General features: G+C 45.5%; 3 protein-coding genes across 9 annotated transcripts; all 3 read right to left on the bottom strand.

Moving 5' to 3' along the window:
• Positions 1 to 415: 415 nt before the first annotated feature.
• Positions 416 to 55,296, bottom strand: BAIAP2 (BAR/IMD domain containing adaptor protein 2). The gene is given in 15 exon segments (XM_062591585.1): positions 416 to 1,474; positions 6,382 to 6,416; positions 8,299 to 8,367; positions 8,369 to 8,462; positions 9,306 to 9,374; positions 9,551 to 9,752; positions 10,765 to 10,966; positions 11,706 to 11,933; positions 14,428 to 14,580; positions 25,573 to 25,710; positions 26,142 to 26,213; positions 26,905 to 26,966; positions 41,537 to 41,623; positions 43,683 to 43,758; positions 55,186 to 55,296. Coding segments are annotated over 15 exon segments (1,629 nt in total). The 5' UTR covers positions 55,258 to 55,296; the 3' UTR covers positions 416 to 1,404.
• Positions 55,297 to 65,944: 10,648 nt separating this feature from the next.
• CHMP6 (charged multivesicular body protein 6) lies at positions 65,945 to 72,604 on the bottom strand. Of its 2 annotated transcripts, XR_009960352.1 has the most exons (9): positions 72,514 to 72,604; positions 72,176 to 72,285; positions 71,645 to 71,732; positions 70,943 to 71,029; positions 70,758 to 70,823; positions 70,403 to 70,483; positions 69,632 to 69,686; positions 68,617 to 68,806; positions 65,945 to 65,975 (listed from the first exon to the last, which is right to left on the bottom strand). XR_009960352.1 is itself a non-coding variant. In XM_062591872.1 (8 exons), the coding sequence occupies exons 1-8, from the start codon at positions 72,574 to 72,576 to the stop codon at positions 68,754 to 68,756; spliced, it is 603 nt and encodes a 200-aa protein (XP_062447856.1). In that variant the 5' UTR covers positions 72,577 to 72,604; the 3' UTR covers positions 65,992 to 68,753. The 2 variants fall into 2 exon arrangements, 1 of the variants encoding a protein (XP_062447856.1); XM_062591872.1 differs by lacking the exon at positions 65,945 to 65,975 and having other exon boundaries at positions 65,992 to 68,806.
• A 1,754-nt stretch (positions 72,605 to 74,358) lies between these two features.
• RPTOR (regulatory associated protein of MTOR complex 1) lies at positions 74,359 to 227,747 on the bottom strand. 6 transcript variants are annotated; one of them, XM_062591395.1, is made up of 36 exons: positions 227,505 to 227,747; positions 209,782 to 209,884; positions 206,412 to 206,494; positions 190,314 to 190,472; positions 184,889 to 185,035; positions 176,388 to 176,563; positions 168,027 to 168,086; positions 157,268 to 157,368; positions 156,113 to 156,257; positions 147,294 to 147,369; positions 144,719 to 144,820; positions 140,690 to 140,773; positions 139,047 to 139,157; positions 135,050 to 135,124; positions 134,171 to 134,236; positions 133,338 to 133,529; positions 131,896 to 132,027; positions 128,809 to 128,926; positions 127,209 to 127,349; positions 126,602 to 126,760; positions 119,420 to 119,538; positions 118,989 to 119,057; positions 114,524 to 114,627; positions 113,117 to 113,300; positions 111,214 to 111,324; positions 101,752 to 101,857; positions 99,376 to 99,490; positions 98,756 to 98,880; positions 97,364 to 97,468; positions 93,088 to 93,135; positions 86,502 to 86,608; positions 82,683 to 82,810; positions 82,133 to 82,219; positions 79,207 to 79,323; positions 78,483 to 78,612; positions 74,359 to 76,947 (listed from the first exon to the last, which is right to left on the bottom strand). In XM_062591395.1, the coding sequence occupies exons 1-36, from the start codon at positions 227,664 to 227,666 to the stop codon at positions 76,879 to 76,881; spliced, it is 4,116 nt and encodes a 1,371-aa protein (XP_062447379.1). In that variant the 5' UTR covers positions 227,667 to 227,747; the 3' UTR covers positions 74,359 to 76,878. The 6 variants fall into 6 exon arrangements, with proteins under 6 accessions (XP_062447379.1, XP_062447378.1, XP_062447380.1 ...); XM_062591394.1 differs by having other exon boundaries at positions 131,887 to 132,027; positions 227,505 to 227,746; XM_062591396.1 differs by lacking the exon at positions 93,088 to 93,135 and having other exon boundaries at positions 131,887 to 132,027; positions 227,505 to 227,746.
• Between the last annotated feature and the right edge of the window lie 6,756 nt (positions 227,748 to 234,503).

Below are 234,503 nucleotides of genomic sequence, written 5' to 3'. Positions count from 1 at the left end.
GGCGGGGGGCCGCAGCGCGGCTCCGTCCCCGCCGGAGGAAGCAGCGACACGTGCGGATAGACACTAGCCCTTGCGTTTAGGCAGCGCCGGGAGAAGCCGCTTTCCTCCGGGCAGCAGCGGAATCGGTGGCGGGGCTGCGGCAGCGCCCGGCGAGTGCTTTTTGCTGGAAGACAGAAGCTCCTTCGCAGCAAGACCCTGAGCGCGACCTACGCGTCTGGGGCTCTGCCACTCGGCACATGCTCCTGGGCTAAAGCTACCGACAAACCAGCCAGGGAAACGTTCCTCTGAGCTCTAGCATTCAAAAAGTGCAAAATGATAAATACAATGAAAAAGGCAAAACCTTAAAGGGCACTGTCCCCCCCCCCCCCCACACAAAAAAAAAAAAAAAAAAAAAAAAAAAAAAAAGCTTTTTGCCAGCAAATCCTTCGCTGCCGCCTAATCCAGCCAGCAAGGCCAGAGACGGGCAGCTGCTCGCTCAGAAAAGCTGCAGCTTGGGCTGGGAAAAACCCTGTTCCCGTAGCAGGCGCCTGGGGTGTGGGACCGTGTCCGGGGGCTCGGGGGAGCAGGGCAGAGGCAGAGATGCTCCCGCTAGAGCGGCAGTGGGATCGGCGGGCAAGGCCCAGGAACAAGCTCCAGCTCGCGAGCTTGCACGTGGGCGAGAATCGCGGGCAGGACGCCGCGAGCCCTGGACACCCGGCAGAGCCGGGGCTCAAGCACCGTCGCTCCTGGAGCAGGCTCCCGGCCCGGGGGACGCCCATCGCCATCCGGTCCGGCCTTGGGGCTGGTGGCTCGGACCTGCTGACGGGGCTTGGTTAACACTGCGGAGTGACCGGCGCTGTCACCGCCTGAAATATTTTTCTAGCTTATATTTTACAGCGGGTACCGTAACACCCGACTATGTACAGAGAGTCGGCCGGCAGCCGGGCCGAGCATCGCAGAACCTCCGCGGGCGCCTTCCCGTCCTGCGAGCGGGGCTCTGGCCTCCCGGCAGCGCCGGGTGCTGCAGGGCCGCCGGGAGCAGGGACTCGGCGCTGCCCTGCCGCGGGGCTCCCTCCCGGGCGGCGGCGAGGAGGGGACCGTCCCCCGCCTGCCATCGACCCCGGCCCGCGCCGCTCAGCCCGCTGCGGAGCCCGGCCGCGGGACGCGCGCGGGGCCGTGGGCGCTGCCCTACTTGTGCACATGCAAAGCACGGGCTGCCTGGGGGCAGCTGAACCCGCTGTGGCTGAGACGAACAAGCTGCATCTAGCGAAGGGGAAACAGCGCACTAGCTTTAGCCTTTGGCTTTCAAAGCAGCAGGATTATATAAACTCTGCCTAAAACTGAAGTTCTGGAAAGGCAGACATGCAACGGCGGTGAGAAGGCAACGTGTGCCAAGCGGCACGGCGGTGGCCAGCAATCCCGGGATCAGCTGATGAGAGGAGCCGACCTGTCGTTCGTCACTGTCGGTTTCAGCTGGACGTTGGCAAAGGGGTTTCTGCAGAGAGAGAGGAGGGCAGAGTTTAGCAGGAGAGCTCTCGGCCAGCGGCAGCGGGGCCTGCGCGGGGAGGGCACCGGGACAGCGAGAGACAACCTGGCGAGACGCCAAAAAGCTTTTGCCACGGAGCAAAAGCTTCTGCCACCTTGCTGAAAGCACGGCTGCAACGGTGCTTCCCGAGGGCAGGCGCCGGGGAAGCGCGTTGAAGCTCCTCGCTCAAACGGCAGCTCCCCGCGCAGCGCGGAGCCCGACGTCCCGCGCGACCGCCCCGCGCCGCCAAGGCGATCCCGGCGCCCGGCCGTGAGCGCTGGGAGCCGCCGGGACGTCCCCGGGCCGGAGCGGAGCCCGCACCTCCACGCGCGGCGAAGGCCCTGGAGGGGGCACAGGAGGAGCCACCGCTCTGGAGACCTTCCCAGGGCAGCAAGACGGCCGAGTGCGAGGCCAGGAGACGGCCGGAGGAAGGGCTCGTGGGCAAACGGCACCACCGTGGTGCCGGAGCCGGGGTCCGGCCACCGCAGGAGCGGCCGCGGCCACCAGCCACCTCCGCCCGGGCCAGACCCGCTGCTTCGGGACACGGCAGCCCTCCGGGACGCAGCATCCCGCATCCCCGGTGCCGTCCCGCAGCTCGTGGTGCGGGGGAGCCAGCAGCGTGCCGAGCACCGGTGTCCAGCTGCCTCCAAAGCCTCCGAGCCGCGTGCCTCCATCGGGAGCCGTTCCCCCTCGTCGCGCCTGCGCTCGGAGGGACCGAGGCCGCGGGGCCCCTCGAGGTCCTGCTCTGCCTCCTCCGGCACCGCGGGACGGGTGCCGCGGCTCGGCGCTGCTCCCTCTGCACCCGAGGGGCTCCAAACATCGCCTCCGGCGAGAGGCAGCCCGAGCGCCGGCAGCCCCGGAGCTGCGGCAGAGCCGGGCGAGTCCTCGCTCGGAGCCGCGGCTGCCCCGGCTCCCGGCCGAGCCCCCCGCTGCCGCCTGCCCCCTCGCCCCGGCTCACCTTCCGGAGCGTGCTGGCACTTCCTTCGAAATGTAAATTGCTTTTGCTTAAAAAGAGGGTAATTACTTTCCCCACCTCGTTAACGCAGGTTTTTAGCTCGCTTTTCCTGCTAGTATGCCAAAATAGATCTCGAGACTGAAACGGTTGCTTTGGGGAGTCACCGCGGCTGTTATTTAACCGTTTTTGCTCTGGCAGAGAAAAGCGACGTGGATGGGGACCCACAGCTCCGACAAGCGCCAGGAAACCCCGGAAAGGCTCCCGGCTCCGTGGTGCTCGGCCCCGCGGGAGCGGACTCGTCTCCTGCAGGAGCCTGTCCCGCGCTTCCCGGGGAGCCGCGCCGCGCCGGCCCCGCGGCAGGCGGCTGGGGGCCGAGGAGGAGCCCTGGACGCTTTCCCCGAGGTGGCCGGTGCCGGACCGCGACGCAGCCTACAACCAGGAGAAGCTGCTCAAAAAACTCCGAAGCGGCGCGGGTGCGGGGGCAGCTCCGTCACCGCGCGGGGCGGCCGCGGCAGAGCTCTGCCCCGCGGCACCGGCCGCCGCGGCGAGTGGCCACGGCCCCGTCAAGCACCGGAGACCTACGACCAAAGAGGCTTCGTTACTGGGATTCGGAGGCAGAGTGAAAAGCAGCAGGAAGGGCTGGAGCAGCTCAGTGCCGGAGGGCGAAGCGGCGCCCGGCGCGGCAGCGGCGTTATTGCTACGAGCCGTGCGGGTGCAGCGCGGTTAGAGACGGGACCGTGGGGGCCGGTCCCGGCGGCAGCGAAAGAGGACGTCCCCTTTCCGGAGCCCGAGGAAGGCAGCAAAGCTTCCACCAGGAGCGAAGGGAAAGCGAGCGACCGAGCGAGGCGCCGCGCTCTGAACCGGCGGTCGGCGGCCGGAAAGGGAGCCCGGCCCTGCGCGGCCGTTCAGGGCTCCGCGCTCGACTCGGCGGGCGCGACAAGCAGAGCGGGGGCAAGGCGCCCGCGAGCCCAGCGGGGACCCACCAGCGCCCGCGCGGCCAGCGCGCAGCACACCGAGGGAAGGCGTCGGCACGCGAGAGCCGTCAACTTACTAACTGTGGTCAGGGGCATCTCAAAACCTGGCCACTTCAACATCAGGGCTGCAAGGGAAACAGAACGGGGTTTGTAGGACGCGGAGGCACACGGCACAGCCCTCCCGGGGAGCAGAAGGCTGGCTGCTAAGGAGAGAGAGACCCGGGGCCGGCTGCCGCAGGAGACGTCGCCGGCTGCGTTACAGGCGTGCTCGGGTGGTGCGGAGGAAGCAAAGAGGAGGAAAAGTTGCATTCGTTAACAGTCCGGAGCTCCACGGCGCTTCGAGAGCAGCCCCTCGGCGCGCGCCTGCGAAGAGGGGAAGGAAGGGCAAGGGCAGGTTAGCGGGCGCGGAGCGGGCTCCGGCCCCGCGCCGGGAGGGCGGGCTGCTCCCCTTCCGCCGGGGGCACGCTCCGCCGGGGCCCGGGCAGGGCTGGGCGCTGCAGCGGCGATTCCCGACAAAGCCAGAAACGGAGAACGACTGCAGCGGCGGCCGAGCCCGCCCGCGGCCGCGGCGGGGTGCTCGGAGCCGCTGCAGCATCTCCCCCGCGGCCGGGCAAGGCGCCGGCTCGGAGACAGACCGGGCGTTAAACAGCTTCAGCCGCTTGCACTCAGCAGATCTGTCTTAAACACAAATCACGCAGACCTGCACACTGAACACAGACATGGGGCTAGGAGGGAGCGTTTTTAGCCCTCTAACATCATGGAGAAATGGAGAAAATGGGAGGGGAAAAATAATAATAATAATAATAAAAAAAATGCATGGCAGATGCAGGCTGGTGAACGGTCAGCAACACAGGCATGGCAGCCGAAAAAGACACTGAGGCCCAGCTCAATGCAATAAATAAAACTTTTATTCAAACAATAACTCAGTACAGGGCACATTTTTCTCTGGCTTAAAAAAAAAAAGAAAAAGGTTTTCAGCACTTTACAATCTTCATACAAGTTTCGCTATTTTTTTTTTTTTTCTGTCTTCTACATTCAGTCATCTAGCATGAAATATCTTGGGTGAAAAATCCTTAGCAAAATTATGACATCAATGCAGGAGGGTCTTATTACAATATGCCCATAGTCCAGTATATAAAACAAAAACTTCTCCATGTGTCTGTGTGTGTATTGCCAGCAGTGTCCTAGTAAACAGGCATGTTGGAGGTTTTAAAAATCACATCAGAAAAAGAAAGAGCTTTGCACCGGGGACTGGCACGGGCGCCACGAGCCGCGCCAGGAGACGGTAAATCCGGCCCTGCCGTGCCTGGGGTCATCTAGACCCCCCCCAGAATCGCCAGCCTGCAGGAAGTTCAGTGCTGGACTCGCCCCCGGGACGCAACACGGGGTTGTCGCGTTTAAGCCCGATTTTAAGGTGTGAGCGCGGCTTTGGACTGCTCTGGCAAGCTGCCTCGGCCCCGTTCGCCCCCGAGCACTAACGTGAGGTAACGATACCTTGCTACAAAAAATATATATATATTTATAAAACCACAAGGAGTAAGCCTCCGGAGAGGGCTGCTCCTCGCCAGCGCGCGCCCGGCCCCGGCTGGCAGCCGGCCGTCCCGCTCCGAGGCCGAGACCGCCGGACCCTCCACTTCTCCTAAAGCGACCTCCCACGCTCGGCTGGGTTAAAGCGGACTGAACCAGAGAGGAAAGGAACCCGACCCGCCTTCCCTTCAAGGGGGGAAAGCGGCCTCGCAGGAGAGCGCGCAGGATGGGTGAGTAACAGTACGTACACCACAGGCCATGCATGTTCGCTCCAGGCTGGAAAGAGTTTCTTCCGTGTTAGTGTAACGCGGCTCGTGCAGAGCCTCAGAGGGGGATAGTGCATCTTTAACATTCACAGAGTAGTACAAAAACTGGATCCAACTAAGTGTAAACTGCACCCAGGCTGCTTCAAAGCGAGCACAGACTGCCTGGCAGTTTCTGCTCTGAAAGGCTTCAGAAACAAGGGCACTGTAAACACCGGGGAGGGGACGGAGAAGCACCATGGTTTCCTTGAAGATCACGAGAGTTTAAACTCCAAAAGAAGTAGAGAAAGAGAGAAAAGGAGGAGGGGAAAAAAAAAGGGGGGGGGGGAGGAGGGGAAGGAAGCGGAAAGCTCTTCCAAGCAGCGAGTTGCCACTGCTAAGCCAAGGCGTCCTCAGACAGTTGACACCAAACTGCCAGTGCCGCTGCGGAACAAAGCAGAGAGAGCGCCGGAGTGCAGGCGAGCGCGCCGCCGGCGCCCCCGGACCTTGCCCGCGGCCGCCGCTCCAACCCCGCCCGGCTCGCTCGCGGCTCGCTCCAGCGCCCCTCGCCCGCGGCTCTGTCTTAGACGCGGAGGTCGTCCGTCCCCCCCACCTCCCCCACACCCGGAGGGCACTTCCAGGCCAGGCGCCGCCGTCCCCACGGCTCAGGGGCCTCCGGGAAAAGGCTCCCGCAGCAGGGCAAGGGGCGGGAGAAAGAGCTTCCAGGTGCGAGAAGATACCCGGGCAAGGCTCTAGAAAGCTTGTGCTCTACAAGGCCTCGCTAGCCTGGTTTAACTGGGAGGACAGGAGAACTTGGCTATGGAGACGTGGAGCCTCCCCAGAGAAGCGAGTCACACATGGTGCATAAGGTCCAAGACAGCGGTGGCCGGGGACGGCAGTGGCTGGCCCTGGAAACTGCCCACGCAGCTTCTGCCCTTCCCTGGAGACGCTAGGTCCCTCTGCGCTCAGACACAAGGCTTGCACCGTGTCCTTCTCCAAACGATCTGCTCCAGGCCACTGCCACTTCCCCCGTCCCCCAGCTGCCCAAGCCACACAGCGTCCACGTGCTGGCAGGTCTACAGCCACCGCCCAAGGGATGCTGCAGCTTGACTTCACCCAGAGCACAAACGTCAACAATTCACTTTGAGGTAATAACGGGACAGGAAGGCAGAGTCTTACCTGCTAACAGATCTCGTTCCGTAGTCATCGAGACCCTGCGGGGGAAGCAGAGGGAGCAGTGAGATGCCTGGTACATGGATTAGGCCATTTGAGATGCCCCTGGCGGGTCACAAGAACATATCAAAATGCATCGGGACCCAGAGACATTACGGGCTAAGAGCCAATGCATTTGAAGATGAAAGGAAATAATGGAGATGATTTAAATGGGATTTACGCCGCAGGGAGGAAAGTTACACTATTCTCTTCAGAGCAGGACTTAATCTAGCGAGACAAGAGCAACGGCTGAGCGAGCTCTGGTTTGCTCTATCCAGCTCCGCCTTCGTACAAAGATCCGGTAGCTTTCAAGACACAAGACACACTTGAAAAGGGATCAGACAGTAAGTTTGAGAAAGATCAGTGAAATGTTCTGTGGAGAAAGGCAAGTGTTTGTACTGTATTGACTCCCACCAGAAACCACAGAGTTTTGGACCATTTTCCACTCAGCTGATACTAAATGGCATTTTGCAGAGGGGGGAGACGGACTGCACTGCTCTGAGGAGCACATGGGAACCGAGCTCAAAGGAAATCTAGCCAGGACATCTCTTCCCAGGCAAGGGCCTGCCCTGGGATATGGACTGAGGAACAGCTCTGCTGTCATGACAAATACCTAACCATTGAAGGAAGGACCAAGTGTCTCCGGTCACTGAGCTCTCCACATGTCTGGGGTCAAAGACCTGGGTTTCCCCATCCCAGAGAATGGTTCTGGTCATGAAACCCAAAACCTAGTGGCAAACACTGCCCAGAACAGCTTCCACTGGGCTCAAACTAGCAAGAAGGGAGGCTGCAGTGGGGATCAAGAAATCCCTCCTCCTCCATTCCCCTGCAGAGTCCCCCTCCCACGGCTGCAGCCTTTTGAGAGTGCCCTGCAGAAGGGATCAGGTGCTGAGCAACTGCATCTCCCTCTCCCTGCCCTGTCTGCTGGTGCATGCAGATTGCGCTGGGAAATCGCTCCCCCAGGACAGCCGGCAACTCCAGCCACGCTTGTCCAGCTGGAAAGTCACATCACATCAGTGGCTACCGGGCTACACTGATCCCATCACCTGCAGGACCAGAGTTCAGTGGTGCTTGTGTCCCAGGAGCTGCTGCCCCTGGCTGGGGCTGAGATGGTGACTTCTCCACTTAAAGCCCAAGAGAAAAAGGTTCCAGCTCCCTGTGATCAGCTCATTTCTGGTGGGAGGCTCTCATGGAGTTGGCAAGTGTTGTCGATTGGGGGTTTATGGTGCCATTTTGTGCCACTCTGTCTTGTCTGCTGTACCCAGGCTAGCCAACTGGCCCGCTTCCTCCATTCATTTGCTTCTCTCTCACTTTTTCCCTGATGTCCTTCTCCCCTTCCCCCTTCTCTTCTGGCAGAGATGCTCAGGAAGAGACAGCCTGAAGCCCTGGGCAAGCCACAAGAATCACCAGGCAAAAGCGGCAAACTGTCCATAAATCCCAATGGAAACATTGCATTTGTTTGGACTTACAGCTGTTGACCTAGTATAAGGCTTGTAGTGAGCAGATGGTGGTTGGCAGAGGCCACTGGAATAGTCTTTAATTGCACAACCATAGGGCATAAGGTAGTCCTACAAATAACGAACATAAGCCTGTTGGAGAGGAGCCCTCCTTCACACACGCACAGCCTGCATCACGGCAAGAACACGAACACGTTTCCTTCCGCTTTAAAAATACTGGCAAGACCGAGAAGCTGCAGACACCCAGGTCACCGCACACAGTTTCAGTATAGACTAAAGCTCTGGAGTTTGCTCAAGCATCTCCCAAGTTTAAAAAAACACCCTGCCCCCCGGAGTGCCCCAGGGAGGGGAAGCACCCACTGCGGCTGCAAGCGGCTACCAGCCGCCGGCGCCCACCTCGCGCTGCCCGCCGGGCTCGGGCGCTCACCTGGGAGAAGGCAGGCACTGCCACGCTGTACGGCCTCTGCTTGAAGGCGTTGGCATTTTGCGACGGAAAAAGCCTGCGAGGACATGCCGTAGTCTGGCGGCGGGATGGCGATGTCATCTTTGTCGAGCAGGTTGCCTGTGCTACTGCTCTTCCCTTGCTGCAGACTAAACGGAGGGGACCCAAAGCAGAGACACCAACGTCATTTCCAGTTACTTCCAACTTCCACCGAGGACCGTAGAAAAGGCAGGCCCTGTTGCCACCACCAGCCAGCCCAGGCACTGTAGCGAGCCAAATTTCCAGACACAAATCCCACCGGGACAGAGACCTGCCCTCACCTGGTCTCCTTGCTCTGGGTCACTGGCACGAAATGCTGACCTCCACCACGCTAGCTAAAGAATATTACTTTGCCTTCACGTGAGGCAGGGTACATCATCCCACAGGGATGGAAAACAGACTTCCCTCCACGAAGTAGGGCCAGCAAGGAACACTCCGCCTTGCTGTAAATACAGGCTTGTTCCAGCGATGCTGCCTCTGGCCCACTGGTCACTGCACAGCTCTTCTAGGGACTTTTGCGAACAACTAAGGTGTTCCTGAAACGGGGGCTCCTTTGGATTTCTCCACAGCAGAGAAAAAGCACCTGATACTTGTATTTGCATGAGGTGGCAGAGAACCAGCAGATGATTACACATGTGAGCTCAGAAACCCCATCCGCCCAGACCGTCCACCACGGCGCTGGTGCCCTCCGTGCCCTACGGTCAGGCAAAGCCTTTTCCTCTCTGCCCTGGAGTAAGCTACCACATGCCTTCGCCTTGTTTCCCTAACTACACACATTACCTCTAGGGGAGAAAAAAAAAAAATCAAACGTTCCCATTCCGAGTTAACAAGACTGGTTCAGAGAGAGCTGGGAGAGGCACAGAGCCTTCCTCTTGCAAGCCCAGCAGGCACGACCCTCCCGGGCTGGGAACCCCGGCGTGCAGACAGCGCAGCTCAGCAGGCAATGCTTCTACCTGGCGTGGACCCGTTCGCTTCCATCGCTGTCGAGGACCCGCGTGTAAGAGAAAGGAAACCAGCCTCTCCTGAAAGGCAAAGGCCCAGGGCAGAGTCAAATGATGTTTATTGATGGAGGATTCAGAAAAGGTTAAAGCGAGGCTGCACACGCACCTCCACGGCACCTGGGCCAGGAGAGACAAAGCAGCAGCTCGAGCCCGCCGGGCGGGCGGTCCGTGGGCACAGGGACCCGCACAGCACTCACATTTTTGTTTTCTCGCTCTCTCCATAGTGCCACCCATCCCTGGCCTCCGGCACCAGCAGCGTGATGAGGTCGCCCTCCTTGAAGCTCAGGAGGGTGCTGTTATCTCCAGCAGCGTGAGAGAAAATGGCCTGTACCCTCGTCCTGCCGTTCCTCTCGAGCCCTGCGGCCATGGAGCTGGAGCGCGGCAGCGTCTTGTTTTCAGCTGTCAGGAGACAAAGACCAAGAAGCGCCCCAAGACTTTAATCCTGTGACCATACCCAGGCTTAGTTTGCTACTGTGGCATTTACATGATCAAGGACCAGACAAGGCCCTGCCTGTCACACCTATTTATCTTACTCCAGGTACCAATAAGACCTTCAGTGTTAGCAGATAGGCCAAGTTCTCGTTTGTGCTTTCCCCTAAACATCTCACTTATCTGCTCCCCAGGGCCTAAGTCCACCTCCTCCCATTTCCTTGCCAACCGAAGACACTGGCACCACACTTAGCTAGACAAGACACTTAGCACCAAAGCTGGAGGGCAGGAGTAGCTAAAAGCCTTATGCTTCTCACAGAGGATGCTCAAAGTCTCTGTGGTCCACCATGTGGATTTTCTTGAATTAACACACCTATCTTCTTGTGCCTGCGACAGCAGAAGACCTGGCCCAGCTAGTCCTCTGCAGCCCTACACTCATGCATCAGCTGCTTCTTGACCAGGTTCCATCAGCCTATCTCTGTGCCAGGCCACCAGAGGACACCTAATGTGCCTGGCCCACACTGCAGAAGGCCCTTCTGATAGTGCATCCTCAGGCCTCATTCATTTCCTTAAGTAACAGATAAGACTTTTACTGATTCCCCAGGATTTTCCTCCTAGAAATCCTGTTACTAGGCTGAAACATTGTTTTCCTAAAAGAAACTGCACCCGAAGTTATCTTGGTTCATTTTCTTAATCTTCCGTCCAGAGAGGTGAGGACAGCAGTTCTTCACACCACTGAGAGACCTGGCTAATCACTGCACGGCCACTAACAAAGTTAACCCTGCAGCCGGCACTCACGGTCCCGTTCCCCGTGCGACGGGAACGGACTGTGGCTGCCACGACCTTCCCCTGCAGAAAGCTTTTCTGCAAGCCCCACTCAACACAACCAGCACCAGCAAAGTGCCCTCTCCCGCCCCCCAAGACGACGACGCTGCTGCTCTCGGGCCCAACAAAGGGGAAAAGCGAAGTGAAAAATCCTCACCCGATGCGTAGCTGTTTTTCGGCGGAACGTTTTTGCGAACAGGAAGCGTGTTCGAGTAAGAGTCGCTCAGCTGCTTCTGAGGCTGGGGAGGAGATAAAGATTTGGGCTGTGCTGGCTTCATCTCAGACCAGTGGTTGTAATCATTACTGTCTGGGCCTGAGACTCCGTTCATCACTGGCATGGTCTCTTGTGCTGACATTCGCTAGAGAGAAAGGAGAGGAGGGAAGGGAAGACGGGAAACAGCTTCATTAGGGATCCTGCCGAAAGCTCCCACAAAGGAGGGATGCAACTCCAGGGAATATGGTTCACTGCAGACCAGAAGCTTGGGCCTGTTGGGTTGTTTCCTACCTACCTGAAGCACCACGCTCTGGGAAGAGCGGCAGTAGTCACCTCTATAGCATCTCATCCCTCCAAGCCGTCTTGCACTCAATAAATCTCTTCTGAGCTCTACTGCTCAGATCGAACCCTCCAGTATCAGACAGGATCATCCCACTCTGAAGAGTGTTTCATCATATAGGTTCGCTCTAACTACCTTTTCCTGAGATTACTTAGGGTACTTCAGTTTGGCTCCCAAAATAGTGCTCTGATCCTAGCGACCTTCCCGATAGCCAGACAACTCTAGCTCCCCACAAGCCATCTGAGACACCTCACTGCAGCCATTGCCTCCCTGGAGCCCGCTAAGCCAGGATCTCTCTCAGGGAAGTATCAAGAGTGGGTAAGAACACGAAGGACAGAACAAGGCAGGCTGGTCTGTTCCACGTCAGACCAAGCCAGACTTCCCATGTACTGCGCACCAAAATGTTCAGCCTCTTGCACACCCTGTGTGCTTATGACAGTCAATCAAAGGGCAGCTTCCTGAGGACACATGTGACACTGGCCTGGGCTCATCCCTCCAGCTTTGCTCAGGAGGTCAGGACAACTTTTATTACTTAGATACTTACTCCTACAAAAGGTGCCAGCTCCGGGGGGACAGGGAGAGGTTTGGCACCAGGAATGGGGTCAGAGATGATGAGGTTTGATTTAGATGTAGACAAAGGGCTGGGCATGATGGTGCCATTGCTGCTGGCAGCCATCTGCTGCATCAGTTGTATAGCACGGTCTGGGATCTTGTTGGGATCTGAGCACGACTGCTGCCACAGCGGAAGCTTCTGCGTCAACATTTCTTTCCCCTGCAACATAGAAGGCAAAAAAGGCATAAGGGCACAGGAGCCCACAGTGAAACCCAGCCCAGAAAGGAGGTGCTGTGAAGAGAAACGTCAGTTTTCACCCAGAACAGAAGCAGATGGGGACAGAATGGCAGGCAGCGATATTCAGTGTAGGACGTTTTGTCCAGCCATAACCATGGCCAAGCACAAGGGTGGACTGCCCGGGGAGGCCGGGAATCTGTCACTGCGGTCTGGGAGATGGAGACAGACGCAGCTGTCAGGGGTTTAAGCAAAACTGCTCCCGCCTCGGGCAGCAGAAGGAACCTCCTGGCCCCATCGCAGCCGGCCACGAGCCTCGGTGCTCTGCGTCCCTCATCTGACCAGCATCAGCGCTGCTGGGGCCATCTGGAGCTGGCCTGACCCGTCACATTTGGACAGCGAGCAAGACTGATCTACTCCTCCGTGCATGGCACAAACGAGATAAAGCAGGGGGACTTACCCTTTTCAGGCTCTGATGGCAGCTGAGCCAGGAAAGTGCCATGAAAAATTTAAAGGAGAGAAGGAAAAGGTAATTCATTTCCCCTGCGCGTCCTGAGATACGCTGTGCGCGGCAGCTGGAGGGACAGATGAGCCACGGGCAGCCAGGCAGGCAGCCGCCCTGCGCAGAGGACAGCGCGGTCCAAGCAACGGGAGCGGGAAAACCCCGTCGAAGGCTCCGTCAAGGGATCCGCAGCGGGAACGCCGCCGCTTTGAGCCACGGTGACAACAGCTACCGCGGAAAAGGAAGACGACAGCTCCCGGCGCGCTGACGGGGCAGCCCGTTAACGGGGCCGGCGGAGCACGGCGCATCTGCCCCGCGACCCGGTGCGACGGCAGCTTTCTGCCGGCAGCCTGGCGGCTCCTCGCTGCAGCACGTTACTGTTGCGCTAAACGCCTCCTTTCCACACCAATAAACTAATAACGCTGCAGGTCAGAAATCGCGGGATGCTCGGACATGTTAACAGAACCGCAATGGCCACAGCAGCGGGACACTGCAGCGCCGGATGCAGCTGACACCTCTGCTGCACGCGGGGTGGGGGGAAATCACAACACGTACTCCGTGCTGTTACCTGCTTCCCAAAGGATGAGCCTGTTTTTCAGGACTGCTCAGCACCAACAGCCTCCAGCCCTTACAGCTCTGCAGCTAAAACTTGGTAAGAAAAACCTGCCAGTGTTCCTCACCTGCAGCCCACTGCACAGGGCAGGACCTGCAGCCACCCATCGAAACGCTTCCAGATGCACACAAAAATAGAGCGAAGCTTTTTCCTTATTTAGGTAACGCCTGCAGCTCCTCAGAGGGAGCATCCCGCTGCGTAGCTCTCCAAGGAGGCAGATGCAGACCCCCAAACCGATGCTCCCCAAAGTCTTTCCTCGGGCCAACATAATGCATAGCTCCCAAACACCTGCCTAAACTCTTCCCCCAAAAAGACACACTGCAAAGAGCGCTGTGCAACCCCCCCCAGCAAGCAGCAGTCTCCCGCGGAGCCGCGTGCCACCTCTCCCGAGGGAGGGGGGTCGTCTGCCAGCCGACCACGCGGCAGAGCCGCACCGCAGCGAACGAGCTCGCGCGTCCGCGCAGGGTCGCTGCTGGTCTTGCATAAGGACAAACTTGATCCCTACGTGTGGGAGGGGGGGAGGGAGGTTTCTACAGGTGCCCCCCGCCCGGGCGCCGCGGAGCCCCGGCGCTGCTGCGGGAGCGCAGCGGGGGCCGGACAGGCGCTGCCCCCGCCCGGGCGCGGGAGCGAACGCAGCTCTCCGCTTCCCGCGCTTTGCGAGAAGTTAACATATGTTGACTGTTGATTCAGCAGCTATTGCGGAGCAAGGGCAGCGCTGACTAATTCCAGCTCCTCTGCTACTCCCTCGTTCCAGGCGCAGCCTCGACAGATGGGCGCTGTGAGCGATGGAGGGTGGCGGCGGGGAGCGACCAGCCCAGGACCGCCCGCGCCTGCCGGGGAGCAGCACGTGCCCGCGGGCAGCCCCCATCCGCGCGAATCCGGCTCCTGCCCTCCAAAAACCCCCGGAGCCCCAGCAGCAGCGCAGCGATTTAATCCCCTCCTTCGCCAGGCCCAGCGGAAAGGCGGCGATCGACCGATGGCAGAGGGAACCTCTCCCCCGCGCCGGCCTCTAGCAACTCCCCCCGCCGCCGGGACCCCTCGGGACCAGAGCCGAGGCGCCCGGCTGCAGCCTCTCCTGCTCGTGCAGATCACCGGGGGACGGGCAGGAGCCGCCGGCAGGGCGAACCCTCGAGCTTCGGGGCCGAGGGTGCACCGAGGGCAGGGCGCAGAGGGGCCAGCGCAGCCCCAGTCTGCGTTTCCCGCCTGGGCCCCGGCTCGAGCACGGGCGTTTGGCACTCGAGCAAACCGCAGCTGGTCTCGTCCACCTCCCGCGGCCGGGAGCTGCTCCGAAACGGAGCGCAGCAGCGCCGGGAGACGCCCCTGCCCCGAGCTACCCGTCGGTGCCGGGCGCGGGCGCCGCTCACCTTGGCGTGGTAGGTGATCGCGCTCTTCGCCACGGCGCATTGCTTCTCCACCAGGAAGCAGAAGCGTCTCCTCTCTTCCGTGAGCGCCGTCTTGTAGCCGTCGGACACGTAGTTTTCCAGCTCGCCTTGCTTGCTGCTGATGGCTTCGATGTACTAGGGCGGAGAGAGAAGCGAGGGGGTGACGGCGTGCGGCGCTTTGCTGCACCCGCGCGGAGCCCCGGTGCCGGAGGCAGACGCACACGTGCACCGGTGTGCATCTCCGCGCATCCCCTCCGAGCAGCCCTTACTCATCCGAGCCCCCGCGCGGCAGCGCTGACTCAGACCGGGGGCTCGGGAGCGCCCGGGCGGCAGGGGGAAGGGAGGTGCCGCGCCGCGCCGTGCCGCCCGCCCGGCTCCTCGTCCTGCCGCCCTCCGCGCCGGCGGGCGGCGCGGGCAGCCGTTCCCTTCGCCCCGTCCGACGCCGGCTCCTCTCGCGAGCACTTGCCCCGGCACCGCGCTGCCCGGGGCCGTACGGGGCGGCGCAGCGACCATCCAATCTGTTTCAGGAAGCCTGAGTTTGCCTAGGAGAAATAAACTGGAAATTTCAAGCCCAGGGGAGCTCCCCCCCTCTTTTAAGGGTTTTATTTTCAGCACACCGCAATATTTATTAGCAGACACCTATAAAACAGAGCGAACCTCAAACAGCAAGATTAAGCGGCATCCGAAACTTCAAAGTCAGCTCCAGCCCTGCTCTGAGCACCCTCCCTGGAGGGCCGACACCTGCAGAGAGCTCGGGACGCAGACGGACGCACGGACGCGCGTGCCGGCTCGTTCCCAGGCTGCACCCCAGGCTCCAACAGCACCGGCGGAGGGGAAGGGGCCTGCGAGAAAAGCGTCAAAAGCTAACCCACAACTGAGAAACATGCTTCAAGCGGGAATTTTGTCCAAAAGAAGATTTCCAGGATTGCCCACGTCTCGAGGCCAACGCCTGCGTCCGGAAACCGCAGCGAGCAAAAGCGACTGAGCCAACGCTGGCGGCTGGAGCAGAAGCCGCCGAGGCGCTTGCACAGCGCGGAAAGGCGGCCGCAGGGCGAGCCCCGGGGAAGGCGAGCGGGAAGGGCCGCGGGTGGCCGGGCCCCGTCCTGCACCCCGCGCCCGGGACGACGCACGCCGGAGCCCGGGAGAGCCCGGAGGCGCCCGAGGCTCCGGCTCCGCCAGCACCGGCGGGCGCTTCCAGAAGCGCAGTCCGGGAAGAGCTGCGTTTCCTTGCGTTCCCAGCAGAGCCCGGGAGCCGGGGGTGGCGGGGGGCTGCTCCCCCCCCTCCTTCGCAAGGGGCTCTCCTGAGCTCCGCGCTCCTGATTTTTGCCAGGAAAAGGGAAGTGTGACAGCACCTGAAATAGCAGGAACACAGGAGCAAGCACGGACCTTGAAGCTCCTGCCATTCAATTTACTAAATGAGCCACCAAAAAGGAGACATAAGGGGTGAAACAAGCCCCTCTCCAGCTAGCTGAGCGTGGTGCAGTCTTGCACCCGGCCTGCAAACCACGTTTCCCATATGATAAATGGCACCAGGTTATACAGCAGCTGCACAAGAAGGAGCTCTAGCCCTGAAGATAGCATGCACCACTGTGCAAGGCAGGGTGAAATTTCTCCACCTCAGCAATGGTGGATTTAGTTTCAATCATGACTTAAACATGCAAGTTAAAACCTTATTTACATCCCTGATTTCCATCTTGTTTTGCAAGTGCACTTCTAATTATTTCACTGAAGAAAGGCTTGTTCTAACTGGTTGCAGCCACTAAGACACGATGATTTGAAAGTGGAGAGCTTTTGCTCTAAATTTAGTATTCTCAGAGCTTTATATACTTTATGTAAATATGCACGATAAGCCTTTGATTTATTCAGATTCTTGATTTTTACATGTTAGTACATTAAGATGTGGTGTTCACCATTTTCTATTTACTAGATAGTTTTCATTCTGGATAATTCATAGAAAGACAATTTAAATAATCATATTAAATATGCCAGATGCATTTTTTCCCTCCCTATGCAAAACATGATGCAAGACTAAGTCAAGAAAAGCCCTGTCCGAGTAAGCTGTGTTGCTGCTTGCAACCATGTGTCCTTCAAGCTGCAGGACTAGCAGCTCTCTGCTTCTCCTACCTCGATTCCCTCTGAGAAGGGGGAAATTTCTAACTCCCAGTCAAGTGCACTTCTCGCCTTGCAGCGACCCAGCAGCTGAGCCAAGGAGAGCAAAGGCAGGCGTCGCTGCTCCGGCCGTCACACCCGCCGGTTGCAGCCCGGCCCCGGGCTCCCGCGGCCGTCATTCCCGTGAGGATTTCGGGAACGAGCGTGCACTGTTTGAGTGTCTCATAAGTAATTCAAATGATTACCGTAACATAAGAAGTATAGAACTTAATCTAGGTTGTCAGTTCCAAATTCAGATTTTAAGCATTAAGCAACCAAATAAAGTTCCAGTTTAAAAGGAGGGAAAAAAAAAAAAAAACACGCAGTTTTTGGAGCTCGCTGCACAAGACGGCCAGAAGGAGCCCGGGTCAGAGCTCGCACCGGCCCTGGCAGCGCTGGGACCCGGAGCCCGAGCCAACGCACAGCTCCAGAAACCTTTTCTGGGTTTCTAGGTTGGAGAGGCCTCAAATAACTCCCCTTTCCTCCCCCGCTGCCTGAGCGCATCAGCTTCGCCTTCACCGGGAGCAGCCGACCTAATTAGCAATGTCAGCGCTCGTCAGCGCTAGCGCAGCCCGAGTCAGGCCGGGAAGCGGTTTGCTTCAGAAACACTGGCAGCAGGCACTCGCGCCCCGTCCATCCGTCCGTCCGAGCGGCTTCCCCGCCGGGCACAGCCCGGCCGCAGCTCCCAGACGCCCGGAGAGGAGCCCTGCTTCACCCGGGAACGCGCCGCCCGGCCGCACCGGCCCCGGGCAGCAAAGCTGCACAGCTGCTCCGCTCGCACGAGGTGGCCCGAGTCACCCCGACCGGGCAGACAGCGAAGTAGGAATGAGAAGACACGAACCAGGGGGAAGCACGCTGCAAGCTTCCCAGCTCGTGCAGCTGCGGCCCCCGGTGCCTTGCGGGGGCCGGGGCACGCCGCGGCCCCGGTCTTCAGACCACTCCGTCTTCCCAAACACAACTCACAAGCTGACGGCTAGAGACACGTAAGGATGAAAAAGCATCTAAGTGCCAACACCCGAGTTCTCAGCCACATACTGCAATCAGCCTAGCTGGTGCAGGTGAAACAGCCGTGTCATTACTGAATTTTGCTCAAGCCTTTAACAATCAAGGCATCTCTTTCTGAGGGGGGAAAGGAGAAAAGCTCAAGCAGTTCCATCCAAGACAAGAATGTGGTAACCAGCAGGCAGTGAAAGTCGAGGGCAAGGCTGGCCAGCGAGGCCCTGCAGAAACCAGCATTGCAGATCATCTCCCCGGGTGCTGGTAAAGCGGGCTGCGCGAAGGACCAGCTCCAAGCCCAGCAAGGAAACCAAACCCAGGCAGAAGCGAGCAAGGGTCAGCTTCAGAAGTCACCAGCCAACCCACCGCGGGGACGGCAGCAAGCTTGGAGACTAGGAAACCTGTCGCACTGCAGGAGGGAGCAAGACGGGCACGTTTCCAGCAGGAGACGGGAGCCGAGGCGGCGACTGCCCCGGCGCCGAAGGCACGGAGCCTCCTGCCAGGAGCGACCCCAAAATCTGGCTCTGAGCCGTGGAGGGGACGAGCAGGGACAAGCAAAGAGAAACAAGAAAAAGAAAAGGTCCGTGAAAAGGCCAAGGAAGATTCTGCAAGCTGTGTTGGACAGCTGAAGATACTGGCAGGCTGAAGCAGTAAATACAGAGGAGAGAGGATTTATTTAGGAAATCACAAGGGAGAATAATTAGATAGTAATGGGATAAAAATCAGAAAGAAGTTAGGCTGATTAACAGAGAAAGAGGTTTTAAGTTTCAGAACAGTTTCTCAAGGAAAAAACTGCTCAAACAGCATCCCAGAATACAGTCAAAGTGGAAGAAAACAACAGTTTTGGGGATCCTCAGCCCCACCAACCTCTGGGCAAGAAGAAAGCTCTTCCTCGTTTCCAGGATTTGTTCCCAGCACTGTGCTCCCGACTCCAGGCTCGGGGAGCCCTTGCTCGGCCGAGAGCCGCCGCGGCCCGCGGACAAACCTCTGCAAAGCCCCGTCCCCCCCAGCACGTTCTGCACCAAAGCACAGAGCAAGCCCAGACTGCCCCTGCGAGGGCCACCACGTTTCACTGCCTTTCGCGAGAACGAAGCGGTTTCTCTGCAGAGCCACGCGATCCTCCAGGCGAGCACGGACAGCCGCGGGGACAGCCCTAGACCCGAGCCCGCTGGGGTGACGCGAGGTGCTGACATCCGCAGCAGCTGAAGCTCTTCCAGATATCAGCACCAGGGCTGCACAGCCCGTTAGTCTCCACTCTCCGTTTCATCCCCGTTTCGCTGTGGCTGGCGCTGCGGATTGCTCCAGACGCTGCTTGTTTGCCGTAAAGGCCTTAGACTCGCTCCAAAGCGAGACCCAAGTTACACCCCCCCACGCCAAACGCTCTCCTTCATGAGCGGTGGCATGGGGACAGCTCTTGCGCTAGCTGAGGGTCATCCTGCGGGAAACGGGCACCGCCAGTCTGGAGGGACACAAAGCTAGTAACTGTCCTGCCCCGGGGGACCGGGCTTCCCCGACCCGCTGTCTCTCCTCATCGCGTTTGCTGTCCTACCCGTCCGCTCTTCCGGGCGGCAGCTTCATCCTTCCACTGCTCCCGAAGAGCACCACACGTGCAGAGACTGCAGAGAGCTTATGAAGAACGAAATACAGCGGCCAGCTGCTGCCTTTGGCTGGCTGCGCGGGGGCTCGGGATCAACCACCCCGGACCTTCCCTGGAGACGGTGGGCACTTCACCCAGACGGAGACAGGGTCACTGCTGAACGCACGCGTCCCACCTGGCCTGAGCGCTGCGGACACGACTGAAAGATCGGGTTCGTAAAAGAAGTTTGAGGCATCTCAACCCAGAGAAAAAGAAAAGCTTAAGAGTTTATATAGAAGTAAACAAACGAAGCACTCGGTTGGGTGTGCACGCGTAGCAGCTGCCGGGAGATCTGCAGAGCCGGTCTCAGGAAACTGCATTTCGCGCGTCCGAGTGCACAGCCGCCCTTTGGGGCCGGACTGCAACAGCCATCCACAGCAGCCAAACACACCCAAACTCACAGCGTTGAGCCCGAACAGCGACACGGGGGCCTTTCCCTCCTCCCAGGGCCGTCTTTTATAGGTGCAGGGACCACAGAGGTGTCCAGGAACCCATGCCAAGGCAGGGTTCCTCCACCCCTGCTGCAGGAACCGGCCAACTTCGCTAGTGCGCAAGGTCACAGCTAGTGCCAACGCAAGCGGACCCTTGAAGGGACGAGCCCTCGGGCCAGGTCGGGTGATAGGTACCAAGTCGAGGGTCCTCGCCCAGGCCCGATCTGTGCGCTGCAAGACAAGGTCAGATGCTACTGCAAGGCCAGAGCAGCTCAGCCTGCGATCCATGCCTGGATTCTCCACCACATATTTTGCACATGCTTCTCCCCCTTTCCCTGCTGAAAGTATTTGATGCTTTAAAACATACAACCTAACTCAGTTTAAAACAAAAAAATTGGAGAGAATTATTTGGAGCCATAGAGCTTTTATATAATTCTTCTCTGTTTGACTTTTACATAAGCCCTCGTAACCTGGTTAGCACAAACTCCTTATAAGTTAGCATTTCTTGACCTATAGCTAAAATTATTTCTCCTGATGGGAATATCAAAATGAGGTTTCAATTACAAAAGTTTATAAAAACCTCTAAGCCATTTGGCACAACGGTATTTAATGCTTAAAATATTCATTCACATAGGAACAGATGTACATGCAAATTGCAGAACACTAACATCTGGGCAGGAGCTAGACTCTGACCATGTGTCTCTCCTTAAGCAGCAGCTCTGAAGCCCATCGCCCCCAGTTCAGCAGCCTCCTGCATCTGCTTTTGTAGAAGGAAGCAGAAGTCACTAGGGCTTGTGAGATTTGAGACACTGAAGCAGTGAGCAAGACACTGACTTGATTTCCTCCAGACTAGCTGAGCAGAGCTCACCGAGGCTGTCGTCTTTGATTGAGGGTCTAAAGCCTTGCATGGATGCCACATCCCTCGGCTACAATGTCAAGACCCCTTCTGAGGATAAAACCCTAGCTGTAGCTATACCAAAGTTTCTACTAGCCCGGTGGTACCAGGCACGAAGGGCTGCAGCCTGCCTGCTGTGCAGACGCTCACCAAGTTGCCATCAGAGACGACCTTAGATCGATGCAGTTTGTTCCATCCACAGTAGTTCGGAAGCTGTTAAACAGGGACAGAGCGTGGCTTACCCATATAGCTACATCTAGAGCAGCTTCACCTATGCCATACAGATATTCCTAGTGTGCCCAGGTCAGACACAGCCTTTTAGCCTGTTTCAGTCTTGCAATTCAGCATGAATTACAAGCAACACTTTGTCTCCGCTTCATGAAGAAATCCAATTGCCTGTAACACTAACATGATTTGATAAACTGATGAACCAACATAACTTCATTGTTGACTTGCTGATTCAATCAGGGTCATAAACCCACTGTGACCTTGATTTGATGGTTTGATCATAACCAGCATTTAATGAAATTACAGAAATTTAAGCTTTCTTGATGCTTACTTAATATTTGTCCTCATTCTTTTTCATAAAAGGCATGAAGTGAATTGGTTTATTCTCCTAGTTCTCAGCTCAGCCCAGTCCCCCAAAAAACCAAACATCTCGGTAACTAGGTAACTTAGTTGGAGAATTTGAGGCAGTGACTGTCTCATTCTAACAAAAATTTCATTCCTCACATATAGCAAAAAGGATCTTCTGAACTGACCCAAAAGAATGAGGAAAAAAAAAAAAAAAAGCTGGCTTCACTGGGACATTCAACAGTGACACCCTATAACCACATCATCTGTCTTGACTGTGACACTAAAGTTTTGGAAATGGAAAATCTTTACTGCAAACTAATTGCACTTCAAGCTGTTTTTAAACTACATGAGTTTTTCTACTGCAAAACCACAAGGTGTTTTAAATTCTGAACTATTTTAATCCTGTGAAGTCCTTCCTCATCTATTAGAGCACATAACAGGCACAAGAGACAGCAAATACGCAACTTGGGACTTGCAGACAGCGTCTGGATTAGCTCTCCTCGCACACTGCCAAGTTGCTGGTGCAGCTAACTGGGAGCCTGCTGACAAAGTGGCTGTGGCCAGCGCTCTGCTGCCTCACCGAGAGTCTCGGCCCCTTCCTCGATTCCTCCACGTTCCCAAAGTCACTGCTCCCCGCCCACGAGATAACTAGCTACGTGCAATGCCTGCTGAATATTAGCATTTATTTCTCCTTTGTAGAGGAGAAAAGCCTGAATTCAGGAGAAGACTCTCAGGTGAGAGCAAGGATGAAGTCTGGGCTCTTCCACTGGACTTTCTGATCAGTCTAGCACAGCCTGGAAGGGCTGAGGCAACCTTGTTGGAACCCTGGCTCAGATGAGGATGGCCTTCTCCCACCAAGCAAACCAGAGCCTGAAGAGCCTCAAAACTTATCTCACCTTGGTGGAGTGAGATGACATTACAGCAAACACATACTTGAGCTCCCCGAGAGGCTGGAACAGGGCAGCCGCTCGCAGGCAGCGTTCCCTCTCTCGGGGCTCAGATTTCAAGCATCTATTTTACTTATAGACAATGACAAAATGTGGTCACTCAACATGCAGTGAAAAGGCAGAAAGGAGCGATTATGCTTCCTGTAGCATTAAATATGAAGAGATGATGACAGAGCATCATATTCCTGGCTGCTAAGTGCTACAGTAACTTAAGTGGATGACTCTTCAAAAGAAGCAAGATTTTATTGCTTTATTGAATAAAATGACTGATGTAGCTACCAGTATATTTCTGCCAACAGCAACTTCTCCCACTACAAGACAAAGTAATCTGCAACACTACATTAAAAGAGCTCCATCCAATTGTTGTTTGATCAGTCATTTTTCCCCAGACACCAGCTTGACGAAGCATGACTTTAATTTCCTGCAAGCATTAAGAGGTGCCTTTAGCAGCCTCCACAAAGGCCGATGTTGGCTGGTGGTTTTACAAGTTGGCCACAAAGACAGTTCTGTGCCAGTTAAAACTGAGAATCACTCTGTTCTCTGAAGGGAGTTGCTATGTTTTGTTTCTGTTTTAAGTAAATTGACAGAGAAAGATTCTTGTGGAGCGAGATCACTCGGTGCAAAGAGAGCAGCTCCTCAGAGGGGTCTGGAGCTACTAACAGACCTCGACTGCAGTACTGATGGCAAGCTCCTCATTTTCACTAATCCAGGCAAGAGGCTCCTTCCTTGGCCCAGTTGCTCTTGAGATGCAGGACACCAGCAGAGCTGAGCCAAAGGAGGAAGCCAAGAGCCCAGTGGAGGAGTGGTCTTCTCTGAGCAGCATTGCTTCTGACAGTGGCTTTGCAACAAAAGAGATGATTTTTGAAAACATTATGGTTGGAAAAAAGAACCAACAACAGGATGCAGCTCACCTTCCACACGAAGTGTTTCATTGCATGGTTTAGAGGTAACAGCTCTTAGTCCAACTGCCAAGCTCCCTCTTTGCAGCAACATCTCTGCTTAGCTCAAGACAGAGACACCCTTTAAAGTAATTCCCCTGTTGCTTGATGCTAGAATGACACTGCTGGCTCTATTTTAAGATTTCACAGTAAGATTTTGCCAGCACTGACCAAAGGAATCCATTGGATCCTTAGGAAGTTTATGGCAAGTCCAGGCCAAAGGGGACTTAGCACTTCTGCTGATATTAGCCACAATCCATATTTTCCCCATGTCCTCTCAGGGAAAGGTAAGAATATCATCAAGGCTTGCCCAAAATACCTTTTTCCTCTTCTTTTTCTGTTCAAAGTATGAAATATCAGCATACTAGCTAGCACAGAAAAGAAATAACCCTCTTGATTGAATTCAGCAATTTCAACTTCCCATTTGAATCTAGGGGAAGAAAAAAAAGAAAAAGCTAGCAGTTGAGTAGTTTCACAGCTCTTTAAGCTTAAAAGCCATCATAAGGCTTTTTCAAAGAGATAAGCACTTCCTAAATACTTACTGCTGAAAGATTAAGAGAACGAAAGCTTGATCCTGTTTTTCTATCTTTACCCAAAGAAGCTCTGCTAATAGAGCTACCCTCATCTCTGCCATTTCATGGCAGGAACATCAAATTATAACTCCTTCTCTCAGCTATATAAAAACCTATAATGGAGGAGAAAATTCATCCCTGCTAACTCTGGGCATGTGATTGGGATTCCGGGGGGTGGGGGGGTGGCGAGCAGTAACCCTGTGGGTATTTAGGCAAGACGCAAGGGGCCCTGGCTGGAATTTCGCTTTTCTGTCCCTCTTGCAGTTTTTGCAGGGAAGGGGATAACTAGCCAATCACAAGTTTTGATGCCCTGGGTTTGCTCTCATTTAAAGATACCTTTGCTCATTGCTTAACAAGTCTTCCCTCTTTCAGAGCAATGACTTGCAAAAATGCCAGTATTCAAGTGGTTTAAACTGCTTGGCTTTCAAGAAAGCACCAGCCTTTGCCCTAGTAAGCAGGGCCCCGAGTCCTACCAAATCAACTGCTTCCAAAGATGCTCAAATTAACCATGCCTTGTGCAAGCAATCTCAGTAGTCTTGGGAGCTGGGAGGCTGCAAATTAACATGTGTAATACAAAGCACTCCAGTTCAGCACAAGAGTTGCACTCAGAGCCTTGATAGATGACTGCTGTGTTTTTCTCCTCCAGTGATTATTCTGATTCACACTACCAGGAGAATGACTGATATCCCAAATTTTAGTGCAATTAAGTGTAACTTCCTCTGCATAACCTTCACTAACTATCTGCTGATTATTCTAAATGCCGTTTTGTACAGTCCCAGCTACTGAAGTACCATTGATGTTTAGATCATCTTAGGAAAAGGTGGATCATTTTGGATGTGCTATCAACCTATTCCATCGGAAGTAAAAGACTGCTCTAAACAATCTATTTTCTAATGCCTTGCTTTGGAGATGAGTATGCAATTTCTGCCTTGGGGATTAATTCTCCCCCCTTTAATAACATACTATCAGTGCTGTAATCACTCAATGGCAATGGCCTTAGCTACAGCAGCAGCATTTTAGGCCAGAGCAAGTTTACAGATTGATGTATTAGTCACCTATTAAACTAGTCATGTTCAGACATGCTCCAGGAGAAGCTTGAATCAAAAGCCATAGACTTAAGACAAACTCGGCTGCGGATACATCACTAACCCTTAGCGCATCCCCAGCACAGCCCCAGCTCAGTTCCCACGGCTGCCAGGGGCCCAAAGCTTCCGCGCATCAGCACCGCCGTCTCCGACCTCTGCGCCGGGCACTCTTCAACGTGCTCCCGGCCCTCACCGTCTCCCTGCTGGAAACCCTGGTGCTGCGGGCAGCGGAAGCGAGCAGGACCCGCGCGCGGCCGTGCTTGCCAGCTGCCTGCTCGGGGCTCCGGCCCCTCCGTCTCAGGGCGACGCAATCGGATCCTGATTAGATAACAGCATGTGGTTCGCAAGTACGCCTAAATCAGGAGTCACACTCTAGTGATTCACTCGCAAACCTCCTCCAGCATGTGCTCCCCAGCCTGTCGGGCTGGGGGAAGGGGTCCGGAGTCAGGAGGCACAGAAAATACTTGAGCAACACACGATCCAGGGGAGATGGATCTGGCACAACAGAAGTTCACGATCTCTCCGGGTTCATTCATGAAGTGAGAGGAGCCACGGTGGTGGATTCAACGGGCACCTCCCGGCACGGCACCTGCCAGCGGCTGAGCGTGCAGCACCGCTCCAAAGCCGGGAGCGCTCCTCCCCGGCCACGGCCACAGCCCCGGCCGGCCCCGCACCGCGGGCCGCGTCCCCCTCCCCATCCACAGCTCCCACGCTGCACCACGCTCCCCCAACGCTACCGCACGGCTTCAAGAGAAAACACCAAGCCGTCATCTACACGTTTGCAAGACTCGGCCCACCTCTAGCCAGCGGTATAAAGCAGCCACCGCCCTGCGCAAAGACGAGAGGTTTATCCACGTGCCGCGCGCCTGACGGGGGCTCGTTTCCCTGCACGCGGTGTCCTACCTGCAGCTCCTTGTCTGAATACTTCTGCGGGTTTTTGCTTCCTTGGCTCTTCTTCCGCAGCTTCTTCAGCTCTGCTTGGCACTTGTCTAGTGAATCCCCCTTGCTCCTTTGCTCCGTCTGGTACTTTTTCAGTGCAGCCTAAATGTGACAGAGGAGAAAGCTGTGAACAGTGAAATACCAGAGTGCTGCACAGCTTGTGTCTCATCCTAGTGACATCTCGGCCTCAGCTCCCGACATTAAGGCCAGGTTTTAGCATTTAATGGCAAATGTGCAGCCATCTTCCAGGAGAAGCAGATCCCCCATTACCCAGCAAACACAAACAGGAGCTTGAACAGTTTTACATGAGACCAGAACACCATTTGGCGCATGGTGACCCGTTTGGTGGTTGTGGAACCCATCTCCAGTGCTACCTGCCTGAGCAGCACCCAGGTACAACTGGCTACCCCTGACCAGGAGGTATGGGGGAGCAGGGCAAGGAGGAAGGGCTGGAAGCAGGGAAGAGAAAAAGCAGAGAGAGACCCTTAGCAAACCCCTGCTATTTCAGTTACTCAAGCCTGCAGGTTACTTACACTTAAGTACCTGGAGTCCAGTTCTACCTTCTGCTCCAGCTGCGTGAGAAGCTCGTTGTGGAAGGACTTCAGCTGGAAACAAAAAGACATTACATGTTCCCTTCACAAGGGCTGCCAAACCCATTGCAAGGGCACCGAAGGCCACCGTGGAGAGCACAGGCAGATGGGCACGGGGAATGCCACAAAGGGGCCCATAAATAGAGAGCAGGTAGGAGAGGGCATGAAGACACACAGGTAGCACAGAGAGAAGCAAATAACACGAGGGTGGCCAACTGGCTGGGGTATGGCAGGTGAGAGGTTGTCTGAACGCATGAGAGGAGAGAAGCTGATGGCAGAGAGACAGATGGACACTCAGAGAGAGACACCCAGCAGGACAGAAGTGGATGAACCAACAGACCAGACCCTTTGCAGTCCAGCAAATCCACCTCAGAGGCGGATTTTATCTGGTTAAGACACTGAAAACTGTTTTGCTTAGTTGCAACACCCAGCGGCTCTGCTTCGATATGAAGCAGCTCTGAGCACGGACAGAGACCAGCTCTGGAGCGGAGGTGGCCCTTGCCCTTCCCTGGGATCCAGCAGTTTAGGGGCTCAAAGGAAAACGAAGGGCAGTTTTGTTCAGCCAGGGCTGAAGAGCGGTTTCTGCCCTGAGCTATGAGTGTGGCAACTGCTTGGTGCATCCCCTCGCAGGACAGCACTTCTCGTTCAGGCTAAAAGCACCTGCAGAGGCCAAGGCCACGCTTGCCGGAGAGCTGCGGGCACTCACCATCTCTTCTAGCTGATTCTGGATCTGCCTGTGGACTTCTGCCATCTGGAAGAGAACATCTCCTGGAAAGACAAGATGTAGGAAGGCAGTTTGAGACCCGGAATGCTCTGCAGATCCTCCCACAGCTGGGAACAGCCGGAGCGCCGGCACCGAGGGACGGAGCTGCCGAGGGATCGGCAGCCGGACCCGCGGGATGGCGCAGCGCTCTGCGAGTCCATGAAGCACCCATCTCAGCACCCGCTTCTGTCACGCTGCAAGCGCATGGATGTTTAAGGCGGTGGATATCTATGCACTGTCTCTTACATACCAAAGGGAAGAAGAGGAGAGAGAGCAAGCAGCAGCGTGACCACAGCGCCCGGGGAGCCAGCCCGGCCTCCGACCCACCGTGCCACCCGGCCACATCGGCTACCGCCAGCCTGCTGGCCACCAACACTGCTCTGCCCAGGCAGCTTCTTCATCCGGCCACGCGGATGCAACAGCGAAGAAGCCACAGAGTGCAGGAACACGCAGGACACCTCACCGCAACCAGATTCAGAGTCCAGCATTGGAAGGGAGCAAGCAAGGGGCCACGCTTACGACATGCTCCTGCACTAATAACCAAGACCTTCCTCCTCCAGGAAAACAGTAGCGGACAGACATAACCCTGGGAACAAACCCAGGCCACGAAGCTGCAAACAGAGCTAAGTCCTGAGCTGAGTATTTGCTCAAAAACAAACCAGAACTGTTTAACCTTCATGGACGAATTGTGCATGTGCAGAGCCAGCCTAGGAACAAGTGCCAGGTGCAAGGGCAAAGGCAGTGCCACGCACACGGACAGCCCCGCGCCGTCAGCGACGGGCTCTCGAGCATGCAAGCTGCTAATGAACAAACCACAGGTCACCTACGCTGGGCAGTTCCTGAGATGGGAACTGCAGAGCCTGGATCACAGTCCATGGGAGAAAAGGCTGTCCACGACAGATGGATCCAACTGACTTTTTAATTAAAAATGCATTAAATCACACGCATGCTTTGCCTTTCCTGGAAACCAGGAGCAGCGGCTTACCTCAGCAAAAGCCGTAATGATGCTGGAGCCAGACACCAAAACACATGGGAGCTGCAGGAGCGTTTTTAGGAGATGAGCGAGTGCCACTGCTTCACTGGAAGCAACATTGCTGGACTAGAGCAAGCTTTCAGGGAGCGCCAAGCTCCATCAGCTATTTGTAAAGGCCAGGTTAGGAAGATCTAACTTTCAGCACAGCAGGCTCTAGCATTGCAAGAAGTTTTCAGCCTACACCAAGAGTTATTTGTAAACTGAAAATTGCTGTCTCAGAGCTGCTCTTGCCTCGGGACCCACGATGCTGCCAACCCACGCAGCCTTGGAGCTGTGGCCAGCAGTAGATGGATACCACGAGATACCCGCGGGGTCAGCGGGAGCGGGGCAGCCCTTGGGAGGGAAATGCCAGGAGAAAAGATCATGCAACATGCCCCAGAGGTTGCCTGCAAGCAGCAGCTAGAAGCCCAAGCACTAATTAGATGGCTCTGTGAAGAGTAGCCGTAGTGACAGCCCTAATCCCAGCTCAGCCACTTGCTCCCGTGGCGCTGGCTCCCCCGTCCTGGGTGCTCGCAGCCTCTGCCAGCTCCCTGCTCTGCTCTGGCAGCCCAGCGCTGCTTAACGAGGCCTCGGCATCCTCCTCCTCTCGCAGGGAGCCCTCGCCGCTCTCGCCCACGGCGATCTGCGGTGCAGCCAGTGCCCGGCCGTGCCTCCTCGGCCGCAACACGCAGGCTCAGAAAGGGGCTTCAGCGGTGCCTCGGCATGCTGCAGGGGGTCCGCGGGCGGCCCTGCCACCGAGAGCCTTGGGACTGCCGAGCGCAGACTTGCTTTCACGTGGGACTGGCCACCTCTGCTCCACCCTGCCCCAGCGAGAACCGGGTCCTGGCAGCAAAGGCCATGATTTCAGTGCGTTTGGAGCACGAAGGAAGACGCAAGCAAATCCTCCTTGGAGGACAGGTCCATCCTGGGGTCAAGCACGACTGCGTTCTCTACATCTAGATTCACAACCGGGCAACAGTACCAGGAACTAACTTCCTACCGGTGCCAGAGGAGCCCCACGTTAGGTGGGGGAGCAGGAGGTGCGAGCCGGGGCCAGGCTCAGCCCCACCAGCTGGCCCCGGGCAACAGAGCCGGGTCTTCGGGAGGTGCAAGCCTGCGTTCGGAAGCGGAAGGCGGTCAGGGGCCCGGAGCCCGCGGGGCCGGGCACCGGGGCGGAGGGGGAAGGAGCCACCGCGCCGCCGCGTCCCGCGCAAGGGCCAGGCGGCGGCTCCGGGCAGCGAGGGTCCCGCCGCGACGCTCAGTCGACTCCTGCAGCTGCTCCGCGAGGCGCCGGCGGGAGCGAAGGTGCTCGCGGGGGGCTGGCGGTCGGCCGTGGCAATTAAACGCCCAGCTTTGACGAGCGGCGTCTCGGTGAACGGGAAGGTCTGGGCAAAAGGTTACCGCTGCAGGACCTCCAGGAAACTGCTCTCCCGTTGAGCTGCGAGCGCTAAATCACGGGAAGTGCACAAATTCCCACTACGAGGAAGGCAAGGAGAGTGACGTAATGCCACAGCTTGGCTGCGATTTCTTCTGGAGGAGCGCGTCGAAGCAAGGGTGGCTTTTCTGCTGCCTTTTCCAAAGCTCTCACCACCCCCTCTCCTCTCTCCTTCCAGTTTTACCGGAGTGGAAGCCACGGCTGATTAAGTAGCACATCCAGCACCACAGGAAAAATCAGCTCAGCGCCAGGGCTGGCGGGACTTTCTGGCCACCGACACCGAGCTACGAACACACCTGGAGAGCAGGGGCCAGCGCTCCCGGACTGCCGCCGGCCCCGAACCGAGCCCCAGGGTCGCCCGGCCCCTCGCGCGGGACCGTTCGCCCTCCAGCCCCGCTGCATTCCCCCCCCCCGTCATTCCCGTGCCCCCATCCCGGCGGCGCAGGGCCTTGCCCGCCCGCGATCCCGACGCCGGCCGTGGGAGGCTGCTCCGGCGCTGGCTCCCTCCAGCCTGGCCGAGGGGACGCTTCCTTCCTTCCTTCCTTCCTGCGTCCCGGAGGCGGCCCCGTTGCACCCGCCGCCCTCGCGCTCCGTCCCGCGGCTCAGCGCACGGCGTCTCCCAAGCCTTTCCCGTCCTCCCCTCCGTGCCGGGGGATCCTGCTCCTTCGCACCGCTCTCCTGCCTGCTCCTGGGCTGGGACGAACAGGAAGAGGAGGTTTCTCTGAAGTCTCTCCCCACACTGAAGCTCCAAAGAAATCGGCTCCAGGATTCCCACGGTGTCCTCCACGGCGGGAGCCCGCGCAGGGCAGCGGCAGGATTTGAACCAACCCTGCCCCGAATAGCTGTCAGACTGCTGCGCGGATTCCCACGCAAGCTCCTCCGCATCGCCGGCACCCCGACACCTTCACACCAGCTGCTTCGCCACCGCAAAAAAGCTGCGGACTATGTTAGACGCTAACTGACATTTCACCCTGAAACTGCTTGGATTAACAGAGCCTGGCAGCAGGGAAGTGGTGACAAAAAAAATAACATGGTAATTTGAAAGCCTAAATATTTGGAGAACCGGCTCAGAACAAGGCCTGCACCATTGCACGATACTGCAGCCGTCCCCGCCGGCCCGGCGAGGCGTTTGCACACCCTGGCAGCCTGGACCACGGCGCGTCTTGACCCCGGCCCCACGGAGAGCTGCTCCGCTCAGAGCTTCCTCCCACACCACCGGGTTTGCATCATACCAGAGGGTTATCTGCATTTAAACAGCAGCCACTGCGCAGCAAGCCGGAGAACGGAGAAAGCCTGAATCACACGGCATGTTTATATATACACACTGAACCACACTGGCCCTCCCCTGAAACACACATTGGGTAAGCCAAGCAAGCCAAGAAAGCCAAGGTTAAGTGTTTCACCCAAGGCCACAGAGGCAAAAAGGACTCGGGGAGGGACAGGATTGCAGTTCCCGGGCTCCAGCCGCCCCGCCAGGCTCAAGCACACCTTTCTGCAGGCTACCGGCACGCTTGCAAACAAAATACAAGCAGACCAGAAGGTTACAAAGCAAACTGGAGTGGCTATTTAAGTCTGCCTGACTCACAGTATCACTCTCGGAGAACTATAGGGGCTATTGTGGGCCCTTCCCTACCACACCCAGCGAGGAACAGCAAAACTGGTTGTTCCACATCTCCGAGATTGCTATCAGCACCCGGAGCCGGGGCCAGCTGACCTTCCCGAAGGCAGAGCACCGGGACCGGCCCGCTGCGCTTCGCCTCGAGATTTCAGAGCCGAAGGAGCTTTCCTTGAGGGAGGCTAAAGAGTATTTCTATTAAAAACAAGCATTACATCTGAGGAAAACTGCACCAGAGCTTGCTAACGCCTGCAGAGAGCCGGAGCAGCCCGGCCGGTCCCGTGAGGGCGGCGCGGTGGAAGCAACGGAGACGCTCCCCAGCCCCATGCCCGCAGCTCGCTTCACCCAAGGGGCGAGGGCTGTTGCTGCCCCTGCCCACGGATCCAACTGGTGCCAACACAGCCCAACTGGGAGCACCCCAGCAGCAGGGGAGAACACCAAGCAGCAAAAAAAAGGCTTTGAAGAAGTGGAGAGCGTTGCATCCCTGCCAGCATGACTTGCTACTGCTTCAGTACTGATAACGGCATCATCAGCATCACTCCTGATAAAGATCGCTTAGCTCTGGAGATTTGGCTCCCAAATGGGGGAACTTTAAAAGATGCAACGAGACAGGAAGGAGTGCAGGGGACACAGCCCTGCGCTCCTCCCTTCGCACTGGCATCTCGCTTTGCTAACCGAAACTGGAGAAGAGCTACACCACTGTCAAGGGGAATAACCAAACAGAAGAGGAATATTAGATCATTAATGAGGGAAAAAAAAAGCAACAGACAATAATAGGGAAATCACTTGAATAGCTGTCTGCTGAAGTCTGGAAGCAAAAAAGTATCTGCTTTTCAAGGGCTGCTTAAAGGCTGTTAGCTAAATCCTTTGATGCTGAGCAAGTGCATTCAAACGTGGGCAGAAGATGCACCTCTGAGCCAGGAGAGTCCCTGTTCGAGCAGCGGGTTGAAGGCATCTGGCTCCTGGAGGGGAAGGCCGAGCCCAGGAGGCCGCTGCGCTCCAGCGCAGTGTGATGCTGAGCCACCATTTCAGAGCTGGCTGGGCAAAGGCAACTGCTGGACAGGATTGCACCGTTACTTACGCTGGGGGGACGAGAGAAAGAGCATCAACCCTGTGCACGTGGTGAGCAAATACCACTTCAGGTTGAAACTCTTCCTCCAATGAACTCTGTGGAAGGAGACTCTCACCCAAGTGGTTATGAGTTCCCCTTACAGTGCCGGCTGCTGCCTGGTCCTACACCTTCCAAGGGGCTCGTTTTCCACTAGCTACATTAATTACCACAGTAATGAGCAACAAGCTTAGCTCACACCTCGTTAGCTCTGGAGGTCAGAGCTCAAGCCCTGTAAAGCTGATGTGCAGCTGCTTCCCAAACTCGTTGGCGTGTACAGCCCCAAGCACAGCTCCAGTCCCACATAGCTGTCATTTGTTGAAGAGCTGATTAAATCCGGCCACTAAAGACCAAAGCACACAACTGAAAACTGTGATCTTGGTCCTTTGCTGATATTAGCATCTTGCTGTGAGCTCACAAGATGCAGCAGATACCACAGACAAGCTCACGAGCCGCTGAGGAAAAATGCTTCACAGCTCAACGCCTTCCGATGAGAAGGCTCCAGGATCTGCCCATAGCAGCACTAGTATTAAATTGCAAGACAAGTTAGGGAATATTCATGCATTTGGAGTGGGAAGGATGAATACAGGGTAGTCAGCTCCTCTTCACTGATTCATCTATTCCCACTTCAAAAAAGGTTTGATTTATCTATCATAGTGTAAAAGATTCATGTAGCATTTGTTGATGTTATATTAGCAGCTCATCAACATTGTAATGACCACTTCTGCTTCCAGCCTCTGCTTCAGAGCATCTTGGCGAAGCTTAAGATTTTTTTTTCTATTGTATTGAGACAGCAAAGGAACAAAACAAGCTTTTCCAAAATACCCTGACTCAAGTTTGGTGACACACACTTTCAGCCATCAGCTCTTTTGAGCTGAGCAGTTACAACCAACACTTTTGCTAGGGACAGCTAAGGGACGGGGCGGACCTGCGATGCCCCGTGCCTTCAGGGCCACCCCTTCCAAACATGTGCACTCCTCAGCGGGTCCCTAATGCCCAACTATTTTGGCAGCAGCCACAGGGATGAGGCTGTTCCTATGCTCAGGGTAAAGCACTAATTAGCAGGCACAGGGGGACATCGCTATGGAGACCTCACTGCCTTGGCCACCAGTTGCCCAGCAAGAACTTGCCCAAACCTCTCAAGCTCAAGCACCAGAAGTCCCAGGCCAGGAAGCATTTGCCTCCAGTGCCCAGAACTGGCAAAATGACAAAGCTGGCTTGCACACCACGACAGCCAGACACAGCCCTGCGCTGCGGGCACCGGGAGCGCAGACCCTGCCCAGCGGCACCTCCCCGGAGGGGTGGGCAAGCACAGCCTTACCCCGCTGCTGCCCGTCTTCTTCCTTGGACTGGCAGCAGTTCGCCTGTACAGCAGGGAACAGCTTCATCACAGCAAACACCAAGCTCATTTTTGGAAGGGCTGTGCCAACTAGAAGTGCTGTTTACAGTTTAAAAAGCCAGGAATAATTTTCAGAGTAGGAAAGCTGCAGGAGTGCTGTGATAGCTGATGCTGCAGGCGTTCCCATGCAGCCCCATGCCATCACCTCCACGACGTGGCTGCAAAGGGCAGGTTGACGGGCAGAAACCAAGTCCTCGCCCTCCCCTGACATTTCAAGGGCAGTGTGCTCCAGCGAGCAAATCCTCAGGGACGCTTTGCAAGCCAGCTGTCTTTCTAAGCACCAGTAACCTGCAGGCCTCTGTGCACACATGCACACACTCGCAGCATGCACAGGGAGTATTGAAATATCTGGCCAAACAATAGCACTGAAAAGGTCAAACGAGCCAGCAGGCAAGGAGGGGACCAGCTATGCAACCACACACACAAACCAGCCCTTTCTGGCACTGTTCATCTCTGGCTTGTGCTGGTTCCTCCGATTCTCCCTTCCACACAGAGCCTGGCTGCAATCACGCCTGCTCATTCTCTTCCTCCCAGAGCATTTTCATGCATACTCTTTGAATTCTCTCATCTCTTACAACAACAGATGCTCAGAAGACTTAAAACACCACCTACATGCTTGCTTTCTGTCCCTCTTTTCTGGGCAGAGGAAGATGTGCCCCTTTCTAAAATTTGCCAAGCTCATCAACATTGCTGATGGGAGTGCAGAAACCAGCTCATGAGTGCAGTTCATTTGTTAGTTTGGATGTGGCCACTCTTCCCTTGCAAAGCGCTAGAGCAGCCCTGCAGGAGTTTAGCTCAGACTCGGGTTCAGTAAGACACGCTTGGGAGCTCTAACTGGTAGGCAACCTCCTTAAAGATTTTCCTATTGAAGGTGAGACCGAAACATTAAACACCTATTGCTAAGTGTTAGAAACTACAGCTAGATACTGCTCTTAGCAGATGCTCACTTAACAACATGCCACTTTCCCCAGTACAGGCTTGTGAAAACAAATCTACTCATAACAGAACACCAGTTCCTAACCAGAAAGCTTAAGGACAGTGGAAAGGCAACACAGACAGGAGGAGCAGCCCTTTGAGGCAGACATTAGCTCTTAAAAGGTCTTCGTTTATTCCTGCACCTTTGGTTTAACCAGCCCATTTCCTTCAGATTCCTTCACGCTAAGGTTAAGCCCAGCTACACTAGTGCCAGGAGGTTTGCAAGTGGCAGATGCTTTGAACAGCAGCAGAGGTGTCCGATGGCTTTTGCATTTCGGACAGTCAAAAGCTCTGCAAGCAGGGACTTGGCAGCAGGCAACTGGTGCCTGGTTGCCTCTGTGTTCTCAGCTTGAAAGCAACCTGCCAGCCCACACATGATGGCGAGGGCAAAGCAGCCCACGTGTGCCTTCACAGTCCTGCTGTGCTGGAGCGAGCTGCCCTTCACCCTCTCACCGGAGAAAACGGCCCTCAAGACCAGCCTGTCTCCACGTGCCCATCTCGCTGGGACGTGGCCACCCAGAAGCAGAGTCCACATGCTTTTCTCTTGGCTATCTGCCTCTGAAGGGCTAAAAAAAAAAAAAAAAAAAAAACTCCCTTCGGGAGTCTCCTTACACACAAAGGAAAAACACAAACCCAAAAAGTGCCACCACGGAGCCAGCACCCAGCAGAGAGGCTCCGAGAGCCCGGCTCCCTGCACATCCCCAGGGTCGACATTGCATCTGTGCCTCCGTTACAGCGTGAGCCGAAATCGCTGCTCTAAGACTGCAACTTAAGGAGCCCTACATTTCAAACACGCTTTAAGCAGGTTCAGGACAAAGGCTGCTACAGCAAAGACACGCTCCTTCCTTATTCTAACTACAAGCTCCATTTTCAAAAAGCAGTTTCACCAACCTGAAGTTTTTGACTAAGAATAACCCTGGAAGCCTATTCCTGAACTTCTGGAATAATTTCCTTAACAAATTAGGCCTTTTGACAGAATCACTGATGAAAGTAATACTGGTCCAAAATGTCCATTCTTCTGCCAGTGCAAAGTTGCTACCTACAATCTATTAAATGCATCATTAAGTCCAATTTTAAAAGGATCAAGCAGCAAGATTACTACTGCTTCTCTAGGAGGGCTATTCCACAAGCTAATGGCCCTCTCTGCAGGGACACTTTCAGTGATCACTGGGAAATATTTCCTGGAATTCAGCTAGATGTGCCTGAGCGCACATCTAGCATCATGATTACTACCAGCTCACTCCCGCACGCAGAGCTCTTTCCTATCTTTCCCATATTAAGTACTTCACTGTTACAATAACCTCTGACATTCACAGGATCTATATCTGCATCTCCATTGCTGTAGGAAGCTTTACCTGAAACAACTGCAAATCCAATTAAGAGATTAATAAATCTCCCCAGAGGATTCAGTGCAGCATAATGAAGCCTTCAAACCATGCCCAAGCCACCAACAAAAATCAGGTCAGATTGGAGCTCTGCAAAGAAAAAAACTGAACTTGCTCTTTCAAACACTGGAGCCTGCGTGACCTTTTCCATCACAACAGGCACCCAGGCTGGGCTGCTCCTAGCCAGGCACAGCCACGTTAGCAGACCCACGAGGACGCGGTCTGGTAGCATTCTGGTTTTCACACATTATCATGGAGCTGGGCCAAGCTCTACGCTCCAGCTCAGGCTCCAGACACCTTTCTCAGCACACAGTGAATGCCAAGCAGGGCGCACACTTGCTACAGAAATGTTTATCACACATCCATCCAGAACCTAATTAACATTTTAAAATCTTTATAGCAATTGTTTAAAATGCTTGAGATCAGTGTCCTCCACTGACACTAGACAGCTCCATAGCAGATGAGAGCAGCTCAAAGATAACACAAGTTATGATTTCATCAGGCAAATTATGTATCAGGAAGAAACTTAGTTTTTCACTGTAAAGCAGAACAAGCCTCTGCTAAACTAATTACTGTATTTCTTCTTTCATAGCATTATGCTTCAGTCAGAAGCGTCATCTGAACCAGGACCACCTTGGAAAGAGACCCCAAAACAAAAATCCAGCTCCAAAGGAGTTCTCTGCTCGTGCTGTTCACTCCCCAGCAGAGTCTGGTCGCATGCGCAGTGTGCCAGGGCACTCTGAGCCAGGAAGAAAATTGCCTCTGACTCTCCTTACCAGGCAAGTGCTTCCCTCTAAAAGAAAAAGCCTTCCTATGCCTTTGCCATGACCTAATTTTAAACTGGCACCCAAAGGGACATAAAAAACACTGAGCAGCATCTAAGTGACTTCAGCACCTAAGTTCTACTGGCAGGTGGACTACATAAGGGCCAAAGCCACCCAAGCGCTTATGTGAATTAGACTCAAGTTCCTCAGAAGTCTTCTACAAAGAGCTCCCAGAGCAAGCACAGAGCACCTCTTCAGTGACCAGACATGCATTTAGGCTTTTGGGAAGTTGAGAAGCTGGTGTTTAAAAAAACCACACACCTCAGTAACCACTATGAAGATCTGAAGAACAGTATATGGAATCACTCTCAAAGGAGAGCTTGAACTGTGGGCATAGGTCTCATCTGCTGTCCAAGTAACAGAAACTGGAAAGCAGCCAGGACAGAAGAACAAGGCAGAAAAAAGCCTTTAATGCCATCCCTTCAGAGGGATTCAATTCCCAGGAATGCCAAGACAAGCAGTCTTCACTTCCACTGCTGACCTAGTCTCAAGCCACCTACATTCTCTTTGCTTCCTAGCCTCGCACAGCAACCTGCTCCCAGAAGAGATCCTCAATAACCAGGACATCTCTCCACCTTCCCATATGACATTGGGAGCTGGAGGACAGGCATTACCCTGCTGCAGAGCTGTGCTGCTGCTGCTCTGCTACTCGCATGGCACCGCTGAGGGCCCCGAGCTCCTCGGAGAAGGAGGGCCAATGCCTGAATTAACTTGCAGGCTGACGAGAAGCAAGGCAGAATACAGATGTCCAGCACCGTGATAGACTGCAGTCAGACAAGTAGGAAGCAGAAACAGTTTCCCCAGGTGATAGGAACTCAGTTACTTGTTAACCAATTTTACATCCTCAAGATATAAAATCCAGCCCAAGAAGCTCAAGTGCTCAGCTGTCAAGAGGCTTAGCCTGCTCCTAGGGCAGCACATAGCCATGTTTCCCACGGTGGGAACCGCTTGCCATGCTTCATTACTCCTGCCTCAGACCAGAGCACGAACGGGGCCAAGTCTTGGCCCTCCAGGCAGCTCGTTGCTCTCCAGGGAGAGCGTTGCTTGGTGTAAAAAGGCAACTCCCTGCCACAACGCTGCCCAGCGCGCTGACGGCTATCAGACACACCTTACACCACAACGTCAACGGTATCACCGCGGGCTTGGGCCGTCTTGTGTGATACTTCACTAAGGAATCTGCTTCAGCATTTATTAATTTATCAAGAAGCCAACACCCTCAATGCACCGCTCGGAAATGGTCTCTGTTCCTGCAGGGTTACGTGGATCTCAACTAAATGCAAACACTGCCTGCAACTGGGTCACCAAGCAGCGCGGACCTCTGGGGAGCAGAGCGCTCTGTAGCTGTTCAGCGCAAGCGCCTGCGAGGCGAGCGGGAAAAATCTCCCTGGTCCGGATCAAATGCCCCCGCCACAGCATTTAAAAACTGGCAATGCACAAACCAACTCTGTAGTGTTTCCAGAAGTTTGAAAATAAAAATAGAAGCTACAAAACAGTTCAGGGTTTTCCCAGGTCATAAAAAGCATAAAGAGGATCTGAACTACAGGCAATCGCATTGGGCAAAGCTGTCATGCAAGGCCAACTGAAAGCTACACCTTGCACCCAGGCAGGACATCACTTTAGTCAAGAAAAGCAAGAGACTGAGTCTTGTGAACCTCTGCAATGGGGCTCCCACAGGTACGCCCCAGCCAGATGCTTCCACCCCAAAACTCAAGCCAGAGCCGATTAGAGCTCAAGTACTTTATTATTGTTTTCTGTTACTACATGAGATTATCCTGTCTACACACAGTTGCTAAAATCTGATGGAGAATTTACAAACAATGTAAAGTGCTAAGCAGCTGCTGACCAGAGAACTGAGCTTGGAGGTAGCTGTCTGGCAGGCATTAGGAAGGCTGATAAGTGTTTTCAGCAGATTAAACATAACGCACTGCTGCAACCAAAGGAATTTCTATTAAAAAAGCCAGCAAGTCCCAGTCCATGGGACATTCAGCACATTTGCACAGAACTAAGGACATTGCAGATGGGCAGTTTTCCAGCGCTCAACTTAATCAGAGAACAATCTCCTTAGAGTTATAAGTAATACTGAAGAGAGGACAACACGCTGGAAATCAAACTGGCCAGTTTTGAGAGCTGATAAAGAGCCGCAAGAGCGCTCCCAGTGCAGGCCAACTCCTTCAAGGTAAACGCTATTTGCCCAGCTCCCTGAGGTGTCACGTACCTGCTCCGAGCTCTGTGCAACGGGCTGTGCCGAGAGCAGCCCGTGAGCCGCGGGTAAAAACCAGCTCTGCACGAGCAGCAGACGCTGCCGCGCAGACACGAACCGGGGGCCTTTTCCCACAGTGATTATCTCACAGAAACAGAATTTACATTTTCCCCTCCACACTTTTGACATCTTTTCTCCCAGAAGGAGCATTACAAGATGACCTGCATTCAGAAGAGAAAGGGTTAAGGAGGAAAAAAAAATCCCTGGGATTCTTTTTCTTGGATGCTAGAAGGGGAATTCAGCCAGCAGCTGTTGGTCCCAGCAAGAACATCCAGGAGTCACTGCCTTGCATCTCAGAACGGCTTTCCTTTTCCTGTTGTTAAAGGAGGAAGTCATCTGCATACACACAGAGGGATCAGCTTAGGCCTACAACATTAATGCAAACTACAAACATCGCTGTTTGCTGAAGCTTCTAGCACGGGATGAAATAATCCAGACGGAAGAGCAGAAAGCCCAGACCCTAGCGCTCGTTTCCTGTGCTATCAGCAATCTCGGTAACTGATAAGTTAAAGGTTTCCCCAGGAAAAGCTGTACCAGTGAGCACGGAGGCAGTGCAGGGACCCAGATCTAACGCGTTCCTTCTACCGAGCTCTGCGAAGCTCCAGTTCATGTCAAGCCAGGAGGAGGTTTACTGGAACTGGTAACAGCTAGTTAAATTTCAGCCAGAATTTTAATCTTCATTTTCTTCCGCATGATTCTACTGAGTAGCTGCCATAGTAAATATCAGCAAGATCAAGAAAGCAAGAAGTCTGAAGAGCAGCCATTTATTATACACCTAGACCGAACAAAATCGGCCAGGTATCTTTCTCTGTAAGTGCTAGCCACACAGCCTCACACTAAGAACGGAAGATGCAGTAATATGGAATAATTTTAGACTAACCTAAAGATATTCAAGCCACATACCAAATAAGTGTTGGGAGATTGCTAGGACCATACCAACAAACCTACTTTCAAACCTTTCTTAGGCTAGGAAGTTTGACCACCAGAAGACACGCCAGGTCCCGGGCGTTCGCTCGCGCTGCCGCTGTGGGCTCAGGCAGCGGGAAGGACGTGCATTCCCCGCGCTCTCGCTCTAACGGCTGCAGTGCCGCTAACGAGGCTTTCCCCAGCTTCCACTTCCCGCAGGACAGCAGAGCTGCTTCGACTTTCACCCCTGAAGAGGCAGCAAAAGCCTCCCGAGCAGAAGGGGATCCTTTGAACGGTAACATCGGCACAGCCTTCAGTTTTGCTTGCTACGTGCACGGCTTAGGTAGGGCTGTTTCACTGAGTAAACAGAAACAGATTACCACAGGCAGCTTTAAATCAAGTGATAAAACAGATTTCTGTAGATACTTGATCCTCCCCCATGAGAATTCAAATTACTGATTGGCATCAGTCTAAGGTTCAGAGTAAGTTAAAGTCTGATATTGAACAGCATATTGCAAAAACAAAAAAGCTGTCCCCACAGAAGAAAGTTACTTAGGGATTGCTTTATAAGCCTTCAAGAATCATTCCAGCTCAAACTCTTCTTCATAAATTGATTGCTTCAAAGATCCCGTTAGAGTATTATTTGCCATTTCCTGGTACAGCAATCTAGCAAGCAAGACCAGCAAGTGAACTGGGAGGAAGAGGAGGAGGAGCTTACCTCCAATTCCAGAAGCTAGATCAACACAAACACCCAAGTCGGCTGGACTCTTAGCAAGAGGCCACAGAGCATCCCTGGAGGAGAGTCTGGGAGAAGAGCTACACACAGAGCAACGTTTGCCCACAGTAATGGGAACGAGGGAGTTCGGGGGGTGTGTGTGTGGGGGGGGGGACGACACATGAAATATGTCATCTGCTGGAAAAGCTGGAAAAAGCAGTTCCCTGAATGATTTACTTGAAGAATAAATAAAAGAAAGGGGAGGGAGTCAGAGCATCAGCACTCGCGACGCCTCTGTACTAACTCCAGTCCGCTGCACAAGCACAAGTCACCAGCTGCAGCGTACTGCGAACAGCAGCCGACGTGCAGCCGGTTCGGCAGCAGCTCCGCCGGGCTCGGCGGGGCCCAGCCCGCAAACGCAGCTCCCACCGCGCACAACCCGCTAAGCACCGCCCGGCACCGCTGCCAGCGCAAACGCCACCTCCGCGCGCCCGACCCGCGCCAGCCCCGAGCCTCTTCCTCTCGCCTGCTGCATCCTGTTCTCCTTCAGGGGCCAAAACCCAGTGAGGCAGCCAAGGTGGCCCCAGCTTCCAAACCAGAAGCGAGCGCATTTCTCATTTGTAAAGCAAGGAAAAAAAAAAGAAAAAAAAGAAAAAGAAAAAAAAAAAAGGCCAGTAAAGCACCTTCTGGTTGACCTCCTCCTGCGAACATCACCCCAGTGCCTCAAAGCCCTCAGACTACGGGCAGCAGGCTTTTCTCCTTTTACAAGCGCTACATCACAGTAAATATAAAGATACTTCCACTACCACTTATATCAGGTAGGATCAGCTCCTTATTTAGCTTGTTACTCACACCTACAGCAAAAAAGAAACAGTTTCATTCCTGTGGCTCAGAGCCTGTTCTGACCTGTAACTCCATTTAGCAGTAACTTGGTGACTTACCTAATTCTTTAGATCCTTGGCTTTCACTGGCCAATTCTCCCATTTTAACCAGAGCATCAAAGTATCCTTTTGCTGCATATGTCATACCTAAAAGCATCAAAAAAATGTGGGTTACATTCTTTGACTATTAAAACTTCTATAGCACTGAATCTGAATGTTAGACACTGTACAAAACAAAGGTTCTTACTTCAAAGGGCTTAACCCTACTGGGAGGGACTAGAGAAAACAAGCAAAATTAGTGAAAAAAGAACACTAAAAGAGGGGAAGGCTAAAGCAACAAGATTAGAGTTATTTAGGAGAAAAAAAGGTAAAATGAAAGCCTGGGTCATTTTCATTCCAGTATAACCAAACAGGCTAACACTGCTTTAAAAAAAAAATCACTGTGAAATAATTAAATATCAGAGATTTTCATTATAGTTCAGTCTTGTTTGTTGACATTCCAGCTCCACACTTCACTTTAATCAGATAAGCAGGGGGTTTCCTCTAATCATGAGAACATGTTGTACAGTTTTTGCTTAACAGCAAATTATGGGCTGAAGTCTCTTCCAGCATGATTTACTGATCAAGACTCTTCCTTTAGATGCCTCCACAAGCCGAAATAAAGGATGGCCAAAAAAACAATTTTAAAAATTACAGGAAGATCTGGGGCTCCAACATGCATTCAAGAGGAGGGATGTGAGAAAAACAGAAGTGAAACCATCATGCTGCTTTACAACAACAAATAGCGAAGTAACAACATACGTAACTCCAAACTCAGATGAAATGGGCACATTATAAACAGGCTCCACCATCTAGGTCATTAAAAGCTGCATTATCAGTATAACATCTTAGAATAAAAACCTCAGTCCCAAATGCAATCTTTCCTCTCGTTCAAAACTGTTTCTCCTCCCCAAGGAAAACTCAATGTTTTGCTGCTGCCCGCAGCAGGCAGGAGACTGAGCAGGGAAATCAAGAAGCCAAAGAGCACCCAACTCACGAGCCCCGGGTTCATTAGCATCATTTAACATAGCTGGAAAACACTGCTGCAGATACGGGTTTATGAAGTGCCAGACCCCAGGAGAGCTGTCCCTGCGCAGCGGATTCAGATGGATGCACTTCCCGTCTCGTGGAAGCTGACCCATTAAAATCCGCTGAAGAACAATACTGAGAACCAGCAGGAAACAAATGTGCTGGCACAGGGGAAACATCCGTACCCAAGAAAGGCAGAAGACTGCATCTTAAAAGATGCTTCATGAAAACATTTAGGAACCTCGTTTGACTTGTGGAAATAAAATTTGCTCCAGGCATGAAACAAGAACACACAGATTCTTCCTAAAGGTCATATTTCAAACACCATTATTTAACAGGAGATCAAGTATTTTTTTTTCCACTGGCTTAAGATTATGACAGCTTCTTCCCTTAAAGGCATTTTCACTGAACCAATTAAAAAAATAAAATCCGAGAGACATGTGCAATGCAATTTTCTGAAGGGAGCAGAGGCCTCTGAGAACTCCACAGTCAGATGAAGCCTGCCTTAAAACATGCAAAATGATCAAGCTAAATAGGGCCCAAGCAGAATGGGAACTCAAGTTAAAATAGTCCAGTTTTAATTTTCATCAATTCAGTTTACTTTTATTCAGTTAAATCTACATTTCTCTCATGGCTCCCAAAAGGATCCTATATTCCAAATCAAGAGCTGTCTCTAAAACTTTTAGGATTTTTCTCCTCCAATGCATTGTTCTGGGCACTCTGAACATTTAAAAAGCACTCCTTTAAATGGAAATAAAATATTAATTCTGAACATCTTTAAATATTTAAAGATAGAGAAAATTTGTTGATTGGAAATACATTTATCACCCAGCTGCCAGCCAACATTTTAATGCTCAAATCCCTTCTGTAGTGTTCTCCAGGAAGTTTGCCCTGTGGCTCCTCCAGCAAGAGACCCCAGCCAGGCCTTGTGCCCTGCGCGTTGTAGCAATATGATCCAATGAGCTGAGGTTCAAGAACTGTCTCCAAAGTTTCCTCCCCTCACTCCCCCGAGGAAAGAAAGCATCCCAAGCTAGTTTTCAGTGTTGCAGTGCTGCCCTGTTGCACCCAGCTACCTTCACAGGGCTTGCTGCTTCCCATGTTTAAATAATAAATGCATCAGCAGTGCAGTTTCACTTACTTGCTAAGGCTTTTTCGTAGGTCTTCCCCATAGAAATGAAATTCCTGAGGCTGGGATTGAACTGCTCCATGATTGTCTGAAGGAAACAAAAGAATAAGGACATCAGGCATCAGCAAGACAGCGAGCAGCCGGGGGCTCCCTGCAGAGAGGGCATCTCGGCGCTCAGCTTGGGCAGGCACACTGAACAGCCAACTCACGATAGCCATAAGTGCAACAGAGCAGAAAAAAACCCTCCCACACTCCTTTCTGGCAACAACATAATCTAAGCTTCCTGATGTCTGCAAGAGGATGCTGGTCTTGCATTGAGAAGCCTTGTTTTAAGTATAGCCACATCTTACAAGCTATCTTCAAAAATCATAAGACCATGCTGGCCTAGAAGAACAGATTTTTTCATTTTGGAAAAATTAACTCAAAGTGTATTAAAATCACAGGCTGGTAAGAGATCAGAACAGTGCAGAAGTAGCCAGGGTCACTCCTAGCACTAAGACAAACACACAACATGAAGTTGTTGAAAATAGTAAGGATGTTAGCTTAATGCAACAGACTGCTTACACTCCAAGCCCTGCCCAGGGCAGGTCCTGGAAACCCTAGTCCATGCTGCCCCTCACCATATGGGAGCATGAACACACACCGGCCAAGATATTCCACGGCATATCTTTCCTCCACCTCATCTTGAGCAAAAAACAAAGCATCAGCTCCACTTAATTCTAATTTTAACCAAGAAAACAATTTAATACCATTGATTTGCTCTAGTTCTCACTGCACAACACAGCAACACAAAGGCACTGCAGACAGCAACACCTGGAAATGCTTGTAAGAGTAGATTATGGATTATTGTCTTTCAACAACAAAGTGGCATTCCCAGCACCACACGTGCACTACTTCCAACGCGGCGTGCCTGGGCTCACCTTGGCCAGAGCAGAGCCCGGCCATGTCCAGAACATCAGGCTCCTGAGCAAACAACGGCCCTAGAGCACTTCTCCACATACCTGCTGTCTGCAGCACTTGCCTTCCTCGAAGGCTCACACTTTCTTACAAGTGTGTGGGAGCGCACAAGATGCAACCAGCTGAACAGAGGAATTCAGCTGAAATAACAGAGCTCTGCAGTGGCCCAGCATGCGAGATCCGGGTGAGTCAGCACCAGAGCTGGGCTCCAGACCCTCTTCCAGGAACTTCAGTGCAAGAGAAATGAATGACCCAAACAAAGTTTCATCAGATACAGCAAAAATACCCAATTCAAGCAAACAAAGGAAGCAAAGGAACTGTGTTCTGCTACCAGGCTGTTCTGAGGCAGCAGCCAACAGCCCTCAGACCAACTCCAAAGTTGACACAAACCCTGGACGATAGAAGCTGGTTACATACAACATCCATGGCCTAGCAGAGCCAATATTACCCTGATCTATCAGAGAAGAGGAAAGGTCTGAAAACTGGTACTTGAAATAATCACTGAGGTGCTGAAGACAGAACAACGAGCTAGACTACGAACACCTCCTTCCTCCTGAGCCTGTGCCAGCCTCGGATAAAGCTGTGTGCAAGAAATCGCACCTTGCTCTCCAAACACCTGGTGTCACTTTTCAGCTGCCTAAAAACACAGAAATGAAGGTGTCAAAAAACACCAATATACAGGAAGCATTTTCTGTACTGCTCTTCCTCCTTTGCTTTCAGGTCCTTATTAATGTAGGACATTGGGGGCTGGGAAGGAATAATCAGATCACAAATACCAACAGGTCTTTGCAAGTTTGTCACGGCAGCTACCGAATCCCTCCCTCCTGCCCTGCCATGCAAAGTTATTCAATCTCCCGGTAACCATAGCATCCTCAAAAACCAGACACTAATTCCCCAGCTGAGCTGCGGAACAGATAACAATCTCCAGCCTTGCTGCAGATCTGGTCTCCAAACCCAACTCGGGCTGCAGAGCTGGAGCTCAGGACCATGAACCACATCCCACCTCCCTCTCCGGGACGGCCGCTCGCCCACCACAGCCGAGGGGACCGGCAGGACATTAGGTCGACAGCCCCAGCGCCCCGCAGGGCTGCCCGAGCCCTCCCACAGGGCAGAAAGGGCCTCAGTGCCCCACTCGTGGCTGCCCCTTCTGCAAGCGCGGGGAAGACGACAGACAGACACTTATGTCGAATAAGCTGATTAAGCATCTGTCACCTCATTTGAGGCTGGCCGAACACTATAAAGCTCATTTTCTGCCTGAGGCAATTTTATCCCTGGTTCCTGCTGCCTGGTCTTTTGAGTACGACAGTTTAATTTGCTTCTGCAGGCGCGTGTGTGCCGAGACTCATCAACAGCAGTCGCGGAGCTGCTGCCTTCTCCCAGTCCAAGGCGGTGGTTCGTTAGTTCCCAGAGCGGTAACCGTTGTGGGACGCTCGGGCTCGGAGGCCAGCATGCTTCCCAGGGGGTCACCACCTCCTTGCTGCTACTTGTCAGCTTGGGAATTTTTTAATCCTCCGAGCTAACGTCCAGCCCCGCTCCATCGCTCCCCAGGAGAGCGGCGGGGACGGTGGCAAGCCCAGCGAGGAGATAACCACTCCTCTCCTGGCTGGCGATCGGTGCATTAATCCAAGCCCAGATCAGGCTGCGATGCCTCAACCACAACATCCTCCGCCCTCACCGCGGCCGCAGAGGCTGCTTCCAAGTGGGTCCTGCAGCCTCAAGCACGGCCCTGCGAAGGGCAGACGACTCCCAAGCCCCGAGGGCCAACACCAGTGCCAGGGTGGCGGGGAAGGTCGCTGCCACCGAGGCGCTGGGTCACGGTTCCCGGCCTCCTTCCACGGTGCAGGTGAAAGCGCCTTTGGGGCGGCACCGAGCGGAGCGGCTCAGTGAACTGCTCAGCCTGAAAGGAGAGAATTAACCTGTAGCAACAGGCCACGTAATGAGTCGTTTTCTGCAATCATAGGAGACAATTACAGAGATGTTAGTTAACGCTGAAGAGGATCACTGCCTTTCCCACTTCACCTTTAACTTCTCACAAAATATACCCATGCTGCTTCCCAAAGTTGCTGCTGTTGCTGAAGGAGCCCGCGAAGCTCAACGACCACGTTGGCAGCAAAGCTCCCCGGGGTTTGTCCGTCACAGGTTGGTCCCATCTTCTTCCCTCATCCACTAGCCAAGAAACTCCAGCACTGCTGGCAGAGCCAGCGCGTACTAAACCCCGCCGCGCTCAGCGGCTCAGCCCAAGCAATCTGAGGCTGAATAATGTTTATGCAGAAGAAATATTGCCAGAATTTCTGTGGGGAAGCGATTTTAAATAGTTTGCTAGGTAAAGTGCAGTGCATGTGTTTATATAAATATACACACACACACACACAATTTTTGCAGCATTGCCTACGTAAACATATCTTCCTGGGGAAAAGTATAAAACTTGGAGAACAAGTAACCAAATAGGATATACAGATAGAAAGTATCACCTGTAGGACAAAAGCTCAGGGGACCAAACATGTTTTGCACAGCCACAGCGAGTTCAGCCGTGGACCAGGCGAGCCCTCTTCTGAAGTTAGACGTGTCCTCCTGAAACAGGAGGGGACCAGAAGCGGGACTGCCACGGCCGTCCTGCAACATGCTCGAGGTTCCCACCGCAGACCCCGCCGCAGCCGGCGCGAGCATCCCCCGGCCTGCCCGCAGCTGGCCACCGCCTCTTCAGAGCACCAAGGAAACACAGAAAGCACTGCAGAGAGGATCCGACTAACCAGACCAAGAGGGGACAGGGAGTGACTCTGCACTGGCCAAATTTGTGAAATTTAAGAAGCTTGCTAAAACGAATGTTTTTAGATGTTGTTCAGAGCTGCTGGGGGAAACGCAACCACAGAGCAGGAACATCAGAAAGGCCCCTGAGCTACAGAGATGAAGTTTTTCAGGCCTTATTTTTGCTCCCATGGTGGGCAGAGAAGATTACCCTAAAACTGACGTACAAAGGTACCCAACACAGGGGAAACTAAAAAGCTGCCAACTGGTGAGAAAAAGATCCTGGCAGATAAGTGTGTTTATATTACATAACATGCTCAACAAGCAAGAGCTTCTTGCACCCAAGCAAAATGCTGCAACTGTTCTCACTAGGCAGATGTTGCAATGCTAGGGAAGGGGTGGCTGTACCACGACAGCACCAGAAACCACACGCAGGGTCCCATCGTAGCCGAGGGAAAAAAAAAAAAAAGCATTTAGTCACATAGCCTTTGAGCTGATATCTTTCGCCACCTTGCAACAAATAAAAACTTCACTAAAAATAAAAACTTCAATGTAGGCAGATGTTGCCCCATGCTTCCACCTCACAGAGAGGTGAGGGAAGAAATGCCCATACGTGTTTCTGTAATAGCTTCCTTGGGCTGGCAAGGTGAAACCAGATTTGCAGGACAGTACAGCAAAGCCAGTATTCAGCAGAATTTGGTAGTGAAAGCAAATATTCTCCCTCAAATTTTGCTCCATCAGCACCACCCGCAAGTTGTTTGCCTTCCACATGCTGCCTGGGCAAAGTTTTTTTTAAAAAAAATACAGACAAAAAACCTGGCAGCTAAAGGTTGAAAGGGCTTTGCTTTGTTCCACTGCACTAAATTCCCTGGGTAATACCACTCAGCTCTCTGGGATTGGTATGGCTTTATTCAGCTGCCAAAAATGAAACTAATGCAAAGCACGAGGTCTCCATGACATAGTTCTGCTGAATTAGAGAGAGGTAGAAGAGTCAATAGAAAGTGCTTCCTGTCTCTCTCCCCTGCCAAAGTGTACTCCACTTCTTCGTGCTACAGCAAAGATTTATCTGCTCGTACAGTGCCATAATAATCAGCCAATAATTAAAAGTTCTCCCGAGCTCCATCACAGCAGCTGCTGAGATAGCTCCTAAACCTGAGCACAGAGTAAAAGAAAACAAGCACGAGCTCTTTCGCTCCACCAGGGCAGGCAGAGATGGTCAGTGGCCACAGTTCACTTAGCACTTGGGCTCTACACCACAGGCAGCACCAGCCAGGTGGCTTCAATCAGCAGCAGCCAGGGAAAGGGCTGCTCCACATCACCACTGCTCCAGGAGACGGGACGTCACTCAGCACAGCTGTGTCAGACTAGCACCATCATACACACTGCCCCAATTAGGACTCCCATAATTGGAGCCAGACTTCATTGCAGTCAAGCCAGAAAGTCTCTCCTCCACACCTCGCGCTGCACAGGAATATCACATACACTGGCAGGAGGAAGAGGTCCTTCCCAACGTGGGCAGACAGCACGGTCCGGGTTCTCTAACTGCAGGCTCTGGCACCTCATTTACGCTCTGGCCTCAGCCTCTTGGCCAGCAACACTGCAAGAGGCCAGACACTACGGATTAATGTGTGAGGAAGCTCTAATGCTTGGCTTCATCTCCAAAGGATGAGCATCGCTGCAAATGGCACAGCGTGTGCCTTGCTCTACTGCGGCTCAGGAGCTCTCCCCCCAGCTACCACCTCGCAAGGAGAATCTGTGCAACATTTGCTGGTGGCATCCAAGAGCCAGCTCAAACAGCAGTGACTGCTTTGCTTCTAACCTAAGAAGTTAACCTCACTATTTTCCCGGTATCGTTGTTTCATGCCTATACACAGCAGTAGCACGTGATGGCTCCTTGCAAGGCAGGGGCTGTATGGTGCTACAGGTGGGCCAGATGTGGTCTGGCACTCCCTGACTTTTCTGTGCAAGCAACTCACAGGTGCCAGCAGGATGTTGTGTGATCATGACCAACACAGGGCAGGGGGAAGCACCCATGGGACTTTCCAACTATGATATAGTCATGCTACAGAAGAAGTTCAACTATAAGGAAGTTTTGTTTCTAAATGGGTCACCCCTGCTTCAGAAAGGCCTTTCATTATTTCTGTATTAATATTTAATGCCCAAACAAATCCCACTGCTACTTCCATCTCAGCACATCCTGCCCTGTGCCATCAGGGCAGAGCTCTGCAGTTTTGAGACCAGCTTTCTGCTTTAATGCTTTCTGCACTGGTAAGACTAATTTCAATTGCTTGCAACACCTGCAAACTCTGCCTCCAGGAACATCCTCATCCAGGCACTGGAAGTGAAGTTACATAACCCCAGATATCCCTGCTAGCCCCACACACAGTGGCTACCATAACTCATTACACAGCAATAGCGTTTCACAACCCTGTAGCAGCTGCCAGTCCTTGCTCTGCACCGCTCCCACACTCCCAGCAAGTTTACCTCACTGACAGTATTTCCAAAGCTTGCTCCAAGCAAGTGCGAATGGCTGAACAGTCATCATTCAGTCTGGAACCTCACAAGAGCCTACCCAAAGCCAGGCAGCACGACAATCTTTACTGGACAAAGTTCAGTAAGCAGGAGACTTAAGAAAAGCAAACAAGCAAACAAACAAAAACTAGGGCCTCCATCTAAAGCCACTTAATATCTACTAGCTACCATGTCAGAGGAGGAAAGACCCTGAGATTCAGGGCTAGAGGGCCAAACAGTTCTTGCAGTCAGTATTTGGGCTTGGAGTAAACCAGTGATGGACCTGCATGGTGCACCAAGGACCTATCTGAGAGCTGCCTCTTCAACCAGCAATAAGCCTTGTATTTGCAAGGCAGACCTGTCACCCAGCCCTCAGGACCCTGAGCTCTGGGCTGTTGAGCTCGGAAGGGTCACCCAGATGCCAGCAGCCAGTTGCCTCCAGCAGGAGAGGAGCCAGGAGGACTCATTTCCTGCAGACCTCTAACCAAAAGACTCAACCACTCAAGACTAGAACAGGCTCTGAGACATCTGAAGTGATGTGGCCAATGCCACATGATGCCCTACAATGAAGGCATAAGGGAAGCAAAGCAGTAGCTGGGAGCTGAACCAGCACAGCAAGCCACTGAAGACAGCAGCCACCTCTGTCCCCAGGAGCATTGCTTTTCACTAGCTGCAAACCGTATGGAAAGCAATTCAGGCTACCGTAGGCAAGCACCTACCTTCTTTGTAACACATCTTACTCTGCAAATTTCAATAGCTTTGAGATGCATCATCTCAGAAGCCAGAAACCACTCAATATCCACAACAGCATAGTACACACAGAGGGGAGGGAGCAGTAGAAGATAAGCATTGCCACCACGCCAGCTCTGCTGCAGCAGCTGCACCATCAAGCAGTAGGGCAGCGCCAAAGAGCAAGCAGAGCCCACACAGCCAACTTTGGACCCGTTTGAACAGCCTGATCAGCATAAAGCCTTACTTCAAATGAACATGGTTGTAGAGCCAAGACACCTGCAAAGATCAACTTTGGCAAAAGCACTGTATCTCTATAACCACCACAGCCCTAGGTCTTGCAAATCAAGGGACAACAATCCTGGTCTCACCCTGTGACACTCTGCAGTTAATGCTAGAAAAGGACCTGTGCAGAGTTTGAGCTGTTCCCCTACAACACAAGTACATACCACCAGCACATAGCTGGTACACAGCAGCAGGGCACTACAGCTGGCCACGTGGCTACACAGTGGAAGGTCGATCACCACAGGTCCAGACAACCCCTACTACAGGGATTAAATCATCAGCCGGAGTCTCAGCAAACAGATTTCCTACTTCTATGGTGCAGAAAGTAGCAAACGCTCTTGTGGCCCAAAGCTGCAGGAAAGCCTAGTGCATAAAATTCGGGGGTGGCACACGATGACTTCTGGGGCCAACTTTCATCTTCTGTCATATCACATTTTCCTCTCTGCTGCCAAACATCAAACCACCCACCATTTCCCTTCTGATTCACTTGAATAAGAATCTCCCCTTCCCTCTGGACTTGGAGTAATGAAGCAAGAGGCTGTTATGCTGGCAATAACATTTATTACATCTGATGTGTAGCAAATGACTACCAGAAATTATGCCTGCATTTGTGCAAGAAAATTAGGTTTTGAGTTTGGGGTGTTTTAAGCAAACCTTTTTTCCAAAGGCAGAACTATTCATACACCATTGCAAAAAAATCTTTCACATGAAGAAATAGCTTTAAAATGAAACGGAAATTAGACTGTAAACTGCAATAATCTAATCTTCCTTGAATGAGACAGGCTTGTCTTCAGGACAGGGGAAGAATTGCCAGTCCCTTCTTTTCAAACAGGCAATTCTGTGCAAAGGACACCACTTCCTATTTGATAGAGAGCAGAGACGGGGAACCACCACAGAGGAGCCCAGGCTTGAAGCGCTGCATTTTTCACCAAGCTGCCTGAGCAGCCCACAGCAGAAGTTTCACACATCTCTTTGTTCGCAGCAGGCCCATCAGAACCAGCGCAGCAGCTGTGCTGTTACAATAAGGTCCGTAAGAATGAATCAGCAAGAGGGGAAGGTGGGATTACGTTGGTGGAAGGTGCCAGCTTCCTCCAGCTCTCTCTGTAATTACTACCCGTGTGGGCAGCTGACTGTAGTGGCAGCACTGGCAAGGGGGCGGCTGACAGCTCCTCCACCATCTCATTAGTGCAATCATTCCGAGGGTGAGCACTGGTTCTGGAAAATAATTACAATGGGCTTCCTAAGCAGAATGCCTCAGGAAAGCCTCCTCTGGGAGAGGAGATATCTGGCATGTAGAACAGCAGCAGAAAGCCGGCTGCTCCAAGGATCACAGGGAAGATGCAAGACACCAGTAGTCCTGCTGCTGCTGGAACTCCAACAAGAGAACAACTTCAACCAAAAGCAGAGCAGAGCTACTGCCCATCCCATGGCCACGCTCTGTGCTTTGCAATTTGGTGGCAGCAGAGAGGCAGAAGACAAACCTCCCCCACTCTCATTCCCCTTCCAGGACTGTGTCTCTTCCTTCCCCTGCTTCTGACTAAAGCAAGGCTCAGGCTACTGGAAAGGCCAGAAGAGCCCAGACCAAATAATACTTGAAGAATGGGGATCCAAAGCAATAAAGGAGATGGCTTTTACTTGTAAACTCCAAAGCTTGTCAGACATGGCAAGATCACACCACCAATGCTGTCCTTGAGCCACCAGCCCTTGCTGCAAGTTCCAGGAGATTTCAGAAGTACTCAAAGAAACAAGCAAACATCTCATTTCTGCATACCCAATGCAATAAGTCTCCAGAAGCCAAGAAAAATATTGCCTTCTTAGAGAAGAAATGCCATTTCACTCACTAAAGGAAATAACAAATATGATCTTTACAATCTTCTTTTAGTTCTCAAAACAGAGAAGTTAGATGTGGGCTAAAACTGCAAGCTTTGCTTTCAGCTCCAAGTTCTCATTCTCTACATTCCAGCTGCAAAGAGCTCCCACAAAAATACCGGGGAATTAAAGCATTAACTAACCAATAGGTAAAACCTGTCACCTTTAGACTCCCTTTGAGTCTATTTGATCTTGAGGCCAAAAGGGACAGTGTGTGCTCTTTACGCCTGGTGTTTTCTGAAGGCAGCTACACTTTAGCCAGGCCAGTCAGGCTCCAACGGAGATGGCGGTTGCCTTTTGTTCCGTGAGCCGAGGGCTCTTTGCTAAGTTTCCACCTCTGGCTCGCTCCGTACAAGAGTGATGAAGATGGTCACAGGCAAGAGAAGAGCAAAACCAACTTTCACCCTTCATTTCTTGGGGGCATAAACAGCATTTAAACGCAGTCGTTTTCAAGGCAGAACCTGCTCAACATTCCCCTCTGGCCAAGGCAAACACAAGGCTTAAAAATCAAGTTTAGTTTGCAACTGCCAAGACAAAGAGTAGCAGCAGATTGCACAGCAAAGGCAAACAAGCCACACAGCAAGCTCATTAGAGGGCTGCGCACCAGCTCCCAGGGAAATTGTTACCTGCACTGCAAGCACATTATTAACACGTGTGTTAATATGTTCTTCAAAGACAACACACCTTAAAAAACAACTGAGTCACCAGCTGAACCTGCTCATAGCAGCTGTCCTTAGAGACGGACCCACACAAACGGCTCAGTTTTGAAGAGCAGTAGGTCCAGTGGAATTGCTTCAGCAGCGATCAGCCCTCTGTTTGCTTGGCTTCCCCCCGCCACCACCCCCGGCCACCCAGCCGCGCGGATAAGCACAACACGGAGGGCAAAGCCTGGGCGCTGCAGGGGAAAGCAAAACGTGCAAAGGGCACGAGCGCTGCACCCTGGCACCGGCCACGTCCAAGAACAGCCAGCACAACTGTACATCACGGTAGATCAGAAGCATTTAAGGGTAAAATGGAACCTCAGATACCCAAATGCTACCTATAATTAAACTGACAAGCCCCAATTAAAAAGTTTCATTCTCAGACCTGTTCTAGAGTCAGTGGTCCAATATTTTATTGTCATCAGCTCCATTTGAATGGCTGCTGTACTCAAACATCACAAGAAAACAGGTATTACAACTTTACTACCTAGGTTTTTTTAGACTAAATTTTTCTATCAGAGTTTTATTCACTGAATGCTCACAGGTATCTCTGCCTAACCATTTAAAATGCAAAAGGAAATAGTGCAAGCTTTCCAGTGTAATGAATGACATCCTACATTACATGGCTAGAAAGATTTTATTAAACTTGGTCACTGGACCCAGCAGAGCAGAAACTACTTCCTTCATGAGGGAAAGTACACTACATAAAATATTTTCTTCTTCTCATAACAATGGTAGGAAAACAAAACAAAAAAAAACAAACAAAAGAGAGATTCACAGACTTCAGGCATAGCTAAGACTCAGCAATCACCTCCAACTAAAGAGCTGTTATAAGAAACAAGTGATCACCTCAGCTTGACTTACCTGTCCTGGGACTACCTGATCCCAGGACCTCTGCCAGGCCAGGAGATAAGAGAAATGCCTCCCCAGGCTTCCATCCCCCCAGGGACCCACAACACCACACCAGCTGGAAGAGGCCTAACTGAACAGCTCTGCTCCTTTCTCTCTACTCAGTTAAAGAGCTGCATGCTAAGTTAAGCAGCAGCTTGCACTTGCGCACCGCTTTCCCAAGTCCCCCAAGAGAGGCACCAGGCACAGAGCTGAAGCAGTTATCTGATTTAGCCATGAAGCAGCTTCAAAGAATCCTTCCCCGCCAGGAGATCCGTAACCGCTTTGTGCGATTAGAGGTACAGCCGTGCGCAGAGCTCCACGGCCCCAGCCCAGCCGCCCGCCGGCGGCCCGCGCCCGCCGGCCCCGCCGGCCCGGGGCTCCGGCACTTTGCAGAGTTTGCCCCGAAGTGCCCCGAGTGCCTTCACGGCCCTCGCCGGAGGACGAGGGCGGCCGTGCACGCACCCGAGCCGCGTCCCGGCGCTCCGCGGCCGCGGCCCCCCCCGGAGCGGCTGCGCGGGGGCGGGCGGCGGCGGCGCGGGGGCCGCCGAGGGCGCCCACCCAGCTCCGCCGCGCTTACATAAGCTGACAGCTTCTCCCACCCCTCCGCACGCCCCCGCGGCGAGGGCCGCCCCCGCGCTGCCCGGAGGAGGGGGGAAGGGGGGAAAGAAAAGGGGAAAAAGAGGGGGGGAGGAAAAAAAAAGGAAAAAAGAAAAGGGGGAAAAGGGGTGGGGGAAGGCAGAAGCCGAGCAAGGCTCGCCACCTCCGCGCCGGCGGGCAGCGCCCGGCTCCGCGCCGGGCGCACCTGCTGCGCGGGCCGGGCCGCTCACCTTGTAGACGTTCTCGGTGAGCCGGTGCACCTCCTCGGAGCGGGACATGCTGGGCGGCCCGGGCAGCACCATGGGCGAGCGGAGCGGAGCAGCGCGGAGCGAGGCGGCGGCGTCCCGGAGCAGCGCGGAGTGCGGAGCGCCGGAGCGGCCGCGCCGCCTTTTATGAGCTGCCGGAGCCGCCGGCGCCCGCCCCGGCGCGGCCCGGCCCGCCCCGCGGGGAGGAGCGGCGCGGCCCCGGCGCACCGAGCGTCGCCCGGCGGGGTGCTGCGGCCGGCGCGGCGGGAGCCCGGGCCCCGGGGAGCGGGGCTGTGCCCCTGCTATGCCCCACCCTATAGCCCCCTTTCTATAGCCCCCTCCTATACCTCACCCCCTTCAACTATTCCCCCACTGCACCCCATTCCCCACCCCATATGCTCTGCTATACCCCATATCCATCGTATACCTTCTGCTATACCCTATATCCATCGTATACCCTCTGCTATACCCCCACTATACCCCATACCCCATCCTATACCCCTTGTTATACTCCACAGCCCTCCTTTACCCTCTGCTATACTACCACTATACCCCAGCCTATACCCCTTGCTTTACCCTCTGCTATACCCCATTCCCCGTGCTATAGCCCTTTACTCGCCATATTATACCCCCTGCTATAGCCCACACTCTGCCCCATCCTATGCCTCTTGCTATAGCCCATATGCCCTGCAGTATTGCATACCAAATGCTACAGCCCCTGCTCATCCCCCATCGCCCCTGCTACACCTCATGCCCTCTCCTACACCCCTTGTTATATGTATTCCCTCCGGCTTGTGCCAAGCAGGATGGATGGGAGAGGAGCAACCAGAAGGGGAAAAGGAGCCAGGGGTTTGCAAGGGGTTGGGATTACATGGGGGAAGGTGAAGGGCAGCAAGGACAGGAGAGTGGCAGTGCAGAGATGGAGTGACTGGGTACCAGGGTGCATGGAGCAATGTGGTGTGACACACCGGGCGTTGCTCATCCTCAGCCTGGAGCTGGACTTGGCCTGCGAGAGAGCAGCCTAGGCAAGTGGATGCCTGCTCCCCCCACACATGTCCCACTGCTCCCCCAGATAGGAGACCTGGGCTCTCATCTCTTCCACCAGCAGGAACGCGGATTCTCCTGGGAGCTCCCTGCCAGCCTTTCCCAGCCATCAGGTCCTCATGGGACAGCAAACCTGTCTCCCCATCCTTCCCTTCCCTCAGACTAACAGCAGCAACTTTTGCACAGGTCCCGAGAGATGTGAGCAGCATGGCCATGTCCTAGAACCACCCCGACGCCCCCCTTCCTTCCAGCCCTCCCCACCACCAAGGCTGGTGCTCTCGCCAGTAGGATCCACAGTTAAAATGGAGATGTAGCAGGAGTGGTATGTCCCTATGTGTCTGTAACCACATAAACGACGAACACCGGCCCTGAGCTCAGATTGCCATGGGCTGCCTCGCCTCAGCCCTCAGAACAAGCCTTCCTCTCCTTCCTTCTCTACCACGAGAAGCAGTGAAACAGTTAAACACCACAGTGTGTTTTTCTCTGTCATCTTCTGCTTTGCTCCTCCATCAATTCCGAGAACAAGGAGCAAAACAGCTCAAGCTAGTCAATACCTTGGCCCCAAACCTCCTGTCTGTATTCCATTTCTGCTGCCACTCCTCCCATCTGCTCTCCATCCCAGTAAGTGCGAGAAGCAAGAAAGATCCCTAAGGTCACTGCTTGGTCTTGGTGCATTCAACCCCCATTTGAGCTTTTATCTCCCTCAGAGGTTTCACAAGGTAAAGAACAGGGAAGAATTCATGACATATAAGAAGAGCTTTCTCATTTTGTTTGACTGACTGGTTAACCAGTTCTGGCTACGGCTTAAAAAAAGAAGAGCAGCTGGGACATATCCTCATACGGGGGCTGGAGAACAAGATTGCAGTGTGAGATCTTTTCGGGAAGGGCTCTAGGCTTTCTACATTGACTTCAGGACCTTGCAGGGCTCCTTCCCGAGAAACCAGACTGCAGCCAGCTCGAGCAGGGTGCCGCTCCCTCCACCGGCTACCGGTGCCTTACTGGCTTTTCAGTGCTGGTGAAGGCAGAAGGATTGCAGATCAGGCGGCCAGGAAAAGACTGCCTCTATATGCATCTCTATCACCTTATTTTTAGTTATGTTATGTAAGTTCTTTGCTACGTCATGAATGTGGGGGGTTCTTGCATTTAATTCCAGTGTGACAGCCCAGCAATTCAAACAAGCTGTTCCTCTGGCAAAGAAGATAAAAGGATTTGTAATTTCTTGTAATAAAAGAGGCCTTTTGGGACGACCCTCAGAGAATCTCTCACATCTAGGCCTACTCACAGACAGCCTTGGAACGGCTCCGCTTTCTTTCCATCTTCTGCTCCTCTTTATCTTTATCCCCAGGAAATCTTAGTACAGAAACCAGTTCTCCCTCGTACCTCCCCCTGCTCGCAAAGCCAGGCTTAGGTTGGAAGCATCCAGTGATTTTTTTTTCTCATTCTCACATTAAGAGGGAGATTTACCAAATTGTACTTGCCCCTGGCTTTTCGCACAGCAGGAACTCCTGAGTGGCAGCTGCAGCCCTGGGATCGTCCTTGCCGGTTCCGCGGTACTAACTATGCCCGAAGGAATCGTGGTGAATCCCAGGCCAGAACCGCCGGCACCAGCAGCCGCCCTGAGCACCCCGGGAATTTGTGGCAGGAAAAACCTGCCTTTGCCTCCTGCCATAACATTTGCTTTCCTTCCTTTTTTTTTTTTTTTTGTTAGCTGTCTTTTTGTTATCGTGATTCACGGCAGCTGGAGTGTACCCAGGGTAACCATGGTTTTAGAGTCCCTCACAGTTTGCTTAACTCGCCGCAGCACCTCACCGCCGTTCTCGCGCGCCGTTTCTGAAGGCAGAGCTCCGCCACCGCAGGGGGGGCTAAGCCAGGGACGCAAAACCTGCTGATACGCGGGGACCCCCCTCCCCAGGACGTCCAACACCGGAGCGATGCACGAGAAGTAATCCTGCGCCGGCCCAGGAGACGAACGCGGTCTTGCTGCATCCCCGCGCCGCGCAGCCGACTGTGGCCGCGGCGCCAGCCCTCGCCCGGGAGCCCCGGCTCCCTCCGCTCCCTCCGCTCCGGGGTGTTTCCCACCCGCCGCGCCACGCGTGTCGTGGCATCCCCCCCCCTGCAGCCACCCCTGGGGGGGGGGTGAAGCTGCTGTGGCGACTCCGGGTTGCGTATTCCCCCCCGGCTGGACGGCAGGTGTGAGTGTGCGAAGGAAGAGCGCCGGTTTGGAAGCCCCGTTAGGGTCCTTCTTGCCGCCGCCGGTGCGGTGTCACGCCGGACAGGCAATGCTCCGCGCCGGGGAACGAGGCCGCCTTTGCAGGCGGATGCACGGGACCCAACGAGCCTTCTCCGGCCGCAGCTTAGCTGATTAGCCGACACAGTCACCAGCGGGGCGGGCAAGAGGCAGAGGTTGTTCTGCCCCCTTTACTGCCAATTTCAACTCCGACAGCAGCCAGGGCCCCTTCTCTGTGCTCTTTTCCTCCTTTCTGATATGGACAGAAAGGAAAGGCTCCTCAGGGAAAAAAAAAAAAAAAACACACTCTTCACCAATCCTCCAAATAGCAAGGCACAAGGCAGTAACATACCTGCGAGTGTCAACTTGTTAATGAGATTAACAGCAAATTTACATACTTTTTGTCTCATGCAGATGGCTTCCCCATTAGAGTCCAAATGCGCTGCTGTGCATATTCTGCTGTGAATCCTCTCCATATTGTGCCAAGAGTTATTTATTTCTACAGTAATTTTAATGTGATTTTTCTGACATGTGATGTGTCACTTTGGGGAATCAACCTAATGGGTTTGAGCAAAAACAACTGAGCTGCAAGTGCAGGACATGTTTTTTCCCTTGTTACTCTTGTTCAGCTCAAAATCCTGTCCCTTTGCTTCACTTGTGTTTCAGTATTTATGACCTATGAATGTTTCCCATCTGCTTGCAGCAAAGATCCCCCAGCCCAGGCCTTCCAGCCACCTCTTCGCTGGCAGCAGCGACGGGAAGGTTATACTGCACGCAGTCTGGCTGCCCCAAACCTCTCCCTGCTGCCAGGCGGCGCAGATTCTTGCTGCTGCAGTCAAGAAACGCTGGATTAATCCGTTCATCTGTCTCACTGGTTGCATTTTGCTGTTCATTCCCTATTAGCCGTATGATACTGGCTTTAGCAGAGCTCAGGCTTACACCAAGCTGCCAGCGGAGCGGCTCTCCAGCAGCTGCCGCTGCCATCCAGCGACGGCCAGCGAGGACAGACAGACGCTGCCGTGCAGGGACAGCCACTGCCATCCTGTGGGGCCACGCAGTACTGCAAACCCGGCCAAGCGGGGCAGGCAGGGCCCCGGGAACCGCCCGTGGGACTGAGGCAAAGCCTGACGGCCCCACGAGCAGCCCTGGCCTCCAAGCCGCTCTCCTGCCGTCCGTCACCCTGCCAGTCCCGCGGAGTCACTCACATCGCCGCCGCCTCCCTGGAGAACCCGGGCCCGCTCCGCCGAGGCCAGCGGCGCCTCGCCCTTGCTTTTTTTTTTTTTTTTTTGCTAGTGTTACTTTAGGGAACACATGAGTTCATGCATTTTGTTTTGTAGGATCAGGACATAAAAGTCGTCACAAAATTAGAAATTCTGCCTGTGTGTCAGCAACTCTCAACCACTCCAATCCCCCAAAGCACAAACAGCAAATCAAGTGAAAGCTATGTACTTAGGATTAGCAAAGGATGAACAATTCAGGCTCTTACTTTACTGGGTGGAAGCTGCAGCACTGAAATCCAGCACAGTCTAAAACAGCAGTGACAGCAATTTCTGGCTCCTGTCTAGCACTTTGCAGAACTCAAAGCATGTTCCAAGTAGGTCAATATTGTTTCACAGAGGAGGAAACTGAGGCACGGAGGAGAAGGTTATCCTGAAAGGCAGAGGCAGAGAGCGCAGCTTTTCCCTAGTCTCACTGGAAGTCACACCTAAACAAGCCTGAAAGTTCCTGTTTCCAGGTATTTCTGTACCAGGAACTGTTTTGCTCATTGATGCAATGTGACATCTCTTTACGCGTATTACTCTTTGCATTTGAGCAGCGCCGTGCGTGAAGTGCGAAGCCAGACGCGGCCCGAGGGCGGACCGCGAGGGAGGACGATCAGGGCGGACGCCCAGGCTCCGGCATCAGCGGCCTTTCCTTCTGACGCACGGCGGCTGGGCCGTGCTGGACTGCGAGCTGGTGCCAGGATTGATTCTCGTCGCCGGGTTTGCTGATGGCAAAAAGAACAGCGACGGAGCCAGGCAGCCGGGCAGGGGCTGGCGGAGGATGCGCTGCCAGGACAGCTCCCCCGGCACATTTAGGTGTACCTGTGTGTGTGTGTGTGGACACAGCAGGCTGCAGGACCCGCTCCTGCTTTTCTCCAAGTGAGCAGGAAGCAAAAGGTAGAGTTTTGTCTGTAGGTGGTTCGGACAGCCTTTCTGCTTGTATTAATCAAATCTGAAGCGTGCGTGTGCATTTGAAATAAATCTAGCACAAACTGCAGTGTGCTATAAGCCTGGCCCAGGCAGCCCCCTGCATTCCTCCTCCTCCTCCTCCTCCCGGGGGGACAGGGATCACCCGCAGCTCCCTGCCCGGCCTCCCCGCTCGCTCCGCTGCCAGCCTGGCAGACCGAGCCTGCTCGGGGAGGGATGGCACACGCCAGGCAGCAGGTCCAGCCGGAGGGCAGCCCGCGCGGAGGAGCCCCTGCTCTCCCGCCAGGCTCTGAAGGAGACGCGTGCCAGGGAGGAGACCAAGATGACGGGGGAAACGGAGGGAGTAGGTGGGAGAACAAAGCTCTGTGGGTAGAGGGAACGCTGGAATGGGGCTGAGAAGATGGAGGGAGGGGAGGCATGGAGTGGGATGGCGAGAGGAATTCACTGGCTCGCAGGCGGGGAAGGGTGGTCAAAGGGACAAGAGATGGGCTGATAGAGCGTGCTGGAGAACAAGACGGACCTCTGTCAGTTCGGCCTTCCAAGCAGAGCGGAGGAGGCTCGACAGAGGCAACAAATAACTGCTCCAAAGCGAACAGCAAACCCGACCTCTGCTAAGACTCCCAGCCTGGGGGAGCATACTGGGAAGCAGCTGCTCTTTGCTCTAAAGAAACGCTGGAGTTTTTGGTGTTTTCTCCTTGTCACTCTCGGTCTGCTGAACAGGCCATGGTTCCTCTCACTCCTGATTTACCCCAGCTCCTAGTTTTATGAGTGAGTAATGCTGAACTACAGATTGCTAAAGAGCTCTCTGGGGATACTTCTAAATAACAAGAATAGTTTATGTGATTTGCATAAGTGGCATAATGGGATTTTGCATCACGTTATTAAACTAGGGGAAATATACTGGGCAGCGTCTCCAACCGATGAGTTGGACAGCATCACTAATTACAGTGTGTAATGGATTCATCCGAGGCCCAACGCTACCTTCCCCCACTGCACAGCACCCTCCTCACTGAGAAGGAACAACCACTTTTGGGTGGGCTGCTCGTAGAGAGGTTCAGCCAGGCGAGGCTGACGGGACTGAACGAGCCCCCTTCCCGAGGCACTGCTCCATCTCCTGCTCAAGGTGATTTGCCTCTTTTCTTCAAGCTAATGCTTCTCTGTTATGGTACACGGGAAACTCTGAGTAGCTGAGTCAGTGCGGGCTTGGGAGGCCAGGCCAGGGCTTTCTACCTAAAACCTGCTCAGATGCCTCCCTGCTCTGAGGGTCAGAAAATAGGTCCTGAACCTACTTTCATCTATAGCTACATGATACTTAGTTGTTCTTGCACTTTCAGCTTAGCTAATGCTTTCCACCCTTGCTATTTAACCTTCCTGAGATGTTTATTAATAGCAGCTATATACACACGTGGCCTTCATTTTGCTAGCATAGGAGAACAGGCTCTTTTAGGGTATGTCTGTATGGAAATGGCCTGCACGGAGCTTTGTGTTGCTCCTAGCACCCAAAGTAGCTAAGTTTAGAGTTTCGCTCTACGAGGTACAGCAAGGTCTCTGAGAGGCATCGTCTTGCCCGTTAGCTGATGAACCCGCCAGCCCTCCCCAGGGCACGTTCCGCACGGAGCTCTGTCTCTGCAGAGTGCAGATGCCCAGATGCGCCCAGCTCCAGCCGAGGGCTGCCCTGCGTTCGCGCCGCGCTGCCTCTCCTGAGGTGTGCTTTGTCACATTTGTCTTTTTTACGGGCACTTCAGTCTCCCGGGCTGCAGCAGAAGCTTTGGGTCTTAGGGTTTTAAGTACAATATGCCACTGAATTCGACCCGCTACTACTCCCATCTTAAGCCCATCCAGCCCCTCCTGTGTCTCCCCAGCTTTACCGTACTGACAAGCTCACACATACGAACACCACCTCTTCCTGATTCCGAGACATGTCCCTGGAACTGGTCTCCACTTGTTTCCTCTTCCTAATTGTACGCTGTGCAGGCCACGACTCACTTCAGCCCCATGGCAGCCCTTCTGTGGCAGCCCTTTTCCTCACTGGAAACACATGCTCAGAAAAGCAGATATTGTAGGCAAAACCTGGCCAGGTGATAGCAGACGGCTGCAGATAGTAAACTGCTTTGCAGTGACAGCTTTATGAAGAAACACAGTTTATGTCCACGGTTTCACCTAAGACTGAAAAAACACCTTCCACTTACAGGTAAGTAAGCATATGTCTGGGGGGGGGGGGGAATAGCAAAAGAGAGTAACTTGGGGACAACGATGATTTCCCAACACTCTTTCCAGATTAGAAATCAACCTGGAAGTGGGTCTGGCTTCCCCTGCAAGCTCACAAGGTGCAACTCTGACTCTCCTACATCAGAGCAGTTGCTAGTGCAGCATTTCAGCCACTGCCAAGCACCACCATTCACTGAAAGCTCCCGTATGGGACTACGAGCCAGCAAAGGTCACATTCCTGAGCTCAGCCATGCAGCCCTCTAACAAATCTGCTTTGTTCCCATCACTGCTTTAATTAGGAAATTGCACTGATTTTTTTCCCACAGTTGAACTATCAAAACTCAGGTTTGTTCTCTGCCAAAGCCTCTTCCATCTCTCAGCTGGTGACTCAGCGTGACACCCGGGCACTTAAAATACATGAACAGGGAAAAAGAAAGGAGGTAGTGGCTGATCTGACTGTGTTCCTGAGCACACGGCCCAGAGAGGGGTGAGGTTGCTGGGCACTGAGTGCAGAACAAAACGTGACCAGTCCTACCTACCAGCACAAGCATCACCCTGAGGCCTTCGCTCATCCCCAGTGTGGGCCGGGCATGGGGATCTTGGAGTGAACAGTGATTCTGCAGGGTGAGACGTGACGAAGACGAGGAAAAGAAGAATGGCGGACCCCCTACAAACCTCTTCTAAACAGCGCCTGTTCCTGACTCAGTGTTTGTCGAGGAGGGTGGAGAATAGAGAATTCTGTGAGTTAATGGCAGGGTGGGAAGAGAGAGCCGCTGCCATGGGAGCACCGAGCTGCGCCGCAGCAGCAGGCTCGCCCCGGCTGCTGCATCACGTGGACGCGAACCCTCGGCAGCTGCGGGCCACGTGCGCAGCGCCGGCCGCGCCACCGAGGCCAGAAAGCAACCGGAGCCAGCTGCAGAGGAAAGGCCTGCAGACCGACTGCCACTATGATTTCTGTCTCACTAGATTTCCCACGGGCATTTCAGGAAACACTTGAACAAGCAGGGTCTGCACCCATGCCAGCCTCCAGCGCGGCTAAAACCCCTCCTGCTTCTCCAGTCAGCACAGAAATCCAGCCGTGTTAGCACAGAAACCGCAACAGCTCCGGCATGGCATCTCTGCCGCTGAATACAGAACGAGAGGGCTGTGGTGATTTGACAGAGCAGGAGGAGAGGTTTTCAGGGCATACGAGACGGCAAAGGTGCCTTTGCCCCAACTCAACTTCCAGACAACTTTCAGAACACCAGGGGGGTGGATTTCAGAAGAAAACAGCCCAAACTAACGAACGAAGCTGATGTTCAGACACTGTGCTGCCTCGTGGACAACATTGAGTAACGTGCTATTTAAAGGCAATGCAGCTTGCATAACGTTCGCAGTAATTCCCTCTCCCCCACAGCCTCATACATTATTCCCGGGGACATTTGCAGGAGGACAGTCTGTACCGCGGCAGAATTCACCTGCTCCGCGAGGCTGAGCCCGGGGCAGAGCTCCATCGAGCGAGGGTGGATTTGAAGTCGGGAAAGGACAGACTGCAGCAACAGCTCTCACGGGACAAAGACTTTCTCTCCGGAGAAAACAGGAGAAAAAGGCAGCGTTGTCTCCAAGCAGAGCTTCTCCCTTCCCCCAGCCACTGACTTCTGCACGGGGTCAGATGATCCCACATTTCCACACAAGTCACGTTAAATGCCATGGTGACTGGATCACGCACTGATTGGTGTATTTGAAATACCACCGAGACTGAGGCAACAGCTCCGAGAGAAGTGACAAATCACCTAGTCCTGTAAATGTTAAGGGAGTGAAATTCGCTGTCACCTTTGCATGTGCTGTGCCTGTAACGGGTACTTTTAAAGCAACATTGCTCCAGCGGCCAGAACCTGCCGCGGTGCCGCTGTCGAGCGGCAGCCAGGCAGCGGGCACCCTGCCGCGGGCATCCGCAGCGGGCGCAGGCGAGGGATCGGAGCGGGGGGGGCTCCAGGGGCAGCAGCACGAGACTCTTGTATTAGGAGGGTTTAATTAGCAACAAGCCACGTTGCCTCAATGACTTTCTTTGAGGGAGGACTCTCATTTCTTTAACTAAACATCTGGCCAACTAAAACACAGCTGGAACTGCTCCACGCTCAGCTTGCACCGCAGGGTGCCTGCTCCCACCCCACTTCCACAGCTGAGCAAGTACAAGGGAGTGTTAATGAACCGCCACACAGCTGCAGTCCCAGGGAAGCAGTAACTCCAGGCGTCGCAGCCTGCAGGGAGACCATAGAGGGGACAGAGCTACAGCAAAGGGACCGGCTGGCTGAGGCAGGAGCGGCCCAGAAACATCCCATTGCCTCAGTCACCAGAAAAAGTGTAAATCCAAAAGAATGGGGAACTAGCAAAGGATCTTGGAAACATCAGCTGGTGGCTCGAATGAGAAGCACCTATGAGACGCACTGCTAGGAGAGGGTCCGTTATCCCAAACCCACAGCTGCACACCACGCTTTCATCCTCACCAGGACTGAGGAGCAAGGGCAAACGCAGTGCTGCACGGTGGACTTGGTCCTAGGAACAGCGCGCTGCAGACACATGCCAGCTGGGAACAGGTAACTGCTACGAACACGAACTGAGGCTGCTTCAGGGAGCTGGAGAATCCTACCAGGCTGGGCACAGAAGAATCACTGAGGGAGGGCAAATCAGACCCCAGCCCAGGCAGTGGCAGGACAACATCGCTACTGTGATCCAGAGTGAGCCCCAAGCTCACTAGAGTCCAGCTTCAGGGCACAAACCATTTATTTCTCAGTTTCTTAAAGGTTCCAGAATACTTCCGACGAAGAACAACTCGATGTAATTTGCTTTACCTTCACCACAACAATAAAACGTAAACATAGCGTCTCTTCTCAGCACACCTCCACCTCCCCAGCAGTTTGCTCCCGAACAGCGCCACGTCACCGTCGCTGCAATTTAGCAACGGGAAAGCGTTCCTGGGCCATCTACGCAAACAGGATCGTTGTGTTCTTACACACGGAACGAGATCAGAATCCTCCCTGCCCGAATCTCTCCTGAGAGCAGGGAGAAAAGGGGGGCAAAGAAGGCGACGCTTGATCATCCAAAACATTTATTGTGAAAATATGAGACTGAAAGAGAAATAGGTGAAACCATTAGAAATATTTATTGTTACAGCACACCACAGAGGTCACACACCACCCCTGGCTTTTCCTCTCACGGGGACACAGTACAATCTGTTTGGTACAGTGATTAGAAGAGGAAGCTGTTGGCAACCTGTTTCAAACCTTCCTGTTAAGACTTCAGTAAATGGCCTCTTTACTGCAGTTACGAATGCAAGGAGCTGCATTAACCCCTTCAGTACTAGCCCAGCTGCCTCTCTGGACTACAGCTTTCACCCAAGGGAAGCACCGAGCTAGAAAGCACAGGCTGGGCCGGGATATTCAGTTCCCTGACTGGCAGCTACAGGGGTCTGGCACAGCATCACCACAGCTTCCCCTGGGATGGTTGGCTTGTGTCTCCCTTGTTGCCAGGAGGCGCATGGAAAAGACCTGGGGCACAGACTGTGATGCTCTCTCCTCATCCATGATGAGGTGTGCCAACCCTATTTAACAGGGTTCACTCCAAGTGCTAGCAGCAAAAGCTGTGCTCCTAGGCAGGTCCCTTCAAGACCTTATTGGGAGAGTCCAGCATTCACTCCTATGAATTACAAATTAAATAGGGTAAAATTAAACAAGTTGACACCAAGCGAGCAAGGGACTAAAGGCGACTGAAAGAAAAATGTTCCACAAAAACATTAAAGACATCTCTGTGCTGACGAACACAAGGCTCTCTCTGGTGGAAAAAGTGCGCATTGCATGACATTCAAGGTGGTAACTCAGAAAAAAAGGGAACAACAATCTTGCCTGAAGAAAAAAAAATCACAAGGCTGAGAAATAAGATACAGATCTGCCCCATTTTAGCTTCAGCTGTGAAAGCTGAATGAACAGTTGTTGTAACAGGCCTGTTCCAAACACTGACTGTGGTAACTAGTGCATTTATTACATAGGCACCAAAATTATCATTAAGCCTACTGTGCCAATATCAGAAAAAGTTGAGCTTGTTTTCTGAAGTTGCACACTAATCAACAGAGATAGGTCTGAATCCTGTGGAACAGTGGCTTTAAGAAACATGAATTACAAGCTACTGCAGTGAAAATGAAAATAGGGCAATTCCAAGGTGCATGCCACTTTGAGGACTTGCACTCTGCATCCTGCCCCTCACAAAAGGGCCTGAATGCCCAGTCCAGTCTTTGGAATTTAATAAACTTAGGTAAAAAGAGAAGAATGATTAAAAAAATTACCGCTGGCCCATCACCACTAGTTGGAGAGCAGCACAGTCTCTGGGAATATTTATAATTGTCTAGCACCGGATCACATAACCCCAAAGGCAGTCACTAAAAGTCTTGAAGAACCCTCTGTGTCTTTCTTCTGCTGTGCTGCAGAAGAATGGATTAAGAGTTGCATCTTCAAGAATATAATAAATAAAGATCTGCAATGTCCTGAAGAGCATCTGCAAGCTGGCAAATAAGCTTGCTTCCAAGAACGGCTAAATCTGCCTGCCACCTCGCTAGCCAGGCAATTTTCCAAATAATTAATCAGCTATATCAACCCAAGTCCCTCTAAACCATGCTAAGTACAGAACTGTCCTCCACAGTAAAGATCCCCCCTAACTACTTATTGAACAGTCTTTGGAGTGTTAATTTAAGACACTTCATACTTCATACCTGGTACAGAATGAGTCTCAATCACCCTGGACTGACCTTTCCAGTCTCCTACACTACAGGGAAATATCAAACAACGAGAGCTGGCAACTGAAAGCAGAATTGATCTCTGTCCATCTGAACGTTGCAAAGGTGAACTCTGACTCCGATGAGGGTGCAGAGCCATTAAGCGATGACTTACAGCTCACAAAATAGGCAGTAGAGTCCTTGTCATAATTTAAGAGCTTTGTCAGATTTCTGTAAGTTCAGCTCTGCTGGTACACTCAGCACCATGCATTACCATAGACAGATAGGGAGAGCAACATCTGAATGGGAATCCTTAACACTGCCTCTGACTCATGCTGAGTGGTAGATCAGCTCTTCACCTCACACTGGAGAACTGTTTCATCAACGCTGCTGCAGACAAGTGTAAAGCGAAGCAATTGCTCTGAGCTTAGCCCAAAAGTAACAGCCTCACTCGTAAACTGGTTTTAAACCACAGTGCCAGGGAAGAACTGTTTTCCACCTGTAGCACAAAATGTTACAGGAGCTCAAGACTTATTGCCTTATTTAGCCTGACTGCAGTCTGCCCATGCCCTTATGGTGGCTCACAGGTCCTCACACCTTCCAGCCACTGATTTGTATGAATCGGTGATTCATCAATCACTGATTTAGAGACAGAATCAGAAAAGCAAAACAAAGGGACTGAGAGGACTGAACTGAAGGCAACAGAAAGGTCTGGAGGGCTCATGAGTGCAGTGTCTCTTTCTCATAAAGCCAGATGCCTATGACAGCCATTTATAAACACATAAGCACTCTAAGGGGAGGACTTTCTGTGGATTCAGTCAGAGCAGAGGCAGACTTACAGTTGAAACCAAATCTAAAGAGCATTTGAATTTGGAAGTTTTCGAGTTGTTGTTGTTTACTCCCAAGACAGCGCAGCTGAGTGAGTTTAGAATTTAAGTTACAAAAAAAGAAAGCACTAGAAAATAATCTTGATACAAGAGCAATAGTCAGCTGAGGTTCCCCACCCTGCACAGGGAATCCTGCTCCACAATCCGCCCAGCACAGCTGGGATGCTGCCAAGGCATTGCTTAGTCCCAGCTCATGCTGGGATGGCAAACTGTCCTGGGTGAAAGTTATGTGGGGGAATCCCCAGAAGTGGGAGTTAAGATGCTGCCACCAGTTCTGGTTTTGGCCTGTTCTTGACGGGTGATGCTTCTGTGGAGGAAAGAGAAATTTGTTACAGAAACTGAATGCAAAAAATCTCCAGAGTCACTGCCTGTGGAAGAACTAGGACTCACATTCCACTTCTCCACAAAGCAACAAATACTTGTGGAGCACCCAGAAAGTCACTGAACTAATACATGCTCATTACAAATAATTCTACATATCCAATCACACCTATTCCCCACACCACTCAAAGAACAATTTCAAAATGTACCCCACAACCTTAATAAGCCACGAGCACAGCACACAATACAGATCTGGAACAGCAAGCAATTTCTCAGAGGGCAGAGGGTAGACATGCTTTGCCACTCACCCCTTTGTTCCACCAAAAGGGATTTAAACAGGGCTCAGCCACCTACACGCAGCAAGGACAGCTCATATTTTCTCTGGCCATCCTGCTGTCAATGTACAGACAGGACATCCGATCCATATTTAATAGTAAACAATAGTAAAAGAAACAACCCCCCTTCTAATATCCCACATTTCTTTGGGCAGATTTCACAGGGGAATTGGCTTCTTATAGCTCCTGGCTTCCAAAAGCATGAAAGAAATCCAGCTTCTGCAACTGATGGCTCAGTGTCTGTTTTCCCAGGAGATGGATCCTTTTCCAGGTTGGCTTCTGGCACCCAGCTGAGTCCAGCTGTGCTTCACCATTCATCTCGAGTGCTGGCATAGCAATACTGCTTTAAACCGAAAGATCGATTCCTTCACATTTACCAGGACAATACTTACGTAAAGTGAGGGTCTCAAATTATTTCACAGAGCTGAAAAGATGCATGAGAAGCCAAAGCTGCACAGTATTTAAATAAAGTATACCTGGGATCTCTTCTGGGAGTGGCTCTGAAGGAACTTCTGGAAGCTCAATCTGTTCCTGCAAGAACATCAAAGATGACACATGCCCCATATGCCAGGCTGTGGTCACAGAGCCTTGTGCCACAGTTCCATGCAGACTTTTGGGGAACAGAGTATCAATGCAAGAGGTGTCACACACAAACTGATAACTGCCCCCAGAGTTGCAGGAAGAGTCCCATAGGCTTCAGTATTGTCCAGTAAAGGAGAGCAAGATTTTTTTCTTTTATTAACTGGGACTTAATAGGAGCCTGTGTCAGCTGTGAAATCCCTCAAAGCATTGCTAGTTGCAAATACTCTCTACCTCAGTCTCCACTGACTGCACATTTCCCGCAGTGAAGCCAAGTCAGGGTTTGGAAGAGCAACAGGCACTATGGAGATGGCTGGGAATGCTAACTTACACTGACTTGTGTTTATCTGAGCATGATCCAGGATGTTCACAGTCTGTATCTAGTAAAGTGGAATAGTTATCCTGAAAGCCCAGAGATCAGCTGACTGTAGCGAACAGCTAATAAAGTACAACACTTAAAAATATCTTGTTTCAAAAAAATGACCCCTGAGTACAGAGCAATTAGCTTGATCTTTGATTATGCAGGAACTGGACACAAATAAGTATAAATGGGATCTCTGGCAGAAAGGTAAACTATCAATAGTGGGGGAAAAGGACATGTCCCGTTAAAAATAGCTTCTTGGAAATGTAGATTAAAACTAATTAAAAGAACATCAAATTAGTCCTACCTGAGTAATGGCGTTTAATTCTTCTAAAATGGCATCTTCATCTTCTTCTGTCAAGCTGCCAGCCAATATCTCATCTATTTGCTGTAAAAGAGAGGAAAAAAAATATTCCAGTCAACACCAGTGTAACAACAGAAGCTCTATGGCTTATAGTGAGAAAAACACACACAGGAAACCAGTGTAAACATGGGGTGAAGGAACATTCAAAATTAACAAACTTTTTTTTTTGTACGGGGAACTGAGATTCATATTCCAATTTGATTGTTTCCTAAATAAGATAAGGAACGTAAGGCATACTGGACAAATTCTGTATGACAGGCTGTCTCTGCTCAGAGCTACTCATGCATACAGTACGTACCCTCTGGTACTCCACAGCATCTTGGGTTTCACCTATTATTCTTTCCACCTCTTCTATTGACATAACCTGGAGGAAAGAGGCAAAAATCCATCCATATGTAAGGCTTGCAGGTAGATAGGTACAAACATCCAGGACTCTGCCCAGTCCAAGGCAAGAGCACACTCAGCTAATTTAGTCATACATACCTGGTGCATTTTGTTCAGACATTCATTGCCAATTTTCAGACCCTCAATGACCTTCATTTCAATCTGAGTGAATTCAATATCTTGGACCTGAAACAGGAAGGAGGGAAGCATCACAGGCTGTCACGTTCCCGTCATTTGCCAGATACAGATTTCCAAGACCCCCAGAGAAGCTGCAAGCCGCAGAGAGCCAAGAGCCCCTTTTCTAGTGAACGGGGGCTCCAATCATACCAGGCCAATGAGAAACATGCACAAAACCCCTTTAACTCAGGCAGCTGCAAAAGCAAATCCAATAGGCCTTCAAGTGATTTCCTTGTTGACAGTCTAAGCTAAGGCCAGGGTTTTAATGGTCACCCCAGAATGAACGCATCCATTTCTGAAATCAAGGTAGAGAGACAAGTCTAAGGAAGTTTCTACTACATCTTTTGATGCAGTGACTAAAGTCTAGCGATTTACAAAACACAGTAGCACAAAACCTGCACTACAACTTAAAACATGTTCACTGCTTGATTCTTTAGGGAAGACTCATGGTATAACTGTGATTTCGGAAGCATCTGCACTTCTGTCAGAATAAACCTCAATTAGGACACAATAATTAAAATGCAATTCCACAGAATCAGAAGGAACACACAGCTCGCAAATAACACTTATAACACCTGCAGATAACAGGTCATTCGCAGGCTATAATAACTGATTCTTGCTTACCATCCGTTCCAAGTTGCTGATTTGGTTTTCCGTTTTATCTAGAAGTTGCTCTTGGTAACGCTTCTTCTTTAGCAACAGCATAGCTTTTCTGAAGGAAAGGAGGAGGAGAAAAGCTCAATATAGAATAAAGCACATGAGCCTAAAAAGACTGCACCAAAATTGTATTTGTTTGTGTTTTGTTCCTCCAAAGTGGGTGAGGAGGAAAAATGTGCAACTTAAATGCAAACTCTGAGTTGCTTCTGTAAAGAATAAGGATGAAGAAATTAATCAGAAATTCACCATCCGGCACCAGAAAACTTAGGAATGTTAATCACAGACTAGGACTTCATTGCGCTGCACGTGCAATAGCAATGCAAGACAGAGCCTGTGCTATGAAACGCTTATGATACACATACAGAATAAGACACAACAGCAGGCACTTGACATGCTATTCACACAAGCCACTGACAGTTTGCGGTTAAAAAGAAGCAACAGATTTTGGAAGGCCTGTTTTAAAAAACACCAGCTTCGCAGAGGCGACGTCCCCCTTACTCTTTTTTGCCCTCTTTCAGCAGCTGCCTGGCCAACGCTCTCTCCTTCTCCAGGTGCAGGCTCACCCGCTTCTGGTACTGCCTCAGCTTGTCCCGCTGCTGCTTCAGTTGCTGAGGAGGGAGAAGGGAAGAGGCTGGAGCGGGCGCGACGCCGCGCCGGACCCCGCCGGCCCCGGCCCCCACCCGCGCCGGCCCCAGCCCCAGCCCCAGCCCCGGGCCCGGGCCCCCTCCCGCGCCGGCCCCGGCCCCGGGCCTGGCCCCGCGCCGCCCCGCCAGCCCCGGCCCCCACCCGCGCCGGCCCGGGGCCCCCCCCGCCGCGGCCCGGCGGCGGCCGCTCACCAGCACCGCCTTGTCCTGCTCGGTGACGCGGCTCCGCCGCTTCCGCCCGAACAGGTTCCCCATGGCCCCGGCGCCGCCGCCGCCGCGCCCCGCCCCCGGCCGCGCCGCCCCGCCCCCTGCCCGACGGCGGCCGCGCGGGGCCTGGCCCGGGCGAACGCGAAAGCGAACGCAGGCGAGGCGCAGAGCAGGCGCCGCCTGGGGGCGCTGTGGGGGCGGCGAAGGGCCGGAAGGGGCGGGGGGGGGGTGTAGGGCATGGGGGGTATAGGGGATGGGGGGTATAGGGGGTATAGGGGATGGGGGATATGGGGGGCATAGGGGATGGGGGGTATAGGGGGTATAGGGGATGGGGGATATGGGGGGCATAGGGGATGGGGGTATTGGGGGGGACAGGGGATGGGGGGCATGGGGGTATAGGGGATGGGGGGTATGAGGGGTGTAGGGGATGGGGGATATGGGGAGTATGAAGGGTGTAGGGGATGGGGGATATGGGGGGTATAGGGGATGGGGGGTATAGGGGATGGGGGTATTGGGGGGGGACAGAGGATGGGGGGCATGGGGCGTATAGGGGATGGGGGTATAGGGGGTATAGGGGATGGGGGATATGGGGGGCATAGGGGATGGGGGTATGGGGGGGGACAGGGGATGGGGGGTATGGGGCGTATAGGGGATGGGGGGTATGAGGGGTGTAGGGGATGGGGGATATGGGGGGTATAGGGGATGGAGGGGATGGGGGGTATAGGGGATGGGGGTGTAGGAGATGAGGGTATGGGGGGGTATGGGGGGGTATAGGGGCCCCCCTGGGGTGGGTATGTGGACGGCCCTGGCACACACGTGTGTCCGAGCGGGTGCACACACGTGCTGGAGCAGGTGCGCGCACACGCCTGGCCCTGGCACCCGCGTATCGGAGCCCGGCTCACGCCGGCGCCGGCCCCGGGCGCGTGCGCAGGAGCTGCCGGTGCCTTGCGGCCCCCTGTGCTCTGGCTTCCCGTGGGTGCTGGCAGTGGGGCTGCTGCGGCTGGCGGCGGCTGGGGACCTGGCCGTGGGGCCGGTGCAGGCGGCTGCCTCGGGGCCCCGGCTCCCGGCGGGGAGCGAGGGGCTGCGCAGGGCGGCCGGGAGCCCTGGTGCTGCTCGCGCTCCCGGTGGGCTCCAAGGGGCTGCGGCAGGGCCGCGGCGTGCACACGCACGTGGGGCTGTGCGTGAGAGTTGTGCACGTGGGGTAATGCACACGTGCATGCAGGGCCACGCACACATGCACACACTAGCGCACGACCATCACTCGTGCCCCGAGCAGGACAAGGTGTACTGGGGCTGGGACCCCTCCAACAAGCCTTAACCGGGCAGCCTGAGCCGGGAGCATCCCCGAGCTGGGAGCATGGTGGCAGCACCCGGGCGATGAGCCGGGCCCCCCCTTCGAGCCGCGTCTTCGCTGGCCCGGTCCCTGAAGCAGCTGGCCTGCGGCGAGGCCAAACACGGCGGGGGCTACAGCAAGGGCAAGGCGGAAACTCCCGGACACGGTGAGCGTCTGCGCTGGCCCGCGGCAAGCCGCACGCGCGGCCGGAGCCGCCGGAGCCGCAGCGGCAGCCCCCGCCGAGCCAAGCTGAGCCGCCGACGGCGGAAAGCCGGGGGTTTGCTTGGACGGGTCCCAGCTAACTCGGGAGTAACCTGTGCTCTCACAAGCGGCTTTTGCCCGGGACCTTCCCACGGCGAAGTAGCCCCAGGGCCGTGCAGCACATCAGCTAAAAGCTAAAAAATCCCTAAAGCTAAAACCATGGGGACTCCTGGCAGGACAGAGCTGCCCCGTGCTGCCCCCCCGCCTCTGCCCCAGGAAAGCAGTGCGAGGCCGAGAAGTGTTTCTGCGTTTATTTTTTATTAACCATTTATTGTTTGTAATTGTTTTACTTTCACATTACAATCGCGTTTTATTTTTTTAATATCTTTTTTAAATTTTTGTAAAATAAATAGAGATAAGTGAACTTTTAGGTAGGATGCTCTCCAGATCCTTAGTTAAACTCCATGATTGAACCTCTGCATCAGACCTGTGAAAACACAGCCCCCGCTCCCACCCGCTCCGATGAAAGCTGAACAGGCCAAGTTCGCTAAAAACCCCCTCTCCTGGCGGGCCGGGCTGGGCGGGCGGCCCCCTCCCGCGCTGCACCTCTGCATTTTGCCAGGTATTTCTTGTTCCTTAAACAAAGACACTGATAGAAGTTAAAAATCTCTCGTCTGTCCTTAAGCCGAGCACCCGAGCTCGGTCCCGCCGCTCGCCGGCCAGGCCGGCGCCAGCCTCCGCGCCGGCGCGGGGCCGGGAGGGCGTCCGAGCCCACGCGCTGCCGGCGCTGGAGCAGCTCGGAGGGGAAGGGAGAGGCAGAGCTCCGTTAGACCATAATTAACTTTTGGTAGCCCCAAAGTGGACTTCTAGGTAGTTTTTCCTAAGTTCAAAGCCTTTGATTCGTCATCCTGTGAAGCGGCCCGCTGCCACCTCTGGAGAGGGGAGGCGATGGTGCCCGCGGGGGAGGCCACGGCGCCCGGCCTTTGGCATCTGCTTCATCTCTGTAGTTCGAGGAACCTCGCCCAAAGGAGAGTCCAGATGTGCATACGGGATTTTGTATTCTGCTGCCCTGTGGCAAGCCTGGAATAGCCACCCGGCCGCTTCCGAGGCTACTGCACGGGCACCTGCCTGAACGCCCAGGAAAATAAAATTATCTGGTGTATAATGAGCAGTGACAAGGTCAGATGCACGCCAGTGGGTGCCATGGCAGAGGTGAAGTTGCCATCCATGCAGTAAGAGGACACTTCTCCCCCTTCCTCATTCATACGTCCATTGCAGTCGGCCTCATCCCTGGCAGGGTTGGCCAGGAGCCTCTGTCAGCCTGCAAACCCACCAGCACCAGCCTGAAGGAAAACTGGGGACTTTAGACTTAGCAGGTCCACCTTTGTCATTGCAATGATTTCATGACAAGTTCTGCTTGTCCTGGCTAGCTAAATCAGACCTGGGCAGCGCTTCACCGAAGAAAACCGTGCTTTGGCTTTGCCTACCCCTCCCCTGCATCGGTCTCCAGGTGCATTACAGATTTCAAGGGACAGAAACTTTCATTACACAAGTTTGGAAGGTGAGGAAGATGGAGCTGGGTTTCCTTTAGACAGCCAGGACAAAGTGGTTTTGCTCTAAGCAGGATGGCCTGCCATCTGCCCCCTGTTTAGTGATCTTCTGTGCTCAGACCACGTGTGGTTTCATGCGCAGTTCTGTGGGGACACACAGACAAGCCACGACCACGTACACATATGTGGACACATGATGTTTGTAGCTGCATACATACAGCATTAAGTGTGCAAATACTCATGTCCATCACCTAGCTGATCCTTAGTACATCAGGGTGAGACGAACGCCTGGGGTTTGAGCCTGGAGCTTCCTCTGCTGGTGTGTAGAGCTTCCAAGCTGTCACACGTGTTTGTGGAAATCGCTGTGGGCGAGAGGACAGTGACTGCTGAAGTAACAGTGACTGCGATACCCCAAGTCCTCCACCCCCCTCACCCGCACCATGCGCTTGGGTGGAAAGTGGTTATGTTAGTGACTTGCTCCAGGCTTGCTGGGACATTGGAGATGTCCATGTTCTTCTGCCCCTCTTTTCCTGGTATGTGCAACTTTGTGGCATGGTGGCACCGTGCCCTGCTCCTGTCATCTCCTCAAGCCCCTTTCCTCAGGATCCCTGCTTCCCCTTGCCACCACGTCTCCCAGCTGATTCTTTGGGCTCTGCTTCCACTGGAGAGGAAACTGCAGGGAGGACAAGGTTCATGTAGAGCAGATGCCTTCCTATCTCCTCCTCCCACACTCAGGGAGCGCAGGAGCACATGTATGATCCTGCAGATGGGCAGCTTGGTCTTGCTGCCCTGTCGGAGGGATTACTGTTTGGCACAGGCTAGGTAGCAGCTGGAGGGGTCCCATAGTCTGGTCAAACGCACAGAGCTGTAGGTGAGTCCGGACTTCACTCCTTAAAGCAACCTACGCTCCAGAAAAACAAAAACAAAGACTAAAACAAAAAGCCCTTTTCAAGGGTATTGCCTCATCCAGTCCTTCCAAGCTCAGGAGCCGTGTTTCTAACAGAGAAGCCAACCATTGGAAACAAAAATAAAATATTCCTTTTCTGTAGCTTTTAGAGGATACAGCTGAAAAAAAAAAGAGATTGTCTCTCTTCCCCTTGTCAAATCATCAGTAGCTAAGTCAGAAAAAAAAATATGTTCAAGTTACGGGTTGCAGCAGCAGCCAACACTAAACATTCAAGTCGATAATTTCACTATGTACATTATAGGTGAGACACGGCCCTGTCCGCTGGGACTCCCTTTCTCCAGTGACGCTGCCCTGAGCCGTTATCTGATCCGCTTCTCCACTGAGTACACTGAGATGTAGTAGTCATTGCTTCCGACTGCCAGATGAGGCTGTGGAAAGAGAGCAAAACAGGGATAAACGCTCAGGTGTTATGCAGTAATGAGAGGCACATCAGCGAGGAAATGGTAATGGTCGACATTTCCAGCACTAGCACCCAGATGCTAGAAAGCTCTTAAGTGCCTCTGCCAATGCAGCTCTGACGACATTTCTGCCAGTACCTACATTGTGTCAGCAGGTCGTATGCCCCTGTTTCAGCCAGAGGGAAAAATTATGGTGACTATTAGTTGCCAAACTCTAACATAATTTTTCTAAATGACTGCAAATTTGCTAGTTATGAACAGTGTCCTGGAATGAAAATTAGCATACCCACTATCGAGAGGGCCAGGAACAAGTCTCATCACAGAGCTCTGGGCTAGACAGGTTTTTGTTTGTTTGCATATTTAAAAAGCAAAATGATTCAAGTGATCAGCCACTTCTTTATCTATCACACTGCAGAATAGCAAAATCGTTGTTTGGTTTTCTGCAAAGTGACCTTTCAAAACCAATGAGGAGATATGCTCTTCTTTAACCCTGTTACCTTCAGGATATAAAGTGCATATAACCCAGCCACAAAATCACCTTTCCCTTTCTCAGGCCAGCCAATACCAAACCACAGCATAGCATATTTCATTCCTCCTCTCCTCCAGGTCCTTTATCGTTCCCATTGCTCTTTTGCATTACATATATTTGAGTTCTGATGTGCAGGTTTCTAACACAACCGCCTGTTTACATGCCTTCTTTAGCCTCCTCCCGTTTTTCCTATCCATTCACATTGCTTTTTCAGTCTGTCTCCTTCACTTATTCTCATCTCTGAATGAGCAGAAGTCCATAATGCAGATGGGCACTTGCATCCTAACTTAGTGACCAGATCTTCTCTCTGACCACTACAGCAGAGCCAGCTCAGCTGTGACATATTTAGAAACTTTCTTTTTACTCTGATTCACTCTGGGTTTTTTTTAGCTTATGTCTTTAATTCTTGCAGAATTCTATTTTTTTGTACATGCAGTTTTTCTACTGCACAGCATTAGGTCTTCCAATAGCATTACATAAGAGACAGTGTAAAAGCAGCCTCAGAGACACAACGGTGACCCTACTGTCTGTAAGCACACAAAAAGTCTGCAGGCTGGAACTGGGAGATTACACCTCTCCCATCAGCTCCAGTCGAATTCACCTCAGAGAATTTCTGTGGCAGGAACTATGGAGCTAAGCGAAGGTGCAGCCCCAAAGTGATGGAAGGAAACGGGAACGGTATGTGAAGTCTACCCCAAGTGAAAAGGGCTCAGAAGCTGGGGGTTCTGTGCTGGTCTTAGGAGCATATCATAAAACAGCAGCACTGGTTGCACCTCCAGTGTTGCCCTGTCTGAAATAGCCTGAAGTACAAGCAGTGAAGGACCCAAGCTACACAGTCAGACTCAAAGGACCCTCAGATAACTGGGACAGGGCAGCACCCCTTTCTGCTAGAGAAGTCTCTGCACCTTCCCCTCTTCCAACACTGACATTCATCCAGAAATGCAAATTCCAAATTCCAGAAAGAGAGAATACAGACCCAGTGAGGATGGAAAGCCAGGCAGCTGATGGCTCCAACTCTTTGTCCCATAAAACCATCATAGTATTTGATATTGTTGATCAGCTCACCACTTCCATTGTAGATTGCAGTGAATTGGTTCATTGAGCCACTGAAAATGAATAAAGAGAACCTGGTGTCACTGAGAATGGTCTGGTAACACATATTGTTGCTTGCAGCCCCCTTCTTAGTTGTGGAGGCCTCAGCTGCTTAACAGACTAATGAGCACTGAGTTCTTATAAGGGGGGAGATTGACTTTAACTGTAACATGGCAACCTCAATGAGGAGAGATTCACAGAATGACTTGAACCACAGTTACCTGTTACATGGTAGGATTGAGACAGAAAATACAAACAGCTGATGTACGCACTCACTGAAAGTGGATTCCCCAACAACTGTGAAGATACATGGCTGTGGAGCAGGTGCTGAGCCCTGCTTAGAGCCCAAATGCACATACTGTCTTTGAACAGGAATCTGTTGTAAGGAGTGAAAGACCGTACGCCTTTACTCCAAGTCACTCATGCAGAGGTTTCAGTAATGCATGCGAAGCATAAAACACCTCAGCTGCAAACATGGGAATGAAGCTGCACTGTTCATGGTGAGAATAAACAGGACAAAACAAAACAAAATCCCATGAATGGTGATTGCAGAGACAAATTTGTCCTCTGTCTACTCAAGAGATGCAAGAGGTGAAACTAGAACTTACCACGCAAAGAGGTTGGCTTGTGGGTGAATGTCAAGAGCCGTCAGCCCTTTGACTATCTGAAGGACCTTCATAGACTCTGGCATCCTGGGGTCAAAGAACCGCACATCTCCATTTACACTGCCAACACATGAATTTCACAATGTCAAGCCGCCCCAGATCAGATCCTACAGCTCAGGAGAGTAAGCCATCTGGGATCTGACCATCTTGATCAGAAAATTAGGATAAAGAAGAAGGCAGCCATGCCCTCTCTGTTAGGGTGACTGAATTCCTACTGACGTCACTTACATTCAGTACCATCCACAAAGCATTAAGTGCTGCACAAACAGCCTTGCCTCTGCTCTCAGGAGCGATCCATTATTACTTTTATCACTTACAGCCCATCACTGACTATGAGTGCCTTTACTGCTATGTCATTCTCAATACACTAAGCTACATGTCAAACCCAAATTCTTTCTCCTTTTCACAGCAGAAAATTGTATTAGAACGGTCTAACCAGATGGGCTCTGCTAGTACCATCCATTATGCCAACTGTCTGGACACAGATGCACAAGTCTGTGCTGCCCAAAGTACTCTGTGGACCCGGCATAACAAACAGCGCTTCATGCTCGGGCTCTGTGTCGATCCTACTAATGACTTTACTTATCAGGAAACAGAAAGTGGGGAAAGCAATAGTGGCAGTGGAAAGATACTGTGCTTAGTAGATCAAGCACCTTTCAAATACAAATGGTTTCTTGTTGTTAAATGATCTCTGAAATACACCAGTAGAATCCAGCCTATTAGAAATGAAGAGGAGGCATCTTGTTCTATGTCCCTGGAACAGACGACTGAAGTTTTTGCTATGGTACATCTGCTCTTCTGTGCTTCTCAGAAGACTCTTGTTGACCAGTGTAGGAAAAGACAAACAGAAAGGTCTCTTATGGAAGCTAAATTCAAAATCAATTAATCTGATCTTATTCTACTCATAGAGAAATAAGGCCTTTGGGACGACAAACTTAGAGTATTTTTTTCAAGTCGCTGATGGCCGTGTGTGACTGTGAATCACTCTACAGAATTAAGATCGAAGCATTAAGATGCCTATATCCTTCAGTCTTTTACTTCTGGAATTTCTAATAGTGATCAGAAGCTATTATTCAGGATTATTTATATTATTATTAAACGCTGTAATTCCTGCTGTCACATAATTAAATTCAAGAATTAAATTCATTCTAGTCTAAAGACTAGATGGAAGTATTTTTTGAGAAAGATCAAATGCACAGTAAATTCATTTCAACTTTCGAATCTTACTAAGACTCGAAAATGGTTCTGAACGTACTGGAAGACCAGGTAAGAGCTGGAAGCACAGTTCTGCAGTTTTATGAGCACATACGAGAACATGGGCTTAACAAAGTACATCCCAGCAGAACAGCAACTGGTGCTTCAGCTAATAATTAAAACAAGTCAACAGCAGCTAAGCTACTAAACCGGGATATTCCAAAGACATTTAAGGACCTTTTCTAGCAACACTATACAACTGGAAGCAGACCTGCTGATTAACTGGATGCAGTTTTCAAAAGAGAACAGGGAAAAGTCCTGCTTTGACATCCCACTTAGCTGCATGCTATCACTGTGCACTTTTCCAACACCCAGGAAAAAGTCTAAGATATGTCTGCCAGGTCCATGTTATCCCATTACTCCACTTTAGGATGTTGGAAGAAGAGCCCCTGGTGAACTGCTGGTGAGCAGGAAAACCCAATGGTCGCACTAGTACATAGATCAAAACAGCTGAACAAAATATCAAGTGATGGAGCAGTGCCAGTCGGCGGAGAGCTGCAGAACTGGGGCTGGCGTTGCCAGTCTCGTCTTATAAACGCCTCTCTGCTCCCAATAAAAACTTTCTCTGTGATTTCTCTGTTCCATAAACAGCACAACGCCTTGTTGTTTTCTGGTGTTGTTACACCAGAAACAGCTCTATCCTAACGTTCGTTTTTCTTGGATACTGCCGTCAAGGGAACGGGGGAAAATTGAGAGCAGGGTGGCTTGTCTTACGCACCCCCTCCCCATAGGATGAGACCAGCGTGGTCTTCTGAACTGCAACATTTTCTCGTACTTTTTCAATCCTGAGCAAAAGCACCATTTGCTGAGAAGGGCACTGAGGAAATGAAAAAACGAGCCTTAAGACAAGGCCTGGCCCAGCACACAGGCCTGACCCCTGGGAGGGCTGAAGGAGATTACAGGCAGGAAGATTAAAAACTGTAATATGTGAGCCTGACAAATCTGGCAGCTGCATCACTTAAGTCCCTTTCTGAAAATCTTGATATTTTTTTGCTGCCCACCCCCCACTTTGGGAATGTTCTACATTCCAGAATATTAAGTTTTGTTTTCATTTTATAATCAAGAAAAAGAGCCTCTTTGTGTGCAAACAGTGGCTTTGTGACAATAAATTATATTCTGCCATTCTTTAATGGCTAAATAAATATATGCCGCTCTCCGCTCAGTATTTACCAGGCAGCAGAAATGGATTTATGTGTACAAAATTGCTAGACGGTGAAGTAATCCCACACAGCAATATGCCCAACAGATGCAACATAAAGCTCCCTCCTGCTCGCGCTCCATCTCCCGCGACCCCGCAGCGCTGCTCGCAGCCAGGAAGGACACCCACAAGAGGCAGCGTGTCTAGCTTAGCTTTACGGCTCGCTCGATTCCTCCCTCGCGCACCTCGTGATAGTAATTTCAGCACAGATATCTTCTTGTTTACTCTGAAACCTCCCTAACGGGCTTCCAGGGAAAGCTTCGCTTTGCATTTTACCTTCTCTCCACGAAGGCTGGAGCGGGAGTTAACTACCGAGGCAAACGTCCAGACAAAGCGCTTTACCCAGCGGCAGGTTTTAAACAGAAAGGCAAATGGTGTTTAAAAGAAAACAGCTCAAGCAGTAAATGCCCTTTTTACCTGACGCTCATGATGTTGCCCTCGGGGTGTTTCTGCAGGTAGGCTTTCACCACCCAGGCTGCGTGCTCGCGGTAGGTCATGACGCGGCTGCGGAGCAAGCAGAGAGCAGAGGTGTTTCGAAGGCGAGGAGGAGGAAGGGCGAGGACAACCCCGCGCGCCTCGGCGAACGGGGGCTGCGAAGCCCACGGCTTTGGCCTCTTCTCCACGGTATAAGGAGAGGGGGAGGCTCTGCCTGCCCCTGCAGACTCTGTCACCGAGCTCGGGGGCAGGACACGGTCTCCCCCAAAGCGGGGATGCCGGGGGTCTGGCAGGCCCCGAACAAGGCGCGGAGGCGACGGCGCCTTAGGGAGCGACATCCGGATCGCAGCACCGCGAAGGCCACGAAAGCACCCACTGAAACGGTGACGTTTTATCCAGTGAGACACTTCGGTCACTGGAGCCAAGCTCAACATTACTAAGTTCCCTGCGGGCTTTGGGCCTTTAAACCAAGCAGAGTTCAAGGGAGGCTGGAGCCGCGGGCAGGCAGGGGCTGGGGCGGCTCCGCCGTTACCATTCGCTCAGAGCCATCCTCCGGTCGAAGACGCGGATGGAGCCGTCGCCCAGGCCGGCCACGATGAGCGATCGATGCGAGTCGCACGAGAGGCTGGTCACGCAGCTGTCCGCGCCCGTGGGGATATCCTGGGGGCAAAGCACACGCGGCGAAGGGTCAGATGGCGGCACGTCCCGCGCCTGCGGCCCAAGACACGGGGCACCGAGTCGACGAGAACATCTCTAGCAGAGACGTGACGCCTTCTGCCAGGCTTGGAAACGAGGCCGGGGGGATCCTGGGGACCGCGGTCATCGCAGGCACCGCGTGCTAGCCCAGCGGTTCCCAAAGTTTATCCCAAACTCCTAGACCCAGAGGTGGAATTCCAGCAAAACGAGTGCTGTTAAAGATCAGCTATTGCAAATCACTCAGCTTTATAAACCAAAATCAAAGTGAGGTCTATTTTAGGAAGGAGGAGTTAGTATCATTCTCTAGTAAAAAACACTTAATTAGTTAAAATAAATGGCCAGACAAATTGTTTCTCCATGGATCATCTTTGATGAGAGCAAGTTGCAAATGCTACTGGAATGGCATAATGAACATGGAGCTACCGGAGAGAGTCCAGCGTAGGGCTACGAAGATGAGGTACGGCTGCGAGAGCTGGGCCTCCTCCGCCTGGGGAAGAGAAGACTGAGGGGGGATCTGATCAGTGTGTACAAGTACCTGAAGGGAGGGTGTCAAGGGGATGGGGACAAACTCTTCAGTTGTCCCATGTGACAGGACAAGAGGCAATGGGCAGAAATTGAACCACAGGCAGTTCCACCTGAACGTGAGGGGGGGAATTTCTTCACTGTGAGGGTGATGGAGCCCTGGAACAGGTTGCCCAGAGAGGTTGTGGAGTCTCCTTCTCTGGAGATCTTCAAGGCCTGCCTGGATGCAACCCTGTTTGACATGCTCTAGGTGACCCCGCTGAGCAGGGAGGTTGGACTGGATGATCTCCACAGGTCCCTTCCGACCTTACTGATTCTATGATTCTATGAACAGTAAATATTTGGAAGATACAAGCCATATAAAAAGCAACAGTCATCATGGTGCATATAAACACATGTATAGAACCAAACACAGAGTATGCGACGAGCAACGCCCTCCATGCAAAGTTCTGCTGGAGGGATAGGACTGCAAGGTATTAGCTCTTTTTGTGCATCAAATGAACACCCAGAAAAGTTCTGGGGAGTTATTTAAATGCCTCTCATAAAAGAAGATTAAAAAAAAAAAAAAAAAAAAAACAGAAGTAGAATGCAAAACAGATCAAACAATAGTATTGTTTGGAAAAATTTTTCTACTCAGTAAAACCAGGTCTAATTGTCACGATAGCAGACAATCTGGCAGTGGAGAATCCCTAGCAGTAACACATATATTAGAAGAATAGCTTTTCATTTCACAATATTGTGCGGGACAAAAACCATATTTGCCCCCTGGAAACAATAAAATGATTTTTTCCCCTTTAATGATAATTGCAGCTGTCCCAAGTAACGAGCTTTCTTCCCGTTTCACATTCTAGCACTCAGCTCTCTTCCTGCCTTCAGCAGGATCACCGCTAGATCTCCGCTTTGGCACAAACGGGCCACGTGAACAGAGCACTGGGCCCATCTCCTGCAGCCTTGGCGCCTGCCGCAAGGTCTATGTGCAGGAGGGAGACTCAGACCGCCAGGCCCGGGCAGAGGGCTGGCAGCAGCCCGGAGGCTCGAGTGTCTGTGACCTCTCTTTCCTGCACGGACAGCGCAGGAAGCCATGTCCGGCAGCCCTGGGCTGCTGGCAGTTGTGAAACAGTTCTGGTGCTCTTGGACAACGTCGTGATAAACATGCCACCAACACAGCGAGCTGCCTGACCGTCACGCAGTGCCACAAAGCCACCTATGTAATATCAAGTAATATGAAGTGAGCCAGCGCTGTGTCACCCATCAAACCCTGCTTTAGGACTCTGTGGCAAGGAAAATATCTCATTAGCAGCTAGACACTGCATACATTAAAAAAAAAGACATGGAAAAAGACAACTGGAGCTTTCAAGGACCGTCACGCTGAGAATATATCTTGCATTCTTACTTGAATACTGCAACATTTCTCCTCTTTTACTTGTTGTAAGCAAAGGAATTGCTTGAAATAATGTCTACGACTGTTATGAAGAGAAACAGTCCCAGTTAAAATGGGAAAGAACTAAGCATTTTCAAAATAGGGTAACAATCAAAGAAGCACTTTAGAACTGCATTAGCTAATTTCACGCTCCCATCCTATTTTTGCTTCTGTGCATGTTCACCTTTCTTAGCTGCTATTCACAGCCTTAGCTGAGTGAAGTAGCTGTTGGCTAGAGGCACCTAACTCCAGGGGCTGTGTTTGGATAGTTATTCTAACTGCCTAAAACCAGATCCAGTCTTTGAAGCAGGAACAATCAGCTGAAGTGAAAATGAAGTACTTGCTTCTTCCGCTAGAACCAAAGTGCTCCCAGAGATGTGTTTTCTGTAGTTCAAAGAGTGGGGAGGCACCTTTTTTAGCTTGGATTACATAGCTTCCCTGCTCTTTGTACTGAATTTCAGCTTTCCAGTGTTACTGAGTCAGGAAGTTTTAATCACTTGAATTTCAACAAAACCGGTCTTTCCAATTAAAAAAGAAACAGCATGTTTTTAGATAATTTCAGTACAATCATTAATCATCATCATTGAGAAGATTTTCACCTTCTGAATTTTGATGCTCCTAATTTACATAAAAAAATAGGTGAAAGTAATTAAGATCAACTTAGGCTTAATTATGCTACACTACAGGGTCAAAGTATCATAATTAATGTTCATCCAGGGTAGTTAATTTCTAGAAGCTTTGAAGACTTTCTTTTTTCTCCAGCATGGTGACTTCATTCTCATAGACTTGTCACTTCTCCTTACAATTCCTAAAAGCATTTAATTTGACTACAATCAGCATGCACGATTGCACACTCTTTTCCCCTTTTCACTGCATGGGGAAATAAGACTCGCATTAAAGCTGAGATGCACTCAGTTCTGGAATAGCAGCGAGCTGCAGAGTGCTGCTAGCAGCTCCCCAGCTGGAAGCAGAGACCTTGACGGAGCCCTCAGCAGCCCTGGGGACATTGTCGGTGCTTTGGTGCCCACACAACACTGGGCAAACTGCTGCTCTGAGTCACACTGGCCTCCACTGGCAGTAACCCCACTGCCTTCACTTGGCCAGCGCGTGGTTGGGGAACGCCTCACGTCTCCATCCTCCTAAGCATTGAGGCCTCAGGTCAGGAAAGGAACTAAACAGACGTGTGAGCACTTTTGGTGTGAACCATGCTCTCCTGAAGATGGGAGAGATGAGGATAACACTGTTCCATAATTAGCTCTGTTTGCTTCCCAGAGAGCTAGAGAGATGGCAGCAGTAAGTCTGACTGTGCTCTACCACCTACCCAACTCACCATTTAATTTTCTCTAGATTTTTTTAATACTGTTTCAATGTTAAAACAAAAAAAATTATCAGTGGCCTCTTGCCTGTTCCTGGACTGCACAAACCTCACCTCTTCCAAGCACTATCATGTACCATTCAGAATGCCAGCAGCGACTTCCAGGAAAGATCTGAAGCACTTACTAAATATTTGTGTATTTTGATTTATCTTGTAACATGATTCTGAAAATGGAAAGGAGGAGATCCAGAAGCAGGTATCTGTCAGCTCTTCACAGACACATTCTCCTTTAGCTGTGCATGGAATAACTCACTGACTGAGATATGGGCTGGGAGTTTGCCAGGAGACCAGTACGTTCAGCCACAGGGAAAGGTAAATGGCACAAATACATGTGTTACCTGTACTTTCATTTCCCGATCTGTGTCCCAGATCCGGATTATCCTCACATCTCCAGATGTCATAAGGAGCCCCGTTTCTTGCTCCCAGTCGACTACCATTCCTGCTCCTAAGATAAAACACAGGCAGGACACGCAGATTATTTTCCCCATCTGCACAGGCAGAGCAGGACTGAGCAGAACACCAGGTTTTGTGATCTTAAGCTACAGATAACACTTTATCGTCATTAGAGAAAATTTAAAATTACATACACATACATCCATACGTCCTCCAAATGGGATCAAATCAGTTGGTCCTGGATTTGAGTCCAAGATATGTCTTCTACTTCTTGGGTAGCTTGAATGCTTAGGCAAGGCTAGGGCCACCTAGTCTAGGGAAACTACTGGGGATTTCCACAGGAGTCCAAGTAAATTATCCACCATCTTCTGAGAACATCAGACTAAATGATGACTGAAGCAGACTGAACTGGTGACCCTGCATGCAGCATGACCTGAGAACCTCCACATTACTCTGATTTCTTATTCTAACAGAAATATGTGAGTAAGAGGAAATGTTTCTAAACAAGGAATAGCGAAGTCATTGCCACAAGGTCCTGAATTAAATAGCCTGGTAGGAGTAAAAAACCATTTGCTACATGAACAGATAAGGAAGAGACCAATCTGCAATTACACTAGCTAAAATACATTTACAAGAGCTCTAGATCCTCATCCTTGAGGACATAAGCTGATTGCTAGTTGAAGTCTACAAGAAAGTCCCATCCATGCTGTAAGAGAATTACAAGGGATTTTCTATCCCTGAAACACCTGACATGGGCACCTGCTTACAGACAGGTTGGTTGAGTGTATAAACTAATGAGCTTTCTTGGTATGGCAATTTCTAGAGAAAAAAAATAAATGTATTTCACTTCTCTTCCCAGTGTGTGGATTAAATGTCCAAAAGCCATTGAGTGAGCTTACTTTTCTAAGTACAGAGCACATGAGAACCAGAAAAAAACAGATATTTTGGACTTAGGAAATAGCTGGCAATGAAACCCCTAATTGGCGGGGGTAATCTCCAAGGAATAATTCTTGCATTTTTAATTAGAACGGACTTCTTTGCATCACCTATGCACTGCCTGCACAGCACCTAACTGCCTTAGTCTGAGCACAGAGCTGTACACCAATTATTTTTTGCTTTTACACTGGAAAAGCTGATTGATTTCAAATCTGCAGATTTTCCAGGGAGATTTTTATTCATATATTTAACAAAAACAACCCAGAAGCTCTACACAGGGAACCTGAAAAGAACTTCGGTTTTTGCCTGTTTGTTTTTGTTTTCTTGCATAGGGTTGTCCCCTTGGCACAGACAGAAGCAGTCGCTTCTTTCCTTTCAGAAGCAGTGTTTCACTGTCTCTTCCATGCCAAATTGTAACTCCGGTGCAATTTGGAAAGTATTTTATAACCACACAGAACTTGGCATTGGAAAGAACTCTGCAGTGCAACGAGGACTGCAGGCTCCCTGCTCGGAGCCATTCACCAGGGCCCTCGCTGGCCTCCTGTGTTTCCACTCCACAAACTCTCCCAGCAGACATGCACAAGCTCGTCCAAAAGCGGGATAAATGTGGATTTGGCTCAATTTACTCCTAAAGAATTAGCCCCAGCAGAAAATTTAAATACCCTACCACACACTTTTTTTTGTTACTAACAGGAGTACTTTTTGCCAGACCAAACATCTTTGCCTCTGCTGCTAGGGCAGGAACGAAACAAGCAGCGGCACCATGCAAGTCCCACATTAGCTTCAAGGATGGTGAGATGACCTTGCTTTACACAGATCCAGGCAAACTGTTTCACCTGCCTCCCCCTCCTAAGCATTGCATCCAAGCCTTTTCCTGATCTGGCTGCATGCCATTGAAAAGATTACTGACATTTATTGACAGTCTTTCATCTTTCTGCAGGAAATTCAGGACTCTCAGCCAAGCTCAGAGCTTGTATCTTTATCAAGTCAAACTGATTGTTACTTCAGCTTGCCTGGCAGCTCGGAGGGCTGCTGGAGATCTGAGGCAAGCAAGGAGGCAGTGATTTAGATGATAAACATTACCAAAGTGTTTTCATTTGTCATCTTGTTTATGGCTCATGTGACAAGATAAAACTGGCAGGCTGAGATAGATATCGCCATTACCATCACTGATGGAGTTAAATAGGCAATGTGCTCTTAGGCAGTTTTAAAGCTCCCAATTTTTGCAGTTATATTCCCCAGTTTGAAGACCATCATTTTCTCCAGTTTGATCAGTAGCAACAATCCCCAACCGGGGGAGTCCAGATCTGAGGAGGAGGACAAAGAGATGGTGAATTCAGAGTTATGACTGGCATTTTTGGTGCCACTAGTGTCTAGGCTGGTTTTGGTGTATCTATGGAGAATACTCAGAAATGAAATCTAGAGGGCTGGGAAAATTTTATGGAGCGAAGAAGTCCCAGAAAGGTTTTACCTTACATAAAATGGTGTAGAGAGCTCTCATGAGAAACTACCAGAAAGAACAAGGCTTCAGCCCTAAAATAGGAACCAACAGAGGCCCCACGGTTAGAGAGAAAGAGGGGAAAAGATTCATCCATGGAGGAAGAAAACAGACTATCTCACATGGGAGATTTCTTGCTCTTCAGTGGCTTAAAACTCAATATTGTAGTGTCCTAGTGTAGGGTACAGCTCATGGTCCTACAAAAAGACAATTCATCTTCTGCCTTTCTTATAAAAATTCAGTAGTCTGTATAACTGATACCTCTGCTTGCTGAAGGGGCAAGTGCAGCATTTTGATCATTATGTAAGCAGAGATTTTTCTCTTGCCCTTGTCAGTCTCCCTATTCTCTCAAGAAAACATGAAATGCCATTTTTGCTTCTTTTGATCCACAGTGCTTAAGAGTGGACTAATCTGCATCTGAATATGGGATGCACATATTGCCCCAAACAACCCGGGCATGAGAAATAAGAGAATACATCCATAAAATTAAGAATGAGGGAGAATTCCTGGCACCCTCCTTGCTGGAAACACCTGCAGCCCAAGAACCATTCTAGGTCTTGTCTGCAGAGGTCGCGCATGTGCTGAACACCAGCCGCTCCTGCCGGGGAATCCCGGCTCCCGGCCGCCGCGGTCGCCCGCTGCCGCTGGCAAGAGGTTTCAAGGATGCCCCTTTCAAGGAAACAGGATAAGGACGCGGGAAAAGGAAAGCCTAGTTTGCAACTGGAAATGCTAAACTAGAATTTAAATCTGTGCTGAAAAAGAACAAAAGCCTTCGCGTATACATTTAAGTTATCCACCAGCACATAACAGTCACTTCTTGACTGTGAAGTGTTGAATTCAGCGATGAGTCTCACAGTATGCAATGAAACAGAAATAGCTGAACTATTTCTATGTACTAGAGCCTTAAGGGCAAACATGTCTTCATGGTGAAAATGATAAAATATTGGCTCATGTTTATATGTTAAATTCCCACTATTTTAGGATGAGAAGCAAATGTGGGACTTAATACTAACTACCATTTCCTTTTTAATTAACAGAGGTCCTTCTCCAGAATGTTACAACTGAGAGTGTAGTTCACCTACTGTGTCTTGGCTTGCAGGTTTGGCATGTAAGATGCTGCTCGGCCTTATTCTGGCAAAGGGCAACGTATTCTGCAAACACACGCAGTCGCAGCTCTCCGGGTGAGCCCTGCAGCAAGATTCATGCCTTACCCACCACTCGATTTCCAAGCTCCTGCTTGCTTACAGTAATGGAGTAAACAGAGGGAATGCTATGACACAAACTCAACCACCTGAAAAAAGTGAGCATGGAAACCGTGGGACTCTCGGATGCCAATGAACTACAGGACCAGGCACGCTAACAATACTGTTCCTTTAATGCACCATTAATTAAGATTAATTTTCTCCTGTAAGGAATTCTTGGGGAACAAGTTAATCTTCCACAGCTCAGGAAAACAAAAATTTAAAGGCTTTTTCTCTTGAGCCTTTTAATACAGGTACTTGCAGTTCTATATGACGTGAGATGATATACAGGCAATGCATATCAACAGCCATTCCTTAAGCTGTAACTTTCTATGACTGTTCCCTGCAGGATTCCTCCTGAAAATCAGGTATTTGTCTCGATGGGATAGTTCCTTGTACAAATTTCAATAAATAACATTGGTGCTGAAAGCAGCTGCATTTCGAGTGTCTGCACTTATTTTTATCATGAATGGAACACAGCCAACCTGTACTTGGCATTTCAATGAGATCAGAAATACCTACATGGACTACAGTATAAAAGCATCTCAGATTCTGACTAATGATTTTTTTAATCATGGGCCCTCCTGGCTAAGCAAAGCGGCACATCTCTGTTTTAATTTCCAGGAAGCAGTGGGAGGGTTGTATGATCTCACTCTTTATTAATTTCTACAATATACCTTCAAAAAGTGTCACTCGTTTCATGCCAAGGACTGCACAGTAAGGGAAAAGAGTATCTGTGACTCTGAGAATCCAATTTAAAGAACCTAAAACCCTGGAGATGCAAATCCAATTATTTTATTTCAATTAAAAAATCTGATCATATCTAAGGTGGTTCTCCCTAATACGCATTCTTAAAGAAAAAGATACCAACTCTTGGAAGATGTGGAGAGATTCACTCTGCCCCTCTCTCTCTTTTGCTCTCTGGTATAAAATCCTTTAAATTTTATTTTGGAGACCTCCCTCTGCCAAGGCTCCTCTTTCTGTTGAAGTTGCCTCACATTCAGCTCTGCAGCTCCCCAGGAAATTCCCCTACCTGCCAGTCGCCAGCTTTTATATCTTCAGAGTGCCCCAAGGCTGTCCTCTCCCCTCCGCATTGCTTACTTCTTGCCGAAAGAGTCGGTATTATTAAAAGCAGAGCAGAGCTTTCAGAGGGCAAGGTCCTGTTTTTTTGCAGATTCTGTATTTGACATCTTTCACTTTGTCGCAGAAACCCCAGGAGAGCAGGAAGGAAGCAGGGAACTGGCTAGTATGTGCTTACTTTTTCTTGCTTGGCACAAGTAGATACTTTCTGGAGGCAGCAGAGATTACGGATGTTTACACATCAGATCTAACAACCCCCCTGAGGCAGCGACGGATAGAGGTGGGCACAGGTCAAATGAACATTAGCTTGTTACCACCCTCTCCTCCTGCCTCCCGCACTGTCGGCGCTGCCGAGAGGTGACAACACCGTGGAGAACTGAGATGCTGTGAGTGCTGGCTGGGAGCACAGGAGGAGCCCAGGCGACTCCCCACCGAAGCCAAGGCAATGAGAGCAGATTTTTGGTGCCTTAGTGACAAAATGAGTACATTTTATATGAATATAGCTGATGTAGTTTGCTGTCAAGCAAATGGTTAATTTTATACATGTTCTAAGACTTCTTTGGTCAGGCAAGGAATCTTTTTGCTGCATTTTGCACTAGGTGAATGCCTAGTCAGAAGATGCTGGTGATTTTTTTCTGTTGATTCACAGTTATTTGTGTGCTTGGGACAGAGTGCTGATCGCGTAGCACCAGCAGTATTGACCCTGCGTGGGAGTGGCTGGTATTTCCTTAAACTGCTCCGCAGCCCAGTTTGCTGAATAGGGAATTCCCCGCAGCTGAGTATTGCTAATTTTAGCATTTTGATTTGCCAGTGGATTTTTGAGTGAAATGCAGAGCCAGAAAGCTAGAAGTAACAGCAGCTTTGCTCAGTGTTATCCCAGTGATTTGCCTCTGAACAGTAAGAGAGAGATGTGCAAAGGCCTCGAGTTAGAGAGCTCTGAATCACACACCACCACAATCAGCTTTGTTCTGTTAATCACTGCAGACATGCTCAGCTCTTATCAGTCAGCAAATGTTAATAATTGATGAATAGCCCAAAGGATTACGTCAGCGGTCGCATCCACGTACGTGCACACACGCAGAGACGCCCTGACACATTCACCATCTGCTTCCCCCAAGACCCTGCGAAGGGGGTCAGGCTCGGGAGCGATGCAGACACCGTACAGCTCCCGCTTCTACACAGGCAGGTTGGGGGGGTTTCATTTACCTTCTTTCCAAACGAAAGGGCAGAATTTGTAAAATTTATTATGCATACCCTTGCCAAAAGACTAAGTCCACTCTTCTAAGCCTCACAGGAAAGATTCATCAGCTGTTCCTTTTTCAAATGATCTTTATAGCAAAACTCTATTACAAATAAAACCCAACAAAATCCACATTAGCTTAACAGCTAATGGAACCTGCCATTCGAGCTATTTTGTCTAAGGATGCTTCGAAATCTTCCTAGAAAGAAGATTTGTGTGTCCCAGAAAACCACCCATACTTGCTCTCACTGCAAAAAGCTTGGAGAATATAACATGAATCTCCTGTCATGTCCCTCAGCGGTTGGCTGAGCTCATGTGGAGAGCTCAAGATACCCTCCCTACACTTCCTACCACTGTTACAGATACAAGGCAAGGAATGGGGAGAGGCAGAAGAAGCAAAGCTTTCCAGGGACAAAAAGGACTCAGCAGTCATTCAAAAACATGCCAAAAAACCAACCAACCAACCAAATAGAAGTTGGACAAGGAGGTCCTTCCCACCCCGGCTGGTCATAGGTAACAGGAAAGAAAGCACTCACCTCCCTGTTTACTTCTGTCAAGATAGATTGAAACCCTTCGGGCCAGACCTGTGAGAAGACAGGGATTAAGGGGTTGATGCTAAGGGTAAGTTGGTCAGCCAGAGCAAAAATAAATCTTAAAAAAAGGGTTAGAAAAAGCAACTCAAAGCAAAGGAAAAGGTCATAACAGAGAAGCAGCAGCAGCAAGAGCAGCACATGCCTCCGTCCAGAGAAAAGGCATTGGTTTATACGCTGAACCTTTTCCTAGGAAGCCATCGACAGTGGCACTTGTCATGTGTGAAGTGAATATGCTGGCTGGCTGACAGCAGCACAGATTTGACTGTTATATTTTTTCTTGAACCAGGAGAATATCCTTTGTACGACCTGCTCTAAAGTGCAATGTATTGGGCAGTGACAGATGGAAATCTAAATAACTTCTGGTATCTGCACACATCAAACCAAACGAGAGCATGAAGTTGCTGTCATTAAAGGCTTGGGCTCATGCAGCTAGTGCTGCTGGAAAGCTGCAACATTGGCTCTTCTGCCCCATATTTCAATAGATAGCTCATCAGCACTCAGGTGGTGCAAACAATTTACAGGTGCTCCATTTAAACAACTCTTAAATGAGAGGTTAGCCACCAAAACAGATTTGTTTCTAGCCACTGTAAACCCACAGGTAGTAAGAGAATACTGCAGCATGGCAGAAAATGGAGGAAAGGAGATACAGCTCTGGGAAACACTGGAGAATCTTGCACAAGCAACTCGAGGTGTACAACAAGAGATCCTGCCAATCTGTTAGGCCCTTCACCAGCCCTCCTTTAGAAGCACTGGTTGTCTTTGCTAACCTGGACAAAAGAAAACAAAGCAAACAGCACACAGAAGGAGCTGGGACAGGGAATTGGAGTAGACAGTACTTGGCAACTCTGAAGCAGCTAGTTATACTTCTGTACTTCTCCAAATTCCAGCACCACCATGCTTTAAAGAGCAAAAACACTCCAACTGGGGTGTAGTGGCTTATTTGTTTCCCTCCATTACAAAGGGACAATGTAAAAATTGCAATTTTGTTCAGAAGCATGTGATGACCCCTTGTCTTCAGACAGCTAGAGAGATGCACGACTGCTTCTGCCAGGTAGGACAAGCTTTGCATGACTCTGAGCAGAGCTCCTGCACAGATACCATGCGATGGGTCGCTTTGCTGCTTGGCACCCAACTGCTGCGGGATCTCAAGCCATGCACAGAAGCAACAGCAACACCCTCTTTTTTATAGAAATTGCATGAATTCCAAAAAGCCTCATACTGTGATATTGCAACTTTAGAGTACTTCAGGATTATGGTCTTCCAATGCTGCTCGCTAAAAAATGTTTAGCTTTTGCTACATCCTTTTGCATAATTTACCGTGGCTGAGATGTGAGGCTCACAGCATGAGATTTGCCTTTTCTCAGACCCTTTTCTTCAGCTGGGGATTTCTGGTTCCTCATATGAAGAAAAAGTAACACTGTGTTACACTAGAGCACCTGGTACTGTTGCTTCTTTTAAAACCCTGGCTTTAATTGAAGAGATGTTCTTGGTGCAGCATGGGTTGATTGAGAACAGATCTAAAAAAGATCTGAACAAGATCAAAATGAATAGATCTTCTATTGAAAAAACAAAGGGCTCACACAGTGCGGCACTAAATTAAGACTTGTCTACCCTGAGTCTCAAAAGTCAACTAAGATGTATAGCTAACTGGGACCAAGCTGCTTCTGAGCAACAGAATCAGCACATGTTTAACACATGAACCTGGCTTTTAGCTCATTTCTCTTTTCTTGGGCTGCACAACGCAAGCCATGACACAGTTTAAAAGTTAAAGTTCTGCACCTCAGTCTGGCTTGGATCACCTTCCCAGACCAGCCTGATGCTGCAGGACAGTAAGCAGTGTTACCCTGGTCCTCCTGTTAGTTGGACAATCTGTCAAGGCCTCCCAAGACACCAAAGGATGTATTTCTGCATCACATATTCCTTCCTCCTTTTTTAAGAGGGGTAACTGCCTACAAAAGTCAGTATTTTGGTTGCTGTCAAGAAGACTATCAAATAACAGAGAACAGTGACACTGGGGAAAAGGATAGGAGGGGAGACAAGGAAATCAATAGCAGGAGACAACAAACTCCAGTAAAACTCCTGAGTCAGCTTCAAAGATGCATCTTCACTTTTAAGAGCTAGTGCTGGACCACAGCTATGGCCTTGGCAGCAAAGGATAACTTCAATAGAGAATCTCATTTCCAAGGGGACTTCATTCACACAGCTCTTTTGAAGTGACTGCATTTATTTCTCTCCTCACAAAGAAATCTTTTTCTTCTTCTGAATCTAATTCAACTGCACCAAAGGTGAAAGGCGAAGAAAAGAGGACCCAGACTTAAGATCATAAAGAAAAGAAGAGGGTGAAAAAAATCTTGAAGAGAACAAATTTAAAACTTTTAATACTGTTGTTTTGGCAAGTGTAACCATTCAACTCTTACAAGTAAATCAGTTCTTGCCTCAGCTCTTAACCTGTTTTGCAATGGCAAACATTGACGCTCTTTAACAATCCTTTCTTCTACATTAAAGGCCTTTAGAGAGTAAGGTACAATCAGCAAATGCTGAACCTTAATAAGGTGCATGCAGGAAGTCAGGCGTGGGATTAGCCGGAAGGAGTTTGCTCTACAATTGTCAGCATCTTCTCTGAACACTGCTCATGATGCAGGAAAAAGTCAATGACCTCAGCAGTCTGGGGAACTCCCAGGCATCAGTTGTTTGAGTAAGTCCATTATCAGTACCAAGGAAATAAGATCCTGAATCCAGAGAGGGTAAATATTAACCAGTATCTTTCAGGAAAGCCAATGTTGACCAAAAAGAAATGGAGACTAACTGAATGACACTACAAATGGCAACTTGAGCTGACTAATAGATACTTTTCTCTCTTCCTAAGGAGACTCACGCCTCTCACCATTCAGTGTATTACTACTGTTTTCTTTCTGCTTTTATTGACATCTCTGCAAAGGGCAGGTTTTGACCATGGCAATTTTCACAGTATGCTACAAACTTCCTGCAGTTAATAATCAATTATGTGCACATATGACAGTGAGGCACACAACCTAAAGTTACAGCAAATACACTTCTTTCCTAAAACACCAGAGATGAACCATGAGGCGTTAAGGAAACCTATCAGATATGAGTTCAGCAAGTCAGCACAGGTAAAATCCAATGAATAGCTAAAAGAGCTGTGTCAGACTCCTGTGATGAACCACATAAGCTCGGAAATGAGAACTGTCAGATTTTAAGGTCAGGATGAATTATGTTGATCATCTCATCTGACCTCCTGCATAGAACAAGCCAGAGATCCTCCCCAGCAATTCCTGCATCAAACCTGTAACATAAGTACTGATTAAACTACAGCACGTCTTCTAGAAAGACTTGTAGCCTTGATTAAAAATATCCAAGTGACAGAGAATCATCATTAGAGCATTAGTACATTATTAGGTCTCAGAAGGACAAAATGTCCACCTCCTCTAATGTCCTGAAACAGACTTCACGGTTACCCAAACTGGTATTCTGGTTTCAGACTGTGTATTGCTGGATGTCAGCGCTCCTTTTTACGTCTTTTTTTACATTACTTCTTTAACATTCAAAGCGAATCAATGTCCGACTGCACTGTCCTTCCACAGGTATCAGACTAAGATTGCATATTCTCCTGCCACCTCCTGACCCACAACAAACAGCAAAGAGTAAGTGCTAAAATTGAATTCAGGCTAAATGAGGTCACAGATGCAACATGCAAAGCTAGGTAAAGGCTGAGCAGCCCATCAGGAGGAAAGAAGAAGTATACGAACTACTCCCATACCCAAAGAGGAAGAAACAACCACTTGCCCAGTGAGTCCAGAGCAGGTAAGTGCTCAGTTCCACCATTGTTCTACAGTTCTCTCCTTAGCAACAAGAGTAATAGGACGGCTTGGCCAAGACAGCTGCAGAGAAGCTTGTGAAGAACAAGGATTTTATGCCCTTTGTCTCCCCAGCAAGAGGCTGTTCTAGTTGTTCTCACATTATGGTGCGGGGAGGTTGCTGTGTAGGGCTTTTGGTTTTGTTGGTTTTGTTTTGTGAGAACTGGAACAGGAATTCCTCACCAGGCTTGGTGAAAGGTCATTCCAGAAAGGCAGAGACTGTTAAACAAGGATGTTACTGAGGGCCAAAGTTGAGAAACCCATTCTACTCTACCCATCCCTAGAAAAAGCCCTACCATCACAAACTACTACTATCCTCAACATGGCAGCTTAGTGGGACCCACCTCGTGTAGTCGGCAGCATGTCTGAGAGGCCCTGCCAGGCAGTTACCATCTCGGGATTCTTTTCCAAGTCTGCAAAGTTCTTCCATACTCTGATAGCGCCATCATCTCCAGGAGCACAGAAAACAGAACATAATGCAGTGTCACTGTTAATGCAGCTCTCACAGTTACTTGTGTACAACAAAGGAAGGGGAGAACCAGAACCACAGTCATACAAACTCTAATTCTGAAAGTTTTACTTGAACTTAATCCCTATTAGGTTTGCTTTTCTCTCTACTCTTACCTCCATACAACCTAGAGGATTGTTCCACCAGGAACTCTTCTGGAAGAGCTATGCTCCGCTCTACAAATAACACCTGACATTAGATGTCACTCCATCTCTTTTGATCAATTCATTTTCTCTAAGACTTATCTCTCCATCTTCCTTGCTATTGGTACTGAGAGCCACAAAAATACCCTGCTAAATACAAAACATAACCCTACAGAAGAAGCTGAATCAAAGCCCCCAGCCCAACAGCAGCAAATCTTTCAAGAACATCATGTATTTTTTCAATTTGTTCCCCAACTGTGAAACTTTTGTGCCATGAATCAATAAATTGAAAGAAAAATGTTCTAGAGGCCCTCTCAACTCCTCTTCCACCTCTCTTAATTATACCCAACCTGTATGTTTCATCAGGAAGTTTGAAAAGCAATTGAAAACACTCAGTCTGACAAGTTTAGAATGGTTCCTTGGGAAAGAAGCAGATCTTACTCACAGCTTTACAGACCAACGAATGGGAACGAGAGCTCTTCATGCTACCTTACAGGATGCAATAGAGCATTCTAGAGAACTGTTTCCCCTAGGTGAGATGGGAGGTACTACTGAGACGTACAGAGAAACTCAGAACTATTTGAGAAGTTCAGTGCTTAAAATAAGCCTTGCCTGCTCTAGAGCTAAAACAGCGTAAGTAACAGAATTTGATTTTTTATTCTTTGGTTGCAGCAAGATTTCTCTTTAAACAATAAGATCAGCTAAAATCAAATTGCCTGAAATGTTGTACAGGAGAAGGCTGCCAGGAATTTGCAATGTGAAGACTTGAAGTAATGCAACAAATGAAGCGACAATTGAAAACACTTTGAGTAAGTGCTTAATTTGATAGTAATTTGAAAATATCTGCAGCACTTGCTTAAGCAGTTAAGATAATCCAGTACTGCCAGAAACAATTTCCAGGTTTGATTCCAGAAGTGTCTCCTTGACTGAGATCACTCAGGCAAGCCACCAAGGAGGGGAAAAGGTCAGACTCGGCAATGTTCACAGAGGGCAACATGAAAGGTCCAGAATAGCTCACTCAGACTTAAATTCTGTAAAGGCCCCTCGTCCTGTCCCAAAATCATACAGGCAAATGTGTCACTTACCTGTGGCAGTCAGCAGCAAAGAGCAATCTTGTCCATTCAGGTACTCCATTGCTGTGATTCTGGTGTAGCGAGGATTCCCATTGTGGAAATAGTCCAACTTCTCCCCTTTCTCCCAATCCCAAAAACTGTATGAAGAAAAAACATCAGGTCAGTTCTTAGTTTTCTATGCAAGCTATCAAAAGAGAACTACCCATTACAGTGGCACTAAAAATTACACATTGGGTACCGATTCAATTTGTCTTTCTCCTTTGGTATTGACATAATGATGTTATGCCTAGCTTCTGCAAAGAAACAGAGTAAAATCCCAACCATAATTAACTATTATAAGTCTGTCAAGATACACTTGTAGCCCTCTAATCCAGCACCTCTTGTACCAAAGGACTCAAGCACAATGCCTGGACTATGGCACTGAACTCCAGGAGGACCTCTTCTCTAACCCCTGACCAGGAAAGGAGGAGGATGACCACCAAAGGGAGTGGGGCAAGAACAAGGAGCAACACACCACCGTTCCCTGGAAATCACCCACACTCACTCTCTGACGGGCCTTTTTCAACCACTGTCCTTATATGTCATGTTACAGCATGGGAGCTACTCTCCAGAAAGACAGATGCAACCCTTACCAGATGCTATCCTTGTCGGCCACCGCTATGCAGGGTGTGAAGGGGTGGAACTTCACCACCGAGGGGACGCCCGGGTTCCTGTTGAGGAAGATCTGATCATCGAGCCGAGAGATGCCTGTGCATGGAATGACAGAAAGCCAGGCAGAACTCAGTGTCTAAGAAAATCCCATCAGAACGAAATGCCCAACCAAGCCCAACATTTTTTGTGCTGGCAAAAACAAACAAACAAACAAACAAACAAACAAAAAACAACTCTACTGTTATTATCTATTTTGCAAAATAAAACAAAATGAAAATACACAGGTTGCCCAGAGAGGTTGTGAAGTCTCCTTCTCTGGAGATATTCAAGGCCCGCCTGGATGCGACCCTGTCTAACATGCTCTAGGTGACCCTGCTGAGCGGGGAGGTTGGACTAGATGATCTCCAGAGGTCCCTTCCAACCTTACTGGTTCTATGATTCTACGATTCTATGACTATTCAACATAAAATATGGTATTTCGTGTTAACTAGTGGATTATTTAACCTTCTATTTCACTTTACTTTGGAATAGTTTGCAATTCACAAGCAGTTCTGATATGCCTGAAACTGCATTTTTTGGCAAAGTATAAATTCATCATACAGAACAATAAGATCAGGAGACGTTCACTCAGTTCTAGTTTGTGTTGGCATTCATTTGTTTAATTATGTTAAATCTATTTTAATTCTTGTTAATATTTCAGATTTTGATTTCACTTTTATGAATACTGGCATTTTACTTGCAGGCTAAGCAATCAAATATGAACCCTGTTCAGAAAAAGATTTAAATTCTTCAAGTAAGCATGAAAGACCTCCTTCTTTGTATCCAAAAAGATTGCATCAAGCCATTTCCCGGGCTCTGCTTTCACTTGAGCATTATTTTAGTTTATGATATTCTGCAGGTTATGACATTGAGCTATCCATTCTATTGCCTGGAGCCCAGCAAACCTCCAGAGAATCAGGTATGCTTGGGAGGCTGGGCCTCAGATATCACTTCATTCAGCAAATCAGTATTTCAGACTAGTCTTCCCTCTGCTAGTGCTCAAAAGAGGAACAGCATCTACCCTTCTCCTGGGAGCCTCTCCTTGCAGGATGCCATCGCAGGTCACAGTGAGGGGAGCTCACATAAATGACACTCCCCAGTCATTGCTGGCTAAGTAAGGAACACAAGCAGTAATATTTAGCTATGCAAATTCCTGATGGCACTGCATTGGGTTATACTGAATTTCAATATATTCCTGTTTTAAAAGAATTCTAGCCCAACTACTGCCTTGTAAATGCATAAAGAGCTATAAATAAGCAAGATTAGCCTTCAGCAGAATGCAGAATACACATGCTAAAGACTCATGAACCTGAGGCGAATTAGAGGCAAATGTATAAGTATTCATAAAGCCACACATATATAAATATTAAAAATATAATGAGGTATGAGAAGTAAACTATCATTTACTGAGTTCAGGAGAGTGGGGAATATGAAAGTCATTTAGGTGTCTGCTGAAGAGCAGGAGAACACATCCATCAGCTCAGCAGCACTGGCTTATTTGTCATGACTAGCAACCCTAACGGTGTTCGACACATGCCAAACACTGTCTGAGCCTTTTTGGCCAGAGGTCTAAAGTTTATCCTGTAATTTTTTATCTTCTATCCCTTTAAAAACATAACCTACGACATCCATCAGAAATTTACAGGACGGGGAAGAAAAGCCAAAACGGTAAATCAATAGTGTCTGTTAAGGGCCTCTGAATTATCGATTTTATGCTTATTACTTTGGCTCTTGGGGACAGGCCAGCTCTGGCAGGGTGAGCTGCTGAAGAGCTCAGCTGTTGGCCTTCAGATGCAAGATGTTGGCCTCAGGAGCAAACACGTGCACTGGAAATCGCATGCTTTGTCAATTCTTCTAAGTGGGGAAACCTGCTTTTACAGCAAGCCTTCTCTTCCTCTTTCAAAAGATTACTCTTACACTTTTCTCCTCCTGCGATGGACTCGAGAGGATGGACAGCGTGACACCGTGCTTTGGCTGAAGGCTCTACTCGTGCCTGACCATGCCATTTCGTACACAGCATCTTATTTAAGTTTTCAAAGGGGAAGACAGACATTTGACTTTTTAGGCAGTTGCTTCCCTGATCCGGTGTCCAGAGCTATCCTGAGAACGGACAGGCAGGCGACTACCAGTGAAACACGTTACAGCAGAATGAGACCCCATTTGCCTCACCTGCACAGGAGAAGAGGAGCACGACCTGTGAGATTTGCAGGTCAGCAGGGGCTCGTTATTACTATAGGTTTTACACCAGAGAGTCCAGGCTGAACGTGGTGCTAGGGCCCCATAAAGCTGCCTGCAGCGTAGGACAGGGGCAAACTCACCCTTTTGGATGATCTTCTGGGCTTGCTTCCTGACCCGAGCATTGCGCAGAAACCGCCACTCCCTCTCTTTGCGAATCTGGCTCTCCAAATCATGCTCTTCTGGGATCTTTCAATGCATCAATATATTCACAATACAAAACAATAGGAACAATCAAAACTCCATGAATTTCCCTTGTAACACACACCATACACACTCACTCCGCATCATACACACAGTCTAAGCTAAAAATTCTTCAGCGTGTCCAGCTTCAGGCGGTAAACTGAGGAGCTCAGGAGCCCACGGGACTTTTATTTTTAATACTTGAGCATTTTTCTGATCTAAACATTCCCACCATCTGTAATCTCTTCCCCTTTCCTTTTGCTGTCCTATATTTTGTTTTGCCTTTAAGCTATAGGCAGCTCTACAGAGTGAACGACATTTATTTTTTAAAGAGCCATATACATTTATCATATGTCACTTTGTGTTACTGACATACGAGATGGGCAGTTAAGGATCTAGGTTTACTGTACACACTCATTATAACTCCTTTTCTTTATAAATAGTTTAATTCCAATTTCAAAACAGTACAGATTACATTACAGTTCTCAACCGAAAAGCACCACACAGCAATCTGGAGATTGAAGAAAGAACAGGTTTGATACAGTTAGAAAACTAAAACCACACAGTAGGAATCTTTCCTTCATGCTAACAGATGACTGCAGGTCAGAAAAGGCAAAATTTCCCAGACGCGCATGTTCCCAATGCTGCGTTTACTGGTAAAGGCGACGGTTTTCGTTTGCCATAGCAGAGTTTCGTAGGCTGCGCGAAAGGGACGGTCTGCGCCGCCTTGTTCCGACGGCGCACAAACTCCCACCTGAAATGGGAGAGAGGCCCTGAACAGCCGGCCGCTCCTCTGACCCATTTTATCTCTTGTTCTCGTTCTTCGCAGCGCGTAGCTGCAGCCTTCGGGACCCTCGCACGCCCTTCCTCGGGAGGACCAGCCCGCTGCCCAGAGGGTGCTGCGTCGCTCCCAGCAGCTGCTGCCAACGCGCTAAGTGAAGGTGCAGCTCAAAGACCGGCACAGCTCCAGATACTCGCACCTTAAACCATTAGTCACTGTTACATATGCTGTCTTCAAAAACCCACCATGCTTTGGAAAACAACTGTCATCAAGCTGAATTGCTGCTTCTTTAAAATAAAGAACAAATAAAAAATCCATCCTTCCTCCTGCAGCCCCAGGTAAAAACCATCCGCATCCACTATTTTATATTTTAATTTTTCAAGAATACAAGATCTATTTGAAAGGAAATGACAAATGACCAATAATGTAAAGTGATAAACAAACCCCAGATAAAATATAGCGAGAGATCTTAGAGTAGAGAGATTACATCTACACCTTAATGAAAATCCAGCTTCTCTGGGAATAAATTAGAGTTAGAATTAAATGGCCAGGAGAAGAGAAGGGCAGGAACAGAACGGTAAATTCTTCTACAGGCACCCAGCAGTTTTCTCAGTTTAGGATATGCAGCTGAGCAACCAATTTTTCTGCTTTCCAGCAGGTAAGGAATATCAGATTAAAGGAGTAGCTGGGATTCTCAGGTCTGAAGAAAAAGAACTTAATTCTTATAAGGCTGTTAAGCAGAAAGTTTTTTTTTTTTTTTTTTGTTTTTTTTTTTTAATCATTTAATTTCAGTAATGACCTCTGACAAGGTCTCTCTGGGTATCTTTCCTAGATCACCAAGTCTGTGCACTGCAGCATCAGTGGATAATAAATGTACAATGCTGCAAGCACTAACTGTGCCACCGCAGCGCACGGCTTGCAGCAGCTCGCGCAGGGTCTGGGGCAGCCTCCCAAATGAGCCACCCACCGGTCCCCAGACGCCGTAGCTCCCAGTGCCCTCCACTGCCTGCTTGCACCTTCTGTGCCTTGCTCTCTTCCAGGACAGTTTTTTGCAAGCAGACCAAGCACTAGGAGAGACAGTGTCCTGGCTGGCAGCGCAGTTGCATTTGCAGCACGACTTCATTCACACCATGGGCTGCGTACAAACAGACAGGCCTCAGATACAGCTGGAAGTGTCCTCGGGGCACGTGACTGTATCATGAAACACGCCGGTGACGGAGAGGCAATGTGCAGGCCCCCAGCCAACAGAAATAGCGACGCAGAAAGGCATACACACAAGCCAGGACAGTCACGCCACGCTCACGGCCACCAGTTATCCCTACACAGTCCTTGCTCCTTGGCAACTGCCCACCTGTCCAAGCCCGGCTCGCCGTTCCCTCATGAGGACGGCTTCCGCTGAGCCGCTGCCAAAAACCAGCGTGCATGTTTTGCTGCTAGAAGCAGTTCTCCCCTTCGATAGACCACCTGCCTGCTGCATTCTGCGTAACATACATCTGCAAGCAGAGGAGCAGATGGCTGAATGCAGGGAGCAAGAAACTAAGACAGAAATAAGGCCAGGACTACCCATAGCTTGATGTTACCATACCATGATGATACCCAAAGATGTTCTGGCAGGCTAGCTTGTATGAAATCCACCGATACTGCTTGTAATGTTGTGACTATTTATATTGGTTGCTTTGGAAGCAATGAACTACCAAGCATCCAACCATTAGATGTCCAACTGCTAATAACCCAAAGCCTAAACTTGAGACTGTCAGAAATGCAAGCGAAGACATGCACAATGAACACAGCAAGTGCGCAAGATTTTCTTGTAAAAAGAGTACAACTCCTCCTCCTGAATAACCACCAAAACATTTATTTTTGAAAACACAGCTACAGAACCCTTTCAAAAATATGTGCCGCTATGTGCTTCTTTCATTTTACTACTGACCCATCAGACGACGTTCTTGGGTGGCTGCAGCCCATACGCCAACTTCTTCGAAAAGAGGGTATGCTCATGACAAGTGGGCTGCTGTAGTACAGGTTCCAGAAGTTGAGAAGGTTGGAGGTATTGCTGTGTCTAGCTATCTGCCTGGGCGCGTTCCTGCTTCTCCTCCACTCCAGGCTGACTGCAGGCATGCATCAATTCCATGGTGGCATGAAGTAACTCTAGTCATCCTTCACGCATGTTTCAATTTGTTGTCTCCTCTCATTGCTTGCAAGTATTCACGTATCTATTGCAAAACCTCTCTCCTCACTGAAGCTTCCTCTTCGTTTTGCCCATCATCTCTGGAGCACATTTACTATCCTTTCAGCTGCAGCATTCTGATGCATTCTTGAGTTCTGCATTCACTCAGCAATCCTTAAACAAGGAATTAAAATGATTATTATAGTTTCCTTAGTAGGGATTAAGGCAAAATTACTGCTCACTACTTAAAGCTCTCCTCTCCCATCTAGGCCAGAACTGAAAACGACAGACTGCCTCTCTATCTTCTTGGACACAGTCTCTGACTGCAGATTAGATTTGGACCAGACTGTATCCTGGAAGCTGGTGGATAAAGAGCCACATAGACCAGGCAGGGAATAGCACATAGCAGAAAGCTGTTTGCTGATGATGGCAAGTTGGGTCTGCACTCAAGTAGCAAGGTGGTGGATGCTCTGTCTGTAGATAAAGGGGTTTGTCACTCATCCTTCCTAGGGGAAAAGAACATGTGACAAGCTGAAGCAGAGGATGGGTAGAAGGAAAACAGTAGAGCACAGTCGACTGCCTCGACTGTTTTGGAGATAATGCTTGGGCTGAGAGACGAAACAGTGATCTCAGTTATGGCAGGTCAACAAAAGCATTTCTTCAGTCAAGCCAAGGGAAGCTCAGCCAAGCATGCCTTGCCACTGCTACCACACACGAGTTCTGCAGATACCCTGGACTGTGGGACAAGACAGTACTCCAAGCCAACTTGGTAAATAGATCAGAAAAACGTTAGGGAGAAGTTATTTCACTACCTCAGACTAAAAGTAAATTACATTAAGCCTCTGGCACATTAATGAGATTCTATGCATGACTGAGGAATCAACTGATGAGGGAAGAAAAAGACCATGCCTATATTTTCTTGCATGGAATGCTATTTGTTTCAATATCTGTGTCTGTATTTGCACTGCTGTTATGTTGCTTGAGCATGATAAGCCTAAAAGATGGGCATGATTCCCTGTAAAAAAACCTTCCTTCCTCCCTCCAAAACAAGAATGAATGAATGAGTGTCTGTACCTGCGATGGGATGGCTTGTTCAAATTTTGAAGCCTGGGCATCTTCTTGTAGCGCCTGCAATTCAAATATGCTCTTGGGAGGCGTCTGCTTCTACTACAATCTGTTTGTCATCTTTGTCTTATTCTTCTTCCTCAGAAGATGTGAAGAAAGGGGAGTCTCAGTTGCTCCCTCAGAAGTATCTCTGTATTATGAAGGGGTTAATATCCATGTATTAATTTATGATGCAATCCAGTTCCTTGCAACAGGGAAACACTAGGGTCACATTTCAAAGTCTTGGCTTTGATATAACTGATTCAAACATCTCTGTTCTCCATGCCAAAGGATCTGCAGACAGGGGATGTCATCATCTTGGAACTCCTAATGGAGGTTCTTGCACAGACTGTGTGTGTCATCTGGCTTTCCCCAGGCTCAGCTTGGGCTCACAGCTGAAAATGCCCAAAATATACTCACTGAACCCTTGATACTTACTTTGTGTGGCTCCACTTCTGATTGAGGTTCTGGCTCTCACCAGTACTGATGTTACCATTAGGCTGATTGATGCTGAGCTAGCTGGCATTTGGTGAATAGGCAAGTTAAAAAGAGAAAATAATGGGCCTGAGTGCATATAAAGAAATGTGCAAAGATTTTGTGAAACCGTGGGATGGTCAGGGAGCTTTGAAAGAAGAAAATCAGGAGGAGGAATGGAGAAAAACGCCTGTGAGTTCTTTGAAAGTTTTATTAGAGTAAACATACCACACCGATAGGGAAGTTGATTCTGTTGAAATAGTTACCCTTTCAAAATGCTGCAAATACTTTAACCTGTCAGAGACGCTCTATAGTAGCTGAGTACTTCACTCCACATGGAGTGGTGGTTTTGATCTGGTACTGTGTATTCTAAAGCTGGATGTATTGCTCGGAAGAACAAAAATCACAGCATCACACAGACGTGCACAGAACCTACTTAACTGACTGACTCCGGAACTGTGACTCTGCTCCAGTCACTTCACCACCACGTGGAAAAGGCACAGACAGAGCAATACAGTTCAGTATGTCACAAGGTCTGCAGGTGCATTATTTTATTAGACCAACCAGCGTATGTGTGGTAAACGGACAAGGTTTTGACCAGACAAACCCTTAGACCATCACCGCAGTGAGCAGAAAGAGTCAGAGCACCCTGTTAAAATACAAGTCCTTTCCCGTTTTCAGCAGCCTACAGGCCAGAGCTGTACAACTGATCCTGTCAAGAGGGTGCAATAATCTGTGAAAACATGAACTCCACAGAAAACACCACGAGGGAGCTTCTGGTAACAAGGATGCCCAGGAGCGAATAGCAGCGCATGCATGAAGCAGCACGCAGTGACCTCTAGCCCACCTGCTGCTGCCTGCAAAAGCAGAAATTATTATCCTAAAGACTGCACCCAACTATCAGCCTCATCATTCCTGTCTTGGTCTCCCCTCCCAGCCAGCTCCCATTTAAGCATTAGAAAGCCTTTTCAGTAAGCAGCCCCACTTTGGCTTTTGCTCAGGTCTCCTCTCGGCAGAGCCCCCAGAGCGCGTGGGAGTCCTGGACAGCACTACACGATTAGGATCATGACATGCTGCGGATCTCCAACACCTCCGAGCTTCCACTTGGACAGAAACCAATTACAACTCCAAAACCTCCCACCAAGCGGTGCCCTTTGAAAACCTGTGAAGTTTCTCCTCTTTAACACTTTGTCCCTCCCTCTCAACACAGCAGTCGGCATTTGGAGGAGAGCAGGGGAAGATTCAGCAGACTTCAGTAGTAAACACAGCTTTTCCCCAGTTAACGTTACTGCAGCAATTGCACGAAGGGCTCGTTTCCCTATCAGCGCTTTGAACAACTGCCAAGACACAGAGCAGTCGGAGCGCTGCAGTTGAGACTGGGATTCATCAGGAAGGACTTCTTCCGTAATTCTCACCTTCCAGGCTCCTCAGCAGCCCCTGCCTGCACGCTGTGCCAGGGCTGGCAGAGACGGAGGCTGGCTCCCGTTCGCCTCGACTCAGGGCTTCCTGACAGCTGGCAGCGAGGCTTTCCTGTGCCTCCACGGTCCAAGACCGCCCATGGTTAGCAGAACAGCCTCTTGCCACGAGAGATTTCAGGATGGGGCAAGACCTTTGTAGAGATCAGCATTGTGGTAGGTATCTGTTCTTCCTGGCACACAGAGCTCACAATGCAGTATTTTCTTTCCACATTTATTTGATTAGATAATCAATAAATCAAATTCAGCATGATGGCTTGAAACTGAGCCAATGGTTTACACTGGAAATTAATCCCTGAATCTTTCCAGTCAAAGCATTTTCAGAACGAGGTCTATGGAGCTAAACTAAATTCATAAATTATATATGACTAAGATGCACTCTCAGTAATTTTATGTTTATTCATTACAGGAATAGTTGTCCTGCCTTTCCCTGCTTATGATGATTGGCAGCATCTCCAAATGAAGTACTGGAATTAAACATCAATGTCATCTTTTTCCACCAGCACTTGGTAAATTTTTCTGTTTCCCTTTTCATGAGATTGAAACTCCCAAAAGACAGCAGCAGCCAGTCAGGGCTGCTGCAGGAAGAGCGATTCCAGGAAAGAAGCGTTCTGCAGAACTGCAGCCGATAAACAAGGTCCCACATGGCCAGCCCTGTCTGATTACATAAGGAGCTTTCGAGAAATGTCAAAGAAAGTTCTAATAGAGAGAGACTTCTCCCTGTCCCCTGAACACATGCAACCCCATCTCATTACAAAGTTGCATACAATTTCCCAGTTAGTATAGTATTACATGCAAGTTCTTCCTGCAAACTCTCTCTGCAGAGGTTCACTATTTAGCAATAGTGTCTCCTTCTTTGGTATGATAACTTATCTTCTAAAACATTGTTCTGTCATTATTTCAATCCTTGACCTCTTAAAGCTTCTTCACAGAAGTAATGGGAAAATCAATTCTCTTCCTTGTTTTACTAGAAAACACAGACTTAGATTTGCTCAAAACTTATACAAAACACTGCCTTTGAGGACAGCCTGTGCTGTCAGCATCTGAACACACTTACGGAAATGATCAGAGGAATTTTCACCATCATACATACTACTATTCTTATACTATTCTTAGTAAAAGCTGGAGAGATGGGTCACTGTACAGGCTACATGTATTTGAACATAGTTTTGGAGCACCTTAATTCTTACAGTGAGACACCGAACCCTTTGGAATGGGCTGTGGTGTAGGGAAGCCCTCAGTCTCCATTTCCATGACTCCTTCTCCCTTGCTTCTCTGAATTAGTACAGGAATGCTTCATTTCTTTCTTCCCTTGAAGTAATTTTCTATATTTTATGCACATAAAGTGCTAAACCTAAATATATAATATTGCTCCCCATCTACACACTAAAACTCCACTTTGACTGGCTCTCTACCATGATTTATTACATTAATAAAGACACTCCTCTTTACTGTGAAGAGCTTTCCTTAGAAAGTAGACAAATGTTTTTAATAAGAACCAAGAGATAAAACACCATCCTCCTCCTTTTCTTGTACTATCTTCTGGACTTGAATCAAGACATGCAAATGCATTTGATCAAAAAAAAAGGGTATAGAGCTTGACCAAGCTCCACAGGTCAGAAGTATTTCCTAATGAATTACTCTGCTAATGATATCGGGAGAAAATTAATTTCATTAGCAGCTGAGGAAGTGTCAGGCCATCACTTTAGTATTTCCTTTTGGTGATTCTCTAAAGAAATTGAAGTTAGAAAGAAACCTGGTTGCCATATAACCAATTTTATGATACCCTTAAACATAGGGACAATTATCTCACTTCATCACTCAACATTTTAACATGCCCTTGGATTGGTTTCACGAAGAAACAGTAACAGATGGCAACCCTGGGATGGAAGAAACTTCAGCACATAAAACGTATGGTTTCTTCATACATTCTAAAGATGCAGTGGTTGCACATTAACCTCCAGAGCCAGAAATATTCCCCTCCTCTTAAGGCACCACAGTCCAGCTGTACGTGACACAGACACTCTGGGCTCTGCCTGAGATCTCACCTGAGTTGCTCAGGTAGCAGCATTAGCACAGATTGTGCATTATTATTCAGATAAACTGCAATTTCTCCACAAAATTAAGCTGAAAGTTCCTTCACAATCTGTGCTGTTTGAATTCCAAGGTATCCGGAGGCCCTCCTTATTGTGTTTATTTTTAATAAGGCAAGATTTACTGCTTGTTTTGATTTCACACTTCAGATCTGAAACCTGATTTTTGGTTCAAAGAGTCTCAGAATTTAACAGTTTCTGTTTCCAGTCATTGACAGTCTATATCCATCTCTTTAAGAGTTCTGCAGTTTTGTTCTGGAACAAGGCGTTAGTCTATCTCTTCCTCACATAAAACCAACTTAGGGTTACTGGAACCCACTAACTTCTAAAGACATCTCAGTGAAGATTTGTCATTACCATCCCTGTTCTTTGCCATAATAGTATTTTTCTTTTTTCTTTAAAAGATAGCAATGCTTCAAATGTTTTCCACAGACAGTCATTCAGACTTCCAATCACTATCATATTCCCCTTTCAAAGGTAAAGGAGTCTGTATAAGAGGCCTGCACGCAGGTACAACTCTGAAGTCACACTAAAGTACAGAGTCAAGCCTAACTTCAAGTGGAAGATATGTTCTGTTGACACTGGGATTACATGGTCTTCACTCAAGACAGCAGTCTCCACTGATTTCTCTGCTTGTTTTAGCGTCATCACAGTCATAAAATTCAGCTAGAATGTCAGGAAGAAAATAGCCTTTCTCCTTCTTCATTTCCTCACATCCCATTTCAGAATAAAGGAGCTTCCTTATTTCATCTTTGATACCAAAAATTACTTAATTTTTACTATAATGCAATTTTATATATATATATATATATATATTTATATACACATATATACACACACACACACAAACTTAACTTTAGAAATGAAACAACTCTACAAGCAAGCTGCAATTCTGCAACACCGGTGGATCTAGACCTACTAGAAGACATTTCAATTTTACATTTTTTTCAAACTGCTCCACAGGGGTGCTTTCTTCCCCCCCCCCCCCCCCAGGGCTCTTTCCCTAGTCATACACCACTGCCCGCTCAGCCACCAACTTGTCTGCTCCCACAAATGATTTTTCTGCTCTTGCTTTACAGAAGTGCAGTGGTTATGCAGCCCAACAGAGCAGAATGATGCAAGTATGTCTATTCCTTTCCCCCTCAGACTGAAAAGGATGTGAAAAACACAGAGGAAGCTGCTAGCCTCCACTCAGTACATCAGCACTGCAGCCTTCAAGAGCTGCAGCACTGTGATTCAGAAAACACGCATACAGGAAACAAAATTACCTTCATAACGGGCTGAGCAAAATACTTCGCACTCCAGTCACAGAAACCCGTCTGCACTGTGGCCGAAATGAAACTTTTGTGTCCAACGGTATCATCAGCGTCATCAGTAGTCTGTCCAGAAAGAGTACAGGATGTCAATTTGTGTTCATCCCACTCACAAGGGCAAAAGGCATACACGATACCCAGACTGCCTTCATCACAGCACTGGACAGAGAAAAGGCTGAAAAGCATTGCCAAGGCTATGAAATTTTTCATGTTTAAGACCATGCCCGTTTCATTATCTTTTTTGGTCTCACTGGAAATAGCACAGACTATCCCTTCTGCACATCGCCTAACATTATCAGACTACCATATGAATAAAGGCTGAAGCATTAGTTTATCAAAAACATGAAATCCCAGGATGAGCTTTTTCATGATCTCCCTAGAATCTGCCTGAGAAACAGTGGAGCAGTGAAGATGGTTTGGGACAAAGGATGGCAGGACAAGGCTTCGGGTCAAGGGTGCATATGCATTTAATATTTGTTACAAAGCATAAGACATCCAAAAATAAAATGGAAAGACCACTCCATTCATCTAGTTTTTGTCCAGTTTTTCAGAAATATGAGCCAGGAGATTGCTGCAACCCCCAAGAAAATTGAAGGTGTTCCTACTAAGGCTTCAAAAGTTTTTTTCTTGTAATCACACAGAAAGAAACACTGACTCTCAACCCCTGGAAACTTTCATGAAGCTGTTCATTAAGGAAAAATAGAAATAGCAATTTGTTTAAAGAACAGTTACTTCTCAGTAGCTGGAGTACCTAAAAGACATACTGCCTGCTTGTACTGTGGACTGTGATGTACACATCTTTTGAGATGGGAGAGTCTTTCCCTTTTATAGAGCACAGGAGGGAGAAAAGCAGGGCCAGTGCTCTCCCTCCATCATGTTAATGCTTTAATATAAAGAGCAGAGAACATCTGCTTTTTCAGTTTCCTCTCATCCACAGAGCCAGCACCAGAAGGATCTTAAAAATGCTCTGAAGAGGTAGACAAAGCCATTGTCAGATAACTAAATCCTCAAGAACACTGACCACTGATAAGCAGAGCCTTTATCCTCAATGCTTGGGGTTAACAATACTCCAAGTCACCTGAAGGTGACACTCAGAATCATTTGTGCAAATTACAGGTCTGCTCTACGAGGCATTGCATCAGTCCATGCTTCTGTAAATGCAAAAATGCCCAGTATCTGATGGCTGGCCTTAAAATGCTAAAATAGATGCAATCCCTTGTTGATCTGGGTGCTGAAAAGCGGAGTTACTGAAATTCCTCCCAGAGGCCGCAACAGCTCTCAACTGATCTGCTCTTTTCCAGTAGGGTGACTTGTAATGAGCCTTGACCTTCTCAGCAATAGCCTGGGCTTACATCCTCCCTTGTGCACAGCGAAGAGGGGCTGCTAAGCATGGAATAGCTCACAACTGCAGTGAATGCAGTGAATATTCCATGGCCAGAGCATCTATCAGTCTCTGGAGAGGAATCTCAAACTGTACGTTAAAGGAAGAGGAATCTCCCTTTTACTCTCCTCTGTCCTTGCTTTGCTGAGGTTGAGAAAAAAGCATCTTGAGGGTCACATATCTGACTGTGCATTACCACTCAGACAGACAAATGCTTATAGAAGAAAAAATGATCAACTCTGATTAAAAACTTCAACAGCAGAAGTGAATAATGTCCTATCAAAAGTCGTAAAATTAAACTCATCCTGAAGAAAAATAATCAATTTTTATTTTGCTGGTTAGAGGAAGCTAAACTGGAGTTAGTAGCAGCTAAAAGCAAACAAAGGATACATGGAAATAAAACAGAAAGAACAAAAAGTCTAACAAAGCCCAGCGGAACGGGGAGGCAGTCAGAGCTGAAAGGGACAGTTTATTTACCTGTTCTGGCCCTTTGTCAAACATTTTTCTTGTTCTGGGGAACTGGTGGGAGTGGGGAGTATACTGAACCCCCATGTTGCCTACGTTGGCAGGTCTTACAGACGTGATGTCCCGACTGACTGGCTGTTTTGTCACGTCATTTGTCAGGCTGGAGCTGCTCGTACTGGTGGTGGGAGGTGACCCTCTAAAGATCAAACAAGAGTAAAAGGATGAAGATGACACTGGACATGGGACTTAGTCTCACTTTTTAACCAGTCTGACGTGTATCCCCTGAAACCTGGCCTTTCTCAGTGAAGTGCAGTCCTGCCACATTTTCCACCTTTGAGAATTAACCTAGTTTGCTATAAACAGAAGACAGTTCAGTGCCCCCTCTCGTAGGTAAAGGCAATGCCGACCTATCAAACGTGAACAGCAGATGATAACACTAACTATACTGCCATGATCTGTTCCACTACCTTTGTTATTGCACGTGAATTACATCACTTTTGTTTAATTTCTTTTTTATATGGTTTTTATTTTACTGGCATATTTCATCTACAACCCCCCCAAAAAAAAAACAACCAACAAAAACAAACAAACAAACAAACAAACAAATCACCCCCAAAACAAGAGTGACTCTTGGCTAAGCTAGCTCCAGATTCAGCACAAAAAAAACCCAAAATTCAGGGAAACTATATATGCACCAGTCACACCCCAAGTCCTGATCTCTGACCTAAAGCACACTGACTAGCAATTCTGTTTCAGTGGGGAGATTGGAAGCCCTGTCAGCCCACACAGAAGCATTTTAATCTACATGAAAATAGAGATTTACCTTATTGCATAGCAATAAAATACCATCACAGGACATAAGAAAAAGAAATCACTATGTAGTTATGGGCTCTCCTTTTTAGCTATAATGTTTACTGGTACAAAATTAGTATAAGGCTGCAAGATCTAAAGCTTGGTGTTCGCTCTTGCAGAGCGTGTTTTGGGGAATAACCAGATTTTCAAATCCTAGCTTTGCCCACACCATTATTCCAATTCCACTGAAACTTAGGCAGCACTTGTTGATCGCCAAGTAACGCTGGCTTTTATCAGCTGAAAGTGGAGGAAATGAAGATAAGATTTCACTGGGAGAGGTGGACACCACACAGCTCAGGCCAGAGCGCAGCAGAGCAGCATTTAGCTTTTTCTTTTGGTTTATCTGTGGACAATTAATGAGGCTTGTTCCCGTTTGCCCTGAAAAGGAGCAACGGGAACAAACTCCCAGCTGTCCTCAGAGCTTCACTTTCTAAACACTTATCAGTGCTAAAACAAGCAGCTTCGAGACCTTTGCTGACTCCTCCTCTCCAGTGCCTGAGCCGTGACAGGTAGGGAGCACCTCGATCCCCTACGGTGTAACAGCCAACGAGCAGTGTTAAAGCTTACCCTACTTGGTGGATGTGCATGCCCTTGTTGGTAGGGCTGGCAGGGGCCGACTGAGTCAGCGAGGAGGTGTCGAGGATGCGCTGGGGACGGGCGTTTACTGTTGCCTGGAGGGAGGAAAGAAAGGCCAAAGTACTGAACAACCATGAGTGCAAAATACCGACCGCAGTTATTTATTAGCTAATAAAATCACACGCCTGGGGTTAAATGAAGTTAAGCTCTCTATTAAAGTGCACGTGTAGGGGTGTTTAAAAATGCATATGAAAAGCCCCTGTGCAGTTTCCCCCTCCCACAAGATTACTTTACCAGTTTTAGTCAACAAACACTTACCAGAAAGCATCCTGTTACATGATGCCTGTTACGGCTCTGACTATGGCATAAACCTTTTTCCCAAACCAATTACAACCTCAGACCCATACAAGACCTCCAGAGGTGGCCGCCAGCATGCTGCAGGCTCCCTGGGCCAGATGCTCTGGTTAACCAGGGCTCTCCCTGCAAGTCTGGCAGCTACACGAGACCGCCCGGTTGCCTTCCGCCTCCCCTAACGAGACTCGGGCTCCTACGGAGCTCCTCGGGGGACGTCGGTGCGGGAGCACGGGCTCGAGTGGCCGGGCCCTGCCGCAAAAAGGCGCAAGCGCCCAGCTGCGAGCTTGCAGAGGCCGTTTCCGAGACGGCACGAGAACGTGCTGCCCCCTCTCCTGGAGAAGGCCTCAAGCGCGAGCCAGGGGATCGCTGCGGAGAGGTGCGGACATAGCCTCGCATTGGCTCGCGCTGCCCTGGGCTGAGCCGCCGCTCACTCTGCTGCTTACAGAGAGAGGAAACTTCACTTTATGGATCCCTTTCCTCCTCTTGCACATCGCTCAGCCTCCTGTGAAATACATGGATTCTACATGCAACTTTTAAAGGAAGCCCCAGACTGGCTTAAAAGCCTAGAGGACGAGTACGGCAGTCCCTGCTGCCCCTCAGGCAAGTTGACTTTCACTCTGTCTTGAACCCCAAGTGCACGAGTGCTACTGCTGCTGGGGCAAGTCCCACGAGACCAGGCTCGCGGCCCGAGACGGCCTCCTCATGGGGCACTGGCTAATCCTGCGCGATATCTTCCCATGTCCCACCAGGAGCGAGAAGGGCTCCAGTGCTGCTCATCGACACAGCGAGGTCTTCCAGGGAGCAGAGCATCTTACACGGGGACGGGAAAGACGATCACCCAGTGAGAACAGAAAGAAAGTAGAAGTAATTTAGCAACTTAGTGATTTATTATTATTCATAGCTAGCTTTAATTAGTCACAAAGGCCCAGTTTGCAGATCATCAGGGCTCTGTCACCTGAAATGGGTCAGACCAACTCATTTTGCAGCGGAGGGATAAGGTCAGCTAGGGGCAGCACACAGAAATGAGCACAGCAAACAGCCTTCCCTTTTCTTTGGGAAAAAATAAATCAGGAATTCCTCTTCTGAAAGCACTATGCAATCCGAGGGCTGCAGTTCAGGGATACGACAGTGTGTGGTGTTTGAGGTAGTAGTTCCCCATTTCCTGGAGATTTGCTCTTCTATCAGTCGACCCATCTCTTTTTCAGGTGGGGAAATGGTCATTCATAATTTTGCTAATTGATTCCAAGTTCAGAAAAGCCATTTACCAGGGAAGGATGTTGTACAGGAATAACTACTAGGATGATCTAATCTCAAGTATTCCATTAAAAACAGTTGGGATGAAGTAATCTAGGCTGGAGCAAGCTTTTCTTAATTAATTGTAATTTCAAAATCCTGAAAGGGTCAACATTGCTTACCGGGTCCTTTATTGTTTTGATGCAGACAAAAGCATGTTTTGGATTTTTTTAATGCTCAGATTAGGAAGGAAAGTTGTACTGTTCCAATTTGTATCACAAATATAAATCACAACACAGCAGCAATCCAATGAGAAAAACAGCGATGTCTAATCAGTCTTAGAAATAAAGTTGCGTATTTCCAATCCAGGAAGCATGCATGTCTGTGCAACCTACTCACCAACTGCTCAGAAAGCCATCACCCTATTTAAAGACCACTCTAGCTCTCCTGTAGAACAAGATCTACGTTCACGGTGCCATTAGAAAACCAAATAGAGCTTGGCACATTTGGAAAACAAAAATCCTGCTTTTAATTCACATCTTGCCTTGCAAATAGTTATTCTGTAATAGTTATTCTGTAAATTCAGACTCTTAATAATCTGAACTTTTGCACACGGTCACAAAATTCACACTAAGGATCCAGTGGATTACAGCAGAGGATTAAAAAGCTTAGCAATATTTACTTCTGAAGGTCTCACACCGCACGACACTCAAGGTATTTGTCTGAACATCCTTCGGGGGAACTGAGCTACATGACTAACACCTACATTGTACAGAATATGCTTAAAAGTCCTAAGTGTTTAGGCACAGAGCTTGGCAACAATTTGAGGCCAAATATTTAGTTCACCAAAAATGAAGATTCAGTTGACCTGTACCATTCAGAAGTACAAGCCCACAGTGAATTTGCTCAGGTCCTTCAGTCCTGACAATCAAAAGTAATGTCCCACAAATCACACTGTTTTATACAGTCATGTTAAAATAAGGATGCTTCAGATGTCTTAGATGCCAAAATTAAGCCTTTTCTTCCATGAATTTTCCATATTGTACTAATTAGACCAAAAGGATTAAAAATTTGAATATCCAAGTGCTTTATTTAACCTGAAGTTGTATTTTTGTTTCAACAAGAAAACCAATTTTGTTTTCATTCAACACTATTATAACTAAAACAACAAAACGGAAAAGGCATTGCTTGCACTAGCTCTACGCAAGAGGCCAATGGGCCTGCAGCCAGCCTTCAAACTCCTCCCCTTTATATCCAACCCAAGCTCTGTTAGGACCAAGGAAAGACTTCAGTATACAGTTAGTAGATTTTTAATTGTTACTAATTATCATTATGTGCCAGAAAACTCCCATAATCTATCTGAGCTCACACCAGCAGAGATACGAAGTCCAGGCTATAAATCCTGGCAGCGCTGCTCACACAGCAGGATCACTGTTCCTAACAGAATGAATTAAGGCCACATCGTAACCCAGGATCTGATGCCTTTTCAGAGAGTTAATACAATGCTACAAAAAGAAACCTTTCCAGAAGTACCTAAGCCAGGTGGTGCTGGCAAAGGCAAAGCCCCTGGTATGACAAAGTGCCCAGGAGTTGGCTCACTACCTGCACAAGTGCCCAAGCTGCTGCACAAATGGCATATTTAAATGCTTTCCTGATCTTATGGGTGAGGCAAAGACCAACAAGTAAGTTGTGTTCACTGAAGCATCCCCAGACAAAAATCTTTTTAAATGGGAATACTACATCCATTATTTTGCAAAACCATTTGAAAAGTCCATGCTTTAAAGAGCCAAACATGGAGCAACTGTCAAGGAGCTTAAGATGCCTGATGTTCATCCACTTGAGCTTTCACACTCCTTTCAATGCCAAACATTTAGGTCAAAACATTTCAAAATCAACATAGAATTTACCAAATCAGTTATAATATTCACAACAGATATCACAACATAATGATCAAAATTCCCTAGCTCCTACCCCTCCCTTCACAGCAGTGCTAGTGAAGACATCTGCAGGGCACAACTGCCTCTTTATTAATATTTATGGATCTCTTTCCACTAGGAAGGGAGAAAGCCCTAAAAAATAGTTAAGTAGAATTAACACTATTCTGCAAAAAGCCTTCAAAAATGCAACACAGAAGTAGCTTCATGTATCTAGAGCAGACAGGCGGGAGGTTTTTTAACTTTTTTTTTTTTCCCCTTAACCTGGAATTTCCAGCCTGGCATAGTAATTTGCTATGTACCTCTATCATTAGAGAAAAGCTGACCTCATTGCCCACAACTGTCACAATTATTTACTACCCTAAACTCCAGACTTTACCACCTGACTCACATATATACTTAAAACAAATGAAAGAGTTTAAATGAGGAACTATTCTCTTAAGAGAAAAACAGATTTAAAAGCAAGAAATCTCTAACACATTAAAATGGTAGTGCACAATGCTGGCATCTCTTACTGCAACTTTAGCTTAGAAGCCTAAGTGCAAAGACTTAGGGTTATTCATTGTAAATCATCAGTAAGAGACGTCATCTTGCATTGGAATGGCTCATGGTCTTGATGCTAGAGCAACTAGAAAAGTGGAATCCAAGCATGTGGGAAGGGCTGCGCTCGATTAGCTTTCTGATACCATCAGCTGGGGCAGAGAAGGGGGGGAAGGCAGTTGGTGAGAAGATGTTCTGGGGTGGCCTGGTGCTTTGTTTCAGGTGGAAGGTGCGGGTGCTTCTACAGCTCCCCAAGCTGGCAATTCTGGATCAGCAGTGATGGCAGCCTCCAGGGACATCTTGTCATCCTTGGAGGATGAAATGTGATGAGGATGGTGGTTTACGCCTGAATTGGAGAGGTGAGTAGTGGCAGGGGTGTCTGCATGCTGACTCACATGTACTAGTTCACCTGGATTGGAGAGCCGTTGTGGCTTCAGTCTGCAGGCCAGTCCCACTTGCATAATCTAGATCAGTTTGCAAACGGATAATTTAATGAAGTATATTGAAGGTTTCTCCCAGGGACTGATCTAGACAAGTAGACTTCTAAACAAGACCAGGTGTCTAAGGACTGTACCTAATTTATGTCCTTAAACAATCCCAAGCCCTCCCCCATTTATTTATTTTAACCTGATCTAGAGTTCATACGAGTGTTTAATCATTTGGAGAATCAAAGGTTCCTTCTGCAACAGATTCAGATGGAACTAGGATCATTTACCACAGCCCTCCAAGGGATCTATTCCGTTCAGCCTACCTACACTTTGCCTAAGTATGAAAACAATTAACATACAAAAGCCTCACAGACAAACATGAACAGAGAAGGGCATACCTTGTAGGCGATGCTGTTGAGGACTTTCATAGCCAGGTCGGAGACATCAGGATAAGGGTCAGCAGCTAGGTGAAGGAGTACTCTCCAAATCTGGGTATAAACACTGTTGAAACTCACGCCTAAAATAGGAAAAAGAAAACAAAGCCCCAAACACATGACAATCCATTGACTCCAACTCTTTGATCTTATGTGAGAGAATTCCTAAGAACTCCTAACATCACAACAGCAGCTAAGCAAATATTGGGAGAAGAGCTCAAAACCACCCTCTGTAGAACAGTCTCCATCTTGTCTTCCTTTGGGAGATCTGCAAGAGTCTGTAAAATGAAAGTGGGAGCAAACAAAAAAAAGCAAAGAATAGCTAAATAAGTTGCAGTCAAACTGCTAATTTTCTAAGCCCTTGAAGCAAGTTATTTGAGAAGGCCACACAGAAGACTGAATGTTTGCAGGGCCTGAGCTAAAACATTAAGGAAACACATTTGCTTAGATTTGTATGTTTATTTTTATTGCTGTTTTAAAGATTAATATTCAGTTTATATGTTCAGGGTTTTATATATTCTACAAGGGTATTAGCTTGTAGAATGAGTGCTTGAGGAACGGCCTCTTCGAGGAGCAGTAAGTCTCACTCGTTTTTTCTTACTGACCCTGGAGTCATCATCTCAGCTGCCAGTTTGTTACTTAACGCGAATCTGCACTTTTGTATCCAGCAGAAGCAACTGAGAGATTCAAAATACAGATCAAGTTAATAAGCATTTGTAACAACTGACAAAAATTCTGTGAACATTTTGTTTTGCTGCTTTTAGGTGAATCCTTAATTTGTTATTCTTTCTCCTAACCCTCACAACACTTAATAGATATAATACCATCTTTTGGGAGATGAGCCATTTGGACAATATCAAAGTAGCAGTGCTAACAAAAAAAGGAACTAAAATAGGGATTTCAAATGAGTCACAATCAATGGTAAATGACAGATCAAGCTGTTACTGCATTTGCTTTGGTGTTCCTGGAGGCATCTAAATATAAAGTGTTAAGTTTGAAATAAAGGGTCCATGGTCAACAAGCAAGTTCTCACCTTGCGTATCCTGAACCTGATACTCAAACCAAGAGAAAATAGACTTGGACAGTTCAGTTTTGAACTTTGGCTGAAGAACACAAGTAGAATGCAATTATAAGCTCCAGTAGTATACACTCTGCACTTTTTCCCCATATATTTGTCTACATTAGACAAAGGAATTTTTCTTCTGCCAGAAAAACTCCCCCAAAGTGTGACAAAGCATCCTGCAAAGCACAAGGCAGGGCTTTAACCCCATCCCTTCGTTCAACCAACCAATAAAGGGGTCTCTTATTCAGTTGATGTCCAAGGGATTTTCCAAGAGACTCCTACTGAAAGAGCTTCATGCAGAGATCTCGCAGACAACTATTTAGGACAGCAGCCCCTGAACAGCGCTGCCCTCTTGCAGGATGTTATCTATACAATAGACTCCTATAGCTCATTCTCACCTTTCCAGTACTGGCAAGACACACTACCTTGGGTCAGATAAAGACTCAACAACACTAAATCTGCCCAGGAAAAAAGATGAAATCGATAATCCTAGAAGGCAATAACATCAGTCAAGGTACACGAGCGTCAGAGTGTGCTGATCTGTCATATTTGGTTGACACTAGCTGAGGACAGAGCCAAAAGCACCTGAAATCAAGGAGCACATGACAAAAGCACAAATGGGTTTGGCCAAAGGGACTTAATGTAACCGTCTAATTTTTCACTTCTGCAGATCCAGCTTTGGTCACAAGAGGGGAAAGTTACTGTCTTTTTCAGAAGCCCTTTATCCACATTTGGAAACCCCAAACCGGCAGCACACAGCGAAGGAAGTCTTTGCTCGGACGAGGGTTAGGCCTCTCAAGTGTAAGGGATGGTGGCACAAGGCTTCTCTGTCCTTTCCTGGCTTCTGACCATTTCGGGCTTAATTTCACAATTGCCAAGTTCATCCTGGAAGCCTCTACTTCCAGAAAAAAAAAAAAATGGAGGGGGGAGGAGAGAAAGTGAGAGACAAAGTGCTACAAGCTGTGGGAGGCAAGAAAAAGCCTCAGCCCCTGCAGCAGCTCACCAGGTAGCATCCGCGAAGCCTGCTCAGCGCTCTGCCTCCCACGTTCGGACCTGTGCTGGAAGTTACATAAGGACCAGTGGGAAATCTCCATGGTTTGATTTCCTTTAAAGTCCACGAAAGACAGTAAAAGGAGAGGGGGAGAAAAGAAGATAGAGAGGATACCAATCAAATTTTCCAGCCTCTCTGATAATATGCTCCTTCATGGCACAGTTGTGAAGAAAAAAAAAACCCAAATGACATTTTTTATACATCTAAGCATCATGTAAAACAAATTTAAAATAGAACTGCACCCGTGCAATTTCTCATTCACTCAGCAGTCTTTGAAAAGAACAGAGGGAATTTCTACAAGGGCTCCTCAGCCTCGGAGCTGGAGCTCGAGGGCTCTTCCCGTCCTGCACCGCGCAGCCCCGTGCCGGCGCTGGCCACGGCACTGACCTCACCAAGCAACACAGCTCTTGTACAGATCCGAGCACTCGAGTCAGCGCGACAGAGGAAGGTGGAGCAGCGGCTTGATTTCATATCATGGACTGAATAAGAAAAAAAAATCCATGAGATGCAAACAACAAGCCAAGCAAGAGGGACGGGGAATTAATTTAAGCAGACAGCGCTGTAATTAGTGAGACTGATTCAAAGCCAGTTAAATGGACCTTGCAGTAAAGATTCAGAAAATGATTCCTTTCAGCTACTAATGTAAAAAATAAATTGCCTTTCTGTGCCAATGACTTTGATTTTGTTTACATATATGCAACTCTTAGTTCACTCTAATAGCAGCAACATACAATGCAATGGTTTAGGTCTTTCAGCTTGGTCACTGAGTATGCGAAGAGTAGAGCCATGCCGGATGGAAAAAATGAGTGCTAATGTTTTTATTTACTCTTTTTGTTTTGTCAGGCTCTGACATAGTTTCTTTCTAACCTCCTTTAAAAATCACTGCAGTGATTTTAAGCCCTGATCTCTGGAAGAAGATGCAGTTCACTCCCCCCCCCCCCACCCCAGCACAGCAGCAAAAACTGACCAATAGCTAAACCCGAGCTGCACATTTTGGAGCAGAGACAACTCTTATTTGTTTTTGTATATTCTGCCTGCAGGGAAAAGCAAGCTTTGGACTGACACTCAATGAAAACATATAGCTGAAATATGTCAGACTGAGCGGTACCCGAGGACTCAGCCATCCGATTCCCATCGGTGCTAATGTCGCCTGCTTTGTGCATTCACATCCCACAAGCCTCCTCTTTTCCTGCGAGTGCAATAGCAGGTCCTGGGAGACCCAGGCTTGGATGAAGAAAACATCTGAAATTCTGATGCCTCTCTTAACTCTGCTTCAATAAATGTGAGCAGCAGCCTGCTCCTTAGAGAGGGACCAGCGCATCAATTCTTCTTGCAGAGATCTCCCGTGGCCGCAGGCAGGGAGTCCCCCGCACCCCAGCCGGCACGGGCCCTGCCACGGCCTCGCTCTCGAGGGGACACGGGGATGCTGGGGTCCCTGAGCTGCTCGCGGGGCACGCTCAGCGCCTCTGGCAGAGCCGCGGCCCTGAGCAAGGCTCAGCCTGAGCACGCAACGCGAATGTTTGCAGAGTCCCTGGCTGGCATGAGCAAGGCAGCCCGCAGAGCAGGCAAAACCACTTTAAAGGCTGCACTCACCAGCAATTCAAATGGCAAAATGCGAGCACCAGCAGAAGCTCCTTAGGAAAAGGGATGCTCCCAGGCCAGCCGGGCCAGGGCTGCCACCACCAACACACCCAGGCAGCCGCCCCGCCGGACAGCGCCACATCTCTCGTCCTCGCTCGTGGGCACCCGGCACCACCCGCTTCCCGGCCTGCTTAACCACGCAGCATCGTCCCCGGCCACTGCACCAGGCTCCTCCAGCCGCCTTCCATAACACGGGGTAAATGCTACAGACCTGACGGGAAACGTCTGTGGCAGCCCTCCACCTCTGCGAAGCATTCAGATACTTCTGTCTTGCTACTATGAAGTTACTATGTGTAAATGTTGCTAACTGACTCATTACTAATCATTATGACATTACATTTAAATATATTGTCTGATAATAAAGAAGGAGGCTCCACCTGCCCTGCTCTCGCTCTCTTCATTCTCGTGGTTCACTGCCCATGTCATTCTCTTGCCTTCCTCCGACTACAGTAACCTCCTGCTGTAAACGGTATTTCAACATCGCTTTCCAGAACTGACCCAGTGATGGGGCAAAGGATTTTCAGCCCTCAGTCTCTCCTGCTGGAAAAGAGAACTGGCCTCCAGCGTTTCAATGCTCCAAGTTTCTTTTTTTCCGTCCTTCTATGATCATTCCTTAATTTAATCTTTCTAGCCTCTCCGTAGGACAAGGATTTTAATCATGCAGTTCGGGGATGAATAATCAGTCTCAACGTATACACCCTCCATCTTAATTCTTTTTCTTTTCCTATCTTAAACCAAAACAAAACAAAATTAAAAAAATATTTGGAACACTAAGATTAATGACTAGTAGTATGGAAAAAGAACAGAGGCTTATCCTTCCATCCAAACTGATGTCTTTGTTGACTAACCAAGACTGCCTGCTGCCAGCTTGGAAATATACAGGCCAGAAATAAAACTCTTTTCTGGTAGCTCAGGACTGTCTGACTGAGGAGCAGTCTGCCACAAAACAGCACACCTAGACTACTTGTTGCATCTTGGGGGGGCACTACCTGAGGGCATTTTGCCTTTAGTTAGCCAGGAAGCTCTTTGTAAAAAAAGAGAAGAGAGAGAGGAAAGATTTTCTGCAAGCTTGTGAAAGGGGCTGTATCACGCGATGACACAAGGTCAGAGAGTGGACAGACTGACCCGGAACACTCCCTCTAGCACAACACTCCTAAAATTGCAAGTGGGAAGAAAAGTTCTGAATATCAGTGAAACAACTTAGGGAATACAGAGGGGAACACAGCATTAAACTGTGGTTGACAATTTCTACTTTTATTTTTACAGACTAGATTTTGCTTTGCTTTGACTCTATCAGTCTTCTCAAAGCATCCCTTTTGCTACTTTCTCTGCCTCAAATATTTGGCACGGCCATTACTGCAGAGCCAAGTCACTATTACGTTTTCCAAGAGACAGAGAGTAAAGCAAAATGTTTCTTCCATCAAGACAAGTGTACCACCCAGGTAGACCCCTCCATGAGCTACACCCACTCTTCCTACCAGTATTTTATTGCAGACTAAAACTTTAAAAAAGGCCTTCACCTGAAAGGAAGAGGACACTTTTGGAAGCCTGCAGGCTAAGTTGCTGCTGTCTCCTGCGCACAGAAAATCCACATTACGGGGTTAACACAGGTATCTGCATGGCAACCACGGAGCTATGAAAGGGTGGCTGGAGCTGATGGGATTTTGCAAACTCTTTCCTTTGGGACCAGATGAGATCAGGTTGGAAGACTGTGATTCTTCAGCAGAAATGAAAAAAGCCTGGCTTTAAGCAGGCGAATGCTGAAGGTAATGGGATTCTGTGTGAGTTATGAATTTTAAACACTTCTATAAGCTCTGTCGTTTCCAGCTGGATATGAGCTCTTCCAATTGAATAGGAATGAGGGAAGCTTCGGAGAACTGCTCTTTTTGTTTTCTTAATTTCCCATCACTCATCTCTGGCTGATCTCTAGACTCTTTTCCAACTACGCTGTAAAGCTCTTGTGAGATATACACAAATCATCAAGTACATATCAGTTTGCACCACTGTAAGTGAGGAAACTCAAGTTCCAGTTTAAGACAGGGAGAAAAATTTCCATACATTCCTGTCATGCTTTAGAAAATCCAATTTCATTATCTACCATCAAAAACAAATGATTTGATAAAGTTTCTAATGGCTACTTGATTTTAAACTACCACAGTGTCTTTGGCCTTAGTTAATAGTCAATGATACCAACTACATCTTTTTGGTAGTATGATCCCAGAACCTTTTGACCGAGTAGTGCAGTGTATAAGGTTTTCACTGATTTTTGAATCAGTGAAAATTATGGGCACATTTACCAATTACAAAAAAGTACATAGGTTCCCCCCACATTTCTCTGGTGCATGCTTCCTCTTCTGCTCCACAAAATATGAGACCATTCAAAAATCTAGGTCCTGCATGCTGTCTCCCCTATTATCTCAAAATGGATTTGGATTGTTTGAAAAACTAACTTGTTTAAAGCAATGTTGTTGTGACAACCAGACATGTCTAGCACAGTTATTGCAGAAATATTTGAGCTGAACTAGTTCCATGTAAAAATTTCAGCTTTGTTCTATAAAAGAAACAGAAATCATCCATTACATGCAAACTAGCCATGCACTGCAAAAATGCAACTCAAATTTCCTTTCCTCTGTGCTATAGCACTTCACTCTGCAGTGTTCTGTGCATTATCCAGGACAGGAAAGGACTCAAGTGGCATTAAAAAGCTCAGTTGACCTTACTGATGTTACAAGCTGTCCAGGAGGAAATAACGGGACAGGAGTGGAAGTACCAGGATCGCCCATGGAATGTTTTGCACAAAAGCAGATTTCTGTAAAGTACCCAGTCTGTTTGCACCTAAGATGCAACCTGGAATTTCTTCTTCCATAAGTCTCATTTTAATAGTTTAGACACAGACCTGCATAGGAGATTAGTTAGATAAGTACTTTTACTTTTACGAGTAACCCAATTAGATGGCTGTGCTGCATAGGAATACAGCCTACACGAAAAACAACCAGGGGAAGCAGTTAGTGCCAGGGAGCCCAGCTGTTTTGCCCATGGAAGAGGGAGCCCTCATTTGCTTTTCTAGCCAATGAAGTTGCAGTGGAAGTAAAATTCCTATATGCACATTTCTGTGCTCAAATTTCTAATGGGACTGCAATCTGTCATAGTAAAGCATATGGCTGAAGCCCAGCAGCTCTGTCATTTCCAGTCCCTCCATCAAAGAGGCTTGAAAATTAAGTTTCCCACTCTGCTTCCTGCATATAGCCGACACAGACATAAGATCTGCGTTTCTGTTATTATAAGAACTCTTGCTGGAGTAAGACCTAGCAGGAGCTAAAATCGGTGCTTTCCACAACTAGTGCAAGCGTGTAAAGAAAAGAGACACCAAAGGTAAGAGAACCTTACTCACCTATCAGGGAATTCAGAGAAGAGTAAGAGCTGACTCGTCTCATTTTGTCGATAGTCTCAAACGATAGGATATACTCTTCGTTCTCAGGGCTGCCCAGGGTGCTGCTGGCACTGCTGCTGGTGCTGAGATTCCCTGGAGAAAATGCAACAGTACTTCCAGCTGCCAAAAGAAAAGAAGCAAGCGTTGAAACAAGATCTGGTGAGAGAACAATTTTTACCCAAACAACACTTTTTAAAATCCTACATTACCCAGTGAAGGTGTAGACAAATCCACAATGTCCCCTTTAAACACCAAGCATTTAAACAAAGTAAGCATCAAAGCACCAGCAATGATTCAGATGGTTAAAAATCCATGCAAGTCGGCAAGTGGAAGGTGTCTTGTTTGGTCCCCAAATACTTATAAAATCAATACTAATGACCAGGAAATTGAAACTAGTTAGGATGGGCTTATCATATAACTCCTTGGAGCTGGCAGTTGGATAATCTGTGGCACATTGCTAGTTTCAGATCTTGTTGTTTTGCAGGTGGTTATCTCCTAGCTTGCAAGAGAGGGTGGGAAAAAAAAGAAATGATGAAGAAAATGAAAAGAATTTTGAAGTCTCTCTTACATTCTTCATTCAGGCTGAGGTTCTGCAAGGACTTGTTCAGGTTCCTAGCTGTGGTAACTGCTCGGATATTCCCATAAGAGCTGACAGAGCGCAGCCTTGGTGTACATGGACCATCTCGCACTGGTGTCAAACTCCCACCCTCTGTAGATAGAAAATTTAGCAATTACAGATGTAACTAACGAGAATCAATCAACAGGCTATCATCACAGCAAATATAACTAAAATATTACTGATACGAACAGAATTCAGTCATTGCCTAAAACAGAATAAGGAATAATGAAGGATCCTCTCTGCATATAATCAGCAAGGACTATGCTTCCTTACTGTTTAGGACGTGATTTGTTACCTCCAACAAAAGCGGAAGAGCCAAGCCTTGCCAGCATCTGCAGACTACCAAGAGAGACAGGATGACTCGTTCTTTCCAGGTTGGTGCTGGGCCACTGCCCAGATATTGTGCTAGGACACACTGCTAGAGCAGATGTCTTTTAGTAATGGCATTTAAGTGCAGGGTTCTGTCTGCTTCTGCTCATTAAAAATCTGCTAATTTTTGCATTATAAGGAATAATTAAAATCCTTGCTTCCTGGTCAAATTTCAGGCTTGGTTTCAAGTTATATTTTACTCATGACCTGGATACCTATAATCTCATCCAGTCAACCTATTCTTCATTTTCATTCCTGAATGCGCACACAGTATCATGGCTGCAGAACAGGTATTCTGTTCCACTACAGGGGTAGCTGCATTATGGTGGTTGGAGCAGTGCTTCCAGTGCAGCCTATTTATAAATTACTTTGGGATTCTTTGGAATAATGAAAAGCACTATATAAACTGCAAGTAATGAGCATTTTCTGCAGCAAAAAAGACAAATGCAGGGAAGCTTATTTTCTAATATGATTCATTTATTCAGACAATGAAGAGAATAAATTGCTTATTGCAAAGATAATATATGCTCTTGCCTCCAAGATTCTGTTGCAAAAGTCCCAGTATCCTTGATGATTTCCAGTGTGCTTAGTGTCCAAAGAGAATGTGAGGTTAACAACAAATTCCCCATATAAAGCAACACATGCAACAAATGGGTGGCAACGCAGGCACAAAGCACAAGGTTCTTCACCATTTCTTGTCTGGTGCTTTGCACCAAAGGGTATGTTTGGTTTATTGTCCTATAAGTAAGGCTTATTAGCCTCATCAGGTTAGCATACTAGTGAAGTTTTAGATGTTAAAGATGCTGATGTTGATGAATTTTCAGAAAAAGAAAAAATCAAGTCTGGGAAGCCTGTGTACCTTACTACCTTGACAAATACACTTTAATCTTGATCTGAAGGGAATCCCTTCTGAGCTTGGCAGGTGTTCAGTCTCTACAACTGGCTGGTGAACTATATCTGTCTTTTAGAGTGAGACTCATCTCAGGATGCATTTTTCCAGTGGAATACATTAGTACTAAACAGATATTATAGCTATGCACCATTTCACTGAACTTTGTAGCAAGAGTCGTTTGACAAATCACTCCCAGAAAAAAAATTGTGTTGGGCAAACTCCTTCATCAAAATTCTTCAGAACTATCAGGCTGTAAGTTTCCTGCCCACAAGAACACAGAACACAAACCTGTGGCAGCTGGAGAAGGGAGAGGGTAATTCTTCTCCTCTTCCATGAACTGCAACGCAACAGTGCAGAAATTGCTCTCATACTGAACCACTAGATGACTTAAAGCCACCACCAACTCCTAGGGAAATGGCAAAAGAAACAGGTATTTCATTGTTATACAGCCCAGAAATAACAGATGAAGTGAAAAGGAGTTGTTATACAGGTCAGAAAGAGCTAACCAAAGGGAAAGAGATGGAATGATATAGCCAATATTGTTGATATTGTTGGATGGCTATCCATACTACTGCTGCTGCTGCTAAAAGCAGGAACAATCAATAGCAATAGGCAAATTCCTTCATGAGCAGCTTAGGTTTCCTGCAGATCAGCTTTACATGTTCTCACATTCTTTCCCACCATAATAACAACCTCATTGCCCTTTATTCCTTATATTCCTCTAGTACTTAACACAGAGCAATCTTAGTGCCTCCCATCCGCTCTCGGCTAGAAAACAGCAGCAGGTGCTGCGGCAGGATCTGCGCTGGGCACGCGCTGCCTGCCTGGCTCCACGCACATGCTGATCAGATCGTTCAGCCGGCCAAGCAGGACAGAAAACCGCTGAACTCCTCTTGCAGCGTTTTCCTAGCAGGGGAACTAATTTGGATCTCTCTCCTGCCCTCTCCTCGTTTCCTATCTTTGACATTTGACATCCCTCTGATAAACACTGCAGTATACAGACCCCTGCATACATATATGTTGGAACCAGCTTAGAAAAGGTGACTTGAACTTGCTCATTTTTTATTTGAGATAAATTCTACAGCAACTGTCCCGTTTGGCAGAAAATGTTGCAAGGGATAAGATGAAACATGCTCTCACTTGAAAGGGTTGTGGGGTGTAAAAACTTCTAGTTGGATACTTTCAATTAGAGGCAAGAAGGCTTACTTTGTTCCTCTATATTTCAAAGATTCTCGTTATAACTGAATGGCTCATTTTTTATGATGATTACTTTCACAAAAATGCATATAAGTAACACTGAAAGACAGAGAGGTGATATCACATGTCTATTCATCCTAAAGAACATGCTGTTACAGTAAAGTCCATAATAAATAAATGGAGCTGAATAGTGCATTATGTTAAATTTAAAATTATATGAGGCTAATAGGCCCCAAATAATTTCAATTTAAAAATGCATGGGTTTTTTAGTCTCTGTCCCTCACTCTGTAATATCTCCTCCTCTAGGGTCAAAGACCTCTGAAGGAAAGAGTCAAATCTTCTCAGTGAGGTTAAATGCCAGTATGGCTGATGGTATTTACTTATCCCAGGAGACTTTTCACCATAAAGCAGCTCAGGAGAAGTATGAGATCATGAGATCTTTTCTTGGGACGTATCTCAAATCTTGGGATGGGAAGGCCCAGGAGCGTAGGTCAGAGCTCAGACTGCTCTTGAGAACGCAATGGCCAGGCTGAACAGTGGAGCATGCCACCACCACACACGGGTTCACAGGAAAAACGGCTCCTCTGCAGCTCTGCTCTCCTGCGTGCCTTCTCTTTACAGCAGTGGACCAACAAAATCCCCTCCTGACCTGCCAAAAACCACTAGATAAACCAATGCCAAAGACATCAGAATTTATCAGGTTTTCTCTATCTTTGAGTTAACACCACCAGGAGGAATAACCTTCTCCTCTTGGAAGGAGCTTTCTACCGTTTTAAAAAAATAAGGGAGACTCAAGTCCCAGAGAAACCAACCCTTTGACAAAATTAATACTCATCTGTCACCGAGTGGGGATGAGGGTACTTTTTATAGTTGGCCTGGAGAAGTATTGATTTTCCTTTCACTTAACCAGGATGATCTGAAGAAAGCCAGAGCACTCAGCTTCAAAATTAATTCTTGTCAACAAAAAGTCTTGCTGAACAAGCTCCCACCATTCTTTGCTTCTGCTGGATATTGTCAAACAGATGTAGAAAGCGCTGAGGAGGAGACTGGTGTGCAGCTGGAGGCAGGATGTGACCAGGGCTCTGGGGATGTGGCTCAGCGATGCCATGATGAATCCCAGTGTTTGCGTCCGGAGCTGAGCAGCGTGGCCAGCCTCATCCCAACCTGCCTAGTAGTAGCTATGAGAACGATGCCACAGATCCGTACAGGATCACCAGGCAGGTCGTGCTGAGCATTGCAGCTTGGGGGCCTTGAATTACTCAGCGAGGGGGGAAGAGTGTAGAGTGGTAGAGGTGGTAAACATGGACCCTCGGCTAGGTCTCATTTGCACGGCACTTTAAAAGAGCAAACAGGACAGCTGGGCTTGGTTGCTGTTCTCTGTTCAATAGGCTAAATCTCCAAAAGAGATATTTATGCATCTCGGAGAGCATGTAGCCTGAAATGCAAGTCTCTCTTGAAATAAGCTGAAGTTTAATACACTGAAACAAGGCAACAAAAATCAATCCTCGCGATGCTGATGACACCTTGCCAGGCTGCTGATGTTCTAGTTAGGTAAACACAGCAGTAAGGACACCTAAATGTATCCCACGAAAAAGGCCAGGAACTATTTAATATATGATTGTTGTACGATGGAGCATCAGAATTTGTAAACTTCCCAAATCTGCAGTAGTACCATTGAATCAGTCTGCTATCCTTCCTTGCTGCTTCTAAAGGCAGTAAGATCTTTTTACTGAATGGACCTCTCCTGTTCTCTCAACAGTGCTCTTCCTCCCACTCCTCTTCTTCCCCTAGAATGGCCACATATTCCATGTTTCCAGCAACAGATTAATATTTCATTTAAATCCTGAGGTCTTGTAATACAAATTTTGCAATCAAAACAGTAACAAATGTCCCAGCCTTAGCAGAACAGACAGTAATTCTTGTTTCAAGATTACAACTTCAGCTAGAATTCTCAGGGTTTTGGGTGCCCAATAAAGACTTCATTCTAACTGCTCTCTGTCCTTATCCTCATTAAGGCATTGTCTTTAAATTCAAAGAGCAGGATATAAAAATGCTCACAAAAACCTTGTTATTGTTGATATTGTTATGCCTATTCCACTATGATTAGAAACAGTGCAGAGTTCACCTGCGTTAGTCTCCCAAACTTCCACAAAACCATGCCTTTTGTACCTTTCTAACCATAGGGCTCCCATCATTGATGAGCTGGGCCAGCATCATAGCTACGTTGTGATCAATGGTGGTGGAGTGATCAGTCCGCTCAGCTGAGTTGCCCACGAATGTCCCCAGTGCAAAGACTGCAGCGCAGCGAACCTGGGAGAGAGAAACATTCATCAGTGTTTTCCTTTCAGTTTGAGGTTGGAACTTCCTACTGGGATTTCTTATCCTCATAAATGGGATCTCTGGAAACTTGGGTTGCGTCAGGTAAATAGTGGAGACTGAATGGAAGTCCACAGACAGCAAGAACAAAATCAGATTCAGCAGAGCACTGAGTTTTAAGTATTAATGGGTGCACAAATACATTTACTTTACCAGAACATTCAGTGACCTTCCCATGGGTGATTTTTTCCAGTTGGCACTGCCTAGAATATTAATTAGCAGAAATGAGGTACACAGGCAGTTATTGTTGGGATGTGTTTCTCTTTTATTAAAGAGCGCAGAATTACAATCCCTGATAAGGGCATATGGAAAAGCATCAGAGGACTGGGCAGTGGTTGGGGAAGGAGGAAAGATGACAGCCCTAATCAGGGAAGCTTTGCCACATCACACCAACAGCACAGGGATCAGATAGTTCGGTGATCTTGCAGCTTGCCTCGGCACAGACTGAAAGTGGTGGGGATACAGTGTCACCAGTGACCACGGGATGTGATTCAAAGCAGGAGCAACCCTCGTGGCTTTTTCAAAGGTGTTGATGGGCCACAAGGAGAGTTAGCCTGACCCTTGCACAAATACTGTTTATGCAATGGGGAGAAAACGAGCAACAGAAAGGGTGTAGACAATGTTAAGACAGAAGGATTAAGTCATTGTAAAAGGGAATAAGAATAAGCTTTAATCACTGCAAGTCAGCAATGGCATTTATTTCCAGGCTTACTTCTCCCAAATGCGATATAATTTCACCAGTTTGGCAGAGTCTGTCAATCACAGTCCTGCTCTGCACAGGAATCTCTTCTCTTGGAGAGTTTGTCACACAGGTGAAACATATTCAATTAAAGATGTATTTTTACACATACCAGGAAGAGAACAGTTTTCATATTCAGACAAAAAGGTTAGAGTATTTTCTGAAATAGACAGTGAGTTGTAGGAACACATTTTTAAAGAGCTTCTCATGCAGACATGACCAGAAAATGTAGTGCTTCCCAACTCCTGCTTCCAAGATTCCAAGTCATCCGGACAGTAGAAATTTCCCCCAGCATTTCTTTGGTTATTTCTCACACAGGGCTACATGACTTGCATTATCTTGAAGAAATAGTGGTAAGATCTTTTTGAACCAGTATATGGGCATAAAGATTTTGAAAACCCTAGTTTTAAAAGTCCTTCTGTAGCCCTCCCGCCCCCCCCCCCCCCCTTTTTGTAAACAATTTTGACAACTCAACTGAAATTTATGTAAAAATTTGGATTTTTACCTCTGGGATCGGATCAGAGAGGAGACTGTAGAGCTTTTCATGGGCACTGTCTCTCACACCACACCACCTGGCTGAGTCAAAATTCTGCCAAATACGTCCTAAACAAATGGCCACCCATTGACGCAGAAGAGGATGTGGATCATTTAACTGCTCCAGGCATATAGCAATCAGGTTTCCTTGAAGGCAGGCTTCCTAAAACACAGTTCAGTGCAATTTAGCATTTATTTTGGATGACAGCTTCCCACTTCATCAAAATAAATGTATTTTTGAAATAGGAAATCAAGAGAAAATAATTACTCTGTGGTTATGAAGTTATTTTGTTGCAAAATACCATTTGAAAACAGCATGAACTATATGCTGTTACAGCTAGTCAAACAGTTCAGCATTAGAAATGCTTTCTGCAGTGCATAAAGCCTGTATTTCCCTCACTGGAAATATTCTTTGCACCTGGCAGAGCCCCAAGGTTTATGGCTCATTCTGTTTGCCTGGCTTTATACCCTCCTGAAACCTTTATCACAGCCATCAGGTTTCCACTTGACAAGAACTAGGCACTATTTCTTTAATAGCACGTCAGCGTGCTGCCTGGAGGGGTAGTTGATGAGACGTGCGTCTCTAGCCTCCGCTTCCAGGTGCCACGTACATGATGTGTTTGTCACACCTCCTGGTCAGCTGTTTTTTTCAATCCCCAAAGAAGTAATATCAAGCAATCTTCCCATTTCAGTTTTCCAGTTCAGGGTTGTGCTTTAATGCAAGTCAGGCACACTCAAAGTAAAGGCACAAGGTGGAGAAGGGCTGAGAGAGAGAATGAAAGGAAAAAGCATGTTGTAACTCACCTGTCCTGTGTTGTAGTTGTTAACAATCACAGCCAGAATAAAAGCAGTCATGGTCCTGTGTTCAGCCTTAAAACAATATACAACCACTTGTTATCTTGCAATCAGGTCAGAGAATAACTATATTCCATGCTTTCTGAAATAAGAGATCATTCTGAACAGTTTGCATCATATTAAAAGAACAAGAGAGGGGAAAGAAAGAATTTTCTCATCACCCAATCCCATCACTAATTACAACTCTGAGACATCTTACAAGCCATTCTGTTTCACTACTCCAGCTTAAAATATATATTTTTTAAACTTCCCTTAATATATATATATTTTTAAACTTCCCTTAAAATATATATATTTTTTAAACTTCCCTTAATTTTTTTTTCAGCTGTAGATCACGAATGAAAATCATTTAGTATTTCAACTTTCCCATTTAAGTTCAGGATTTCTGAAGCACTTTTGCAGAAAACCTTCTATTGAGGTTTGGGAAAACTGTGGACATTCCTCATTAAGGGAAATTGGAAAGAAAAAAAAAAAAACCCAAACCCTAGACCTCACTATATTGTTTTAGATGAAGAATACAAGTATCTATTTCAGGAAACCATAAAAAATATTCTGCAGAGGGAATTACACAAGTTGCAATGAAATTTGAGCACCGCTGCATCCCTTTACGAGGGCAGCTCCCAACCCTTGTTTTCAGCACTGCTGCCTTGGCCGTCCCCTCAGAGAACCGGCATTTTAACCTCTCTCACGACTCCCTTCGGCAGAGCGTGGGGTTGGTAGGTACAGGCGGGAGGCAGTCCTACACTATCGCCAACTGCATCCAAACAGCAACACCCAAGCAAACAAAGCAAATGTTAAGAGCCTGAAAAAAAGATGACATGTCCTTACTGGCATATAAGGGTCTGCCAAAACAGAAAGGAAATACTTGTGACCGTTGTCCTTCACAAGGTCCGCTTGGCATGACTGAAAAGTGAGACAGAGACAAGCGAAAAAAACAATGAGTACAAGAACCTAAATATATTTTTTCCTCCAGTGATGTATGAATATTTCATGTCTTAATCATTTTTCTCAAACCCAGTTTTCATTTGCAAAGCAAAAGAGAGCAGAAATCCTCTCTCAGGACTACAACCAAACAGCCCCTTTTAAGAAGGGGCGATAGAGTGGTATCTAAAAGCAAGGAATCATCCTCGAACTGGAGAGAATGAGTAACTGAAAACATGTCCTAGACTTCCTAGAGGAAGAGTTAAATTTGCGATCTCTCCCTCCCATATTAAACCTTTGCTAGCATTTGACTGCCAAAGGGAAAAACAAGGCGGAATCTGATTAATTAGATTTTCGACATTTAACAAAATAAAAATTATGTAAGATTACATTCTATAAAACCCTCTAGTCTAATTCTCCACTTGATTCCCATCCCAAACCAAGGCAGTTCTTTCACCATAGACCAAATTTCCTGACAATTGCTGCTCACCTCCTTCAAATTTTAAAGTTAGATCTACGTAACTAGTGTAAGATCCTGGTGACATTCACAGGGTTCCCCGGCAGGGAGCAAACGCCCTCACCTTCTCTTTCACAGACCATTACCTTCCTGTGCTAGCTGCCAAAATTCAAGAAAGCAGCTCGTGCACACGCTCAAAGCCGCCACGCCAGAGCATCCCTGGCAGCCCGGCACAAGGCCCACGGATGTCGCATGCGTTCTTGGGGTCCCTCTTCCCCCAAAGTGCCCAGCTGGCCTCACCCGCAGGACGGAAGAGCTCAAGAACGTTTCGAGTCTGGCACATGACCCACCTCGTCTGAACATCACCACCTGCTTGCCCAGGATCACAGCAGGCTCAACATGATTGTATAGACAGTCTCTGGCTCTACATTACTGCAGCTAATTTTCCAGTTCAGTCCGTCAGCCCGGAACTGAGAATAAGAGTCTAAATGGATATTAAGGCACCACCTTTCACAAGCAGGACAAATCTTGGCACCTGCAGTGCTCAGTAAAGCTGGCACACGGCTCTGGTGCAATGACCCACATCTGAGCGATTATCAGTAAATCTGTAGCGGGGTGGGGGAAGCAGGAGGAATTACTCATTCTTCATACTCTATCCGATCCCTGGCTGAGCTTGGACTATACTTTGGCAAGATGAATTCAACCCATCTACACAAGCGAGACTAATCTCCGTATTATTTAGTTAAGTGATGATATGTATTAAAGCGGTACAATAGTACCATGTAGTAACATGATCTTCTAGCACACGCAGACAGAAACTGCAGGGCAGCCCCACTGCGAGGAATGTGGGTTTTTCTGGAGCAGTATTAGCAGTGAGGCACGTGGCCTGGATTCAGCGGCTCACAACAAACACTGCGAACATTGTCCTGCAGCTTTTTTTGCTGAACATACCAACTCAGGCTTCGGGAATGACATATTAGGGTCAAACAAAGAGAATTCATACTCTAAAGTGAAAATTTAAGAGAGAAAAAGTGACTTGGCGTTCAGTTTCCCTCCTGACTGTGATTCTGGTGTATGCTTCATGTCAGAGACAGGATCATGTATTTTTTATCGGGCAGGGAAGGTGAAGGAGTGTGCTAATTGCTGAAAGGAGAGGGGATGGCAAGACAGAGATGCAAGAGAATATTTTATTGTTGAAGGGAGCAAAGTTACTGTTTTTGGCAGACAAAAGAGCAGAGGGAACGAACTGATGCCAGGCTGCAGCTACAAGAGGTTTTCCTGACTTTTGTGTAATGCTGCACAAAAAGTAGGTTTCTTTTCTTTCTTTCTTTTTTTATTCTCAGCTTGAACACTTTCTATTCCTTAGGAATTAAAAACAAAACAAAACACACCCCAAAAAACTCTTCAACTGTAGATTAGATGCCAACCATGTGAAGGCTGCCCAGCATTACACTGCTTTTCCTTGTTCTGCCACTATTAACAGATCACCTGAGGCTACATGGAGGAAGACAACTTTTATAAAGCCAAAACTGCTGTAAAAACACACTTGCTCACACCTTCACTACTTAGATCCTGTGTATATGATGGAAAAAGCCAGCAATCCTTCTTCTTCTCGGAATAAGCAGCTACACTTGTGAATAATAATGCAACCTGGCAAAGGCAAGCTGCAGGGAAGGCTGGAAGCTCGGAACGTGCAGAAAACATAAAGCTCCCGCGGCCGGGGAGCGACGAGGGCACAGCTCTGCCCTCGCTCTGCAGCTGGCTCCGAGACCGCCGACAGGCTCCGGCACGGAGCCAGGGGCCCAGCCTTAGCCCCGCCTGCCTCGTGTATTTGTGAATACTCTAGGAAAAATTATTTGATTATAAATGGAATTAAAGCAGATGAATTCAGATGTTCCAGCGTTTATTACGGACACCTAGACCTTGCACACCAACCATTCTGCCGGAGGCGCAGGGCTTCTCTAGCACCGCGTGACGCTGCTTGGAGAGGCGAAGCAGGGCAGTGGCAGTCTCCCCGCAGCACGCGCTGCCGCTCTCCAGAGCCCAAAGCCTGGCCGGTCTCACGTACCTGTCTCAGCTACACCCAAATGCAAAGAGGAAGGAGCTGAACGCCAGGCCTAGCGACAGTGATCTCGCCAGGCAGAGTTCCCTGAAACCACGCAAAATACAGAGGTGGGAGAGCTGACGAAGGAACGGCGCTGTCTGGTTACTGGAAGGAGGAAGGTTATCTGGGAGATAAAACAAGTGCACGCCCTCCCACGCCGGGACAACAGCTTCTGCCCGGGTGACCACTGCCGCTCCGCTCTGCCGAGAGCAGACCCGGTCGGAGGCCGGCCCGTGCTCACCCCGCACGTGCTTCTCACGCCGCAGCGAATCCCTGCGGCCCCGCGGGTAACTACCGCCTCTCTCTTTTGGTCAGAAAGATCTCCCGATCAACTAATTGCATCCACAGACCAGGGAATTATACGTATGAATACACAAGTTACGTATGATTACTTACCTGCCCTGCTTAATTACTTATTTAACACTACAATACACACACGCACACACGAACTAGAGCTCTGGTTAAGGCCATCTTAAAAAAAACATAATAAAAGTTTTTTTTTAAAAAAAAAGCAGAACTAAGTTTTTAAACTTTATCCTGAAATGTGCCATCATATTGTAGAGAAGACCAGAATCATGGAATTGTGATGGGAATGACCTGGCTTCTGTGGGCAGTAAATAATTCTATGCCCATCGTGTTCAATACATTAAAGCATGCAGATAAAATACCACATTAGACTTGGAGTATGACTTGTAAATTAAGCTCCCTAAAATTAGTTTAGCTTTATTTCTAGAAAGATTTTGGGAGACTTACGGACTGTTTTGACAAGTATGGCCCTGAACAAATCAAGCTGGACACCAAGCTAAACTGAACAAACCGTGTGTGTGCTTGCACGTGTTTATGTGGCAGAGCATATGAGCGCATTTTTAGCCCTTTTGGCAAGCAAAGCAATACTGCTGCCAGTAAAGATGTTATCAGTGTGATCTAATGGCTGTTATCTACAGCACCTACAGCATCTGCACCCTAAAATCAAAGTAGGAACTAGAATCTGGAACGTTGCAGTGACATCCAGCATTAATACAGAACAGAGCAAACATGCTTTCAGCCCGTGCAGGCAGAACTGCCCTGATGACCTCTGCTTGCTGACAAACTGTCCACACAGAGATGAAGGAAGCCAAACTACCCAGCTTGGCAGGCCTTTAATGGCATTTCACATTCACGAAACTTAAGAAGTCAGCTTACATAGAAGTGGAATAAACTAATTAAACCAATAGGCTGGTCTTCAGATTACAGATGTCTTTAAATACCTTGACATAAATTCCAAAGCAACTGAATAAGAAAAACAGAAAAATAAGGGATGATGCTAGAAAACAAAAAAAGCAGTAAAGTTCAGAAATACTCACACTGTCCACTGCGAGAATTTTGGCCCAGATGAATACAAGAAGTGGTCTCAGTTCACGCGCTGAACTTTGAAGCAGCTTCAGTACATATGGGAAAATGCCAACAGACAGTGCCTGAGGAGCCAGAAAGAATAGTGAATCATCATCAGCTTCCCAGCTTTACTGCAGAAGCAGCACTACAGAGGGACAGAATTGCACATTTCACAAAGATGCAGTGTCTTTAACGACACAGATGAAAAATCTGATAAGAAACAATTTCATACATTTCTAGTAAAGAGGAGATCCCTGTATACTTGCCTATTGCTCACGTTAATCTTGAATGTCACCAGCTACTTCCAGACTCATTTTGTCCACTGAGACCCAGGGTTAATCTAGCACTAGCTTTTACTTGTTACAGCTTGTGCTATTTTATGCTTCACGATATGCCACTCTCCTCACATAGGGCCATTCGCTCCCACAAGTAAACATACTGCAAAAGCTCAATAATTACAGTCTTCCCACTGGAAATTAAATAGGCCTCTCCCCTCACACAGACATTTTACTGATCTTTTGCATGATAACAGATTACGCTCTTTGGAAAACATGCAATTTGTCAAATCTTTGAGAACCCACGATGACTGCGGATACCCTTCACTAAGCACACGCAACGGAGGCGGATGAAGAGGGAGTCTGCTTCCAGGCTGGGCCGCGTGAGCGGCACAGTGTGGTGAGCGCCTGTGGTCCTCGAGACACTCGACTCCTGGTGTGCTACAGACCTTGCGTGTTGTCCAAACGTGCGCTGCAGCTGAGCACCACACAGCGCCGAGGCCCATCTGGCTTTTAATGCACAAAACAGCAAGAGCAACGGCAGCCACTACGGCTGACCTGCAGCTACCGTGTGATCCTTAGAGAAGTTTATCATCCAGAGGCCTTAAAATCACCTTTGAACACATACGTTGCTTCCTACCACAGAGCCAGGCTTTCTGTGATAGGCCTCCAGATGGCACAGAAGAGGATCTTGCCTGAGATGAAGATGGAAGGTAAAGAAAACTACTAAAAGGTTCCATCATAGAGCTACTGCACTACTAGCTGGTGGTTCATCTTCATCACTGTTATCAACAAATAGCTCCACTTACAAGAGTGTTTCAAACTGCTTGTCTGTTTGATTCATATTTATTATCTGCAGTGCTAGCCACTTTCCCAAATGCAGAAGGCAGCTGCCTCCCCTCAGAAGGACTCACACAACGCAGAGACCAAACATAAAGGATAAGCTGAAAACGATGCAGCCAGCAAGTTTTGAGAGCGGAGGATGATAAACACAAGCTCTTTTTTCTATGTTGAATTTTATTCTACATGACAAACCTTCTTAGTCATCCCAGACATTTCCCCCATTATAACCCTTTCAATATTTTAAACTAAACTATTCCAAAGGAAATCCTCTTCATAGCAATGCACACGAACAGCTATTTGCCCTTCATGATGAATACAAACCACTTCTTTTTCAGGGATACTTGCTCTATTTCACATGCATGAAGAACAAATAAAGCACTGGTCATTGCTCAAACTTGTGGAATATCTTCCACATCTTTCTTTCATAAATCATCATTTCTTTTTATCACCTATAGTGAGAGAAGACTTTTACAAGACAAGATGCAACATCCACACACCAAGCTAACTGCCCAGGGACCCAGGTCCAAAAATCTTCCCAGCAAATCAAGAGCTCGGAGCCGATGTACTTGGCTCAGCAGCACCTGCAGAAGAAAGAGAACAATTATTACTAGAAGAAACAAATATCCTTGTGACTGCAGAGCAAATGTAACTTGTAACTTCGAGCAAACTGATGATGTGAACCACTGGATAAACTGAAAGACTCTGGCTGAAAACTTTCACCATGTTGAGTAATGCCACCAGTGGGTTCCTGTCCCCTCCCAATAATGCTCTCCTTCGTAAAGCTTCTGCAGACACATGCAAATGTTTTCCTAGAAATGGAGCTGTCTTCAATCTCCAAGCCCCTGCTCCATTTGCTCTCTCTTGCTCACTAAGGCCTGGTGGCTCTTATTCAGCAAAGCTCTGCTAGATGGAAGCAGTCACTACGGATTTCAAATAGTCTTCTTCCCACCCTCCTTCCCTCAATAAAGCAGGAATGGGATGGTATCTGCAGGAAGGATTCAAAGGAGAGCAAACAGCCCAGCCTCCCATCATCTAAAACAGCCTAGAAGCAGAAAAGGAGGCTTTCCTTTCCTTGGCAAATGGATAAAGAGACTTTAGAGGGAAGCAAAAGGTCACATTAGTCTTTAATAAAAATCTCATTAAAATGGAGTCTAACGATGATAATGAAGTTGTAGTTTACTGGCTTATACCTACTCTGGTGTGAAATATTAAGAACTGAAAGTCTGTCTGTTAATCTCCTTAACAGATGTAAGATGTTGGAATGCAACATTTAATCCTGTGTTTAAATTGAGTAACATCCCTCAGCATGAAAGAGACTCATTGATTTAGCTCCCCTATTCCATCCCCTTCTCAGTGTTTTTTCCACATTGCACATTTAAATTATTTTTCATGTTTAATATTGAAGAATAACTAATATTACTTGGCTCATGTCTCATACCACAGACTGCTGATACTAGATACTAAGTTTGTGCAGTGAAAGTCAGAAGAAAAAGACTGTTACATAGGAGGGTGTATTAACTTCTCTAATAGTTTCACCTCTGAATAACTGAGGTCAGATCCCAGTACAGGTCATAAGAGAAAGGATTTTCGTCATCATGCCCTAGTTGGCACCAGCCTATTCCATAATGTACTACAGAACTTGGCACGATTAGCAATCTACTGCAAAGATACCTAGCATAGGAATAACAGGGGCAGCTGTTTGAGATTAAAGCAGTAAGAGAAACCAGGGCATGGTGGAAGCTGGGGCAGGGCTGAAATAACAGAAAGGTGCTTAGGCAGCCACAGGAGGCATGCAGGTTTGACAACACTGTTGTTTTCTGAGCTTCAAGAAAACCAAGTAGGTCTGCAAATTCTGTCAAAACTAGGGGGGGAAATGGATGTATTTGAAAAGGATTTCCAACTGAGGCTGCAAAAACACATCTCAACACTGCTGGCATTCCAGAAGAGCCTTCTAGCAAATCACATTGTGCCTTATTTTAAAAGTTCCATTTCATTATTTTCAAAAATAAAGCCAATGCTCACTTGCTCAGGTTTTTATGTTCACACTTCCCAGACTGATTTGCACAATAACCTGAAGCCATAACTGACACAAACTCTGGAGACTTGTATGAGGATCTGGGAAATATATGTGCCATTATGAACTCTAGCTGAACTTAGGAAATTGCTTCATTGTGGAATGCTACTATGTACACTCAGCGCTGTGTCACATTTTTCCCCAAACAGAACAATTTTCCATCATTATTGCTAAACAGAAGATGAGGAAGCAATTAAACTTCAGGGTAGAGGAGCGCAGCTTCCTCTGAATTCACTCTGATTAATATCTTCTCTTTTCTCTATTTTTAGACCACTCAGAGTAGATGGTCACTACACCCTCTACTCTCTCTGATCAGGCATGGTCTTACAAGCCTCATCTTTCCACCTCTGCAGTAACCCACCAGCAAGTATTATACTTGCAATACTTTTTCTGTACCCCTACCAAGCCCTTCCTTTCTTTGTAGCATCACAGGCATAGGATTCAAAGGCTTGAACTGCAAATTAGTGAAAATTTTGGAGGAGTCAGGGAAGCTAAAAAAGCACTCCCTACATAGATGCCTAGCTATCACCCTGAGCTAAGCAAGCTGCTTTCAAAGCTGGAGCAATCAGAAGCTACATGGATCCGAGAAGCTATTCCAGTCCATGCATGCAAGTTAGAGAGTGGACAGAACACAGGAGGATAACTTAGAAAGAACAGCCCACATTTTAGCAGGAAGCTCGTAACTAGTATAAGATGGAAGAAGTGCAGCAGCAATCTCTCCATGCCTTTCCATGGAGTAAGTGCCAGCCTTGTCTACATGTGTCAGAGATCACAGAGCAGGAGGCCCCTCCGCAAGGACCAGCACTGGCTCCTCAGGTGCCTTCAGGCTGTGCGGGTGCTAACTCCCCTCTGTGGCGGGCTCCATGCACCGGGAAGCCACCTTGCGCGACCTGCCCCTTAGCACAGCGAGGGTTTGGAAATGGAAGACAATTTTTGAAGCCAACAAAGGCCATTTACAAAAGGACCATCTCCCTGGCCTTGACAAATCCAGGCTCCACCTGGCTGGCACCATGTCCCTGGTACTGAGACACCTTCTTTCCCCAGGGGGGCATCAAAAATGAGAACAGGAGATCTTCATTAGGCTACAGTGGTGCAGTTTAAGCACTCCTAGAGGCTCAAAACAAAAGGACACTCAAAAGGGTTCTGAAATGCAACTCCTTCCCTCCCCTGCTCACTCTCTGCTAGGTATCTCGGACCTGTTTACATATTGCTGACCAAGCAATCTTACTGCACGATACAACTTCATAAGCTTTACTATACTATAATTATATCGTCCTAGCTCATTCCCACTGCAGGGAGAAAAACATATTCATTTGTCAGGTGAACTCTCAATTCCACAGCAAGGTTAGCTCCTGCAGAGCCTCGGGGGCCAACAAATTCACTGTAAAGCAGCAAACTTGGTGCCAGAGAAGCCACCTGCCTTCTCCAATTGCAGTGAAGGAGATAAACTGTACATCTGTTTATCCAGCTGATCTCTTGACTTGGGAGGCTCAGGGAAATTAAGATTTGGTCTTACAAAGATTAATGGTGCTGTCAGTCATGAAACAAGTTGGCAGGTAACTGCGAGAAGGTGAGCCCTCTCACATTATGGGAAAGAAATCAGACACCCTTGTATAAGTGTATAAGTGTATAAGTGTATAAGGTCTGGAATCCTGGAAGCAGGAAGGTTTTATATTTTGCTACCAGAGAGAGGAGACCAGAGTTGCCTTGAGAAGGGTTTATGTTTCTGTCAGTACAAACATTTAGAGAGGAGAGGGGGACAGCAGAGGAATGACTGTCACAGGTCCCTTGCCATAAAATACAACTTGGGATGAGATATGTTTCTCCTAGACTTCACTTCTTCACCTTTCTACGTATGAACTTAGTCTAGTCTGAGCAGATGCCTACCAGCACTCCGTATTTCTTCCAACCAGACATGGTCTTCTGAGCCTTGTTTCTCTGTTCATCACTGCATTAAAGGGAATACCTTCAAAGCTGCACCAGATAGACAGAGAAACCATTCTCAAACCATTTACAGGGAAGTAATGCCTACTTCCTGAAAACAGAGAGGAGTTAAAGTCTCTGCCTGGCAAAACTACTACATAAGATGACATTTAACAGAAGAGAAGAGTGAAGATGCACTATTTTGCGAGAAAGTCTAGCTACTTCAGAGCAAAAAAAGGAGGCAGTACAGGCAGAACTGCTGAAGTTGCAAGTAGACTGTAGTAGGAAGTTTTGCTTAACATAAAGAGCCAAGGTCTACGGGAGAAAAGCACCATGTCTCCATCCACACAGGTCTAGTGAGCACACCGTCAGCTCTCACCCCTGCAAAAGGGTGCACATCGCTTCTGTACCCAGCAGCATCGGGTTGACAGTGCTGCACTCAGCAGGCAGGCAGAGACCCGTGCACAAGCATGGCCACCTCAGCTGGGGCCAGGCCCCCGCGAGGCTCGGCAGAGCTGCGGCCGCTCACCTGCAGGACGATGGGCAGCTGCTCCGGGGGGTTGCGGTTCTCCACCCCCATGGTCAGCCACACCTGGAAGGCCGTCAGCTGCTCCGCGAAGAATGGGCTGTGCTGCTCAAACGAGAAGACGGAGGCAAGGGTTGTTTAAATCCAAGTAAAGTAACAAGTTTTGGCACCTATGGACCAACACAGTGTATTGTTCCCCAAAACTACTCCAAGCCATGACATACATGGCTCGTTCTTTTCTTTTTTACACACACACACACACATATATAAGATTAACTAGATGCAGTTCCCATTAAATACGCTGGCATTCTTTAACATAAGCGTTTGATAAAAGAAGAGGGAAAGAGTAGAGCAGTAGGAAAAGCTATCACAAAAGATCCCAGGGAATTTTGGCTAATATTTTCCACATGAGGAGCAGATAGAGCAACGGCCGATTTATCTGCTCTGCAGAGCTGTTTTGCTCCTGCAACATATGGTGCTACCCCTGCACGTGTGGTGCTAGTAAGCGGCATCTCTAGACATCGAGGAATATGGTTGAGGGGACAGAAAAATGCAAGTAGAGGGAATGCTGCACACTTTGGAAAATACACGCTGCCACTATGCCTCACTCTAAGAACACGCGATCATTCGGGTGTGCCGGTGCCCGGCTGCTGAAACTGGGAGTTTATTTGCTTAGATCCGACATTCCGCAGCACACTGTGTTTACGTCGCTGGAGCCTGCACAAGTCTGCAGAGCATCTCCGTTCTCCGAACTCCAGCCGTGCCCGGGCACGGTGGCACCCCGGCCGGGGCAGCAAAGCCCCAGCGCCAGAGGAGACGTTCCTGCTGCCTTCTATCATGCCAAGTCTATAACGCAAAGTAGGCAGGAAAAAGGACTAATCAAAGGACACAGCAACCGGCAGTTAGAAATCCACTGGGAAACAAAAAAAAAAAAAAAAAAAAAAGGAGGGGAAGAGAGGGGAGGCGGGAAGCTAAACCAGACAAAGCGACCCCAGCAGCCAAGCCCTTCCTCGAGCCCCCTCCCGCGAGGGCGCGCACGGCCTGCCGGCGCTCCTCCACCGGGTTATCGTATTTTCCCAGCCTGACTAGCAAAGAACACGTAGAGAACAGGCAGAAGACAGGAGCACGTGGCTGATAACGTGCTGCTAGAGCAAAACAGCCCTGAAGAGATTATAAATTGCTTTAAGCAGGGCTAGCCGGGCCGCTAAAGCCCGAGCGGCCAGCGCGGCCGGGCCGCTGGCGGCGGGTAATCCTCGCCGGCTCCCGCGGCGCCGGGACGCCGATCGCTGCTGCCGCCACCCCGTTACGAAACGGGCCAACTAATCTGAATAACGCAACCGTCCTTCCCCCGCCTGGCATTAAGCACCAGCTTCTCGCCCGATTACTGCTGGCCAGCAGCAGCCAACCTCCTCTGATGTTCAACGTTTCCTGCTGGGGATAAATCAAGGGGCTGGAGGGCAAAACGCTGATTAGATCCCAAGCAATAGATCAAAGGTGTGCAACTGCCCGTCTCCTCCACCCGCCCGCCGCGACGCAGGGGCAGGCTTCCCGGCCCTCCACAGCCGTCTCAGCGGGAGGCGTTCAACTGCGCCCGCGCCCGCCTTTCTCCACCAAACCGGCACGAAGCTGCAGCCGGCAAATCGTGCAGCTTGTACGTGGAAGAGCACAGAAGAGGACCTGATCTTGCTTCTACTCCTATTACCTGCGCTAGCTTGGGTTTGAAGACGGTTATATTTAGAGCCAGTGCAGAAGGCACAGTAACTCAACTTGAAAAGAAAATATTGTTTCTTAAGTGACTTTAAATGAGTTTACAAGCTAGAATCTTTGAGAACATTATGGTGGAAGAGGCATCTGAGATAGCAGAGTAACTGTTATTTAAAGGTTTCCATCCATTAAATGTCAAAGGAATACCAGGAAAACTCCATTCTGGCTAGAGGAACTTAGGTCAAATATAAGGTTATATATTTTACTTTTCTGCTCTTTGAGATTAATTAACAGGAAAAAAAAAACAGTGACTCATATTAATGATATTATGCTTAAGAGAATGGTTGGACATAACCCTCAACCTCTATTTCATGGTTATTTGAAAATACCTCCATTAAGAACTAGTTTTCGCATTTTGAGAAGTTAAGTTTTCATTATAAAAATCATGCTGGTATGTCCTTTTAATGACAGTAGCGTTTGACTGAGTGCTCTGAAATTTCAAAAGTCAAAGTCAAACATAATTTTTACGTTTAAAAATTTTTTGGCATTTAGCAGAAGCCCTTTTTAAGGCATCTTCAAAAAAATTTCATGGCATAGATGAACTCTAGACATTTCACTCAAAAACACCTGTTGAAACAAGGTTTGAACTCAGATATGGGTGTGGGTTCAAACAGACAGGTCACAGGCCAGCAAAGAACTTAAAGCTAGCAAAGAGCTTTATATGAGTTCATTAGAGATTTATGATTTTCTAAAAATACAAACCTTTAAACTGCAACAATTCAAGCCTCAACAAGTAAAGTTGATGTGCTGAACTGAGATCTCAAATAATGGCTTACACTGGGCACATAACATTTCAATGTATTAGGTAACTTACCCTAAAGGCAGTTCCTTCCTCTATTATTGTAGGTAATTGTGAAAGGCAAATATCAACTGCAAGGTCCCATGCTTGCCTAGACAAAAAGGTGAAAAAGGATAGAGAAATCACATCACAAGTTATCCAGAAGCAATATCAAGGTAAGTCTAAATTCTGATCATACAAGAATATGGACCTATGTTGTCAGACTTGTTTAGCAATGCTTAGTATTTGCACTGTTCAAGGCAAGTCAGATAAGTGATATAACACATGAAAACTATTTAGAGAAGCAGTGAGAAGGCCAGTCCAGCATCATAGCAGGCTGCCCACAAAACACTCCCTAGCTGAAGTCTGCAGAAATTCCATCCTCTCTGTAATGTAGAGGACAGTCAGACTGAAATGAAGGTTTATCATACACCTGTTGAGATGCAAAAATGTGTTTATTTTTTAAATTAGAAAAGTTATCTCAATCTGGATTAGCTGCAACCCACAATCCTTCAGCACAAAGCCCTACATGCATTCAAAACCTCGCTTGCTCTGTGTTCAAGTTACGTCAAAACTGCTCAGTGGGATGGAGTGCTGTGGACAAGCCCCTCCAGCGCACAATTCAGATACACCTCTGTCACTAAACTAACTCTCCTGTTCAGCACCGTAGATATAGATATCCTGCCATAGTACATATCACTGAAAAAAGTAACTCAACTTCCAGTAATCTAATTTTGAGTTGGGTTTTGCATGGCAATCTTGTGTATAAAGATTTGTTCAAATCAGTCACCCTAAGGATGGGGATTTGCACATTAAACCAGAAGAAGAGAAAATATGTAAATATTTCAATTATTACATTTATCCACTATAACATTTAATGGGTAAAATACAGAGACCTACGATATTTAGTGTTATAATTCTAACAGCATTCAAATTATGTACGGTGGCTAAGGAACCCATTGCAGTAGATTCAGTGCAAATACAAAATAGGACAACAGCCTGTGTTTCAAAACACTTGCAATCAAACTAAAAGAGAAATAAACTAAAATAAATAGAGTTAGTCTTCAGAGTTCCTAACACACTACAAAAAATGTGAAACAAGTACTTTTTACCTCAGAAACCATTATCCCTACTCTATCCATACACATTCCATGCATTTTCATTTTAATGTATGGAATTAAGCACTGTGAAAGGCCAGTGAGTTAACACACGACCAACTGGGTTTCTTACACAAAAGAAACCAGTTTACTCTCTAGAAACAGTTGCTCTCCCATAGCTTGTGGCCATCATGTGTTAACATCAATACACTAAGCAATTTTTCTTCTCTAGGAAGATTTGCAGACATAGGGCCATAGGTGATAATCAATGCAGTGTATTTTAGTGATCTTTTCTAATAAGTCCTTAAATCATCCTGCTCTAAACCACACAGAAAGACTACCATTAGAACAATTGCCTAGTAAAATCTATCCCAATTAGCCTAGCTGGCAGCTGTTCTCAATTAAAAACAATCTTTCCAATTAAGAAAAATAAACTACAAGACTTTTGCATTTTTCCACTGATTCAAGAGATGTAGCTTGTAGCTGCCCCCGACATTGTCCCTCTGCTTCAGAGCATTCACCTTCTACTTGCTAATATGCTGCCAATATAATTAAGAGGTAATCAAGAGATAATCAAAGCACAGGCAACAAATGCTTCCCACATGCTCAATAAAGACCCATGCTGGAGGCAAAATGTTTACACACAGCTGATGAAAGAAATATTTATTCCTGGCTGCAGCAGAAGCAAAGTCAATTAGTACAATTATGAGATAATTTTAATTCAAGTAAAAAATGAGTATTTCTAACTTTCAGGTGATTGAAGGAATAGGCAATATCTCCTAAAGAAAATCTCTTGGACTTTAGAAAATGCCAACATACAATGTCTTTGAGATAAGTTTTAGTAGATGGGAACAAAAATGGTTTAGAGATCAGAGAGGAGTAGTCTTATTTTGGCTGCCTTTAAAGATTCTGTGTCGGTCATTATACTGCAGAGGCACAGAACTAAGATGCTGAGCTCCTCAAAGTCATTTTAGGTAAGAAGCATTAATACCACTATAAAAATGCCCAAAGCAGCCTTGGAAGGTCATATCTCAAAAGGTTTTAAACATGTTATCAGAAAGAACAAACGAAAATTTGAAAAGAGATTTTAGTAGATTAAAACTAAATCTCTTTTTACGCTTCTAAAAACAGCCCTAAAAAAAAAAAAATCAATGTAACCACATAGCTAATGTTTTTCAATCTTTTAAAAGAGTGTAACCACCAATATAAAATCTTAGCATTACTGCTCATCACAGCCTGGAGAGCTGCTGATTAACAGGAATTGTGTAAGAGACCCTGATCAGTTCAGCCCCTTAAAATGATACTCCAGCCTTTCCAAACTAGCCCAGCCGGCTGTTTCTGCTTCATCTCCGTCAGAAATAGGGCAGAAGACCCACTGAACCCCACCAGGGAGCAAGCAGGAGGCATTTGGCTGAAGTAAAAACCACACTATTTCCAACCACTAGGAGAGCAGCTACATATTCCTTGCCGGACTTTAGGATGTATAATTCATGAATGAATCGTCATGTAGCTAACTCCTTGCAAAACAGATAACTGCGTTAAACAGGCATTCAAATAATTTAAGGGATCCAAAAAAGATTCAAAAGATTGGTAAAAAGATCTGTGCCACTGAATAAGTGCAGAGAAACTGAAGAGGGAAAAATGCTTTTCACAGTCATGGTGAAAATAAAGGTTGTTGGTGATGGGGAGGAAGAAAAGTGATTGACTATCTCAATATGCCAAAGGGAACTAGAAAGGCAGACACTTTGTAGATATGCTCTCTGAACTAATATTACACTTTAGCACACAAACAGGAAATAAATTAAGGAGCAGCAAGGCACAAGGCTGGGTGGCAATGCAGTCCAGAAGTGATTTATGAAAGCCAGCCCAAGAGGTCGCTACCTTTCTTTCCTCTTTGGGGAGATGACTGTTCGCAAAATGCTTTGGAAAAATTGTTTTCACTACATTAGCCACAAAAAGAGCTGGGCAACCCCTCAGCATTGCTCCTCCCCCCTTCCCGACTGCTTTCTCCCCAGAAACCACTTCTCCCCCCCCACCCAACATGACGATGTTATGATGCATCTGCTGGGTGATAATTACTAAATATTTCAGTGTTCAGCATCAGCACATTATAATACTAGAAAAACATATTAATAAGATGGGTTTCTTTATACTACGTTTTCCAACTGGTCTGTAGGCCAAGGCAACTGATAGCACACCTGCCCGAGGACAGAGGACACTGCTCTCCACGGAGTCACACGCTCGCACCCAAGGTTTATACACAGTCCTGTTGTGTCAAAACTCACATGTGTTATAAAACTAACAGAACTTTCAGCTTGTTTCCACAAAGCCCAGCTGCTTTTTATTTGTAAACTTCTGCATCACTTACTACTAAAAAAGTCTTAAATATCTTGCGGCACCAAGCCTTGCGCGGCTGCTGGGGATCGCGCTCACATTGCAGCGTGCAGGACAAATGTCTCCTGCAGAAACTCAAGTCCGGTAACATGCTGGTAACATGGAAAAGTTCCACCTCTCCTGACAGGGCAATAAAACCAAACAATCCCATGCAATACCCCAACCTCCTCCACGTGACCTAAAACCAACCGGCAAGAGGCGGCAACTCGAGAGACGCTGCAGAGGAGCCTGGCGCTGTATTTTGTATTTCTGTATTAACTGCTTTCAAGATTTCAGTCCATATCAAGTATTCTGAACAAGGGTTTCATGCTTGTTTTGTCTGCAGCTACAACTCAGCAACATGCCCTGTTTGATTGAATTTTCAGATTTCAGCCTGAACTCTCCTGCTTCAACAGTGACACTGTGAACTCCCTAAGCCTGCTTTACGGGAGACACCCAGGAAGCTGCTCAAAAACAACTATTAAAAAAACAAACAAACAATCAAAAAAACCAACTTAGTGCTATGGCTATTTGGTCCTACAATGAAATTTTTCTTTTACCAGTGCAGTACCCCCTCAACCCAACCACAACCAGAAGCACACGCTTTGCTAATTCTGTCCTAGATTGCTCCTCATCAAAATAGAAGCTAAGGCTACATATAGACAGAAACAAAAAATCTGGTTAAATCAACAGTGTAATCTAATCCTTCAGATGTCATACAGCTCCAAATACCCTTTCAAACAATCACCTTTTTTTCTTTCTGAGATGCTAAGATTTTTCTGTGTAGTAAATAAGAATTATTTCTTTGAGAAATCAGTGAGCAGACTTGCATCCACTTTGCAACACTCCCACAACGTTCAAAGGCTCCAGATCCTCTCTCACCTGTAACTGACTTGCTATATTATGGTTTTCTTCTCAGCTAGAATTTCAAGCTTATTTTATTTGCAGTGTGTTACGACTTCCTTTCAACTAGACTTTCACGTTTGGTGTATATACTATTGCAATAGCTCTATTATGGACTTCCACAGCATAAGTAAGGTACTTGGTTTTTAATATATGACCTATGTTAGGAAATATTTCTAAATACATTATCGGGTCTTTTCAAAGCCCATGAGTATAACTTGCCGCCAGCAGTAATAATATATAAACCATAATCCATCATAAGGGAGATCAAGATGCTGACAGAGCACCAGGCCGCCTATTCTTCCCCTACAACAGATGAAACAACTCTCAAAGTTGAATAGCACAGTCAGTCAATCAATATATATTAATATTAATACTTGTATTATAGTAGCGTCTAGAGCAACCAAGAATCTGCAGTCCAAAAACCAGCCCGTGCCCTGAAGGGTTTACACCGCAGCAGCAAAACAGACGAAGTCAGCGAGAGGGAAGGAGCGAAGCGACACAGCTGAGCCCCATGTACCGTGCCCTTCCTGGTGACCTACAAGGACGGATAACTCATGGATCAAAACTTCCCTCAGAAAACAAGCCTTGGCTCAATTGTTCAGGTAAAAAGGGTAATGAACAGAACAGGTAACAGGTAACATCTCTGGCAACCTCAGTGCTCCTATTTTAACCCCTCAAGACCCTCAAATGATGTGACATTTAAGCGTGATTTAAGGAAAATTATCAAAAAGCACAAAGATAAGCAAAAAGGATAAAGAGCAAATGGTTCATATTTAGTTTATAAAAAGGGGCAGTCATAATTACTCATGAGATAAAGTGATGCTTCAGATAAGTGGACAAATTTTCCATTTCCCAGCAGCTGCACCCCCCGCCGGCACACCCACAGCTGAGCAGCGTGCCGCCACGATACCCTGCCCGCTGCCGCCTGGTTTTCTAGCAGCAACGTAACTACTGCAGGACTAACAGTGCACTGTCATCCAGCCACACGAGGCAAAGGGAAAAGGAGGAACACTGTGCTCCGACTTCAGAGACCGTCTGCGTTACCGTCAGGCTCGTGGGGGAACCGCAAGAGGCAGGAGACGCTTTCTGCTCGTTCTCCTGACCGACAGGGAGATGTTTCCAGTAACAGAGATGGAGCTGCGGGGCTGGTGCAGAGCAACATGACTGCAAACCCACCGCTGCTGCCATGAGGAGCAGGAGGAGGAGGAGGAGCAGGGCTGAATATGCAAAGCTCGGAAGAGATGGGGTGTATGTTACTGCGATCAGGGAAACACGGATGTTTACTTACGCCTTCTCTGCAAAAGAGGGCACAAAAAATATACTAAAGATCTTAATGAAAGATAATGGGGGAAGGGAAAAAACAGAAAATCCTACAGACTGAACTCCAAAGTCACCACTCTTTTTGTAGTTTGCCTGGACCTTCTGCAGTCCCCTGAGCACTGTGACTATATAGCAGAGATGCTTGACTTCATCGCTAATTTGTACGTGGTATTTCATATATCCTAGTGTGAGTGCAATGATGATTCTGTCACACTTAACAAATGAAACATAGGATAGACTAAGTGCATTTAAGATCTGCATTAAAGAGATGCATGGTTTCAAATAAACAGCAATAAATCCTGTGAAAATATACAATATTAGTTTGCTTCTTCAGTCAGTCTTCTAACGGGACTTGAATCACGTTTGTATGTAGAGTCCACTTTTATGCAGGAGCTTGGCTGTGAATCTACGGGATAGTGTCTCCAGCAGAGAGACGCAGCAATTCTGTACTAACCCTGGGAGCGGAAGGGCAGGACCCAGAAGGCAAATTAGCATCCAGAGCATAAATAAAGAGAGGTGAATATACACAGATATTCACTGGAGAGGCTAAACATCAAACCACTGCTTAGGCTGCAAGCAACAAAATGAACCCTGAATCAGTAATGCATCCCCTTTGCCTACTCGTCATGGTTACACGAGAGCAGCAATGTGTAGGAGGCACGAACACGAACAACCCAAACTAACAAAAAAGCAAAAAGGCTAGGAGAAGGAAAGTGGGGAAGTGGAAGTCCCTTAAAGTTTGACATCAGATCCTTGAGGAACACTGAGTGATATACAGCAGAGTTGGCATTTACATTCATTATGCATTTATATATTGTAGCAGAACCTTGGAGGTTCTCGCCTGCTTCTTGTAGATAAAATCATTGCTGATGACATGGCAGCCAGGAATCACTCCCAAAACATTCCCATTCTGCCTTGCTGGCTGTGAGAAACCTGTGGAAAGATCCCAGCAAAACCAATCAGCACAGACCTGCTCTGGCATCCAGAGTCTCCAGTGTTTGACAGTGCAGATCTAGATCCAGAGATGATCATAAAATCACTGCAAAGGTCCAGTTCTTTTCAACACTCTCTTGGCCAACTTCCCCAACCTTCCAGTCACATTATCTAGTTCATCTAATTAATAAAATGGGTTTAGAGGTTTCAGATCTGGAAATCATTAAAAAATTCTTGAATGAAGGTGTCAGATAAGTACAGACAATTATTTTTAGAAAATATTTAAAGTGGGTTCTAAATTAGTTTCTAAATCTGTCCTTCCTAAAAGTTCATTATTATGAACTGAGCAACTGCTGACAAAAGTGGAATTTTCCTCCCCTTTACTAGACTTGCTTCAAACTGCACATTTTTGGAGGATATCAAAAAAGTATGTTAAGGAATTCTCTGCTGTTTGCTAGTGTTTGGGATTCATGAGAAAGAAAACCCCGAACGTGTGACTTTTCTTAAGAAATCTCTTCTTTGGGTGAATCCTCAAAAGCAGCAATAGTGATATACACCATTATCCTGCGGTAGAGCCTGAAGGGCCATACAAATGTATGTTCAGCATCGTTTTGTAGAACAAAAACTACATCACAAGCAAAGAAAAGTCTAGAATCCATCATGTTACCAAGCAGGTTAGTGAGAGATACAGGAACAGCATCCAGGCCTTCTGCGTTTCAGTCCTGTGGCTCAGCCAGTAGACGGCACCACCAACTAAGTCAAATTATATTCCCATATGAACTCAGAAATATAAGCTTTTAATATGCTGGCAATAAGCACAAATTATAGTCCCAAAAGGAACCAGAAATACAGGCTTTTAACATGCTGGCAGTAAGCAAGCTATAAGTAACCCAAAGAAATTCACTGTTCAGTTTCAGTATTTCTGCAAAAACATGTTCCATCTTACTGCAGCCGTATTTGCACAGTTCTTCAGCAGAGCTCAAGCTCTGCCCTGTCTAGTTGTAACATCATGCAAAAGACAACATGAGAACTCTTATTGTCATTTTTTCTATTCCTTTCTTGTAAAATTCCCCAGCTCCTCATGCTACACAACGATAAGACAACTCATCATATTTACAAATGACTGACACAATTTTCCTCAGAAGCTGTTACTTCAAAGCACCAAAGGATCTTGTTTGTCACACACAAACACAGCACATTTAGCTAGGCTGGACATTACCCACCTTCTGGCTGCTCAATTTCCTAACAGTTCCATCAGAAATCTCTCTTTTTGCATCCATACTTTTTGATAATTGAAACTGCTTCCTACTACCCGTAACCGTCTCCTTGTTGACACCCTGCATCTCCAGATGCTATCGGGGCACTTTCTTAGCTTCTCTCCATTTCTGAGGAAAACCATGCAACATTATTTGAGCTTACTGATGTTGCTATCATCATCATGATCACTTCAAGCCTCCTCTAGATTAAAATACCTCCACAGTTTTACGGAGGAAACTTTGCAAAAGGATTTTGAAAATACAGGCAAATTAAGCCAAACCTAGACACCTTTACCTATCATTTTATTAGCCTTTTAGTAAGTTACAGAGCTATCATTTTCTCTTACAGGAACTACATTAGTTGATTGTATCAGGTTGTACTTCTATTCTTAATCATCCTGGTTCAAGAATCAAAACAAGGATTTTTATTATTGTTATTCACAATAATTCACAATAATAAGCTATTATTCACAGGGCATGTGTTTGATAGTCAAACCTGCACTTAGGAGGTTTTCTATAATAACTGTGCCACCTCTGTTTCCATTAGACATCTAAAAAGAAATAGTGACAGCAGATGAACTCTGCGGCAAAACATTTCTTTTATCTCTATTATGCAACATAAGAATTTCTCCCTTGGCCCCCAGCCATCTCAGCTCTCCCATTTACAACCACAGGTGATTAGCTTTATTTTGTGAAAATAAAGGTAGCAGATGCACTATTTCTTTTCTGTTTGAGTAAAAGATTATATGGCTGAACTGAAATTTCTGTATTACAGAATTACATTATAATTATGTATGCACACAAAAGAAATACATTTGGAGATGGGTATTAAGCTGCCACATGCTCTTTCATTCTTGATTCACTGCCTTAATCACTAAAGTGCTGTGCAGATTCGGTAACAATCTTGCGTGACTACAGCTGCTGAAATCTCCTTAAGGCCTCAGCACACAGCCCTGCCGCAGGGACTTACCACATCGCATGCATGTAGGTTGGAGGTAGACGTGGGCTGCTGACAGGGGTGCAGTTGTAGGATCTCATAATTCTTTCGGCCAACAGAAAGTTACGGAATAAACTGGCCACAAGCAGGTCCTGCCTGAAGAGCTTCTGGAAAAGATCTGCCAAGAGATTTCATGGCTTAGTACATCCACATTTGTATAATATTAGTACCTTAGGTCACTGACATGCAAAAATCATTTAAACAATTAAAAAACCTTACTCAATTACTAATTTATTCCAGTAACAAGAATTCTACAACACTTTTGCTGAGACATGGTATGACAGCTATTAAAAGGACTTCTGCCCTCCAAGTTCCCTTACTACATGACAGTTAGTCTCCATTTTACATTTAAAGAATTAAATATTTTCTACCTCAAGTTGGTTTTCCTTTTTCTGGGCAAAAGTTCCTCTTCTGGTGTTTCACTTAAACTCACATTCCCTAAGTTTTTGGAAATTTCCAAGGGAGAAAAGGATCGGTGTATATTGTTCAATCAAGAATAACACACCTGTTAACTGGCACTCTGATGGGCTCATGAAAACGCAAAATGAATCCTAAAAGATACCAGACATGCTCTCTTCTATAGAGGCAAAAAACTACCTAAGCTGCTGTACTGAGCATGAGTAAGAGCTCAGCTGGAAAACTCTGTACAGATTTGCCCACCCATGCACCAGAATAATGAACTCAGAACAGAACAGGGGTCGAGGAATAGTATGAAGTTAATCAGGGGAAAGACAGGCTATCTCCCCAGTAAAGGAAAAAGAACTTATTTGTGAGCCTCACAAAGGCTAGAAGAAAATAAGACTCCTTTTTCTGTTTTTTCCCCCCCATACAAATACAGTAAGAAAGAAAATCATCCTAGCTATGGCAATTGTGCTGGTAAACAAAAAACAAACAAACAAACAAAAAGGTTTCTGGTTTCTAATTACCAAGTTGCTAAAATTATTCTGGTACAGAGTGAGTGCAAACAACTTAACTAGTCTTAATATCAAGTCTGATCTATTATTTTGATATCAGGCTTTATTTTTCTCCTATTTTCAGTGTCTCGTTTATCTTACTCCTTTATCCTTCTACTCTGAATAAGCAACACTCATTTTTGGTGCAGACTTGATCCTCTTGCAGAAGTCTTACCTCTAGGTAAGACGTTCCAAGCAATAGTGTCTGTGATAGCTGTGAAGATCCAATTCAGTTCTCCTAGAGGAGTTCTCCTGTCATTCAGTCTTCCAGGAATCCTGCAAGTGAGGAAAAAAAAAAAAACAAGTAGGTTACCTGTTTAAAAAGAATATATATATATATTTTTTGGAGATACCCTCATACACACACTCACTCGTCTAAGGCTTAACCAAGGGTCATAGAGCACAATATTCCAGAGTTTTAATTTTATTATTGTAAGAGAGTTTGCTTCCTTTTTACCACTTCAAAGGTTTCCTCAAGTGAGATCCTGAAAGAAATGAAATCTTTATCTACTTCTTGCAAAGACTGACATTTTTAACCTGTTTACTACTGCAAGGCAATAGCGGTATCATAAGCAAAACAGATTAATCAAGAACTAATGTTGCTAAATAAATGTTCTTTATCCAAAACCTGTTATTTATAGATTTGCTTGTGAGAAGAATTGCTAGATAAAGGATCTAAACTATGGGAAAACATTTTGGAAGATATTGCAGAGATGGTGCTGATTTCTGAGAGATGCCACAGAAAAGCTTTTTCTTTGGATTAAAAATGCCATCTGGCTTCATTTTTATTCACAATTCACTTTTTACTGAAATAGTAATAAATACAACTGATATTACAAAGTATATGCTCAAGCTCTATATTGTCCCTGGGTAAGAAGTCTTCAATGATCATATTCCCGAAGCAAACAAAAATTTTTTAATAGTCATTATGCTCAGAAGGGCTGGAAAATAGTGTCATTAGATTAAAGGTAACACACACTCTTCACAGCTCTCTGTTGCTGCAGACTGACTAGAAAAATACTGCCTGTTCATGGAGATCCAAGATCTACCTCATTATTCATGCTAGAGTGTCATTTAAGAAAATCAGCGCGTGCATGCATATGAAAACTTGACTTCCTGAAGTTAGTGTTCATCCTGCTATAATTTGTTGCCTCACCATCACTGTTGCATGCAGGTGCAAACACAACATCTTGTTGAAAAGTTAGGAAATATAATCAGCAGCTTTTCATTCAAACAGGAGGCATTTACTGCACTAAGAACTTCCTGATGAATACAGTGGCATTCATGGAGATCAGTACATCGACCCTGAACTCCTTAACTAAGTTTCAGATTAAACATTACCCTATAGGAACTCAACAACAAAAGATACATTCTTCTCAAATTCTGTAAATCTGATATTATCAAAATTTCAGAGTGAAAAAAATCGCCTTGAAAAGCACTAGCAAACGAACTAAAAGGATGCCAAATACCTGCATTCTGGACCCTCCTACAGCAAAGGCACAGCAAAAATTTAGGCACCACATTTTACTATCATGCAAGATTTGATATTTGCTTATAGAAAACTATTTAGTTAACCCATGTTCAGCACAGAGGTAGTCTAAACACTCTGTGTACAGTCACATAATGATCTTAACCCTTTGTGCCATGGTAGTACTGACAAGCCTAAAAGTAAAATAATAAATACAGTGATTTTCTTTCTACTGTGTTCAATTTTCTCCAAGGAGAATGAATCCCTGTCCTCTGAAGATTGCAAGTGCAGGGCACAGGCGAAGCAAGCGGCAGGCAGCGTCCCTGCTGCTGCAAGCTGCTCCGTGCCCCAGGCATCCTGGAGTCTCTGTCCATCTGCTTCATACGCACGTCTACCCAGCCCACGAGAGGAAGAGTAGTTTCATCTCCAAAAATATGGAAATCTTGTCAGCAATACATATCAGGAGTCTATTTGTGATGTGGTAAGGTATTAAAAATGCTCAAGATTCCAATTACTAGTTTTATTACATATTGTAAAGCAGAAAAAAGTGGGACTAATCAATAACCACGACAGCAGCTTTCCAAATAGTGATCTGCTGCTGTCCCTGCTCATACGCAGGACATGCAGTGAAAGCGAACAAGCAAAGACTGAGATTAACTTTTAGGTAAGAAGAAAATAACTCAAATCACACAGAAAGCTGAAATATTCATATAGCTATCCCCTCTCTCTAATAAAGAGAAATGGAAAGACCAACCAGTGAGTCAGCTGGGGATAAAACAGCTACTTCTTCCATGAGCATTTAATAAATAAATGCTTTTAACTGTTTGCCACAAGCCAGAAGTTATTATAATATACACGAGAAGTATTGGAATGAAACAATATTTTGAAAACTCTACATCTGCAAAATTAAAGGCCTCAAATGTGGCTATACTGTTAATGTTCCTTCCCTCTTCAGAAACTGCCAAATCAGTTTCTCCAAGCATGCATAGATGCAAAAATATATATATATACATGTTCATATAAATATATATGCATTTTTCCAAGCATTTATATAAAATGCATATGTAAGTATATAAATATATGTGCGTGTGTATATATTTTATATACATTTTTTTATTATTTATTTTTATTATTTATATACATTATTTTATATATATAAAATATATACACACATTATATACACACACACACACACACATATAAAAGTTGACTTGCATATAATATAAGTTTCTAAACTATGTAACTACTATTAATACTTATGTATTAACCTCTCTTCCAAAATTACTGCATGATTACCCTGGTCTCCTGAAATCTTAGCATCTGAAGTTATATAGCAATATTCCCACTGTGTTTTTAACAATGATGTCTACAGATAAAAAGGAACCTTTTGCTGTAAAATTTCCATGTGGCATGAAGACCCTCCAAGCGGTGTTTTTTTAAAAAAAAACAACCAAACAAACAAACCCCACACACAAACAGAAGGAGTTTACCTAGGAAAGCCAGTCCCATTCAAATGTGTTGCAATATACCTGAGAATGAGGCAGTTGAGGAAGACATGCCATACAAAAAATGCTGCATGGAAAACAGCAAAGCTAAGTATTTCGTGATGGTAATACACAGGCAACCGAGCACGGATCACAAGAAAGTGGCGAAGATGCACGTCTTGACGTACCAGAAAGCAGTGGATGGAGAGATGATTTTGCCTTGTATTGCTGAGACTGACACTAGAACATTGTGCCTAGTATTCACATTTTGATACTGATTTTAATCATTCAAAAATGGGGCATATGGAATACGGAAGGTATAGAAAAAGCTACAAAAATAATAGCAAATAAATGCCATATAGTGAGAAATTTAAGGAGGCCACTCTATCCTACCATGGAGTAATGTGAACACTGGAACAAGAGGGAAAAATCCTGCTGCTAATGAATACTTTACGCTAGTGGAGAAAGAAAGAAGAGTACTTAACCATGAAAAGAAGCAGACACAATTGATTCAAAGGTTTAGGGATCCATGCTCCAGAAAGAAGCATGGATCTCTTTTCTTCTCTCTCTCTCTCTCTCAAGAAACTCCCTGCTTTCCTTCCGGGGCAAGTTTTCAAATTTTAGAAGTGTCAAGACAAAACTACATGAACCAAGTGATTCCTCTACTGCAACCTGCTCTTCTGCTAAGTACGGCAGCCTTCTTTCCCAGGCAGGTTTGCATCTCCTCTGTACAGCCACAGTTTGAGACAGGCAGCAGTGAACATCATCTGGAAAAATCCTGCCTGTCTCTCTATCAGAACAAAAACACACATCTCTGAAACAGCCTTCATTAAGTGATCCCCCAGAGCAAGCAGAGGGGACACGAGGCCACACAACTGCTCTCGTCAGGGTTTCACATAAATATTTGCATTACAGAACACACTCTGCAGCAAAATAACAGTGTTTCCAGGCAGAACTTTGTTAGTTAGAAACCGAAGTGTTCCTTGCTGAGATTGCTTAGCAAGCCAAATCCTGAGCTGATGCTGTTTGATGGCCACTTTCAAGCCAGTTCTTGGTGGAAACAGAAACAGGAGCTTCAGGACAGCGCTCGAAGCTTTGGACCAGATGGGAGCCACGGAGCAGTCCCAAGCGCAGCTCATCCTCGAGGCTCTCTACTAAATACAGACGTGCGCCGACACAGGTCTCACCGCCGGTACCGAGCAGCAAAGACAGGCCGAGCTCCGCGGCTGCGGCCAGCAGCCCGGCCCGGAAACCCCTGCGACTTGGGCAATCTCCTTCCTCGGGTACAGCGCGCTTCTTGGCTTCTGCACTGAAAGACTTAAAATAACGGCTCACCAGTGTAGTACCAGTTTTACTTTAGATTTTAAAAATCCATTTGGTGTTTTTCCTTTCTAAGATTAACTGCAGGATTCATAGGAAAGACAGCTTCCTACGAGGGTGGGAACCAACACGCCGCCGCCTCCCACGGCGCGCGGCAGCAGGCAGGTTCAGGCCCTCCGCGCCGTCACGCACGGTCAGCGAGACACCACTTCCCTCCCTCGCCCCGGGCTTGGAGCGCCTGGGACCCCGGCGCGGGGAGCGCTAACGCGAGGGCAGGCAGCGGGCCGGGGCCGCAGCGCGAAAGGCCCCGCGGCGCGGTCGCTGCCGAGCCCCACCGCAGCTCCCAACCTGAAAGGTCATAAGAAAAAAAAAATACAGCTATCTCCTATTTGCTTCTTCACCACTTCCTATAGAGAATTATTTAATATAATCATTCATTTTTAAAAAAATATTTCCACCCTTCTTAAAGGAATACACTTGCTTTTTGTCCTTTTTCTAGAGTTCCACTGCACTCACCCATTTGCCCTATACCATTTTTCACATGAAGTATTATTTGGGGAATTGGTATGTTCTCCTTGTACAATGTGTTCTTTCAAACCTGTCCTGCGACCACAGACTAACAAGTTTTTAAAACGTATTTCTGGACGGGCATCCACATGATGGGCAGCTGCAAAGCGCCACGAAGCACTCTTCGCCCCGAGAAGTATTGCTGTCATCCTGGTACCACTTCCCAGGTCCTTCACACAGTGCTCTGACAAGTGCCAGAGAGCCTTTGACAGCGAGGACAAGGCAGACCTCATTTGTAAAAACTATTTTTGAGGGAGGGGAGGGGAGGGAAGGGAAGAAAGAGCAGGCTGCCTCAGCTGTTAGCTGCAATTTGACATCTCCAGACTCTCAATTGCTTCTTCCATCAACTTCCTGACTGAGTCTTTACAAAGACCTAAATCACGGCGGTCTACTGTGAAAAGCCAGGACTACCAAATGTCATGGGCACCAAAGAGCTCCTGCGAGGTGCAACCGTCAATGTCCTTGTCAGAAATTCAGCAAAATCTCATGAATCACTTTAATTACAGGGGAAATATTGACTTCAAAGGATGCCAGCTTTTCCCTTCAGGTGGGCTCTAGCATTACCTCTACTTTTGGACATATAAAAATATAACATTAAGATATGTGACACAATGTGTAGACTTCAGAAAACAGGATGTTTTAGCATTGACCTATACCTGTGAAGAGTCCCAGTAATTTTAGTTTTGGAGAAAAGGGAGAAACGAGAATGCCTGGCGAGCGCCATGCAGGCCCTGGGAAGCTCTTGCACTGCCAAGAGCTGCTGTGCCAGAAACAACGCTGTTAATTTGCTCAAAGACAGCACGTTTACATCGTTGCAAAATAACGTGAATGATGCAGACGTGCCGTGATGAGGCTCCTGAAGCCTTGGCGAACTACTCAAGACAGACAAAACTTTTGAAGTTCTTAAATTATTTACTCAAGAGGGCTATAAGGCTTTGTACACTAGTTTTCAATCCTGTTATCTTTCTATATAAAGATATGAAAGAAGTGTTGCCATGAAAACCATTCTGTTGAGTGCGATCTTCACTTTGTATGTACAATACACTTTACATGCACCAGAGACTGGCACCTTGTGACAATGGTGATAAAACTAAATACTCCATTTCAATAAAAGCAGATTTATTACAGAACAGAAACCTTTCAGATCAACATCTTCAAAAGCGAAATTTTCCCTCAAGCACTAATGAGCGATATCGTGCAGACAGGTAGTGTGGCAAAGCATCTCTATTATACCACGACTAACACACTTATATTCTGAAATACACTCTAATCCCTTCTACTGATTTTTTAGAAGAAAATAAAGGGGTTGAAATTTGGTCTTCCTTCCAATTTTCTGTTCTACAGGTAACCAATTAGCTAAGGTTCAGAGGCTCGCACTGAAGATATTTGTCATATTACAGTATAATTTCTACATTTTCTCCAATTACTTTATTCTTGTTGTGTGATATTTTGGAATTTTATCTATTCTGCCTCTAAATTGGCTCCAACTGATTCATTACTCATCAATAATCAATACACACTAAAACATTAATAATTTCCAGTCTCTGACACTCCATAATAGCTAAAATGGAAACAAGAGTAATTTTAGTCAGAAATCCGGTATTTTTAGTGGTTTTTATAAACGGATTCTGTGCAGGTGACTGACAGCCTGGAGCCAGGCTCTGCTCTCAGAACAGCGGCAGCAGCACGCCGGATTTCGCCCACATTGCTCCTGCCTACGCGACTCAGGGCTGACGTGCAGAGCAGATCCTCCGAAACGATCCCTGACAGCAAGGCGCTACCATCCATTTCAGTTGTGAAAGGGAATTTTAGTACCATATTTTTATGGTCATTTGAAAAGACTGACTTCTAAATGGCCTCACACAAAAGCAGGAACAAGTCTCAGGTCACCAGGATTTTTGCTTAGAAATTTTCTTCGCTCTGCCTAATACCAAATGGACTATCTAGGAAGATAAAAAGTCCCAGGAAAGCAATATATCATTGACAAAGTGGCTCCGGAGACAGAGCCTAATGCTGCAATATGAATTAAAGCATTCTTGTACACCCCTGGCTGTTGGTATCTAGCTTTATTTTCCCATCCCTATATCAAGTTATGCCATTCTTTAGGATTTTCTTTTTCTTTTTTTTCTTTCTTTTTTTTTTTTTTTTTTTTTTTTAAGGCAGAATAAAGCCATAGTTCATTTCACCAAGCAACCACACAACTCGCTGCACCAGCACAGACTGCAGATAGCTTGTCACTGAGCAGCTCTGCAGAGAAGGACCTGGGAGTGCTGGTGGATGACCAATTGACCATGAGCCAGCAATGTGCCCTTGTGGCCAAGGCCAATGGTCTCCTGGGGTGCACTGGGAAGACTGTTGCCAGCAGGTTGAGGGAGGTGATCTTACCCCTCTACTCAGCCCTGGTGAGGCCTCATCTCCAGTACTGCGTCCAGTTCTGGGCTCCCCAGTACAGGAGAGACATGGAGCTACTGGAGAGAGTCCAGCGTAGGGCTACGCAGATGATCAGAGGGCTGGAGCATCTGCCCTACGAGGAATGGCTGTGAGAGCTGGGCCTGTTCAGCCTGGGGAAGAGAAGACTGCGAGGAGATCTTATCAATGTGTACAAGTACCTGAAGGGAGGATGTCAAGGGGACGGGGACAAACTCTTTCCAGTTGTCCCCTGTGACAGGACAAGAGGCAATGGGCAGAAATTGAAGCACAGGAAGTTCCCCCTGACCGTGAGGAGGAATTTCTTCCCTGTGAGAGTGACGGAGCACTGGGACAGGTTGCCCAGAGAGGTTGTGGAGTCTCCTTCTCTGGAGATCTTCAAGGCCCACCTGGATGCAACCCTGTCTAACATGCTCTAGGTGACCCTGCTGAGCAGGGAGATTGGACTAGATGATCTCCACAGGTCCCTTCCAACCTTACTGATTCTATGATTCTATAAATACACATTAGAATATGCAACACGTTTATTCATCAGGATGCTGGTTCAGCCTAGATAATTAGAAATCCAGGCCCTTCAGAGAAGGCACAGACTAATTTAATCTCGAACTCTGCAGTCTAATTAGAATATAAACTCTTCCCCCAGTTTTAAAGACAACTACATTATAAATTACAATATACACATAGGCAATCCAGAAAGTATTCTACACTTTTCTTGGGACTGTAATAAAAAACATGTGTTTTCTGTAATTGTGTATGTAGCAGATTATGATGAGGAAGTTTAAATATTTGATATCCACAGGAACCTTCTTCCAGCACCATTTCCACGTAGACAGCCTTTTAAAAAAACGTATGCGTGCTGTGAAATTATCAACAAGAACCAAGAACACAGAAGGAAACAGGACATTTTTCCAAACAGAAATGACCATGGAAGCGACTGCCAGCCACTGAGAAGGTCTGCTGGTGAGGAGAGGCCAGCCGGAGAGCAGCTCTTGCTCCTGCGCTGGCTGCTAGAGAGGAACCGCGGAGTCAGGAGAGCAGGTGAAGCATAGGATCTAACTTCAGAACCATTCCTCTCTCTCACACCAAAAAGCACCAAACCAGCAGCAGCCCGTAGAGCATCCAGGCAAAGCAAGTTTAAGCTTTGTGCAGATTTCCTTTCTGTTTCTCGTGTCCTCAAAACACAGAGGCAGAACGTCCACACGCAGTATGGACAGAAAACCCTGTGCATGATGGACCTTTCCCTGGACTCACACATTGCCACTGGAAACAGTGCCAACGCTTCCGAGCCCCTGCCTGGGCCAGGCAGGACCCATTTTTCCCATAATACTTGGAAAACAAAACAGATTCATAAAGAGGCATCAACACGTCACCCAGCTACTCAGGCATTGCAAGGGCCAGCATTTGCTGCTTAATAACCCATGTGCTAGAGAAGATGCAAACATGCCTCATTTTTTAATTTGAACGTTTGTACCATCCAGCTTAGAAGAAAGTGGCAAGCAGTATAAACTCATGCCCTACGTGGACTGTGCAACTTCCGAAGTCACACAAAACACCTCTGAAGCACGCAGCAACCCAGGAAAAAGCCTAGATGGGTTAAATGGTAACAATCAAAAAATTTGAAAACTCAACATAGCCCTCAAGATACAAGACATTATGAAAAACATCTCTGAAGACACATACAAATTAATTTTCCTAGCTATCTGCACACATTTCTTTGGATTTCTTTTCCTGCACTTTTTCCCCCCCACATACAGTGAGGTGACATTGAAGCAGGACAAGAAACTAGTAAGCTTAAGAAATAAGTAAATCTATACTTATGCATCTGCCTGTCACTACTGCGAGTCCTGCCTCTGTTCTTTCAATTGAAAACTGAAAAGTGATTTTTCCTTTTGATAAGATTAGTGCCTCCGAAATAAGCTTTTACAAGAACCTTGGCTTAGCTCCTCCATCTTAGCTGGGATACAATAGCCAAATTTTCATGTGTAAAATTAACATAATTAAATATGTAAAAGCTGCTGATGAGCCTCACTATTCTAAAATACATATCATGGAAGACTTAAGGGCATTTAACCTCATCTCAATGTAAAATGTGCAAATTACTCAACACGGTAGGATTTACTAAAGCAACAACTGAACACAAGACATTAGTTAGCTGATGTGATCTCACCCTCATTGCCTCTGCTGTAGCAGGTAATTTGCTGCTGGCAGTGTAAACAGTGAACGACTGCTGCACTTCAATGCACCATGTAGACGACTGGTAGAGAACCAAGAAACTATTATAAATACACACTTATTATCCAGAGCCCAGCTCTCCTAAGCCTTTACAGGAGGCTTTTCATTTCTACAGTTCTTATCTTCTTAGACAAAAGACGATCATTAGACTCTGGACATCCCTGTGTCAGAAGTGTGGACCTATGGTTTGTTCTAATGAATCTTGAAAACAGTGTTTCTAGAGGCAAAACTTCTCAGAAATCAAATGATCTTCAATTAATCACCCCAAGTTGGTATGTGTGTATCAATGACCCCAGAACAGGACATTCAAAAACAGTCAGTAAGGGGCAGAGATCTCATGCATCTAAATGGTTGCAAAAAACTACTGCGCCTGTATAAGAATGAAAGAAACAGAGCACATTACAAGGAACAATTATTTGATTATTTTTGCAGTAGCCTATCTTGTTTATATAGACTGAAGATTTACAAGACCAGTTGTCTTTCTTTATCAGCTTGCCTCAGCTGCCTAAGAACCAATAATTATGATAAAATATTGTTTGGATAAAAGGATTATAACATGCATCAACAGTATTAACAGTATAAAAAACACCACCACCATCAGAGAGAAAGAATAGTACAACAGTGTAGTGATAAAGTGAAAAAACAGTATTTCTGTTAGAGTTTTTCTATTTGTTTGCTGCTGTTGTTGGTGTGGGGTGCACGGCTCAAAGAAGAGAAGGAAAGCAGCTCCTGGAGACGCTCAGACGTGCAACGTGGAACGACTCCTTGCTGCACTCTAGTTTCACACCCTGATGCACACCATGTACACTGCTGCTTGAGCCCCAGATTCCCAGCACCCTACGCACCAGGATGAGCACCAGCCCAGGCCAGTGTCCCGACCTCGCGTCAGCCAGTGTGATACGCTCATTGCTGTTCATCTTCAGCGGGGCCCCGTACCTCAAGATTTTGCGGCAGACTAGGGCCACACTACATCAGCTATTCATGCCAAATGGTCCAAGGGCTGGGCTGCAAGAACACCTCCGGCAACCCACCTCCATCAAAACTCACACCCAAGCCAGCTGCATTTGCAGCCCAGCAACGCTGGACATCAGGACACAGCTGCAGCCCCCGGCTGTGGTCACCAGCAACCTGGCTAGCTCCGAACGACGGCACGAGGTGCAAGGTCTGCACGACTGCGCTGAGCCGGACAAAGCTCTAGTGCAGCAGCAAAGCCCCCTTAACTGGGGCTGCGGCATCACCACTGAACGAGTTCTCTTTTCTACAGTTACTGCCTATTTGGACAACATATGGTAAGAGAATAAATGACAAACACTATAGTTAGACTCTGGGAAAAGCTCTCCAAAGAAATTTCCTCTCAGACAAACAGGAAAAATACTGGACATAACCAGGAAATTAAGAGCAATGAAAAAAAAAACAAATCATAAAATCTGGCTTACTTCTCTATTAAATCCAATGTGACTCCTGGCACCAGTCTGACACTCTTCTGCATACAAAACCTGCAGAGAAGAGAATAAAAATAAGTCATTCTAATTAAATATTTAATGACACAGCTTTGTGGAAAGAATATGGAAGAAGGTTTCTTTATTGCAGTGTTTCTGCTTATAAAATAGTATTTGAATAATAAAAAAAAAAAAACCCTTGCCACAGCATAAGAATCAAACAATGCCTTCAATATTTGTTACATTCACGATTATGCAGCGATTTCCATCATATCAGCTGTCAAAATTGTGGTATTGTAGCTGCCACAGTGACAAGTTTTCCAACACATAGAGAGAGGAGGAAAAAAAGGGTTCACAGTCCTCCGGTACAGTCCCTTGGGAGGAGCACAGAGCCACGAAAGCTGAACTGGTGTGTGTTACTGGAATAATGATTAGCATTGGCTGGGTTTCCCTGAAGAGATCTGGCACTGCAGGCAGAAAGAGTGATGTGTTAAGTTCAAACACCAGAGTTATTTAATTAAAAAAATGCTGACTCCATTTTCTCAGTATTGTAGATACCACTGCTTTGGAAATGCCACCACTGGAAAATGCAAAGTCCTCTTGGAACTACTACATGTGGTACCTAGAGAATCCCAGGAGCAGATCATCCCCAGCAAGCGTGGCGGGGGCAGAGGGCCGCCAGCCCGGACCCCCGCCCTCGCCTGCCTCCCCCAGAACTCCGGCGCCCCGGCTTCGTGGCCCCAGCAGCACCTCGGGGATGAAAAAGAAGCAAATCCGAGTTAAGAAATGAGTTCCTCATCACTATATTCCCAGTCCATTTTCCAAGTATTTCAGGAATCCACTTCCCCTTGTTTAGTGGAGAATGTGCCCAAAGCAAGACGTAAATTCCTATGAAATTGCTACGCTTCACTTTGTGCTAGAAGGGAAAGCCCCAGGGAGGGAAGGCAAACTCATAAAAGCAGCCTGCAATGTCCATCTCCCTTTTGTGTCTCTCTAGACCCATGGTATCCACATCCGAATGGATCTTCCCCAGTAAAGGAGAGAACAATTACTTAAAATAGAGCAAGATGTGCAGAGCCCGCTGTCGAAGGCTTGAAGACCCGCTGTACCCCGACTTGCGGGCCGTCTACTGCTGCCAAGGACAGAGATGGGGTCTGAAAAGCTGTGTGGTCTCCAGGCTCCTTTTCCAAAGCAAGGGCTTTCCATCATTGAGAAAAGCCTTAAAACTATCTAGGAACACTACAGTGTTCATACAACCTGCTAAAAGAAAAATTTTCTAATTCTGCTTTACAGAACTATGCAGGGAAATACCGTCCTCAAACAAAAACCACAGGCAGCTTTCAGCAAGGCATAATTCAGTTACTGGCATCCCACAGGAGCCTCCCTGCAGGCGAAGGGTGCCAGAAGACTTCCCAGCTCCGCTGGTCCATGCCTCTAGCTTATGCCATATCAGAAAGGATCGTGATACAGTAGTGCAACTTCGGGCCGCTACACACTGGCTTCCAGGAAGAAGAGTTCCACCTATCACCCTTCCTACAATACTCCGTTCTCACTTTGGAAGCCTCTCTGCCAAGTTATTTTTTGGCCTGACTGCACTTAGCCATATTTCAGAGGCTCACAGATTAACAGGACAGAGCTGCAAACGGCTGCAAGACAAAAGGTGAAAAAAGGACGAGCTTACTAACGCGGTTCACAGCACAGGCAGCCACTTCCGGGCCGCCCATCAAGAGACCAAAAACTGATGAGCAAGCTCTTGCCTGGCAACAGAGGACATTTGCCACAGGGCAAACAAATGTATTAGCCTCCTTTTTGCAAGGATTTCTCATAAGCAAAAGGCTTTGAGCATTAGAAGCAGAAAGCTTCGCCCATGCGCGCAGACATTCAGGACACTGAACAAGCGAGATGTCACCGTGCCAAGCATTTCCTACAACTTCTAGAGAAGTTAAATAAGCAAGTAAGCACACCTTTGAGAGTCAACTATAAACAGATGTTTTCCCATACTAAATATATTATGTAACTGTCATTTAGCACTTCCTTGGGGAGCTGCTAGTGCCGCATTGTGGGGAAGATGTAAGTAAGCTTAGACTTCAGTTACTTCATTCGAGCACTTGGGTCCAAAAAGAGGACAAAATAAAACCAGGCTGCATTTGGTCAGTGAAAAAGTGCCCTTTCTGCAGCACAGCCCCTCACCATCACTCTCTCTGATATTCACCTGCACAGGACAAGAATGGCAAATGCTTATGGCTTTTGTATATATTGCAGCTGTTTCAGTATTTCTTTTAATTAGCATCTGCACTCAGAAAGGGTGTAAGAGAGGAACTCATTCCACAGGAAGGTGAAAACGTCTGTAGCAATCCAGAAAAACTATTAAACCATACTAAAGGATCAATGTATTTTAAAATCATTAAAAAAAAAAAAAAAAAAAGCTGAAGATAAGTTGTGTTTTCATTATGTGGGCTACTAAAAATGCCACCATTTATTAACACCAAAATCATGAAAAAATCCCCCTCTGGCAGTTTGTTTATTCTATTTCGTTAGGATCAAGACAAATTAATGCATTTCCCATATGTCTATTTAGGACTGAGTTTCATTTCAAGATTCTCCAACTAGTGGCCCAATGCTGTGATTTATAATGTTCAGCAGAATATTTACTCAAAATATTGTACTAACTACTGAATTTCAATGCATAGAATCACTGATTGTAGCCTTCAGTTTGGAAATCATTTTGTTTTGCCTGCTTTGGGATCAGTTTGAGCCTTACTAACGCATAAAAGGGAAGAGCTTTTCTATGCATTCTGCTCCTGCATGTCTCTCAATTATCCTGCATAACATCATGACCTCCAAATCCGAACAGATGAATGAGAAAACATTCGCATACAGAAACTATACAAACCACACAAACCTACTCAACTTATTCACTCACAAATGCAACCAAGTCCCAGTGAGGATACGCTCTTTCCTAAAATAATCTTGAAGGCTTTTTTGGTCTGATTTGGAGGTGGAAGGGCGAAAGACAGAGAACATACTTCCTCTAAAGAAGACTTCTGATGCCAGAATTCCAGAAGCCCAGAAGTGATGAAGGAAGGCCATACTCACATGGAAAGAACCAAGTATTTTGTCCTTTGGCACGCTCCGCTCCAACAGGCCACAGAATGCTCCAAAGGCATGCGGGCAAGTGCCCATGATCTTTCCACTCTCTTAGTCCCACTGTAAAGTTTGATAGCACATCAATCCTTTTTCTCTAATTATGAAGAGGAATTTTAAACATTCACTGCTGCTTGGTTTTCAAAGTCTTCCCTACCCTGCAGTGCAGTAAGCAGTATTCCATGACCCTACTTTTAGCAAAGATGAAGTCATGATTCCTCATTTTTCATCAGTTCTGATTTCAGTAGGGGAAGTACTGGTAGAACATCATTCTTTTGGTGCTTACTTCTGGTTCACTTGAGATGTATTCAACAAATCCAAACAGCACTTCACAAAAACTATTAGGCACATTAACATATTAATTAACACCATTAATTAGCAGTATCATTACCTCCATAAAATCGTTTCCCTATAAATCTGTTCCTTCAGTTTGGCCTTTACGTTTGAGCTAAAAATCTCAAATCCTTTATTTTGAGATGTGGACAAGCAGAGTTCGCAAAGCACTCCTTGCCTCTTATTCTTCCCCTTCTTCAATCCTTTAGGCTATGTACTATGGAACTGTTTATAGTGTATAGGAAACAGATCCACATTGCCAAATCCTACCAGGAAGCGATGCAAATTGGCTTCCTTTGCAATTGCTTTATTTGCTGTCTTGGGACAGCACTGGATCACAGCTAGCAGCTCTATATGAAACCCTACTTTGTGCAATATAACATCTTTCCGTTGCTAGATAACCCGTCATCCTGAAACGAGGCCAGTTAAAGTTAAAACTGCAGAACCAAAGGAAAGCCAAAGAAAAGTAAAAAGTGCTCGAGTCTGAGGTCTGACTTAGATCTTTTTAAAATAAAATACAGTTTCACAAATATTTTTCAGTTCTGATGAATTTAACAAATTGGCTTGAGCAAGCAAAAGCGTTCTACATATACCTTAGCGAATGGAGGCCTTATGTTTACTGCTCCTCAAGTGTCAATCTCCAGTTCCTGTTATCCCCATGCACCCACTCTTAGACCCATATTTAAAAACAAACTTCCAGGAAGCCCTCAGTTCTGCATAGTGCATTTTACTTTTTCAGCCAAGACTCAGAAAGAGATATGATCCAGCAACTGCTGTTTGAAGTGAAAAATACAGCACCTAGTTAAGTATTGCAGTTTGTTTTTGTCGACTCAGATTTTCATACTCTCTATATATTACTGTTAACTTTGCATACACTGAATGTTGTCAAAGAACATTTAAATTCTATTACAGTATGCCACAAAAAAGGGGCAAGATGGGAGGGAAAAAAATATGCAAGAGGAAAAGGTCTTGCTCTGTCTGTGCTCGTGCACTCTGACAGATTGGCAGTAGCAGCAGACACGCCAGATTCATCACATTTCTGGGACTATAAAACCAAGCCTTTACTCTTTCAGGTCTTTAAAAGGGCCTGTGACACTTTTACAGCTGCTAGCTTTCATGTCCAAGTGAAAACGAGGAGGCTATTCTCTATCTTTCTGAATAACGTTTGCAGTTTTGATCAGCTAGAGTTGTTTACTTCCTCCTAAACTGCTGGGCTTTGCTGTTACAAATTGCTAGTGACCGCAAAGGACAGTCGTATTTCAGTGGTGAGTGAAGCGATTCCTGCATATCATAGGCAATGCACTTCAGGACAGTAGATCCCGTAGACGGCATTGTAAGCTGATATGTTATTAGGGAGAAGAGACTGAACAGAATATGCTGCTTTCTGATGTTCCCCATATCTTTCCTGTTCAAAGGGAGAGACTAGTCTCTGGGGAAACGGTCTGTCTTGACATAGTGAATCACTATTCTGACTTCAAAACAATCCCAATCTGCAGCCGAGAATTAAAAATACAAATTTTTTCAGCTTGTCAGTAGATTTGGTAGGGAGAAGGCATAACTCTGCTTTCAAGTGTGTTGTATCCTGCGCACCCTTTCTGTAAATCACATGCGACTCGCAGCATAGGCCTCACATATGAAGTTATACAAGAAGCTGCACAATTATTTGAATGCCCAGAAGTGCTACAAAAAGTTACACAGAAAAAAAAAGGACATTTCAGCTGGTTTGTAGTTTACAGCCCTTGACAAGCCATGGAAATCATTTGGGACCCAAAGGCATAATGACATTAAGGTACAATAAATAGTTTTTTCTTCCTATACTAACTAAAAAAATGGAAATTTAATTTCAAACTTATTTTTTCTGAATGACATTAGTAACTAGAGCATCCTAAAAGCTCTCTGATGACCTAATCTGCAAATAAACTTAACTTTTGTGTAAGTTTCTGTCAGAACCAGAACTTTTCTACAGGATCACGAATAAAGTCTCCCTTCAAAAGGCCACCTCGAGATTTAGTTTCTCATTTCTTCCATATACTAAAATGACATTGCTTAAATATTCTCTTCCAAATACACGATGATCCACATTACTGCCTTGAGGAATCAGAATTCTTTCCTCAGTGAGCCTCTCAACATAGCATAGATCATCAGCTTGCTATATTTGGGTTCCAATATACAGAAGTTGCATATCTCAAAGTCACAGGTCTGAGCAGCTCCAAAACTTTGTTTGCTCTGATTTGGGGTTTCTTCAGCACTGTTCAGAAGCCCTATTAACTTTTTATGGGTAGGACTTCATGGTCCAAAACCTTAAGTCCTCAAGGCAATTTAGACAAGCACAGCCTTCTCCTTGACATGTAAAATTGTGAATATATTCTTGCAGTTTGTTCAACTCTTCGTGGATGGATGATGGTACAAGCATTTCATGCAGCATTGATCACAAGTTCCAGTATAGTTGCCTTTTTCTTCAGAGTTTAAGGGAAACATAGATCTGTGTAAAGTAATACACCAACAATATACTAACTTCTGCCTGTTTCTGCAATAGCTGGGCCTACTTCCTCACCAGTGCTTATCCCTCAGGACGAACAATCTGTATGGCTTACCTTTAGCTCATCCGTTAGAGAACGGCAATACAGATTATGGATTTGTCAGCTCCAACAGTCACTACACATTATAGAATTGCTACATTTTATTGACTAAGTTAAGCAGAATTCATTCACTGGATTCCTGGGATTGTCATACTGTGTCATTAAGGGTTTCAGGCACTACATTCAGAATGACACAATTGACTGTGTTTCTGTTATCAGCATCAATTTTCTTTCCCCAAAGTTACATTGAAGTGGACACAGCTGCAATTCTGTTTGATAAGCAAAGACCCAATGTTATCCATTAATTGTTCAGTTAAAATACAGAGCACAGAATGGGGTGTATAGGATTTTATCCAACAAGCTTTTATTGGTCCATAAATACTGTATGTAAACTTCATTAGCCTGTCACTCTAGAATTGCAAAAATGTTCTATTTCCAAAGCAATTCCATAGGACTTCTGGATCAATGGTAATAAAAGGACCAGACTGAAGTAAAAGGGAAGTTTCAGTAACAAAGGCTTACATCGTTTTTTGGTTAACTGTTCGCTTTTGCACACCAACACACAGTTTGCATCAGACAACTGAAACGTAGGAGGCCAATCTGCCCTTGCATGTATTACATTTAACAGCAGTGAATAATAATGCTCCACAAGCGAGCACTTAGTATTTACAGGACTTGCATGGATAAACACGCAACCCTAGCAATGCCAATCAACTGGGAATATAAAAAGAGCATATTCTTCATCATGGAATAGAGGAGAAAGTTTTGTTTGTGTATGCAGTAAGCAATACCTATAATCAGTGGTTTAGATGCAATAGGAAATGCATTACAATTTAGCAGTTAGCATGGCATTCACCAGCATTAAAATCCAGAATAGCTGAGATTAATGTTTTTAAATTCTTCTCCTGAGCAGAATTTTACAAACACATTTCCTGTCAAATCTGAGCATATTTCATGCCTGTGCCAGGTGTAGCTGCTGAAGAATCAGCCCAGATCACCCCTTCAGCAGTGTTCCCATGGAGATGAAGCAACAGAAAAATCCCTAAACAGATCACATATTGAAAAAGCACTTTCTCAGTACATATAAACTGCACGTTAAACACTGCTGTCTAAGCAGTTTACATGTTTGAGGAGGACATCCTTCTTGTATGGCTCCAATACAAAACTCTTACAGAGCCTTAGTGTTTTCCCTTTAGCTATGGTGCAAACACTGAACTATATTTCTGATAATTACAAGAGGAAAAAAACTGAAATCTCAATGCAAACAGCTTTCACTTTACTTACAAAGCTTCAGTTTGCTACAAGCCAGGTCAACCAGCATGTGTTAATCTCAATGGGATTCAAAGCCCATACTATGGATTCCCGCGAAGATTTGATGAATCAGTAAAACAACAACAACAAAGTGGTGTCACAGTGTCCTCATGGTATTGGTTTAAAACACCTGCATAGTAATTAGTTATTCAGATTAACCAGAAGCCTCAGCACATCCATCCTGAAAGCAATTGCTTCATTCTTTCTCTCTCTCCATAGTCCGATGAAGAGTTCTGAAGAAAACATTCTCCTGAGAATTTAGACTCAAACCTGCAACTCTTGAATCGTTGGCACTTTGCATTGTTTTGTATATTGGTTTTGGACTCCATTCAATTAAAAATACTCATTTTTAAAAGCTACAGTCATTTGTATTTACCAAATTAGTTTCTATGTAGCCTTGAACTGACCAGGTGGATTGTTCAATAATAATTGTTCATCATGCCTGCAGCCAGCACAACTGTTTGTGCTCCTCTCTGTTGTTACTTAAGGATACTGCTCTTAGGAAGCTCCTGCTACATTTTATATCTTTCTGCCTAATTAACTAGGTATGTCATTCTATAACATCTTTCTCGTGTTTATTGCTTCATTTTCTTCCCACTATAGCATTATTTAATACTACCGTATTATTTACAATAACTGCAGTATTTTGAATATAATTTGTACAGAAGACAATTTACAGAAAGTTGTATTGTACTATATACTACTTCTGCTCCCTGAAGAGAAAGATACTTAATTCCCAGAACAGTATACCCTTAATCTGAGCAAACCTAGATATCCAGGTGGAATCTACAGTGTAACACTAATAAGAAAATATTTTCACCTTCCTATTTCTGATTAATAAAATGTCCCAAAGGCATAGTTCAAATCCTGTAATTTAATTCTGCAGAAAAACCTTAGGTTAGGTAAAGCATTTGGATTAACAAATCTGTCATTTCATCAGACAAGCTTCACGAATTATGCATTTTCCTTCAAAACTGGGGAAGATGCTTACCATCTCAGAGCGATTTTGATTGGTGTAGTAAGGCATGATGTGAAAAGGTCAGCCGGCAGATCAGGGATCATAGGTAGCAATTCGTTGGCTTCACATGCTGCCAATTGAATACAGTTCTTCATCGATGGAGGTAAAGGCATTTGAGCAAGTGGATGGTTTGGGTTAATTGCAGCCACCTAGAGAGATCGAAGAACTTAATCAATTGGTGAGTTTAGTCACTTGAGAAAGTGAAGTTAACTTCTATACCATTCAAAAAAAAAAATCATATGAATGAAGAGCTGTCAAGGTTCAATGGCTCTCTGGATTCAGAGAAGTTTAAAACCACAAGAGCAGCAGCTGTAGTTATGATTTAACTCATATATATTTTACAGTATTTAAGTGTATTTACCATAACAGTACTTAACACCAAAAATAACAACTTGTAAAATGGATTAAGCTGTAGATCTCCACTTCAGTCTTCAGTTCATATCTGTCAGCTTGAAATCAAGCACTAATAATTGTTTCTTTTACATTTAAACAAAAAACATCGTGTGGCTCATAAGCATTCACCACAGATGGCAGAAGAGCTTCAAATGGAAATATGTAATTCATTTGGCTGCACTAGGCAGCATTTCTGGCCATGAGGCACAAAGACGACCCTTCCTGGTAAGTGAGGCGAATACTAAACTCCCTATATGTCTCTCCCCATACATCTTTCTATTCCAGTAGAGCAAAAAGGCCATGCTGGAAAAAGGAAGAGAGAAAATTACCATTGGTATGTAGACAGACTGTCAAAAAAGTAGAAAATGCATAATCATCCAATTAAAACCCTCTGGGAAAACCGAGAGACATGTCAGTGCAGACTAGCTAGGAGACTGATGGAACACGCTGATCCGGCAGCATTCCTGCACCTGCAGACAAGAACCAGCTACACATAAATGCTGTTCAGTTCTTTCACACCATATGCTGCAGAAGGATCAATTTTTAAAAGGAAAAGAAGAATGAGAAAGAGAATAGGCACTTACATAGGCATATTCAGTGCTCTTTTAAAATCACGGCCAAGTCTGCTGTGAAAGAGTGTCTAAAATTCTGAACTGTGTCACTGCAGCCAACTCAGCTGTCCAACTGTCGGTTTATAGAGTGGAAAACCATATACACCAGTATTCCTCACTTTCTAAACTGCAGTGATGCTCTTAATTAACATTGTGATTAACAGCTTATATTTTTCAAGACAAATGATCCACAGAATGAAAAACATACACAGTGTCTTTCTGAAACAGGTGAACACAAACACAGCAGATGTACCTCAGCCACCCAAAATTCTGATCTGTGGTACACAAGGGTTCTTAAATGAATACAGCAAAGAAATTAAACACGGACAGGGTGTTCATTGCCCCTTCGTGCCCGAGTTAGAAAGCAAAGACTTATAAAAGAGATCTATACGTTACGGTATCAAAGTTTGCAGAAGTACATTCATACAAAGATTACCAATTCCGCCAGTTTCACTTCGCCTGCCAAGCCAGAAAGGTTGCACAGTTCACTAATAAACTCACTCTTCACCATCTTTATACATGAAAAATTCTGTCTGTCTCAAAGAAACCAATTTGGTGTCTCAGCAGGGTCACTGGGGAGCAGAATACCTGCATTACAAACCTGGAGCCTGGCACAGCCACATCCCTCATCTAGTAAAGCATACCTGTAAGCCACAGAGGATTTTTCAGATGTTATTTTACACATTCTACAACCCATGAAGTTTTTTGATTCTTTAACTATTTTTTCGCATTCCAATCCCACATGCTTAGTGACACACTTTGGCTTTCGCAGTTGACCAGGCTGGCTAAGACCTACCATCGCCCTCAGTTCAGGTGTGACACTTTGAGTGAAGATCCATACCATCCCTTGGCTGGGAGCAAAGTTAAGCTCAGGTCATTACTAGTGATTTCTACTGTACTTCTCAATAAAACTTAAGCTGGGCATTTAACAACAACAAAAGCCAGGTAATTACTACACCAGAAAGATTTTTGTATCTGGGGAGAAAGCCATAAGAAACAGGGTGGAGAAGCATTAGCTCTTTACAGAGTTATAAATATAAAGCAGTTAAACTGCTTAACTACAGCCCTTAATTTCTAAGAGACGGACTTGCCTTCTGCCCCCCCCGAAGGGGCCACGCACGGGGCGGACCCGGTGCCCCCCGAGCGGCGGGGAGTGCTCGCGCGCCGGCCCGGCTCCTGCCTCCCACCCGCAGACGCCCGCAGGAGCTGGGGGGGCCTCGAGGCACGTGTCTGTCCATTAGCAGATATGCTGTTAGCAACCATAAACCAAACACACAACACCAGCTAGCAAATACAGATGCTGTCAGATTTCTAGGGGTAATAATCTAGCAAAACCTTCAGTGTTCACTGCTCCATTCATCTCCTTAATCTAAATCTTTTCCTTTCTTTTACAAAACAAGCATGGGGAGAGGGAGGGAGGAGGAAGAGGGTCAGGTAAAGCCCTCTATGAACAATTGTTTTTGCATCCTTAGAACATCCAAAATCAGACTTTGTGGACTGCTCTGTTCCCTCATAAATGTCCCTCTATTGGGGCAAGATATACGATAAACAGAATTATAAATTCACAACTGTAATACCAGTAAACAAACTATGTGAAGTTACCACATACAAAATGTTATCAAAATTATATTAACATGGCTTTCCCCACCATAGTTGACTGTTTTCCGGATGCCAGTCTGCGGAGCCGGAGTCCTTGCAGCTGCCCCGAGACCTCACGGCTGCTCGCAGCGCTGCAAACGTCCTCTCAAGGCGCCGCACGCTGTCGGGTGCAAGCTCGGTAAGCAAAACTGTCTTTACCACGAGTAAAGTACTTTTGGTGTTACTTACTGTTATTTATGAGTAACTGGAAGTCCGCAGTCTTTCGTACAAACAGTGCTATTTAAAATTAGTTTGCAAACTACACCAAAATACGCCGGCATTCTGGTAAGATGGTCGTAACGACTTGGTTCGGAATACAGGTTGGGGCTGCCCAAGCTAACGAGCAGTTTTGCCATTTGCGAGCACCATATCTGGCAGGCTGAAGGGTTAACAGATGTGCGAGTAGGGCCACTCGTGACTAACACGGAGGGAGACAACACCTGTATTTTAAGCCACTGTTACTGGAAATATTTGTGTGTGTATGTAAACACATTCAGAAGCAAATGCTTCACAGAAAAAACAGGTCTGTTTGAATTAATAGGCATGTTTAAGTGAAACTTGGGAGGAACTTTGCCCTAAAGCAGAAATGGGAAGATGCTGTTACTTTAAATGTTGACCAGACAGGCTGCTTTCACACAGTTTCTGCTATGAGAATCCTCTTCCCATGCAAAAGATGTATTAAAACGAGCACAGAATAGGAGACGTTCCCCTCTCCCAGCAGATGGTGGATTACAAATATTCTCCCCCCAGACATGATGCTAATGCCAGACAACATTCTGCTGGGCTGCCATTAAGCTAATTTTTGAAGAATTAATGTTCAAGATGGAAAGATAAAAACCGAGTTCTCCAGCTCTGATTAGGAAGCATTAGTCATATACCCTACTCGAGGCAGAAAAGAACAAGCACCCCCAGAGCAAAATTGGATTCCTACACAAAGGACAAAAAAGCTGCTAACGCAGCTGCAAGGTAAAAAGTTGAGGAATTTGAACTGTAACAAAAACTGAAGATAGAAAAGTTCCATCTCTTGCAGCAAAGCAAACAGCCAGGAGATATGTTTCAGCCTTCACTTCTGTACATCTCAAATGTGCCCTTCGGACTACAGACCTTTACTCTATGAAACAGTTATGAGTCAGAGGAGACACAATATCACAATTACACAGAAAATTAATCAGCCATAACCAGCCTACTGTTTTAGCACTGTTAGCACAGTACACTTAAAAAGCCTAATTCTCCAGAATTATGGTTTATTTATATACCCTCATAGAGCCAAAGCTAGTTAATTAGATGATTAAGAGCATCTAGTGCCCCCACTTCCATTATACATTATAAGCAGAGCTCAGAGCTTAAGGAAAGGCATATGCAAGATATTTTCTAAACAGGTTACTGCCTGCTTTGCGGACATTATTTCACCTGCCATTTTCTTACAACTTCATGAGGTCAAATCCCCGCAAGACAGTGCTCCACACTCTCCATCAGTGCCAGCATCCACACTGCCTGGGCCGCTGCTGCGCTAGCGATGCCAAACTGGACATTAACTGGGAAGGCAGCAGCAGCAACTCCTGTTTCTAAGAGCTCGGGTCAGTTTCCAACTCCGAAAAATGTGCTTTGGGAGAGGAAAACAATAGCTTTCTGTTAGAAATACTATGACAAAACCCAAATGTATACCAGCAATATTAACTAAAAAAAAAAAAACAAAAAAAAAAAAAAAAAACCAAACAAAAAAAACTTTTAAACTAATTTATCACACTTCCTAACATGTCACTGTATCCACATCATACTGCTAAATGGATATTTCTTATCTGCAAAATACATAGTTTTGTTTAGCTAGGTATTAAGCCAAGACTGCCCATCCAGTTAAACCAATCACAGATATTTCCAGGGAACAGCCAGTCTATCACAGTCCAGCAAAACAGCCCTTTCAAAATAAAACCAGTAAGATGCACAAGTCTGTAACAATATGGAATGCTTTTTTGTTTTCACATCCAGTTCCTATATCAATAGTACTTAACTTAAAATTTCGGAACACTGTGACATTTTAAGAATGCTAGGGATCAGCAAAATTTATTAACTTTAATTGCTGCTTTGTAATTACAGAACACAGATGCTATTTTGGAGGACAGTCTCAAAAGAAAACATTGTAACGTGCAGCGCTGCAAGATTATTTCGTCCTCAGATATCTGAGGAGCTTAACCACTTTCCTACCACTCACACAAACCATCACTTATTTTTTTGCTTCTTCTCTTTGGAGATTGAATAAGACCTAGATCTTACACTAAGAAAAAATAACAGCTTTTATATTCCATGAACAATGAAAACAAAATATAATTGGGGCTGCAAACTTACCTGTACGTATGTTGTCATTAATTTTTACATTTATGGTGGAACTATATAAAATCTGATGGCACCAGGCCAGCACTCTGTGCTATCCAAAAAAGGATCCCTAAAAAATGTGATAAATAGCCATGCCTGGAACTAAGTCTCTGGCAAACAAGTATTATCTACCAGACCTAAATGAATGTGTTTGTTAACTGTAATTTTGTAAGATAAAAACACACAGCTTAAAGAAAATAAGTTTCTCGCCATATTCCTAGAAAGGTGTTGATAGTTGGTGTGTATTTTGCATGCTCATAAACCTCTCTAAAGAGCGCTTGACTACGCTTAATACCATAAAAAAAAAAAAACAGCATAACTGTAATAGTATGAATTCTGACTCTTCTGAGCATAATGCAACCATGAAGTAAAATGTGTGTTTAGCCTGAGTTCAATTCCTTAGTTGGTAGTTCCTGGCTCCTGTTAAGTGATTACTCATCTCCTGCAAGACATTTAAATACCTTATTTTCTCTTAAAAAAAAAAAAAAAAAAAAAAAAAAATTAATGTTAGGGAGAGGAAGGGAGGGAAAAAAAAAAATCTTTTCTGATCACCCAGCTTCAGCCACTTCCTATATATTCCACTTCTAGCCTTTACTATTTTGCATGGTCACTCACAGGTTACATCTTGCTGATAAGTGCAACAGTTTAACCAGAGTAACATCATTAGGTATGTCCTAATGCTTATCCCATCAGGCCTACCACTGAGAAAAACCTATATAACATCCTCCAAAGATGGCTCATTTGCAATACTGCTGGGTACAAACATTCTCTACCAACAGTTTTATGGCATGTAATACCTTACTCTCTCCATGCTTCACAGCATTTTCTCTCCTTAAATTAACTTCACTATCCAATTTCTAGGTATTTTGTGTAAGGTAGACAGAGAACAAGCACACTTTTATCTAGAAATTTGCATGTTAGTAGCAAACTATCAGTAACAGACTAATTATGAACTAGACACAACCATCTTACTACTGCAGGTATTGTGATAGAAGTTAACTATGGTACAGGACTGCACTGCATCAAAACCAGGATGATTTAATATTAATCCAGAAATCAGTGAAGGCTTCCTATGAACAGATACCCAAACTGTAAAGCAGCAAGGCAGTCCCAGCAAAGACGGATGTGGTTATGCCAGTGTACAAAGCCCTAGCAAGATCAGCGCCTCCATCAGCAATGTCTGGAAGGAAAGATCTCCTGCTACATCATCATTCATGTCATACAACCCTGTTTTCAAAATTATAAAGTTTCACCTTGAGAAATAGCTTGGTTTCTATTATTCCAGGCAGTAGCCTGTCCTAGAACCTTGCTCTTCTGATTTTTCTAAACTTACCTATTTCCAGACTAAATTTATTCATGGACAGTTTATACCTATTTGCTCTTATGTCAATCGTGTCCTTTTATGAGCATTTCTCCTTCCCTTAGGCTTATTCTTCAATTAATTTATACACACAGCCATATATTTCATCAGCATTCACTCTGTCAGATTAAGAAAAAGGCAAGCTCTTCTAATCTCCTTTCAGTAAGGTAAAAATTTTCTTGATCACTCCAGTAGCCCCTTTGAGTACCACCTTCAGCTTTACTTCTGTTCTCATGAATTAAGATAATTCAATAACTTATAGTATCCTGAATGAATTTACATCTGCACTTTATATAACACTGTAACCATTTCCCTATTATCAAGTCTTCTGCTTTGTATAAATTAAGCAGTTATCTCAGCAAGTCTTCAGTAGCTGTTAAAATCTAATATACAAAGAGTGGAAAGTAGACATGCAAACCTGAAAGTATTTTCATAATCAAATTAAATGGTAGTTTCAATCTGTGTTGGAAAGCAAAGAAATACTAGAATGGTTTTACTATGTAACCTCACATATTTAGTCAAAACAAACCACCGCCCAAAAACAAGCAAGTAGAATTTTATATTTTGTTGGAATAAAAAAAATGATTTTGCTACTTGTGCTTATCTTTCTCAAGGTAACCAGCTATTCTGGCCTGGAGACAGTGTGTCTGACTTGCAAAGAGCCTCCTCTGCACAACCACCACCTGACTCATTTATCTGTCACACAGCAGAATCCAGGGGAGAAACCTGTGACTGCTTTCCTCTCCAAGAACAGCTTCAAGGTCATTCTAGAGCCCAGTAAAAGCAAAGGGGAAAAGGAAACTTGTGAAGAAAGCTGGGAAAGAGAAGGTAAAAATAGGCTCATTTTTAATATGCTTAGTAATATAATGAGAAAACAAACAAAATAAAGCAGCGTGCATTAAACAAAGAGAAGAAAAAGGCTGCAAAAAATGTAGCCATAAAAGTCAGATACTGATAGAAGAACTTCAGAAAAGTAAAACAGCATCTGGCCACTACATGTTTTCCTAGAATTAAAAAGATGGTAACCTTCAAAATGCATCTATTGCCAATACCACTGATCTGTGCCTTGCAGTTTCACACTTTTCTCAAGCCATAGAGCTTGCAAAGTCTCGCACCTATGCAAAGAACAGTGTTACCACCAGCAGAAAAGAGCAGGAGTGATGAAGAGATCTATATTTCTCAAGATATTAGATCAGCTTCTCTCAGCACAAAGGAATTTCTACTTGCCAAAAAAGTCACCACAAAAATATCCCGAGAAATTATAATTTATAATGAAAGGAATTAGACCCAGGGATACTGTCAGTATCTACCTAAGAATCACATTCATGACAGTTAGCTGCCTAATTAAATCATATTCCTTCTGTGAAGTTACAAAAAAAATATATATAATGTTTTGAAACCGCAAGAGTGAAAGAAGTTAACCATTTAAAAATGCACTTTCAATGTGGACTAGAGCTAGCACGAGTATCTGACAGCAGAGAATCTTGCCATCCCAAGTTGCTACGCAAAGAACCTTAACTTCTTTCTTACTTTCCACTCTGCGTTTCAGATTTACTTCAATAAATGTATTAGTAATTACATTTGCAACGAAAGGCAACTTTTCATTAAAAACACACTGAGCTTAAGCACTCTGTGAAACTGAAATCACCAGTCACAGTCCCTCTGCATATCACAGTCACATTTTGTTCAACATTTGCACATTTGGTTCAAAAGCACAGAACATTAACTGCATCCAAACACATATCCAGCTATCAGACATCTGAATCTAAACTAAATGTCTGCTTCACCTCAACATTTATCTCAGCAGAAGAGATCACTAAGGCACAAATTGATTCTATTAACATTACTATGTAATTAGTGCTTGTGTTAAAAATTATTCTGACTTAATAGGATAGCAAACTGAACCAGAAAGATTGGAATGGCAAAATTATTTCCAAATTAATTTGCTTTTAATGTAATTTTAAACATATTTTTTCAGCGGTGCATAGCAAAGCAGGCCTAAACGTAGCCCTACTGCAGCCATTAGAATCTAGATCTAATCTTAATGTTCAGTGGAGAGAAACAGACACAAATGAGACTTCTGCAATACACTGCGATCTTACCTCCAACTCCTGCTCCCTCTGTAGTGCAAATTGTTTGAATGACTTGACGATAAGGCCAGCATTAGAGCAATCATAGACGAAAATGGAAGGACTGCCCATCCAAGTCTGCAGGTCATATATGGATAGAGGAATATACTGTGTGTAGTTCTGTAAGAAGAAACAAAACGTTTGAGTTAGAGAGGCAAAGAAGCACCAGAACTTATTTGTGAGACACAAAAAATTTCATTTCTGATATATATTTCATATGTATCACAAAATAAAACCTAGATTGTACCCTAGGTATGTCAATCAAGATAAACACCAATCAGCATCTTTTAATAAGGACGACTACATATCCAACTCCAAAACAAACGTCAAGTAAGTTTTGTTGTGGTATTGTTTGATAGACTAAACTTGAAGCTAAAACTCTAAAAAAAATCACTAAAGAGTGCTTTGAAATATGCTAACAATCCTAATGAGCATTTAATAGTCCATTTTTAGCTCAAACTTCTGCAACACTGATAAAAGATATAAACCAGTTGTCTTTAACATCAACAACCTGGTACTGAAAACTCTGCCAATACTTCAACATGGATGATTAAGACTAGGTGACCCTTCAGCAGCTACCCTTGTCTCAGTTTAACGAGATACTTCCAAATTTTATTAGAATCATAGAATGGTAAGGTTGGAAGAGATCTCTGGAGATCATCTAATCCAACCCTCAGCATAGCCCATACAGGGATTGAACCTGCAACCTTGGCATTCGCAGCACCCCACTCTAACCAACTGAGCTAATCTTGCCCCCCGAATGGTCTTTAGATTCTGTGCAACTTTCAGAATTGTCCTATAAAATTAAACCCAACAAACACTGGTTTCAAAGTGAAGTCGTCCCCCCCCCCCCAAAAAATCAACTTCTGTAGATACTCACTGCTTCATTCCTCCTCTTCCCTGCTCTTCCTACCAAATAATTCAAAGCAAGAGCTCCTAAAATTTGAAAGACAATCAAAAATTGGGCTTAAAATAAGTTGTACAGGGCCATACACTAAGTGGCAGAACAGAAGCTACAGGCGAAGCAGTGCTCTGCTGCGGTGGCCTGCCGGAGCCTCCCCATCCGCAGCCAGAGGGCAACCTGCTCCTGCTCACGCAGCCCTCGGCTCTGCCCGAAACCGACAGCAGACGCCGGGATGTTACTATTAGCATCAGCAGGATGATGGAGGGGATCATAATTCCCATTTAAATTCAAGAGACTTAAAATAGCTGCAATAAAAACAGTAAACTTCAGCAAAAAACAAATTTTCAAGGACACGTGTATATGTAAAGTCTGAAGCGATCATAAACCGTATATTAAATAGGGTAGGAAATGTTAAGTCATTTCAAAATCAAGTGTTGACCATATATAAAATTTCAGTTTTATTAAAACTAGTAAGAAGAATTATTGCTCATAAAAGTCAAAATTTTGGGGAGTTAGGAGTTTTGCAGACTGACACAGGACAGAGTGATACACAAACACCTTATCCTCGGTATAGGCCTCTTTCGGGTTTTTTAGACAGCAAAGGGGAGTAAACTGACACACCACTAATTCTAAACACATTTCAATCACAGTAATTAAATATAAAATCTGCTCTGACATGTACAATCGATGAGGTTTTATGGACACGCATTGTTTTAACTTTAAATTTATAATACATGATGCTACAGTTAAGACTGAATTATGCCCACGACTAACATTGTGACATTTCAAACCAGTAGAATTATGTTCAGATTTTGCCTGAGGGGAAACAGATATAACTTAACTTATTTGCTGGTGATATGTAAATTAGATAGTTTGAAGAAAAAAGGAGTGTTAAATAATAGTTTTCTAGCACGGCTGCTCAAGCTGATCTTTTGGTGCTTGTTGTTTGTCTCACTCCTGCCACGCCGGGCTGTGTGCACGAACGAGCTTGTCTGTATGTTTTCAGCTCAGGATTGACTTTGGTTTTTAGCACAAAAGTGTTCGCTGTGTTAATGCAACTCTCAAAATCCACATTCGGTGTCTGCTTACAGGAATGATGCGAAATGCCAGAGGACGCCAAGTCGCCCAGCTCACAAGGACCGTCTCAGCCCTTCCTCTGCAGGCCTGTACCATGGGGTAAGCCAAACCAGGAAACCTACAGGAAAAACAGCCTACGATTCCGTAATTGACGGCTGACTTCTAACGCATACAAACAAGAGTGTTTTAAGCCGGTTTAAAGCAATGAACCATGGCAATCTCCTATGGCACAAGGCAGACCTGCAGCTTCTGGCCCTCACCCCGTGAAGCACAGCACGTTTCAGCAGAGCAGCAGGCAGACTGAAGCACACACCTTTTAGACCTAAAGCAGCTAAGAAGTGTTTGGAGAACGATCAGCACAGCTCCACCTCAAGCCATAGCCTCTCTTTATGGTTCCCATTAAAGGGAATACATCTCCTGTTTTAGAGGCAGGAGATTATTTTGGCAGATGGCCAGAAAGTCCCCGAGAAATACAAAACAAGGGAAGGGAACTGACAAGTTTCAGAAGTTTATCTCAACAAAACTTGCACAGCTGTAATTACTTCTTCAGCCAAAGGACTTTCACTGCTCCCTTTCAGAGACAGCCCAGAGGGGTGGGATCATCTCAAAGGCTGCCAGGGGTCTTTTGCAATGAAAACTGGACAGTAACTTTACTAAAGACTCTTATCAGTTGTCCATATCATAAGAGATATAATACTTGAAGCAATCTCAAAATATTGAGCGCTTGCTGACCCCAAGTATCTAAAAGCGTTTTGGAAGTATTTGGAACATCACTCAAAAGACATTCAGATTCTTATAGATTATCAACTAAAAATAATTTAAATATCAATTAGAATGAAGGAATAGTTTCTGAAAGACACAGAGAGACAATGATGAGGTCCATTTTGTAACTGTTTCATGTTACTACATTAGCTGCAGAATCTGCTTCTGCCTGTGCATACATTTCACATCCTTCTGTGAAAAAGACAGATATTAAACCTGGAAAAATAACATTTTCAAAATAATCAGCCCTTCCAAAGAAGGATAAAATTTCTCCTTCTAGTTCCTATCCAAGATGAAATAATGTTTGAAGAGCATATAGTCATTAATTTCTCTAAAGCTAAAGAGGTTCTTCAGAAGGTTTGTGTATTCAGCTTCTATCCTGGGATTTCTCAACCTAATGGATCTCTCAGAATCTCAGAAAATAAATTTTGTGGTGATGAACCTTTGGGAATCTGTCCCTAGTTTTTTCTATATGTCTAATTATCTCACTAACAAAGAGTTCAGGAACATTTTGTTTGTCAAGCTACAAAGCAAAAATTAAAACAATTAAAGCACTGTAAGTCTTCACAGGCTGTCGTGCAGTAGTGCAGCACTTTTTGAGCAGCTGCCATTAAAAGACAAAGAAATTACAGCCAAATATATTTTCTGCTTCCTTTAAAGCTCTCTCTCACCCCATGAAGTTAGAGCTGAAACAATCTCTGAAGAGTGGGGATTTCCAGGGCAGAAGGAAGGGGAAAGAGGCCCGGAGGGCGAGGAGAACCAGGCACCTCCCTACACCATTTCTCACACTCTGCCTTGAGGCAGCGCATCTCCTCACTATTGTCTTCTTTTTCTACAAAACGTATATAGAAGGTTTTAATTCTAATAAAATGAACAGAGATGAGTATCAGTTTGTTTATTTATTGCTATTCTCTTTATTTGTCTGACCAGGTTAAGTATCAAAAACACAGGCTTGCTTCATAAGGGAGCCCCGAAAGATGAAGGTAACCACAACGGTATTTATACCGTAGCAAGTGTAACATGTCAAAATCTATGGACAATTAAACTCAGGAAAAACCTGCATGAAAGAGAGGTAAGTAGGTTTGGTTTTCAAAGACCAGGTTAATTTAGCTATCAGCTTTTTAAGTGCCTTATCCAAATTGCACCACACTATTTCTTCCATATATCTTCCCAGCAGAATTTGAACTCTGAACTAAACAAAAAAGCCCTGAGACATGTACCTGAAGTGAATCAGGCTGAATGATACTTCCTGAAAGTTATAATCTTTTTTAATCTACATATCAAAATATATCATTTTGTAACAATAAATTTTTTGATAGTTCATAAAACAAATCAAAAAAGATTGCAGCTCCTAATCAGCAATGGAGTCCTCAACCACCTTATCCCAGCTGAGATTCCAGAAAAACTGGCAAATACCCAGTAAGTTCTTAATAAAGCATTTGGCACAACACACAAACTTCATCGAACAGTAATTTCCTCTTCTTCCATGTGTATCACATTCTGCCCAGCATTCTTTCTGGCTTATTTGTTACCCACTGGCTGGTAAGTGAGAAGGTCACCGCTATTTGTTCTGAAACACCAAATTCAGCTTCAGAATGAGCTGTTTAAAGTGATAGTCTGAATACTAATCAAGACTCCAAAACAGATGCATCAGAATAAAATGATGCTTTCTTGTACTTTCTCCCCTTCCCTTCTACCCCTGCCTCTTTCAAATTATCATTGAAAGCTTTTTCAATTATAAAAATAATACATGTGAACCAGGAGAACAGAAGTTCTATAGGCCCCCAAAAATAAAACAGGAGACAATCTATAGTAATGAATGCAAGTTCTCTGTCAGCTGGTTGCACTTTTCAACTACTGACAGTATATCTCCATTTCCTAAGACTCCATTCTAAATCTGTTACCCTTAACAGAATAACACTAAATAACTAAATAACTTAGCTAAAGGGAAAGCAAAGTACATTTAGGTCACACACAATACCATCGGAAAGGTGTTGAATATGAGTATGTGAAAAATAGAGTTGTACAAATCACAGCTAAGCAACAGTGGCAAAAAACTATAGGAAAATAAAAAGTATCTATTTCATTGTACTCAGAGGTTCCTCAATACTCTGCTTTAGAAGTAGAGCTAGCCACACTTTTGTTGGCCTCACGCTTTTTTCTCATGTAGTCTGAATAATGGCTATTCAGAGTTAGTTGACATTTTAAGCATAAACTTCATTTTAAGAACTTAACATTCAGACAGTGACATATGGCAACAAAGCCAGGTCTATCAAGAAGCTTCACCATTTGCTCCAGACAGGACAGAGCTAGAGTGTTACAGCTGAAAAACAGATGAAGTGAAAGTAGCTGGCTTCTCAGTGTTTTGTAATGACCCTCAATGCATCCGAGAAGGCTTTCTTACTTTGCAGCAGGAAGGGGAACAATCTATTCGATCTCACAGAAGAACTTTAAGGACACAGAAGAAAGCAAACAACCATCAGCGTGGAACAAATTAATTACCTGTGAACACTTATTTTCAAGTCCTGAAAATTCAGTTTTTCTTTCTAAGATAACAGTCACAGAATTTACATAGCAGTAAAAATAAATAAATAAATAAATAAATAAATAAATGATAAATTATCTGTTTTGCCTACTGATCCTCAAAAGACGCACCTTATTGAAGACCCAGATCTCCCCATTTACTGTTGGCCTGGGGACGCCATGTCCGTTGTAGTGGAAAAGGACCCGCTCTTCCTTGGCATTTCGACGTAGAGATGTACACAGTTTCTTAACTTCATCCACTGTAGGATCAAGACTCTGCTTGTATCTGGCCTAGTAACATAACATGTAAGTTAATCATTTAACTGTAAACATAGATCTATTTAAGATGCATGCATCTATTCAAGAAGGAAGCATGTATATAAACTTCCAGGTTTGAAAAAGAAAACAACATTTGCTAAACAGCTGAATAAACAAAATATGTCTTATTTGTTGTGTGGGAATGCACACACACATATAGTAAGACCATAAGTCACAAGTTAGTTTACTACGCATCTCTGAAGTTTGATCCATCTCATCCCAAGATTACTAATGTTCAAAATGCCTTAGAAATGTCAAATATACTTTCATTATTAGCCTCAAAAATGACCCTGTGCAATTCTCTAATCCTCAAATTCATATCCCATGAACCTCCAGGTGAACAAAATGTGCTTAAAGACAGAAAAAAGTACAAACATGATATTCCATAAACCTCAGATCTCACACTGAACTGTTTCTTCCCTCCTATCAAAAGGAAAAGGAGGGGGGGGAATAGCTCTTGCTTCAGGCCTTGAAAGGAATTGAAAAATCAGGCTGAAGGGCAGAAAAGTTCAGATAGGTATCCTACGTGGGATTACGATAAACAGCAGCACCTGCCCCTTCCCAAATCCTGACTCGTTAGTTCCGCAGCACGAGGGTATCCCCTTCATTAAGGGGACAGATATGAAAGAAGCCCAAGCAACACCTCAGCTAATATGTTAAACCTAAATGGAGTTGTGCTATTCTGAGCTGGACCCACAGCAGACACAAGAACCTAAACCAGCAGGAGAATCCTAGCCTGGGAGAGGGGAAGGACACTGAGCCACAGATGGCCAGCAGCAGACAAGGAACTAATCCCCGTAGTCTCGGCAGCAAGGAGTTTCTCCTCCTTCCCAATAAGACAATACTGACACCATGAATAGAGCTGGCTGAAGGGAAAGAAAGAGAAACTGCAGTGAGATTTAAGCAGACAACTGAACAAGGACACAGAAGGAGGAGGAAGAGGTAAACAATCTTTCCTTTCCATTCCCTTTACTCTTGCACTTGTAAGTAGTACAGGCAGGAATACAGACTTTTTAAAGCTGCTAATGAAACCTCTATACCTCAGAACTATCTCCAGTATTTCTTGTAGAGCTGTGTATGTACAGGGACAGTTCTGAGCAAAAATGGCAGAAATATAATCCTATACAACTAGAATTCAAGAAAGTGTAAGAAAGCATATATTACAATGTGAAAAAGTTTGCTTCTCAAAAGGTTTAATTCGTATTGTAGTACACTGGAAAGGATTCTCACAGTCATTTATGCCACCTTTTTTTGTCCTTGTAAGGACTCAGTCTTCAATTGTATTGTTCTTGGTTGGACGTTCAAACCCACCTATGTTTCCATTTCTCTGAAGGTCATAAGTTAGGTATCTTTTTTACTGGATATTCAGAGATTCTCTGCAACATCCTTCAGTTCTTTTATTAGGGAACTTTTGGATGTTGAGTAGAAAGAGGAAAAAAATAAAACTCCAAAATGAATTGGAGAATGCAGACAAGCTTTGCATACAGAATTCTCATAGTTACTTGAAGAGCAGATAAGCCACAAATAATCTCTGAAACAGTTGCATAAGTGTGTGCAAGGGCAGTAAAACCCATCACTATTATCTTGCTGCACTAAGAAAGAAAATTGCTACAGATACAGACTGCAAAGTTATTCTTACATCTGTCTTTACAACACTTTGGTGCGTTCAAACTGCTATACTTATTTTTGAAGAATGTATTTATAAATCATAAGTGAATTTCTATGTGGAAATGGTGTACATGTACCACACACTGGATTCACATTTTCCTAAATACCTTCCTGATTTCCTCTCTCTGCTTGAGAAAAACATTGTTAAAGCCCTATAGCCTGATATAAATCCATTTGGATACCCAGAAGACAAGATCTTAGAAACTAAAGCTAACAGGGGATTTAGAAGAAAGTCCACATACAGATAAAGACTTGGTTAAAAAAACGGCAGTGGTGGGATCATTAGTCTTTCCGCAGAGGGAAGTCCCCTGCGAAGCTCTGGGGGGGGATCAGAGTCGTATCCTGTACTGTCCAGCTTACTAAACACACTGAAAAGGGAGTAAGCAGAAATGCAACAGTTGGTTACTGACAGAAGATTATTCACAGTTACTGCAGACAGACTGTACGATACTGAATGTTTCAGCAGTAATATCGACGAGGTTGTACAATATGGACACATTTAAATGATGTACAAGAAACAATCCTGATTTTACACACACAACAATTAGCTTTGAACTAGCTATTGGCACTCAAACAAGATCCTGGCAGTATGAGGAGGAGTACGTTTTATGAGTATGTAAAGAGTTAGAAATCATTAGGAAAGAAAGAAAGAACAAAACCAAAAGCCACGATGCCATTGTATAGCTCCAGCAACCACCTGCATCTTGAACATGGTACACAGGTCCGGTCTTCTGGATATGCAATGGCTTTCACATGAGGAACGATTAAATTCATCTGCCAGGAAAAAAGATGATGGAAGATATTTTGCAGGCTGCTGTTATATGTAAGAGCCAATCACGCCTTATTCATTTTCTCTTGGCTAGTTATTATATCTGCCAGTACCAGAACTAGGGGAAATAAAATGAAAATATCCATTAACATGTTCAAAACAAAAGAAAGAGATACACAACTTTTAACCACATATTGTACAAACAATACTGTTGTATTGCCACAGGACACTGTTCAATCACTTTTTGAACCTCTGTAAGCTTTTCACCGTTCAAACTCATGGAAGAAAAACATACCCAGGACAGCAAAACACCCAGACACCACCTTCAGCTCAGGAAGCCATTAAGCCTGTAAGATACACGCTCAGCTTCTTCGCGTGAAACAACCGAGAACCTGCCCGCTTCAGCGGCTCGCGTTCCCAGCACAGCCACCCTCCAGTTCAGCTCCCTGTCCAGGGTGCTCCTTAATCGCTGCTTCGTTACTTGTCTTTGCTCACTCATTACGGCGCTGGCAGGGAGAAGTGCTAGAACTAATTTGAAGGATAAACCTCTCTTGGGAGACCGAAATTCCTGAAGGCCCTTCAAGGGCTACATCTCAAACAATTTTCTTTAAGCCACTTCTTTCACAAGTTCTTTCAAAGCATGCTAACAGTTTATGTCCCTAAAACCACTCACTACTAGGTGCCTTGTACCAATTAACTACTTCTAAATTAACTTATCTGCGATGGGCTTTCTACAATGCTGTTAGCGCCACACTTTTTCTTTTTCTGAATGACACCACGTTGGCCTGCTTCCAAAGCCTGTGATACTGCAGCTGTTTTAGTGACAAACTACATACCTCATTCATAGCTAAAATACTTTGGTCTTCGGTTCCTTCAAAACTCTGATTAATATCTCATGCCAGTGATTTACTGCGATGTTTTGCATGAGCAGTAGAACAAAGTATAGGGTTTCCTCAACTTTATTGCTTTTGTTCTTTTTCACTCACCTAATCAGATGCAACCTCTTTCGGAAAGTTAGGGTGTTAATGGTGTTCTCTTCCCTCCCCACGTACCGCTGCTAATGTCTAGTAAGAGTTGTGCTCACACGGCAACCTGCTCCACAGTTGACCCAGGCGGTAACAGCAGCAGTATCTCCACTACCTCCACCCAGCTATTTTCACAAAATGTTTAGGGCATTAAAGTTTTGAATTCTCAACCCTTGTAAAAATTGTGAGCAGTGTTTTAAGATTACTGGGATAAGACATGATGGCAAAGTCAAAACCACACACTGCACGGCTGTAAACACCTGGCTTCATCAGGGAAACAGTCAAAAATATATTCAGTCTTTGGAATGCATGCAACAATATATATGTAAAAACAACCATTTTTTAAATAACCTTTAATACATCAATTGAAAGTATGTCATCTAATAAATCTGGATCCTTTTCTCCAAAGGATCTCTGACAGTTTAACCAAAAGCAACTTACTTAACTAATGAACTTGTTTTCCACATCTACTCCAAAAATAGAAACATCAGCAAAATCTTACCAAAACAGAAATACTTTACAGGTAGCACAAGACCTTGTAATCACTCACACTTTGCTGCAGAACCTGGAATGGCTACTGGTGGGCCACACTTATCCCAAACTATCTGGCAAACTATCAGAGTGTTTGGCTGGAAGCCTGGTATCACAGGGGGTATCCTGAACGCCCCAACACTTGCGCTGATGCAACTGGGTTGTTCCTTTCCTCATGCTGCATGATACAAGTGTCAGAGAAGGGCTTGCTGCAACAAGCAGTAGACTGCAAAAAGCAGACTAGAAAGAAGTAAACAGCAGCACAAGCATGTTATGTGATAACAGCAGAGATCAATTCAGCAATGCAATAAGTGATTTCAATTTATGCATAACCATCATTCAGTCATAAGTCAAATGGCCATATACACAGATTCCAGGCAGCCTTTGGTCTTCCTAGGCCTTGTATTTTAGGTTGTGGGCACATTAAATTATCATGATGTAAACTCATCAGATTCAATGAAAGATAAAAAACAACTGCATATAGTTGAGTAGAGCAGGCTGTAATTCCTAAACTGATGCAACAAACAACAGCTTATCTTCGTTAATATAGGCCATGAAAAATTGCTTCTATTATTAACTATTGATAACTTTAAAAACATTAAGCACAGTGAAGAAATTGTTTTATAACTTACGGACCCAAGTTTAAATGCCAAATTAAAACACAAGATGGACTCTTGCACGTCTTCAGCAAGTTCTCTACAGATATTTGGTTACATTGTAAAAATCCATCTCAGTCTCCTGCATGGTAATATATTCACAAGCAGCCCACGACTTAAACAGCTTAATTTGCTATATGTCTAGGACAAAATGCATTACTAGAGCTAAGCAATTAGGGTGGAACATTTATTCACTTGACTGTAGTCAGCAGTGTAGTGACTTTACCTTTTCTCTGCAGAGTATTTGACCTTGCTTATAAGTCCAATGTGAAATGAATTCTAAACCACCTAGTCCCCACTGCATGGATTCAGTATTCAATAATACTTCCAAAAAATACCTTTGAGAAGTCTGTTCAGGGGAACTGATGTTGACAGGGAAGACAAAAATGAAGAGCACTAACCTTGAATATCTGCTACATTAGATTTGAGAGACAGGTTTGTTCCTTGGCAATTAAAAGCTGCCATACTTTACAAGATTGCTCCATCACATACGTAACTTATACCCACCAGCATCCATTATATAAGAATCCCCCTCTATAAAATAAAAATTCTGAGATAGCTGTGTAATTATTTTTTACTCTTAAACAGAAAATGAAATCAGAAGAACTTCAATCTGTTTCTCCTATACCAGAACCCTTTGCTGAGACTGATAATTTGATAGCTCTGACGGACCACATCACAAAATGCTCTAACGGGATTTTAAGTACACACCAGGACACATCTTTAAAACCTTCTTAGTCAGATAACACAACTCCTAAGCAACTGTGTCATTTTAGTACTATTCCTTCTTTGTAATCACTATTTTAAGAGCTCCTAAAGTTTCAGGTTCTGTCTTCTTGTTTCTTAAATATAAACTGAGACATTACTTGGAGCTCATTTTAGGCTGGAGGACCACAATTTGGTGCATAAATAAAATCTCAGCTTGGTTGTCTTTATATTCTGGCCAAAGTGCATCATCCTCAACAGGAGATACTGCTAGCCTACGTTCATGCTAGAAGTTAATCTTCTCAGTAATAAACAACCATTTACAAGCATCCAGTTTTGTCTGATTGCACAACAATCTTTTAATGAAGTGATACTGAAATTCAGAAACAATGCAAGGGGCCAGGAGAAAGAAAAATAATCATGCAGAATTTTATACTTTGTTAAGATAGTAAGTGAAGAGTTAAAAACAAAGTAATTGGTGCTTTTTTCATTCTACCTTACAGATATGAGCAGAAAGAAAATTGTAAACAGTTTTTTTGTTAGCTCTGAATGTTTTGCAGAAAATTCTGATATCTCTTCAGAAATAAGCATAAGTTGCCTAACAAAGTACTATTTGCATGTCCAGGTTTGCAATGACTGAATTTTGTGTTATTTACTGAACAAAAAGCACCAGAGTCAATGCAAGCGGATCTGTAGAAGGCTCCTCCCCACCTATAATCACCAGTGATTCACTACTCTTCACTGAACACAAAGACGAGGTATTTTTAAATAGGTCACACAGAGGCTGGGTGGTAATTACAGAAAAACGTTAATCAGATTTGAGCAGGCAGAGCTGCTTATCTCTTTCTGGAAGCCTTTTTTAATATCAGGTCTTTCTTCACATCTTAGGATGAACTCACACTAAAAGTACAATGATCACATAAAAATGCTCTAGCATATGAAATTGTTGCTTGTCTGACAGTTCTGACTCCAAAATACAAAACTGAACAAAACAGAGAGGAGGTATACCACATGCGAATGGACCCTATTGTCGGACGCCTGCGAAAGGAAGACATGAGAAAGGATAGACGTTGACCTTTTGCATTCAGACAGGGGATCCAAAATTAATAGCAGTTCAGACACTGGGTGGTAACAGTAAAGTATTTCAGAAGCAATTTCAGGAAGTCCCACCTTGGCAAAACGGGCCCATTGCTTCCCCAAATGAAGATGTGTATATAGGAGGGGAAAGGAGTAATTAAGGTAAGAATTCATCTCATTCTTCTTGTCTTTATGTTCCTAGTTGTTTTCTTGCCAAGCAGATCACGCACGTGGGAGACAACCAGGCTGCTCCTTTCACTTTCAAGGGAAGCTGTTTAAACTGTGCAGCAATAGCAGTAAGGTATTTGAGAACGGTGCTGCTGCAGTGATTCAGGCCTTGCTACCGAGAGAGCACCACCGAGGCAGACGTCATTGCCCAGCAGCTGCTTAAGCAGGTCAGTGATTTTTGAAGGCCACTACTCTTCAGAAATCTACTCTAACCTGAGCAGTCACACTACTTGTGAGTAAACAAAGTATATTCCAGTTTTGTTAGAAAAATGATGCAGTAAAGTGTCATTTTCACTGTGGTTCCAACTTATCCTTTTAGACTTTGGCAGTAGCCTTCCCTTTGCTCCAGGTCCTCAGTTCAAGGTCACTCCTAGCTGCAGTGCTTGTGGCTTTCAGCAACATGGCAAGACCTGGAGGATTTTCCCACTAAACTGATTTTGCAAGTTTGTTGACTTAGTTCCAGCATGCCAGATCATTGCTGATCTGCAATGCCTGATGGAAAGCATGAACAGTACAGTGTACAAAACAGCTTAATGCTGCTTCCTCATCTTCACAGTTTCAGAATACACTTCTTTGACATCAGTTTATGCCTGTAACTGGATTCATTCATTTGTGCTTCATTTTTCCATCAGAATCTCAAAGAAATCAGTATTAGGAAGTGATGCAATTTCACAGTTTCCACATTAATTTTCAAAGTCTGTTAAAGAGTTATCACATTTTTTTTCCCATCAAAAGAGTTAAAACACACATCCTACCTAGTGAGCCCTGTAATTGCATTACGAAGTTTTCTACTTCTATAGGTTACCCCAAATCCTTTAGTCATCACTACTGTAGGGCACGTCCATGTACAGGTAGTGCAGCTACTCCATGCTAGGGTAGTCCCATTGCCAGTACCCACAGCTACAACAGTGCAGTTCAGGCTTCGAGGAATCCGCACTGTGGTTTAAAATGTTAAAGTCTCCAGCCGCTCACCACGACCTCCTGTTGGTGCTTAATACCCCCGCAGCACAAGAAAATGGGTGGCCCAGTTTTGGTTTTTATAGCCTGATGGACAGCAGCAGCCAGTGCACCTTTGCTGGCAGCTTGAACAGCGGCCGCAGCGCTATGTTCCTTTCTGCCGAGCTCCGCGGTGAAGGCAGCGCCTTCCAGACAAGAGGTCGAGCGGATGGCTGGGTTGGTAGCAATATGAGCAGTTATACGATGATTTAGAGTTTGTCAAGGTCCTTACATTTAGTAAAATACAATATCTAATAGTTTTAAATATATGAAAGCTTGCTGTATGGTATACTATTCTTCATTTTTATTTAGTAAGTAGTCCTCAGGTATCTACACAAAGTCCATAAAAAAATACTGACCAGCACTTAGCTCATAAACACAATACATTTTGTAAACATGCAGTGAACACTCACAGGAGTGTTTCAGTAAACTGATTAACAACCTTTTTACTTCAGTAGATTCCTAAAAAAATTTCAGTGAACATGAAGACCTAGACATTGCCAAGTTGAATCTACTGCAAGAGCATTTCTTTTCTTCAATACCTTTCATGGACCCACAAAGATTATTAGCGAACCCCTGAAGTTTGCAGACTTCTCTCAGAGAGCCGCTAAAAGGAGAACTACAAGTCAGATGCTGCCTTAACACTGGACCAAAAAGCAAATAGCTATGTCTGCTTTTTGCTCTTAATCTTCTTTCATTAGAATTTGCCCTAATTTTCTCCATATTCACAAGGCGTAAGAAGGCAGCTTTTACCATTTATCACGCTTAGAATTTGTGCTTTCCTGTCTAAACTACTAGTTCTTCTAGAGAGGTATGTTATGAAAAAAAGCACACTAACAATGAAATGCAGAATGGTACCACAACAATTTTTCAAGCGGAATGCAAATGTTTATAACTGTTTTTGTCAATTACACTTGTTGACCTCCTCTACAAATTTTTTTTTTTTTGTAAAAACAAAAACAGTTGATCTTTAACATGACAGCAAAGATTTGATACAAACTTTTGCAGAGCCTGAAATAGGTGCCAAATTCATGAGGCTGTTGGGAAATAAAAACAATAAACATAGCCCTCTTAAGAGGGCATGCAACAAAAAATAAACAAAAAAGACATTGTGACCTTGTTTAACAAAACCAGGTTTTCCTAAAACATCTGCAGAGTAAGGAGACCAAGCACAATTTTTTTCCATTTCCCTTTGGAATTCTATAGTATTTTTTTTCACAAGAGCAATTAGTATTTGCTGTTGTTTTAAAAGAAAAACCCTACAGAAATAAAGAAAAAGTATGACTCACAGAGAAACCAATAATTAGGTCACGTGTTCAATTAGCTTAACTAGTTACTCTTTAGGAAATGCTCAACCTTTGATGTGCAGCAGGCAACTTACCAGTTAATTAGACAGAAGGAAGCAATGCAAGGAATGAAATCTCAGAAACTATATCAAAGCCCAGAGATATCTAATGAGGGCAAACAACAGCATCAACAACAGCAAACATGCTCAAAAAGGTACCAGGCTTCAAATGATCCGCTTCAAGTATCTTAACTGTGCTTCCTTTGAAATTAAGACAAAACTGTTGGGAAGTAGACTTGAAGAGAAAACGAAGCAGCCTTGTTTGATCAGAAAAGCCTCATTGTTTCCTTAAAGGCTTGGCACAAAAAAAATATAATCTATCCATATTGTATGAGAAGTCTCCTCAGAGACCATAGTTCATTGCTGAATGCCAACTGCAGGAGCCAATACACACCGTAAGATATCAGATTAAAAGCACAACGGGACATAAATACTGCTAGGCATCTCGACCCGCGCAATGGGACATACGTACTGCTAAGCATCTCAATTTGGCACCAACCACTTGGAAAACATATAATATACAGCCACAGCGTAACTGACACTTCTCTTAATGCTACATACAAAAGGAACAGGCATGCTTACTTGGGATTAGTACTTAGTTTCTCAGTTTCCTTAGGCCAATTTTCTACTATAAGTTCAATAGAAGATTGCTCAAGCCTCTCCTCTTTGACTACATCACCCCATTGAACTGAGTCACAAATCTGCACAACAACGTAACAAACCAAATAGGGTGAAAAGACCTCAAACATGCCTGGATTTGCTAGATTAATGAGTTCAGCTATGTTACTGCCTGTCTCTTAGTAACGGACACCAATGTAAGAAAATGAGCATAAATATGAGAATTGCATAAAGAACAGCAACAAAAATCATTGTACGATAGTGTTTTGTCCATAACATTTAACACGCTGCTCTCGGTGATTAAGGATGCTACAGATGTAGGCATTCACAAATGCCAATATTTTCTTCCAAGCCACCCTTCCCAGGCTCACTAGAAGTATATTGAATTTTGCTTTCTAGATCTCTGAAGTCCATCTGCATTTTTGGCTTAAGTAAAATCCTTCACGGCCACTTTTCACTCTAGTGAAGTCCTTTCACATGGAGCTACAATGAAACACCCCAAAGAAATTCTAGCATAGAATAGACAATCAAATTAAGACATTATTGAAGATTATCATCTTAGCAAGAAAGGGAGAAGTGGAGAGAAGAAAAACGGAGATAATGTATCACTTGAAATAGAAAAATCAATACTGTAATTGACTGATTTTTCCTTTGTTTTATTTAGCAAGAGGATGGGAGATGAAAAGCAGAAGTTCTTTGGGACATAATGTTTAAAGCTAATTGGCTTTGCTGGTGTTAGATTTTGCAAAAGGAAGTGCAAAAGTCCCAGGGCTCCACGCCTGAAAAATGTGGGAGGAGAAGTCGGGGAAGGAGATCCTGCACAGACGACAAATTACAAATCTTACGTGGTTAAAAACTTACACAGAGCTACAAACCCCTCACACTCCATTAGGTTAAATATCACAGGATGTAAAAATCCTGAATTCCATAGAAGATCTGACCTTCAGCTTGACATCTGTACAAAGGTCTCTACAAAATCAAGGTGTTACCAACGTAATTTTATAAGATCTCAAAACATTGCAGGGAGTTATCAGATACTGCAAATTTCACAAATAACTCAAGAGTGTAAGTAAAACATGTAATGCATTGCAACCATTCTTCCCATCTCCTACTCCTCATTCTGAAATTACTTATAAAACATGCTCTGCCAAGTTGACAAAAATGCCCTTATGTGATGGGCTTATTCCCTCATGTGGCCCCTTCCCTGCTGTATTTCACTCTTTCATACATTAACATTTCATCCTCTTTTCAGATTCAAGTAAAATTTTCTTCCCACGAGACTCCTCGTTCTGCATGCACATAATTCTTCCTTCGCTTTCTTCTTCAAAGCGGCCTCCTGCCCAGCGGAGCCCCGGTCTGCCAGGAGCACTGCCTCGCGCGGGAAAGCGCTGGCCGGGAGAGCTCTGGTGTTCCCTCGGCTGAGTAATGGGGTGACAAGTAACGGGGAGACGAGGCGGGAGGCCGCGCAGCGCGACAACTGCAGCTCGCGGGCGCGCTGCGGCAGCGGAATCACTCAGATCAGCTCTCGGACGCCTTTACTGCTCCGTTTCCAGATCTCTCAAAGACTTGGGGCCAGCATCTCTTCTCTCCAGAGGTGAGATGGCTTAGTTAGAACTTTACTCTCTGTAACAGTCCAACTTAAAAGGATAAAAGGTTAGTACTACATTAGTCCTCTGATCCTCCTGCTAGCAAGGCTGTCTGAGTTCTTTGTTGGATTTCATGAATGTGCTGCTTACATGCATTGCTTCAGGCTTCGAGAACACGTTGTTTATAATTACTGTCTACATATCCTCTTCTAGTTTTGTGCTGCACTTTCTCTGACCTAACATCTGCTCTTTCCACTCAACTGAAATTTCTCTTACAAAAATCCCTGCTGAGTTCATTTTGCTAGCTAACAGCCAGAACCTCTCTTTTAAAAATTACCTCTCCAGCACTTCAGAGGATTCTTCTTCTGTAAGAATTACCAAAAAGTTCTCCTATTGGTCCTCTTCTCTGCTCCCTCAAAACCCGATTTCTTTCGATAATCTCATGTGCAAACAAAATTTAATTACAAAGCTACACTCTGGCCTGTTCCAGGCCCTCAGCACATTCTTTTCAAAGATCTCCCTTATAAGAACTTGCTTTTTGTCTCCACTTCGGGTCCCCCTTTCAAAACTATCACACTGTAACACCTACCAAAACTATCGGAGTTAGGCTTCTGTTGTGCTCAGACCATGTCACATTGACTGATACTATTTTGCAGTCTCCTTGTACTCTCCTCTTTATATTGGTCTTATTTCTGATCACAAGCTGTGTGGCAGCGTTTCCACTCCGTGTATACGGCACCTTGCTTAAGGTGCTGCTGTACCAGCTCCTAGGTGCTGCTGTAGTACAAATACCAAAAGGGGTTGTAACTCCTACCATACCCCACACCTAAGGCAGTCACAGGCATCTCTTTTTCAGTCTTCTCACACCTAGCTGTTCTATGAAGAGGACTATCACATGGCACAAATTCTCAGGAAAAGAATATTTTCTAAAAGCTTACAACATTCATTCTAGTTGAAAGAAGGTCCACCTCCTCCAACGTTAACACTGTGCTGCATAAGCAATGCAGGAATGTAAATGTCTGAAACACCTTCTTCACCGAACCTTTACGAACATCATTTTTTGACCTAACAGTGGGAGGACTGGGAAGGTTTCTATCAGAGAATACAGATCAGTATTGTAAAAGTTTCTGGTGTAGGAGTACCAGTGGGCCTCACTTGGGCAAGTTAAAAAAAACAAACGAAAAAAAAAAAAAAAAAAAAATCACATCAGCGGTGTCAAAGTTATTGAGGATGATGAGAAAAAGAAAGAGTCCTGTGAATTTTCTGGGCAGTTTACAGTTAAAGAAAGAAACTGGTCAAAAGCCATAGCCAAGAATTTTTTTTAAAAAAAAAATCTATAATTTCATGCAAATTTAATGAGCATATGCTCCAAAATGCTTCATACCAGATCTCAAATTATGTAAGCTGTGCATCATTCAACCTACAATTCTGCCTTTGGCTACACTGGCAGATATAAATACAGGCAGGTAAATACAAAAGAGCAGGAACTAAGAGCAGGAACTAAGCAGATTCTAATGTCCAGGGAAGGCTAAAAGCCAAGAGACTGAAATGTCCATTACAAAAAAACGGGCAGAAAGAAAAAAAAAAAAGCCTGACACCCTTCTAAGAACATAACCAACACTCATAGACCTAATCTAGCAGGATCCTGTACAACATTCCCTGTTCAATGATGATTTTACAAGACAGAATTGGTGCTTTTTATACAGAATGCTGTAGCCCAGTTCAGAGAACTCCAGCCAAGAGGATGCAGAGAAACATTTATGTTCTCTCAACCAATACACAAGAAAACAGGAACACTGTACAGAACAGCAGCAGAAAGCTGACTACCATCTTCATCCTCTCCAATAACCCCTGTGTTCCAACTCTGCAGAACGTTGCAGCAAGGGACTCAAGTCCCAGGCTCTGCTGACAAATAAATGTAAACTGTGATTTAAGTAACAGTAGTTTCTGTCCATAAAAATCCAGAGTAGCTACCGCATGCTGATAAAGCATCTCACTGCAGTAGCACTTTGAAGAATTGGCAGTCAATTATTCCTGTTTTCAAAATCTGCTGACTTTTAATGAAAGTTCCTGCCTTTTACATGACATAACATGCAGCGTTCCCAAGAAAGCTAAGAATACACTCACTGTCTCTTTCACCATTTCCCATCCAAACAGTTGTTGCTGTTGACTAGTAGTGTTCACTAAGACACCACACCTAACACAGTACTCTACAAAAGGAAGAAAGACTATCATAAGCAGAGAAATACTATTTCAATGTAATCATCTTCTTACCTAAATATTTTAAATACTACGAGAAGAACTCCAAAAGAAATTTATCAAGAATTTCTATTTTAAGCAATTAAAGTGATACACTGCGCTGCCTCAGCCAAAAGCTCTCCTTTTCCCTGGTGTTCCCGTGACACTATCCAGGTTCAGTAAGCCCAGCGCTGCTCCGCTCCATGGACCGCCCTCCGGGCCCTCAGGCTGCACATTCCCCCAGACACCAGAGCAGTTGCAGGGAAGGTTTTTTCTTGGTCCTTCACGGAGAAGGGAAGTCCTCTCCAATCAGGTTGTGTATTATGGGGTCCTATGCTCTTAACTTTCACTACCCTTTTTCTCCTTTCATTCTCATCTGCTTAAGCAACCCCTTTTATCCCTGTAATTGAGCCTGCTTTCCAGATTACCCTCAGATTTAACCTCTTCAAGTGCCCAGTGGGACTCCAGAGTAACATTCATGAGCAGCTGTTTTTTTTCTTCATTCCACTTGTTCCACCTAAATTATCTCTACACTAAATTGCAAGAACTCTAACTTATAAGGAAAATTCTTTAGAGAGATAAATTCTTCATTGTATCCCTGCAGCTTGGTAATCTCCTACTCTTCTCCTCCAATAAAATTTTCATTTGAGATTTGCAATGAAATGACTGAATGTTGTTTCATCTGCAAAATACTGCAGTTAAACAACAGCTAAAGTATTTTTTTTTCACTCCTGCAGTACACAAATTTATGTAGCTACACAACAGTAAGGCAAAGTCCTAAATTTAATCAGAAGAAATACTTCAAGCAATGGCAAGCTGATAAATTATGTAGAAGGGGCTCAATAAGACCTGTCAAGGAACATGCATCAGCTGCACAGCCTGTGAGCTTTCAGAAACAAAGAATTTTCACACTTGCCTCTCAAGAATTTTTTTACCTAAGCTATTTGTATTTAACAAAAACAGGTATTAATTCAAACCACATCCTACAATTATCAGTAGACAAAATACAATCGCTCTGGTAGTGATAAGACTCCTCACACAGGGTTTATCACAGCTAGCTATGACACTGGGTGGACTAACAAAATAAGTTTACTGGTTGCCAGCATTGTTTGTGCATTTACAATAAGATATTAATAACAGGTATTTCCTAGTTTAGCACTCACTCTGACAACCCAGCAATACTGGCAATTTCAGGAGATTTTAATGATCTGGGCCTTATTTCAGATTGCCTAGTTTTCCCCCAAGTTGTCTCCTTTCTGTCAAATATGTCAAATACTCCAAAACACTGAGAAAGACAAAACTAGATGTATTAGTATTTATATGAAAGGTCTAGGAAATTCAATAATGTTCCTATTGTTTTATTGCGGATGGCACATCAACTTCTCTTTATTACTGCAGAAAACTCAAGAGCCCTGTAGAGTGCAATAAAATGGTACGTGTTTAGCTTTGCAATGTTTCAAAGGGCTGTGATTTACTGTTAAGAACCAGGCACCTTGCACACAAACATCTGAGCTCAGTAATTGCTTCATGTTTTGTGCAAACTCTACAAGGCAGCGTGAGGTCTGCCCACACAGCGAGTACCTGCTGCTTCCAGGCGCCTGTCCCTCATTCCTCAGTAACGAGGGCTTCACTACTAAAGAGCGGAGAAAAAGGTTCGCTTTCACCTTTGCATCAAGATGTTTTACTCTGCTATTTAATTTCAGACACTATTTGAATTTTCTCTGTCAGATCTTTTGTCTGCTAGAGAGATTGAAAATTGCCAGTGCACCAAAAGGGAAAACACAAAAGTATACAAGCTTGTCTTAAATACATTCCATATAGGCTTAAAGACAAGTCCTTCATACATAGATATAATGTAAAAATGCAATACTTCTGAAAAAAGCACATCTACTGAATTCAAATTTGAAGTATTACGTACAAAATTATCCACAGATTTAAGTAATGTAAGCATGCTACCACTAAACACATTAAGTTTTCTTTAGGTAATACTTTTAGCTTTTACTGAACAATAAACTCAATTTTAGTCAGTCAATCCAGAGTAAGTGGGTAGAGGTATCCAATATAGTATGGGTTCTTTACCTCTTGCCTAACTATATTTGTGCTGCAACTGCCCTGAATATATTATTTTTTCCATCAAATTTGAGTTAGAAAATAGAGGAGGAACTTGGAATGCATACCATACAATAATCTCAGAAGAATATAAATTAGAAAGAAAACATTTTTGGATTTTAAACAAATACCTCAGACACGCTTGAGCATAGTGCTAGCCAAGGAAGACATCAGCTAGAAAGCTATCAAGTTTGACAGCTTGCAAGAATTTATTCGCACAGATGGATTAAGGAAGCAACAAATGCTGCAAGACCACTACAGCATGTAACAGGTGCATACTTTCAGTCTAAGTTGAAAGTCTATCACAAAGAAGTATCATGTCTATAGCTACAGAGGAAAAGCTCAAGCAATATGTACTTACTCTTGGCTGCCAGTTTTCATACTGCTTCTGTAAATTTGCACCAATGGTTTCCAGAGCTTTTTGAGGACCCATTGATAGAGGATCTAAGAAATATAACACAAATGAGTGTTTCTGGCCACAATTAAATCATTCACCTTGACAAAAGGCCAAAAAGTTATCTCCGATTCTATCTGCATTTGCTTTAATACAAATCTTCAGCTATGCCAAGTTACGATTCTGTAAAATCTAGATCTACAGCCTGGATGACTGTAGTCTGTATCGATACCAAGGAGGACAATACCTTCGGCAAAAGAAAGACAACAAAAACTTTCTGCATTTTAACACTACCACGCTTTGCATGCAAGAAACAGCATTTAATGATACCTTAATGTGGGTTTCTTTCAGGCAATCAATTAAAACTTAAGCATTGGATTCTTCATAGAAGTTACTTAGTTAAAGTATCAAAAAATTAGCCCCAAATTCTTCACTCAGATAAAAATTAAAAACCATTAAAGCCTGACAGAGTCTCTCCAAAGTACTAAATACAAAATCTATTTTTTTAAAGAGAGGAGAGAACATTTTTATTTTAATATTGAAAAAATGCTGATAATGACAAAAACTGAAATTGTAAATTAAAAAATAAAAGTATAAACCAACTCTAAAGCAGTAAGCAATGGAAATAAATGAAGTGAGATTTTCCATTTATCATGAAATGTTTATCATCAACTATTTAACCAATTTTAAGTTAATTTTATCATTAGATAATTACTGCCATGCAAAGCGATACAATTCCAGCTTCAGCTTATGGGCTTTATTCAAAAACTCTAGCCATATAATTCGCAATACTAACCAGTTTCAAAAAATCTAGAAGCTGTTGTTTCGCAATGTAATATAAATCATTACTTTAACAGCATTTAACAAAATCAGTGAAGTTATATTTTAAAATCATCCTAATAACTATTCTACTTCATATTGTTAGAAACAAATTCTTTAAGTATGATGAAAGTAGAGGTTTATTAGTTATTTTTCTTATTAGAATAAAAGCTAGGATTTCATTTTTATTTGAACTTTAATATTCTTTTGTAGAAAGATTTAAGATAATGGAAATACCATTTACATTTTCCAAATAGGAACAAAACAAACCCACATAGTAGTAAATTGTCTGCTCAGACTTAAAAATGCCAATCTATTTTCTTTGGATTATCTTCAGCTGTTCATCCAAAAGCTTAGCGAGGTCCTTCACCAGAACCGAATGAGTCCAGCACTGTAAAAGCAGAGCACCCGTTCTGCTCTAAGGAACCTGCAGCTTCAGCAGTCAACGACACCCATTTTAGAAATGTCTCTACATGCTGCATTAATTTTTGCCACTTTGAACTACAAAAGCCCTCTTGCTATTTAAGGAAAGCTTCAAGCAGATACCCTTGAGCTGCTGAACAGTAATCCCCTGAGAGTACTTACACTGCCTCGTAACACCTTTTGATAGTTAATATGTCATTAGTTACCGCTCAAATTAAAAGCAAAACAAAAAACACAGTATAAGTATGCCAGATTTTTTGGAGTCCTCCAAAAGGATTGAACTAAATTTCAGGGAAAAAAAATACATTTCAGATGTACTCTGACAGCAGAGGAATGAACTTTATGGATTTTGGAATGCCTTCAGAATAGTTAGCATTATTAACAAAACTCTTTATACAAAAATAAAGTATACTGGTGCCCCTCTAAAGGCAAAACAGCACAAACAAATGATTTCCCTAAATAAGGCTCATGCTCTTGAAATCATTATGTGGGCTTTCAATTTCCCTCATTCAATGTATACATAAGGCTAGTGAAAGGAGTAAAGAAATAGAGGCTACAAAGCCATCAGTATAATCATGGCATTAAGTTCTCAATGCCTTATGCAGTGCCAAGTTGACACTGTAGTACAGATGCTGTCTAAGGCTTAACTTTGGATGAAAACAAAGCACTTAGATGTTTTAAGGGTGCATCTGGAAGCTGCAATGAGAACTGCAACTGACTTCTGATAGTGACTGACTGCCATTTGTTACTAGAGTTCACAAGCTGGTGGGCTTGGTTCAATCTTCAAGAACAGCAATCACACCCAAAATTATTTCCACACTTCCATCTACATCTGACAAAGATATCATGTTGCCACAATACCCACCATTAGCTTCTCATAAGACTGTTGTATGAAGGAAAAATGAGTGGATATTGTTGCAATTACCTTTTCTATAAATTTAAAGTTGCCTAGAAAAAGAAATGGGTACTTGTATATGTACAATAAAAACTTAATTAAGGAAGTGTATTCAAAACTCTTTTTGTAGATGATAATCACTAATAACTTTATTTTAATGACTCCATAATGCTGTTCATCATCTCTGCTCTTTACCCAATTAAATATTTGGTGAGTTCCACATATCAGTGAGAAATGACAGCTGTTCTTTCTACCGAACACTGCATTTGCTGGTGCACGCTCATGGCATTTTAAGTGCTTCAATATCATCAGCCTGTTTAGGTTAAAAGAAACGCTACAAATTGAGCAAGCAAGGAGACAAGGTTAGAAACAAGAAGCTCTAAAATGTTTTAAAGAAATTCAGTTTGTGCAATGATTAATTTGCTTCTGCAGCCTATTAAAAGCTACAGAGTTTAGGATTACAAGGGTCTGTGTGTTACTTGCTGAAGAGCAGAACATTTTCAATTCCTAGTTAAAAAACAAATGTCTCCTGGATAGCTTTCTTAAACAAAGTAAATCCTTCTAATATTACTTCAAGTTTATCTCATCTTGGTAATTAGACTTAACCAACAAAACCAAGGGAATTTCGTTTCTTAGCAAAGACTAACACTGCAGTCCAACACTGCATCAAAGTAGCAAGCCTTTGTGTTGGACTGTTCACAAGATATTCTAGGAAGAATTTGGGATCTTCTAAATTCATGCTCCCCATATAAGAGAGCCACAGAGCAGTCCTTTCAAAATACAGTAAAGTCCGTGTATTTTATAGGCACTTATTTTTCTATTATATGATGCAGAATTATTTTAAACCTTTGCAGACCAGAGTACTCTAAAGATGGAACTGTTCAGAGATTTGTCTAGACTTTTATAAATCTACAACAATAATAATAATAAAAAAAAGCTAAGTAGTAGCTTTTTTCTTTTTTCTTTCTTTTTTTCTTTTTTTTTTTTTAATCTCCATGCTATCTCATTTTAGATGACCTACAATAGCGGTTAATGCCTGACACAATTAATTCCTACAGACATATCCGAAGTGGATGCCAGAGGTTTCCTTTTGTTTACCCTAAAGTCTAGGAAACACATGATTGAGAATACAACACATGCTATACTTCAGGATTCACAAAAGTAACAGTTAAATAGAGTTTGGAAATTTTCAAGACTTACCTATCCAACACTCCAGACGGGCACAGGGAGTCGTCTTCACCACATCAGGAGGATCCACACCAACATTTAGGCACAAAACTAAGGCAACACTAACAGTCTTCATCTAGAAGTAAGAGACAATAAACACTTACTTTGTGTAGAAAGTAATCGATTACTTTCTTTGTGTTGGAATTTTAATACTACTATAACTTTTGAAGAATTTCAACTAAGCTTCATTGTCTGCTCTTGAACACAGACTATTTTAAGCACGGCATGACTGATTACATTTTTCCTCTTTTTAGTATACGAGTACTTAGACTTTACATTACTGTTTTTATTATTATTTCCACAGCCCTTTTTTTCAGCTATACAGCATGGGAATAGATATCTCTGGACTTCCGCTAAGCATCTTAGATTAGTCAGTGTTTAACTGAAATACATTATTAATCTAAGTGAATGTGCTATTCAGGGTTCCTGATTAATATCATAATATCGAATGCTCTTTTTAATATTATATTCCAAAAAAATAAAGGGGGGGGGGAGGAGGGAACACCTAAGCAACAAACCAAAACAAATAATGTTTAGCCAATGTTTTCCTTTTTCTGTTCTCTTAAGATCCCTAACATATTAGTTATCTCGGATATGTCTTAAAGTTCTCTGAAATTGTAAGGTGTATTTTGGACAGGAATCTTAGTTAAGGTTCTCTTAAAAAAAAAAAATTAGGTAATTAAAATATTGCCATTTTCAGGTGCATTCCTGTATTTTGCCACCTTTTATTCTTTTGTCTGAAGTTCTGCAGCGGGAAAAGTTTCCACAAACAAAAAGGGATGTTTTGGAAATCTGTGTGCACGCACAAGGTCCCCCCACGCACACTGACTACATGCTATATGAAAGATTCATTATCTTGAAGCTTCTAATCAAATGCTTCCCTTTCAATTCACTTTAAATGTTCACAGACCCTGGAGAGGGACTAAATCTGAAAATCCTAACTGAACGTTTCTGATGATGTTAATCTTTCTGTAACTACATAGGTCATGTAGCCCCAGAATCCCACTAGCTGTTATTTCATCATCCTTTAAAAATCAGCCTCTGTGTAAGAAAACTGGCCTGATCAAACCCACAATTCCTAACTTAGTAACTGCTCCAAAACCAAATCACCGACCTCCAAAGTAATAAGCACTAAAAAAAAAAACCCTGAAAGAAGTAAAGCATTTCTTGGTGGAGGAACAAGCGCGTCCTTGGCTAAGCAGGTGGAGTTAGTCTCTGAATCTCAACGTTCTTGTTCCATCAAGCCTGCCTGGGACCTGAAAGGGAAATCACCAATGAAAACAAGTGCCACAGATTCATTAAGGTATTATTTCTCTTCCAGCCAATGCTGAAATAATGCCTAAGCACTCTTATTAGATGCCATTTTAGGGTTCTATATAAGTGACAAGTTTTTGAGATATGCATGACTGATAGCGCCTTCATTTTAGTCACTTCCTCTCATATTTAGATCCTCATTTCAAAACAAAAATGAAGAAGCCACCGCATAATAAATTTGTAACTTTGTTCCTCAATTGGTGAGATTACTATAAAGAGAGGCAGCTTTTTAGCGAACGAAGTCCCTTTTAAAGGATTTATTTGTGCAGTAACAATTAAAGACAATGTTTCCAAAAAATTTCTCCAAATAGAAAATTTAACCAGTGTCTTTGCTGTAAAAAACACAATTCCATGTTAAAAGATATTACTATTAAAAACTGTATATTGGAATCATGCAAAATACATTTTCCCATGAAGAAATACACCAACACATGACGTCCCCCGGCATCACGTGTGCTTCTTCCTTAGTACGCCACGCGAGTGCATGAGAAAGCTTGCACCGGGGCAAGCCAAGCATGTCTACAAGCCTCTTCTCCACACATCCTTTGCATCAAGCCATAAGAAGTTCGTATACAAGGAAACTTATGTCTTGAAAATCTGTCTCCATATAAAATAAGATTCTGTTGTTAGAAACTTGTGTTATAAAAGCAAGCTACCGTATTTCCTATCCCAGGTCTTTCCAAACACTGGGATTTCCTGGCAGGGCACTGATACAGCATACCTGGCCTTTCTAGTCATGATGTCGTGGTATTCTTATTTTGGGAGAAATCATCACTTAACATGGTCTTGCTGCTGATTCAGTAAAAACAGCATAAAACTGATCAAGCATCACATTATAGACAGGCTGCTATAGCCACAAGGGGCACCATCAAAAAGGGAATCCAAATCTATTGGTATCTTAACCATCACCTAAAAGAAGCATTAAACCAGCTCTTAAACTCTATATCCAGTTAAAAATATTGTTCAAAAATTATTATTTTGCAGCTTTATGTTCTTCTCTAGACTCTCCTTCATACCAATACCTAAACTGGAGAAAGAAAACAAAGGTAACAGTGTGGTATTTCTGTCAAAAGTGAAGCAAAGCCTCCTGCATCTCCTCATCCCCAGGGTGTTCATTAACATTCAGAAGAGCAGGCAAAAAAAAAAAAAAAAAAAAAAAAAGAGAGAGAGAGAGAGAGAAAAGAAAAACTCAAACCCCACACTTGCTGAAAAAGCTAGATCCACACAAATGTATAATTTATGAAGAAACTAGAAACTGGAGCAGAGAGACACTGTTCACACCAAGAAGGGGGAGAGGGAAAGGCTCTGTATCAGGATTCTGCAGCCTCTGCTGACTCCTGGTCTATCTAGAAAATTAGCAGGAGAAAATTAGCAGGAAAACTGGTTAACAGCTTCCTCCCAAGCCATGTTCTTGATAACAAAGTCCTGCAATCACATACGTGTTATTTACGCCCATACTACACTACCAAGGACTAAGAAGCACTCTGCAGAATGCGGGAGAGACCCATATTCTAAAGGGACGTTCCCCTGCTGGCATTGCACAGGGGAACCTTGCAAGGGCATTTCACACGTTTGAGAAAAGCCTCAGGACTTGCCGCAGTGGCCCTGCCTGTGGACTTGGCAATGATAAGAAATATTTAACATACGATCGTAAGTAGACAGCCCTTTACTATTTCATGACATACCCACTACGCCCATTCTTAGAGATGATTAATGTTCAACAGTATGACCTGGGAAAAAAGAAAAGCCACAAAACAAAACATCTTACCATTACAGAACTATCTCCATTGACTGAAAAGTAGCTCTCATCGGTGCCTGTACACAGAGATGTCTTTTTAGTATACCAACTCTATTACAAACTCACACAGCCCGAGAAAGGACATCATGCCATACGATGTTAGTCTACTAACATTTCTACAAGCAATCGTGCACTGGCAAACAGGCACTAAAATCCAGAAGAAAATAAAGAAAACTACCTATACAAGGCAAAATAAGTTATTAGAAGTGAAAACATACAAATCATTCTTTCAAGAGAAAACATTCTTCCAAGCAACCTTTTCTGTCTCATTTATTTACTGTTTCCCCTTTCTGGCCTAACACTGCTTTATTTTTCAACATTTTACTAGGAATGTCTGATCCGTGGCTTACATTGTACATATTTATTTTCTATTCCCAAGTTTTCTGTTATAAATAAGTATTCCTCCTTGAAAACAGACAGTAAACTGGCAATGAAAAGTAACAGTCTAGCTAAGTGATCCCATAGACAAATGGGGTTATTTCTCCTCTCTGCTTACCTCCTCACAAAGCCAGGAAAGTATTATACGTCACGGTTATTTGTTCTAGTAATAAAGAGCACATCCTCTGCAAGAATTACAGCGCTCTCGCACTCCCCTCTGACTCCTGTTCAGCATCTATGATGTCAAATCATTACAAATCAAGAAGACTGGGCCCAAAAAGCTGAATAATGCTTTTTTTGCATTTCTAAACTGTTTTGTAACATACTACTAGAGGCTTTAAAGCTTAGTAATACAACAAGTACTAGGACATTCTCCTCTGCCATTAAAACATAGTAGAAATGTTCTTTTCTGCACATCAAGAATACATCCACCTGAATACATTTCAAAAAGATTTTGTCAAAATTAATAAATAAAATATGAGTATTTGGCATGCTTCTAGAAAAACCAATATCCAAAACACTTTCTCACCAAAGGCCCAAGATCAGAACCATGAAAGGCTCTTGTAGTTGGGCTCTTCATTTACAGCATGCTTTGCATGGGGGGAAAAAAAGTACATAGCATTCACAGCTTTGTATTGCATGCAATTAAAATGATTTAATAACTCTGGGTCAGAACTTGCAATACTTAAATGGCAAAATCCGCTTGGTCAAAAAGCACTGGATAAGAATGTGGAATTCAATCCCAAAATCTTTCAGAAATGAGAACAAGCAATCAGAGGTAGTTGTGTCTGTTATTATGCTAAAGAAGTAGAAAGAATTCCCAAAGATTATAAAAATAGAATATTCCTTTGCAGAAACCCTGACAACTCTAATATATTATTAAAACTAACACATTTAAGGATAATTTTTATACGTCGTTTATCCAAATCGTGCTTTATCAGTTTCTGATTTCCCAAATTGCTCGTGTCTCTTTCGAATTTCAGTACAGCACTGTTTGTACTTCTTCCCGCAATGCTCTAGGTGAGAAGCGGTACAAAGCTGTTAATCTAGTCCATAGTGTCTCCGTTTCCTTTAGCTGACTCTACTAATCCGATATTTTCCTGGGGTTCCTTGGCTATGTGCTTTTCTTCTTCCAATTCATTAGATAAGTTACTGTTCAGAATTCTTCTAGCTTTCACATTTTCATTGCTCTCCATGATCTACTCTGCTTTTTGGTTGTTTTTTTTCCTTAGCTTTGACAGGGGTAAGATCTGCTTTGATCTGCAGCTGTATTAGAGAAGATGCTTATTAAAGCTCTTGACATTGAAATTTACATATTATGCTAAAGATCAGAGTTGTTTAAAGACTTTTGCATTCACCTCTTATTTCATTTCTAAACAAAATAGATTTGCAGATGAGACTAATGTAGCCTCCAGCTATTTGAAACCAAAATTAATGCAATTTCTGCAGCTATTTTCAGCCAGAAAAATGATTTTTTTCAGTCAGTGCTTGGGAAAAAAAAAAAAAAAAAGTTTATCATCACAGGGAGCCTAAGTTATTCTATTTCAACATACCTAAAAGTAATTTCAGTCCAGGCTGAAAGACATCTGTTATCATCAGATGCTAAACATTTGTTATAGATTAAATTTAAAAAAAGGATCACAGCTGAGAGAGGCATGTAATTGTTTTATCTTCTAATCCCACTATCACACAAGCAAGTCAGTCATAATGAATTTAGAAGGAATCTTGCATTTTGGGGTAAAATTCCCACCTAACATTTCAGAATTGACATTTCTAAACCTATTACTATTTTATTTCTACATTGCAATTTTCAAGCTGGAAAGTATCTGCTTAATGATTACACAGGTGAACACTAAAGAGGTAAACCAGAATAGTTTTATGCCAGTAAGTTAAAGCTTGTTTCTATGAGTTAATAGAAACACAAGATAAGGTCAGCATTAAATGTAAAATACATGTTGTTACATTATTTGCAAAGCTGAATATGTATGTATCAGCATTAAATACAAATACTATCACTGATTTCCAGACTGAGAAATCCTTATACTCATCTAATTGACTAGCAGACTCAGTTCTGCCTGCTTGTTCAGTAAATTCATGCCTTTCCTAAAGGCTTCTTCTTGGGTGCATTTCTTTATATGTGTTTATACATACTCAGTTCACACTTTTAAACCAGTTAGGTATTCCACAGATAATTCAAAAACATTAACTTTTTTGGTGACATACCATTAAATACTATCACAAGGAGTCCTCCGAACACTGAGCAATAACAACCAAACTTAGTAAATAAAATATTTGCTGTTTTCCATCTGCAGTTTCGGTTGGAGATCACTCTACAACACTCAAAACAGTATTTTCTTTCCTATGCCGCAGGGAAGCTTTTATGTATCGCACCCACAGCTGGCAGGCTGCAAGCCCCTTGCAGCAAGCCGCCTGCTGAACGGGCGTACAGCTCGCTTGGGTTCACGACAGATGAGCCACAGAAGGAGAAGAGCGGCCTGAACTCTGCCTGCTTCCCATTTCGGGCTCTAAGCTGAGTGCAGCAACACTTTGGCCAAAGTGCTTTGAACACCAAGCGTATAGTATCCAAAGCTCAGGCACAAAACACACCAGCGAGAAATGCCACTAGCAGAATTCACAAAGCAGACAATGACAAAAAATTAAGTTTTTGAATAAGCAGACAAAACCTTGAAATTTATGCAAAATGGTACCGAGTTAGAACTTGATGCCCTTTGAGCAATAACTTATTGCATCAAGTTCTAACTCGGTACCATTTTACACAAATTTCACACTACAGTGTGAAAATAAGAGACATATGCCAGTCCTCACAAAACCTCTTCAGCTCATCCGTAACATTTAAAAAGTAAAACATCTAAGAAGGAAGAGCCTTCCATCTCAAGGAGGCTTTTGTATGCAGTATATCGTTATGAAAAAAATCTGCATGCTCCTCCACAGAGATAAAAATACTAGAATGTAAAGAAAAACTTGAATTTAACATTAATAATTCAACACCTCTCCAGGTAGTCTTCAGCCATCTGCAGTCCAAAAGGTCAGTTCTTGCTGTGACAGCACATACTAAACTCCTAGATCAACTCCTTCAAGTGTTTGTTTTCCTTTTTTCAAACCTCTATATTCTGCACTTCTGCTACGAAGTTCCATCAGAGGTTGACTATGTCCAACATGCTCCCTACTTTCACGCCTTTGTTAGCCACTGAATGCAGCTACTGCACAAACTTCAAGAACAGTCAGCAATACTAACACAGCTCCTCACTAAACAGACTAACTGCTGGCTTCACAATTCACTTTATAAGCACTTCCTAAGCTTGGAGATACATTACTACTGTCAATCGATATGCAAGATATACATATACATTTCTATTTACTTGCTCTGAGAACAGCATGCACCTTCTCGGACTGTTAGGGACTAATATCAATAGACACAACATGGCCCAGCAACCTCAGCTTCTGAAGGTGCCCTCAGAGATTAAAGGTAATCATGCATGACAGAATGGCTGTTAAGATTAAAAACTATGCAGTCAAGGAGGCCAATTCACTCTGTCACAGCAAAGCATCAAAATATTATTTTAAAAATACTGCTGAGTTGTAGAGACTCAAAATGGTGTTTTCCTGGTCCTGCTAATCATTCCTTTAAATCAATAATAAATAGTAGAAAGTCAATTATTTTATTTTTACTATCTTTTTGCTTCCTTTATGAAACATGCAAAAAGGATCACCTAAAGACAATCATAGGTCTTACTCCTAATTTGATTTGTGACAGCGAGTTTCCTTCTCACCTCAGCACAACTCTGTCTGCTTTGCATTCTATCCAGCAATTAAATTCTATCTTTTCATCGTGTCCTTTTCAGCACTATCTTTAGAAAAAGCGTCCATCTTCCTATGAATTGACTTACCTCCTTATCTTCCTTTAAAACTATTATTTCCAATTATTCCTGGAAGATTACTTCTAAATCTTTAGCAACTCAATAGTATATGCTACACAGTGTATAACGGGAGTAGGAATCACATTGTCCCCATCCAGTGGAGTCCCTGAGCTATGGCTAACTTCATTAAATTAAAATACGTTTTAAAAATAACAACAGTTTTCTGAGCACAGTGGTGAAGAAAATAAATGAGAATAAAAGGACAAGATCAAGTCAGTTATTTAAACTGAAGAGTTAGGAGAGTAGAGATGAAGATGCCTGGAACTGCTTGAGAGCTGTACCAAACAGAACACTCTCCTCCTGTCTAATGAAACTCAACCAGCTGATCACTTCAAGGACTTTGAATTCTTACTACTGATGTGCCCTGGAAGACTATGAGAGAGAGGCGGAATCACGGAAGAGGAAAACAGTCAAGCTTCTCTTAGAGAAAATTATGCAGTAGTTTGTGCCTCTTCCTGAAGCTTCGTCAGCCTAGATGGAAGTCAAGCCGGGAGCACCACGAGTACTGAACCCCACCTAAATGACAGGACATATGGTGGGCGATAGAGGGATTTGAATCATCGCTTCCTGCCATAGTCTATTCCACACACTTTGGAGGCACTGCTCCTTTTTTCTGTTCTGCAAAGTGCAGCTAGTTTTACTGCCACCTCTCACTGCCCCCAACAAAAGCTGCTTCCTCCTGTAGATCACCATGCCACAACATGGCAAGATTAAATAAAAATACCAAATTAAAGATATTGGTGAGGATGTCACTATGGGAGCCACTGGAACAAAAAGGTAGAAACCTAACAAGGAAAACCTATTTTGCCAAGTGCCAATGATACTGACTTATTACACCAACAACTATAAATCCTCCCTGTACAATAAAAGTGGTTATTGCACTTCACTCTTTCCCTATCGGCACAAATAATATTTACCAGAAGGTTTTGAGTTTTATAAAATAAATAAATAAATAAATAAAAATAAAAATAAAAATAAATTAAAAAAAGGCTACAATAAGAGATCTGCTGCAGAGATTCTTACTTGCCTTGGGTTAAGAAATCCTTCTGATATTCAGAGGAAACTTTAAAGTGAACTGATGAAGTGCAGATCTATGACCCGCTCATATCTAGCAAGCAGCTGAGATCAGCCTGGTCTCTGTTCCATGCCTAAGAGAAAACCAGAAAACTAATAGCACAGCTAGTTCTCAAAAGCCCAGCTGTCCAGGATGAACTGAAAAACACAACTGAACGTATATCAGCTAAAGAAGCACTTGCTCTTCTTTCTACATAAGAAAAGCAGTAAAGCAACCTAGGAATCATTAAGTTATGTTCTAAAAGGGCAGAAGACAAGCAGGAAACCAGGCCAGCTTAAATACCCACTAACCTCTAGTAAGCAAGGAAAGCAAGCATGGAGCGGCCTAGGAGGTAAGCAGCAGACGTCCTAGGAGGTGAGCCCATAGAGAGAGGGCAGCAGCCAGGCCAACGGCTGCTCCTGCCCCGGTGAGGCAGCTCTCCTCAAAAGGGCCCTACAGAGAAAGCGTGGGGAAAGGCAGTGCAAAATGCAGCAACCAGAGCAAGAGGAGTTCAGAGCGATGGGCTAGGTCGGATGGGGAGAGCAGACGTGGTCAGTGGAACGCGTGCCAGCCGGGCAACCTGAGCACACCCTGGGGCATGCGGTGCACTAGCACCTGCCCTTCTCCTGAGCCAGCAGCAGCTCTTCAGGCCTCCAAACCATTTGTTACCTGGTGCACTCTACAGCGTAACTTCACATCAAAGAATATCACTAACACAGATCTGTTTTTGTTAAGTACTTCATTAAATGAGTTATTAAAAGAGACATTTCCAGTACATTCTTTGTAGAAGAGGAGAACATGACAAAATCTTATCAAATTTATGTCTTATCAAGCTTATCAAAATTATTCAGAAATGCCAGTTAAAACTACATGAGACAAAGAACAACCTATCTCCCTCGACCATCAGTGGTCGTACTAAGCTAACAGCCCCCTTCAAAATCATTCAATGGTAGAAGATCAGTGTATCAGCAAGCTAATAAAAAAGATGTATCAGGAAAAAGGAAAACCACCAAACTCCTCTCCATAACCTACATAATCCGTGAAGACAAACAAACTGAAACTGCAAGGAAGCCCGTAAGCCTTGAAATTCCCTATCTACACAAAGGTAGGGAAAGGAAACACAAAAACCACAGAAGCATTAACAAAGCATTTCCTAAGAATTCACATGACCTTCTGTCTCTCAGCCATTGGAACATACAAAATGCCAAAATTTAAAAAAGTGGTAGTTCTCAAAAGAACAGATGTTTCACAGTTTTCTCCATGAGTGCTATATGCGAAGCAGCCCACTGCCATCTGGCTATTTACCACTGCACTACGGTGTTACCAATGTTTATTAACATTTGCCACACTTGAGAAGTTAGAGGAAAAACCTCATACAGCAATATTTTTAATTAAGTATGCAATTTACAGTAATAGTCCAGCAGTTATGTACATATTTCCAGGTGTATTTTCTTTTTGTCTTTTATTCAGAAGCCTTTCAAATTTCTACAAGCATGTTAAACGGGTAGGGGGTGGGAGGAATTAGCCACCACAACATATATGATGTAAGCAGCAATAAACATATATTGCCCAACTCTTCTGCACACACAGTACCATATGTTCAATTACCTATAGTACAGCAACACCAATTTCCAAGTCTAACCTGGAGACAAAAAGTTAAGCACATTAGAAATAAAACATGAATTCTCTCACTGCAAAACCTGAATAGAGAAAGCAAACTTTGAATGAGGGAGGATTAGCTTTTTTCCTGTCATTCCATTTGCTAATGGTGAATTCTCTCTCCATTCTAAAACCATCTTTGCAAGCGATAATATTGTCAGTTCCTTTCCAATACATTACACTGCATTTCTATCACTTATTGTTCCCACTGCAAATGTAATTACAACTAAGTACTCTCAGGGAGCTATTTAACAGAATAAGTGTCCTGGTCATTTCTGTCTACCAAGATACTATAATTTTCACTTACAAAAACTATTTTCTTCCCATCAAATTGGTAGAAGCAGGGATACAGAACTTGGAGCCTTGTAATGCTTAATATACTTGCCTACTTTAAAGGCTGACTTAAGTCAACACGTAAAGGAAAAAAAAAATAAAATCTGATTTGCTTCTAAGTTCCTAAGGGACAACAACAACAAAAACTCAGTTTCCTGGTCATGAAGGATGCTAGGGGAAAAGGAGAATGATCAGATTCAAATAACTAGAGAAAGCATACAGTGAAGTATGTTTTTATTCTGTGATCACTGACATTCCACAAATTAGAATGACCGACACATTCACAGACACAAGGTTTTATCTCAATTTTGCATCTTGAATAATAAAAGAAAAAACATTTGAATGTGAAGTTTGAATGTACCAGAACATCTTCAAATTTTAATCAGAAGTCACTATGAACACAACTGATACAACTGAATTATATTCACCACATACAGAACTCTCTACTAGCACAAATTTGAACATATTTAAGAGTTTGACTTCAAATAGTCTGTTTTTAAAGAATAGTTTCCAGTTTGATTTAAAGACCATGCAGACAAATATATCTACAATTACACATTTACTCTGTATGCTCAATCATCAGAAATAAGTTATATATAACCTTGCAAAAAGTCCTCAAAACAATATTGTGAAAAAAGATCAAATCTTAAATATGCTTGCTATTAGAAACTATGAAAATTAATGGAGTTATTCTAATATACCATTTAAGGTAATTAGGTATACCACAGAAGTTAAAGCCTAGTGCCTTCACATAAAGTACTGAACGGCTGAATCATTGCCTACCTAAGTACAGCCTGATTATAATTGACACAGCAGATGAGGCAATGGGAAATATGAAGCGGAATGTTCATGAGAAGTATTGATTATATCGCCAGTAACTAAACTACCAAATAATACTCATTTTACATTCACTAGCTCTCAGTTAAAGTGAACAAATTCTTGGAATGGGAGATTGACTGAGTTGAAGATTTCAGTGTTTGCTGCTGGTATACCAAGGCAAGATCTTTTCCTTTTAAAATGTGTGACTCTTCAGGGTTGTTAATCAAAGTCCTCTCTGCTTAGAGAAAAACATTTGTAGATAGTGGTAGATACAACACACACTTCCTAACTCCATCCAATCAACTCGCAATCACCTTAATTCAAAATGATTTTTGTTCTAGATAGAAGATACAAATCCATAACTTTGATGATGGTGCTCATTACTTCTGGCAGGGGTTCAGCTTGTGTTTTTTTTTTTTTTTTTTTTTTTTTTAACACATTTGTAAAACAGCAGACGCCCTACACTAGTCACTCAATTCACACACCTTACTGAACAGCAATTGTCACTTTCACTACTACTGAACTAAAATTGATTTCAACTGCTGACCTAGAAGAGAAAAAAATTCACACCATTACCAGTTCTCAGGGCCATACTAACAGTCTATTTTCACATGAAGGAAAGAATGGGGTGTACATACCATTCGTTTAGATCCCACACTAATCTAATGGTTAAACACAGACATAGTTTACAGTCCATGAGCACATATAAGGAAAAACAAAACAAACATTTAAGATGTAATTTCATTATAACTTTAAGCCAAGCTGAAGAAAAGGCTGCTGCCAAAACATGTGGTCTCATCCTCTCCCTCCCCACCAGATTCCTGCTGCCTCATTTCATCGCACAAGGAACACACAATATACTATTCTTAGAGTACTGAAGCTAATCTCTCTCCTCCTCCTCCTAAGGGCAAGCAGTAGCCAAGCTACTACCATTGCAGGAGTGACTGGAAAGTTTCCTTAGAATGAAACACCTATTTCAAACTGAAATAGTGTGCACAAGCTTCCTATACTATCATCCTTCATTAATTTCCTTTTACACATGAAACATTTACCATTCAGGCAGGTAAACTCAGCAAGCTTGTTTGAATTAAGAACATTTGTATGCAGTCCTGTTTTAATCTACATTTCCACAGACATCTGTCTATTCCTGTTCTCATAAAAACAGGATTTAGTTCTCACTCTGCAAGGCATGAGGCAGCTGGAAAAAAATAGTTAAAATAAAACTATTAAACCAGCTTTTTTGCTTCCTACTTTTTTTTAGAAATCAGTATAAGCACAGAGTAGATTATTTAAATATTCTGAATTTAGTAGCAACTTGTCAGTAAAAAATGGTGTATTTGAATTTATTTTAATAAAGTTTCGTGACTTGATTGCTACTAAAGCTGTGAGATTTAATTCAACATACAAAGTATACTTCCAACTCTCCCATGTTAAAAATATTCTTTAAATAAATAATAGATCAAAGCACTGTCACTTTGATGGTATACATATGCCACGGAAGCAGGAGACGAAGAATAAAATGTCTTCAGAGCTGTCCTGGGTGAAAGGGGGGCAAGTGAACATTCTGCTGTTTTATCAAGACTTACCACTGATTACTTTTCTCGTGTCTTCCCTCTGATTATACCCCTATCTTCTAAAGAACCTTCAAGCGCCTATAAAGTCCAACTTTTTTTTTTTTATATAACTACAGAGCAAGAAAAAAAAAGGACAGAGACATTCCATTCCAAAATCTTAGTGCAATCATTTCTTTTAACTATAGTAAGATTAAGATTGTTCTTTAGGAAATGCCAACAAGGAATAGTGCAACTCAAGACTAGTAGGTCATCACAGTGATAAATAAAGGCACGATCCCTCTCTGACTACATTTTTTCTATGATTCACATGAAAAAAATGCTACAGACTCACCTATAACTCTGGTAAATATAGACTTGTTTTAGATAACTTTTGAGAATTTAATTATACATAGGCTTATGTGTTTGCATACAGATAAAGGCTCTCATTCTAAGCTTCGACAGGTTATTAAATTCAAAATAATAGAGTGTTTCTCACTCTCTGAAATACAAACCAAGACATGAGAGGTATAGCCTCTCCAGCCCTCAAGATCTCTTTCAAGAGGCTGCACAGAGTGTCTTGAAGTGATCTAGACACCGTTTTTGGAAAGAGGTGGCACTAGACAAGAAAAGGAAGTTACAGTATTTAAGAGAATGCAACAAACTAGCAGGTAGATGGCAACTAGAGGGAAATTACTACATTTTAATTCCATTAACAGCTACAGACAGGTATCAGCAGGCTTGAATGCTGACCAAAACAAGCATGACTGCAACATAAAACTGATCACTGGGAAATAATGCTCTAAAAGAGACTTTCTGAAGTCAGCCAAAACGACAAAATAATAGGAATAATTTATCACGTCAGAGAACATACAACACAACAATGAAGTGAAATCAGAGAATCAATAGCAACAACAAAAACCATCAGTATACTTCCCAACAGTAAAAGCTGGTAGATTACTGCATACCTTCCCTCACAGAAGGAGGATAAATCCCACCACATTAGAACAGACACTTAAATAGTGCATCCTGGACACCCATGTCTGTGGATTCCTACCATGAACTCTGGAAGGTGCAACTGAAAGAGCTAACCTCCTGCAGCTGGTTTAAATTCTTTATATAGAGAATCTGCACCTTCTAGTTGTTAGGAAGTAAGCCTAAAGTAATTTCTACATTAAGCATCTGAGACAGTGGTTTTTGAAGCAGCCAGCAGCATACTCTTCATAAACTACCTATTAAAGATTTGCCTTACTACTTTTCAACTACTTTAGGATAAAATATTTTCCCAGATTTTACCTATAAAGTAAATAATTTACTTCCTCCTAATTCATTTTCCCATTTACCAGCTCAGTGATCAACAGTGACCCAGTGTCCAGCAACAACATGCTATACTTAATAATGCTTAAAATACGTGGTGCTCTGCTGCTCAAAATGAATGTCATCTTGAAGGCAAGAGGAATATCTAGACAGTGCATACTCTGTTTCGTTCACTGTTTCATTAATATATCATTTAGCATTTGTATTATACTGTAAGATCTATCCTAAAAATGAAGCAAAGACTGTCCTGTGAGCCACATCCTATTGGATGTTAATGATACAGAATCCAGACTACTACTGCTGATTCATGACACACTAAAAACTTTAAAAATATGGTCTTTTTCACTACAGATTCCCAGATTCCCTGGTGCTTCCTAAAAATAATAAAAATAATGCATAATTAGAGCTTCCCAGCCTTCTTTCTCTATCTTACTGAAGAAGGTTCTAAAGCTCCACCAGCTTTTGTGAGCTATTAAACAAATCATAATGGATATAAAAATTCTCCATACATTAATTACACTATTATTATGCTTTATAGTTAAAAAAAAAGGTTTCTGCATTTTTATCAGGTTCATTGGTTTTCTGGACAAACCCGTAACATTTAACAGCTGTTTTCAATTGGCTTATGTGAAATAATAACAGTATGAACTAGCTTGGTCTGCTACCTTGTGTTCATGTAACACAAGGTCAAAACAGATTATATGATTTTATAAACAATTTAGCAGGATTGACCTAACTTCAGTTATCTGAGTGAAAAGGGATGAATGGATGCTTACTAAATGTCCATTTCCTCATAAAAATCTAAATGCTTGGTTTTCAGATCTGTTCTTTCAGTAGTTGAAGTTCTGCTAAGTTTGTCACATCACATCAAATGCTAAAGAGACATCTAACACTAGATAAAGTTAAATATAAGACATACAAAAAATAATTATGAAAAGTAATTAAAAGATAGTTTGAGAATATTCAATATCTCCTTCCCCTCTTTCAGATGTTTTTATGTGCTTTCTATACACTCCTGTGACTCTACTGAAAGCATTTACTCAAAATGAAAAGTTTGGACAAACAGTAATTGATAAAGCTGTCCAGATTCACAGTGACATATGACTAGAACCACTGATCCTTATATAAAGGAAAGTTCGTTTGAAACAAGTAACAACATTCATTTTAGATGTTCCAACCACATCTAGGATTATAAAAATAGAAGAACAAAACTAAAATTTAAGATTTGTTTTATTTTCTTCCTTTATAAGAACAAGACTCTTAGAAACTTTGAGAATGAATTCACTCAGGGCCTGATTTTGCTATGCTCATTCATAGCGAGTAACACACCGTACCACTCAAAACATCACTCAAAGCACGGAAAAAATTCCCATTCCACAGGAGTGAAGACAGTAGGAACTGGGCTGTGACAACTACTGTAACCATTACTCTTGTCATTAAAACGATTTCCTTTGGCTGTAACATGCATGTTAAACACAGGCAGCAATCAAATACAGAGAATACCTCCTTACTTATGCATTAACCTATTGATTATCTTGATCAGGTCAATAACATTCCTCATTTAGAAAAAGACAGCTTTGCAGCTCAGGAAATAAGTGAGCAAGAAATTTCACAGGAACGCAGAGAGACCACTAAAATAGAAAAGCAAACTCATCACACCTCCAGTCTAGTAGAGACAGCATCTCCTCTTTCCCAGAACCCTTTAAAGAAGTCATACCACCAAACTTTGTGTTCTGTGGCTCATTTAATTTGGATACCTATCCAAAGTCTCAATCCGTTCCATTAATGGTCTGCCAACCCAAATTTTCAGTAGATGATTCCACCCAGCCAAACAATTCTGGTCCAAGTAGAGCTACATATTCCCCAGTATTTCTGAGAATTCTAACCATTTAGGTAAATACCTCTCTAGGAACAATTAGATTTGTGCATAGCATCTTCATTCTCATTCATAATGCTTCTGGAAAGAAGATACAGGTAGGAGTTTCACCAACAGTTCTCAAGCAGGATCACAAAAGGGATCATGAGTATAACAGAAATTTAGTTCCTCCCCTAAAAAATAATCTTACAGCCACAACTGGTAAAATAAACATGACTGAGATGTGCTGTAGAACCACTCTAAACAGACATCAAAGGTAGTATTTTCTGTAGCTTAAAATTCACCTCTCTCAAATGTATAAATTTGTTACCTACTTTTTTCATTTTAAACTCATTCCACAGCTACTCTTCATACTGTCATCTCACTTTCTCTGCTCCTTTGCCCTTCTCACATAACAAAAGGGTATTTTTTTTAAAAAAAATGCGCAGCTAAAATATATATAAAATATAAACTCTCTTTGCTTGATCACATCCACAGCCCACTCCTTATCTTCTCTTTTCTGAAGAAAGTATTTAACACTGAGCAGGGACTACACTCCTCTTTACAGTGCATAGTGCAACAGAATCACAGTCTCAGCCGTTCTCTTAACATTACAAAACATACATCATTAAAAATAACTCATTTCAACCCTTAGAAAGATATGAAATATCAAAAAAGTTATACAGGAAGGATTATTAATGAAGAATGGTGTCATAAATGGATTATCATCACATTAGAGAAACTAAAAATAATCTACTATGTTCTAATTGCATGGTAACATGTACAAAAACTTTCAGAAATACTTTTCGTCACGATAAGGATGTTATTTCTTCAAAAAGCTTCAGTCACAAAAGAGAGAAATTCGGAAACACAGTAAATATTCATACACATCCATATGCACACACATACGTGGGCGGAATGCCTCTGAGACCTCAGGAATCCTGTGGCTCAAAGTAGATCCCAAGAACAGACTGAGTGGAGCTGATTATCCTGGACGTTTTTGTTTGTTTTTCATTTAAGCAGAAAAGTTTAACTTGGCACTTAGATGCAGCAGAGGATTCCAGACACCCTAGTAGGGGTATATGTCTGATGCACTATGCTTTATCAGTTTAACAGGCAACATATATTCAAACACGGGAAAAACACCCTGCTATAACACAGTAAGAAATTGATCTAAAATATTTTTACTTCAAAAAATCATATGATCTGTTTTTTATTCTGCAAAGAATGCCTTATTCATATATTCTCCATAACATGTGGATGGCAAACTTCAAAACCTACAAAACTTCCATGTGTCTTCACCACTAGACAACTATAATGACAACATTTATTGCAACTTGTGCTTACACCGTTAGCCTGCTGATCCACAGAGCTCTTTAAGATCTCATTATTATTTTTCTTGAAAAACATTCACCCAAATACCACTTGAAGAACTTAAATAAAGGAGCAAATCAAACAATATAGAACTAGTGATTAATATTTTTGACTTTTTTGCATGTTTATTTCCCCTAATACCACATGACAAGCACACAAACTCAAGGCTTGACTAGCAGATGAAATCTCCAGGGCTCCTTCTGAAAATATTTTGCAGACGGAGCTACAAAAACCCTCAAAGCTCTTCATTCTTCCTCACCACCTCTCCCCCAACACACACGAAGCACACCCTGCCCTTGAGCCTCACCCGGTCCTTCATCCTCCAGCTCTGCGCCAAGGACTTGGAGCCCTCGATCTTCTCACAGTGCCTCTTCTTCATAAAGGCCAGAGGCAAGTTCCAGTCCGTCAGGTCGGACTCGTCCTCCTCCCCAAGCCCCAAGAGAGGCGACTGCAGCATCTCCGACTCCATCGGGGGAGAAGCGCCCGGCAACAAGTGCGCAGCGGGGGCCGGCCCGGCGCTCGGCGGGGCCGGGCAGCCTGTGCCCGCGGCGGGGCGGCTCCGCTCCGGGTGCGCCGGCAGGGACGAGCCGGGCGGGCGCGGGAAGGGCGGGCGGGCGGCGGCGGCGGGCAGCAGCCCCGGCGGCGCCGCGGGGCCCCGGGCCTCCACCGGCGCCTCTAGCCCCGCGGGCCCTGCACTCTCGGCGGCGGGAGCCGCGCCCGGCCCATCGCGGCTCCGAGCGAGCGTGCGGCGTGCGGGTGGGCGAGCTGCGGCCTCAGGGCGAGCGCTGGACGCGGCGGGGCCGAGGCGGCTCGTCCTGCGGTGCCGGGCGGCCAAACTCCTCTCACCCGCACATCAAGGAGGCGGCCATCTTCCTCCGGCCCACAATGCACCGCGCTACGGGCCGCCGCGTGGGACAAGCAGCGCCGCCGCGCGCCCGCCCGGCGTTACCATGGTTACCAGCGCATCCTGCGCCGGGCCTAGCGCTGACAGCGGTGCCGGGAATCGCCGGGGTTTTGTCGGCACCTGCAGCGCCAGCAGAAGCAGGCAAAGGCGCTGTGGTCCCTTGGCTCTCGGGGAAGTGCGAGCGGGAGGACGGGGGGATCCTGCTGCCCACCCTGGGCCTCCGCATCCCCCCCTCTCGTGGCCTCTCCTAGCTGCTTCCCCCGCTCTGTCTGGAGCCATCCGGGGCGAAGCCCTCCTGAGTCTGCGGTGATTTGGCTTCCTGGAACACGGAAGAGACAAATTCCTCAAGTGCTTTTGGGGCCCTGAAAGCAAATGTACAAAAAACATCCGTGTCACTTGTATTGCCATCACCCGAAGCAGCACAGGGCTGATGCCACAGCACACCGAGCCGCTCGGACCACCATGCTCCAAGTGACGGTCCTGATGGTCTTCATCTTAAACAGAGACACAGATGAATCTGTGGTTTCCAGTCCTTGGCCCTGTGTGTCCCGATTTCCCCAAACACGCGCACCTGGAGCACAAGCCCAGTGACCAGTCTAATTTGCCAGTGCTCAGGCCCCATTTCAGTTGTGTTGTCACTCACATTGAGGCAAAAAAAGCAGAGGAATAGTGAAATGGGTCAACACACTTCAACAGATTGCATCTAACATATGTTCACTCTCTATATAAGGAAAAGCAAAGGTATTATTTTAGGAATATATCCTCCTTACTATCAAATAAACTGTATTCGAGACTGCAGGTTAATATCAAATACTACTCTTAAAGGAGTTACTCAGTGTTTGCTCTTAGCAGTAGTCAAGCCACACTGCATTCCTATTGAGATTTTAAATGTGTGTAAAAACTGTTTCAGAGTATAAATCAAACAATATATGTATGCAACTGGATTTGTAGACCCATATTCATTTTCATTAACATTTTCAGTGTGTTCACATTCATGAAATATTTTTAAATGCGAAGATTGTTCTGCACAATAAACTGGAAATGAACATTTCTTGAAGGCTCTGGTCCTGGGTGGCCGACGTTTTCTTTTGTTCCTTTGATTTACAGAGTGAATTGATTTATTGTTTTATGAGTGTTTTATGCTGATGGCTGATCATAACTACATGATTGTTATTAAAATGAATGACCACGGTGTGGAAAGCACTTACGGTTGTGTTTCTGCTAACTGTTAATGAATTCATAATACCAGTGGCAGCTACACAAAACAGGAGTCACAATCTCAACATTTTACCTGAAAAATTACAGCTCGAACACCCAGCACAACTAATCCACCTCAGCTGAAATGCCTGAATGAACAGATGGACCCTTGGGCTGCACAGTGAAGGTTGCTAATCCGAGATCCTGACAGAGCATTAGGGAGCGTATCCCGGAGCCGGTGCCTACCCAGCGAGAACAGCCTGCTGTGCAGCCTCAGGAGCTGCCGGCGAAAATACCTTTGAAGGACACAGCTGCCAGAGAGCAGAAAGCACAAATCTGCCTTACTTCGCATATGCAAAGCTTTTAAATGGTGATTATTTAAGATAAGAACCATGTGTTTTCACAGTCCACTAGGCTGAGTCCAAGGCACATGCTGGACAAACCGTGCTCACTCGTCCCCTCGTAGCTGCTCCCTGTGCAGACACATCCTTCCCCTTCATTTCAGGTACTTCTCTGAAGCTCTGTGCCACTCACTTGAGAGCTTCAGCGTTCCCAGCTCTTTTATTCCTTCCTCTCCTGCATCTCTTATCTTTTCCACATGACAAGTGCTCTTTGGGAAGGGTAAAGGGAAGGGGGAAGAGTCCTCAGAATGGAGCCAGAGCGATGGCTTCGCTGCCTCGATAAGAACCAGCCCGCGAGAGCAGGCTGCCGGCAAGCTTCCCGCACAGCTCTGCGAGTGCATCAGCTCTGACCTGCAATATCCCCGTTATCCCAGACATACACTCCCCAAGAGCACCTCAGCCAAGACCTGCAGCTCTCCACATCACTGTTCCAGTTGCAGATCCACCCTGATCTGCCTAATTACATCTTTTCTTGTCATTCCAGGCCAGGATTCCTCACGCTGCCTGCTTTTTGTTGCCAAAGGCAGTATGTGATGTGTGGCAGTGGCCTCAGGACCCCGCATTCCTTGCTGGGCCAGCCTGCACGCTCCAGATTCTGAGCCAAATAACAAATTAAGCTGATACATTGTGAAGATGTTCTTGCCTTAGAATAGTAGGCTGACAGACGGTCCCTGCATGCAAGCAGTTCTTTATACCTGCAAAAATAGGTGCAGAATGCTGCCTTAGCAGCCCGTCACATTCACGCTGTACTGGATCAAGCCGTGTACAAATTTCCGTGGAAGAATAAAAGCAGTCATGCTCATGGCAATACCTGTGGATACAGATCCACATAGCTGCAGACATTCTCAAAGAAAGAAGGCTGCATGAGCCAGGCCCCGCTGCTGCCCTGTGCCTTGCTCTCTGTGCCAGCAGAAAGCCTGGAGCCACTTTGGTAACGCAGTTTCCGCGCAGCAGCCTCTTCTCAGTTTTCACTGCCCTTTTCCTCCAGTCCTTGTGCAGTGATGCAGGATGGAGCCTTTGCTGCCTCTGAGGATCTGGGACCTCACAAGCTCCTCGGGACCTTCTTAAGGCTGCTATTTCACTTCTGTATGTAATAAAACACCTTAAGTACTTGCAGTTAGGAAATACTGCCTCCCCAGACAGCATCTCAGCCAGGAATGGGCTGGGATAGGACATCATCGGTGTGTGTGTACACACCAGCTACACAGCAGCATTACGCTGCCCCGCCGCAGTTACCACCGCGGGGCTGCGAGTGCCACCAGCCCATGGGGCGACAAGCTGCCTTCCCTGCCCTCGTACCTGCACAGCGCCGGCCACAGGGACTATTCCGAGCAGAAGACCGTTCAAAACACCCACAACCTTAGCAAAGGGGATGCTGTGGGACAGCTCAGATGACATAACCTACGTGCCAAGGACACATTATCATTTTTATGCATGGTGAAAAGGGCATAATATTTACTTTCAGTAAATTTGTGATTGGGAATTTGTGAACTGACTGGAGCCAGTAAATAAGAAATGAAAAAATACACCTACACTTTATTGGATCTCTTATTAAGCTTCACAAATATCCTTTTCTAAAGGACACATGCTTCAGGTCAGCAGGGACCAGTCTGCATTTGAATTCCTAATTTTGCAAGTTTTGAAGGAAATTGGAATGAACTGATTTATTCAAATATCACACTGCCAAGCACTTGGCCCTGATAGCATCTGTTCTCTGACAATGAAAATCTTCGGGGTGGTGGTCGCGGGCTCTCTTGGATCATTTCCAGCTATATGCTTTAATCAAAATTTACTTCATTTCTATGGGACAAAGACCAAAGGGAGCCATAAATAATCTTCCATTTACATCGCCATAAAAATTACTCATTAGAAGTGATGCCTTTCCCTGGGCTTCTTTCATTTTATTCTGTAGTCCAGTGTCAGGTCCTGGTTTCTTTTACGACAAAGAAAGTTCTGCAGCTTTTACTCAAGGAAAATATTTATCAACTTGGACAGGCCACAGCAAGCCCCATGCCACTAGAGTATACAATTTAGGCTGCTCATGTACTTTTCCTGCCAAGATATGCCTGAGCTTTCTTAATGTTCTCTTTATTTATTTATTTATAGTGTTTAGTTCATATTTCTGCAAAAGCTTATAGTTCATATTTCTAAGACCTCCAGTGACAGAGACTACATAACTTTTCTAGGCAATGCGCTCTGAACAGCTCATTTCCATCTTAAAATTAAAGTACTTCATTGCTGCCCTCAGTAGACAGAGAAAACAGTTTATTCTCTTTTCCCTTCACCCCTGTTATGTACATGAAAGCTGCTTTTAAGTCTTCTCTCAGTTACCCCTTCTCTGGACTAAACAATTCCATTTTTTTTTAGCCTTTTTCTCAGATCGTATTTCTAGACCCCCTCAGCCTGTTGCTCTTCTCTGGACTCTTTCCAGCTATTTCACACCTTTCCGGAGACGCCGTTTCCCAGGTTAGGCGCTGCTCTCTCGGCACAGCCTTACGAGCACTCACTGGGGCAGAAGCATGGTTATGTGCCTTTCACTGACTGCTTATTTATACCTCCCAGTATGGTAGTTGCAGTTTTTGAAACAAGATAATGTTGTTGACTCATGCTCAGCTCGTGATCCACAGTAATCCCCAGATCCCTTTTGCTGGAACTGCCATGTAGATGCTTTAACTTGTTCTCTATTTTGCACCATTTATCTGTCCTGCCCAAATCCTGCGTGTGGAATGTTGCACTTCTCCATATGGAAATTAAATCAATTCTTTTACATGTCTCCAGTTTGTCCAGACTGTTCTGAATTCCAGTTCCAGCCCCTTACATGCTTGAGGCACGCTCAGCTTGAGTCGGAAAATCTAGGAAGCATGCTTCCTTGTCCGTCCTCCAAGCCATCAACAGGAATCACCAGGGCAGCTCCTGACCTGCACAGGCCTCCAAAACACCCTATTCAATGCTTCCTTCCACGTCGACAGTGGGACCTCGATAACCCGTGTGTTACTCAAACACGCAGCTCACTCCGATCGCCTCTAGACCACTGTGTCGGTCGTGGGAGCGTCGGTATCGCCCAGGCAGGTGCCTGCGTCTGAGCCGGGCATCGAGGCTTCCCCAGCGCTAACAAAGATCGAGTCAGGTCAGGCATCGGCGCTGGCGGGGCAATTCATCCAAACCAGCGTAGGGTGAAGCCGGCTGTGTCCTAAACGCCGGTGGCGGCACTGATTATGTCTCTGCCTGCTTAACGAAGGAAAACATGACTGTGTTCAGTCTGGAATGCCAATTATGCTTTAGTGCTCTGAAACACCGCTGGGAATCCCGCAGTTGAATGCCTGGGTAAGTTGTTCTCTTCTGAATTTCAACACCAAGGAAGCTTTTACTGAGCGAGCAGGGAGATCCTCCAGCTCGCGCTCCGCTTCGCTGTGCTTCTGCGGATTTGTGTCTGCTTATCGCGCTGACGCGTCCGCCCGCCCGCCCACGGCTCCCTGCGACTTGCTGGTGGCACTTACTGGGTTTGCCCCCAGGAACACGCTCGCGCTCACGGGCAGGGCCTCACTGACGGCACGTCCTACTGGGAGCTCACTGTGCTCCACACCTGGGTGTTTCAAGCCCAGTGTTATGTTTTACAAAGTGGAGCCTGCGTTTAGCAAATCTGCTCTTGATTAAGTGGCATCTGTGAAACCCCTCTTTCCGGGGAGTCTGCGGAACGGAATCGCCACGTCAAGGAAAGCACCTAACGTGACGCCCCAAGGACCAAAACATGCGGCAGGATCGTCTCCCACCTGCCACTCTTTTTAATGAAAAATTCTCCTATCTCAGTCTCTGTCACGGCCCATTGTTTCGCCTTATTCAACCGTCTAATTCTAATTCCACTCTTGGGCAGGAATAAAGAAAGATATGGAAAGAAAAGTATGCATAAATATCAAGCAAGATTTTTATCTTTATTTTTCATGTGTCAAATTCACAGGTCACCAAATGAATCAAAACCAGATTCAAAGGTCTGTGCTCTTAGCCTGAGGGCTACAAGTTTTAAGGCTTCAGGAATAAGTGTTTGCTGTGTGCCTATGCATGCAAACACATACCTTTCCCCAAATACAAACTCATCAGACATCGAGGCAGTATATTTGTAAAGCCATAACCAGGGCTGTTTTAAGCATTTAGGGGCTAACAACAAGGTTTGTTTTAACACTTCAGTCAGGGGACCTTTATATCCTAAAGACAGTAGGTAAAATATTTATTAGGAAGAATATCTATTTTTAACTAAGGATGATTTCAGTTCTATTATTTATGCATCTACAGCACATAGACTTCCGCACTCATCTCCTTGCAGTAAGTGTGAATCACAGAGTTGAGGCTGGAAACGGGAATTCAAGCCTGGGGAGGAAGGGATCAGGGCAGGTGAGGAGGGGGCGGCTGATGTTATGTGCCAAATGCAATACACATCAAAAACGATTCATAAAACTGACTCTCCTTCTGGTAAGAGCATCCCAGTGACATCCCGCTGGCGCAGGCCCTGCCCCGGAGCGCCCGGCCGCAGCGGCCGCAGCGTTAACCCGTCGGGCTGAGCTCAGCCGAGCACCGGGCCGCCAAAGGCGCCGCAGCACGAACTCGCGCCTCGCGAGCAGGCGCTGCCGGCGCTGCTGCCTTCGGAGCCGCCGGCACAGGGAGCGCCGGCGGTGTCGAGGAAGAGCAGGAAATCTGAAGTTTTCCCCTGCCAAAAAGGAGAATCAAACCCAGAGTGGAAGAAACAACAGTTCAAAGAAGCATGGGGATGCTGAGCCCTGCTCCAGCTCCTTTCGCTTGCCGGGAGGGGAAT

This window comes from Rhea pennata, chromosome 19 (assembly GCF_028389875.1).
Source record: "Rhea pennata isolate bPtePen1 chromosome 19, bPtePen1.pri, whole genome shotgun sequence".
Taxonomy (NCBI): domain Eukaryota; kingdom Metazoa; phylum Chordata; class Aves; order Rheiformes; family Rheidae; genus Rhea; species Rhea pennata.
The sequence above is the reverse complement of the archived record's forward strand: the minus strand, read 5'-3'. Positions and strand labels throughout refer to the sequence as shown.

What these genes read in the sequence shown, in the direction of transcription:
- RPTOR (XM_062591394.1), bottom strand. Translation starts at nt 227,666, where the DNA reads ATGGAGTCGGAGATGCTGCAGTCGCCTCTCTTGGGGCTTGGGGAGGAG. An exon ending in ATCCAGGTGAACTAGTACAT is followed by an intron (nt 114,628 to 118,988) that starts GTGAGTCAGCAT and finishes TCCTCCCTCCAG; the next exon opens with GCAACAGTAAACGCCCGTCC. An exon ending in AGGATGGCTCTGAGCGAATG is followed by an intron (nt 82,220 to 82,682) that starts GTAACGGCGGAG and finishes CTTGCTCCGCAG; the next exon opens with CCGCGTCATGACCTACCGCG.
- CHMP6 (XM_062591872.1), bottom strand. Translation starts at nt 72,576, where the DNA reads ATGGGGAACCTGTTCGGGCGGAAGCGGCGGAGCCGCGTCACCGAGCAG. An exon ending in AGCAGGACAAGGCGGTGCTG is followed by an intron (nt 72,286 to 72,513) that starts GTGAGCGGCCGC and finishes CTCCCTCCTCAG; the next exon opens with CAACTGAAGCAGCAGCGGGA. An exon ending in ACTCCCAGAAGAGATCCCAG is followed by an intron (nt 68,807 to 69,631) that starts GTATACTTTATT and finishes TTTCCTCCACAG; the next exon opens with AAGCATCACCCGTCAAGAAC.